The sequence below is a fragment of the Lissotriton vulgaris genome, chromosome 5, assembly GCF_964263255.1.
Source record: "Lissotriton vulgaris chromosome 5, aLisVul1.2, whole genome shotgun sequence".
Taxonomy (NCBI): Eukaryota; Metazoa; Chordata; class Amphibia; order Caudata; family Salamandridae; genus Lissotriton; species Lissotriton vulgaris.
The window spans coordinates 1,896,961,767-1,897,250,124 of NC_141693.1; the positions used below are offsets into that span (position 1 = coordinate 1,896,961,767).

At 45.3% G+C, this 288,358-nt stretch overlaps 1 protein-coding gene across 1 annotated transcript; it reads left to right on the top strand.

Moving 5' to 3' along the window:
* The first annotated feature begins 3,509 nt into the window (after positions 1-3,509).
* On the top strand, positions 3,510-238,960 carry LOC147717653 (E3 ubiquitin-protein ligase TRIM39-like). Its single transcript, XM_086924439.1, has 8 exons — positions 3,510-3,969; positions 23,845-23,940; positions 47,170-47,400; positions 88,989-89,011; positions 101,526-101,635; positions 187,435-187,461; positions 192,367-192,939; positions 238,171-238,960. The coding sequence occupies exons 1-7, from the start codon at positions 3,556-3,558 to the stop codon at positions 192,909-192,911; spliced, it is 1,446 nt and encodes a 481-aa protein (XP_086780565.1). The 5' UTR covers positions 3,510-3,555; the 3' UTR covers positions 192,912-192,939; positions 238,171-238,960.
* The last annotated feature ends 49,398 nt before the right edge of the window (positions 238,961-288,358 follow it).

The following is a 288,358-nucleotide window of genomic DNA, read 5'->3' on the forward strand; positions in this document are numbered from 1 at the left end:
TTCCGCGATCATGCTGCCCTGAGGCAGGTGATTAACATATCGCTTTCCATTGCAATTGTGCCTAAAGCCTGGAAACAAGAGAAGGTGCTACCTTTACTTAAAAAACCTCTGTTGGACCCAGCCAAGGCTTAAAACTATTGTCTCATATCCTTACTCCTCTGGGAAGCCAAGATTATGGAGGCGCATGCCAACTCACTCCTCTCAGACTTCCTGACTAAGAACAACAAGCTGGACCCCTCTCTGAATGGTATTCGACCTGGCCACAGCACAAAGTCTGCCCTCTTGGCTGTGACAGAACAACTCTGGTCTGCTTTAGACGCTAAGCAAACGTCGGCGCTGATCCTCCTGGATCTCAGTGCTGCGTTTGACACAGTGTCCCATGCCATCCTGTTACAACGCCTGGAGGAGGTGGGGATTGTCAGCATGGCCCTGAAGGGGCTCTCATAATTTCTCAGTGAGAGGTCATTCGTGGTCACTGTTCCCCCTTTTGCCTCAGGCACGCACCCCATCAAACAAGGTGTTCCACAGGGTTCCTCCCTCAGTCCCCTATTATTCAATCTCTATGTCCAACCGCTGGCCGCGGTGGCTAGAAATAGAGGACTGACCATGGTCTCCTACGCCGACGACACTCAGCTGGTGGTGGCACTCTCAAGCAACACCGGGATGGACGCCCTGAAATTTCGGAGCGACCTGGCGGTGGTCGCTGAGTGGATGACCGCTAACTGCCTCCAGCTGAATACCAGTAAATCTGAGGTGTTGTTGGTGGAGAAGGACCATGATCTGTGGAGCCAACTCTAGTGGCCAGAAAGCATACGTAGCGCCCCCCCCTCCCAAGCAGGCCGTCATAAATTTGGGGGTATGGTTGGACTCATCCCTCAGCTACCAAGTCCAATCCAAAAAGGTAGCAGGAACTTGGTTGAGGCTTCTACGGGGGCTCAGACCCCTATTGGTTTTTTTTTACCCACCTACGCGCCAGACCATCATTCAGGCATGTATAATATCCAGACTGGATTATGCCTGCTCTTTGTATTTAGGGGCAAATAAGGCCGAGATTGTGCAGCTCCAATGAGCCCTGAACGCAGCAGCCAGATCTCTGATTGGCCAGCGGAAGTCCTGCCTTGTGTCTGCCACCATCCACTGGCTACAGTGGCTGACGGTGGCTAGGAGAATTGAATTTAAGGCCCTCTACGTCACTTTTAAAGCCCTAGAACGTAACACCCCCAGTATCCTGGCCAACTTAGTTACTCCCTACGCCCCCCACATGTCAGCTCCACTCCGTAGGCCAGCACCTAGTGAGGGTTCCAAGGTTTCGGAGAGTGCGGGCAGGAGGCCGTTCTTTCCACAGCAGGGCAGCCCACCTTTGGAATTCGCTGCCCAGCCACATTAGGAGCCACACTAACTACTTGGCTTTCAGGAAGGCTATTAAAACATACCTGTTTCCCACCGTGTAGCCTGTCTCTCCCCTCGTGTTAGCTGTTCTGCTGTCAGCACCGGGACGCCCCTTTGCTGAGGCAGCTTTTGCGCTTTATAAATTGCTGAAACTTTCATACAATTTTGGAACCCCTTTCTTTCTAATAAATATTTCTGTCAATATTTCGGATTTTTCCTTCTAAGTTGGAACTACAATAAGAGAGCCACTTCCTTTGTCGTCTTAAATATCTGTATTGGCATTTGAAAAAAGTGCAGAGGGTACATCATTTTAGACATGTTCTGAAACCTTACAGCAAGAGAAACAAAAACAAAAACAAAAAAAGTGGGAAACACAAATACATACAGTGCCATTTCCAGCGTATAAGCAGCACCTAACATGTTATTGCTTCACTTTATCCCCTCAGCTTATGTAACATTCATTCTTAACTATGCCTTCTTGGCAACAAAACATTTTTGGTTAAACTTCCCCTCACCCCTCACCCGTACCGGTACCACCACCCTCCATGTCTGTGTGTGTACATTTCTCTTTCCAAACCTCCTCTGTGTGCCCTCTCTTGCTTCGTAATCATGTATCATCCTGCCCCTTGGGATGGTCACCCTACCATCCGCAAGGCAGCTCGGTTTCTGAGTCTGCTCTGCCTGCATGTCTCTCAGCATTGCTCTTCAAACCCATAAATCTCCTTCCACTTTTTTTGTCACGTCTGATCCTCTGTAATTGGACTGCGTCTGCCGTTGCCCATTTATACACGTCCTTCACCCATAGCGAGTGTGGTTCAACCAAGACATGGCCACATGTGGCTTTCCTAGTACCAGCCCCAAGAGCACACATTTCCTACTGAGGTTCTTGTTTTTAGGCCGGGGAAGTAACCCCAGACAGCCCATGCAGATCTCTTGGGGTACCACCCACCCTGTAGCCTCCTGTAACGTAGCCAGGACATCAGTCCAGTAAGGGCGTATGTTCAAACATGACCAGGACATATGTATGAAATCCAAGTCTGACTCACTGCACCGGAACCGTGCCCGAGCGGTTTGGATAAATCAGATTTAATGTTCTGGGAGTGAGGTAGGTTTGGTGGACAAAACTGTATTGTATCAGTTTAAAAGGAGCGTTCGATTCACTTGTTTCACCCCCTCATGAATGTTGATCCAATCCTTAGATGTTAGGGGCTCGTCCCCTATTGTAGACCACAGTGCATGTACAGGGAGTGTCTGGATCATCTTATCCTCCTGGATTGCCCGGTACAAATGCGATATAAATCTTTGTCCCTGGGCCACATATTGCAGCCCTTACAACGCATTTGCAATGGGGGGTTCTTCGGGGAATGAGGGCCACATCTCCCTGGTCACCTGGGCTATCTTCCTATATTGCAGAAACTGTCCAATGCCGCAGAGCAGAGAGGAGACCCCATGCCAACCATGGCACTTTCAGCCAGTCCTGATTTTATGGCTGCCTGTAGTTTGCATTCTGGGACTTGTAGTTTTGCTTTTACCATTCAATCCCAGGGTACAGTCCAGTAAAAAGCCAAGACTGTAAAAAGGTGTCACGCATGACATGGTGTCCCTGATCAGACCTGGTGCAGGCCTCATGACGGTGGCGCTCACAGCAAACATTGAGACACTCCCGGCGCACAGGCAGACGCTCCTTGATCTGCAGCACCTGCTCCCTCCACATGACTCCTCAGTCTTCTGTTAAATTATTGTTTTTTCTAGTACCAAGATGCCCTCTTGGGTGAACATTACGTGTTATAACAGTTGTCCATTCCCTTTCACTCACAGCACAGACCTCGACACTCCAAGTGCGTGAACCTCCAATACAGGTTCAAGGACATCTGCAGACCGACACCTCGAGTGCAGATTCGTTCATTCCCAGCTCAGATGCAGACCTCCCCTGCTCTGCAGCAAACAGTGTCCGGTGAGAGACCGACACCAGCTCTGCTGCACTCGATCTCAGCTCATCCACTGACACTCCCCTCTGAGCTGCAGACAAATATGTACGGGCAGCTGTTTACATTTGTGTAGAAGCTAGTGAGGTGGGAGGCGTCTGCGGAAGGAGAGACAGACACGCCCACTTCACAAACTGGGAGAAACGAAACTTAACTTCACCTCTTCCTCTCCGGCAAGAACATGGCTGCAGCGGCTCCTGTCCAGAGCTTGAAGGAGGAGGCCACGTGCTCCATCTGTCTGGAATTATTCACGGACCCCGTGGTTGCGAAGTGTGGACACACCTTCTGTCTGTCCTGTATCACTCGGTGCTGGCAGGGGCTGCAGACAGACTTCCCCTGTCCTCAGTGCAGAGAAATCTCTCAAAACAAATCCCTCCGGCCCAACAGGCACCTGGCGAACGTGGTGGAAATCCTTAAACAGCTTCAGGTACCGAGTGCGACCCCCCAGGAGGCGAATCTGTGCCGAGAACACGAAGAGAAACTGAAACTGTTCTGTGAAGACGACCAAGAGCCCATCTGTATGGTCTGCAGCATGTCACGTGACCATAAGACTCACAAGATGCTCCCCATTCGAGAGGCTGCCCAGGAGCACAAGGTATGTGTGCTGCTATAGAGGTGGGGAATAGGGTGACCAACTGACAATGGTGCAAATTCAGGACGGTGATTGTAAAAATTCAGGACAAAACTTAGCAACAAAAGGTCAGTTTTACAGACACATCAGCGCCATTGTGAGATTGAAAGCGTCCCACATGGGATGTTGCTTAAATGGGACCAGCAGTGCTGGACTAGAGTGCAGTCCTCCGAGTGGCCAGCTTTATGTGTCAGATCGCTTCAGGTATTCCATGCCTGTGGAGCTGGTGATGACTTGCATAGGGGCCGGTCCAGTACTGAGTGATGGATAAGACCCATAGTGGACAGGTCTTGTGTCAGGGTAAGAGCTTGAAGGAGGAAAAAGGAGTCATTAACCAGCCTGCGTGAGCTATATGTGGCTGCACACCGCTACTAGGCGGACCACTTTCGTTTTTTCTTTGTTTAGGTCCAGACCTTCCTGTTTCAAGTATGCTGCTAATTTATTTAGTGCTCTTTGTAATCCTATTGGCGTTTTACTCAGCAGTACTATATCATCTGCGTATTGCAGGCAAGGAATTCGATGATTAGACAATGATGGAGGGTGAACTTCATCCGACTCCAGCACGGTTGAGAGGTCGGAGAGGAAAAGATTAAAAAGAGTGGGAGCTAAAACACAGCATTGTTTTAGGCCTTGGTGCGTTGGTATACTCCTTGTTGTATAGGCCCAATTTCACTCTTGCCCAGGTATTTTGATATAGAACTTTTATTGCCTTTAAAAGATTGGTCAGCACACCCCAGGTCTTTAGTTTTCCCCATAATCGCTCTCTGTTAACACGGTCGAATGCCAATTTGATGTCGACAAAGCAGGCATACAGCCGTGTTCCCTTTGCTACCGCTCTGTCCATTAATAATGAAAGGCAGGTCAAGTTGGTAATTGCTCCCATTTTCCGCCTGAAGCCTGTTTGGGACCGGGGGATTCTGTTTGTTTCTTCAATCCAATCTTGCAGGTTTAAAAGAATGCAAGAGGCATAGAGCTTTGCCTCCACATCTATTAAAGATATAAGCCTGTAGTTTGTTGGTTTGCGGTGGTCACCATGTTTAAATATTGGATGAATGACATTACCCTTCCAGGATGCTGGGACCTGGTCTTCTTTATAAATATGTTTGAAAAGTGGCGTTAGTGTTTCTGCCCAGAAGGCCGGGTCATGTTTGAAGATGGCGTTTGGCAGCCCATTCGGGCTAGCTGCCCCTTCTGCCTTTAGTCTTGATATTATTTTACACACTTCCCTTCTGTTGGTTAATTCCGGAAATAAGAACGCTTCTTTTAAAACCTCCTCCGTCTCTAAGCCTTTGATATCTATGTTTTTTATTCCGATTGATTCGTCCTCATTTGTATTTATTGCCCTTAAATCATTTGTGAGGCCTGCAGCTGATGTGCAATAAAGGGTTTGTACGTGCAGGGACCAAGAATCAGCTCCCACTCCTGCTTCCTGGTGAAGTTTTGATCCTTTATTTAGATCATTTATAATGCCCCAAAAGTCCTGACTGTTAGGGTGTTTTCCTGCACTTAGGAGTTTATACCACAACATTTCCTTGTAGGAGGACTTTGCAACACTCAGTGACTTTCTGTAAGAGCTTCTGGCTTCAATCAGGTTTCCCTTGTTTGTCTGTAACCCCAGTTTTTTTTGGCGGGCTAGTGCTCGGACCTCTTTAGCTACCCTTCTTTTTTTGTTCTTAATTCCATATTAAACCTAGGCTCCTTCTTGGAGATACACTTGCTCTGTTTCCCTGATGTTACTTGAAACTTGTGAAGCAAGTCCGAAATCAATTGCTCCCAATTTCTTACGAGGTCTTCATCTTTTTGGGACCCCAGGTCGAATATTCGAGCTTTTGCGGCGGACTGAATTTTTTCCAACCCTTCTCCTCGCCATTTTACTTTCTTTAAGTTGAAGTTTGAAGCATGGTGTAAAAGACTGGGCATAATCGGAGCCAGGGTGGGCATGGTGTTCAAACTAGTTCTTTGGGGGAAATGATCACTTTCTGGCTGTTGAGTGATTTTAAATACCTCAATATCTGGGATTAGCTCATCACTTACTATGGTGTAATCAATTGTGAAGTTGACCCTTCCACTCAGGTATGTAATTCCTGCCGGCCTGTCCCCCCTTGTGTTTCCGTTCAAAATCGTCAGACCTAGTTCTTTTAAGTTGGTTGCTACCTTGGACCGCCACTGGATGATGGCACGTTTCCTTTTTCCCTCTTTTTGCCAATTAGATCGCAGTTGAAATCCCCTGAGATGAACATTAGACATCCTGAGTATGTTCTTTGCATCAATTTTGTCAGTGAAGTTAAACTTGCATGTTTTTCTTGATGTAACTTCCTGTCTGGGTGGATATAAACATTGATAATTAAGATTTGCCACTGTTCGGGCCCAACTGTCAGGGTTTCAGAGATTTTAATCACTTGTACCCAATTAAATCCCACGTCCAGTACTTCCGCTTCCCAGTTGTATTTTTGGGCTATGTAGGTTGATCAACCCCCCGCGGGTGCCCGAAGTTTGAGAGTCTTTCTGCCAAGATATGGTGGTCCTTAAATCCTGATATTACTGTGGGTAATAGTTTCCATGACTCCTGAATCAAGATTACATCTTGTTGATAGAAGAAGGCTTGTGTGTCATGGTCCAGCTCCATTTCTTGGAAGCCATGTACGTTCCATGAACAAAGTGAGAGGCTTGTTGGTTTGTTAACACTCTGCATGTCCTTCCTTCTGCAGGATGTCGTAGAAGATTTTTGCTCCGGGTTAGGTAGCCTTATTGCCCAGGACCGTAGGGACCCAAGACCTATCCATTCTTTCCCGGTTACGCTGACTAGTTATTTGCTCATTTTCTTTTGGGTATGCTCCATCCCTTATACTTGATGCAACAGGTGAGGTGGCACGTGCGCCTAGTAGACAGGAAAAGGGACATCCTCTTTTCCGTTCCCCTTTGTTTCGTTGCAAGGGCTGTTTTGTAAGGGATAGGGGTATCTTGGGCGTATGTGTCGGACAATTGATATACCCCATGTTTCATAGTGGGGTTTTGTCGAAAATATCTTATCTGCAATGGCCTTTGAGGCCCATGTTGTGACGGTGTCTTCGGTGTCTGTATTATGACGATTTTTTTGAAATTCAACAGCCAGAAGGTCCTGTGTTGTTATCTCTCTTAGTGCTGGTGTTGCATGAAACAATTTTAACAGGTTGCCTCGATTTGAGGATATCCTGTGGCCCCTTTGCTGGATATTCTGGGATAAATGTTAATTTGTGATGTGGTGATTCAGGGTGGTAAGGGGGTTCTTTAGACAGTTGTGAAAAGCCTGCTTTAGTCGATAGAGGCTTGATGGATTCATTAAAATTGGTTCTTTTGGAGCAGGCTTCCGGTTCCTGGTCCATTTTCACCAACTTCGTTGAATTTATATTACTTTGATTTTGCTCCGATTTTATACTGCTCATTTGAAAAGGGTATAGGTTCCTTTTGAAATAGCGCGCAGCTACGCTCATTTTCCAAAACTGTAACACACATGCGGGATTGTACAATATTCGATTTTGGTTCTGATAATTCTCCTTGTTTTCCGTTTAAGGTTGTTCCCAATTTTACAGATGTATTCTGCATGCTGGTAATTATTGGGCCGTGGTTGATATCCGTTTTAGGCAAACTTTGTGTACCGGAGTTTTCTCCCAAAGGTCGTTTTGGCTTTGTTTGCTCAGGACCTCAATTATCAGTAATATTGGTAGGGTCAATAATTCCTTGCCGCGGTTTATGATCTTTCGTTAAAGCTGATCTTGTTTCTCTTTGATGACTATGGGCTGTGGTCGATGAGAAACTTGTAGTACAGGATTTTTTTGAGGGTATTGTTATGACTTCCTGTCTTAGTTCTCCATCCCTCAAGGGGGTTTGAGTGCCCAGCTTGTCTGGCGTGTGAATTATTCCCTCCTTTCAACCTTGCGGCGTAGTCAGCAATAACGCATCGGTTTCCCGCGGGGTATTTGTTTTAAAAATCGGGAAGAAGTTGCCTAGATCTGGGTTTTGTTGCTGTTTATACTTTAATCTGGCTTTCCTGGCCTTTTTCTTTTGTCTCTTGGTTGTTTTTTCCACCCTGATGGATTTTCTAGAGTGCTGTGTTGCTTCCAGGTCTAATACCGACCTTTCTTGCCCCGCTTCCCCTAAGTTGTATTCTGTATCCGGTTGCGGGTTGTTGCTTATGAGCTCGTTTCTGCTCGTCGTGTTGTCTGAAGGTGACTTTTCCAAATTTAGATCAGATTCTTTTTCCACCGGATAGCGGGGATGTTCTACCTCCCCTAGGATGTCCGTCAGAATAGTTGGCAAACTCGCTAACTTTTCGATTATAATTCCACATCCACAGTTACACTGTTGTTTGTTGAAGCAGGTCTAGGCATCTAATTTCCCTTGATTTATTACTAGTGACAAAATTGAGTCCAATTTTGTGTTTATGCCCGCAATGTGGCCCGCCACTAAAGTAATAAGGTCTTTCTGCACCTCCATTTTGTTCGATTGGAAGTTCAGGACCTTTATGGCTTCTAGAGAGCTTAATAAGGTCCTAGTCCCATGATGTAGATGGTTGATCTCCTTGTGTCTTGCTTAAATCTTTAAGATCTGAGCTCATCGTGCTGCCTGATGAAATAGTTATTGGTGCAGTTTGATTTGGATGTCTGTAGTTTATTGGCATGATGTTGCTATCATTTATTGTGAGGTTTTGTTGGTGTCTTTTTTCCACTGGGCAGCGTGGGGTAGACATAGCCAAGCCAGGGCTTAGGTGTTGATATTTGGGACTAGGTTCAGTTCGTAGGGCTCTGCCTTGAGTATCTAAGTACATGGAAATTCTCTCCGTTAGTTCCTCCAATTCGGAGTCATTTGATAAAAACAGTGGTTTTAGCCATGGGTCCCCATCACGAGGGGATGTAGAGGATGAATTGCTGTGACTTGCTGATCCCTCCTTGGTACTTATTGAGTTTTAAGAGCCATTCAACCAGTTCGGTGGGTATTACGCTGTTGTTCGTATTCCGGCAGATATCCTTTACAAGGGCATCATCCGCGATATCCTTTGAGATTTCTGTGTAGTCTTTTGCCCCTAGATAGGGGTTCGGATGATGCACTTGGGCGGTGACGACCAATGATTTTCCCTGGGGTAGAGGGCCCCTGGGCTGCGGAGAGGGATTTGACCCTTGTTGATCATAGGTCCTGTTCGGCAGGCTTTTAGCCGGTGTGGAGGGTACGTTAATTGGGGAAATGGGGTTTGGCAAACTGCTAGCCACGGCTGTTGGTGCGTAAATCGCAGCGATTGGATCCTTTAAATAAAACAATTTTAAGAGCCCCGATTTTCGTGTGGAATTCAATGTGGTTTCAGGAGTTGGTGCTGAAACCAGCCTCTCCCTTGGACTCAATAGGACCCCTATCTGTTTGTCTTCCGCATTTAGCTTCCTTGATTTTTTTTTGGGGGGGCTTTTTGCTTTCCGCCGGTTGTCGCATTTTCCCAGATCTCATTTCCCCAGCACGAGCTGGGAATACGCTCCTGTCACCTCCTTATGCTCTTCCTTGTGGCTCTTTATCCCCTCCTTACCCCCCTTTGTTCCTTGATGGAGGGGTGCTAGGGTCTTGGCGTGGTCCAATACAGACCAACACAGGAGTGTATGGAGGACGAACAGCGGTTTTTATGAGTTTTATGAGCCAGCAGGTGGTAAAGCCGGATCCCTCTTCCTCCCGCAGATAGTCTTCGTCCTTACGCCTGGCTCTTCAATTCGATTTTTCTAGCTGACTGTCTGCCTATCTTGCTAGCCTGCTGGGCTATGGGCTCCTATCCACTATTCGTCGCCCTTATCGCCCTTGTCCCCCTCGTGGCGCAAGGGTAGTGTCCACCTGCTGTCTTGACTGTTGCTTTGCTTCCCACTCTAAGCCCCACTAAGTCCTGGGGGGTACAGGAGGGGGCTACTATAGTCTGTCAGCAGTGCTAGCTGTGCTAGCAATCCGGGGTGAATACTGGTAAGTACAGGTACAGGTAAGAACAGGTGAGGCGGGACCTTTGAGGGACCTTTGCGCAGGGCTGCGCTCTCACCTCGCTCCTTTCGTTGCCTCCCGCCTCCCGCCTGCTGCTTGCCGCGGCTCTCGGCTCTCCTCTCTCCTCCGCGGGGATCGCCGCTGAATGCTGAGAGCCGATTGCCTGGGTCCCTGGGTCCCTGGGTGCCACTGAGGCTGTGAGCTCCTGCCGCCGCTGCTCCTCCCCCCTGCTCTGGAGGGGGGGGGTCGGGGCTCCGGGCGCTTGTTTTAGAGCCCGGTTCTGGTTCAGGTTAGAAAGGGTTAAGGCACGGCTCGGGCTCGGGCTCGGCGGTGGTGCTGCTCGGAGGTGCTGCTCGGTGGTGCAGCTCGGGCGTCGCCGGATTCACTCGGGTTCCTCCGAGCTTCTCAGGCGGCTTTCTTCCGCGGGTTCACCCGCAGCTCTTTTTCGTGGCTTTTTTGCAGCTCTCACTTTCAATGCTGCACAGCCGCTCCTTCTCTGCTCTAGCGCTCACTGGCTCTCTGGCGCCACAGGAAACGGAAACACAAATCTCAGTCAGAATCTGTGCCGAGCAGTAGACCATTGGGATTGCTATATTTCTCAAGGCCCGGGTAAGTCTGGGTAGAAATGCAGCATATTCTGTCAGTCTATGCTCATGATAAAACAGACTTGAACAAATCTTATTCTTGTCTAAGGGCGATCTGCTCAAAGCCACATTTCCCCCCACAGCAACAGGCATGAAAGTGCAAATCCTGCAGGAAGAAGCATCCATTGCTTACTTTACACATTGCCTCTAAGTTAAGCCTGACTGCTCTGTGTCATAGCTACAGAGGGGTTGATTAAGCACAGATTTACTTAGTGACTTTAGGGGTTCACTCTTACAAGGATTGTGATTATTATTTAAAGTGGGTTCTCACCCCCTTAAACTGATATTCTTACACGTGACGTGCCTGGTTCTTTATGTTTGACTTGTCACTTCTTTACGGAGCTACTCACGTCCCTTATTTATGCTCTCACGTCTTCAGCATTGGTGCTCATTGTTCCCTGAGGGGTTTGCCCTACATTACAGCCTAATCTTTGCAAAAAAAAGTTTCCAGACTTTGTGAGAATCACCTTGTGTATGTTTGTCAGTCACACATCTACTACAAGAGCTGTAGTTGCTGTGAGTGGAAGATGTCTGCATTTATTTATCAGAAGATTCATTATGCACCTTACAAAGTTTAACTAGGTCCTTAGTTTACATGCTAATTGTAGGATATGCACGATTACAATATGCTATTTCTGTTAATTCAAAGTGTGTCCCAAAGATATAGGCTTCATGTATGATGTTTGGGATATGAGCTGTCATACCAACAAATGTTTCCCATTTCAATGGGTTGCACAGCTAATATCCATTTTTATGCCTGGATGATAAAATGGCATTGACCCACCAAAGCTTTACATGAGTCAGATTATTCCAAAATAAATTTCTGCAATCTGTTTATTATCCACATTCTCTTTCAAATACAAAGCTATTGATGAAAGCATTTTCCGCTATGGCTCGATGTGCCACTTCATGTAGTGCAGAAACATATTAAGAAAATGTATAAAGAATTAAAAACAGGTAAATAATGTTTAATCCATACAAAGAATAATAAGATGTTAGACCTGTCAGCCTTTGGCGTGGTCTTCCCCCAACATTTTGCCTTAACTTCGCTATGCTGAATTTATTTTTGTTGTCCTTGTGACTCTGTGCACTATGCCACTGCTAACCAGTGCTAAATTGCTTGTTCTCAGTCTTATAAACATAGTAAAATTGGCTTACACAAAATTGACACATTACAATTATTTATAAGTCCCTTCATTTGCCCAGGACCTGTAAATAAATGCCACCAATATGCCTGCAGCACTTATTCTGCCACCCACTTAAGTGGCACTTAAAAATATGTCTGAGGCCTGCCATTCCAGCCTGTGTGCAGTTGTAAACTGCAAATTTGACTTGGCAAAATAGACCTTTTTCCGAGCCTAAGCCTTTCATTATAACACATATAAGTCACTTCTAAGGTTGGCCCTAAACAGCCCATAGGGCAGGGCACAGAATATAATAAATGTTGGATAAGTACTTTTAAGTTTTATATGCCCTCATAGTGAAAAACTCACAAATGCGTTTTTCACTACTGCAAGACATCTCCCATAAAATAACCTTGGGTTACCTTATTACATTTAATAAGTGATAACTTTTGATTGGAAGCAGGTAGGAATGCCATATTTACACTCAAATGGATTGCAATTTAAACTCTTTTTAATGGTAAAGTTGGATTTTAAGTCATATTTATATAAAGGACACTTTTAGAAAGTTGCCATTGTTTCCCTAACCTTTTGGTTCCTACAGTCTGTGTTGGGCCATAGGTGTGTTTGGCAGTTAGCCTTTGTGTATTTCTCCCAAACAGTGTAACACAGTGGGGCTACATGTTGGCAGGAAAGGCAATTCTGCCAGAATGAGAGGGGCTGAGCCGTTCCCTGCCCAACTTACATTTCAAAGGCTCTGCCGCAGCACACTCACATATAACTTGCCACGAGCTTTTGTCACCCAAGACATTTTGAGGAAGGAAGGAAATTGCAGAACCATTTGTGGAGGGAAGCCTATAAGTTTCTCCCACTTCAACGCTGTCACCAGGTGTACATATATTGGACCCTCAGACCAACTTTTCAATATCCTTGTGGGCACTACAGAAGAACGACTTCTAGGCTGCCAGAGGACTTCCCTGCTGCTTGAGGACAGTCCGTTGAATTCAAAAGGCTGGTAGCTAACTCTGCATACCATTACCTATTTGGCAATAGGTAATGGTATGCAGAGTTAGCTAGCAGCCTTTTTAATTTGGCAATAGGTAATGGTATGCAGAGTTAGCTACCAGCCTTTTTAATTCAACGGATTACACCTAATAATCCAGAATAAAGTTGTGCGAAAGGTGGGCCTGTTGATTTTAATCACTGCTTGTCACGAAAGGAGTGAACTCGTATTGCTCCATTGCACTTTATACACTTTTTGCTTTTGTTTTGGACACTTTTTAGTTTTGAACAAAATGACCACCTATGATGTGAAAAGGGGCCAAACCTGGTGAGTACCTGCCAGTTGCCCCGAGGGTGGTGCGCCCGTGAGGGGTCATTTTGTTCTCCACACATTTTTTCACATTGGTTGTATGTGTTTTTTGATGTACTGTGCAAATGATTGATTCAGACATCTGTTTGCGCTCTGTTTGACTGTCTTTTTGAAGCTCACAAGGAATTTCCCTAGTTTTTATGTTAAGAAATTTGGACGAGATGCAGTAATACACCCAAAGAATAAACTACTAAGCCTGGTGGTGTAGCAGTAGAAATTGACAGTTAGCCTCTCTGCTACTGAAATACGAATACCGACGTGTAACGTCTGAAGGGACATGTTTTTTTTATATTGATGGTTTATGATTGGAGGGCAGCCCTGGTTCTCTGTTTCCCTCTTGGCTCCTTTTTGAAATAGACAACTCTCTGTCGGCTAAACCTGATCCTGTACCCAGCCTGCACTCCATCACAGTAGGCTTGAACATTTGACTTTGCCCCAGTCTAGGGTGACCAGATAAACTCAGCTTATGCTTTGTGGTTCTAAGTGCTACTTTTGCCAAATCTTCAAGACTCTATATCTCCAGTTCCAACGATTGGATATTAGTAATCTTGCTGACAAATAATTTATCAAATCATAATCTGGTTTTCTAACTCTGTTTTTTGATTTTTCTTGTGTTGTGTGTTAATGTTATTACTGATTGTGTGCTACATAAATACTTTACATTTAGAGATTAATTTAGTGGCTTTACTGGTTCGCCCATACAAGGATTGCCATGCATGCTTAAGAAGGGCTAACAACCCCCCTTAACGAATAACCAATTTTCTTATTGAAGAATACTATATCTGTATGGGGAAACAATCTGTGTGTTGTTTGACCAGTGTGCTCACAGGCATATTTCCATTATAACCCCGATTTATTTACAAAGTTTTATATCTTCATCCTTCATACTGCTTCACAAATCATGTGCATGCTGCTAGGGTGACTCCCTTCAAATACTTCAAATATTAGCAAATGAGATGCTGAATCTGTTTCAGCTATTCAACATGTTACTGCAGGTATGACTACCCATTTTCTTAATGTGATAGTGCTAAACTGTGCAAGTGCACCAGTTTCTCTTTATAGACAATTTTACCTGTCAAAATGGTGGTGCAGAGAACTGAAGCCAGGATCAGTAAAAGGTTGCAGTCGGAGGCTACTGGGCCTCTGGGCAAGGAACACGCAGTGGGATACACCTGTGGCTCTCTAAGGATTTTGGGACTGCGGGAGTTGAAGTAAGGTCTGGCTTATATGTGCTGCAGCCGGAGGTTGTGGGTGAGGAAAATGCTGTTGCCACTCTTTGTGTGGACTCCCATTAACCTTGGTTCGATTAGTTCCGGTCACGGGCACTAGACCCAACCACACAAGTGGTGCAGTATATTTATCAGTACAAGTAGGGCAATGCTGGACTTTAGGAATTTTGTGGATAACTGTGGTTCCAGATGTTTACATTACAGAACTGTAAGAAAATTTGTAATTTTAGTTAAAGTGTGTGGTTTACAGGTTATTGTTGGTAAGAAAGCCTTGTGGAATTCATGCAGGGAACACCACTCTGGAATCCTCTCGTTGCCAACTTGTTAAAAATGTCTCTGGTTGATAGGTTTCCATGAGTGGCCGCTGAGCACAGCCCCAAACCCGCAGCTACCCCTATTGCTGATCTCTCCACGAAGCACTTCAGAGTCTTTTGTGTCCAGGTCGCTTGACCCAATCACACAAGTGAGGTACCATTTTTATCTGGAGCTTTGGAGGAATGCTGTGTTGTAGGAATCTGTGGCTCACCACAGATTCCAGAAGTTTTCCTCATAGAAATGTGTGGAATATGTGTGTTTTTTTGTCAAAGTTTAAGGGTTGCAGGGCATTGTGGGTTAGAAAATGGTGCAGGATGCATGAGCAGCACACCACCATGGACTGCCCCGGATGTCTAGTTTTCTGAACTGTCTGAGCCTGGTAGGTTTTTCCAGGTGGCAGCCTGCCAGAGCCCAAAAATTTCTGCTGTTTACCATTGCAAGTGGGACAATATTGGGAGTTAGCAACACTCTTCCGTCCCATATGTATAAAAAAATTCCCAAAAGAATCAAATGTCCTCTTGATTGCCAATGGGATGGCATGCTGTAGACAGCAAGGTAGGAGAAGGACTGGGTTTTTAAGGGTGAGGGTGGGAATTAAATTTAGGATGGGCAAGACTCACCCCATTATTTTATTATAAATATATATTCCTGAAGCAAATGGCAAGACTCATTTTTAGGGCTCGCGAAGCGATAGCCCTTTTTTTCAATTGCGATGTGCAGGCCCGTCTACACGTGGAGGGTGACCGTACCGGAACGACCCTAGCCGCCATGCTTCACAAGCCACCTGCGTCCACTTACGTGGTGGAACTGTTACATGACACCCTGAGTCTCCAGTCTATCCCATCCGGGCTCCTGGACTCGATAAACTCCTTCTACACCAAACTTTATTCTACTACTTCTGTTGACAGCGAGAGCGAGCTGCTTGAATATCTGGACACTGTTAAGTTATTGTGGCTGGATTGTGCTCATCAGGCACATCTGGATGCCCCGTTTATGGTGGAAGAGATAGTGCAAGTCATCCAAAGTCTTCCACGCCACAAAGTGCATGCCTTGATGGCCTGACCACTGCATTTTATAAAGAATGCATCACCATCCGTGCATCACATATGCTCGTTATGTTTGAAGAATCTTTTGACCGTGTCTCCTAGCCACCTTTTTTCGCAGAGACAATCATTATTACGCTGTTCAAGCTGGATAAAGCTGCATCCCACTACGATTCATGTAGGACACTATCTATGATCAACGTAGACAACAAGATCTTTGAGAAGCTCCTGACGTGCGGCCTCCTCCCCCTCATACCCACGCTTGTAAGGCATGACCAATTCGGGTTTATTCCTGGCCACTCCACATCCCATAATCTCAGCACCTTATTAGCGGTTCTACACCATCTCCATCCCCAGGTTTCAGCGGCTGCTGACCTTCTCAATGCCACAAAGGTGTTTGACTCGCTGTAGTGCCCTTACCTTTTCCCTCTTCTTACACATTTCTGGCTCTTTTCTCGTTTTCTTCAGCAAATACAATTGCTGTATACCTTCCCTACTGCCGAGTAACCTCTGAACGGCATGTTATCTGACCCTTTCCTGGTTACCTATTGTAAACACCAGGTTTGTCCACTGTCGCCCATCCGTAGCAATGAAGCCCATGGCGGCGCGTCTCCATGTTCATCGTGGCCTTGGCTTCCCCACCAGGGGACTAATAGTCTCAAAGTATGCCAATGATTTCACCCTTTATATCTGTGGACCCCAAGAGAAACTTGTGGCAGTTACCCGTGAGGTCATAAGATTTGGAGATTTCTCCGGCATTCAGGTAAATTGGTTTAAAATCCATCCAATTTGCCCTCATTGATGGCACCCAGCCGTTCACCACGCAATACTCTGCTTATGTTCTCGGTCGGCACTGACATAGTAGCAGAGAAAGCACGGTTTGCCAGAGGAATGCTTGAGATCTCCAGTTGGATGACGCAGAATTGCCTCCAGCTGAATCCTGGCAAGACTGAGATGTTGCTAATGGACAAAGCCACAGCGAGCTGGTCGGATGACTGGTGGCCTGCCCAATTGGGAGTAGCCCCTGTTCCTACCCAATGTGTCAAAAACTTAGCGCTAAAACTAGACCAGTCTTTATCTATGAAAGACCACATTGCCGCGACGACCAGCTCATGCTACTACAGCCTGCGTCTGCTGCGCAAAATCCTCCCCTTAATGCCGACCTCCCAGGCTGGTCCAGGCTATGGTCATCAGCTGCCTGGACTATGGCAACGACTTGTTGGCAGGGGTAGGAGAGACCTGCTGAGCAAACTGCAGGTGATTCAAAATACTGCAGATAGGATGGTATTGAATTGCCCAGTGGGTACCGCATCGGCGCCTTTATTGCGCGAACTCCACTGGCTATCAGTGAGAAAAAGATCATTCTTTAAGATCTGTTGCCTCACTTACTCAGCACTAAAGGGAAACGGTCGCAAATACCTCCAAAACAGACTTACTAAACACGTACCTAACAGAAACCTTAGGTCTGGGGTGCGGGTTCTCCTACAAGTACCGAGTATAAGGCTGTGTTACTCTGGAGGAAAATCTTTCTCGTACCTAGCGCCAAGGTACTGGAATGAGCTACCAGATCCTCTTCGCAAAATTGATATCTACAGCACATTCAGGAAACAGCTGAAAGCCTTCCTATTCTAATCTCACTTGTCTCCCCCTTCAGTCTCAGGAATATTGCTAGCCAAGCGCCGAGATGCCCCCGGGTGAGTCGAGCGCTATACAAGAATAATTAACATAATTAACATTAACAATACCCGCTGCAGTGGGCATCTGAACCAGTGCGATATTTGGGCTTTTGGCTCAGTCGAGATCCAGATGAACTCCGGAAAGCAAACTTTGGCTGTACTGTCACCTGGTTGGAGGACAGAGTGCGGATTTGTTCTCGGTTGCCACTGCTGGGTCAGAATGTGATAGCAAAAATGATCTTTCTACTTAAGTTTCTCTATCTGTTCCTTAATGTTCCAATTCCCCTTGCTGACACATTTCTGCGATATCTCAGAGCGCTGTTATGGGCTTGCAAACAACCACATATCTACCAGGAACCCCTTACCTGTCCACTTGGCAACCCAGACAAGCCACTTTACACATTCTGTGCTCGGGTGTAGTAGCTACACTACTGGTTATATCCGACACCTTTCTAGCCTCACAAAGCCATCAAAACTGACCCCCCATTGCCATGGCCCCTTTCCACTGCTCTGTACAAGCCTCTGGCAGAGATCAACACTGTGGAATGTATGTGCTGGACTTGGGATAGACTGTGATCTTGCATATGACTCTCTTGCCTATATGTTCCCTCTAAGCCCTTTGATGGAACCTCCAGTTACCACCACTGCAGGATGTGAGTACCAGGGCGCGCACTCGTTGATACAGCCTTATCACTTTTTCAGACCTTTACCCGGTGGAAATTTTTATACCAATATTTGAGAGCTCAGAATCTACTCCCCCGACCCCGTTGGACACACTTTGCTATTATAAAATCTGTGGGACTTGCCGTGCCCTGCATGAAACATACCCAACTTCCCCCTGCCCCACTTGAAGCTCTGGAACACATGCTCATTACTCCATCACCAAACAAACACAAACTGTGTCTACACCATTATGCAAAACTCTTCGACTAACTATCACAACCTCGAATGCACACTGACATTGGGCCCCCTATTACAGAAATCCAGTACTTCTGCTGAGCACAGATGGAAGCACTCTCACCCAACTACAGACTGAGATTGATACACTTCAAGTTTCTCCATCGCTTGTATCGTACCCCTTCACAGCTCTCTTGAATGGGGTTAGTTGCAGACCAGCGCTGCCTTAGGTGTTCTTCTTCACAAGCCTCCTTTATACACCTAGCCTGGCATTGACCCAAGGTTGTGGACTTCTGAAAGGAAGTCTTCTCCATCATTTTTGCTGTCACTGGTTATCTTCCCCCCCTTTTGCCTGCTGGTGGGTTTACTGGGCTACGTTAAAGACACTCCATCATGTGCATGCCGGCTCACCACCTATGGTCTTTCTTCTGGCTAAACGGAGAGTGGCCATTAACTGTGATCAGTGACACCGCCCATAGTCAAAGTTTGGTTACAGGATGCCGCATACTGCCAAGAGCAGCTTTCCCACTTCTGGAAACTGATGCCCTTACACTTCCGTCCCATAGATGTATGGTAACCGTTCTTGACTTGCATGTGCCAGAGATCTTCCATCCCATCTTTGTCTAATGAAACACACTCCGAGATGGGCCCGTTATGTCCCCCCACTTACTGAAAGAATGATAGTGCAACTGGTGTCTCCTAACACCTCATGCTTGCCAAGCCAGCAACTAGTTCTCCACCGTATTTTGTATTATGTCGTTATATTGGTTGTTACTCTGCCATTTGCCCTGTTTGGGGTGTTGGGGACATTATGCAGAACCTGATGTAACCTACTGTACTAGGAAATATCGTGCTGTCCTTCCATTCCCCCACCCTTTGTTTCCCCCTCCTCTCGATTTTCCTCCCCCTACCCATTTTCCTCTGTCTTTGTTTACCTGTTTCGGATATTTTACTGTTCAACTTTGACTTAATTGGCAATAAAACAGTGTGTATATGTGTGTGTGAATTTTGTTACTGTTTTTATATGATACTGTATTTATATGATTTTATATATATATATATATATATATATATATATATATATAATCATATAAAAACAGTAACAAAATTCCTGTTGTTTAGTGGGCTTTTAGCCCTCCCTGGGAGGGGGGGGGGGGGTAGATTAGGAGTAAGTATCCCATACACCTCCCTGGGGGGAAAAAAGACTGTTGCCCTATTTACTTGGGGCGCGGGGATGGTCCTGTCCATATAAATTCATAAAATAAACATTCCCTGGCGTCTAATGGCTTTTATGCCCAGGGCGGGGCAGATCAATAGTAATTACCCTGATCTGCCCCATGGGGGAGCACAAAGACTGTTACCTCATTTATTTGAGGTGGGGGCATGACCAAGGGTAGTCCCCCCCCCCATATTTAAAAAAACATTTCCCTGGCGTCTAGTGGGCTTAATTCCCTGGGGGGGTCAGATTGGGGGTAATTAACCCCATATGCACCCCAAGGTGGGGAAGCAAGACTTTCTCTATTTACTTGGGATGGGGGCATGGCCATGCCTATGTTGGCCAACCCTCAACCCTGTATCTATACAGTTAAAGAAATACCTGGTGTCTAGTGGGCTTTCTGCCGCCCAGGAGGGTGTGGGGGGGGGTGTAGTTTATTTGTGGTTTTGTAACGCGCCGGAATCACACCCGAAAGTGTATCTCCGCGCAGTGCTGTCTGAGAGTGCAGGAGAGGGAGGCTCTAGTACTGAAACAGAGCGGTCTTAAGACTCTTCCTGAAGATTGAGTGGCTGGTACACTGCCTAAGGGAGAAAGGAAGGCTGTTCCATAGACGTGGACCCATAACAGAAAGGGCACGTCCGCCCTGTCTGGTCTTGCTGAATCGGGGAATCTGTAGTAACAACTGGTTACTAGAACGCAGGTTGCGTGAGGGGCAATGATGGACAAATTTTTCAGCTAGATAGGACGGCCCTAGATTATGCAGACTTTTGTGCACCACACAGCAGGTCTTAAATTCCACCCGTTTCCGGATGGGCAGCCAGTGGAGCAGTTTAAGAAGGGGCCGGGATGGAGTTCTGGGGGGGGCATTTGTCACCAGGCGTGCTGCGGTGTTCTGTACCACTTGGAGCTTGTTTAGTACGCCTTCATTGGCCGCTAGGAGAAGACCGTTACAGTAGTCCAGGCGACTCAACACGAGGGCCTGAACCAAGGTCTTCCTTGAGCTGTCGGGGAGGAGAGGAAACACCTTCCGAAGGAGGCTGATGACATGGAAGCAAGACCCCACCGTGACATTGACGTGGTGTGCAAGAGTGAGGTCATGGTCAAGGCGGACCCCCAGATTTTTCACCACCTGTTTAGGGGAGGGGGCCTCTCCCAAACTAGTAGGCCACCTGTCAGGGGTCCACAAGATTTTAGCTTCCCCGAACAACATGACTTCTGACTTTCCCACATTACATTGGAGAAAGTTGTTGGCCATCCAACTGGCGACCGCCGTCATGCCACTCGAAAAGGCCTGCCTTACCTCAGCGGTAAAGGTCTTAAAGGTAAACAACAACTGAGTGTCGTCTGCGTATGAAATGGGTACAAACCCGTACGACCTCATAATATTAGCTAAAGAGGCAACATAAACATTAAATAGCGTAGGGCTAAGACAGGAGCCTTGCGGGACTCCTCTAGTGATTTTAGAAGGATTGGAACTGAAGGTGCCCATGTTCACCTGCTGGGTACGTTTTGTAAGGAAGCTAGTGAACCACGCCAGGGCTGATTTTTCTAGGCCGATCTCCTCTAGTGTTCTTAGAAGAATGGCGTGTGATATGGTGTCGAATGCTGCGGACAAGTCCAACAGCACCAACACCACAGACAGACCCCTGTCCAAGGACATACGTATAGTATCCGTGACCGAGAGGAGAGCAGTCTCAGTACTATACTTTGGCCTGAACCCAGATTGGGAATGGTCCAGGCAACCTGTCCGCTCAATAAAACTGGAGAGGTGATAGTTGACATGTTTCTCCATCAGTTTGCCGACAAACGGCAAGAGGGAGATGGGCCTCAAATTGGACATGTCAGACCAAGGAACAGAGGTATTTTTCCTTATAGGCTTGACCAGGGCATTTTTCCACTCCAGAGGAACTAAGCCATCAGATAACGAGCGGTTGATCAGGGTCTGAATAGTGGGACTAAGAACGTTCCCTATGAGATGCATCACTCGGGCAGGAACGAGGTCTGCCGGGCAACCTGATTTAATGGTGCCAATCAGTGAATTGACATCATCCAAACTGATCTCAGGGATACAGGACAGTTTAGTAGGGACAGAATCAACAGTCTCGAGCTGAGGGCATGGAGAGGGATCACTAGTATCGACCAAATTGATAGATAGAGCAATTGCCTCCAACTGCCTCCAAGGTGGGCTGTAAGGCTGAAATATAAACATTGCCAACCAGGAGCACAAGCCCTTGCTCAAGGAGCTGCTCCCCCCTATTCCTTGAGGCTAGTGGGCGGATGCTTTCTTGTGGATCACTCTCATGTGGCGATTCCCAAGCAGGGATCCCTGGGCAGAGGTACCTTTGGAAAGAGGAGGTTCTACCCTTTCCAATGATGCCTCCCTCATGGGAATCGGTGCTTGTTTGGCTGAGATATAGCACTGATTCAGTGAAAGTAAAACAAGCCTATCAGCTTGTTTTAATTTCACTTTTACTGCAATGACCTCAGTGTGCCCTGCGCGTCAATCGTCATTTAAGTAAAAAAAAAAAAGAAAAAAAATACAGGCTGCCCGGGAAGCACTTTCCTAGCAACCTGAGGAAAAAAATAACCAAAGGGGCCTTTATAACCCTCCCCAGTGTTGGCCAGTGGCTGACACCCTCAATGGGGTGGGAGTGGGGCCGTTGGCCATGACGGTCGCACCTAGGAGGTTAAGAAACAGAGAGTAGAAAGAGTATGGAGTTCGTATTGCCAGGCTCCCAGGTTTGTATTTATTTGTATAATCTGCTCAAACTTGTATATATGAAAAATAAATGCAAAAGCTTTTATTGTTGATGTGAGTGCTCTAAGGAAGTGCAGACAGCAGTGAGCTCAGCTTGCATTAATGACAGTGTTTTCAGTATAAGAACCTTTGCATATGCTTGAAAAATGTAACAATAAACTACATACAAGGCTCCCACATTTCTCCCTGATTATATGCAAATGCATTCGGAAGCATGAAAGCAACACTGGTGATTACTTTCAAAATAAAATGGACACAAAAATTTGCAACTTAGAAACAAAAATTGTTGCACATCTTTAAATATTTCTCGTAACAATTTTTTTAGTTAAGTGTATTTGCAGCTAATATATGTTTTAATTTTATGAAAGTGACCGAAGTGCACCTGCTGTCCTTGCATTAGTTCAGATTTACTACTTTCAGGAATTCACAAGAGTTTACAGATGTAGGCCTGAACACTACTCCTAGGAACTTTTTTGATTTCCATGTATATTTATTTGCTAATGCGAAAATCTGCTGAGCAGTTGCAAATTCACTATGCCTTCACCCGCTATTTCCCACTATGAAAGAAGTGTACTTCTGCCTTTGTCAGGATTACATATGCAACCTTCTCCCATATGGGAAAAGATCGTAGGGGAGTTAGTGAATACCCATAGACGTGCGTTTGTGATGTGCGTAGACTCGCAGGACATTCCCCTACCACTTCTCTCCTATTTCCAGACGCTGTGTGACCCTGATTACGAGTTACATGGTACTGCCTGGGGTGTACATCTGCACTCCTAAAAACAATCTTGTTCACCAGTTATGAGTTTATCTAAATAGAATGAGGAATAACTGTGCAGGCCCAGTTATACTGCATGGCATTTTCTTCTCTGTGGCGAGTATCTCACATTTACCACCTGTTTTAACAGGTGCCAGATGTGGGCGGGGGCGGGGCTGATTTGGAGCAAGTGGTAGGGGGGAGAAGGAAGGGCCACTTGGAGAGGCCAGGGTAGACTATCGTCAATCAGGGGGGTGGGGGAGGGGGAGGGGGTATTTCATGCTCCCCTTGTGCCATGGCTGAGAGTTGGATGGCAGCCGGAAAACGAGTCCAGGCTGCATTGTGGTGGGGTTTCTAAACCCCTTTTACTGGACAGATTTTTCGGTTGCTAAAATGGGGTCCTTTGATCCTTGAGCAGGAAAATACGAATGCAGAAACAGCCCCCTCATGTTTGAGCGGAACAGAATTCCATTTGGGAATTGCCATCAACTCCTAATCAATGCCTATGTAGATTTTCAGAATGGTGGCAAATTCAAAACCTTGCTAAAGTCCAAACCCTCATATAATATGAGCCCTAACATAATCAGAGACGCAATTATCAGAGCTTTTAAATAATCAGACTAGTGCCATAATTTCTCACATCTCAGCATTAAGCCGAAAAGGGCAAGCTTTTCTTTTTTTCTTTTTACTTTTTACAGTATTGGAAGCGTCTCGTCCTTTAAACAAGTAGATATTTTATAAAATTCCACACCCCTGTGTAAGGGTCTCAACCTCTTGAAGGATAGTTGCACAATGTCTGATTTTTAAAATATTGACTTTCTTCTTTTAGGAGAAGTTTCAGGACTATCTAGTCTGTTTGAAGAAAAAGCTTCAGGATATTCTTGAACTGCATCGCACAGAAGAGATGAAAGTGACAGAACTGGAGGTAAGAACAGCAATTCATATAGCAGCATCTGGGAGTGAGGACTCCAAACATTAGCTATCACTTTATCCGTTTTAAGTGCGACCATAGCGTTCATCTCGGGTGTTGGTCATACCTGTGTTGAGGGCATCCTGACTCTGCTTTGCAACTATTACCTGCATCTTCCTTAAACATAAAGTCACTCTAAGGACCCAGGGGTTTGCCAGAGTTATTGTTTGGATGTGTGCAAAGAGGATTAACTCCCAAGGCCTTTTGTAGCTGTATCCCTGATCTATGTATAGCTACCTGCTATGTTTCAGAAGTGCATGACCTTCTCTTCAGAGGCTTATTTTTCGAAACCTGACTTTTTTCCCCCCACCAACCTTATTGGTTTTGTAATAGTACATGTGGTATCATATAACATTTTTCTCATCATATAATCATTGGTTACATACATTCCCTTTCTCATAACTAGAAGTATTTCCATGAAAATGTGTCACTTCTACATGCATTGGTTATACCAAACGTCATTCAAGTGTGCCATTTCATGTATTCGTTATATGTGAACTCACGCACATTTCCCCATACCCCCTTTACTTAATGCTCTGTTGTTTGCTGTACACTAGATGTAGGTAAATGTGATTGCAAGTTTAATGGTTTTCCAATGGGTCAGCTAAGGTCTGTGTCCTCATTTTGAGTAATTTCTTCAAATGGTCTGGCTACCGTTTCTTGGAAAAATACTTAAAATTTTGTTGCAATGCTTCTTCGACATCGTCTAACTGCAGTGTTAACTAAAAGTACCGACCTGGTGTTCGTAGTCTGCATCATTGCCTTAGGTTATTGGTGCATCTAGAGACTTAAATTATTCCAGTAGGAAGTCCCATTCCGTTGATATTGGCGTCTTATGCAATCACCTGTACTCCTGTAGTGTAGTTCCTATATTCCCAATAGGCTCTGCGCATTGGAATAATATATCCTGTAGCTTAGACATAGGACTGAGTCTACTAGGTCTCTACCGGCTATATTCGACTTAATTGTGAGTGCCAGCTAGCGCAGAGGTCACTAGAAACTTTCTGGAATAAACAAGAAGGGATTAGTTTCTGACAACCGCATAAAACATGACAACTTTGTTTCCCAAGAATAAGAAATCAAATCTGTAGAGTCGCAGAAACAATAGATAACTATTTCACTCAGTCAATCGTGCATGCTTAGTTTCACCAGAGGTGCAAGAGAAATAGAGAGACGGGCGTTTTTAATAAAAAGGTATTTATTGAACAGTCTTCTTTCTCAAGCATTGAAAATGAACTGCTACAATAGTAAAGCTTACTATGAAGTACAATGCATATAATAGGAACAGTATTATAGACTAGTACTGTAAAAGCATGATATGGTTTCTAAGCCATTAAGTGCATAACATTTATAAAATACATACAGTGATAAAAGGATGACTAACATACTCAACTGGTGCTTCTAGAATACGCCTACCCCGGTGTACCTAACCTAAGTCTGGTAAGAGGGAGGGAGTATAAGAGGAGGAGTTTAAGTCTAGGAGTTCTGTGCCAGGAATCTGATTCCAATAATTCTCTAAGAGGTCTAATCAGCTCCGTACCTTTGTTCTAGAATGAAGGAGGTCTTGTATCTCGTTCTCGTAACTCGATTTCCCAGATACCCGCAAGGGTAGCCTGGAAACACTGGAGCTGTATTTCTCGGCAGGAGAAATGACAGAGTCTCGCAGTGCGTCTGCTGGAGGGTCGGCTTCCTTCGGCACTTGCTGCTGCAGGGCGTCGGGCAAGTAGATAGTCGATCTGCTCCAAACCACCGTGTGTTTGTTTAGACAAATCAAGGCATATTTATACTTTGAAGGTGCCGAGTTTGACGCATGTTTGGGCTTAATAACGTCACTCAAAGGCTCATTTCTTGGAAAACGCCGGGAGTTCTAGGAGAACTTAATATTCAAGCAGGGGGAAGTCCCGGGCTGCTGAAGGCGAGTTTTTCCAAGAAAACGTTGTTAATTCTTGGAGCTTAGTGGAAGTATCCATGCCGTATTTGGGCTATATGCTTTAGGCCAAATATGGTAATGATTTCTATGCCTATATAAGGGAATGATAAAGTATACCTATATAAGGGCATGAATCAGGAAATTTATACTAGGGTCCGAGATTAATTTACAACACCCACTCCACGGATATTAAGTTCAATAAAGCTAATCTAGCAACCACCCCAATACAAAGAATGCATTTGAACTGGGTAAGCAGAAAAAATATTTTTAGCATTTCTACAGTACACAATATACTTAAGGGAAACATTTCTAAGCATACAGTCTTTTTTAGTCTAATTTATGCAATTTGAAAAGAGTCATGAGATTACATTTATAAAAACGTCTCTTAACCCCTTAGCTGCGGCGGCTATTCCGCCGCAGTGCTAAGGGGGAGGGGGGGCCGTGCGGTCGTGACGGAACCGCTCCATCACTAGCCTCGGGTGGGCTGTGCTTGTGACGGAACGGTTCCGTCACGGACCCGCCCGCCTAATAGAACCTTCAGCGCAGGCGTGGAATTCGCACCGCGCAGGCGCGGCGAGCAGGCCGTGACGGAACCGTTCAGTCCGCAGCACAGCCCACCCGAGACTACACAGAAGAAAAAGTCGAGATCATTTCATAACATAACATGTCATAGCAATCTTTCTATTAATAGGGATGAGGCCTGAATAGTTATTTTAGTCAGTCTTCAAAAAATGACTTGTTCTCTAGGAATAGTTCTACTTTAAGCAGATTAGTCTGTGCCAAAAGTTCAATGTTTTGGAAAGAGAGAAAAACTACAACTTTGTTGTGAAAATAGAGTTACAAATATTAGAAGTCATTGTTTTGAAAAAATGAAGGCCGAATTTCAGAGTTCAGAGAACACTGTGTGCATGACTCAAAAGTTATTCTCGGTGTCAGGAGAAAACATCAAGTCGTCTAGGCTGGCAAAGAAATCGTCTACCACCACAGTAGGTGAAAGTGGAACCACTTGATCCAGCAGATCAAATGTGCATAGAAGAGAATCATTGCCGTCTGCGCTTGTTGCGGCGTTAGCAATGGTCATATCATATGGTACCTGTGTGCCTGGTGTTACTCATACCTCACCCTCAGTTAGACTTACTGGTGAGATATCAATGAATGCCGTCATCAGGATCTGTAGCTGTTGGGGGCAACACAATGCATGAGCAGTTACAGGACCTGTAACGGCTCATGACGCCCACGGGCAAACGTATGCGCTTTATAAATTTCAATAATAAATAAATAATAAATAGCAAGGCATCGACATCCGATGGCAGGACTGATGGAAGTGTCAGACAAATGTCTAACACGCATTCCTCTCCGCAAAGCAGGCATCGTAGAACAGGTAAGATGCAATTTTGGCAGATTGGTCTGAACGATAGAAGCCATGTCGTATTCAGATCTCTTAAACGAGCCAAGCCGAGAATCTGTGTTATCCTCTCACGATACCTCTAGGCACAGACTGTCTGTTCCATGAGGTTCTGGGTATCACCGGTTACTGGACTTGCCATATCGGAGCAGAAGAAATAAAAATAGTATTCCTGCTACGAGTCTCGAGATGAGAGGCAGGCCGCCGAACACAGAGTGTACGAAATTTGGAAAAATGCAGAGGACTGCTTCAAAGAGTGCTAACAGTCCCGAAAAAATCGTCTTAAATACATGTGCGATGCCACTGGTATCAGACATGTTTAAGATTTGACTTAACATTTCTGATAAATGTACAGGGCAGTTTGTTGATAATAATGCATGTATCTCTGCAGATGTCCTTGCAACTTGCAGATCATACGTTTCTTTTGATGTCAGTGGCACAGATTTTTGCAAAAGAATAGACTTTAGTCTGCTTAAAGTATCAATTCGTATAGAAGAGATATTCAATGAAGGCCATATTGTCGTCTGACTGTCTGACTTGCGAGTTGGATACAATACTTGCATACAACAAGTGACCATGGACTACGACACTAACCAGATAAACTTTTCCTGGCACCATTCCACAGCAGCTGTGATTATTTAACATAACGTAACTGCCAATGGATAGCTGCCTGAAAACAGGTTCTATCAGTGTGGAGGGAGTACCGTGCAGGTGACATGAAAGGTTATTCGCAGAACCATCGCAGTCTCCGTGTAAATTAATACCCTGGCACAGAAGTATACCACTTAGTGAATATTTACAATTTTTCCCACTAAGGAATACTTCTTTCCCCTTATTCCAACAACTGTGTGTATATGGTAAAGTCCATGTTGACTTAATGTATTCTTTACCCAACCTTTCATACAGGCCTTCTGGTATATGCTGTAGACAATACTGAAACTGAAAAACCGTCACTGGAATCATGATGGCGCCATGAATTATCCATTCTATTACAGGTTTCTCAGAAACTGTCAATGGTAATCTTTCCAGTTTTTCAATGCTCAGAACTGTATAGTCTGCTCCTCTTTGTGCCAAAGAGATTTGTTTATCTGTAAGGTTAAACCCAGTAAACGATGACGTTGTGTTGATAAGCCTCCATGGCATGTAGCCTGAACGCAGATTTTGCAATGTCCAGCCTAGCTGTATTATAGAACGTAATTGAGATTGGCCATGTTGTAACATTAGCAAGTCTTGTTCCATTATGTCAATTGCAGAGGATACAATGCTGTCCAATGAATATATTCTGGAGGACAGAGTAGTTAACCCATTGTCCACTACAGAGAGAGCTTTCTCCAAGTTAATACGATCAATTTCTCGTATTATTTCTGAAGTTTCTAATTGTGTTTTTTTCCAAGCCTCGTTGTACGCAGCATATATACCGGTGTATATGAAACGTTTTTGCCGTGGTGTTTGAGGTCCCAATAAGAAATCTCGCAAATCATTGCTTTCTTTAAGTAAAGTCAAGTGTTGTTTAATTTCTGGAAGTGTAGAAGTTTTCAGCCATTCAAGCATAGTTTCCCTACACTATATGCTGTTACTATCCCTGGATGTTGTCTCTGGGAGTATCTTGGATCTGGCCTGTTAAGAATTAAACCCTGTGTTTTGTTTAGGAATCTATCTTGACAGTTATTGGTGTCTGTGGGCCAGTTTAACCATTTTTTTCCAATTAGGACTAGTTCTGTTCAATTTGAAAACATATTGTACGTCTATCTCCCCTTCTGTAGTTTTGTTATTTTCAGGTATGGGCTTTTGTATAGACGGTTTATTTAAATCTTTTATTTTTGCTATGCCAAGACAAGAGGTTTATTGCACAGTGTCATTTAAAAACATTATTTGTTTAGGTATAATGCAGGCTCTGAATAAAGCTTCCGGATCTTGCACCTGCCATTCTTTTGTGCCCCAGACAGTTTTTGTCTCGATGTTGTCTTTCCAGAAGTCGTAACCAAAAGGGGACAACTTAACATAAAAGTTTGCAGAATAAATTTGTTTGGTATTGGTCAACATTATTTTCAATCCTGTCTTATTTACATTTTTTAAATAAAACGTTTCTGGATCTGTAACATTAAACCCTGAGAAGTAAGGAAACATTTCATAAAATGTTTTAGAGCTGCCTTTTTGTGGTGTTGGACAATGTTCCCTTTGATTATACATAAAAACATTTCTCGGGCTTGCAGATTTGTGCAAATAGTGATGACCAAAATGGTTAAAACAATACATTTGTTCATAGTCTGACGACCCTTCTAGATAGTCATGTTCAGTATATTTGGCAATCATTTCTAAATCTGACATCATAGTATTAATTGTCTCAAAGTCCCAATCATCAGAGAATGTGCTGGGTGTTACAAAGTCATTCACAGAAACCTTGAACTGATGTGGAATCCTCAGCATCTCTACCGGGCCATAGATATCCTAATCCGTTCTATCCCATACTATACCTCCTGGTATAGGGATGGCTGTGATGTTTACTGATGACAGTTCTCTTTTTTCAACATGTGGTGATTTGTGCGGTTTTAGGACCAAGTTGATTTTCTGACTTGCTGTGTCCATTGTACTGTATTTTCCATCTATCATTTGCCCCAGGCTTAAAACCAATATTATTTAAACAATTGGAGCCTCACCTACATGTGTACACATCCATATGCAAAACCATGCGGAATGGGGACCCCTTCTTATTAGTGTCCCCAGGGATTTGTTAATAACATATATCCTATGGTTGGGATGTGTGTAGGTACTAAAATCACACAGGACCACAATTACCTCTTCCACCAGAAAAGTGTGAAAGATAGAGAGAGTACCTCACGGTAGCACCACCCGAGGGGGTTCCCGGTTAGTAATTGCCGGTATACCCACTTCTCATCATTGGCCACTCTCTCTATGTGAAAAGACAAAAGTGCACTAAATGAAGATAATAGTGCAGACGTGAGAATAGTGATGTGAAAAACATAGATAGTGACAAACGTTACACCACTAACACACTGTATAGTGTATCGAAAACCGATATAAAGACCCCTAACCAAACACACAAATAATATGTAAAAGTGTGGTAGGGTTGTGCTTGCTTTACCGTTTTATTCTGATGCAGCAGAACCCTACTTCTTAAAAATGGTAAACGTGTACCATAACACTCTTTATACTCAAGCCGACATGTTTCATCGCTGAGATTTTAGCGATTTCATCAGGGCAATGAGGGGTAGGAAATTCACAGTCTTTTCATGTAGTTGTGGACCTGTGTGGAAGATAAAAAGAAAGGCGCAGGCAAAAACGCCGTTCAAACCCCTGCAGCTGGGGTATCACTGAAGCAGCTTAAAATTGGCACACAATTTGAGGTGAGTTTACCTTGAGGGTGCTACGTTAGCGCATACCAGCACCACTCATAGGGGCACCGTGTTAAGCATACACGTGTACCTGCATATGGCCGGTGAAAATCACAGCCACCTGTACATGTGGGGAGACAGAGAGCGAACAAATTCAAATTAGTGTCTCCATACATATGGCTTACTGTTGAGATATCACCCGTATCAACTTTAACCATTAGAATCTCAATCAACAAGCCCCTGTGGTCCGCTGCCCGTTCCCAGTGTGTCGGCGCAAAGCATACACCCACGAGCGAGCCAGGTAAAGTGTAAAGAGCAGCCCATGCTTAACACTCTCTCTATTCTATTAAGCAACTTTTGCGTAAACTTCAAAGTAAAGTTTCGATCGTGCACCACATTACATACGAGTGGCGGGTTCTATCTCATCACTACATTGTTGTCACCATTCAAAATTATAACGAGAGCCCCCCACGGTCAACCACCCATCCTCCTTACTGTCGCCGAGTCCCTCCGGCGCTTCCGACGATCCACGCATTGAATCACTGCCAGGATGCGGAAGTAGCCGGAGGGGACGCGACTCCGCCCACCACGTGAACGTGAGGCGCGGCCATCTTAGAATGGGTTCAGAACAGACCTGAACCTAAGCAAAGTCGGCAGTTTTCAGGCGATAAAGAGAAGCCGTCTGACTCTCACCCTTTGCTTATTAGCTAGAATTGGAATATGATTGGATGTTTCTGCTCCGTCAATGACATCCCCCTTTCTAGTGTTTTAAACCTTAGACTGTCGGCAAGAAAAGGTAAAAATAAACATGTCTACAGGTGTATAAGTGTGGTTTAGTTCTGGAATCGATAAGTGCTTGGCAATTCAGCTCATTAATGACCAAATGTTCCCTAGACGCCAGATTTCTACCATGAGTTCCCCAGTAGTGGTGTTGGAACTGTCCCTAATATTTAGAGAGAGGTATGCCTAGTCAGAATACATATATGAGGGGGGTGCCTAGTCAGAATACATATATGAGGGGGGTGCTGGCTCCCTCTTGTACTACTGTGTTGGTTACAGGCCAGGGGGTGATGGAACGTAAGCAAAAACAGAGGCTATTAACGCCTGCTGATCCTATTCCATTCGATATTTTCATTTAGTCCCTCCTGGTCAGCCTTCTCCAGAAAAATCCATTTCGCTTCTTTCCTGGCTAGAATGTTTTCCAGGTTGTGGCTCTCACCCACAACCTTCTCCAACACAGTCCACCTCAAGTTTTTGGGGTCATGTCCAGTGGCATTAAAATGTTGTACCAAGCGGGTTGTCAACTTCTGTGCTCTTATGGTGCTGAGATGCTCCTGTATTCTTATCTTTACCTTGCGAGTGGTAAGGCCGATATAGTAACGGCCACAACTGCACATGAGTCTGTAAATAACATGTGTCGTGTTGCAGTTACTAAACCTGTTAAGAAACCAGGTTTTACCCCCCCGCAAAGTAACACTCTTTGCAGCTGTGGTGAACCCACACACTGAGCAGCTACCGCATGGATAGTGTCCAGAAGGAACAGTGCTAGTTTTTGCCATGGTAGAGTTGCGGGTGTGTACCAGTTTGTCTCGCAGGTTAGAGGCTCTTTTAAATGCAAAGCGTGGAATTGGCATTTTATGGTCCTTGGTATCAAGTAGCGACCAATGTTTCTTTATTATCTGCCTTATTTTGGTTGAGAGGGGGTCAAAAGTGGTGACAACAGGGAGGCACGATTGCTTCTCTTTGGTGTTGCGCTCCAATAAAGCATCACGTGGGGTGTTGAGGGCCCTCTTCTGTGCATGTTTGATCACTCTGGTTGGATATTCCCGTTGTTTTAATTTGGTGACTAACTCAGAGGATTGTTCCACAAAGGTGTCTGTGGATGAACAATTCCGCCTGTACCTGAGAAACTGGCCCACCGGGAGATTATCCCGGAGGGCCCTAGGATGGAAAGAGTGGTAATGAAGGAGGGAATTCCTATCCGTGGTCTTATGGTGCACACTTGTCACCAATTGAGAATCGGACACTGTGATGTCCACATCAAGATACACCACCGAGCTGTTACTGATGGTCCATGTGAAACGGAGACTATCATCCACCTGGTTCAACCACTGTAGGAACGTCTTGAGCCGGTCCTCTGTACCCGTCCAGATACAGAGGACGTCGTCAATATATCGTCTCCACAGAGAGATATTTTCTCTATATGGATTGGAGTCGTGGAGGACCACATTCTTCTCAACCTGGCCCACATAAATGCAGGCCAGGCTGGGAGCAAATGTGGCCCCCATCGATGTACCGGAGGTCTGTAGATATAGTTGTCCCTGGTACTCAAAGAAATTTTTGGTGAGCGCCACTTCAACACACTGCATGACGAATGTTTGTGGTGTGTCATAAAACCACTCCATCGACCCCAGGGCCCGCGCTGCTGCCACCAGCGTGGCATCCTGGGGGATGCTGGTATACAGTGACTCGATGTCAATTGTGACCAAAAGTTGGTTAGCAGGGTCAAAAGATGTTTCTCTCAAGATGTTCAGAATGTCCGTGGTGTCTTGTACATATGACTCCTGGGTCACCACCGCTTCCCTGAGAAAGAAGTCGGCGAACTGGGACAAGGGTTCTAGGATGGACTGGATCCCAGAAACAATAGGGCGCCCTTAAACCAATATTAGCCAGAGCAGTAGGAAAAATGCACCTAAACCAATCCAAAATTCAGTCCATGGTGAAACCAGATGTATTTTTTCAAGTTCATAAAAAAGTTCTGTCGTTTTTTTCTTTGAGAGATTTCTTTGTTGTTGTATCTTCAGGTTCACTTGGATCCTCAGAAAAGTTATCAAAGTTGATGAAATATCCAGATGCAGTTCTGTCCATTGTATGAATGGCATCGGGGTTTGTTGAAATTGCTGGAACTGATTTATTCTTTGTCATGTTAGTGTATTCAGGTGCTACATCATTGTACACTGGTGTTTCTGGTCGAACAGATATTTGGGTCTCAAGAGGCACGAGTTCCATTGCTTTGTTGCATAGTCCTTCTTTTCTTACTGCAGGTTTTTCAAAGGTGATAAGTCTTTCAGTTTGAAACTCTTGGATTGTAGCAAGATATGGCTGTCTGCTACATCTTGGGAGTCCCTTTGGCCTACTATTTATTATTGGCCACATGTTGGGATTTTACCAGGTCAATGGACACGACTCTGTTCTCCTTTTTACCAGCAAGGGGCGGTAGTACTACTGATCTTGTTCCTTGGATTGCTAAGACAGGTACTGCTTTTCTGTAAGAAGGCCCAAATTCCTTCTTCACCGCTGTCTTTTCCCTGACTAGATCCCCAATCTTTGGAATCCAGATAGGTCTTGCTGAGACAGGTGGTTTATCTTCAGTGGCTGTTGGCTTTTGTGTCTTCTTGTTTCATTTAAGTCCTGTAAGATAGCCAAGCGATCTTTGACATCAAAGGGTTTCTGTTTTACCACTGTAGTCTGGCAATCGAGATCCTCGATTATCATTCTAGTACCAAATAGTAGCTCATAAGAGTGATTCCCCCCAGAGAATTTCTTGTCGGATTGTTAAGACTACGTTGGACACTTATTAGACGTTTGACCCACCCATCACCCGAACCTAATACCTTTGCTGTTATGGATTGCTTTATGTCAGTTTTTTCTTTCCACTACCGCATTACCCTCAGGATGGAAGGGACTAGAATACTGCAATGCAATGCCCAAACTAACCATGGCCTCTTTGTAAGCTCGAGAGCTAAACGCAGGACCCTGATCAGAATGTAGCGTGCCTATTGCGTATGTGCCGATAAAGACTCGCAAATCCTTTATAACAGTTCTGGCGCCAGCCGAGTGCTCGGGCCATAACCAAATAAATCTTGTCCTAGTAGTTGTGGGACCGCATTTGTCTGTAGGGACGCCTGCGGGTAGGTAGCCTAATGCTGTCTAACAGAGGTGTCTGTATCTGGCTGGTTACTCTGTAGTCATGTGTCTGGGGTGGTTCATTACTGAGATCTCTATTGCAGTCTGGGCAATTAATTGCGAAATTGTATACATCAACTCCCAGTCTCGGCCCCCAGTACATTTTTTCTAACTCTATTAAAGATTTCAAGACCCCTTGATGTCTCAGACCCTCTCCCATGTGTGCTTCTTGAATCAAGAAAACTCTCCGCTTCCTGTTTGGAATTACTCGTTCCCCCACTCCAGAGATTCGAGCAAAAGGAACGGAGTTTGCATCAATTATGTATGTATTTCCGAGTGGATAGTTTAGAGGTAACACTGCTTGATTGCCATCCATTGAGGCTTTTACTGCTACTAGCGTTTCACCATCTATCGATCTTTTTGAGCGTTTAATTGTAGCTACGGAAGCCGCTTGCACAGCTGACTTCGCGGCTTCATCAGCCAATGAATTCCCTGCAACGTGAACGCCATCACGCTGATGACAGTGTATGTATCACGTGAGTCTTTTGTAGTTCTTTTTGTAAAAGAACTAACTACTTGTTCCTATCTAATGTCATTTTATATTTTCTGCGCACAATGTTATTCATCAGTGCTGCACTGTGTGAGTTTTGCACTGCAAATGTTTTGCAACAAGAGTTTAAGTGTCTGTAATCCAATACTAGACAATATGAATTGTCTGGTTTGGATACAGGAAATAAGGGATTGTTCATAGATGAGGTGCATGTTTCAATCACCCCTTGGTATTCAAGTTGATTTAAAATCTCCTTGACCTGTTTTTTAGCTTCTTGCTTAACTGGGTACTGCCTTTGTGGAGTGGGCTGGTTTTTTAACTGGATTTTATGGTGAGGAGAATCCTCATCACATCTTGCGTGATTTTTATATAATGCTGGAGCTTGGGCTACTGCCCATTTTCTGGCATATGTATATTTTTTATGAATTGGAATGTGATTAGAGAAGGCTGGTATAATTATCTCTTCGCCATGTGGGCACTCCCTGACAAATTCAGGTGGCCAGTCTTGTTCAGCTAGACGAATGCCATAGCCCTTAGAGAGTTTCTCCCAAAAGAGTGCTCTTATTTTTCTAGTTATGTCCCCCTCTATCCGGAGTGTTACTTCATATAACGTATGGGGTATACTAACCCTGCTGTCTGCAGTTTCAACCTGAATGCATTCATTCAAGTCCACTGTCTCCAGATGATCCTTCAGGATCTTGCAAACTATGGTTACTTCTGCTGCGCTGTCTAGCATTGTCTGAACCCACTCCCCGTTCTTGAGTTGTGTCCTCAAGATCCTCGGCATGTCTGACTTTTATGCTTGCTACCTTCTTTTTGGAAAACTGAGCTTTTTTACTTTGGTGAACGGGTTCCTTGTCTTTGGACTTGACGCGTTCTTCCTTGTGTTCTGACCGTCCTCTTCTTTCCGATTTCTGCGAGGAAGTCTGAAAAGATCTAGAGGGGTGTGTATCATTATCTTGATATCTATCAGGTTTTTTCAAATTATCCCTATTCCTAAGATTATATCTCTTTTCAGAGGGCTCCCTTCGGGGAGACTTGTCTCTCTGTTGGGGAGATCTTCCTCTTGGTTGAGAATATTTTTCTCTAGGAAGAGTTTGTTTATTACTCTCCCACTTCTTTTTTGGAGTAGTGAGATTATTCTTAATAAATGTTTTTTCAGGATTTTCAGTTAGTTGGGGCTTTAAAGGTTTCCCACCCAAACTATCTCTACCTAATTCTTCATATGATTTTTCAATAATTCTAGCAAGTTCATACGGTTGGCCTGCTACATCTGTTTCTTTTAACTTCTGGTGGATTGCCACAGATGATGCTTCACCTCTAATGTTAGCTAATTATATAGCTGAGACCTGTTTGAAATCTTTCAGTAATTTCATACCTAGATTTAAGGCTGGTTCTGGGCCATATTCATTCTGAATTTGTCTCAGAATGTCTGGTATTACCGCCATGGACGGTACACCATGTGTTTTTGTGTAGATTGAAGCAAAGACTGTACCCCAAGCGTCACAGTCCTCCACATGCGGTGCAATCCCCACTGGTAAACAGTCAGAATTCTGTGTTTTTCATGAGGTGTACTATCGGGGAATACTGCCTCTATTTGAGTAATTTTTTGTGCTAGCCAAAACAGAATTTGTTCCCTTTTGGCAGGTAACTTGCCAATGACTGACTGTATAGTCTGTGGTGTAATTTTGTTTGTGTTCCCCGGGTACGGGGTGTGTTGCAGAATTTTTATCGCTGGTTGGACTGTTAAAGTCCTCATGACAAATTGAACCAATTGTCTATGTATTTTTATTAATTGTTTTAGCTGAGCTAAAAGTTCTCTATCTGACATTTCTTCAATGTCAGGATGTGGTGTATAGCTGGCTTGAACCGGCCATGTAGCTCCTGGTCTACCTAGTGGACCGAGCCTGGTAATGTGATTTTGATGTTTTAGGGCGCCATTAAACCAGAGCTGATGCTCTTGGTAAGTTAGTGGAATTTCAACGTCCTCGAAAGCAACGTATTCCGCTGGAGGTTCCTCTACTTTGTAGTAGTGGAACTCCCGTGTTACTGGATTTGCTTGTGGAAAAGTAATCCATGAATAGAATACCTTTTTGATTTAGTCCCCCGCTCCATGCTATGGAAAGTCTTAAGCGAGATGGGTATGCCAGCTGAGATTTTATCCCTGGTCATGTGATTACACGAGGCTAATCATGCAAAGATCCAGTGGGGTAGGCATGGCCATGTATCTGAGGAGTTCTCAGTGGAAAGAGGGGTACGCCAAGGCTGTGCCATGGCTCCAACACTTTTTTCCCTATATATTAATGGTGTTGTGGAGCGCATGTTGTCTGCGTCTGTCGTTTTGGATGGTTTGAAAACACCAATACTTCTTTTTGCAGACGACACGCTGATATTATCTAAAACCCCTAGTGGCCTCCAGCGTGCCCTGAACATTTTTGAGGACTTTTGCAGGGATCGTGGGCTTGAAGTAAATGTGGCAAAAACAAAGCTCATGACTTTTAATCCTCACCCCAGCTTCAGAGGGAACTTTTTCTTGGATGGCCAAAAGGTGGAAATAGTATCAGACTTCGTCTATCTGGGAGTTCATATAGACAAGGGTGTTAAGTGGAAGAAACATACGGAATTGGCGGCCCTCAAATTCTGCCAAAACACAGGTGTCATAAGTGCTGAGCATAAAAAATCATTGACTAGACCAATCAAGCCAGCACTTCAGGTATATGCGGCCAAAGCAGTTAGCTCTGCGCTATACAGCGCTGAGCTTTGGGGCTATGGCAACCTGGTACCACTAACACTCACAGAAAACAAATTCCTCCGAAGCCTCACTGCCCTACCTAAAAGCACACCAACGAAGCCGCTGCGTTGCGAGTTGGGTAGGAAAGCCATATTTGATATGGCTAGATTGCGACCCATTCTATACTGGCGTCGCATCTGGGTCACTCCTGAACTCGCACATTACGCAAGGGGCTTCCTGGATGTAATCAACCGGGATAATTTCCACAAGATAGGTTGGTTAGGGGATTTGCGTAGATCTTTGGGGACTTTGGGTATGAACGAGCTTTGGGAGAAACCAGAGGAGGTGCAGTTCCCGGCCAAGGAAGTTATAAAAACAAAGTACTGGGAAACAGTAAACCATAGGAACTGGAATGATGCTGATGCTTCTACTTTGGAGGGCCAGTATCTCGAAGTGAAATCTTGCCCTTCCCTCGAGTCCTACTGGGACATTATAACTAAGCCCCAGGAAAGGAAGTTATACTTTCAGCTCAGGGTAGGGTCTATTCCTATTAGATCGCTAACTGGAAGATGGGCCGAAGGTAACTCTTATATCTGTCCATCTTGTAAAGTCTGCACAGAGACCATTGCCCATCTACTGTTTGTATGTGCGGCCTACTGTCTACCCCGACGTGTCTCTTTGAGGGCCATGTGTAAACAGCTTGGTACAAGGGACAGTGTTGTGGCCCTCAGAATAATATGTACTAATTCTTCCTCCACCATTTCTGTGGCTGTTGCGAAATATCTAGGCTGGGTATGGGCAATTAGAAGAACTTTCCTGGCACAACAATAGGATGTTTAGAGAAATGCATTCCTTTTTCTGCCCCTCCAATTAGCTATTGAGAATCTGCCTATACATTGGTGTTGTATCTGTATGAATTTTGTTGTTTCATAGTGAATTTTAATGGAAGTCTTGAAGCTTTATTTTTTAACATTTCTGTGATTGTAAAAAGGTTTTTAACATTATTGCTATGAACGTATGGTTTTATATGTGTTCTGCTTTTATGAGTCTTTTGTACCTCGAATAAAGCATACTTGACTGACTGACTGAGAATACCTCTGTCTGCCGATATTCATGTGCCTCTATCACAAATATAACTTTACCACCTCTCGATGATACCTCATTTTCTATAAGTTTTATAGTGATGGTTTTCCTTATATTTGCCAGGATGAATATAGCATCCTGGAGAGCTGTGTCATCTAAGACTGCTTGAGCTGCTATTCTAGCTCTCTCCCTTTCGTCGTCACTCTCCGCCATTTTTATTTACTAAAAGTTCTGCAGAACAATTTGCAATGAAACAAAGATTAGGTGCACAATATTTTGGAACACTGTATCCTTCAACGTTGACTAAACCAAAAACTAATACATAGGATTCTCGCCCTACTAAGTTTTGGCGGATATTATGCCCTTTCAGCCACTCCAGACGTCTATTGGAGTTTTTACGGGAAAGAGGGATCTGTGTGAAAAGCATGACTGAGTTACTCTAGTATTTAGCGTTAAATTATCGCCTTACCAAACGTTGGGCGCCATGTAGTGTAGTTCCTATATTCCCAATAGGCTCTGCGCATTGGAATGATATATCCTGTAGCTTAGACGTAGGACTGAGGTCTACTAGGTCTCTACCGGCTATATTAGACTTAATTGTGAGTGCCAGCTAGCTCAGAGGTCACTAGAAACTTTCTCGAATAAACAAGAAGGGATTAGTTTCTGACCACCGCATAAAACATGACAACTTTGTTTCCCAAGAATAAGAAATCAAATCTCTAGAGAATCGGAAACAATAGATAATTATTTCACTCGGTCAATCGTGCATGCTTAGTTTCACCAGAGGTGCAAGAGAAATAGAGAGACGGGCGTTTTCAATAAAAAGGTATTTATTGAACAGTCTTCTTTCTCAAGCATTGAAAATGAACTGCTACAATAGTAAAGCTTACTATGAAGTACAATGCATATAATACGAACAGTATTATAAAGTAGTACTGTAAAAGCATGATATGGTTTCTAAGCCATTAAGTGCATAAAATGTATAAAATACATAAAATACATACAGTGATAAAAGGATGATTAAAATACTCAACTGGTGTTTCTAGAATACGCCTACCCCGGTGTATCTAACCTAAGTCTGGGAAGAGGGAGGGAGTATAAGAGGAGGAGTTTAAGTCTAGGAGTTCTGTGCCAGGAATCTGATTCCAATAATTCTCTAAGAGGTCTAATCAGCTCTGTACCTTTGTTCTAGAATGAAGGATGTCTTGTATATCGTTCTCGGGACTCGATTTTCCAGATACCCGCAAGGGTAGCCTGGAAACACTGGAGCTGTATTTCTCGGCAGGAGAAATGACAGAGTCTCGCAGTGCGTCTGCTGGAGGGTCGGCTTCCTTCGGCACTTGCTGCTGCAGGGCGTCGGGCAAGTAGATAGTCGATCTGCTCCAAACCACCGTGTGTTTGTTTAGGCAAATCAAGGCATATTTATACTTTGAAGGTGCCGAGTTTGACGCATGTTTGGACTTAATAACGTCACTCAAAGGCTCATTTCTTGGAAAACGCCGGGAGTTCTAGGAGAACTTAATATTCAAGCAGGGGGAAGTCCCGGGCTGCTGAAGGCGGGTTTTTCCAAGAAAACGTTGTTAATTCTTGGAGCTTAGTGGAAGTATCTATGCCGTATTTGGGCTATATGGTTTAGGTCAAATATGGTAATGATTTCTATGCCTATGTAAGGGAATGATAAAGAATACTATATAAGGGCATGAATCGGGAAATTTATGCTAGGGTCCGAGATTCATTTACAACACTCCCCTCATTTTCTGGAACCTGACATAATAGAGCAGCAAGCATCATGGCTCAATACTGGTACCATGAGGTCCATTGACTGCTCCATTCTTACATAATTTTTAAACACTAAGGTGTGTGTCCACACTCGTTCTCCAGATGATACAAATAGAGTCAGATAGTTATGTCTGTAAATAGTTTCTCCTTTGCAAATATACAAATGGGTTTTGAGAAATGATTTATTATTCACTACTTGTTTGTAGGTTTATATCTGATGCCTAAATATTTTTCATGGTGAAGGGCAAGAGACACTTGAAACATACTGAAGTTATCTTTAAATACAAAATCCAATTTTTGAATCTATGTTAGTTTCAAGATTTACATTTTATTTCTAAACTCCTACATTTAAAGGAAGATTCTTCGGAAAACAAGGACCCAGCAACGAACAAGAATGATCGGAGTATTATTGCTATAAAAGCACCACCAAACTAATAACAAGATTAACAGAAAATTAAAGTGCTTAGTACTACTTTGTGTAGAGGGTGATACTGCACAGGATAGCCCCTTGTATTACACTCCATATGTTGACTGCAAACAGTGTTTGGCCCTGTTTCACAAGCCAACTAGAAACAACTCATTGATCTGTATATTTCATTGATCTGAATCTGGTTATTACTGGATATTAGAACATTGGAATGTGGAGCACTCCATTGAATACAATGGAGTGCTTCATGCTTCTAGGGGCCGGAAAAAGGCCCACAGAGCAACATTCCAATGTTTTCACAAAGGCCTGGCTCCGAGAAGCCTTTGTTTATTTGTTAGAACATTCTGCCCTCTAGTGGCAGAATATTCAAATAGCCTTTTAGCCCTTTGTAGCTGGGCTATACCGGCTATTAAAGTCCACCTCCTTTGTTAAAGGCCTTCGCCTTCAGCTCGGACCTTTAACACTGGAGCGGGCCTTTAATAGCCGAAATAGCCCGCTACAGTGGGCTGTAAGGCTATATTAAAATATTATTGTTGCTAAAGTCTAATAGGTTCAGGGTACTCCGCTGAGACATGACTTCTGAGGGCCTCCATCATTGCTAGATTCACTTCTTGTCCATTCTCAGAGGTAGTATTGCTGCAGAGCTGTGTAAGTAGTGTTTATCCTGAAAACCCCTAATGTCTTACTCCTTCAGTCGACTGAGGGCCTTCAGTATCTGTTCTTGAGTACCTCCTCTGTGTGTTTTCAAGGCACATCTGTACACCCAGTAGGTTCAGAGGCAGACTTCTCCATGAGTTTTTTCATTGTTGATGCTCTTAATATCTAAACTTGAAGAACCCCAAGGAGTAGCCTTGTCTTGGTTTCGCGTGATCTCCCTTCAGCCTGATCTCCCTTCCTTTTTAAAAAAAAACATTTTTATTGTTCTTTTACATTAATCTGTTGATCTCCCTTCCTGATCCCCTCCCTGTATCTGCTCTAGCCTCCCAACACAGAAAACCAGCAGCTTCTTACCAAGCTGTCAATGACATTGTTCATATGAAGAACTGGTCTGATGTTGTTCTGTTGTCCACAGTGGTGTAGTCCAAGCACAATCTGATCTCTTTGTTTTTCTTGCCATCAAATTGCTGAAGCACAGTGACTCACAAGACTCTGAAATGCTCTCTGCTGCCTTCACACCGTCTAGATAAGCTTGTACGTCTGAGGCATAACACATTTACCTCTTTAGGTCGAGCTGGAGTTAGCATCCGAAGGATGTGTCCAGTCTCGACAACTTTAGCCGCCCGTCTCATGGGAATCAGGGACAAGAGGGTGTTATGAGCTTTTCGGCCGGATTTGGGTGCGCGAACGCGCACGTTCCGTCCCGCGCCGTGCACTTCCCTCCCATTTCTTGAAGTTGGCACACATGCGCGCGCATATACACACACAGACAGACAGACACTCGCTCGCTCACACACACACACACGAGCACCCATGCGCGCACCCATACATACAGAGAACCTACCCCCGCATACACACACTGCATACACACACGCTCCCCCCCTTACCTCACCAGAGACACACACACGAGCGCACATACACACACGCACGCATACAGAGACACCCCCACCATCGCACACATACACACACGCGCGCACACACATACACACATGCGCCTCCCCCCGCTCCCGAATACAGTCCCACTTACCGCCAATCCGGTGTTCTGTAGCCTCCGCGGGGCTCTCCCTCGGGCATGGGAGCCCCGCGTCACCACTGCTACTCGGGCCAGGAACTCCGTGGGCGCTGATTCGCGCACAAGACGGAAGTCCCGCCCCCACGCTAAGTTTCGTTTTCATGAGTGCGCGCGCACATCTTGTTGTGTGTTCCCGTGCGTCACTGCTTCTTTTGGTATGAAGAAGACTGGCTCGCGCACCGAGACTGCAGCCAGCCAGCCCTGAGCCGCAGATTAGTCCGTCATCAGAGAGGAGGGTGCAGCCAGCCAGCACTGAGCCGCAGATGAGTCCGTCATCAGAGAGGAGGGCTGGGTGATGCTGGGTTTTTTTTTTCTTTCAAAAAGCTTGCCTCTGACCTGCTGGTGGGCGCACGTGATGCTGGCCACAAGTGGGTGGAGGGCAGCTCTATTTCAGCCTTCCGAGAGTTAACAAAGTCATTAGTATGTGGATGGCGCAGGGGGTGTGTGCCAAGGAAAGGTTGGTGCACTCTCCTCATGGGCTCTGCCTAATCAGAGCCGCTTTCATTTGCACCCTCCTGGCGCCCCCCAGCAGATGGGGCTCGGTGCAGCTGCTGGCTCGTTTGGTTTTAGGATACGGCTGCTGCGTCGGGGCTGGTTGCGTTGGAAACCGGCGCGTGCCTATTCAGGTCCACAGCTTCAGCAGCCGCTTTGGTACATTCCTCGCCACTTGATATGGTAATCCACCGCTGTGAAGGCTGCATTCCTTCTCCCTGCTTGTGGCTGCCGAGCCGCCGCTGTTCACTAGTTACTGCTTGCCTCGTCTGCGTCATCAGAGCAGGAGGAGAGACGCAGATAGGAGGTGTTTGGGCAGCCTGGGAGGAAAGTGCGTGTCTGTTGCACACGTCTGTGGTTGAAGCACATATACTGCCTTTGAATTACAATTTGATCAGCATCTCAAAGTGACTAAATTATATTTCAGATATTCTTTGCCAAAGTTCTATTTTTTAGGGCTGATAAAAAGAACAATAGTTTGGAACCTAAAGCTTTCGTGTAACACACCAGTGCAAGCTGGGAGTGCAGGCGTTGAGCACTACAATTAAAAAAACACGGTGTAATACTTCGGGTAACAAAGGTTCCTGAAAGGCAAGCCGTGGAGCAGGCCGCCCAAGCTCCCAGATCCACGCGTGAATAGCTCACCCCCTCTGGAATTCTTTGCATTCAACATACATACATGCGAACAGACCCTGCTCTGGCGACAGGCTGCCAATTGTGTAAGCCAAGAATGCTAACATTTTAGCTGTCACCCGCCTAAAATGACCTCTGCTTCACTACATGTCACTGGGGAAAATACATTCTCCTCATTGTTTTCCAAAATCTACAACTTTCCAGTTTTAAAATGTTGAAATGTATGATTCAAGTATCTACAGTCCATTTTTACCAATTATAAAACCAGGACTATAAGTCCCAGAATGCTGAGAAAAACTTAACTGGATGTCTGGGAGGCTTGAGAGCTCTCAGTGATTGATGTCTTGATGATGTACACCATGTTGTAGTTCTATATTAGGGGGCTGTTTTGAGGTTGTGGCTTAAAGTCTGCAATAAACCATGGCCTGTTTAGGGTTAAAGTAGCTTCACCCAAAGACTTTTCTACCCAGGGCTCTTTGTGTGCAGATCTTCATTATGTAATGGGCCTTTATCAGTGTCTACTACTGATGCAAATATAAACTACAATTCCCAGAAAGCACAGATTTGCAAAATGCTAGCCTGGGACTCTAAATCGGGTATTCATATGAAATTTGAGTCATCTGGTCACCTTAGCTTACAATTGTTCTTAAGTCTGGATAGAGTTTTAGACCGCATGATCCGGGTTTTATTTATTTTTTAAATTACTGTTGGTATGTGATTCCACGTCGTCAGGGATATATCATGGGGACAGGTTTGGACTTCAACTTGCTGATGCATTCTGGGAGTTACAGTCTCAGTTCACTTTAACTGAATTCGTTGCAGTAAAATATTTGATTGCACTTGGCTATAACATAAAGTCGACGACTACCAAACATTATGCCTTAATAATGTTTGGTAATGGATTTACACGATACAAATTGGGAGCACGTTGTTCCATGTAAGTGAACCAGGCGTTGTTTTACTCTTTGCATTCTGGTACTTGTACAGTGCCTGCACTAACACTGCAGTAGTACAGGTACCAACCCCCTCCCTTCCCCCACCACCCCATCTGAAATATGTCACTTTAATGCACTTTAATGCACTGCTTTCTAACAGGAATTTCAAACCTACAACTACCAGAACGCAAAAACTGACTACTAGAACGCAAAAACGGAACAGGCTTAAATAAGCAACACATAGATGCCATAGGACAACCGAAGTACTATGCATGAAGATAGTGAACAGTAAAATGCAAATACAATGCATACCTACGACGTCATGGTGCTTTGGTTTCGTACCCCCCCCCCCATCCGGTGCATTACATACATTCTAATGTAACATCGTCAAACTATTTATAGATAAAAGTTCATCAAACATCTGGGCCTATTAGCTACAGTGTAAGTAGCGTCCTTTATTTGAACCCACCTACCTTAAAAAAAACAAGCATTTGCAATGCAATAGGTTTCGCATTTACACGAGTGCAAGCTATTGGCATTGTAAATTACAATGCCTTTTATTTATGTTTTAAAAACGATAACAAAAATAAAAGGCATTGTCATTTACAATGCCAATAGCTCAAACTCTCGTAAATGGGAGACCTATTGCATTGCAAATGCTTGTTTTCTTTAGGAGAAGGCCCCCTCAGTGCTTTTCTCAAATTAAATGTGGCCATCTGTAAGGTCCTGACTTGCCCACAATCATGATCACTGTTATTGGTGAACTTCAGCGGCCCCATCCCTAAAATACTTGTAGTAGCCCGCCCTGGCATTGAGAAAGCTAGAGAGACAGAGACCTACAAGTTGTAGGCATGCAAACTTTGTCTTCCAGTAGTGCAACAGGCAGTGACAAGCAGCTATGTAAGATGCTCCAACTCCACTTTGACTTTCACTTATATTGGAAAGCATCAGTGAGGGACAAGGGGAGAGTAGACGTGGCACTGCCTGGGTTGCTCCTCACAAGGGCAAGACTGAAGATGGTGCATGGGAAGGAGTGGGATGTAAGCTTGAAAGAGGAAATGAAGCTCCGCCTGGCAAAGAGTTAAGCCTCAGTATGGAAACTGAAGGAATTCTTGCAAGCTGATCCTGGGTGTTCTCTCTCTCTCTCTCTCTCTCTCACACACACTCTGGAAGGCTGTGAGTACTTGGGGGGGGGGGGGGGGGGAATATATAAAAATTCGTCTGCAGCCATATTTATTTTTCATGCAAGTGTTTATTTTGTATTTTAAAGGCTGTGCAAAGAGCAGTGAACTGAAGCTTCAAGTATGCTGATTATAACGAAATGTCCTACAGCCAGAAAAGATTAATTTTCCAATATTTCTACTCTTGAAGAATGAACCAGAATTGCCTATATTTTAGTATGTAGGAGAAAGAGGTTGAGTAAATAGGAAAGCTTTCAAGAATTCCTTCATCCTCGTTATTGTACTCAAAACCACTATCTAGCTCCTCCAGTTTCAAATCGTAGGATTGTCATTTACACAGACCTTTCCTTCACTATGTGCAGTCACAAAACTATTCTCTCCTTTCCCATTAACAGACAGCTATGATTGCTTGTGACCAACAGTCTCTCTTCCATTGCACTTTTAGGCCTCCCCAAAAACGCATCCATATACTGCCCATGATGCACATTTCTCTTTCGAGATGTCTGCTGACTCCAGACCTGGGCCTTCCCCCTTCCACTGGCTTCTTGTGGAGCAGAGACTTCAGCTTGGGGCTTAATGTATGTCCTACAGCAATGATGCAGCATCTCTCAACTTGAAGAACCTCTTCACCAAGTTATACTGCACCTTAAAATGAATCTCTGATCTCCATTGTGACAGTGAAGTTCATGATAAATGGTCAGTGCTGTGACAGAATTACAGTTTGCCCACACACATTTCTACCAAAGCTTGAAAGACAGTCATTCAATTCACTTCTTTTCTTACACAATAAAACCCCACCGCTCTTCCACCAAAGCATTAAATAGTAGTGTAGGAAAGGACCATGCGAAGGAACGAACAACGTGCTCTGCCTTCTGATCTACTACTGTAAATCATTTTCTGTGGTGTGACATACATGACTGCCCTAAGTCACATGTTGAGCGATAAGAAAACCTGTGTCATATAGGATCTGGATCATAGTCGATTGATAAATTCATCACTTGTTTCTGAGGTTGCGGCATTGTGAATATGTGATTAATTTTTATGTTGCAGGCCAAGTTCAAGAGCCAGAGAGCGAGAATCACTAATGAGTTTGCAAAGCTGCAGACATTTTTGAAAAAAGAGAAATCTTGTCACCTTAGAAGCCTGGAGGATGAAAAGAAGAAGAGTTTGCAGAAAATCAAGGAGACAGTGACCAATTTGGAAGAACAGCAATCTGTTCTCAAGAGCTTGATCGCAGAGATCGAATCAAAGTGTCAGCAGCAGGATGTGGAGTTACTGAAGGTAAGAAAAGGCTATGAATCTAGAGAACGAGATTATCAGCATACCTTTTTATTAATTTGATTTTTTAAGGACTTCTAGAGCGCTCTGATGCCAATTGGCATCTTGGCGCTAGTCTCCCCAAAACCTTAACAGTGCATTGGCGGTTAATTGATTTCCTATGGGGCCTGGCCTATGTTAAAAAGCCAGGTTTTCAACTCCTTTCTGAATCTCAAAAGGGTGGGCTGAGACCTTTTATGCGCCAGGATGCCCGTGGGGTTGCAGTGCGCTCTATAAATGTGGAATACATACATACATACCTAAGATGGTCAGGTAACTCATTACACCATTTAGACGCGGAGTAGGATCATTTCCCTACCCCCACACACCACCCCCCTCCCCTCAAGTATTCTTTCCCTATTCTCGGGACTTGCAGTTTGTTAGCTGTGCTTGACCATAGAATTCTTTTAGGTTGGTACCATTTGAAAGAATCGTGGAGAAAACTTGGACGATTTTGATGTAGTCCCTTATGAATCCAGCATAAAGACTTGAATTGAACTTGTGCCCTGACAGGGAGCCAATGGAGTTCTCTAATGGATTTTGAAACTGAATAGAATTTGGGGAGGTTTAGTAAAACTCTGGCGGCTGTATTTTGGAGAGTATGTAGTTGTTTCAAGACTCTAGATTCGGCTCTCACCAGGAAGCATTACAATAATCAATCTTTGAGATGAACAGTGCCAAGATCACTGTTTTCCTGAGAACGAGAGGGAGATATGGCAAGATTCGTTTGTTTAGAATCCTTTGCATTAATAAACAAGAGGATGCTACCTGATTGTAGAGGTAGTTAAAAGTCAGTTCGTTGTCGAACTCCGCACCTAGATTTCTTGCTTTTTGCACTCTAGGTGGCCGAGATCCCAGGTTTTGCAGCCACCAAAAATTGTTCCATAAGGCATTGCTGTTACCAAACTGCAGTACCTCAGTTTTTTAGAGTTGAGTTTAAAAAACATTCTGGGCTAGCCATTTAGCTATGTCTGTGATGCTTGCACTGAACTGAGATGCTACCTTGTTTGGGTCTGCAGAAACTGACACTAATTTTTGGGTGTCATCCGCATATGTGTATAATGAGAACTCACATGAACTTATCAAATAGAGAATTCTATGGCCAAGCACAGCTAACAAACTGCAAGTCCTGAGAATAGGGAAAGAAAACTTGAGGGGAGGGGGGTGGTGTGCAGGGACCGATCATTTAATGATCCCCTTCTCTCTAAAATCACCCTCTCACTGAGAATCCAAGGAACATAGTTCAACAGAAGCCCGCCCATGGTCCAAACTTTCCGCTGAGGCATGGTCAACACAACTTATAAACTCTAAACCTAATTTTGAGGCAGATATCTCCTCTGCAGCTAAGACATTTGACTGTTGGTTGGTATCCAAACTGGATAAAGTCATTCTGAAAAAAACACAAATCTAGGATGAGAGAAAATACCTCCCCATGGTACTCACCTCAGCTTAGATTGCTTAAATAAAAGTGCAAACAACTAGAGAGAAGCAGGAGGAAGGATTTTAGTGAAAGCGCTAAAAACTCTTACAGAGAAGCTATAAAGCAGAAATCAAAAGAGCACAGTCATTTTATTATGAGGACAAAATTAAGGCAGCATCAAACTCACCCAAAGAAATCTTCCGAATTATTAAATCTCTTGTGGAGCCCACTTCACATGATACTTCCAGAAACTCATCTAAGGGACAGAGTAATGAACTGGTGAGTTACTGTCAGGAAAAAATACAAGCCATTTATAAGACTCTTCCTGTATTCCCACTACCAAGTGATCTAGATATCACTTTGACGGAAGTAGTTGGGCCACAGGAGCAATGGGCAGTGGTAGCAGCCACCCCTACCTTGGAGAAATTTCCCCTCTTGGACATGGAGACTCTTGCTAAAAAAAAATGTGTCAAAATAAAATCTGGATCTCCCCTAGACCCCGCCCCTCCGCACATCTTATCCAAGGGCAGAGATTTGATTCTACTTGTCATCCAGGAGGTGCTTAATAAGTCCATTACCAACGGACTCTTGCCACCGGTATGGAAGCATGCTATGATTAAAGCATTACTGAAAAAGCCCAGCCTGGACCCTGAAGTACTGAGCAACTACTGGCCCATATCCCTCCTACCTTAGTAAGATCTTAGAAAAATATATAAACTCTACCCTATCAGCCTTCCTAGAAACCCATGAGCTACTTCATCAATCCCAGACGGGTTTCCGCCCACAACACGGCCCGGAATCTGCTCTGACGGTGGTGGTTGAGGAAGCTAGGAGGATAGTGGATCAGGGAGGAGTGGTGGCCATCATCCTCCGAGACCTCAGCGCGGCCTTCAATATGGTCAACTTCAATGTTCTCATTGAACGGCTAAGGAGAGCCGGGGTAGCAGGAAATGCTATTTCCTGGATCCAATCATTTCTTAGTGGCAGAACTTTTCAGGTCTTTGTGGGGGAATCCACTTCCAGCCCTCTTCCTTTGAACTATGGTGTGCCTCAGGGATCCTACCTGAATCAAATGTTATTTAATGTATATATGAGGCCACTGGTTGAGGTCATCCAGCTGTATGGGATCAAAGTGGCCACCTACGTCGATGACACCCAGCTGGTGATATCTCTAAATCATCCGCGGACTGACCCTGCAGTCCTGGAGCTCTGCCTGGGAAAATTCGCCACCTGGATGCTACACTCCTGTCCTAAACTGAACAGAGAAAAAACCGAAATCATGTATGTGGGCAACACTGCCAAGCTAACCACCACACTGTCCTGGCCTTTGTGCTTGCCCCCTCCCAGTTCCGAAGTCCAAAATCAAGAGCCTCGGTGTGTGGCTGGATGACTCTTGAACTCGACCGTTGCAAACAAAACAGGTGATGGACCGAATGTGGATCAATGTCACACATTCAACCCAGTCAAAAGATCTGGGCCCAAATCCATCGTTTTTTTGCACTCCACACCACCCTGGGTTAGACAATGGCGATATGCAAATCAGCTCTGACCCTGTGCCCCATGGGAACAGTCCAGTCCGAACTACAAAAGCCATGTCCTTCCCAGAACGGAATCAAGCATCCGAGGACCGGACCGGTTTCGAGGTAACACCTCTCATCAGCCCGGCTAGCTTGACTCCAGTGGTGTGGAGTGCCTGGGACCCACGTCTGAGCATCCCCAGCACACTTATGGTGGCAATTGCAAACAAAACAGGTGATGGACCGAATGTGGATCAATGTCACACATTCAACCCAGTCAAAAGATCTGGGCTATCACCTGTTTTGCCGGGCTGATGAGAGATGATGGGGCTGAATCTTGTAACCACAGATTGGCTAGTCTTTTCAGTATCAGTGGTGCTGAGAACGCATAAGCCTTCTTAGATGTTCTGAGACTCCTAGGAGGAGGATTCTGTGCTGTGACCTGCTCTTAACCCTGCCTATGAGGGTTGTACCAGGAGATGGGTCCCTAGAAAGTAGAGAATTATATCTTGACCTGCTTTTCCATAATTTTAGCCATAATGGGAAGCACAGATACTGGCCTGCTATTAGACCAATTAAACGGGTCCAAATTGAGTTTTTTCAGGAAGGGCATCACCGAAGCATGTTTCCATGGCTGAGCGATGTATTCCTCCTGTACAGCAACAAATTGAATCCTCTCTTCAGGAGGTGCTAACTCTCCATGCACCCTGCCAGACTTTCCTGCTTCTGAATGCGTGTGCCGTCAGGCAGTTTGGAGGTTTACACTTTTGAGCAGGTTTAGTGTGAAGAGGTAAGTGCAGGCAGCGGATCATGACACTTAGCAACTTTATCACAATGACAAACAAAATATTGCCGGCACGGTCTGGAATTAATCGACTTAATTATAACAAACCCTACACTATCTTTGTCTGTCTTTGTCAAGTGTCAGTGGGCATATCAGTGTGTATTACTGTATGTGTGGGTTTTTGCATATAAGTACAATTATGGTTGCCAGTTTGCTTAGTTTAGAATGACTTTGTGTTTACAGTTCTACGCTTGTTTTAAAAAAAAAAAACGATTTTAAGCATTTTATGCAATGTCTGTACGGTCTTGTTTGGGGCTGCAACTCCCTGTACCGGACTGGTGAGGGCAGGCTCTGCTGTGTTGTATAAACCTGTTCAACCAGGGCTGCAACTGCATGCATTGACCTAGTCATGATCTGTGCCTTGTTCGACCTGCTAGCCCGGCCGGGGTAAACACTATCCTGGGATCCAATGTAGCTGTGCAAGATAGGTTAACACCCCTGCTATACTGCGAAGGCTGCTGCACTGCAGAGTGAAGCCTAGTAGCCACATGTACAGGGATGCGAGCCTTGAAAAAAAGAATCCCACTCCAATTAATAAAAATAGAGTACAATTTACTAAGTAAAATGACTCCAAAACAATTTCAATGCAATATGTAGAACCAGAATTATGAACTTTAATGGTTTTTGAGAAAAATATTGCCTACAAGATCAAAGCACGAACTGTGGGTATCTGGTCGTGGTAGACCTGTGCAAAGTCAAAAGTTAAGGCCAACCGCGATGGACCGCGGTTCGCCTACACTAGGTGGAATGGGCCAGGTTTCTGCTTACCTTTAGACTTAAAATGAATTAAGAAGAAACGTTAAAATCCAGCAGGGCAAGGTAGCTGGGGGTGTCCAAAGAGTAGGATTCGTCATCGGGGAGCCCTGGTCGAAGTTGTGGCAAAGATTTCTACTTTCGGACTTTGTTACTTTTTTGGAAGTCAAAAATCTCTGACAGGACACAGCTGCAGGCTGTAGCTGATAAGGGCAGCACAAGGACACTGAGGGGTCCCACTGAACAGGATTTGCTGCTGCAGAGAAGAACGGAGCAAGAGCTACAGTGGAGTCGGGCGGATTGGCATGCAGGTCGGTCCTGGTCTTCTGTCTGTTCTCAAGCCACTTTTTGGTGAAAATGTTTTTAAGTCCCAACCTTTATGGCTAGTCTGTAGCAGCTTCTTCACCACCACCACCAAGGGTCCAGAACTGGAGAGGCATCACTTGGAGGGGGTTAGAACTAACTCCAGCAGAAGACAGGTGCAGGTTTCAAGGTCTCAGAAGCTTGTTATGTTCCTGTAGCTCACACAGAAGGCCAGCCGACTAGCACTTGGAGTAACTCTGGCAGACTAGGATTCAAGCAAAAAGGTAGGCTTTTCTGGGTACAAGGCAGGCCTAGTGGTGTGGCTCACTGGTTAGAGGCGGCAGACCCGTAAGCAGAGGACGGCCCGGGACCAGGGTTCGATTCCCGACGCGGCAGGGTCGTGGACCAGGGTCAGCGGGCTCGATAATTCTCGCCTCGGTGCATACTCCAGTCAGGGACCACACTCGGCAACTCTGGGCATTAGCTTGCCTCATCTTCACAACGGCCGCCCCAGACCGCCGGGGATGCTTGGTCGCACCTTAGAGATACCCATTAGGGACCATCTCTCAGGGTGAGCCAGGACGGGTTCCCCAGCGGTCGAAGCGCGGAGATATTCCTCCGGGAGTCGATTCTAGCGCTATATAAACCCACAATTAAATTAAATTAAAGTAGCAGGGCAGTCCAGAGGGAGGGTCAAAGACAGTCCTTGAACAGCAGGGCAGTTCTCTGAGGCACAAGGCAGGCCTCAAGCAGCAGGGCAGTCCTCTGGGGGTCCAAGACAGTCCTTCTGATGTCCTCCGCAGGTCCAGGAATGTACTGATGAGTTGGTTCAAGAGTCCCAAGTATTAATAACTGGTGCCAGCCTTTGAAGTGGGGGAATCTTCTAGATTACCCCCACATCTGGTTATAGTTAGATGTTTTTGTGTGCATGCTGTAGGAAAGCGTCTTTGAGGTTTCAAGTGGGGCAGAGAACAACTAAGCCCCCAACCATTCTGCTCACACCTAAGCTCTGTTGTCTAACTGTCTGGGGGGATTACACAAAGCCTAGCAGCAGCACCATGTAACTCAGGACACTGGCAGCAAGCACCAAATGGTTAGGATAAAAAAATGCCAACTTTCTAAAAGTATACTACATCAGGCACATCACTCGTGCACCCACTGTCGCACTGCGGTGTGGGAAATCTTCCCTCACAATGAGTCAATTACTCCTGCATTATCCTTTTTATACACTGTGTTCATTTAATTAAGCTGTGCCATATTTCTTGCTTCTTCCAAGCTTATGTAATCACTACGGAGACAGTAAGATTTTCCTTCATTCTTTATTCAACTTTTTCTTATGTCTCCTGCATACCAATCCAGGTTTTTTACAGTGACATGTAAAGGTCAATCTTACATCAAAGTAGGTTCTTTAACTTATACCAAATGCATTTCGAGCCTGAAAGGCTCTTCGTCAGGGGTCTCTGTAACAGATAAAAAAGACAGCTAAGCTGACTCCTTGTGACCTATTCCTCCTATGACAGTGCTTCAGCTGTGAAAACATATGCCAAAACTCATAGGTGGAATAGGTCACGAGGCTTGAGCTAATTGCCAATGTATTGAGATTGGTTGGGAGTATGTGGGTGGGCTCAGTTTAAACAACGGACTGATCTTTTGCCAGACTAGTGAACATCTTAATGGAAAATGGAGCAAAAAGAACAAGGAGGTTAAGCTGACCGTTGCGGCTTTTTATGGTAACTGGGGAGTTTAGACTGGAGGGGACAGGGGGAGGTGGATGTCAAGTGTTTCAAGGGTGAGTTCGGTTTATTCTATGGTGGAATTGGGAGAATCAATAGGTGACTTCACATGAATTATTTTGCATTAGTTCGAGCAGCATGTTATGTAACAGTTGTATTGTAGAGGGAGAGGGTTAGTTTGGGTTTCATTTTGAATACATGGTTTTTCTAGAGTAAGGTGGGTGGGAATCACGGGTTGATATGGGTGTCATATTACTGTCTTTTTATTTTTAATTTTAATTTTACCGTTATTGAGCAGTCAGCTTAGCTGTCTTTTCTATCTGTTACCAACTTTTCATCAACTTTGCCAATGAGATGTGAGGAGAGCCCTTGTTAAGGAGGAAAGTTGGGACTTCTGATTCCAGTGTCTGAAAATATTTGTTCGGAACAGGAAACAGCGTTGCGGTAAGGCCATCATTTTATAGAGTGCTGCTCTTCCCAATAATGTGATTGGCAAAGTCTTCCAATGTTTAACGTCCACTTGTAAGTGACGCAGTAAGGGGGCCACATTTTGATCAAAAACCGCTACTGGGTCAGCGGTGGCATAGATCCCTAAATATCGTAAGCCATCTGTGACCACTCTAGCCTTGCAAACTCTGGGCGGAACAAAACCCTCTCATATATATATGTATATGTATATATATGGCAAACAATTTCCTTCGCAAGAAATCAGAGGCCAGAGGCAGGTTCAGGGAAACAGCTCGCTTTATTCATCCAATGTCAGTGGCGGCGGATGCATTTCGGCGGGTTAGCCTTTGTCAGCCCCTCACAACTGCAAATGTCTTTCACTTCTAGTCCCCGCCTGCTGTCCAATAAGTGCTTGCAACCAAGACTCCTCTTTCTGTTGCTGTAGGCACACCTGTGCCGGTTCCCACTGAGTTCTAGGAACTGCACTGCCCAGAATGCACTGTAGCGGCAAAAACTGGGTTGATGGTATGGGGGAGGAGTGTCAGAACCATCAATTCGTGCAAGCTGCCGGCGGGTAGTGAAAGGAACCATCCATCCGAATGAAGTCCACGGATGTTCCCCTTTGCCCCCTCGCACTGCTACAACCGATTGCCTCAGGTAGGTGAATGGGAAGGGAATGCCAAATGCGAGGCAACTCGTCCTGTCGAGATGAACTATCTCCGTCTTCCCACGTCCGCCTGAGGGTCCTGGTGGCCTTCCGCTATATCGATAACTCGATCATGTAGATGCTGCAAGCAGCAGGGTTGCCTGAATTAGCTTGGGCTCTTGGAGTAGCAGGGCCAACTGTACTGCATCTTCCGGCAGACGCAGAATATATGGCAAACAATTTCCTTCACAAGAAATCAGAGGCCAGAGACAAGTTCAGGGAAACAGCTCGCTTTATTCATCCAATGTCAGTGGCGGTGGATATATATGTATGTATATATATATATATATATATATATATATATATATATATATATATATATATATATATATATATATATATATATATATTTCCCAGGCGCTGCCTCCTGGATCTAAAAACAGCACAGTTGTTGAGAAAAGCGGTGTTTATTCAGCAAAATGTCAAGACCCAACGTGTTTCGGGGACAACCCCTTGATCACGAGAATATATATACATATATTTAGGACCTATTATACATAGGAAATCCGCAACATTCTATTTGGAATAACTTTGGCGCCGATTGATGAATCTTCGCGAAATTTTCCAAACTTTTGGCCAGCTCCGGTCTGCTCCTATCCAGAAAGTTTCACGATGATTCATCAAGCGGGGGCCGAGAAAAAAGGGGGGTCCCAAAAAGCGTTTTCCACATGCAATTTCCCATAGGACCTTTAGCCGCAGCTACAGCCTGAACTGCTGAACGGAATTACACCAAATTTGGCAAAGAGATAGTCCTTGGTTCAGACTTGTGCCTTTTGCTCATTTGGTGCAAATCCGTTCAGTAGTTCCTTAGAAAATGACAGTTAAAGTAATTTATATATCTATGGGTGCGGTGGATCCGCGTACATATCCGCGTACCCTAAGCGCAGCCTGCGCGCACCCTGCCGTGCACGAGCTGTATTTTAATTGTCTGTCAACAGTCAAAACCAGGAAGTATTGGCAGCTATCTTGTGCCTCGGTAGAACTGAGGCACAAGAAACCCAAAACAAACGCCGCAAAACGTGGAAAGGGGGCAGGGTAGACACCCCCTAGGCCTGCTCAGGGCCCCAATTTTTTTTTTAAATCGCGAGCTGCGCGTAGGAAACGCGGCCTCCTGTGGTAAATATGGTAATTTGCCCACGGGGGCCAAAGCCCAGGGGCATTATGAAAAAAATAGTGTGGGGGGGTCCCAATCCCCCACACTGCCCCGTGGACCGGCACCCCCGGGGCTCTTACTTAATATATGCGGGGGCTTACAGGGTCCCCCCGCAGCCCCGGGGACAGCCACCCCCCCGGGGCTTGTTTCAAATGGGTGGGGGGCCTCTTAGGCTCCCCCAGCCCTGGGGACCGCCACCCCCTGGGGCTTAAAAGTATTAACTGGGGGGCTCTGAGGCTCCCCAGCCGTGGGGACCGCCATCCCCAGGGCTCTAATTTAATATATGCGGGGGGCTCACAGGCCCCCCCCCGCAGCCCCGGGGACCGCCACCCCTGGGGCTTCTTACAAATGTGGGAGGGGAGCCGCGTGGCCACCTTCCTGGAGCCTTGTACAGGCCCTGGGGACCGCCATTTCCCAGGGCCGGCTCCTGCAGTGTCCCGGGGTGCCCACGCCCGGGTCACTGCTGTTTGCAATGGCAGGGTGGGAGCCTCGCGGCTCCCACCCTGCCATTGCAAACTGCTTTGCTTCATTGAAGCAAGAGCAGAGAAACCTGCTCTCGCTTCAATGAAGCAAAGAAGATTGCTTTTCCATATGGGGAGCAGCATGTTAGCTGCTCCCCATATGAAAAAGCAATGCCGGCTCCCGCAGGAGGTGGGGAGCTGGCAGGACCGTGGGGGGATTAAGGACCCCCCCACGGTCCCCAACGGTGAGGGCCAGCCCTGGGGATGGGGTCCCCGGTGCAACCAGTGGCCCGGGAGGGGGGCCACGCAGCCCCCTCCCCATTAACAAAAAATAAATATATATATATATTTTTTTTAAAGGCCGGGACCCCATCCCCGAGGCCTTGAAGTGGCCTCCCTTGCAGCCACCCTCCATAAAAAAAAATTATTTGGCCATGCCCCGAAGGATGGGGTCCCCAGGGCCCGGTATTGGCTATGGGAAGGGGCTGCGTCGTAAAAAAGTTGAAAAAAATTATATTTGGGGGTCAGTCCCTGGGGGATGGGGTCCCCAGGGCCCAAAAAAGTAATTTTCTTTTTTTTTTTTAAAAGACGCGATCGTCCCTAGGCCCCGCCCCCTCAGAAACACACTCTGCAAACGCGCCCTGTGGCGCGTTTTAAATTGGGGAATTAATTCCCCTTCAATACTAGGAGTCCCTGGGGGCCAACTAGCCCACCAGGTACCTCCAGTAAGCGCAACAGAGCTGCGTTGCAGAGAGGTGCTCCAGGCCACGCCCCTTTTTACACCTCTCTGCAACGCAGCCTTATGGCGCTTACTGGAGGTACCTGGTGGGCTAGTTGGACCCCAGGGACACCCAGGATTCAAAGGGACTTTTATTCCCCAACTTAAAACGCGCCATGGGGCGCGTTGCACAGTGGTGAAGGGAGGGGGCGGGGCCTGAGTTCACATGTGTGCAAACACGCCCTCTGGCGCGGTTTAAGTTGGGGAATTAATTCCTTGTCAATACTGAGGGTCCCTGGGGGCCAACTAGCCCACCAGGTACCTCTAGTAAGCGCCACGGAGCTGTGTTGCAGAGTGTTGTAAAAAGGGGTGTGGCCTCTCTACACCTCATTGCAACGCAGCTCTGTGGCAGGTACCTAATAGGCTAGTATGACCCTAGGGACCCTTAGGATTGAAGGGGACTTAATCTCTCAACTTAGAACGGTGACAGGACACTGTAAACATTTAGGTTTCTCTGATACCGGGGCCGGCAACGGACAGCAGATGGCGCTAGTGTGAGTGATTCCTCTCTCAGCCTCCACGCCACTTACAACACGACTCTGACTTGAGTGGATCGTCTCTCACGTTCACTCTGCGTTTTCTGTGCATTATCACGGCTTTCTGCACTTCGGAACGGATGAGTGGGTGCGAGCTGTTGATAGTGCTGAATTGCGACCCCCGCTAACATCCGCACATGCTTGGTGTGGGCACAGAAGCGCTGGTGCACGCACCCGGACTAATCTTGTTTGGCGCGTATGGGTCCGCACTGGCGTGTCTACAACTGCCGCACACCTAGGCTGTCCTGGGGTGCCGAACGCCAATAACGCTGTCAACTCTGTCCAAAACGGCGCCGTCCGCGGTGGGAGACTACCACCGGTAAAGCAAGAGAGCGTGAGGGGTGGTTTTTCATCTGTCAAACGGAGCAGCAAAATGACTACACGTGGGCAGAAAATGCTTAAAGGCAAAGAGAACCTGTGCCATCGATAGCCAGACATTTCCCTGCTGTTAAACCCCCCCCATTCTTATCCCTGTTCCTGACTGTATTTCTGCCTCAAGTGAGCCAAGTAGTCTGTCTGACGGGGCTTCTGCCTTAGCCTCAGATGCTGTGCAACTATTGCAACCATCGCAACAGTCTGCTCAAATAACTATAGATGAAACCAGTATAGAGCTGGTAGCAAACAAGGAAACAACGCCACTAGTCTCAAACTATGGTGATCAGACCATTATATTTAGCAATGCTGCCCCAAATTAAGGCGCTTTATCTGTCACTGCCGATGCACCAACTGTAACTGACTCTGGAGCCGCAAAAGGCACCATTAGCAAAGGTAAAAGTGGCACGGAAGATGGAGATAATCCTGAGATCACGAATCAGAGCTCTTTCGACCCTCAAACCCCAGACCTAGGAACCGAGAACTTCTTTTCTGTTTCAGATGGTTCTATGTCAGGGTCGGACGGCGAGGCAATAAGCTCACTCGAAAGCAGTAAGTCTGAAGGGGACCAAAACGACTCAACAATGAGTACAGTAAAAAGGAAAAAAGCTTGAAGCAGGAAGCGCAGTCAGCCGAAATGGGACCATCCAGATTTACAAGGGACACTGTCCTCCGGCACAACCAACCTCCAGCAAGGGGCACGTTCGCAGTTGGACTTCACAAGTACAAACAAACTGTCCATACTCTCAATTTTGGAGTCCATCAAACAGTTTCGAGAGGAGGCTAAAACAGAGAGTCTAGCCGCAAGAGGAGCTTCTAAAAAACTCCAGGGCGGCATCCGAAAATTAAATAAAATATGCACAGATATTGGAGATAGGGTTGCCATGGTAGAAGGTAGAACAGAGATGTTGGAGACTGAAGTGGCACAAGTAAAAGAGAAATCTGCAACCCATGAGGCTTGCCTTACTGACATGATGATTAAGCTAGAGGAACAAGAAAATCGAATGCGAAGGAACAACCTCAGACTTCTAGGAATACCGGAGGGGGCCGAAGGGACAGATCCCAGAGCATTTATAGTGAAACTTCTCCAGGCTGCCTTCCCCTCGCAGTCCAGTTGGAATTGGGATCATGAAATCCAAAGGGCTCATCCGTTCCCTTTTAATCTGAGATCACGACGAGACGGTAATAACTCTAGCAATGACAAGCCAAGAGCTTTCCCAGTTTTTTGGGGGAATTTTCTGTTCAGACAGTTGGTATATGATCAGGCTAGGCCTAATTCTCCTAAAGAAGTAGACGGGATAAAGTTTTTCTCCAAACCGGACTTTGGGCATGCAACGGTTGAGCGGATGTGGCGGCTCCGCCAACTGATAACACCACTACAACAGTTGGGGGCTCAAGTATACTTGATGAACCCGGCGAGACTGAAAATAATTTTTGAAGGATCAACCCGAGTATTCTTGTCTGAGATTAAAGCTGGAGAATATTTGAAAAAACTATCCAGAAGGAAGAAAACTTGAAAAGCAGATCTCTGGACTTTGTCTGAGATTGAATAATACATAACCTTACAAAATTCAAATTCGGGACTATAGTTATAGTACGATTAGTATTTTTTGGCTTCACTTTCTTTTTTTTTTTCTTCTTCTCTCTGTTTTGCTCACTTTTTTGCTCTAGTCCCTTGTGTGGATAACATTTTTCTATCTTATGTTCTTAATTGGATCTTTAGGGCCGCTCAGGCCAGCTCACTAATTGGCGAGGCTACAACTGGGGTGGAGGCTGGGACCTCACATGTGCTCACCATCACTCAGGTTTATCCTGACTGTCTATTTGTTTTGGGGGGGGGGGGTGGGGTGGTCTGACTGGGTCCTGAGTTAACACAGGTCTAAAAGGCAACAGGCTGAGCTTGATTGTAATTAAACTTCTATTATTTTTTGTATTGTAGCTCAGGGGAATCTTATGAGCGAGTTCTTGGGTGGCAGGGGGCTGGGGAACATGACTGGGGGGGAGGGAGACTAGGGAGAGGATTGGTCGGAGGGTGTGTGGGGGGGTGGAGTTGTATGGCGGATATGGATCAATACCAGAATTAAATAATAGGTTCGCTAAATAAACTTAAGATTGTTTCTCTAAACATCTGTGGCCTGAACGATCCATCTAAGAGACAAAGAACTGCACAGACATTACGGTTAATGGGGGCAGACATAATATGTCTCCGAGAGACGCACATTAAAGGGGCCCAGAGACCCTTGCTGAATTCTCTCTGGTTTAAAGTTATTGGGGCAATGTCACAAGGAGCAAAGGTGAAGGGTGTCGGGATTTTGGCTCGGAAAACCTTACCGTTAGTTGTTAATCAAGTTAAAGTTGATGCATTAGGGAGATGGTTATTGCGAGGTGCACCTTATTTTCTAAATCTGTTTTTACAATCTGTTCTGTTTATGCCAGTAACCTGGATGATCCAGGGGTTATGTATCAGGTAAACGAAGAGCTTGCCCATTGGCCGCTTCCGTTAATTTTGTGTGGCGACCTAAATCTAAATCTGCCTAGCACATGGGATACAACAGGAGTATGGGCTTATCAGGGTCGGAAACCAAAAGTGTTTCGAGCACTGCTCGATTTAGTTAGTACTCATGGTTTAAAAGATGTCTAGGCCTATTCGAAACCGGACCAGCTCGGTTTTACTTTTTTCTTTGCTCCCCCTTTGTCATTTGCCAGACTAGATTATTTCTTTGTATCCCCTGCCTAAATTCATGACTGCTTTATTGATATTGCCCCCCGACTCCTGTCTGACCATGATCCCCTCATTTTAACTTTGGACGGGTGGGGGAGCCAGGAATCAATCTCGCACTGGACTTTTGAAAAAGCACTACTATATAATAACAACTATCGAGAACATATGGTTAGATGGCTACAAGTTTCTGAACATAAATAATGGGTCGGCTTCCACCATGGTTGTCTGGGATACTCTTAAGGCAGGCATAAGGGGTGAGACACTCCGATTTTCTATCAGGAAGAATAAAGAAGAGAAGGTGCAAATCAGTCTGACACAGGGGCGGATGATGGAAGTGGAGAAAAAACTAATACGTGCAACCCAGGCCGGATTAGGAATTGATGAGGCACAATTGGTGGTTACGGTGGCCAAATCAGAGATGGGCGTTGTGCCGACAGAGAAAATAGCTTCGAAATGGGCAGCCTCTAAAGAAAGATTCTATGAGCTGGGAGAGCGCATTGGTCATCAACTTGCCATCGCAACTAGACAGCAGATAACTGCCAACGCTATTAACACAATAAATATAGATAACGTAGGAATTTCATATCCTTGAAAAATAGAGGAAGCTTTTAGGAAATATTATGAGGAACTTTACTCGGAAAATATCGAAGGGACAAATTCTGATGTGCAGATTAGAGTAAGGGAATATTTAGCTAGCATCCCTATTTATAAACTTAACCAGAGTCAAAGTGAGGCAATAGAAATTTCCCCGACGTGCGACGTGGAGCGAGATTATAACTGCACTTACCTGCCTTCCGGATGGTAAAGCTGCCGGGACTGATAACATACCCATAGAATTTTATAAGGTTTTCTCATTGCAAATTAAAGAAATATTTACCGAGGTGGTGAGATCCATTTTTGGAGGAGCTAAACCCCCAGAGTCCTGGTCATCTGCCAAAATAGTCATTTTTCCCAAAAAGGATAAATCACCGCTGGAAATGTCATCGTATCGTCCTATAACTTTAATTAACACTGACTCAAAAATGTTCTCCAAAATTATTGCTACCAGACTTTCTATCAACATTGAATCCATAGTTTCTAATTGGCAACATGGTTTTATACCCAAAAAAGGGACCACTGAGGATATCTGCCGCTCGATTACTTTATTTGATGCCGCAGAGGTGTCAGGAGACCCGATCTCGCTGATTCTCTTAGACACAAAAAAAGGCGTTTGATCGGGTCTTCTGGCAATTTTTATGGGCTGTTATGCGGCAGATCGGCTTCGGCCCGAAAATACTTCAGGCAATTCAGGCACTTTACCAAGACCCCACTGCTAAAATCCTCATCAGTGGCCAACGGACAGAGCAGATTGAGATCACAAGAGGGACGAGGCAGGGGTGTCCTTGCTCCCCCCTGTTATTCGCTCTGTATATCGACCCTCTGATAAAAAGAATTGAGCTAAACCCTTCCATCTTGCCAGTCAGTAGGTTTGGTATGGATACAAAAATCATGGCCTATGCTGACGATTTGGCCATAATTACCCCTGAGCCTGAGACTGCTATTAGGGCCTCGGGATTAGAAGCATAGGAATTTGGATTCATCTCTGGCTATGCCCTGAACAAATCAAAAACGCAGATAGTTGTAAATCGGAAGATAAGCTAGGCAGATAATAGGATAGTCGAAAAGGCGAAATATCTAGGAGTCAATATAGTCTCTGACCTGGACACCTTAGTCTCAGAAACTGTGACCCCTCTTGCCACTTAAATGGAGAAGTCACTTCGGAAAATTGATAATTTGCATCTAACCATAGTAGGAAGATGCAATGTTTTAAAGATGACGTATATTCCTAAGTTTGTTTTTTTTTCCGGACAATACCGCTTATTTTTAATAGTCATTCATTAGCCACGTTTGAGCAAATCTTTTCTCGGTTTGTATGGGCATATACACAGCCAAGGAGAGCGTTTAATCTCCTCTCCCTTCCCAGGGAGAGGGGAGGTTGGGCTCTCCCTAACCTAAAATTATATTATTGGGCTGTGGCATTACAACACTCCTGTGAACTGCTACACGAAGATCGTACCTTATGCCCTTCAGGATTGCCCTCTCCATATCTCTTGCTTTTGGGAGAGAAGGTAAAAGGCTGACTCTGGCATCAACCCAAACTTGGCTACTTTAAGCAAGTTCAATTTAAGACTATGCTTAGTGCCTATCCGGTTTTTAATAATGCCCATAAGGTGTTTGGAATATCTAAATTGAACTATTATACTCCCATCAGATGTCATGATATTTGCAGCTGATATTCCATAATACATACATACGACAATGGTACACAACAGGAATCAGCAAATTAGGGGCTTATTTAGTTCTGGGACGCGTTTTTCTTTCCTGGCAGCATTTCGAACATTATTACAAGGGAGAACTCCTTCACCTGTGCATCGCACGCGCCGCGAGTAAAACGGCAGCCTGCATCTCGCCAACGCCGTGAGGGGAACGGCAATTGGAGTCCACGAGGAGGGACCGGACTACCAATCCCAGCAGCCTCTGCCCAGGCGACTGCCAATAGCATCATCAGGCGGCGCCAGGGCTGTACTTAGCCTCACCTGGTGCCCCGCAGCGCGGGACACGCATTTCCTTCCTGGCAGCATTTCGGACATTATTACAAGGGAGAACTCCTTCACCTGTGCATCGCACGCGCCGCGAGTAAAACGGCAGCCTGCATCTCGCCAACGCCGTGAGGGGAACGGCAATTGGAGTCCACGAGGAGGGACCGGTCTACCAATCCCAGCAGCCTCTGCCCAGGCGACTGCCAATAGCATCATCAGGCGGCGCCAGGGCTGTACTTAGCCTCACCTGGTGCCCCGAAGCGTGGGACGCGCGCGGGCGACACCGGGCTAAGCCCGGGCAAAGGGAGGGCCGTCTGTGGCTGCCCGAGGCCAAAGGAGGCCGGGCTGGGCCACCCCCACTGAGCCTCACTTAGGAACTAAACAGCCTTTTGTTAGGATCTTACACTTATATTGTAATATTTACAGCACTGTTTCATCTAGTTAAAGTGCGTTTCGATATTTGTTACTTGTGTTACAGGCTTATCGAGCACCAAATAATTACCAACTTGCTATTGTTCCTCGATATTGTGCGATTTTTTTCCTTGCAAGCAGATCCTTGTCACTTTCGCCTTAATTAGGCTATAACAGACTGCTGTCCTGAGCGAGATTGAGAGATTCATTTTGGGGTAGTGCAAGCATATCTGTATTGTTTAATGGCAACTCGCTCTGGAAGGGGCAGGGGAGTGGTGGTGGGGGGTACTGTAAGTGGGAAACTGGATCAATTTATAGCTAGGGCTGCCTCAGTACTCGAACGAGAAATCGCTCTTTCAGAGCGTCGACTTTCTGTCGAACCTATGTATAACAGGCGCTCCTCATTAGGCTCCCTAATGCTAGTTCCCTCGCCAAAACAGATAGAGGGGTGCATTGCTAGAAACCGATTAACGGAAATAGAGGGTAATCTAGGAAATGTGGTTGGCCCAGAACTCATTCCCCCGGCACATTAAGTCCATCCACGAGTGTGGATATATCAAACACTGCCACCTCATGTTCTTCAAAAAAGGCAAATGGGAAAGACAACGCAAATAGTGCCAAAAGGAAATGGGGAGGGGCGACTCAGAAGGGAAGATGCCCGAAGATATCGAAAATTTCAAAGGGAACCACACATTGTTATCAATGAAGTAGTGACCATTGAACCTATCACACAACCACCAATGGTACTACCTTCTATTCCCCACTTAACGCCCCCTAATAATCCGGTGTTAGGCCCAACTATTCCCCTGCCACAGTTAACTGAAGATTTCACAAACCAGATGGGTCAACTAGTAAAGTCGTTAATCTTACCACTACTAGAGAGAATAAGGCTAATTGGAGAAAGGCTAGATAGGTTCGAACAATCGACTCTCGAAAACTTTGAGGCCCTTAAATCACAGTCAGAGCGGAACTTGGGAGATAATATATCCTTAGTAAATACTAAGAAGGCGCCGATAACAATAACTTCCACATTGGCTTTGCCAGTGTTAGATAGTCCCGTCCCTGTGGCCCAAACTGATAACAACCAGCCGACTAGCACCATAGTAAATGGGATGGTTGATTCGGGTGGTAATAAAAGTAGGCCGGGGAAAGCGACCTAAACAAGCCCCAAAAATGTAGAAAAGCCACGCAGGAAATCCTCCTCGATCGAAAGGGAGTCCACTAATGAGGCGTACGTAAAATCTTCCCTAAACTGTGTTCATTTTCCCCCCGGATTCTTCTCCCTACGCTGTGGTGCTTACCGGGATCCCAGAGTTAAAAGACGGCAAAACAGAGTTACCAAGAGTTAAAGAACAAAGTAACTTTCTGGTTAAGCAAGAATAGACCCCTCCCAGGCCACATTAACGGAGAAGTTTTGTTTGTAAGAAGAGCAAATTGGGTGGGGCCTAGACCTAAGGACATACCTGGGGACTCCATCATCGTTAACTTCAGGGACAAACGAGTAGTTGGTTTCATCACTGAGCAATACTTCCAAAGGGATCAGAGAGGCATCAATGCCCATGATCTGAGCTACTTCTACCGTCCGTCCCACATAGTACAGCCATCCTATAATCTCCTGGGAATGCAAATTGAGGGGGAGTTGGAAGGGCATAGAAGCAATTTTTCTGTCCCCACCTTTAATCATTTTGCAGACCTATACGGGATGGAGGGAGTAGACTGACCTAAAATCCAGGAAACGGGACAAACAGAGAATGTTTACTTTACAGGAGTGGACAAGAATATGAATAAGGGAAAAAGTTACATAAAGCAATTGTGTCCACCTGGTCGTAACTTGAAATGTAAGCTGTCTAAAGAGGGTATGGAAGAAGGAATAGATCTAATTACAAGGACCACTGGAGAACAACTCAATTAAAACATAAAGCAAAGTACCCTCTTTGGTGGACAAATTCTCTGTTGCATCATCGGACCTGAGTTGACTTCAATTGACCTTAGCAATGTGCTGATAACACCCGACAGGGCTGAGCTCAGCTTACTTTTCTGGAACGTTGCAGGCCTGAAATCCAAAATGAACAACAAATTGTGGTTACATTTTATTACCAAATTTAATATTTTGTGCTTCCAGGAGACCTGGGTGACCACCCCAATCCATATTGAGGGTTTTAAAAGTTTTCATTCTATGGCCCTGCCTTCAAGCTCTGGAAGAGCAAAGGGCGGATTGGTTATTTTTGTCTCTAACATTATTAAATTACTAAAAACTGACATCGTTAAATTAACATCTAACTACCAAATTATTATTTTAAATATAAACAGAACTGATCCCATCGCCCTTGTTAATTTTTATAATAATCTCAGCCAGGGTGAGATCATAAGTGTACTAACTGAGATCAACAACAGCCTGGTAGAGCTAAAAAGAAAAATAAGGGAGGACCTAACAATAATATGGGGTGGGGACTTTAACCAACACATATGTGGACATAGCTCTGATGGTTTATGTGGCCTAGAGGATGAAAATTACAACTCACTTACTCATTTCCCTCATACTCCGACTGGAAATTCCCTAAATGAGATAATGTTCGATCATGAAATGGGCCTAACAAATGAACTCGTACACCCTTCAATTCCCCTAACGAACACCTATGTCGGGAGAGGATCCTTTAGTATTATTGATTATATATTAGTAACTACGGCTTCCTCGTCCCGATTATCTGAATTTTTAACGCACGATTTCGCATTAAGCGATCACTATCCTAATAGCGTTATTCTATCTCTTCCATCAATCGTAGATACAGGGAATTCAGGGCTCGACAAATCCGAAAAATGGTACTAGTCCTGCAGGTCTAGTACCATGGAAAATCCCCTCGACCTGACTGCAACCCACTTGACCTCCGTCTCTGAAAACGGAGCAAAAGTGACAAGATAACAAGATTTAAAGGCATCTTTATTGCTCATTCCCTTTAGGAGCAATAAAAGTGCCTTTAAATCATGTTATCTTGTCACTTTTGCTCTGTTTTCAAAGACAGAGGACAAAAGTTAGTTTGACTTCCTACTCGCCAGAAAGGGCGAGTAGGACCTAAAAATAGCTCGTCCTGATCCATTCTCCCTCGCAAATGCGAGCGGGCGAGTGGATTTGTCGAGCCCTGGAATTCATTGGATTTCCTGGCCCAGGTAAATTTGTCTTTAGGCAGACTAAATGGCTACACACTTAAATAGGGAAAAATAGATCCGCTACAAATTAAAACTAAGATAGTGTTGAATTCTCTTGGAGCCATAGAAAAATGCCTAGATGCCACCAGTGACCACCAGGTGGTCCTGGAAAATTTCCAACTAATTACCCAATCGGCAAAAGAAGCCCTTACGGCCAACATAAGATCGAAGACCGAAAAAACGAACGGGTGGTTTAATACACGGTGCACAAAAGCCCATTCTAAATTAAAACTGGCTCTCCAATGGCCGGGAAGAGTTAAGAATGAGATTTCAAACCTCAGAAGAGAATATAATAGTGTACTTAAACAAAGGAAAAAGGAACTTAAAGAAGAGCTGTGGGAAGAGCTCCGTAAAAGTTGTGCCACAAAGGATAATGTTACCTTTTGGGCTATAGTTAGGTCACCCTTTTTAGCGGACAATAATAGCAACCCCAAAGTGGATGTAGCTATTGATGAAAAATCATGGATAAATCATTTTGCTCCGATCTTTGATCTACATCAGAATGAAGAGATCTCTCTAATAGCTGAGAAGGGAGGTAGTGTCATTAGTGTTAATTCCACCCCTTTCCCAATACAGCTTGATATCACCCTAGAGGAAGTGGAGTCAGTGCTATTAGCAAGCAAGGGCAGCAAGGCACCAGGGCCAGACGGAGTCCCCGTAGACTTATACAAATACAATCTGGAACTCTGGGCCCCTATTTTCACCCGTGTACTGGAAGCTTCCTGTATGGTCGGTTTGCTAAACACCTGGTCCGCTAGTATTTTAGTTCCAATCTTTAAAAAGGGCGACCGGCAATCCCCCAAATGTTACCGCCCAATATCATTGTTGGATTCGCTAGGCAAGGTGGTGGGCCGTATTATCTTAAACCGACTCTAATTATGGGCAGAAAGAATTCGGTCCTATCAGACCTTCAATTTGGTTTCAACGAGGGCTTAGGAACCACCGAACAAGTTTTAAACCTAACACTTTTAACGGGGAAGTACGTATCTGCAAAGGGTAGGGTCCCTGTATCTAGCATACGTTGACTTATCAGCAGCGTTAGCCATAGTAAGCTCTGGGTGGTTATGCAGACAATGGGGATAGAACCAGCCATAGTGAATTCCATACGTGAACTCTACTCTGGGGCAACTGCCCGAGTTAGGTATGGTATGGGTGGGCAACTGACTGCGTTGTTCGAAGTGCGGCGAGGAGTACGGCAGGCATGTGTCCTGGCGCCCTTTCTTTTTACCCTCTATACCAATGGCCTTGAGCAAGCCATGGTGAAAGGGTGCCAGGACCTACCACAAAAAGAAACGCCCTAGTCCTTCTCTGCTTTACGCGGACGACGCGGTCATTTTAGCTTGTACCCCTTGGAACTCCAGTGCGCCCTAGTTAGATACCACACTTTCATGGCTAACTTGGGTCTAACAATTAATATAAACCAAACGTTTGTTATGACTCTAGGCAGTACCCCACAGAGGTCTAAAGATATATTTCTAGACAGTATCAAGCTCGAATCCGCAAATACTTATCCATATTTGGGTATTGTTATTGATAACATGCAGTCGTGGAAACAGGCTATTGAAACAAGGAAGCTGCTGTTTACTAGGACAACAGCGTACCTAACTAGCTTTTCACGTAGACTTGGAAAGCGGCCCCCTACTGAGCTAATATACATCTACAGGACAAAATGTATTGCTACTGCAATGCATGGGGCCGGGATATGGGGCTACGTGAAGGTGTACCCAATACAAAAAGTGGAAAATTCCTTTCTTAGATATCTCCTTGCTCTACCTCAGGGCTCTGCAACCTATTCTTCCCACATGGAGTTAGGGCTCCCATTTTTGACAGATTTGATAGCAATCCAGCCCCTCTTGTTGTGGCACCGCATATGGACATCCACAAAAACATATTTTACTCAAAATCTTATTTTGGACTGCCTCTCGCTTGAAAAAGCCCACAGGATAGGATGGATTGCTTACGTGAGAAACTTTCTGTATGATATAGGATTGGCAGACAATTTGTATAAGCCCTTAGAGATTGCAGGAGTGTCTAGGAAATCTTTTAAACAAACCTGCCTGACTCACCTAGAACAGCTGCGTTTAAGTAATGAGGTGACAAAAAAGAGTGCACAACACTCGATAATGGTCCAAACAACATTAATCATCCAGCTTTACTTGACTTTTTATTTTACTCCTTACGAAAGTTTACTTTTAATTAGGTTTAGGTTGAATATTTCTCACCATCTTGTCACCCTTCCCCGAATAAATGACTGGTCTAGAACTTTACCCCCATGCCCTTGCGATGAATCATCTATCCAAACAACTATACATGTTGTTTTGTACATTTTATATGGCCCAAAGGAAACGATGGTTAATTCCTATATTAAAGCTAATGAACCTACGTAGATGCCGACCAGAATTTCTCCGATTGCAATTTTTAGAGGAAGAGGTTACATCGAACCAGATAGTTAGATTTCTGAAATCAATATTGAGATGTAGGACCAGCCTAGTGACCAGCATGATTTCGACATGAATTAGAAAGTGTTAAATGGATTCTGTATTTGTATTTTCTTAAATCTGATAATTAATTTTTTAATTGCGAAGAGATGGATACTTATCTAAATGTAATGCATTTTTATGTATACTGAATCTGCTCTTCCTTTTTTAAACTAACTCTTTTATTGTATAATTAATTGTTCTATTTTATATGTACTTTTATGGTTCTTCTACACTATGAAAACCGAATAAAGTATTTTTGAATTTGAATAGTTCTCTTGTATATTCATTCATTTCAAGAGTTACAAACCTGCTGTAAATGAGGTAATCAGATTTTTCAATATCAGGCCATTGCGAGTTATTTAATGCATAAAACTGGGGAGTCTGATGGTTTTACAGCAGTTGGATTAATTAATAAATTAATAAACCCTAACTTGCCAAGGATAGGAAGTATTTACTCCATCTTGAATTAACAGCGGCCAGACGATCTGAATAAAAGTGACGCTAAATGGCAGCTTAAGCTGAATGTTCCACCAAATGCTTTCTGCTCTGCCTTAGGTCAAGCACAAATAAATCTCTTATCCTCCAAATTGCAAGCACAATTTTATAAGATCGCTTTTTTTCTGTATATACCACCCTGCAGAGCTGCTAAATGGACGTCTGGTCCTGGGGCAAACTGCCTGCGCTGTACAGCATACAACGCGGATGCAGTACACATGTTTGCCACCTGCCCCAATCTTCAACCACTATTACAAGAGGTTAAAAAATTCCTTGGTAAGATTTTATCTTCAAATATTCAACTTACACCTTGTACTATCTTGTAAGGGCTATATGATCGTATGGACCCAAAGGCTGGAGGTGCATTAATTTTCGTAGCAATGGCTATTTTCCGGATATGCATAGCTTCTTTTTTTTTTTTTTTTTTTGGTCCTCATTTTCCACCATGGTTCCATATGCAAAGGTCTAAAGGCCTTCTCGCTGTCTCAGTATTTAACGGGCAAGGGATATACTATGTTCCCACTCCGTCACCCTTCAGCAATAAAAAAAGGCATATTTCAAGACCTGCATAGCGAAACCAAAAAAATATGGACAGTGCTGCCATCATACTTGGGATGTCAACCCTAGTATGGACAAAAACAGGGGCAATTGACCACAGCAGCTTAATCATTGGACCAGGGGGGGGGGGGGGAGGTCAGTTAATTCCAATTAAGCAAATGCCAAAAAGCTCTCTTATTTTTGTTCCTAGTCCCCTCGCCAGGTCAAGCTTTGATACTTGTAGGACCGAAGCTCGCCAGTCCAAGAGTGTAGGTGGATGGTGGTCCTTCCACTTTTTACAGATCTCCCTTCTAGCCAATAAGATGGAGTAAAAAAGAAGGTTCTTTGCCGGGCTCCGAGCTCCATCAGTTACCCCAAAAATTGCAAGGGGGAGATCAATCAAAATTTGAAGACCCAAAGATGATGTTAGATGTTAGAGTACCAGAAGGCTGATATACCAGGGCATTCAAAAACTTGTGGGCATCAGAGGCCGCTATCAAGCCACATCTGGTGCACGCCACCGTGGATCCCTGAACAAATTTTGCTAATCTCTGTGGTGAATAGTATGCACTATGAAGTGTGTAGAGGTGGTTCTTGCGCAACCATGCAGGCTTTACAATATCCCACAAGACCTTGAATGATGCAGACCAATCAGGGCTCGGCCGCTCCCGGGATTATCTGGGATGGCTTTAAAGCCTTTCTATGAGGCCTCATTACTAACAAGATGTCATACCAGAGGAAACCATATAGGAAAGAGGTAGCTTCTATAGAGGCTGAGATGTTGGAGACCCAGGATGAGATTGACCGAGCCTCACACGGGATTTCTACACAAGCTCTCTGTAATAAGTTATTATCTTTAAAAGGTCAGCTGGGGTCGGTTTTAAATCAACGACTGCTTGAGAAATGGGAGGCTAGTAAAATAGCCCATTTCCAATTTGGTGAAGGAGCAGGGAAACTCTTGGCCTGGAAAGTTAAAACCGACCAGGTCCGTAATAACATCGAGTCTATATCGTATAACAATGTATCCTATTCATTAGATGGCGACATTAGAAACGTTTTTAAAGAATTCTTTCAATCCATCTATTAAGAAGATAACATTTTGGACCAGGCACATATTGACAGCTAGTTGACAGCAGTGTCTCTCCCTTCCTTATCCTCGGGGCAACGGGCCACGCTAGACAGCATCATTACAGAAGAGGAAGTTAGGGCCGCTATCCTTAACAGTAAACAAGGGAAGGCAGCTGGTCCAGACGGCCTCCCAGCCGAGATTTATAGGGCCCTGGAACAAGCAATTGTACCTTTTCTAACTTTGCTATTTAACCAAATCTTGCAGGATGGGATATCTCCGCCGGTTTCCTGGGATAGTGCTTCGATTACTTTCATTTTAAAACCAGGGAAGTCCGCTGTGTCCTGTGGGTCATACAGACCTATTTCCATCTTGAACGTGGATTATAAGATCTTTGCCACGGTTCTGGCAAAGAGGTTGAGCATAGTAGCACCTGACATTTTACATCGCGACCAGAAGGTATTTGTGAAAGGCCGTCAACTATATGAATTGACCTATGACTTGTTAGGGGCCATTGATATGGCAACAACTGATTCCCTCCCTTTGGCAGTCTTGCTGCTCAACGCAACCAAGGCCTTCGACAGGGTGAATTGGGCATACCTGTCGGGGGTCTTGATTAAGTTTATTATTGGGGACAGCTTTCGTCGAGCAGTCAGACTTTTATATTCGAATCCATCAGCTAGGGTATTAGTGAATGGTGAGCTATCTGACCCCTTTTCCATTACAAGGGGAACGCGTCAGGGTTGCCCCCTTTCCCCTCTATTATTCGATCTTTACATAGAACCCTTTGCCCAAATTTTGAGGGAAGAGGAATCTATTAAGTCTTTTGTATATAAAGGTTGGGAGAGAAAAGTGGCGCTGTACGCCGACGATATTTTGATACTTTCCTCAGAAATACGTACTGTCTTTCCAGCAGCTATTAAGTTGGCTTTAGAGTTCGGGAAAGTATCTGGATATGAGGTCAATGCCTCAAAAACCGAGGTAATGGATCGGAATGACACAGATTGTGGCACTGAGTTTCAGTTTTCTTCAAATTTGCGCTACCTGGGATTGAATATTGTTAATGACAGCAACAAAATCGCCACAACTAATTTCGCTGCTGTCGCGAAGGAATGCCGGAAACTAATGCAATCTTTTTTTTTTTAAACTTGTTTTTATTGTTGCATCAATAAGCATATGTAAAGAGTGAAACATCTGCTGGCGTAGCGTCAACATTCAGCCACTGTCAGCCGTTTGCGCAACTTTTGTTTCTAAAACTCTAATTTTTGCATTTTGTGTTCATAACTTTAACAATACAGGCATGGTAAAATGCAGCATACCCCCCTCTACACCCCCCCTCCCACCACAAAGCACAAACATTACATCCCCCTATTCTTGGTCTCGTTTACCCCGCCTTTTCCCTGTAGTGTGCCTATTCGAAGCTCTCACAGTCGGCAATATTACATGTGGTATTTCCGTAATGGTCTCAGCCCCCCTCCCCGGACTCCCCCTCCTTACTGCCCACCCTCCAATCCATGGTATTGCCTCCATTTTGCCCACACTCTTCAGAACTTTTTGGGATAGCCTCTTGCGTTATAAGTCACTCTTTCTGCCGCCATATATAAGTCCAAGCCCCTCCTCCACTCCTCTATGTCAGGTGTTTCCGTTGCCCCCCAGTACTTTGCAATGTCCCTTTTTGCTACCACCAATGCGAGCACCAGGAAGATAAGCAGTGGACGTGGCAGGTCCACCTCGTTTGTCATGCCTAATAGTGCCAATTTTGGTTCTTGCTACAAAGCCATCCCTAGGACCTCCCCTAGCTCCGTGAATATGTGCGTCCAATATGTTTGTATTCTGTCGCATGCCCAGATAGTGTGAAAGAAGTCCCCTTGCTGTTGACCGCATCTAAGGCAGGTCGGATCATCTATTTTCCCCATTTTAAGGAGCCGTACCCTATCAAAATAGGTTCTGTGGAGCACATTCAGCTGGATGAGGCGTAGTCTCGATTTGATCGCCACCTCCCGGGGGTGCATTAGGACTATCTCCCAATCCAGATCTTCCATACCTCCCACTTCCGCTTCCCACTCGCTCCTCAGCCGTGCCAAGTCCCCTAGCATGTTATTGGTCAAAGTTTTATATGTGAGGGATACCGCCTGACCCATGATCTGTTCCTGAAGAAGCCTACCCTCCAATGGAGCATATTCCGGTATCTCCGTGAGCGTGATATTTTGGGCCCTCCAAGCATGTCTCAACTGCGTGTATTTGAAGAGTTGTGTGTGGTGCAACCCAAATTCAGTCTTAAGTGTCTGGAAGGACTTCAGTTCCCCCTTAGCAAACACATCCCCGATATTCGATATGCCTATGTCATCCCACCTTCGAAAGCCGCGCAGCTTACTGAGTTCTTTTAACCATTGACAGTGCCATAACGGCGTCTGCCGGGTAGGTCTCTTTTCCCAACCCATTCGCCTTGTGGCCTTGGTCCAGGCGTTCAGTGTGATTACCGTTGCCGGTAGAAGTGGTACCCTCACCACACCTCCGTAGAGATAGTACAATAGATTTTTGGTGGACATTTTGAACCTTTCCAACGCATGGGGCGTGCATCCAATCATTTATCGGTGTTAAGTGTTCTGCCCAGTAGTAGGTCTCTAGATTGGGGAGCGAAATCCCCCCACTATATTGGTGGCATTGGAGCGTCGACAGGGCTACCCGCGGTTGCTTCCCCAGCCATAGAAAAGTACGAAGGTCCGCGTGAATTTTGGGTAGTGTCGTAGCCGGGAGCGGGTAATATTCGTTTTGGAGCGTGGGGAGGACAATCATTTTGTACATTGCAGCCCGCCCCAATAGGGTGAGCGGCAATTGCCTCCACCTGGTCATGTCTGCCACCGCGTTACCCATTATCCGTTCTATATTCTTACTGAATGAAAGTTTCCCATCTAGGGTAATGTAAATACCCAGGTATCGAAATCTCTCTGAGGTGTTGACCAGTTGTTCCGGTAAGTTCCCCCCTCGTTCCATTCCCTGTGGATCATAGAGGACCGACTTGTGCCAGTTTATGGTATGACCTGCCCTTGCGCCATAACCCTCTAACTCCCTAAACAGTTCCGGGACCGTAGTTTCAGGTTTAGTAATGAACAGTAACACATCGTCAGCATAGAGTGATATTTTTTCTTGCGCGGTAGCTGAGATTTCCTGTGAGAAGCCACAAATCTCTGGATTCTGTTGTATCTTCGCTGCCAGGATTTCGATGGTCAGTGTGAATAGAAGGGGGACAAAGGGCAGCCCTGGCGCGTACCCCTTTCGATACGGAATTCGCGGGATAACCTCCCATTCACCCGAACCCGCGCTCTCGGTGCCGTGTAAAGAAGCTGGACCCACCACTGGAATTTCGGGCCGAGGCCAAACCTCCGCATCGCCGCCATCAGAAATGGCCAATGTACCGCGTCGAATGCCTTCTCCGCGTCGAGGGAAAGAAACCAGTGAGGCTCCCTCCTTCCCTTGACTTCTTGCAACCAATTGTGCGTGCGTCGGAGGTTTAACTTGGTTGCCCTATCTGGCAGAAACCCCGACTGGTCCATGTGTATGAGGTCTGGAATAACCGATCTCAAGCGGTTTGCTAGAATAGTCGCTATAATCTTCACCTCCATATTAAGGAGGGAGATGGGACGGTAGGAGGCACATTTGTCTTTCGGCTTGCCCTCCTTATAGATCGGAACGATGGTAGCCAGGGCGAGGTCTGGTGGTAAGCTCCCCACCTGATATGTTTCCGTGAAGAGGGCCTTAAGGTGTCGTGTCAAGAGATCAGTCGTTCGCTTAAAGAACTCCGCCGGAAATCCATTCGGCCCCGGTGTCTTACCCGGTTTCAGTTTGGCTATGGCTTCAGTTATATCATCTAGCGTTACATCCGCTTCCAGTGCTGTGCACGCTTCGGAGGACAGTGTGGGTACTTCCGTGTGTCCTATGCATTGCAGCGCCTCCTCACTAGTCCCCAGGTCTTTAGCCGCATAGAAGTGCTCATAGTGCGACGCAAACACGTCTGCTATCGCCTCATCAGTGCGGACCTGACTTCCATCCACCGACTTGAGCTGTTCTACCCACCTTGCCGCCTGTTCCGTTCTGCTAAGCCAAGCCAGGAGCTTGCCGGACTTATCCCCAACGTCATATAGACGGTGAAGGGTTGCCAGGGATTGGGTCCGTGCCTCGTTTGAAACCACCTCCCTGTACCTCCTCTGGGTATCTAGCAGTTGTCGGAGAGTCCCTGAGTCTTTTCGTGTTTGATACTCCTTCTCTATTGTCAAGATTGTTGTTTCCAGGCCCGCAACCTCGGCTTGTCTTGTTCGTCGATCCTCCCCCAACCTACTCTGTACTCTATCCCGTAAGACCGGTTTCATCGCCTCCCAGAAGGTGGAAACTAATGCAATCTTGGTCACATCTTCCTTTGTCTTTGGTAGGGCGAATTAATTTAGTTAAGATGACAATCTTACCTAAAGTTTCTTTTTTTATTCAGTACTATCCCTCTCTTTTTTGATCCGCTATTAATATCTAAGTTACAAGGAGATATAACGTCTTTTATTTGGGATAAACATGTCCCAAGGATTGCATGGAAGAAGCTCAGACGTCGCAGGGAGAAGGGAGGCCTAGCAGCTCCTGATTTTCAAATCTATGGGTGGGCGTTCCAATTATCTCCTGCTCGAATGTTGTTAAAAATGCCCACAGATTATGGGGTTGGAAGTATGTTCTCAGCCTTGCTCAAAGGTGAGGGATTAGCTCAGTCGGGTTTTTTGTTTAAATTCGGAGATCTGAAGTTCTTTAAAAAAAATTAAACTAAAGGTATTACAGGGGATGGCAAGAGTGTGGGCTAAGGTGAGGACCTCAATAAAGCTTGGTTACTTTTCTAATAGGGCCCCACTGTGGGGATCACCTGGGAATCCGGAGTGGCTGGAAGATAGTCTAGCCTCCTGTTTGAGGGAAGCAGGGCTGGAAATATGGGGTGATATATTTGTGGAAGGATGTCTGATGCCATGGGAAACCTTAAAAGGGAAGATAGGATCAAACCTTTCCAAATTTAAGTATATTCAGATTGCTAGCTGGGCACACTCCTTTACCTCACAAGCTCCATCTCGACACTCAGCTCCACTCAGGGGTGGTAATCAGCTTGAGACTCTCCTTTTGGATAAACCACCTGGCAAAAAGGAGATATCGTTATGGTACAACCTGATACAAGAGGAGTCTGATGGGGAATTTCAACTACCTGAGTTGTTGTGGGGCCCTTCCCTCGCTTGTTGTAATTTACAAGACCGTTGGTTTGCATCATGCATAGCTTCTTATTGGAAAGATTCGAATCCCCCATCTTTTGGTCAATGGCAAGCGAGGCTACTCGCTACATTCAGGTTGGAATGGGCTATCTACGCCAAAGGCCGAGGGTAAAGCAAAGGGGCTTGGTAGTCTGGGGCCCTATGGCTAATTGGCTTGAGGCTATGAACATCTAAGCCCCCGGCTCCCTTTCTCTCACTTTTTCTTCTTTCCTCTTTTTCTTTCCCCAGTGAACTATTCTGCATTTCTGCTGTTTAGCACCGCTTTTAATTTATTAGATATGACTCGCTCTTAGGCTTCCTTTCTTCTGATTTAATATTAGTTGACGAGCTAGTATACGATATCTGAATATGTATCTTGAAAAAATAATTGGTGTACAGCCTGTAACCACATATAAATATTAGTTTTTTTCTTTGTTCTTGTAATCACGGACCCAGGGGGTGGGGAGGGAGGGTCTGGCCAGGAAGTAATACATTTTGACCTTGTAAACTGTCGAATAAAAAAAGAAAGAAATAAATAAAAAAAATAAAAAAAGAACGGTGACAGGGCGCATTTACACAGTGGTGAAGGGAGGGGAGAGGCCTGACGTGATGTGTGCAATTTGGGGGGAAAAGTTCCACTTCAAACCTGAGGGACCTTGGGTGCCAAGTAGCCCACCAGGAGCTTCCAGGAAGCGCCACTGCGCTGCGTTTCAGAGAGGTGGTGCAGGCCGTGCCCCTTTTTACATCCTTCTGCTACGCAGCTCTGTGGCGCTTACTGGATGTACTACGAATTCCGATTTACTCACCTGTTATCCGGAGAGAGCCCAGTGCTGCATCTTTTAGTCTAGAACTGACCCTGAAAAGTAATTCTAACCATACTTACCAGTAACTTGTATTTCCTTCCATAGGAATCCATTGTCTGGTTTTCACCAGAAAAGTTTCTAAGCGTCTATTTTCACAAACTACAAATATTCCTCAAAAATTGACTGTATGACTTTAACGCATTCTTTCAACTGTTTACAGGAGATGCACCAGTGCTGGATCCAGGATCCACCACTGAGTAAGAAAAAGTAACGATAACACTACTTACCTGCTAAGTGAATTTCCTTCTATAGGGTAACATTGACTGGTTTCACTTGGCAATTCTTCTAAGTGTGGAGTTTTGGAACTTTAAAATATTCACCTAAAATCAGCCGAACAACGAATTCCGATTTACTCACCTGTTATCAGGAGAGACCTCAGTGCTGCATCTTTGAGCCCAGTACTGATCCTGAAAAGTAATTATAACCATACTTACAAGTAACTTGTATTTCCTTCCATAGGAATCCTTTGTCTGGTTTTCATCAGAAAAGTTTCTAAGAGTCTATTTTCACAAACAACAAATATTCCTTAAAAATCGCCTGTATGACTTAAACGCATTCTTTCAACAGTTTATAGGAGATGCACCAGTGCTGGATCCAGCATTCACCACTGAGTAAGAAAAAGTAACGATAACACTACTTACTTGCTAAGTGAATTTCCTCCCATAGGATAACATTGGTGATTCTATGTGAAAATGTTTTTAAGTGTCAACTTTTAAAATTCAATAATATTCCTTAAAAATCACTACTGTAACCAAAACACTTTTACTCAACTGTTTACAGGAGATGTCCCAGGACTGAATCTAGGATCCAGTCCTGTGGTTAGAAAAGTAATCCATAAAGTAACTAATTGCATTTAACTAGAAATTCCCATTCAGCTCAATGTTGCATTGAGTTTGAAATTGTTTTGCCCATTGCAACAACTGTAACTACTGTACTTAAAACTCTATTGCCTATTTGCAAAGTATTTAAACTGAAGTAATTCATTCTGAGAAAGTATATTTTGTAATGTAATGTATAATGTAATTATAGTGTAATTTAAAAAAAAATATCTAAAAATAAATAGTTTTAAAAATGTAGTAAATCCGTATCAAAAATAAATATAAGAATTAATACATTTAAAAATTGTCATTTACAAAACCTTTGAAGATTCTTGGGCAGTCCCATGGCAGGTGTTTAAAATCAGCTTCATCTGTACCACAATGCTTGCAACAGTGAGAGTCTCTTAAGCCATACTTACAGCTGGACAGGGGTATAGTACATTTGGTGCAGGAACTTATAATGAATACGTTTAAAGTTGCCATTAACTGCAAAGCTCCCAGTCATTCGGCAGCTTTCCTCCCATTCCTCATCCGTCAGTGGCTGCGGTAGGCACTCAACCCATTTGGCCCTGGAGTTATACTGTGCAGCACCCTCATCTATTTGCGAGGCATAGTAAAGACGTGAGACCTGTTTTGTTTTAGTGGTTGCTGTGTATAATAATTGCAGCGCTCCCAACGTAGCCGGTTCTTCCGGAAAGCTTGGATACAAACTGCGCAATGCTGCCTGAAGCCTAGCATATATAAACGTGGGCAAAGCCTCATTTACTCCAGCTTGTAGAAAGGTGGGCAACGAGAGGAACGACCCCCCTGCAAACACGTCCACCATAACATGCACCCCTGTGGCGTGCATGACCTTAAGTGCCCCAGCTTCACCCATCACTGAAAGGTCTGCGTGGTGCAACAAGGGCATCGCAGGAGCATATAAGTGCATCGCATGAGCATATAAGAGAGTATTGCGCTCGCCTCCCAAGTTCAACCCAAGCCTTGGCCATACATTGCACTGTGTCAATCTCGCCCCGCTCGTACACCGTATGTGGATTTACTATCGTTGCCTTCAAGGGGATGGGGTGCACCGCGCCCGCTTCAACAGCTACATGTGACGTAAATGGCGGTGCGTTCTGCCAGTAATATGCAAATTGTGCCTGCACACATAGATAATTTAAATGCATATCTGGCACCGAAAAACCACCCAGCGCATAGGGTTTTGTCAATGCTTCCCACCCAACGTGAGATTTCTTGCCCCCCCCCCCAAGCGAGGGTAATCAGAATTGAGCGCAGTGTCGCAAAAAAGTGCTGCGTCAAAAAAATAGGAACATTAACAAATAAATATAAAAATTTGGGCAACACCACCATTTTAATTAAGGCAACCCTGTCTGCAAACGTCAGTGGCAGCCGCACCCACCGAGCCACTTTGTCCTCGAGCTGAGACACCGCTACACCATAGTTGGCCCTAATAACTTCTTGCGGGTCCTGATGTACCCAGATACCGAGGTACCGCCCAGGGTCAGAGGCCCATCCTAGGGGATAATTCAACGTGAATGGCACTGTACATCGGGTGAGAGGTAGGATTATAGATTTACCCCAATTGATGGCCAAGCCCGAAAAGCATTCGAAACAAATGTATTCCCGGATGACTTGTTCAAGATACTGCGCCGGTTCTCTAATATATAGGACCATGCTGTCCACATACAAGGAAACTGCCACCGGCCTCTGATAGAATCGCAATGCTGATCCAGCATGCCTCTGTGTTAACACACATGCAAGAGGCTATAGTACGAGCGCGAATATCAAGAGTGAAAGCGGACACACCTGTCGAGTGCCCCATTGAATTGGAAACCCCTCCGAAACATAGCCATTTCCCAGCACTCGAGCCACCGGAGCTGTATAGAGCAACCTTATCAAGCTGGTAAAAAAATAAGGTACTCCCATACGGTGCATTACAGCAAACATATAAGGCCATGCAATCGAATCAAATGCCTTTGCGGCGTCTAGCAAGACTGCCACCGCTGGCAGTTCCGGCTTCAGAAGATGCAATACCGCAAACAGCGCCCTCAAATTATGTGCCGTAGATCTTGTGGGAATAAATCCCGACTGATCCAGGAGTACCATAACATTAAGTAAAAGGTGCAGTCGCGTTGCAAGGACCTTAGCGAGTATTTTTACATCAGTATTCATTAGCGATAGTGGCCTATACGACTCATTTGTCAGGTGACTTGCCCGGTTTCAGTAAGGCAACAAGCAACGGCTCTCTGAGCGTATCAGGCAACCGTTGCTGTTCAAACGCCTCTGTGTACATGGTCGCTAGATGAGGCAGTAACAAATCAGCGTATTCTTTATAGAACTCAGATGGTAGGCCATCTGTGCCTGCCGCTTTTCCATTTGGCAACGCTGCGATTACATCCTTAATCTCTGCAGCTGTTATGTGGTGTATCAAAAAATCTTGTTGTCCTTTAGACAACCACACTAGGGCGACGTCATCCAGGTATTGCGCGATTTCCTCTTCATTAGCTGTTTTCTTGCTCCCATACATTGCCTTATAATATTGAACAAAGCGCTCTAGGATATCAGCGGTATCTGTTATGGACCCGTCACCGTCCGTAAGAGCCTGTACCCCGCAATATCTAGCCCAAGGTTCTATAATTCTCTTAGTTAACGCGCACCCAGGTCTACCACCTTCTCCGTAGTACCTAGCTTTGCATCAACGCGATAAGTGGCGCACTTCCTGCTGAGCCAAATCATTATACTCGGTCATTTGCGAGCGCATTGCAGCCAAGGTCGCTGCAGCAGGGGCTTCCTCATACGGTCGCTGTAGTCACGCCAATTCACGCTCCAGCCGTACCAAAGAATCCGGCAACGACTGAAGTACCCCTGCCTGTAGGCCTATGAAAGTGCCCCTAATGGTCACCATAAACGCCTCCCAGACGACACCTACACTCTGCACAGACCCTGCATTTTCATCAAAATAATGTTCTATAGCCTCCCTTACACCTTCCTTAAATACCGGGTCCAACAATGCCGAGAGTTGTAGCCTCCATCTGAATGGAGCCAGAGCATAGGTAGGGAGGAGCATGTCAAGCAGGGCTGGAGCATGGCCCGATAGGGTGCGGGGCAAATGCGAGACTCCCGATACCCATGCAGCGACATCACAAGTCGCCAACCAATAATCCAAATGAGACCAAATGTTCCCTCTCTTACCCCAGGGTGTTTCAGCCGCCACACATCAACAAGACCCAAGTCACACATACCATCACGCACAGCCTGTGCAGCTTTTTTGACATGAGCACTAGCTTGCGATTGTCTATCCAGAGCTTGTTCCAACACAACATTAAAATCCCCCCCACAGAAAATTGCAGAGACCGGCAGATTATATACTCTGTTCCATAGCATTTTGTAAAATTCTGGATCGTCTACATTGGGGCTTTATACATTAACCATGGTAATCAGTGAACCACATAGTCTCCCCTGTACGATAACATACCTGCCGTCTTTATCAAACTCCTCACGAGTATTCATAAACGGGACATCTTTCTTAATCAGCACCATGACCCCCCGTGCATACGAGGAATAGGAAGATGCAATCCGTACCCCAGACCATTTTTTGGCCACACACTCCGCAGTGCAGTCAGTTAGATGTGTTTCCTGCAGTAAAGCTATCTTGACATTATTACGGTCTAGATAGGCCAGCACCTGTCTCGTCTTTTTTGGATTGTTCAGCCCTCGGACGTTCCATGTGATGCAAGTAATTTTACCTGCCTTATCCATTATTAATCAAAGGGAAGCAACTGGTAATATAACAGATCAATGATCCCACCAACAGATATATAAGATGAAATATCATCAGCGCACCTCACACAACTGCACGTACAAAACCGCATCAAACCAAGCCAACTCAATCCCCCAAATATAGTATCGCTTCAAACAAAAAACTCAACCACTCCATCACCCCCTCCCTCCAGACAGCCAATCCCCCCTCACCCACCCAATCATCCCAAACCCCCCTCCCACTTCAGCTCCGCCAACGTGCCAAAGCTCCCCCCAACTCCCCAGCACACCCCACCCTCCCACCCTGCCCATCAAACCAAAGTCTGGGTACACCCATATGCGGGGGCGCAGAGACAGAACACTCCCACAGAGCAGGAGCCGACCGAGCACGTATAAAGGTATAATGCATCATACTTCCCATAGCTAGCAATCCCAAGACTTCCACCCCAACACCATCATATCCAACCAAACATTTTGCACTGACAAAAGGCGCCAAATACCATTGCAAATAAATCACCAACCAGAACAAGAGCATAAGGGAGCCCAGATGCCCCAGACACATCAAAGTAGATGGTATAAGCTGAGCTGAGGGAACGGATCCCCACACAGAGAACAGGCATCCCAGACCCCCGAAAAGGCAGAATGAAAACGCCAGTCCTGACACAGACATAGTCTAGAGTATACCAGGAGTCTCATGGACAGGAGGGACCTCACGTTATCCCGTCACAGGTCCGTCAGCATTCAGTGTCACCCAGCCCCTCCTCATCAGGCGCTACAGCGGAGTCCCGCTTCCTGCGTTTTAACTTTTTGGCGTAGTCCATAGCAGCCTTCGGGGTAGAGAAGATCGTATTATCGGTCGCAGTACCTATTCGAAGTCGCGCCGGTATACCATGGCGTATGGAACCCCCTCATTCCCCAGAAACTGCTTCACTATATGCCGAACTCCCTCCGTGCCGCCTGAACAGCCACTGTGAAGTCAGGGAAAAACGCTAGCGTATTTCCCTGATGCTCGATGGTACCCTTCTCCCTTGCCAAGCGTAGGATCGTATCTCGGTCCCTGTAGTTCAGAACCCTAGCTATTATTGGGCGGGGTGGAGCTCCAGGGACAGGCGGTGCAGCCAGAGAGCGATGGGCACGTTCCACAATAAACATATTAGACAGGTGCTCCCTGCCAAATATATCAATTATGAGGCGCTCCATTTAAGACTCCATTCTACCCACATTTGTGGATTCCGGCAGCCCCATGACGTGGATGTTGTTGCGCCGGGACCGCGCCTCCAAATCCTCATTCTTTGCCTGGATGAGGGATAGAACCTCTTCCATGTTCAATGTCTTATCCGTAACTGCGGTCAGGCCATCCTCCGCGGCCGAGACCCTCTGCTCCACCTCTCCCTTGCGTGTGCTCTGTTTTTCAAGTTGTGAGGACATATGATCCAACCTATTATTGACAGCAGGCATCGACCCTTCAATGGACTGTAGGGTTTGTTGCATGGCCATCAAAGTAGTCTCTTATGTGGTGGGCCCCTCCAATGCAGTGTCCGCCTCCGAACCCGAGGCAGCCTTCTGAGGGGTCTTAGGCGCCCTCCGGGCCTCAAAGGCAAGCTTAGTCTGATGTTTGTCTGTTCTCCCCATTGTCGTATGACAGACAAGCAGCGCTTAAGCAGGAGATGGAAAGAGCCCCCACGCGTAGTTCAGCGAATGTCATGCAGTACTCCTGCTTACCCCCCACATGCAGTTAGAGTAGCCCACCAGCCAAATGTCCCCCCAGTGAGCCCACCAACGATACAACCAGGCACCACAAACGTGAATTGGAATAAAGATGATGGAAAACCACAACTGCCTAGGTTACAGGCAAACACGATATATGAAGGGTGGCAGAAACAGCAGCAGCTCCCAGTTACAGCGAACCAATATCCTATCGGGCCCCACCAGGCAGCTCACTGCAGAGTAATAAAGGGATCCTCAGTCCCAGCTTCCAGCAGCTCTGAATGAACAAGGTTCACCACTGCATGCACCGCAGTGCAGCGCTACATCCCTCTCGCAACCAGGCCCAGGATCCCCGGAGGCAGTGGGGCCCAACAATGATCGACCGTCCCTGCAGGCCTATATTCTGTACAATTGTTGCATCCGTCGCTACAAAGTCTGCGTGCACTGAGGCTTACACCAGGTCGAAAATGTCACAGGCAGCCGGCTGCTCCCTTGCCCCAGCGCCAGGCCCCGCACCAGAAATAGCGAGCCGGGCGCAGCCCCAGGCCCAATCCCACCTCCGCATTCCGAGCCTCGAGCAGAGCTGGCCCACTCACCGCACCCAGTGCCGACGGCCACCGCCACCAGAGCCAAGGGGCCCACACCTCTCCACCGCAGGTCCGGAGCCTCAGTCGCAGTCCTCGCCGGCAGTACCGCTCACACAACACGCCACCACACCGGGGGCCGTTTGTTGCGACAGACAGGCTCCAATCGCACCACTCCTACGCCAGCCGTCTCCGAAGGGCACTCACCGCAGCTGCCACTGCCACAGACCGGGGAGGGCCCACTCGAGAGTCTCGAGGCCCAGCTGCCGCAAATCTTCAGCCACGGTCCCCGATCCCGCCGCAAGGCCGCCCGTGAGTCCCACCACTGCACCAGGGTATTGCTCCGCAAGTCAGACGGGCACCGATGTCACCGCTCCTGGGCCAGCTACCGCCTCGACACTCCTTAGGCCAAGGCCTAGACCGCACCTCCGTCCAGCTGCCTAACATTACCCAGCAGCCGCCATCTTCAGTCTGGACAGCCTGGCGTGGAACAAATGTCGATTTCGCAAGCACAGGTAGGGATTCAAAAGTCGCGAGGCACACCAATAGTTGCAGCAGCATATGTTAGATCCCCACAGTACTTTTGGCAGCGTTGATGAAAGATGATGCAGCAGATTATGGACGGATAATTACTCTGTCAAGCAGAACCTCACAGCAGTGCGGCCATCTTGCTGTGCGCCCTCTAGCGCCCCCCCTAAAATGAAGAGTTCACTTAACCATTAAGTTAACTTTTCATTTTAATTTTCTCACATTTAAAAGCATTCAAAAACATCATCTTATTCTCATGCTCCAATACAGAGCTGCCAAGGACTTTTATTTAAGATTCAAATACCTTAATGCTTCACTTCTTCACTTCTGTGCCCTGAGCTATAAATCGGACTCCTGTACTGCTCATTGTCAGGCCCTGTTATATGTAAATGTAGTACACTTGTAAAGCGCACAGCTGCCCAAGCAACGGGGCGTCCCTGCGCTGTATAACGCTGTGGAACCCTTCCTGGCTCTCCCTGTGAGATGCCCGTCCTGGGCACCCCCAAGGTGTAGCCAGGCATCCCAGTGTTGTTGGGGCCGTTGTGGAGATTAAGCAAGCTATTGCCCATAGTTGCAGCTTGGGACCCATGATTAGAGTAGGCGCTGAGGCGAGAATTATCGAGTCCGCGGACCTTGAGCCCAAGACCCTGCCACGTCGGGAATCGAACCCTGGTCCCGGGCCTGATCTCTGCTTCAGAGTCTGCCGCTTCTAACCAGTGAGCCACACTTCTCCTCTTCTATCTGCAGCCTGAAGATAATAATGTAAAATAAACACAGTCTTCCCTAAACTTTAAAAGGAAAATGTGACCCTGTGCTAAATTAAAAATGAACTAGGCTGTTAGCTGCTCTAAAGGTGTCTGTGAGCTACTGGTGGCTCACAATCAACTCGTTGGAGACACCGGCTCTAACATTTCACTCCAGTGCTCATGAAAAAAGTCAATTTATTCTTTCTGAGTACTTGACTATATAAACGCTTCAGATCTTTAGTGGAAGTTTTATTAGACCCTAGCCTATGCTATCTACTTACCTCCCTCAGATGGGATTCCATGGTCTGACAAGTGGCGTTGAACCACCCTTCAACTCTATCTTGGCCTTTCTCCTACACCACATGATTATTACGATTCACACGTATACAGCACATTTTCTAAAACCATATTCTACCAGACAATTATGTGTTTAATTCTCCCAGCTATTACATCGATGCAGTCTGAAACTTGGTACGTTGCCAAAGCTCTAAGAATTGTGGATCTCAACGTGTTGTTAGTCTCCGTGGTAAGCTTACACATAACATGGCAGAGATTGCTCAATGGTTCTCTCTGTGAAAGTCCATTACTTTAAACTCCACATTGAATCCAAACTGCCAGGCAGGAACAAACATATAGTCAGCAGTGCAACCATGGAAGCCAAGGTGGAAAGTTTGGGCTGCCGGGTTATCCTTCTCAAAACAACCATTCAGACATAGAAGCCTATTATTTACCAACCAATGATGTAACACCCTTACCTAGTTCTTAATTGCACTCTCAGGAAAGGAAGCAGCAGGTACATTATAATACTCAAAACCCTCCTGCGGCACTTCATCCAATTAACTTGGGTACAAGTATGCATTTATTTATTTATTTATTTTTGAAGCTTGTAAAGCGCACGGCTACCCCCAAAGGGGGTGTCCCGGCGCTATAGACTGCAGACTAGGAGAGGAAGGCAATTTAAGAGATGAAGAACAACCAGGTTTTCAATCTACTACGAAAGAGGGGTTCAGAGGGAATAAACCTAAGATCTAGTGGAAGGCTGTTCCAGAGTTTAGCAGTCATTACAGTGAATGCCCTACCGCCCCTTCTGGAGCGGCGGAAGCGAGGAACTGTAAGGAGACGTAGGTTGTTGGACCGCAAGGATCTGACCGATTGGGAGAGTACAAGTCTCTTTCTCAAGTATCCCGGGCCCGACCCATTAAGGGCCCGAAAAGCAAGAGTCAGCATCTTAAACTGGATGCGACGGGAGATGGGAAGCCAGTGTAACATCTTACGGTAAGATGCAGCCGACTGACGGTAGGGGATATTGCCTATCAGTCTCGCCGCCGCATTTTGAACGATCTGTAGACGTTCAATTTGGTACAAAGGGACACCGGCATAGAGACTGTTGGCATAATCCAAATGTGACGTGATCAGGGCGTGAATGACAGTTCTACGGGCATCCAGAGGAAGATATGGAAAGATCTTTCTAATCATACGCAGTTTCCCGAAACAGGCTGCCGTAACCTTATTAATTTGGGCTTTACAAGAAAGAAAGTTATCGAATTGAAAGCCCAGATTACGAGCTGTTTGGACAGGATTGGGCGGAGGATTGAGCACGGTCGGCCACCATAAGATAGCAGGTATGGTAGTTTTCTGATTAAAAAATAAGACCTCCGTCTCATCAGTGTTGAGCCTGAGATGATTAGAGGTCATCCAGGAACATATGTTCCTCGGCAAAGCCAGCTCTCAAGTCCCTCCACTGGCTACCTGTCAGAGAAAGGGTCGCCTTTAAGGCTCTCTGTCTGGCCCACAAAACCCTCAACAACAACGGCCCTCCCCTCCTCAAGGAATTCATCATCCCCTACAAAGCGGAAAGGGCCCTCCGGTCCAGCGGGGAAAACCTTATCACAGTCCCCAGAGTTAAAAAAGCCAGGGCCGGCGGCCGCCGTTTCTCGGTCCACACGGCTAAACACTGGAACAACCTCCCCCGGAGACTGAGAACAGAACCTAATCTCCTCCAGTTCAGGAAATCACTAAAGACCCTCCTCTTTCCTCACCCATAATTCCCTTCATGGCTTAACCCCCCCTCGAAATTCAGGTCTAGCGCTGGGATGCTTTAGGGTTACTACGCGCTCTATAAAACCTTAAAATAAATAAATAAATAAATATGTTGCCAAGACAATGTCAAAAACTGGCGAAGCTGGAGTCAGAGTGATCTCTAAAAGAAAACACAAGCTGAGTATCATCAGCATAAGAGATCACTCTGACCCCCCAGGACTTCACCACCTTAGCCAATGGGGCAAGATACACGTTAAAAAACAGGGGGCTCAACGCAGAGCCCTGAGGCACGCCACAAAGAAGGGGTTTAAGAAGAACCCTCTGCGTTCGTCCTTTGAGAAAGGAGCTAATCCAAGACAGAGCGGTGCCACCCAATGCATAAAAGTCCTTAACCAAAATTTGCATTGCCTTTTAAGAATTTTACCAAAACTTTACGAAAGGAAAGGTCAAGCTCATTAACACATTTGTTCATTCTGTGCTGCTCCTCTTTAGTATGGTTTTGAGTCCCATGAGATTGAATGCATTTATAGGCTAATAAAGTAAATCTGTGCTTGAGCCTTCATCTGCAGAGGTCAGTGATAAAATGTGCGTATTCATTAATAATATATTCATTTGTATATAGTTATTTGTAAATACTGATTACCATTTTTAAAATATTTTTACTGCCAATGTAAACACAATTGATCCATATTAATATGTTTGTGTTTCTCTCTCCAGGATGTGAAGAGCATATTAAACAGGTATGATTATCTTCTTTTACAGAGTGCCATATATAAATGTAATGGACAGCCATTACATTTATTTTATCACATTTTTGTGCTTTTTGCCCTTTGGGTGAGCCAATTTTGATAGCTCAACATCTTCTAATTAGATACTAACAGCGTGGCTTTTGCAACCCTTGTACCGTCTGGTTTTGGCCTAGCTATTTAGAAATGTGTAAAGGTGAGAGACCATTAATCCTTGGGAACTTACTACTCAACGGGTAGAAGTAGTATCATATTTTTCTTACTATTGTGTTCCAATATAATCTTTCTTTTTTAGTTTGCCATATGTCTTTTTTTAATCACATCATTTGTATTGGATTTTATACCTTATTTACATCTTTCTTTCTCCTGCTTTCTGTAATTTTTTATCTTTGATTTGATTCTTGTTTTTTGTACAATTTCCTGCACTAGTTTCCATTTTGTTTTAGAGTCTCCTTTACGTTTCGTTTTATTAGCTTGGTTTTGTTTTTCTGTTGCTTTCTTATTTGACATTTTTACCTTATTTCCGTTTTTTCTCCAAATTTAAAAAAAAGTTTATTAATAAATTAATTGCGTACCAACCCATATATTTTTGAGTGAATCAGACAGTGGTAATAATCACAATTTAGCTAAGCTAGGCATCTTGGAAACACCCCAAAGCACAAGAGAAAGATTTTATAGTTGAATGAAAATCAGTTTTTCACCACTCCAGAAACATAGAACACATGAGTACCACTATACTTTGGGCTAATTTGGGGAAGGATCTGAAACGTAGAAGATTTAAAAAGTTTAAAAGAATTAATTGACTTAATCAGCCAATGATGGAGCGAGGATATCTACAGCTCAATCTTTAAGTCTTATTGTCAAATAATATACCATACAAGTTGTATGACTATAGGCCACTATATCATTATAATAGAACATACAGGTTAATTAAGTTAAACACATTACATATAGGGGTCACATATAAATGTTGTATATGAGCCAGAGCCTACAATTATGCTGCTCCACTATAATCCGTAACAGAGGAACCTCAGAAATAACCATTGCTGGTAGGAGACAACCCCAAATGCAAATATAAAATAGACTGATGCACACAAGAGACAATGAAAAAAAAATACAATCTCAAATGCACACTTAAACATTCAGTATGGCGCAAAACAAGCCCAACTGCATGTAAGAACAGACCACGACATGGAAAGCAGCAAAGGCCTAAAACAAAATAAATATAAAAGCAAAAGCAATATCACACGAATACATAATAAATGGTGAAATAGCATTAACACTGAGTCTGAGTCAGATGAGCAAAGGATAATAGGATCTACAGACATGGCAAAATAGAGAGAAAAATATAGCAAGTACAATACTTTGGCGCACACTGGTAACAAGCATTTACAATGCAACGGTCTCGCCTTTGCAAAAGTTAGAGCTATTGGCATTGTAAATGACAAAATTGTTATTTATGCGTTGGTTTTGAAAACAGATAAATAAATGGCATTGTCATTTACAATGCCAATAGCTTAATCTTTCGCAAATGTGAGACCTATTGCATTTGCACCCCCACACCGAGCCACACACACACAGCCACACACACACACAGAGCCACACACACACAGAGCCACACACACACAGAGCCACACACAGAGCCACACACACACACACAGAGCCACACACAGAGCCACAAACACACACACAGAGCCACACACAGAGCCACACACACAAACAACGCCACACACACACAGCACCGGGTGTGAGAGTGAGGGTGTGAGGGTGATTTAGGGTGAGTGTGGGTGTGTGAGGGTGAGGCTTTGTGAGGGTGAGGCTTTGTGAGGGGGTGTGAGGGTTTGTGAGAGTGAGGGTGAGGGTGGGTGAGGGGGTGTGAGTGTGTGAGGGGGTGTAAGGGTGAGGGTGTATGGGGAGGGGTGATGGTGTGTGAGGGTGAGTGGGTGAGGGTGTGTGAGGGTGAGGGTGTGAGGTGGTATGAGGATACGGGGGTGTGAGGGTGAGTGGGGGTGTGAGGGTTGGGGTTGTGTGAGGGTGAGGGGGTCCTTGAAGATGCAAAAGCCACAACAGGGATAAGAGGGAGCGTCCCCTGCCCCCTCCCCGTGCCGGGCTCAGCCAGTAGAAGGGCAGGGACGGCGCAGGCAGAGCCGAAACTTTCTCCACAGTCCGCCCCAACGCAGGCCTGGGCTGCCAACTGCGGCTACGACGACTTTCTAGTAGCCACAATTACGGTGGATAGAAGAGTTGCTAAAGTATAGCTGCAACATCGAACGTGTCACATGCGAAGGGATTCTTATTTTGTCACCTTCGCAGAGTGGACGAACCATCTACATTAAGATATTACGTTTTGCCGAACTCCATGATGGCGCTAGCAGAGACGCAATTATAAGGTGTTCTGCGCATCCCATGACGTGACGCTCATGGATGCCTGTTTCCGACCCAGGGCGAAAAACATGCATGGTCTCCTTCCTCCCCTGCCCGCCATCTTGTGCCGGCCGCCCCCCACCCCCCTTCTCTCTGTGTCTCACCTGTGTGTGTGTGAGGGGAGCGCGAGCGCCGCTCATTGTCTTGTAGACGCGCTGCGGCCTACAGAATGTGCCGCCTCCGCAGCTTCACCTCAATGCCGCTGTGGCCAAACTCAAGGCCTGTGGGAGTTTCAGGTACAGGTTAACGACTCCTCACCTCACGCCCGGGCAGTTCCCCTCAGCCACCCCGCCATGATGGACGACGAGCTGCCCAAGACCCTGTAAGTATCCTCTGCCACCCCTACCTCTGATATCCTTCGGGATCTTATACGCACTATATAAAACTTTATAAATAAAATAGAAAAAAAAAAAAATAAATATCATTGCATAATATATGTACGCCACATGATCTGGCTGCATAACTTTCCCGTTCATTGCCATATAATAGTAGGGGCCCGCCCTACCCAAACGCATTGGACAGGTCTTGGTAAAATGAAACCATAGTTGCAGCCCTGCCAAGTATCACGCTTCAGACGTGACGCTAACGCATTTCAGTGTGGTGGTCCGCATCACCACACTGAAATGCATTGTCATGCATTATGGCGCCTCTCAGCTGTGAATCCGGAGCACTTATAATCCACCAATACCGAAATCTGCAGTGGTAGCACGATGTGCGCTTCTCTGGCAGGTTTGGGGGCTGGTGCGTCTGCTCAGTCCTGTGGTATCGCGAGGCATGACGTCAGGAGAAGAGTCACTGTCAGTCCCTGCTATTGTGAGCCTCAATTTAATAGGGCGGGGCGGCCGGCGCGAGAGGGCAGCATTTCGAAAGTACTTGTACATAGCTGCCAAGGTTTCAGATTGTTATGTGTGACGTGTTCATAATTTCGGTGTAATTATGAGTGACATTTCAACGACTATGAGGGACACTATCTCCGTCACCCCTGACCAGAGTCACCCGACCTTCACCGGCGCGGCTCAAACATAGCTGCCAAGTTTTCAGTATGCACGAGTAACATTTCTAGGTTTTCAAGTCACATACGAGTAATATTCACATCTCATTAGTGACAGCTTCAGGGGCACTTGATAAGGAGCAGTGTATTAAGAAAATGTATGGTACAAAACAAAAATCTAATTTTAGTAAATGCAGTGCAGTACCTGGATTAAATACATAACTCACACCTGACCAGGTGGTACTATTGATTTTTGAAGTTGGCCTGTGCCCTTTCCTACCGTACTATACCTTCCTGTAATATTTTTTTGTAGTATTAAAAAAATGCAGCTGGTAATCTATAACAAATTACAGCTGTTTTATCTCAGTGTCGGCCTGCATATACCCTTTGATTCGCACGTTAGAAATTAATTTTGTTGTGAAGAAATGTTACACTAGTTTGTTATTTTAGTGTTGCAATTGATACGAATTACCCAAATTAATCACTACACTTTTCCGTAATCTCTGAAGTACTTACTTAGCTGTCACCAGCCATTGCCGTTTACATTTATCACCACTCCCTACCAAAGTGTTGCTGGTGTCTGGCCGCAATGACTTGAGTGGTCTGCCGACCGAAAAAGGGCCGGGATCATAACAATGGACAAACACTGTGCCCTCGTTCCCAAACCCACGGTAATTGGGGGCAGTCACTGCAAAGGTGACGTTTTTGACAATCTTTGGCCAGCATGGTGTGGAGGCTTAGGAGGGCATTGGCCCAGCAGGATGCAAACCAACACCCTGCACCATGACCGTCCCCACACTAATGTAAGGGCTTGGACAGCACATTAACCACCACGTCTGCTGATGGCGAGCGCTGCAAAGATAAACAAAGCTGCCGCCTGCCATTCTGTGTATCTGGGGCAAGCTGCGAAGTGCGTGACGTTGCTGGCCATCAAAGCAACATCACACGTCGCAGGAAAATTGCAGGAAAGGCGTCGCCCGATGGACCCATGCCCAGAGTAGACTCTGACGGAGATAGGCCGGGCGGGGAACAGCTGATCTGTAAAACTAACTCTGGCCTCGCCGTGTATATTTCAATTGTTTAAACACTCAGTTTCAGCTCCTACATTAATTTAGTTATCTAAAAAATGTAATAATTGTACTTACTCAGCATCACAGTTTTATCACAGGTGAGCAGCAGGCTCACAACGGCGAATGAATCATCCGCCACCAGCGCCCGGCGTCAGGTGACCTCAGAGGGTGCTTGTAGGTCGCCCAGTGTATCTGTTATGCCGTCGCAACGTGGTGCAAGCATTTAGCAGCATGCTCAGCTGCTGCACTTCCAAAATTGCACGGACACAGCTGCTGAGCAGCCCAGCTGTTTAAATGTTTATCATTACACCAACCTGGCAGCACTTTACTTATGCGGCAGTGACTGAGAGGTATGTGCTTATGAATAATGTTCACGAAAACGCTGCCTTTAAGTACACGGGATATGTTGAAATGTTAGGCACGTGGAGGACAGACATTCGAGCGCAATGTTTGAAACATTTCTTGAATCAGTCTGAACATGAAAAACACGTGCTGGCCTCTAACTGGAAACCCAGACCCGGCGGGTTAAGAGTTAAAGCTCCGCTCCCAGTGAGAGGGGCGCTTCCTGCCTGAAAGTCAAGCATGACACAGCGATCACGGCCCGGGCCCTCCCCCGGGCGCTCGGCTCAGTGACAAAGCTGCAGCCTGGAAGTCCTCCGGGGAAGTTCAAGGCTACGCCTGCTCACCAGTGTTCAGGACAGGAGCACTCACCCATAATCAACGCCCAGCAGGTCTTCCGGCGAGGACCAATCAAATGCAAATGAACGCGCAAAAGCTGTCATTGGGAAGCGCGTTCCCATTCTAGAATCGGCTCGTGGAAGCGCGTCCACAGAGCCGATTCTGCTTGTGCACTTGTCTGTCTCCTCCGCCCTTCACGCTGGTCCTACTTTTCTTTCACACCTGGGTTGTGTTGAGTTTAGATAAATTAATATTAACATCTACAGATAAGGGGAACTTATAATGTTATTGTGAGGTTTAGAGAATTACATTTTTATTAAATAATAGCTGGCATCCATATTTACAAAAATAATGACGGGGAGAGCGCCGGAAGCTGAGGATCTTATCACGCGAGAACTGTTGGCAATCCGCTTCTGCGCAGGACGGCAAAGGTTGGACAGAAGTTTGGCGCCACCATCTCCCTGGCACTGCAGTGCGTGAGGGTCGGGAGTAAATCTGTGTCCATGCTGCGTGCTATCAGTGCACAACCAGAGGTGAGCAAAGCGCCGGGTCCAGCGTTTCAAGTTATGTTGGCCTAAACTTCGTCCAATTAATGGAGGCCTCTTTTGACCGGCTTTTTTTTCAGTTTGTGACCCATCCCCCAAACTCCACTTGGCGCCCTTTCTGTCTCCCACCCCTTTTACACTTTTTTGGGCCCTGCCACCCCCCCCTCCTCACACCCAGCCAAAACCCAGTCCTAGGCCTAGTTCTACAATATCTCTTAGTAATTCTTTCCCCTTTGCATAGACCCCACCACCTTTTGTCCCCTCCCGAGACCTCCCTCCGAAACAGAGCCCCCAACCCTCGCACGCCCCCCGGCAGACCGATGCGCACCTCTCCTGCAAACCTGCTCCCCTCCGTGTCCAGCATGCCCAACTTAACTTCACCACCTGGCTCGCGTCCCGCCCACCCCCTGTTGTCAGCCGTCCTTTGCTTCTTAGTTAATGGTGTGGCAGCATGGAGTGAAAGGGAGACCGCCAAGAAAAAAAGAAAAAGGGGGGCAATGGGGTGATAATACCATTCTTGCAGCCCTGGGGCCATGCTTCTTACGCTTCTCTAGCAGTAAACCGAGCTCCACCGCGACCACCCCTGAACTTCCCCCACTACCCCCCGCCCCGCCTCAGTTGGACGAAGCGTCAGTCGCACGACTAGGAGCCAGCACCCTGCCCAATCCTCGCCTCCAACATGCTGCACAACGACAGCCCACTTGCATCCAGCATCTTACACCTAGGTGTCATGTTGTAAATAGGTTAGGTAGGCCAAGTAAGAATATACAACATGTCACAAGCCTCCCCACCCCGACCTACATGGTTCCTATTTCATCAGGACCAAACATGATATGCATATGGCTTGGCTTGTCTCTGGAGTGGTGCAGGTGTGTGTATATGCCTGAGTGTGTGTGTGTGCGTGCGTGTGTGTGTGCTTCCGTGAGTGTGTGCTTCCGTGAGTGTGGCTGTGTGCGCGCGTGAATGGGAGAGGCTGACGCTGTGAATGTGCAACAAGAGGTGCTGAGGTAAGGGGGAGGAGTGGTGTGTGTGTGTGTGTGTGTGTGCCAGCGTGTGTGTGTGTGTGTGTGTGCGCGTGTGTGTGTGTGTGCGCTTCCGTGAGTGTGGCAGTGTGCGCGCGTGGTTGTGAGAGACTGCCGCTGTGGGGGGCTGGGCATGCGCATCCACGATGTCCAATCGGCGCTCGTGCCCAGTTCTATCTCCCTTGAGGCCCAACTCCACAGCAATAGGTCTCGAGCGAGACCTAAAAAATGGATGAGCAGGATTGAGTACTTAAGTTGGAATAATAAAATGTCTTAAACAACTATTTCACCCACAAAGGCACATTGACTATAAAAGATATACATTCAGCATGGCATGTCAAAGAGAAGATGAGATGATGGACGATGTTGTAACACGCTTATGTAAATTAGTAATTTATTGCTATGTTGCATTAGTTCAACAATGATAAGGCAGTAGAGGGCTGCTATTTCACTAATTTTAGAGCTGAGCTAATAAAGGAACCATTGAGCTTAACAGAAATATTACAGCTATTGCGGACAGAAGTTGGAGCAGAGCCACATGCGCTGGGCACAGAAGCTGGAAAACAAAATTGCTGAATATAATTAAAAAAAACACAAACAATGCAAATCCCCTGGCAAGACAATAGATCTAAAAATAAAATGTGTTACAAATGTGGGTTAGCAGGTTTGAATCAAGGACTGTGCCCAGCCCAATGTCAAAAATGCTACAAATGTGGAAAATACAATAGCTGTGCATTGTTTTCAAGACTGAAAAACACAAAAACAACGATAACATGCTCTATGAAAAATATATTAAATAAACCAAACATGACCTCAGACACATGGAGGACATTGAAGTTAACTGAAGTGAAGACAAATCACCTAAAAGAAAATAGGTAACACATTTTTATAAAATAAACTAGCAGCCCGTCCCGACGTTGTTCGGGAGCAAAAGGCTGCTTCTGGGCCCCCGCCCGCCCTGACATTAAGGCTGCTTCAGGTTCCCCGCCCGCCCCGACGTTAAAGGTGCTTCAGGGCCCCTGCCCGCCCCGACGTTGTCATTGTGTCTCCCGTTGCGCACCCGCGGGTGCTCGCTCCCTCTTGGTGCTCTGTCGGCAGCTTAGACATGGCTCCTGAGCTGCTTTGGCAACAGAAAGTGTAGCGTATCCTCAGGATGTGGGTGGAAGTCAGGCCACTGAATTGCATCACTCGGTAGCCGGATGTACCCAACATAGCATGCAAGGCTTTCACTGCTGCGGTACCCGCATGAGAGGCATGAGCAGTGGGAGTCTTTCTTACCTGCTCCTGAGTTCACCAAAAGGCTGCTTCTGGGCCCCCGCCCACCCTGACGTTAAGGCTGATTTAGTGCCCCCGCCCCGACGTTAAGGCTGCTTCAGGTCCCCCGCCCGCCCCAACGTTAAGGGTGCTTCAGGGCCCCTGCCCGCCCCGACGTTGTCATTGTGTCTTCCGTTGCGCATCCGCGGGTGCTCGCTTCCTCCTGGTGCTCTGTCAGCAGCTTAGACATGGCTCCTGAGCTGCTTTGGCAACAGAAAGTGTAGCGTATCCTCAGGATGTGGGTGGAAGTCAGGCGACTGAATTGCATCACTCGGTAGCCGGATGTAACCAACATAGCATGCAAGGCTTTCACTGCTGCGGTACCTGCAAAGAGGCATGAGCAGTGGGAGTCTTTCTTACCTGCTCCTGAGTTCACCGCTCTTCCGCTCCTCGCCGGTTGTCACCGCTCCTCCCCGCTTGTCCGCCACTCCTCACCGCTCCTCCCCGCCACTTCTCCCCGCACTCACGTCCCCCGCTCTCCCTCTTGCTCCTGTACGCCGCTCCTCCCCGCGCTCCTGATGTCAGCACGCACGTCGCGGCCGGCGCTTCTTCCAAGGGACTACTTTTTTATTCTATTAAATTTTTTAAATAACGTATATTTGTTTTTTTAATATAGCCTATGTCCATCTGCTTGCCCTGACGTTTTCAAAGATGTATTGGGTGTTTGGATTGGTGGTGTAATTTTCGAGTTTACCTGGCTCAAAGGACACACTTCTCTCTTTATAATAGTAGTATAGAAGACATAAAACATGCCGAAATTAACTTTCTGGATTGACACAAGTAAAAAAAGGGCATTTTTTCAGCTTCTGTAAAATTAAAAAAAGGACAGCATTTAGGAATATTTGTATTAGACAGCGGGGCATGCTGCAATATAATGTGTGTAACTGAATATGATAAGATGAAAAACAAACTACCCCTCAAGCCTTCAAATGTTAGTATATTCCAGTGGAGGGCATTTAATCCCATGGAAAATCTAGTAACATTTTAAGAGAAATGTGACTTTTGTTGCGGAATATGCCCTCAAAGTTAAAACTCCTGCAACTTGTCTACTTAGCAGCATTACAGTACAATTAGTAGGCCTTGTTACCATAGAAAATCACAGATGTTCAGCAAATAATGCAACAATGTATTCAAAGGCCTGCAAGAATGTAAAGGTGTGCAGGTAACTCTTGCACAAAATTGTAGAAGAGTACCAGTATATTTCCAGCAGAAAGTTGAAGAGCTTTAAAGCTTGCTAGAATAAGACATTATAGAACCAATATTGAGACCAACTGCATGGGTGTCCCAAATTGCAACAGGGTCCAAAAAAGAAACCGACAAGATTTGCATCTGTGACAACATTTATATGTGAAATTCTGCTATATATATATAGAGAGAGAGAGACATTTTGGGTGCCTCTTAACAAATATATAAAGCTGTCGAAATGGTGTTGTTTTCTTAAAGTTGGAATTATATAAAGGGCATCACCAACTTGAACAGTCACAATATTTTACAGTCTTCTCAACTCACCGATGGTTATTTTAGTATAAAAGGCTCAATTGTGAAATATCCTCATTAGCTTAACGATTTAAGGACATTATCAGAAAATGCATAAGGCCTGTAAGAAACCGCTTAAATTATAGTGATGACATATTAGTATGTGGAAGAGCATGCTAAAGGACTAGCGGAGGTGGATTTGACCAGATCCTACTAAAATTAAGACCATTAACAAAAAAAGGATGACACGAGGTGTCAAATGTGCATTCCTTTTGGAAATGGCAGGTTATAATGCGCAGTACATACTCCAATTTGCACTAGATTACGGCAGCTAACTTGAAAGATACCCAGCTTCTAGTAGACAGACAAATGTGACAATTCATTGAAGAAAATGAATGAAAAAGTGTATTCTGCTGGAAATGTGTCCTATTTTGATCCAAAATTGTGCTGAGAGTTGACTGTGAGGGTTTGCCCTGTTGTTCCTGGGACAACATATGTAAAACATACAATTGTAAAGCTTATGCCTGGACAAATAGCAAGATACTCAAAGTCTGACAGATGTAGAAAAAGCATGTTCAGAGGAGGAAATTAATTTTTTTTTAGTTGTGTGGGCTTTTGAGCAACATCATTTGTTCACTTATGGAAGACCTTTTACAATTGTAACGGACTAACAAGTACATCTTGCACTTTATGGTAATACAAAAAAAAGATGCCACCAAAGATCGAGAAATGGGGCATGAAGCGCATTGATTACAACTTTAAAATAGTACATAGACGAGATAAAGAACATATTCCGACTGACTACATTTCTAATTATCTACTGCCCACTGCTATCCAAAGTGAATTGTTGGCAGTGGACTAGATCAAGTTCATTGTCAGAGAGTCTGTGCCTGAGAGATTAACAATAAAACAAATTGAGGAAAAAATGGAGAAATTGCAGCATTGCGAAAATAGCAGCCAATAAGTGGAAGCCTATAAATTAAGTATCAAAATAAGTTAAAGTGGTAGTGTATGTTGACATTTTAAAGGTTAAGGAGGTACAAGCAGAACTAACAGTTTCTGAAAATGGGTTATTATTCAGTTGAAACAAATCTTTGATGTCACAGGTCAACAAAAAAAGTTTGAGAAAATTATTTTGTGGGTTGAACAGATCATAAGTTCATTTCATGTGTGCCAGATTATTCTGTATGAGAAACAACTAGAAAAATTGATGATGTCAGAACTTCCATACAATGTGCGGTCAACTGTGGCTGTTTTATGGTCCCTTAGAGTCCAGCCATTACTTGTATGTGATATTAGATTAATATTAATATTTCAGTTTTCCCATAGTTAGACTTGTTACTTCTGCAACAGCAATACTTCCAGTACTGGATGAAATACCTACAGAATGAGAAATATCAACAGTACTCAAATCGGGCAATGAGCCACCTTTTAAAGGTAGTGAATGTCTTCACTTTATACATAATCTAGGGAGAGACCAGGAAACAATCACCCAGATATGTTCTCAGGCAAATGATATTGCAAAAAGATTCATGTTCCCAATTAAAAGGGTACTGAAAAGCAAAGTTGTTACAGATATGACTACATCAACCAATCTGCCAAGTGTTGAGGACTGCCGGGTTATCTCCACAGTCTACTACAGAAAGTTCACCGTCTGAGCTATCATTTTGGAGAATAATTAACACTAGTTTGCCTCAACATATGGTAGATACATCTAAAAATAAAAGTATCTGTAAACAAGACAGAAAACAAAAGATGAACAAGTAAATTTACCTGAATCATCATCATACACTTTGATATTTGGCAGAAACATTGGGTACTGGTGAAACAGCCACAGTTGGGTACAATAGTGGTTCTGTTCAGAAATAGCCCTTTGAAGATTACTCAATTTAAAGGCATTATGGTACTCTATTTAAATGCATTATGGTGATGTTGTTTAAACCATCAGGGTCTGTAACAAATAGTGTATCCCATTTAAGCGTTTGAAAGGAATGAAAGATCATCAAGAATGTGATGAAGATGAAGGATGCGTAAATAAACCTAATCAATCTGAGGAGGTTACAGGTGACATTATTGATGTCAGGAATGGTGAGAAGTCTTTTTCTTTAACGCTTTCTGCATATTTTTCTTTTTTCTCCATTTATATTCATTTCTTGGTATCGGTTTTCATTGTAGTTTGCAAATTGTATTGCAATAAGTTGAGTTGAATTGTAATAAGTTGTATTTTTATTTCATTGGAACAGTATGGCTCAATGAGTTGAAGCATGCGGTGTTCAGAAGGGTGGAAATCTGAATCCCGACGAGGCAGATTCAGGCTTTCATCCTTCTGACATTGGTATATTGAGTATCATTAATGTGGGTTATAGTGCTAATTTTTTACAGAATTTAGAAACGGTTGGAGTGTGATATAATGCACTATTTAAAAACAAGTTGTTATTATCAGTCACTTATCTAAAATTGACTTTTAATTAATGTTTTCACATTAAAGACTGGTGTATTATTGCCTTGTATGACAGTAAATAATCCTGTTTAAACCATTAACATATTCTGTAGTATGCAGTACAACTAACAGTTGGTTTCTCCTCACTGCATATGTTCCTTCGACCGTTCTAATCTTTAAGCCTCTTTTCATTTATTCATTCCACAGTCCAGATTCCCAGCTTTATACTTTCCTTTGGGAAGTCTCTCCAGTGATGTATCCGACTCGGTGCATCTTTGTCCGGTACTTTACACTCTGAGGTCTTATATTCCTTTCCATAACTGTGGGAAGTCTGATTCATAATCTATCTAATGGTAACAGGCTCCCGTTCAAAACTCACTGTTCCATTCCTCATTTTTCCCATGGTGAATGCTGTCTGCACACTTCCTACCAATTTACTATGTTTAACGACCTCTCATCAGATACAGTACAGGATTACTCGAGTAGCATTACTTCTTACTTTTAAACAGATGAGCATTTAATAGTATCCACACTTCTCTCTTTTCAAGGAATGACAATGCGAACGCTCAGCATGAGACTCTCTGTACCATTAAGAAGACAGAAGAGGAGTCAGACAAGGCAAAGGAAGTGAATCTGCAGAAAATATTTGAATCACTGGGTGAGGAATCAGAGACTCTAAAGGATGTCCCGTGTGCAGTAAATGTCTTAATTTATGAGATCACCAATGTATTCAGTCGGCAGATGTGTTGTTTCTAAGACACGTAAATACCAACATATGAAAGAGCTTCAGTGGATCAAAGCTGATGATAAAATTAATGCAGTAATAAAATACAGCTCTGTAAGAAATGGGGTTATTATCTGAGAGGGGTAGAAGGTTAGATTGGTAGATTGACATAAAGCAGTCGGGCTTAACTTGGAGGCAATGTGTAATGTAGTTATTCAGCACTCAAACAGTAAATAAAAAGTGGAAACACAACTCAAGAAAATTGCAAACCAATTTAGACAAGTAGAGTAAATATTAATAAATAAAATGATACTAAAACAACAAGAATCCAATCAGTAGAGCCAGAGGTATGAGTTTTTTAAGTTTAAGGTGCAATTGGCGGCAAAAAGCACAAAACGCAAACTGCAGTGATCTGGTCGCGCTGAACTGGGACAAAGTCACAAGTTCAGGCTGACCGCGATGGAGCAAGGGCCGGGTACAGGACCCAGTTCGACCTGCTAAGAGTTGTATCTTTTTGTCCATGGTGCGCCTCTGCGAAGTCCTGTGTCATTCTCTACTGCGCTGCATCTGTCCTATTGAGGCTGCTGATCCAGGGCTGCATAGGGCTGCAATGCGAGGTCCTGCAATGTGGAGTCCTGCGTTGTTCTCCTGTGTCAGTTCAAGTGAAGCTGCCGACCAGGTGCTTTGATATGAGGTCCTATGACGTTCTACGCCGCGCTGCGGCGATCTGGTGAGGCCTTTTGTCATGTAGAGATGAGTAAACTCTAACTCTAGTCAAAGGTCCTGAACCTTAAGGACAGCACTTTGAGGAGTCAGGGCTCACTCCCACAGAGTTTCGCGGAAGGGACCAGGTCCCGTCCAGTTGCGTTTGGTCAGATGGAAAGCACGGCAGTCCTCTGGAAGCTTGTTGTGTCCCTATAGCTCAAACAGGTGGCCAGCCAACTGACTCTTTGAGTCACTTCTGGCGAGTCAGGGTTTTAGGGAAGAAATTCCTATCTTTTTTTTCAGACAGCAGGGCAGTCAGTCCGTATTCTGAATCTCATACAGGTCAAGGTGTGTTTTGATGCAAAGTTCTGAAGGTGCCACTTTTATCCATGGTGCCAGCCATTGTGTGGAAGAATTCCATGTCTTACCCCCAAGCTGGTTCTGGACAGTTCTCCTTCCCCCTGTCCTGGATTCACACCCTGTAGGGGGATCAAGGCCAGGGCAGGCCTGGTGTCATATTTGTTATGTGTCCTTCAGGCAGGTTCCTTTGACGTGTTATAAAGGCAAGGTATAGCCCTGCAGCAGCCAACCTATCAGGAAGACCCACTCCCCTCACACATAGGCCTCTTTTGTCTCAATGTATGGAAGCAATACACAACCTGAGAGCCATTGACCTACCTTTGACCCAGGAAACTGCCAGAAAGGGACAGTTGGTTTAGGCAACTTTCTAAAAGTGGCATTTAAAAAATGTTACTTAATACCCGACCTTGCCTTTAAAGAGGATTTAAAATTACAATTTATTAGAGGGAACATCATTTTTTTGTCTGTTCTCAAACTGAAGCTAATACTTCTTAAGTGTATTATGGCAACCTGATGTTAGTCTATGAGAGAGACAGTCTTACAGTGCTGAAAAACTCCTCTAGGAGTTTTTAACCGCCAGGAAATGTAGAACTTAACCTCATATGTCCTACTTTTTAAATACCATGCACCCTGCCCTAGGGGTGGTTAGCCTAACTTAGGGATGATTTAGAAGTATTAAAAGGGAAGGTTTGGGCCTGGGATAAGGGCTATTTATTGGAATTTAAAACTGCACCACAGGCTGCAGTGGCAAGCCTGAGCCAAGTTTTACAGTGCTACAATGGGTGGCACAATGCGTGTAGCAGCCCATTAGTAGCATTTAATTTGAGGGCACTGGATCATGCAGCACCATATACTAGGGACTTTTAAGTAAATTAAATATACCACTGGGGTGTAGGACAAGGATGATACCAGTGGTTAGCAGGGAATAAGTGCACAGTCATAAAAGCCAACAAAAAGTTCAACAAAGGATGGTAAAGGAATGCAAAAATCTGGGGTAACCCTGAAAAATGCTTATACATGTGTTCAACCAGTGTTAGGGTACGCAGATTGTCCACCTCATAAGGCTAAGTGTCAGAGTGGATGTAAAGTCAGGAAACTGGTATTTGAAGTAAAATAGGATTTATTGCAAGAACACAGGAGCAAGGTAGGACACAGCCTACACAGGTCTTCTTCCACAGCAACTGTCCTCAAGCCACCAGCATAGAATGTTCAGACATAGCTGAGATACAGAAGCTTGAAGGAAAACAATTCCAAAGAATAACAAAACATAATATCAAACACAACACATCTTCCTCTTTTAGAAAAACAAGGAAATACAGAAAAGTTACAAGGATAAAATAAAAGATAAAAAAAATCAACAAACAAAATCATCTAACCATTTTGGTTTAGAAGCAACACGCTTCTTAAGTTCAGGACACAATTCTGGAGTCATAGAATCAACCACAGAATTGCTTGAATTGTTAACAACCACAGTTCTAGTCATATTATCAGAGGAAACATTATCAGGCAAATTAAGAGAAGCATCAGAAGAATTTCCAGAAGAAACTTCAGGGATATTATCAGAGGAATTTCCAGGAGAAACTCCAAGGGAATTAGCAGACAAATCAGAAGAATGAGACAAAGAAATCTCATCACCTTGTCCCTCCTCCATAAAATCATCCAAAGCACTAAAATTTTTCCCCCCAGAAGAAACAGGAACATCATTCTTTCGCCTATAAATATCAATTCTTCTAATGTTCCAAACCTTTCCATCACTTAAAAGAACTGCATTTCGTAAAACCTTCTTGATCTTAAGTGGTTGAAAAAATTGAGACTCTCCCTTACGAACCTTCCAAGGTATTTTAACCTTAACCCACATTCCAACTTTGACATCAGCCACACCACCACCAAACTTGTTATCAAAAGTACGTTTATACTGTAAATGTTTCTCAAGAACACTATTCCTGACTGAATCCATATTAATATCATGACACACGTTCTTATGCAACCAATCAGGATTACACTTGGTTCTAGCTGTACGTCCTCTCATAATGTCAAAAGGAGACATTTTCAAAGCCTCATGAACATTAGTCCTATAAGTCCAAACCGCTTTAAACACTTGAAGCTCCCAATTGCCTCTATTAATCCCAGAAATTTGGATTGCACCCTTAAGGACTTTGTTAAACCTTTCACACATGCCATTGCCACTAGGGTGGTACAAGGAAGTAGTCCTATGTTTAACACCAACTCTTTCGAAATAGGATTTCGTTAATTTGGAAACAAATTGCACTCCATTATCACTGATAACTTGAACAGGAAGACCTTCCTCCATAAAAACACGATCTAAAAATTGCAAAACCGCAGCTGAATCAACTTTGTCAACAATAGTAATACACAGCCATCAAGAGAAAACATCAATAACTGATATGATATACTTTGAATTTTGACCTATGGGACCCATGATATCAATAGCAACAGTGTACCAAGGCCCATCAGGAACAATAGGTTCACACATATCAGGTCTTAACCCCTTCGCTGCGGATGACAAAGCCAGCTCGTCATGGGCGTTACCTGCGCTGCGCGGATGACGAGCTGGCTTTGTCACGAACCGCGCGATTTTCAAAAGTCAGCGCACAGCGGGAAAACCCGTAGCGCGCATGCGGTTAATGTTACAAGAGCCTTGTCTGAGTTTGCACAAATGACACAATCCCTAACAACCCTTTCAGCATTAACATCCATGCCAGGCCACCAATACCATTTTTTAACATTCTGTTTAGTCTTAACTATACCGCAATGATTATCGTGGCACAATTCTAAAATGGATGCTCTCAAGGAAGAGGGAGGAATAGCCTTATCACCTCTAAAAACAGTGTCATCCACCACAGACAGTTCACTTTTGACTTCCCAAAAAGGTTTGAGATCCTGAATTACTTTAGATTTATCCGGCCAACCATCTTGAATAAACGAAATAAGTAAAACCAAAGTCTTCTCTTTATGGTATTCTTCAATCCATTTCCCCTTTTCAATACAAAATTGGTTATCATCATGAACTAGAGCTACTTGTAAAGAATCCCATTCATTACTTTCACAATCCTGCAATTCCGAAGGCATGCGAGATAAAAAATCTGCCAAAACATTGTTCTTACCTGGAACATATTCAATCTTGTAAATATATTCCTGTAAACGCATAGACATCCTCGCAATCCTAGCAGATGCCTTAAATAAACCTTCCGTAGTCAAAAGCTTAACCAAGGGTTTATGGTCCGACCTGACAGTACACTCCTTACTCCATACAAAACTTCTGAAATGCTGCAAAACCCAAACCACAGCCAAAGTTTCTTTCTCTATAACAGAAAATTTACATTCTGGAGGAGTAAGGGCCCTAGAAGCATAAGCAATCACGCATTCTTTACCATACTCAGCAATCTGAGACAGAACGCCTCCTAAACCCTTATTACTGGCATCAACTGTAATAATAGATTTCTTGTCCAAATCAAAAGGTGATAGCACAGGAGCATTGATGATGGCTTCTTTAATAGGGTTAAACTTGTTTTCACACACCTCAGACCAAAAAAATCTGACATTTGACTTAAGAAGTTGTCTAATATTAAACACCTTACTCGAGAAACCTTGGATAAATTTAGAATAAAATTCCACCATACCAAGGAAAGATCTTACTTCATCTTTGTTAGATGGAGGAGGGGCATTCTTGATAGCCTCAACTAATTTAGGTTTAGTAGCAACACCACCTGCACATAAAACATGTCTCAGATAAGTAACCGACTTGACTGCAAACTTACACTTGGAATGTTCTACAGTTAAACCCTTTTCCTCTAAAATGTTCAGCACCTCATTTAAAACAGAATCATGCTCCGCTTGATCTTTACCAAAAATCAAGATATCATCTTGGAATAATCTGATTTTAGGATGCTTGCCAAAAAGTTGATGCATGATTCGCTGAAAAATGGCGGCAGCAGATGCCAAGCCAAAAGGTATCCTTTTAAACTGAAAACACCCCATAGGTGTAATAAAGGCAGTTAGATGTTTGCTCTCATCCTCCAAAGAAATCTGATGATAAGCCGATGACAAATCAATTGTAGAAAAACATTTGGCATCTTTAACTAAGGACAACATTTCAGTAATCTTCGGTAAAGGAAACTTATCAACCACGATATTCTCATTTAGATGGCGAAGATCTATGCATAAACGAATTTTACCATTAGCACGTCTTGCCACAACTACTGGTGAAATCCATTCGGAAGATTCAATTGGTTCAATTATGTCTTGTTTAACAAGTTTATCCAATTCATTTTCCACCTCTTTGCGTAAAATAATGGGAATGTTTCTAATCTTATGAACTTTAGGATTGGCTTTTTCCTTTATCACTATACGATGAGCAAAACCCTTGAAATTACCAATTTGTCCACTAAACACTTTGCTAAATTTGGAAAGCATAGCGTCCCCAATACCACTACCATCTTCGATAACCATAACAGGATCAGGGCTATTGGGATTCAAGATAATGTCAAGATGAGCTTGGTCTTTCCATCCAAGGACAGAAGGTCCTTTTTTAGCGACATACACTTTACCTAAACATTCTCTTCCTTTAAATCTGAAGTTTAAAAGTCTAAAACCAATCAAATCAATTTTTCCTCCCAGATAACTCACGGGAGAAATATCAGGAGCATAAAGGGTATTCCCTAAAAATTTTGAAAATTTAGATTTCCACACCTCTTTGTTAATGATGGTATATGGAGAACCTGAATCGCAATATATATCAATAGATACACCACCAAATGACATGTTACAAATAGGTTTCTTAATCAAACACTGCTAGTAGGGTCAGAAATGTTGAATAAAAATTGTTTCTCCTCCTGAAAATGTTCTTTCTCTTCAATAGAACAATGTAAAAAAATTTTAACAATGAATTCATCTTCACTAGAGCTGGAATCACAAACAATTTTAACTTTCTTTTTCTTCTTCCTAGTGCAAACTTTAGTGAAATGTCCTATAAGACCACAATTTGAACATTTTTCTTTTATCGCAGGTCACAATTTACTGTTAGCTAAGTGAGATTCACTACCACGTCTGAAACATTTTAAAACCAAATCTTTTTTAAAGAAATTCGAGTTATTCTTAAACTGTGTTTTAAATTTTTGTTTGTGCTTTTCTTGGATTTTAGATACAACTTGTTCTACAACCTCTTTACCCTCATTTTTAATGGCTTAAGCACTGCGACCTGAAAGTTCAGCTTTTCTAACTATGGAAAGAATATCCTTTAAGTCAGCATCACCATTAATCCATAGTTTGTCTTGGATAGCTGGATCACTAGCATGCATAACTACTTGGTCTCTAATCAATTGTTCTTGAAGATAGTCGAATTTACAATCCTCGGCAATCTTTTTTAATTCAGCCACATAAACATCGATAGTCTCTCCAGGTTGTTGTTTCCTATGGAAAAACTTATATCTTGTGATGCCTATACATACCTTGGGAGAAAAGTGATTATCAAAATCCTTTAAAATATCAGAAAAGACATTAGAATCTCCACCACGAGGGGTCTTAACCATATCATTATAGACTTTCAAACCACAAGCTCCTAAAGAATGTAGAAACAATTTTTTCTTCCTTTCTGCTTTCATCTTATTCTCTTCATCAATAGTATCAATGAAATTTTAAAAATAAGCTTTCCACTGTAACCATTTCATAGTAGGTTCTAAACCAGAAGGCCAAAAAGCATCAGGAAACTGGATAGTAAAATTTTGTGTAGCCATAATGGAAAAGAAAGAAAAAAAAATTGACACTTCTGTATAAACTAGAAATCCAAGAAATAACAGTAAAAATGTACAAGTGTGGAAATAACTGATGAATAAAAGCTTGAAATGAAGATAATGCCAAGTGTGCGCATCACAAACGAAAGAATAATGTTAAAAGTGTGTGTATCACTGAAGAGACACGCAAAAATGTTTTCAAGGTAAGAATGTAAAAGTGAGCGTATCAGAGGTAAATCGTCATAAAGTATTTAATAATCAGAAATAGTGTGCGTATCACTGAAGTGAAACGCTTCCTCAAAGTCGCCAATAGTGTGCGTATCACTGAAGTGAAACGCCAGGTATTATATCCAAAAGTCGGCAATAGTGTGCGTATCACTGAAGTGAAACGCAAAGTTATCCTTTTCCAAAATGGCCGCTCCGTAAACGTGATGACGAAGTTCCGCTTTGGATTCTGGGAGAAGCGTCATACGTCACACATCAGAGATGAAGTAGAACGGAGAATGGAGTCCGTGAATGCAGCCTGACACGAGGAGAATTCAAAAGATGCAGTGACGGGTTGCGCGAGCAGGCAAGAAGGTTTCGTTGGTTAAGAGTACCTTTCTTTAAAAGTTATGTAAACTTAAATAATGGAAATAAAGTACTTTCTTCAATGTCAATCGAGGAGATCCATGAGCATGAAATCACTACATAGATTGCCTTAAATTTAAAAAAAAATTCGCAAACCTTACTTAGAATTGATGTATCTCTAGATATGAATATAAGAGAATACAATTAATAATTTGATAAAGTAAGCGAACGAAGGCAAAACAGTGAAAACAAAAGAGCCTTAAATAGAAGATGGCTCCAAATCGATTGAGGTTTCTTAAATTTCAAAATTAATAGTTAGTCTATTAAAATCGTTCAAATAATAGAGTACTCACATGAAAGTGAATTCCATTTAAGTTCATTTAGAAGAAAATTGTAGAGGATGTTAAAAATCCAAGAATATCAGTTGAAGCAGGTATTCACAATGTTACTTAAAAAATGAAAAATTGTGAATAAAAATGTGTTCAGTGGTTTCCTAGTGTTCATATCAGAGTCCTCGTCGCCAATTGTAAAGTCAGGAAACTGGTATTTGAAGTAAAATAGGATTTATTGCAAGAACACAGGAGCAAGGTAGGACACAGCCTACACGGGTCTTCTTCCACAGCAACTGTCCTCAAGCCACCAGCATAGAATGTTCAGACATAGCTGAGATACAGAAGCTTGAAGGAAAACAATTCCAAAGAATAACAAAACATAATATCAAACACAACAGTGGATCTGTTGCTTGACCAGTGACATGTTGAAATCTATTTAGTTGACATGAATCTGTTAAACGTTCAGGTTAGTCATAGTAGAGACCTAGAGTTCTGTCATTAGCAAGTTGTGCACAACTTTAGTTTTAATAAATAATAAGAATATTGGAATGCATCTCTCAGATATTTTTATGGCCCGATTTAGAGGAGGCCAGCATTGAGATATTTGTGGTAAATTGACTTATATCCCATCCCCTCTCCTCACATTTCCCCGCCTCATTTAAAGTTCTGGGGAACATGTTTTTATTCTGATGGTAAGGAACACCTTTGGACAGGACCAACACCATCCTATTTTAGGGGCTCCCCCTCGACAACATTCCTGCCATTGTTTTCCTGTCCAAGGCTACCAAATCAACCACAGCTATCCACTCAAACTGGGAAAACACTGCCAGTGTGTGGTGGACATTTTTCACTTTTTATTCTGTAAGGCCTTTTTGGGGGTTAGTAGCCAAAAACTCTAAATCCGTCCCATCAATCCTTACATTGTGCACTTAGTGTCTGATGTATTAAAAGGCTTTTGCTCTTGCAGAGTTTATGCTACACTTTAAAGTTCAAGCTTCCCACACTAGCTCTAAAGTTTTGCTGAAAATCTTCAGCAGTGATGATGGCACCTTGTGTGGCACCAGCGTAGGACCTGCATTCAGTTCTCTGGGTGTCTGGTATTCAGCCAGCCAGAGCCGACAAGAGCGTTTGGGCTGCTCCTGGGCAGACGTCTAGCATCTCAACCAGAGTCCCAAGCACTGAACTTCCATTGTGTCATTGAGGATGTTGTGTAAGGTGGTTAATTATGTTAAGGAAGTGTTTTTCAGTTCCTCTTCCCTGGAGTCCTAGGGGGGGTTTCTATCATGCCGTAGATACTTCAATTTCCTCTTTTAGCGAGGCTATGTGTAGAGCTGTGGAGAGTTTGGATTGTCCAGTACCTATGATGGAGTTTAAAACTAATTTCTAAAGACTCCAGTCTGGTACTCCCTCTCACAGTCCTTGCCACCCTTTAAAACCTTTATGTAACCCTCTTTCTGGACCACAATATGCAACCTGGGGGCAGAAAGACTGTTGGGCCTTCATGGTTTGCATACAGAACAGCCCAATGACAGGCAAAAAAACTCAAATTGCCCTCACCAGTAGGGGCAGAAAGATTCCTCCATTTTCAACAAAACTTCCCCAGTGTGATAGGTGCCAGTTAGCGGGGAAATACCTCAAAGCATCAATCATATTGAGAGCACCCGGTGCCTAAGGGCTCCAACTCCCTTCATGCTATGTCTGTGTGACCGCTCTTTCAGCTGGGAATTTCCTGTGTTAGGAAGACCAGATGTTCACATCCTCCATACTGGTTAGATGGTGCAGATGACGTGAATGCTTCATCTGCACTGTAAGGGTTAATGAGGTGCTGATGAAATACATTAATATTGTTTGGAATACAGCGGTTTCTTTACTGCTGTTAAATGGTCAAGTTGTTCGCCCTTATCGCCTGGCTCCTAATTACCCTACTATTTTGTGATGTGACCTTGGGTTTTACATCAATAGTAAATAGGGATACCTTTACTCATCACTTTAAAAGTGACATGTACCATGCCCCGGAAATCACGTAGGTGATCACGTGTCTCCAGGGGTGGAATCAAGTATGGAAGGGTTGTTTTGGAAATCCCAGTGAAACAGAACCCTAAGACACCCTGTGAGCATGATGTGATGTAGAGGTACGCCTCTTTTGGGGGTTGCCTAGAATACATATAAGCCTTTCTTAAGCGTCATGTACAGCAACTAGGAGCCTGAGTACAGAAAGATGAACTTATCAATATAAAGTGATACAGCCCACTCATCAAAAGGACCCCGTTGGCTGGTGGACAGTCTACTATCAATGGATATTATCGTAGCATAACACTTATGGTCTTGGGCAAGAATGCTCAACAGGAAACTCCTAAAGATATGGGCTGCGACGTTACTGGTGTTCACAATGACTTGTGCCGTCCTGATTACCTCGGAGGCGGTCGCTCCTCACGCTGCTCCCTGCCCTGCGAGACTAAGTGGTATCGTAGCGCCCACAGCCAGACTACAGCCTGCATTGTTTAGTTATTGAATACCCTCGTTGTGCTAGATCGCCACATTACGCTATAATTACTGGATCAATTGTGCTGCGCTGCCTTGCCTATTTCACGAGCGCTAATTTGCATATTATCGTGGCGCTAGTCTGCCAAAGCGCGCTGCAACGCTCTGCTGAATTGTGCTACCTGTATTTTGGTTTCTGTGCCTGATTGTGCCTTGTGCCGGTTCCACTGCCTTTCACATCGCGTTTTTATCCTCATAGTGTGCCCCAACCCGGTTTCGCTTTTGGGCTGACTGCCATTTTGTGTTTTGTTGTTGTTAGTGCCTCCCTGCCCGGCTGTCCGCCCCGCTCCCGCCTCCCAGCTGCTCCTCCCTCCCACTGTTAGTCAGGCTCCACTCTCCCGCTGAATCGCTGTGACCGTCCTGATTACCTCGGAGGCGGTCGCTCCTCACGCTGCTCCCTGCCCTGCGAGACTAAGTGGTATCGTAGCGCCCACAGCCAGACTACAGCCTGCATTGTTTCGTTATTGAATACCCTCGTTGTTGTGGTAAATATTTTACCGTATACGAGTTTGCCATATAATTTCAGACAGGTTACAGAAAAATAGCTCAATCAAATGAGAGGCAGAGTCCGTGGCATCAGAGTCATACGGGCTTTAATCATAAATGACTAAATGACTCGAGTCAATGGAGATCTATTCCATCAATACAAGGGTTCGGGTATGCAATGATGGCAGGAAAGATGTCAACGATTTATTAACAGTACATGACATATATAGTAAAATGACACAATGATAATGGATACAGTAGGCGTGACAAGTGAAATGTATATGATAAGAACACATGTGCGTAACAGACAGGCGTGAACATGGGTGTGCACAGAGGCGTGAACTAGAAACGTCACAGAAAAGTGTCAGAAGTGGGTGGATGCTCAGAGAATTCTTGCAGAGTCAGCTGAAACTTGTGGCCTGGATGCGCGCGCAGCTAATATGACGTGTGAGTGACGTGCATCTAGAGAAAGCTAAGGGTCTGACATTTAGCACTAGTAGAGGAGACAGAAGTCTGGCATGTCAGATCGACCTGTTCCTATAACTTATCTGATATCTTGTGTTTGGGGATGTTTAATCTAAAGTAAAAGGTCTTTCGGGCAGAGGCTATTCTATACTGAATGTATGCGTGTCTAGGTGCAAATGCGCGGAGCCAGGGGCCTACTATGTTAACTGGAGCAATGAATTTCATGGAAGGAGACAGGAAGGCTTGGCCCTTTGCTCTGCAGCCGAGGGTATATTTACTTATTTCACTAGACAGGAATATGTTTTCGAGGAGCTGAGCTGGCTACGCTGATAACTTGAAGGCAAAATACTGTTTTGGCAGGCAGGCCAGGCCGAGCCAGGCACCGCTTGCTTGGCAGGAAGTAAGGCAGAGGTCAGGGATGCATCTTCATGCGGCAGCTTTTCAGAGGCAGGGACAGAAGTGGCTTGAGCAGAAATCAGGGCCTAGCTCGGCAGAGCCAGGAAAAAAAAACGTGAAAGTGCACCATGTAAAGACGGTGGCATGGCATACTTAGGAACTGAATTATCGATCCATTCATGGTGGATCTGATAGAGGACATGTTGACGTTGGACGCAAATGTATTTGCGTCATCAGATTCGGTTGCGGAGGGAAGTTACATGCACTTTAAACTCGTACATGGAGTCGATGGGGTACACGTTAGGGGACACACTTGACCATAAAAATCTCAATTACCTCATTCCCTCCTTGTCCCCTACGGACCCATTAGGATATATCAATTTTCATGAGACCATCTATTTGTTCATATAACATCATTTGTTCTTCTTTCTTGAGTCGGGAGTGGGAACGTGGACTTGAATGGGGAACACATGCTGTGGCGCACAAGCCGCAAATCGCTGGCCCACATTGTAAACATAAACAACAACTGAATACTATGGCCAATATAATTCCTAGGAATGACAGTAGCTTCCATCCCCAGGCTGTTATTACATTCCAGAACCAACCGGTTAACAAGACAATTAACAAGACGTAGCGCACTGCGGGGCTTTGGCTCACCTTACTGTCTGTGTATTGATTGCTGTGGGCTTTACCTCGCTTCCTGCCGTTTTTAATTCCCTCGCTTTGGGCTCTGTGTTTTATCTGCTTGCACAATCCATAGCGCCCCCATCGTTACCTTAGCGCTTTGTACCACTAGAAACTTGTGCATTATTTGTCCCCTGAACGCTCCATCTTGGCCAATTTCGACGTGCCCCTCGCAGCATTTGTTGTTATTGTTGCTGCCATTTTGTCTGCTGTGACGTCCCACACCACCTCCCACACCTTGATCCCGCCCCCCAGCTGACCCTCCCACGCTCCGCCCCTCCACCATCCATTTATGGCCAATGCCCCCACGCGCAGCGTCCACGCGCTACGGCCGCGCCGAAGGTGCGCCAAAGGTAAGCCCGTCTACGCCCGTCCCGCCTGGACCGCGCCCAGCGCCAGACCCCCTGGTCCTCGTAAGGCCCACCCTTCCCGCATTACTTACGATGCCACCACCCTCCTAGCCCTTAACCCTGGCCGCTCCCCCATCTGCGTCCAAGCCGCTCCTGGACACACCCATGGACCCTTTTCCTGCTACTCCTGCAAGTTCGACGGCACCAAGAACAACTCCTCATCCACGAACACACAACAGATATCCGATCCCAACCACCTACAATGCATCTTGCTCAATACCCGCTCGGTCCACAGACACGCCATTGACCTCTGGAATCTACTCGACACCATCTCTCCGGACGTCGCCTTCCTAACAGAAACATGGATGAATGCCTCTTCAGCCCCAGACATCACCATTGCCATCCCTGAAGGCTATAAGATCATTCGCAAGGACCGTACCGGCCACACAGGAGGAGGCATCGCTATCGTCCATAAGAAATCCATCCGCATCTCAACCAGCTCAGACGTCAATCTCGCCAATTCTGAACACCTTCACTTCCAGATCCACATCGACCCCAAGACCACACTCAGAGGCACCCTCCTTTACAGGCCACCAGGACCCCGCGCACAATTTAGTGAAGACATCACGGACTTCATCACTCCACACGCGCTCCCCTCCAAGGACTACATCCTTTTGGGAGACCTCAACTTTCACCTTGAAAAGAACAACGACCACAACTCCACCACCCTTATGGACAACCTCGCAAACCTCGGACTTAAACAACTTGTCACTACCCCCACCCACATCGCAGGTCACACACTCGACCCTATCTTCACCTCCAGCAAGCATGTTTCCTTCAGCCACACCACAGCTCTCCTTTGGACTGACCACAGCTGCGTTCACTTCACCTACAACAAGCCCACATCCAACAACCACCCCCAACCCACTCTGCAAAGAAACTGGAACAAAATCACCATCAACCAGATCTCCTCATCGCTTCTTCAAAAGCCCCCCGCCCACTCCTCAAACCCAGACCAAGCAGCCACCAACCTCACCCAATGGTTATCCAACAGCGCCGACATCCTAGCACCACTGAAAAAACGACAAATCAAACTAGGCAGCAAGAAGGCCTCCTGGTTCAACGATGACCTTAAGAAATCCAAGAAACTCTGTCGCTCCCTCGAGAAGGCCTGGAAAAAAGACCCAAACACCAGCACCAGGGACGCCTTCAAAAACGCCACCCGCATACACCACCAACTAATCCGGTCTGCCAAGAAAGCCGCATTCAAAGACCGACTAGATAACAACGCCCACAACAGCAAGGAATTATTCAACATCGTCAAGGAATTTACCAACCCCTCAGCCAACTCCAACGACATCACCCCCTCTCAAGCCCTCTGCGACTCCCTAGCCTCATTCTTCCACAACAAAATTGCAGACATCCACAACAGCTTCGACAACCAACCCGGAGACCAACCCACCCAGGCCCCTGCAGGACCCCCACACCCCCTGAACATCCTCAATGACTGGAAGCCAATCTCCACCGAGGACACCATCCGTCTGATGAACTCTATCCACTCAGGATCCCCCACAGACCCTTGCCCTCACCACATCTTTAACAAAGCAGACTCCATTATTGCACCGCACCTCCGAGACGTCATCAACTGCTCCCTCAACTCCGCAACCTTCCCGGAAAGCTGGAAACATGCCGAACTCAGCGCCCTCCTGAAGAAACCCACAGCTGACCCCACCGAACTCAAAAACTATCGCCCTATCTCACTCCTTCCATTCCCGGCCAAAGTCATCGAGAAAGCTGTCAACAACCAGCTCGCCGCATTCCTCGAAACCAACAAATCACTCGACTCCTCACAGTCCGGCTTCCGAGCCAAGCACAGCACCGAAACCGCACTCATCGCAGCAACAGACGACATTCGAACTCTACTGGACAATGGAGACACTGTCGCCCTCATCCTCCTCGACCTCTCCGCAGCCTTCGACACGGTCTGCCATAGCACCCTTCTACAGCGCCTCAAAAACATCGGAATCCAAGGAAAAGCACTGGAATGGATCACCTCGTTCCTCTCCGGAAGAACCCAGAGAGTCCGCCTTCCACCATTCAAGTCAGAGGCTACTGAAGTCATCTGCGGCGTACCTCAAGGGTCCTCACTCAGTCCCACCCTCTTCAACGTTTACATGAGCCCCCTCGCGACCATCGCACGCCAACATAACCTCAACATCATCTCCTACGCCGACGACACTCAACTGATCCTATCACTCACCAGAGACCCTAACACGGCTAAAACCAACCTACACGAAGGAATGAAAGAAGTAGCCGAATGGATGAAGCACAGCCGTCTGAAACTGAACTCAGACAAAACAGAAGTCCTCATCTTAGGTACCTCCCCCTCCGCCTGGGACGACTCTTGGTGGCCAGAGGCCCTTGGAAAAGCACCCATCCCGACGGACCACGCACGGAACCTGGGCGTCATCCTGGATTCCTCACTCTCGATGAACAGACAAGTCAACGCCGTTTCTTCATGTTGCTTAAACATTCTTCGCATGCTCAAAGAAACATTTCGCTGGATCCCTACCGAAACTAGAAAAACAGTCACCCACGCTCTGGTCACGAGCCGACTGGACTACGGAAACACCCTCTACGCCGGCATCACCGCAAAACTCCAGAAAAAACTACAACGCATCCAGAACGCCTCAGCCAGGCTCATATTAGACATTCCGCGTAAAGAACACATCTCTGATCACCTGAAAAACCTACACTGGCTCCCCGTCAATAAGAGGATCACTTTCCGGCTCCTAACCCACGCACACAAAGCACTCTACGAAATCGGACCCGAATGCCTCAATACACGACTATCCTTCTACACCCCCTCCCGCCAGCTACGATCCTCCAACCAAGCCCTTGCCACTGTACCTCGCATCAACAAAACCACCATGGGAGGTAGATCCTTCTCCTACCTAGCAGCTAAAACTTGGAACTCACTTCCCACTCACCTTCGCCTTACTCAGAACCACCTAGCATTCAGAAAACAACTCAAAACGTGGATATTCGACAAGTAACTCCCCACCCTTCTTCAAGCGCCTTGAGACCCTCTGGGTATGTAGCGCGCTATACAAATCTTTTGACTTGACTTGACTTGACTTGACCAAGTCCAGGAGCCTGGGTTCTGATGTATCAGATGAACAATCTCGTGAAGTCTGGTAATGGCTTTATAGACTGATGGCGCGTTATTTGGAATAAACACGCAACAACTGGATCCGATGACTCTACAAGCCCCGCCCCTATCGGCCAGGATGACGTCAAGGACAAGGCGGTTCTGAAGAACAACAAGTCTCATAGCAGACTGCTCCTCTGTTAAGTTGCCCAAAGCAGAAGTAGTCTCATTCACTACCGCTTCGAGTATTCTTGTTAATTTATTTATTTATTTATTTACGAATTTTGTAAAGCGCGCGGCTACCCCCAATGGGGGTGTCCCGGCGCTAGATCTGTCAGCAGGAGAGGAAAGAGCAATCTAGATAGATGAGAATAACCAGGTTTTCAGGCGACTGCGAAACAGAGCTTCGGATGGGGCAAATCTGAGATCGATCGGTAGGCAGTTCCAATGTTTGGCAGCAAGAACAGCAAAGGCTCGACCACCAGTTCTTGTGCGCCGGAATCTTGGCACCTGCATGAGACGAAGGTTGTTAGAGCGGAGGTCTCTGATTGAGTGGGACAATCTCAATCTCTTTTTTAAATAATCTGGGCCAGTTCCGTTCAGAGCTCGAAAAGCAAGAGTGAGCGTTTTGAATTTAATGCGGTTGGCTATGGGAAGCCAATGGAGTTCTTTGCGAAACGCTGATATGGGGTGTCTGTATGGAATATTGCCAATCAGTCTTGCAGCAGCATTTTGAACTACTTGTAAGCGTTCAATTTGATATAGAGGGGCCCAGCATATAAGCTGTTGGCATAATCCAGATGGGAGGTGATTAATGCCTGAGTTACTGTTCTGCGTGCCTCCTTAGGCAAAAATGGAAAGATCTTTCTCATCATTTTTAGTTTACCATAGCAGGCCGCAGTAACCTTATTAATTTGAGGGCCACAGGAGAGTGTATCATCAAATATAAACCCCAGATTGCGGGCAGAGTGAACCGGGGTAGGGGGGGGATTGAGTACCGTAGGCCACCATAATGAAGGTGGAATGATCATTTTTTGATTAAAGAACAAGACCTCTGTCTTGTCTGTGTTAAGTCGCAGGTGGTTCGAGGACATCCAAGAGCAGATTTCGCCAAGACAGTGGCGGAAACTAGAAAGGCTGGAGTCAGAGTGGTCTCTAAAAGAAAATATCAGCTGGGTATCATCAGCATAAGAGACCACTCTGACTCCGCATGCCTCCACCACCTTCGCCAGCGGGGCTAGGTAGACATTAAAAAACAGAGGACTCAACGCTGAGCCTTGTGGTACTCCACGTACAAGAGGTTTGCATCCTGATTTAAACGGTCTGAGCAGAACCCTCTGAAATCGTCCTTGGAGAAAGGACCTAATCCACGCCAGGGCGGTGCCGCCCAATCCTATATGCTCCAGTCGGTCTAGAAGAATTTTGTGGGACACTGTATCGAAAGCGGCGGATAGGTCGAGGAGGACCAACATGGCCTCCTCGCCCTTATCCACACACTCTCGCACAGTCTCCGATACCTCTAGCAAGGCGGTCTCCGTACTGAATCCAGCACGGAAACCGGACTGGGAGTCATGAAGAAGAGAGTTAGTCTCTAGGTATTCTGCCAGTTGTAATTGGACGGCCTTCTCCAAAACCTTCGCGGGTTTCGGAAGGAGGGAAATGGGCCGATAATTACTGAATTGTGTAGGGTCAGCATCAGATTTCTTTAGGATAGGCACCAGCAGTGCTTCCTTCCAGGCAGAGGGGAATTGGCCTCGTTGTAAAGAGGCGTTCCAAATGGAAGTGAGTGGCTCCAACAGTAAGGTCGAGAGTTCGCTCATGATTTTAGAGGGAGCCGGGTCCAAAGGGGAACCCGATTTGCACTGTAAAAGTAATTTAAGTGCCAAGTTAGGAGTGAGATCCTTGAAAGCTAATAGTGAGGGAGCAGAGTCATAGTTGTTAGAAACCGGGGGAAGGTGAAAGTCAGGTGCTCCATCTGAAGGGAAGGAGGATGCAATTTTTTCAATTTTTTCTTCAAAGAAATCCGATAGTCCATTGCAAAGAGACTGGTTGGCTGGATTGGTGGATGTCATAGCTGGGGGTTTTACAAAATCTTTAACGATTTTAAACGGCATCTTAGCAGAATTGTCTGCATCTTTAATTTGTGAGGCAAAAAACTCTTTAATGGCCAGTTTTTTTAGTTTAATGAATTTCTTAAGGGCTGTTTTATAGATAGTTTTTGCCTCAGTATCATAAGTTCGTCTCCAGCTACGTTCTAATTGTTTGCAGTGACTTTTTTCTTTACGTAGCGTGGCTGAAAACCAGGGAGCAGAGGGGCGGGATCTTGCCGATGACACAGGTAGAAGCGGGGCAATTTCATCGATTGCAGCCGATAAGGTCATATTAAACTTGGTGACACAGTCATCAACATTTTCCAGTTCGGACTCTAAAGGGCAGCTAAATATCGATTCTAGAGCAGTACAGGTGATCTTGTGCCATTTTCTTCTGAGGTCTGATCCCGGTGCTACCGAGGTAGCTGCCTGAGGAAGTGAAATATCAACCGCAAGCAGGTAGTGATCGGACCAAGTGAGGGGAAGGGGAGGGTGGATGATGTTCCCTGGCAGGTTCGAGAACATAAGGTCCAATGTGTGGCCCGCCACGTGCGTAGGACCATGGATTAGTTGTGTCAGGCTCAGGCTCTGAAGAGAGTCGAGGAAGCGAATGGCTTGGGTGCAGGTGGGATCATCCACATGAAGGTTAAAATCTCCTAATACCATAAAGTGTGGGTGCTTGAGAGACAAATCAGTGATGATGTGCACCAATTGTGATAAGGAGGTAGGAGATGCTTTAGGGGGATTATAGACTAAGATACCTGTTAGAAAGACTGCCGCTGAGTCAGCGATAGAAAAATACATAGCTTCGATCAGACCAATGTTAGTAATTTTTTTAATAGTAATATTTAGATGGGATTTAAACAGAATGGCCAATCCACCTCCTGTTTTACCCTCACGGTTCACACCCAGGAATCGATAGTCCGGGGGGGTGGCTATATGGATGTCCGGGTTAGAGGTGTCTTTAGTCCAAGATTCGGTAAGGAATAAGATGTCCCAACTATAAGTGGTCAGGATCGACCAAATCTCGTTGGCATGACGGGGGAGGGATCTACAATTGAGCAGTGCTAATTTTAGGCAGCGGCCGGGCGGGGCAGGAGGAAGAGGTAGGGTGCGTTCGCACCACGGAGGGAGCAGCAGGTTGCATAGAGGACAGTTGAAAGAGTGGCCATCTAAGCTGTTAGGGGGGCAGCGAACAGATGTAGAACAGGAGCCCGTTCCTAACTGTAACAGCTGTTCTCTGGTCCAGCTTATGCGGGTGTCAGTGGAGGCCTGAGCAGGGGGACTGGCCCTAGGCCCGTGCCAGGCGCGGACGGGCGCAGACGGGCTTGCCTTAGGCGCGCCTTCGGCGCGCCCGCTGCGCCCGCCCGCTGCGCGGACGTGATGATAGGTTGTATTTATACATGACAGGAGGGTGGGAGTGGTCCCGAAGCTGGACCGCTACCCTGCCTGCCTTCCCAATATGGCGGCCGCAATTCCGCGTCTACCGGCGTCAGCGCGTTAATTCGGCTGCGCCGGTAGAATCAGGCTTCCGTTACAACCCCAGGAGGTGAAGTGAATCTCTCCTTCTGGGTAGCGTAATGCCAGGAATAATAATAAAATAGCGCCACTTAAAATATATACAGCTAATTAAAACAGATCCTGACAGTTTGTAAATACACGCAAAAGTTAATGAATAGCTCAATGATATAGAAGAGAAGAACGCCCCCGGCTTCCGCCTCAGGGGAAAGTTACCAACAGTATTACAGGAGGCCGGGCTGCCGATCCTTAAGTAAGGCGGGAGGGCGGGAGTGGTCCCGAAGCTGGACCGCTACCCTGCCTGCCTTCCCAATATGGCGGCCGCAATTCCGCGTCTACCGGCGTCAGCGCGTTAATTCGGCTGCGCCGGTAGAATCAGGCTTCCGTTACAACCCCAGGAGGTGAAGTGAATCTCTCCTTCTGGGTAGCGTAATGCCAGGAATAATAATAAAATAGCGCCACTTAAAATATATACAGCTAATTAAAACAGATCCTGACAGTTTGTAAATACACGCAAAAGTTAATGAATAGCTCAATGATATAGAAGAGAAGAACGCCCCCGGCTTCCGCCTCAGGGGAAAGTTACCAACAGTATTACAGGAGGCCGGGCTGCCGATCCTTAAGTAAGGCGGGAGGGCGGGAGTGGTCCCGAAGCTGGACCGCTACCCTGCCTGCCTTCCCAATATGGCGGCCGCAATTCCGCGTCTACCGGCGTCAGCGTGTTAATTCGGCTGCGCCGGTAGAATCAGGCTTCCGTTACAACCCCAGGAGGTGAAGTGAATCTCTCCTTCTGGGTAGCGTAATGCCAGGAATAATAATAAAATAGCGCCACTTAAAATATATACAGCTAATTAAAACAGATCCTGACAGTTTGTAAATACACGCAAAAGTTAATGAATAGCTCAATGATATAGAAGAGAAGAACGCCCCCGGCTTCCGCCTCAGGGGAAAGTTACCAACAGTATTAGAGGAGGCCGGGCTGCCGATCCTTAAGTAAGGCGGGAGGGCGGGAGTGGTCCAGAAGCTGGACCGCTACCCTGCCTGCCTTCCCAATATGGCGGCCGCAATTCCGCGTCTACCGGCGTCAGCGCGTTAATTCGGCTGCGCCGGTAGAATCAGGCTTCCGTTACAACCCCAGGAGGTGAAGTGAATCTCTCCTTCTGGGTAGCGTAATGCCAGGAATAATAATAAAATAGCGCCACTTAAAATATATACAGCTAATTAAAACAGATCCTGACAGTTTGTAAATACACGCAAAAGTTAATGAATAGCTCAATGATATAGAAGAGAAGAACGCCCCCGGCTTCCGCCTCAGGGGAAAGTTACCAACAGTATTCCCTCAGGGGAAAGTTACCAACAGTAATTTGCGTATCAGTTTACTATTGGAGACAGTGCCTAGATAAGGAAAGAATCCTTTATTGAAATCTGTATATTGTTCCCATGCGGTTTCAGTCTGATCAACTATTGGGAGATCTCTCTTGTGTCTAACAATATTAAGGCGGGAATTCCTGTGATAGTCAGATGGGGCTAGAAATACTGGTGGCAGTAGGAATGCAATAAAACAGGTACCATCCCAGTCTAGAGGTAAACGTACATAAGCTGTCTGACCACATATAAAATAGGAATGTCGGGAAGCTTTGAATGTAGACTTGCCTTTATCACTGAATTCGACCACAGTAGTACAGTCACTGTGACCTAGATGTACTGAACCATTCTTTCTGACACACAATACTCCCTTTGCTGGCAAAACTGATATAGATGGCAAGTCTGGACTTGTTTCTGACTGAACATTTAGAATCATGAGGTTAAGTGTAAAATTGCCTAATCCATACACTTCATTTTCTAGATCTGTCCCTGTCATTTGTGGTAGACCCTCCTCGTTTGGGAAACATGCTTTGTTCATGACTGTGTTCAGATTTCCCCATATCCAATTGCCTTGGGAAACCCTAGAGTCGGTGTCTATAGAAGATATTAAACTAAACCATGCACCACAGGAACCATTATGTGTAAACGGGTAAGGAAAGAGGGGCAGAGCTCCCTTGTAGTTCTGATAGGGAGGGAGTCGGCCACATATCCAACAATTAGTAGCATTGTTGATCTGGTGAGAATGATGTAACATACGAATGAATGTATTGTTGCGCAGCGCAAGTCGATAAGACAATTCGTGTGGAGGTAGAGCACTAAACGTGTGCTCTGCAGTGGCATTAGAAAAAGAATGTGCAAGAGGAAAATACATGTATAGCATCCAACTCAAAACAATAACCGTAAGACTCAGAAAAAACATAATAAGTAATGTGCAGACGCATCTGCTACGGAGATTTTTACAATATCTCTGTTTCTTAGTCTCCTGTCTATCTCTCTCTCTATTTGGGTCTAACTTGTACATTGTCAGAAACTGCCTAACTGCTTCACCCAGGAGGGGACTTAAACAATTAAACTGTCTGACTTACTAGACCTCAATTTCTGGCGGTACTCCTCTTGGGGAGTTTTCTCTAGAAGGGGGAGTTTGGTATCTGTCTCTGGAATGTTAGAGTCCTGGGAATCAGGTTTTGGCGGAAGTCCATGGAATCTTTTAACGTGACTGGAGTGCACCCAGCCCTTCCTCCCCTCCAGTTTAACAGCAGTCCTGGTTGTTAACAAGACGATCTTCGGCTCCTTCCAGCGGGGCTCCAAAGGGCTTGACCGGTCAAAATTCCGAACAACCACAATATCTCCCGGAACCAGTTCATGTGGCTTCACCTCGGTGTTGTCTGGGAAGGCTGCCGCAACCTGTGAACGACATGATTGTAGTGCAGACATCAAGGAAGCAAGGTAATCTGTCAGCATATTACTGTCAACATCAGTGATTTTACGCGGCAGAGGCGTCCCCCACATATTAGGAGGTCTACCGAAGACCACCTCATACGGGGATAGCCCTGTCCTAGAATGGGCTACCATTCGCATATAAAAAAGGGCAACTGGCAAAGCTATTATCCAATCTACTCCTTTCTCTTTACACACTTTAGCAAGGCGAGTTTTCAGAGTCTGATTATGTCGCTCCACGAGACCTGCTGCCTCGGGATGTCGGACACAGTGAAACTTCCACTGGTACCCCAATAGAAGAGAGACCTGCTTCATAAGCTCAGATGAGAATGGCTGACCGTTATCTGAATATACGACACGGGGCAAACCGTATCGAGGGAAAAACTCATGAACCAACTGTCTGGCAGTGGTCGGGGCAGTGTAATCTGGGACGGGATATGCTTCTGTCCATCGGGATAGGGCACATACGACTACGAGGACATACTTGAATCCTCGGCATCTGTCCATCTGAATATAATCCATCTGGAGGACTTCAAAAGGATAGTCGGGAGGATGAAATCCACCTTGCTCTACGGGAATCCCTTTTCCTGGATTGAACTGACAACAGATCATGCAGGTACGCACTCTGTTTTGCTGCTGCTCGTAAATGTTTGTTGAACCAAAGATTTTGTACACTGTCTAACATGGCTTTTTCTCCTAAGTGTGCGGGACTATGTGCTGTGTTAATGATAACCTGAACCATAGAGTCGGGGAGAAACCATGTGGCCTTTCCCTTCGTCATCCATCCCTGGTCTGTCTGGACCCCTCCTTGTTCAGTCCATTTCTTTATTTCATCTGGAGTAGCATGTGTCTGTATGTCGATGACATCTTGTGTGGGGTCCCTGACTGTCATACAATGTGTCAGTGAGGTTACGTCAGTCTTTGTCATGTCCGTCGTTTGAGTATGAGTCAGTGCTGTATGTTTAGCTATGCGATCTGCAAAGTCGTTACCCTGAGAAATCTTGTCTGTGACTTTTGTATGTGCCTTGCACTTCATGATGGCTATTGCTATAGGCAAATGTATCGCTTCTAACAGGGCTTGAATGAGGGGGCCATGCTGAATCTTGGCTCCGTGAGAGGTCAAGAAACCTCTTTCTTGCCAGAGGACACCGAAGTCATGTACGACTCCAAATGCATAACGGGAATCTGTGTATATGTTTACTTTAAGGTTCTTGGCACGTATACAGGCTTGGGTCAGAGCAATGAGCTCTGCTGCTTGGGCTGACAGGGTGTCAATGCGGTGTGTTTCTATGACTTCAGTTTCAGTGGTTACTGCATATGCGGCCACTAACTCTCCTGTACTTGTTCTTAAACATGAACCATCCACATAAAGTGTCAGGTCTGGATCCGCTAATGCGACATCTGTCAAGTCTTGTCTGGGTTTCGTAATTGTGTCAACTATATCTACGCAGTCATGTGGAGTAGGATCTGTTGTGCTCGATGGTAAAAGTGTTGCAGGATTCAGTGTATTGCAACGTCTGATTTCTATGTGTGGTTGGAATAACGTCAATTCATAACCTGTCAGTCGTGCTATAGTCAAGTGTTGAGTCTGTGTTCTGTTTAGGAGAACCTCTACAGAATGTGGAACCTGTACTGTTAATTGATGTCATAATACAATAGAATCACTTTGTCTGATTGCTAGAGCTGTAGCTGCAACTGACTTTAAGCATGCAGGCAAGGCCTGGGCTACTGGATCCAAAGTACTCGAAAAATAAGCACACGGTCTGTGTTTGTCTGCTTGTAGCTGAGTGAGAACCGACAACGCTGTGCCATCGCGTTCTGTGACAAAAAGTGTAAAAGGTTTGCTGTAACATGGTGTTGCTAATACGGGTGCTTGACATAAGGCTTTCTTTAATTCGTCAAAAGCTTGTGTATGTTCCTGTGTCCATGGGAGAACAGTCGAAGACGCTGCCTCCTGTGTTGTCAACTGTATGAGTGGTTTAGCTAGAAATGCATATTGTGGAATCCATTGTCTGCAATAAGAAGTGAGTCCAATAAAGGCACGTACTTCTTTCTGTGCCTTGGGTTGCGGAAGATGTGCAATTAACTGAATACGTTCAGGTGTCAACTGCCTACCCCACTTGGTCAGCAAGTGCCCAAGGTACACCACTTGCTGGGCACAGAATTGTAGCTTCGAAGGAGACACCTTGTGTCCCTTGTCCGCCAAGAAATGCAAGACTGTCAGTGATGCTTGTTCACATTCTGGTTCACTACGGGCGGTGATCAATAGATCATCGACGTATTGAAGTAGGGCAGTGTTGGCAGGCATGTGAATACTGTCAAGTTGTCGCTTTAATGCTTGGCTATAGATGCTGGGGCTTTCTGTGAATCCTTGAGGTGCGCGTGCAAATTTGAAGCTTCGGCCATTTAAACAGAATCCGAAAAGGTATTGGCTTTCCGGATCAATAGGGACACTAAAGAAGGCGTTCTTGAGATCGATTACAGTAAAGAACGTCGCTTCGGAATCAATAGCTGTCAATAGTGACGAAATGTCTGGGACCACTGGATACTGTGGTACAATGCATTTATTTAATTCTCGCAAATCGATCACTAATCGATAGACTGGAGGTGCATTCGGATCAGTGCGTTTAAGAATTGGAATGGTAGGAGAATTACAAACATTGGAGTCGGTTTCTACAACCACTCCTTGGGCAATCAGCTCGTCAATGATTTTCAGTAAAGCCACTACAGCATCAGGTGGTAACTTGTATTGTCGGATTCGTGGTAATATAACTCCTGGCTTGAGTGTGACACGATATGGAGTAATGTGCATGCAACCTACATCAGTGGGGCCTTTTGCCCATAAATGTGCAGGAACATTCTGTAACCTGGGGTCAAAATCTCTCAATACATAATGTCCCTTAAAATCACGAAGGAACAACCTTACTCCTTCTGGAGAACAACAAATTACAGCTCCTAGAGCTTTCAGAGTCTTAATACCAAGCAAGTTTTCTGGACATGATTTCGTGAGCAATAAATCTGTAGTACGGGACAACGGACCAACTGCTAGAGGAACGGGTTTCGATACTTCATTTACAATAGGCTTTCCTGAAAATCCAAGGGAAACATTCTGTGAGCCTGAGAGGGGTGCCCCTGGAACCTCATCATGACTGATGGTAGTTCTGCTTGCCCCTGTGTCAATCAAAAACTTTCTATCCTTACCTAATACCTGACTATGTACATAAGGACCTTCTTGATCTACCGGAACCTCAATAAGAGGCAAGCCAACCTCCCTCTCTAGGCTGTTTCATGTATACTGTTGATAATCGGGGTAGTCAGATTGTGCATACTGGTACATCTGCTGTGTGACATGTTGTGTTGCGGCAATGGGCTGTGGCTGTGGTACCGCTACAGTCTGTTGCGGATTCTGCATAGGCTGTGTATTCTGTGGAACGTGTTGTTGGACCTGGTCCTGTCTAGGAGGACGCGGTCTTTCTTTGGTTTTACCCGTAGCTATGTTGTGTTTCAAAACTGCACAATCGTTCACATAGTGACCTGGCTGTTTACAATAGTTGCATGTCCCTTTAACAGGTGCTGCTGAATTATTGGACTGTGTTGTACCCCTTTTATGGCCATCAGCTGGAACTGACCGAGCAACTAGCACTTTCATTTTCGTGTCTTTCATACGTCTCTGTTCGTGATAATGTTCCTCCCTGATCCTGTTCTGGTGGTACTGTAACATTTGTAACATTTGTGAAGGCGTATTTGCTTGCCATGTGCTCTCGACTTTCAATACACGGTTCTTAACCTGAGGCGAGGAATTCTCGACTAGTTTGGATACAAAAAGGTGTGGGTAAGACTCGCTACTTGTTTTCAAGCCACTATTAATAATGAAACATTTCTCGAATCTGGAATAAAAGTCACTAGTATCTTCGTCTGGTTTCTGTTTGCAGGCTGAGATTGCGTCCCAGTCCTCCTTTTTAGTTGCTAACAATCTTGGCAAAACCTGTACTAATAATCCTGGTAATGCTTTAGTTTTCTCCCCAAGACCTAATCCTGGGGTTCGACCAGTTTCTTCGGTTTCTAATTCAGCCCAATTAATCTTTTTATCTCCCACCTCCCATTCTTTTTCCTTGAGTTTCTCGTAAATACCGGCCGGCAATAATACTTTCAAAATTTTCATAATGTCGGGATAGGTATAATCTCCCATGAGTAACATGTCTTTTATTTCACGGTGAAAACCTGCAGGGTCTTTATCATGACTTGGCACTATTTTCTTCATTTCCAATAATTCCATCTTAGTTATGGGCGTGTATACAAACACTCGTTCAAGGGTATCATCGGATTTCCGGATTGGATGTACTTCTCGTAGAGGATTCTGTTTGTCTAGGTGGTAGGGTTGCCTGACTGGGGGTGGAACGGAAACAAGATGTGGAGTCAAGAAAGTTCTATATTTATGACGCTGTTCTAAAATCATTTCAATTAGATCGGTACCTAGACCTCTCCATCTTCTCAGGAGTAAGTCTTGCAATAGATTATATAACGAACCTGGATCGGAAGCTTGGTTTTCATACTGTATAATGAGATGTTGTGTCATGTATATACCAGCCAATCGCTGTTCTTCTGGGGAAAGACTTAAAAACGTTTGCACTACTGAATCGTCTTTATATATGCTGTCATCCCCGGCCCACTGTACTGCGGACCGGGCTAGTTCCTGATCACGTAGGGTATTGAGTTCGTGATAACCTACCCTTTCTTTCAGTACTTTATCAGTAATTTGAAATATATGTTCAAGGGAACATCGCTCTGGTATTGGACAAAGGTAACGTTTCTTGTTTTCTAAACGAATGGGTCTGTCGAAGGGCCTATCAAGAGGATACGGTCTAGGGAGTTTCTCTCTACCTACATAAGCTATAATTTCTCTACTCACTAGTTGCGAGGTTTCTGCTGGATTCTCTGGTTGTTCTTCCTCATCTGAGGTTACTTTATCGTCTGACTCAGATTGCATTTCAGGCTCTCGACGGGCATGTATTGCTATTATTTCTTTACGGATCTTTCTAATCATAGCATGTATACATTTATCTCTATCATGTTTACATTCTGCAATATTCTGACTCTATTTTGACAATTTCTCCATCTCTTCTTGCGGAAAACTGGACTGGTCTTGTTCCCTTATCAAACAATTAATCAAGAATCGCAAAAGTAATGTTTTCGTCTCAACTTTCTGATGTGCCATGGCTTCACTAATACACTCCGGTCTTTCTCCTGTTCTGATAAAATGATATATATTGTCTAGATGATCTGGCATTTCTGGTAATAACATCAAATAATTCGTAACACGTCTTAAACGTAGGGAGGCTAACATCATGGGTCCTGTTTTTCCAGGGACTGTATCATATCTGCAATCTGTAAGTTGTTCTTTAAGTTTTTCGGCTGGGGCTGCTTTGGGTGTTCGCTGCATTGCTAATTCTCTCATTGTTGTTCGTTGTAAATGTGGCGGAGTGCGGTAACCTCCTGCAGCACCTCCTGAGGCGGAGGCTTGAGCATAACCTGGCTGTAGTATCGGTATTTGTAACTGGGTTGGACCCTGAGTAGCAGCGGGCCCAAAGGGATTAAGCGGATGAATACCAGGGTGAATAGGTACGGGAACCTGATGGCGTGGAGGGGTCCGCTGTTGCGGACCTGGGGGCAGATTATCGTGGGGCAGGTTATTATCAGCGGGTGGTACGGGTACATGGGCAGGTACATTGGTATATGCGGGAGCTACGTCGTCTAAATAGGAAGAAAGGAAAATGTCTGCTGCGGTCTTATGACGCACTTTAGTCGGAACCAATGGAGGGGTTTCCTTCGGTATTTCCGGGGTCGCCTTGGGCAGGCCCTCGGCCAGGACTGGATACAGTCCCGTAATAATTGCATTACTCTGTCTGTCATGTTGTTCCATTCTGACTCGCTGTCCTTCATCTAGTAGTTCTTTTTCTTTAGCTTTTTCGGAATCTTCTCTACTTTTCTCTGCTTTTCTGAATGCTTTCTCTGTCCGTCTATGTGATTCTTTACGCCATAATTCTATTGCGTCTTTCTGTGACTGCCTGGCTTTCTTTTTCCATAACGCTTCCTCTACTCTCATGATGCACTCGGCATCCCATGTCCCTGTAACGGGCCATCTCTGATTCTCTCCTAAATCTTTCGTGTAATCCACCCACAAGTCTAGATATAATATGGCATCTAAGCCGTGCTTGTGGTACATAAAATGTCCAGGAGTGTCCCTGGGTGGGATGGGGACTGCTTCTTCAAGTATCCCTTTCCTAGTTCCTATCTGTCGTAATTTCGAGAATAAAGGCATTGCTACTTCGATCTAGACACTATACACAATAAACACAGTAAGAAAAAATGCAACCAATCACTCATACCACGACATTAAAACACATTGAAACATTTCGAACGAAATACTGACTCAACAGATAATTAAATACTAGATGCACTGCTAAACAGTACAGATACACTGCTAAAACAGTGCAGACCGGATCTGTGTACCCAAACCCGTCTTGACCGGACACAAATTAATGCACCCGTCTTGATGCGTCCCCAGCAACGGTACTCACCGGGAAGCACGGAACGGAAGGCCTCGGAAACTCGACTGGACTGGACTGACGTCACTGCTTCTGCCGCGCACTACGCATGCGCCTCGACACTACAGGTGGGCCTCTCGATACCTCGGACACTGCTCTCTCGGCTGGGCTCTGGTCGGGATCCTCCGCACTCCTCACCGCCTCGTCTGGATGTCGACCGCAGTCTCCGTCACCTCCGTAGGCCTGAGGGAGATACAGGAAATCCTGCAGATGCGCATGGGGTCCGTCGCGGCCATCGTGGGGTGGGGGAGGGGTCCCTGTTCGGGCGCCAAATTATGTGGTAAATATTTTACCGTATACGAGTTTGCCATATAATTTCAGACAGGTTACAGAAAAATAGCTCAATCAAATGAGAGGCAGAGTCCGTGGCATCAGAGTCATACGGGCTTTAATCATAAATGACTAAATGACTCGAGTCAATGGAGATCTATTCCATCAATACAAGGGTTCGGGTATGCAATGATGGCAGGAAAGATGTCAACGATTTATTAACAGTACATGACATATATAGTAAAATGACACAATGATAATGGATACAGTAGGCGTGACAAGTGAAATGTATATGATAAGAACACATGTGCGTAACAGAAAGGCGTGAACATGGGTGTGCACAGAGGCGTGAACTAGAAACGTCACAGAAAAGTGTCAGAAGTGGGTGGATGCTCAGAGAATTCTTGCAGAGTCAGCTGAAACTTGTGGCCTGGATGCGCGCGCAGCTAATATGACGTGTGATTGACGTGCATCTAGAGAAAGCTAAGGGTCTGACATTTAGCACTAGTAGAGGAGACAGAAGTCTGGCATGTCAGATCGACCTGTTCCTATAACTTATCTGATATCTTGTGTTTGGGGATGTTTAATCTAAAGTAAAAGGTCTTTCGGGCAGAGGCTATTCTATACTGAATGTATGCGTGTCTAGGTGCAAATGCGCGGAGCCAGGGGCCTACTATGTTAACTGAAGCAATGAATTTCATGGAAGGAGACAGGAAGGCTTGGCCCTTTGCTCTGCAGCCGAGGGTATATTTACTTATTTCACTAGACAGGAATGTGTTTTCGAGGAGCTGAGCTGGCTACGCTGATAACTTGAAGGCAAAATACTGTTTTGGCAGGCAGGCCAGGCCGAGCCAGGCACCGCTCGCTTGGCAGGAAGTAAGGCAGAGGTCAGGGATGCATCTTCATGCGGCAGCTTTTCAGAGGCAGGGACAGAAGTGGCTTGAGCAGAAATCAGGGCCTAGCTCGGCAGAGCCAGGAAAAAAAAACGTGAAAGTGCACCATGTAAAGACGGGGCATGGCATACTTAGGAACTGAATTATCGATCCATTCATGGTGGATCTGATAGAGGACATGTTGACGTTGGACGCAAATGTATTTGCGTCATCAGATTCGGTTGCGGAGGGAAGTTACATGCACTTTAAACTCGTACATGGAGTCGATGGGGTACACGTTAGGGGACACACTTGACCATAAAAATCTCAATTACCTCATTGTGCTAGATCGCCACATTACGCTATAATTATCTTTCTTCTTTTTGATCCGTAGAGAGCATTCCCAAAAAGAACCGGACCAGAAGGGCAGCCTTCGAAAGTTAACAATGTAAATGTTTACTGTCTGTGGTGTTTGAAACAGACTGAGGGTTCCACATGCCAAAACAATGATGCTCACAGGAAATGTGGCTGTGCCTCTAAGAGGGGTGCATGTGAAAAGGAAACACCAGGCGTACCCCACCAAGCCATATTGGCTGTTAAGGTTGTTCAGTAGCTGTTGTGCTAGCCTGTGTCAAACGTGACTATTACAGACTTTATTGCGGACATCAAATTAAGGATCCTCCGCCGGCTGCGCACGTGTTTTTGGGTGAATCATACAGAGCAAGAACAATCCGGTCTATTTGTAGTTTTTAGACCCGTACCAGGTGTATGAGCTGTTAAGGGTGGTCTATGGGCTATCCGCTGAAAAGAAATGTGTCCACCCCAACATGCTTAAGATCTTGTCATCGACATTCAATAAGATCCGCTACGCCAGCGAACCAAGCTCAAAACTACGTTGTATGCCTGGGTTGTGTACTTGCTTTGATAGAAAGATGATAGCATGACTTGCAGAAAGGCGTATGTGTAATATGTATTTGACAAATAGAAGAATATTTTCTTTAGCCCCTGAAGGTTGTTTTAAAATAAACAAGGTATTATTTAATGTCACATACAAGTTCCTATTTAGAAGAAAACAATAGAATGCCACTGCATAGGGTAGCAGGCGCTAGGGTGTATTGGTAGCTATGGCAGATCCCTTTAAAGCCAATAAGACACGTACTATGAAAATGTGAAGTATGTACTGTGCATGTTCCTGTACTATTCTTTATTTTTAATAAAATGTCCTTACACAAAACAGGCATCTTTCAGTTCAGTTCAAAATGCTTTTATTCGGTTTGTCAAAACATAACCATACAAGAAGAACATACAACATACATCCATAAAAACATTAATGTAAGTTAAAAAGCATCATATTTACCAATTCTCAATTACAACTCATGATAAAAGCAACACTGGGTACCAAAAAATAAATATCATGAATATGCTATACATCCCTCCTAGAAACTATACATATGTACAATACCATACCCCTTATGTGCAAATTTTGCAATAAATTAGTAATTAGAAAAATGCAACAGTATAAACAATACTTAATTCTCCAATAATTATATATATATGTACAGACATGATGGAATAAATCTCAGCTTATAACTTTATGTAAATACCCAAACGGTTACATCAAAGAATGATAGATTTTCTTGCGGCTATGCATTTCATTATGTACGTTGCAATGAAGAAGCAAATGTCTGGACTTTCAAGGGACAACATTAATTTCATTGCTGATTTTGTGGAACGAACATTACATTTTAAGAAAATAGATTTTAGGTAAAATGTCCTTAAAAAAAGGTAAAATTTGCAAAACAATAAAAAGTGGCAGCAGCTTTGTCTTGAGGTATGATCGCAAGGGCATGCAGAGTTTGTACTAACTTTTATGTGCCGAAATGCCACCAAGTGATGCACAATTCCTAGCCTGAGACGAGTTAAAACAAACCGATGGGAATTACGTGTGACTATAGATAGGTAAGCCTGGTAGCCTTTGTTTAAATTTTGTCCCAGATAAAAAACAACAGTGGGTAGCTTCCTAGACTCCCTTTCTCTAGCCCCCTTCCTATATGATAACAACCTTTCTTTTAAATCCTTCTTTGTAATTGAGGCTGCAAACTCTGGTGCAGAAAGGATATTACAGTCAAATAGGAGGTTGTACCAGAAATAAATATATTTAAGGCATAGGATATGGGAAAAATGATCGAGCCTCAAACAATCTCTGATAATTTTTTGTGTAAATAGCGTTTCAGTTTTTGACCAGATAGATCCGCCAGAGTGTCAAAGGGTGTAATGCAGCTAAGTCTGAAAGGTAATTTAGACCTACTTCCTCATGCACAAGTTCAATTGATGCTGAGGGAGGGACGCACAACAATTTCTTAAGAAACTTATTTTCATTATGTTGTAACGATTTCCCACTATGATGGCCCCATATTCCTGCCCCATATAATGCAGATGACACACATCTAGCGTTATGAATGGTTATCATGTCTTTAATTCTTCTGGCCCCCAGTTTTCTAGAAAAACTGAATATGCTGTAAGTATTCCTGCTCATTTTCAAGGCTTATATTATCATGCTCGTGTATCCACTTCCCATCACCGGCAAATATTATCCCAAGGTAACAAAACGTTTTGACTGATTGCATTTTATCCTTTTCTATAAAAAAAAAGGACTAGCCAATTTGGCTTTTTTCACGCATGCCATGACAACGGTCTTAGTTTTATTAACTTTAAGTTTCCTGCTCTTTATGAACATTGTAAAGTTGTCTATAAGACGCTGTAGTCCAATTTGGGTGTGCGATATTAAAACAGCGTTGTCCGCATATAATAAGATTGGGACTGCTTCCCCATCTATAAGCGGGGCATCTGCTGGTATCTGACCTAGGGTTGAGTCAAGACACAACCCTGGCGTATGCCTCTTGTATCTTAAAAAACGGGGTACACTCACCAGCTGAGCCATAACGTACTTTACAAGATAGCCTCTCGTTGAGCCTCGCTAAAAAATGTACTATTTCCTTGGGAGCACCCTGATCAAGTAGGATTTGCCTTAATATGGCATGATCCACGAGATCAAAGGCGCTACTCAAATCCGCGAAGCAGAGGAACACATATCCTTCCTTGGCAACAGTGTATTTATTGATCAAAAGGTTGAGGTTAACACACTGTTCTAAGGTTCCTAAACCTTTTCTAAAACCATATTGTGCTTTAGATAAAATATAATTTTCTTCTGCCCAGGTTTCCAACCTCTTTAACATAATTCTACTCATTATTTTGATAGAGGCATCTAACAGAGAAATAGGGCGATAGTTACACACCTCAGATTTAGACACTTTCTTAAAGAGGGGAATAATTAGTGATTGTCCCCATGATATTGGTAATTGACCCTCCGCTTAAAAAACCTTGCTAAAATAGGGGTTCAGAGGTCCATTTCTGTTTTGTATAGATCCACAGGGACCCCGTCCGGGCCCAATGCTTTGCCTCCCTTACTGTTTGTTAGGCCCTCATATACCTCGTCTAAACTTATTGATAGTGGTAAAGCGTGCCAAATGGAAGCATTACAAATATTTAAATCTAAATTAGATCTATCTGGGTTAAAAATCTTCGTAAAATGTTCAATCCATGCGTTACATTCTACATAAGAAGTTATTTCAGGCACGTTATCATTCTTTAGGAAAGGACTATTTATAGTCTCCCAATAAAGTTTACTATTATTTGTGTCTGCCGCTAGATTAAGGTTAAACCAGGCCTCATCTTGGAAAACTCTTTTCCTGTTAAAAATAGCTATTTTATAATCAGTTCGTAACATCTTAATAGTTACATTATTACAGGTTTGGTACTCAATGCTTGTTTTAATTCTTGTAAAGCCCGGGTACAATTTTTGTCAAACCAACCTGAGGTCGCTGCCCTTTTCCCACTGGTTCTTTTAGTGAAAAGGCTTTCTATGGTTTCATTTATCTTTACAAAGCTATCAAACAGGATGGTAGAATTGACTTTGTCCCTAAGGCAATTTTCTATCTCTATGCAACATTTTTTCACCACCTCCATATGCTTTTTTTGAGGGTCAATGCCGGCCCATTTGATCCTCATTCCATTTGGTCTGGTAGCTACCACATTAGTAATACAATTACTGTCAGTAGCTTGTTTATTTCCCCAGCACAATAATGATATGGATGTACTATTATGGTCGCCTAAGGGCTGTTCCATAACCCAAAGGTTGGAGTATTCAGTGCCACTAGAGAGCAAAATATGATCGATATTAGTATTTGCATTCCTGCCTGTAAAGGTAGGGCAATTAATATTGGCCTGTTCTTAGTGCAGCTCAACATATCCAGGTTGAATTTAGCCAATAATTTATTTAAAGCCATACCATATTTGCAGTGTGGAAAATGTAAGTCATCACCGACCTCCCCATTGCCAATCTCCTTCCTATGGCCACATGAATTAATCCTGGCCAGTGGGCAGGGTTTGATGTTAAAGTCACCTGCCCAGAGGATAATGGCCTGTTTTCGAGACACTGGCAGAGCCTTATATCTCTAATGGGTAAAGAATTTTCTCTCTGACATCGAAAATATTATTGTAATAATTAATCAATATTAAATCTTTACCCTTGCTAAATTTTAATTGTAATACCTGGCTATTTGTATCTACTGCGGAATAGCTTCTTTTTTTACAGGCAACTAGTTTGTTAGATATTAACCACCTTTTGCTCTGCCTGCTGCAGAATAAACCGCATTCAGCCAATGTGAGGTATAACCCTCTATAAAAATGGGTTCCTTACACCATTTATTTATTTATTACATTTGTATAGCGCACTATCACCGATTGGTCTCTAAGCGCTTGTACTTGAAAAACTGATCGTTACAGAAAACAGACAACCGAATTATATCAAACCCCACGCTTCTCGAAAAAGCACCGTTTGTAACATACGCCTAAAAGGCAGTAGATTTGGTTCCTTCCGTAGGCCTAGTGGTAACTTATTCCAGGCTGCCGGCAGGCTAGTTGAGAAAGCACATCCACCAAGGGTGGTCATACGGTAGCTCGGGCTAACCAGAAGAGTGTCCTCAGACGAGCGCAGGGTCCTTCTGGGGATATACTGCACCAGTCTGGCTTTAATGTAGCTAAGAGCATTACCATAGACCGCCTTATGTGCGATGAACAGACCTTTGAATAAAATCCTCTGCCTAATGGGGAGCCAATGTAATTGGCATAGAAGAGGAGAGGCATGCTTGCCTCTAGATTTTCCAAAGATCAGTCTGGCTGCATCATTCATCACTATTTGCAGTCTGGAAAGTTGTTGCTGGGGGAGCCCAACATAGAGGGCGTTCCCATAGTCCAAACGCCCTAAAATCTTTAAGGACGCCACCGTCCTTAAAGTAGAAAAAGACAGCATTGGAGAGATTTTCCGGAGTTGCCTTAGGAGTCCAACGCATGTGCCTACCACCGACGACACTTGGTTTTTCATAGATAGGTTACCATCAATATAGATGCCCAAGCTTTTCACCACCCTCGCTGGTGTCGGGGTCCTGCCCAACTCCTGAGGCCAGAGGTGATCGTTCCAGGGGTTGCCCGAGATGGTAATGGGCAACACTTCGGTCTTCTCTGGGTTGATCTTCAAGGAGTTGGCGGACATCCAATTACTCGTGAACTTTAAGATGTTATGTAACCTGGCTTGGGCTCCAGGTGAATCCTCAATTTGTATGATAATCTGTGTGTCGTCGGCATAGTTGTAAATCTGACACTCCATCTGATTTAGAGAAGAGATCAGTGGCTGTAAGTATATATTGAAAAGGAGCGGTGAAAGGGCAGATCCGTGCGGTACTACACAGGTTATAGCCGCTGATGTAGAGACCAAATCTGACAGCTGGACCCTCTGCGATCTTCCCTGCAGGAATGAAGTTAACCAGCCCAGGGCGGTTCCCCCGATGCCCAGATCTCTCATGCGTTTCAACAGTAGGTTGTGACTCACCGTGTCAAACGTGGCTGAGAGATCTAAGAGCACCAGGGCCCCGGGGATCTTTTTGTCAGCTCTACATCTTAGTTCATTCAGGATGGATACCATCACCAGCTCCGTACTATGATGTTTTCGAAAGCCGGCCTGATTTCGCTCTAACAGAGCGTTGATCTCCAGATGTTTTGAAAGGTGTGTCAGGACATGCTGCTCAATCATTTTGGCTAAGAAAGGTAATTGAGAGATGGGCCTATAGTTTATTCGATTTTTAACGTCGGCCCCCGGTTTCTTAAGAAGCCGGATCAACCTAGCCTCTTTAAAAGAAGTTGGGACCTGTCTCATCTCTAAGGATCTATTGAAGAGGGTAAGTACATCCTCTTCCAATCCTGACATCGCGAGCTTAAAAACACTAGGTGGGCAAGGGTCTTCCTGAGAGCCAGAATTTACTCTCTCTGCCAGACTGGCCAACATCTCCTTAGTAATCAAGGGTAATGTGTTTATGAAATGGTGTACCTCGGATGAAGCCGGCATGATATGTAATGGACAATCAAAAGTTGGCGTCCGGGATATTTCACCCTGGAGGTCTTCAATTTTTCTTGTAAAGAAATCCTGGAAGTTCTGACAGTCTTCCTGGGAAAATGATGTCATAACCTGCAGTAATAAAGTCCCTCCAGAATGGTGTATCCAACTTTCTTTTGAGGCCTGCTATATTTCAGCTAACTATGCTGTAACCCGGTTCTGGGCCTAAATTAGCAATAACTGAATCTCCTTGGGGTAGGACAGGTTTGCCCACCAAAGGGGATGTAGGCACTTCTAAGTTTGTTTGTGTTAAGGCAGTTACAGCCTAATTCATGAAGCCTAAATCGGCTCGCAAAGGGCCAGATTCTCAGAATCTGGCCCTTTGCGAGTGCGATTTTTGCATTTGGGATTCAACATCCCAAATGCAAAAATCGCTATTTGCTAATTCGCATATTTGCGAGGAATTACATTTAAGGAATCTCTATTTGAGATTCCTTAAATGTAATTCATCATCCATTTTCCAATTGCGAAATCGCAATTTCGGCCCGCAATTTACCGCGAGGTCAAACCTCGTGGTAAATTGCGAAAACTCAGAAAAATGCATTTAAATGCATTTTTCTGAGTTGCATGTTACACACACACATGTCCTTTGGACATGTGTGTGTGCAACACCAGTGTTAATTTCCATTGCAGGGGTGCTACAGGGTGTCCTTTGGACACCCCTGGCACCCTTGTACTCGCAATCTCATTTGCGATTAGCTAATTGCTAATCGCAAATGAGGAATGACTCCCCATGCATTCCTATGGGCCTTTTGGCCCATAGGAATGCATGGGGAGTTATTCCTTATTTGCGATTAGCAATTAGATAATCGCAAATAAGGAATCAGTGGGAATCGCAATTAATATTGCGATTCCTACATGAATACCGTTTTGCGAGTCTCAAATAGCGATTCCTTATGATTCGCTATTTGAGCCTCGCAAAACGGTACTTTGATGAATCAGGCTGTTAGTGCCTTCTTTGGTTTTATGTAAAACTCGTCAAAATTCTTAATATGGTCAGTGGACCTATACAGTTCAGATACTGCTGTGTCTAGCTCTAGGTTGTTTACCAATGGCTTATTGCCTAATTCATCTAAGTCTTTCTGTTGTGACCATGTGGGAGATTTTGCTTGTATTATGCCCTTGAACGGTATGAGTCAATCGTTATCCTCTAAAGAATGAAATGGCTGGAATCTATTAAATGTTGGAATTGTGTAGCAGGAACGAGGCATGGATAGTGCTGTTGATCTACTGGCACTAGAATTATTACTGGTATGGTGTTTGGGGTCCAGTAAATGTCTATAGAAGTATCCCAAAGGGAGGAGAGTCATGTTAAACTCCCAGGCTGATGGAGATGGGGCATTGGCAAGAGTGCTCTTTGCCTAGTGGGGGGATCGGAAATTTATAATTATACAATCCCCCTCAAACTTTTTCCTGAGGGGGCTCACCCAACCCACCCTTTGGGTTCATATGATCTGATTGGCTCCCACCTCTGGGAAACTACAGTTTTTAGATAGCCAATAGAGAGTTTTGTTTTTAAGTATATCATGAGTTTCCTTTTGGCCCTTCCTTAATTTAGGGACATTTACAAGTACCGTAACATAAGCACCACATCCTGGCGGAAGATTGATAAAAGCTGGAATTTGTCTATCAGTTTCTTTAGTTAGATCTTTGCTATCTCTGCTGATTTGTTCTACAGGTAATGGTTTTTCTATACCTTGGGTACCCTGATCAACAGTTTGGGCGTTATTCTTTCGCTAGTCTCCTGCTTTCTGGTTATTCTCTGGGGCTTTACTTATGTTTGGCACCATAGTAGGGCTAGTGTTGGGTGCCACTATAGCTCCATTAATTTTATTATTTTTTCCTTTGTTTCCCTTATTCACCTCGGTAATTGGACCTACTTCTTGATGAGGTCTCATGTTTACTTTCTCCATTTTATTACTTAATTTGTGAACCTCCCTAGCCAAATTGTCCACCTTCTCGTGTAAGGGCCTAATCAGTTCGATCATTTTATCGAAGATTGCGTCCAAACTATAATTACCAAGTGGTGTCTCTGGATTTAACTTAGCCCTTGTACGTGTGGTAACCATGTTCCCCGCTACATTAATTCTTTTATCCTTTTTCCCCTTTGAATTACCCTGTCCCGATGTTTTCTTGTACCTACACTTCTGTTTGACCTGGGGGGAGGGGGAGGGGGAGGGACAAGTACTAATATCAGTAGTAGCAGACAGTCTGGGTGAATTGGAAATGCAGGAATTATTGGTGCCATTGTTTTGCGTATCCTCTAGCATTACCATGTCTGCATCAGCTTCACTAGTAGGGATGGATATTCTACTTGTGTTGACCTGGTCAGCTATCAGGATGCTTGATGCCATAGAAAGTCGCCTTTCGGTGCGATCAATTTCTTCATTAAGAGCAGTTACGGCCTTTACTAGATATGTATCGATGGTGTTGTGTGCATTTTCAAGTTGTGGTTTAGCGCGACGCCTTGCCATTGCCATGTGTATGTCTAACAAAATTCATCCTCGAAAATGCTCTGTATCGCAAAGCAGCTATACTAACATTGGCATTGTTAACACAGAATTAAATCAATGTAACATAAAATATAAAGTTAATATATATCGGCGGGATTTAGTCATCGATGTCGATACCAATGTTCCTGACCTTGTTAGAGGGGGGGCCCAGCCCAGCCTCCTCCGGCCTCTTACGGCCTTAGACGGTCCCGCCCTTGTCCTGTGCTTCTCCCGGCGCCGCCCGCGCGCGTCCCGCGACACGGAAGCTTAGCCTGCCTTTCAAGCGCCTCCGGGCGTGTAAGTGGGTGTGTGCGCCTGCGTGAGAGCGCAGGGGTCCTGGTCCCTGTAGTCCCCCCTCTCAGCGGCCGCGCAGATGTCAGGAGCGGCGGCGGCGCGGAGACCAACAGGTGATGCTGCTGTGTTACAGGAAGAGACTGTGGCAGAGTTCAATACCCCGACGGTCTAGCCTTTGGTCCGGTAGGCCTTCTTACGTGCAACAAATGCCCCCTCAAAACTCGGTGTTGCTTTCATTTCATGGACTGTACCGGATGATAACATGTCGGGAGTCCGGTTAAGAAAACATTATTACGATACAAAGGGGGTTGGGAGCTTTGGAAGTGCCGAACTCTGTAAAGAAGGGCTGTAGTTGAAAATGAACCTGAAAACAGATCAAGGGTGAATACCTGGTTATCAGGGGAGGAACCGTATTCAACACACAAGCCCGACAGAAGGCGTTTTAAGAGGCTACCTACAATTGTTAATGCGCAAATAGATTATCAATGGCAGGCGGACATAATCAGCCTTCAAGATTTAGCAAAACTTAACAACGGAGCTCTTTATAGATTAACCATCATAGACATGTTGACCAAGTATGCTTTTGCAGAACCTCTATGCGATAAAAGTGGTGCTTGTGTCACAGCTGCTTTTAAGCCATCTTCGAGTAGGGGGGAATCCCTCGAAAACTACAACAGACGCAGGGAAAAAATTCTTAAACAAGGCGTTTCAGAAATTATTAAAGCAGCATGAGAAGTAAAAGCAGCAGTTGTAGAATGGTTTAACAGAACTTTAAAGTCTAATATGTGGAGATATTTTACGGCCTAAAACACCTACAGATATGTTGGTGCTCTACAGACTTTAAATAGATTTTTGTAATGCCAGTTATCACTGAACCATCAAAACAGCACCCATAGAGGTAACACCTGGTAATTCGTTAAGGGTCTGGAGAACGGTGTACGGATGTCATTTCACTACAAGGGCGAAGATACCTCTTTTTAAAAAAAGGTGATTATGTAAGGATTTCAAAGTTGAAAGGGATCTTTTCGAAGATGTACCAACAGACCTTTAGCAAAGACATCTCTATAGTGGAAAGTGTGGAGCTTAAAGAGGGGTTGTATATTTACAGGTTAAAGGACTACAATGGGGAAGCAGTGCCTGGAGTCTTTTACAAGGAAGAGACACAAATGGTACCCGCCGATCCACACAGGGTGAATAGGGTTGAAAAGGTTCTGTAAAGGAAAAGTAGCAAAGCTGACAGCCAGGCATATGTCAAATGGCGGGGCTGGCCGGGGAAGTTTAACAGTTGGGTGTTGACCAGCTCCCTGAAGGGTGTGTGAGTTTTTGGCCTGCCTAAAGCTGTTGATAAGCTGAAGACATCTTCCTTTTTGTATCTCCCTGCCATCCAGAGCCTCCAAGGATATGTTCCCCGACAACCAGATTTATAATTACACAGTGAAATTGGCGAAAGCTGTGGACCTCAATGGGGATTGGGAGGTAGTCCTAACAGAAATCCAATACCCGAGAACCTGGAATACCTTTGCACCAATTGAAGCCAAATTTAACATAAAGCGTGAACATAACCTGTTGAGCATAGACACAGGCTTTTCATACGGCTACAACGCAACCGTTACAAGTGTCGCTGGCGACATCAACAAATCCATTTCCAACATTAAAACATATACGAATATTCACCTGATGCTAGATACCGTCGAAGGAAGGACTTTCTTAAAGCCCCAAATCGTAATGCCGTGTTTAACTGCTCTGGTAAATTAAGGAGGGTTTTAGGCACTGTGCAACATACAAGAAGTCTGGTCGAACCGGATCACATGTGCCTTGATATTAATGGGGGGTTCGACACGCTCTATGTGTATAGCAATATTGTAGAGGCACAGAGGATCGGCGATAGTTATCCACCACTGTTAAGATGGGTCCATGTGCAGGGTGAAAATAACATGATGGTCAATATACAATTTAACAAGGCTGACTACGTAGTAGTTTCTAAAAACCATTTTGACGCTATTTCAATGATGATCTTTGACGATCAGTCTGAGCTGGTGGCCTTTAAATATGGGAAAGTTATTGTTAAGCTTCATTTAAGACCGAGACGCGACAGGGACTATTAAGAAGACATCCTGATGGTCGTGAAAACATGTCTATTTATAGGCACTATTACAGAAATGAGGCCGGATATGAAGGCCCACTGTACTTTCAAGGGTGCCTCATAATGTACTGGGCCAGCCTGGGTGGTTTCTCCTGTAGTCGATTTAGAAGAGCTATGCCATTCTTGAGAAGAGGTTATGAACTTGCAAAGAACCATCTTAACGCCGCGCCTATGAACATAGCCCATGATGTAATTGGGTCTGTTACGTCAGCTGTTGCAGAGCACATGAACAAGCAGTTGCAAGAAGGTGCAGGGCTAAAATACAGACCGCGCACAAGTGTTAAAAGGAAGCAACACTCTTTGAGACGTAGGGGGGGTACCGGTTCCCTATGAAAAAAGTTCTTCAAAAGGCATTCACAAAAAAAGAACCCTAAGATGCAAGGGAGCTTCCAAGAAGAAGAGAAATGCCTCTAAAGTAAATATTTTTGAAAAGCATCGCAGACTAGAGCCTGGCCTACGTACATTGTGATTCGGGCGCATACATCAAATCAGAATTAAACTTGTTTACTCTAAAACCCACGCAGACCAGCATCAAAAACAGCTTTTTCATGGAGGTATTACCTTCAGCAGCTTTGACGCCGCTGGCTCCTATTGAGTTTTTGTGTCGGGGTCCACGGATATGTATTTGGATCTCGACAACACTATGCTGCATCTTATATGTAAAATCATAAATGCGGATGGTTCCAGCATAGCAGCAGACGCTAAAGTGGCGACGATCACTTGCCCCCTAGCAACCATGTTTGATCAAGTGGAAATTACCCTGGGCGATCGGCCCTTCACACAGAGCGATAACATGTACACCTACAGAGCCTACCTGGAGAATATTCTAAATTACAGCAGCAACGCCCTTGACACGCACCTTTCAGCGGGGCACTTCTACAAGGATACGTACGCACAGTTTGAAGACAAGGTGCTGGATTGTGAGAATCAAGGACATGTTGAGTAAGTTTGACCTTTTGGAGTGCATACATTCAGACCTCTTCTTCCAAGATAAACTGCTAGTCAATGGTATTAATCTTAAGATCAAGCTTATCAGCAAAAGGACTCATTCTGTCTCATCAACAGAGATGCGGAACAGTATAAACTCGACTAACTGTCCGTGAGCCTGTTTGTATACAGTGAAAGTGTCCCCTTGTGGAAATTGCAGAAATTACCGTTAGCATAAGCTGAAGCCATTTTGTTTGTGGCATCCATTTTAGTTACAATGCTGTATGTGTTTAGGGGATTCCTGAACACTGAAGTCTTGCGCACAAATTCAAAATGAAACTGTATAGTTACTTCACTTTCTTGAAATACTTGAACAACTCGATACGAATTTTCATTTGTTAATTCATCAATGAATCTTTATTTGAATGTTCATAATGTCTCTTCAATCCGTTATTTAATTCATAACATGATGAAACGGCACTATAATCCGTTTGTTTATCACACCCAATGCATTTCGGGGCATTAAGACGACCCTTCTTCAGGGGTCTATAGAGGAAAAATACAGGGGACCACATCAGTCATAATCTGTATAAATTCATAAGTGTAAGCATATATAATCAAAAATAACATCCTGACATAACACTATATTTAGAAATGATGATGATGAGCAACTGATCATAAATTATTCAATTGTTTGTAATTATATTTAACAAAATAGTGACATAAACACTGACGAGTTCTGGAGTGTGTTAAAACCTGAAGGTGAATCTGAGCGTTATGAACAAAAACGGAAAGAATATTTACTAGTGAAGAACCCCAGTGCAGTATCATGTGGAAATCGGTCGCAAATGGTAACTTAACATGGATCGTAATGCGCATTTAGAAATTAAGTGCAAAACTATTAGAAAGGTACAACCTCGAAGAGAGAATATAAACTTACGATCATCAGTGACGGCGAAGCTTCTAAACAAATAATCGCTTCCGGGTAATGTCAGAAAGAATGTGTTGAAATAATTAATCACCAATGAACGTTGTTTTTACTGCAAGCGTATATCATGTGATGGGGTTTAATGTGCATTAATTGCAATGATTCGTTGCGGCGACTCGAATCATGTGACTAGAGTGTGTCGGCTTCAACGCCTGATCGCATGTGTATGAACGGTCAATCGTAAACAATAGAAATAGACGAAAGCAGATTCTATCACATATAACCTTCTAATTATCTTGCTATAGTGATGAGACACTGTAAATAATTATTTGTATTTTCTTATATTTTATTTCTCATGTTAATTTCTCATGGTTTTCAGTTGTGTAATCATGCATTGAACATGTATCTGCTGTTTCAACCACAACACGACGAGTCTTCTTTTCGGGTTGCACATAGCTTCTGCTTTCATCTATTTCTATTGTTCTAAAATTCAATAATATTTAGCAATGTAGAAAATTGCCCTGTGCAAAGTATGTATTCAGAATTCAATGTGCACATTAAGATTTCTATCTCCAACTGGTTAAAATATGTTGTGCACTAAATTAAAAAGGGTCAATATTAGTTTCTCTAACAACGCCGAAATTACTGTCTTTTATTGACAAACTTAAAGTGTAGTATGTTCTAATGGCTGCAGTGTCAAATTCAAAGGCTATTAAAAGTCATGCAAAGCGTAGCTGTACAGACATGTGAATTACATTGTGCGCCTTAATGCACGATCGTTCTTTTTTTTAAAAAAATATTTTTTTATTGCTGCATGATGTCATAATTGCATATATTAAAATTCATCATTCAATATCAGTTTGGTACTTACATTGGAGAAAAGTAAAAGCAAAAGAGAAGTATATTGCAAATAAAGATCATCATGCATAATTTTGTTGATTAATCCCCACCCATTACCCCCTCCCCTCCCATGCACCCAGCAGAAGTTGTACACCGTCCCTTATCCTTGGTTTAAAGATAGATTACATAAAGAAAAAAAAAAGAAAGAAGAATTGTGGAGTCTTCCCACTATCTGAATCCTATCTTTCAAGCCATTTAGTCATTGGTTCCCAAATCTTTAGACCTTTTGACCGGACCCTTATTCCTCCTTTTTCATCCTTTTTCATAAATAGCTTTCTCAAAATTATAGTTAGCCGTCAAATGAGACAGCCATTGGTGAAAACCTGGGAGAGTTGGATCTAGACAGGCAGAAGCCAGGCATAGTCGCAGTATAACATCATATTGACAACTTTCTGCCCCCAACCACTTGCACAGCCAATTGCATTTGCAAAGTTTTTTTCACCATTTTCTTGTTTTCAGACTTTTACATGTCATTTTTCACTCCATTAATGATGCACACTTTTGCTTGCGATAATTCATATCACAGTGGTTAGGGGCAGAAAGTTGTCCCAATATGTTGTTGTTTAGTGTTACACATGCTGTTTGGACTGGGCACGACTACATTTAGCACGCACCGTGAAAATTTGAAGTGAAAACATTTTGGGGGGATGAACTTATTGTGAGTAAATAGAAAGGTGTGCAACCCGTACAAACATGATGTTTATAGGTATATCTATACTGCGACTATAAACACCAATTTTTCTCCTGGCTTCCCTTGGAGATCCGGATCTACCCCATGTCCAATCAAAGATGGAGAGAGAAAAAGATCAGTACCAAGCACTTCCTTAAAAAAAATTGAAATCTCTTGTTTTAAATTCTTTAGAGCATTACAGGTAGCGAACATATGGTTTAAACCCGCCATATATAATGAACATCTGGGGCATAGAGTCCCTCTCCTTGTCCCCCATTTTGCAATCTTCTTTGGGGTATAATAAAGTGAAAAGCAAGATTTATAATACTAGTATACCAGCGCAACAACTAGTACTAGTATAATACTAGTATACCAGCGCAACGACTTGCTGCACCCGCTTCGCGGGTGCCGCTTCGCATCGTACCCAGTGGGAGCACTGTTTTTCCTGTGCTGGAGGCGCCGCGTGCAGTGAGGGGTCTGCAAGAACTGTGACAGGGCTGAAAGCAACGCTGCAGGGACTCAATCTCCCAGGAGTCCCTGCGTGATCACCAACACCTGGTCCTGCGTTCCCTGTCAGCCCCGCCCACGGGGCCTCGCACACTCTATATAGTCAGTTTAGGCTACGGCTGCGCGGGAGCGCATGGGAGCGTCCCGGGAGAAGCCCGGGACAAGGGCGGGGCCGTTTGTGGCCGGGTGAGGCTGGGCTGGGCCACCCCTCTTGGTTCATTGGTTTCTTGCCGTAGCACTTTTTCACGTTGTCCTAAGATCTTGTAAATTGAAACTTTTGTATAACCTTGAGTTGGTTTTAATTTAGTACTGCCGACACGTAGAAATACTTGTTAGAGGAGTCCCATTTCTCTAGGGCATCATATTGTGCTGCACTTAGTGTGGTTTTTGTAAGCATTAGCAGCGTAATCAGTATCTGATTTTGTGTTATCAATCTTTTATTAAGAGTGTTTAAGAATGGTAAGGCGTAACCCCCCTGAGATCTGCCCCTGTAGCCAAGCAAAATGCAGCCGCAAATCTCCAGCTTCCAAGCATTACAGCGATAGATCGTATGCTGCAAAAAAACATCGGGGTGGTGGCAGACGCCATAGAAAGTACAGAACGCCGCCTCTCGCTTCCTGCGGGTTCTCTCCCCCCTTTGCCCTCCTCTAACATATCGATGTTCACCACCAACTCCCAAGATTCAATTTTGGAACCTTTCTTTGTTTCTCTTCCAGGAGCTTGCCATGTTTCATCAACCCATGTTGTAGCCCCTGAGAAGAGCAATGTATCCCCTGAGATCTTACCTCCATCCCTTCTTGATAGGCTATCCCAGACCCCGACTACTCCTTTATCCCAGGTAGATGTTCCCAAAGATAATGAGAATTGTGAAAGGCCACTAAGCTAGACTTCGATCTCTGAGACAGATCAAAGTACAAGTAGTGGCAGTCTGCGTGTGACTACCAGAGGGCAGTAGGCTAGGCGTGGGTCGGAACTCGCTATCAGAGAAGTCCTTGCTGCCTAAAAGACCAAGGGGAATGTAGGTGGCAACAGGAAAAAGAAAATGGCTGCTAGACATAAAGTATCACAAGAGAGGAATGATAGCAGCTATGTATTTGATGTTGCAACTACCCTAGCTGAAAGCAGAGGTCCATTAACTTGTGAAAGCTTCTGGCAAAGAATGGAGGCTCTGCTGGAGAAACCCTCTGCTCCAGCAAACTGTGGATCTACTAACATTAACATCGTCCTGCTACCTAGATGTTCCTGGGCCAACGAGTGGAAATAATTCCCCAGTATTAGCTCCTAAAAAGGGTAGTAAATCAAGTAAACATCCAGCGACCATAGGGGATATGGGACATGGTACTAGTGCACCTACACAGATCCAGCTAGATAAAAATGTCCCTAGTAATTCAGCAGTTGAAGGAGACAAGGGAATTAGTGCTAGTGTACCCATGCAGACCCAGAAAGACAAAACTATTTCCAGTAATGCAGCAAAACAGAGCAAAGATTTGGTCCAAAAATCTGATGCTATTGATAGCGCATGTATTAGCTCTCCCCACATTGACTTGCCTCCTGCAAGTATGCCCTATGTAGTTGTCTTAATGGGAGTTCCCCGGCTACAGCCGGGTAAAATAGAATCATATACTGAACTCAAAAACAAAACTACATTCTGGCTAAATAATAACAGGCCTTTGCCGAGGCTATTTGATGGAAAGGTTTTGTTTGCTAGAAGAGTTGGCTGGGTAGGCAGTAGGGCAAAGGATACCCCAGGCGATGGTATCCTAGTTAATTTTCAGGATGCGCGCGCCGTAAGGTCTATCTGCAACCATCAAAATGAGTATGGTAATAGTGGAATAAGAACATTTAGCTTGGGGCATTTATATCCACAGCAAGCACCCCAGACCCAATGGCAGAACTATGGAAATTAACCCTGGGGAGGGCTCCCTGACGATTATTGCATCTATCCCATCCCAAACTTTGGCAGCAGGCCAGAATGTTATGGTCTTGACTTAGGGTACTGACATAGCGATCTTTTTCCCTCCAACTTATCATACAGTCCCACAGGTGATTGCCTGACCATAGCAGTGCAACTAATTGACCAGAGAGATACCCCGGCTTTGTGTGAACCTTCTTCGCTGCCTCAGACTACTGAGCCGGCTAGAGCAGAGTCGAACCCACCCAGTGCACAACTGGAATCCCTACAGAATCAAGTATTGGGCGATACCGAACTAATTAAGATTATCAGTTGGAATATAGCAGGTATTTATAGGAAACTAGGCTTACCAGATTGGAACACCTTGGTGGAGGCGTATACGATCTGTATTTTCCAGGAGACTTGGAGCCTGGAACCCATTCATAGAGTTGGTTACACTACCTATTTTTTACCTGCAGTACTCCCAATTACTGGGAGAGGTCGCCCTTCAGGAGGGCTTCTTATTTGAGTAAGCATTTACCTGGGCTGTTATATCACGCAAAAGCAATGCAACTCGCCAGATGTCCATAGAATCTCACTGAGAGGTCCTAACCGGGGGAGAACCCTTGAGTTATTATTTTTTTTTTTAAAACCTTTATTGCAGCAGTCATAAGGTACAAGTACGGGCCTACAACCACAGGGGCCGGCCGCTAAACAGAAGTGAAACCTGATTTATCAAAATTTAACACAGCTTCTCAGCCGACAACCCTGAGGTACGGCAGCGATTCAGAATGGATCTTGTACTAGAACGTATTAATAAATTACAGGAGATGATAAAGGTTTTCATTTTATATTATTTAAATGAGCGGATCAGGTGCCATACAATATGAACAATAGGACACGGGGGACAGGCCAAGAAATCAGGATATGCAGGTAAAAGAGCCATTCATGGGACTCCGGCGTTAAGACTTACGATTCAGAGGACACAACAATGCAATATATATTTCCGTAGACGCCAGTACTCGGGGCCAGCCCACCCAAGGTTCGACTGAAAGTAAAGCAAGGGCACTAAATACCAGATCTCGATGAGTCAAAATAAAACACAAACCATACTGATCCAAAGGAATAAAGGGAAGGGAGAAAAGAAAGGCCATAGAAAATAAGAAAGGCAAAATAAAATAAAAAACCTCCAACCCCCCACCCTGCACCCCTGCCGATGGCTATAGCCTAACCCCACTAGCAGCGTGCCTGTCCCCCACTAACCTAAACCCTAAAAGAAGGAAAAAGAAGAAGAAGAATGGAGGAGGGCATAATCATACGCTGTTTCCGACCCCTTCGTCCCCCTGCCCAACACAGATCCCCCCCTGTCGCAAAGGACGGATGTAGAGCTACTCCTACAAAGGACCACAGGGGGTACCGTGATACACCGCCCAGCCTCTTTAATCAAACAGTTGCAATTCAGGCGCCAATAACAGTAGGTCCAAATCATCCCGATGCAATGGACTTAACCCTGACCCTTCCGAACCAGCACATGGACCCTCCCCAGCGAGACCCATGGGCACACATACAAGTCATAAATGAGAAGGAAGCCATCGAAAGTCAAGCCATTACCACTTGTAGCTGATAACTTTACTAAAAGTTCAAGCACTGAAAGTGTCTTTCCCCGCGCTGGGCCGTCTCGATGTTTCTCGCCCCGTGATCGTAGAATCTCCAAAGGAGGAAGAGACCATCACACGATGAGGGGAGAGTCTATGGCACAGGTCTCCGGGGGGGGGGGGGTAACGCCACACAATACTTCCAAAGTCAATGATGATGTAAGGTACAGTGACACACTCACGGCCTCGGGGACGCAGTCTTCCAGAGCGCCATCCGTGGGTTCTGATATTCGCTTCTCTACTCGTTCCATCACGGGGTCCTCACACAAAGGCAAAATGGCCGCTGCTTGAACGGCCATAGATCGCTGATTCAACCGTAGGGCAGGGTCCGGGACCTCGAGCAGAATCCCAGTTAGGCATGCATCCATTTTAGTCAAGGACACATCCATTTGCGAGTGAAACGCCCAAAGTTCCGACAGTATTGATCTTAACGTTAGCCCCGATGTCGTTTGATCCATATATCAAGTTCGGCACCAGTCTCGATCAGCTCCCCGGGTGAAACTGGCATTTTCAGGAGGGGCAAACAGGATCACGAGAGGGCAGGCGTAACCGGTGACCCGCCGTTATCCACAGCCGCGGTAACCTGGCGGAACACCGCGGGCCGGGGTCCCGACCCGCCGAGACCCGGCAGGAATCTATGCCGGGTCTGCGGGACGGGGAACCTCACCTTCAGTCAGCAAGCAGGTCACCTCTCTCTCGATGCTGGGATAGGAAAACACTCGCCACCAAATTCGGGCATAGATGAAGTTTCCACTGCGATCGACCGGACCCTGCCAAGGTCCCCAGCCGATGTTGTTGCACTGGAGCCGGCCTTGCGGATACTCGAGGCCCCGGCTTCACCGTCGGAACAGGCCACGATCTTCAACACGGTGTAAGTTTGTTAAATCAGCAGATAAAAACGTCGGGATTTCGCCATCGGAGTGAGGAACACTTCATACAAGCAGAGGCTGGGCGTAAGGTCAGGATACTGTACAGGATCTTGCGGCGGAATATGGAGATCGGCGGAGCCGGGAACCTAAGCAGCCATCTTGTTTGCCATCGTAGCTCCTCCCCCCCCTTGAGTTATTTAATATATACGCTAGGGGCACTAAAAACGGCTCTTTATCCCCAACAGTAGCCATTCTAGAAAGCGAGCTCAGAGATTGTAATGATGGTATGCAAGTCCTGGTCGCAGGGGATTTTAATTGTACATACAAGCCCCTTGCGACAGAGTAGATTTTGGATCTAGGTGAGGAAGACGTAAGGAGGGGCATACCCATGTTGACGATCCAACCAATAAAAAGATGGTCATAAAGGGCGATACAGCTGAATGCATTGACTATAGAGTTTGGGCTAAGAGCAGCCAATGGTAGAACTACCTCGGACCCCATGGGTGCTGATACATACAATAGGGTGAACCATATCTCAAGGATTGATTATACCCTCCTTGATTTTAGGCTCTGGAAGTTCGTCCTAGATATGGTTCTTTTATCCACTGTAGATAGTGACCACAATTTGCTTTCCTTAACCCTTAAACACTTGTGGCACAGAAAAGATGATGTAGCAACACTAAGTAAATTGGAGCCTGTCCCTAAAGTTATTCCATCTAACTGTGGGTGACGCCTTACATGGTGCAAAGTCTCTTTAGATGAAGCAAAGGTAGAGGCTATAAACATAGCACTAATAGCTTCACAAAGGGAGCTGGATACAATTCTCCTATCTTGCCCTGACCCTGGTAGGGCAACGTTTGTATTCCAGGATACCACTATGCTGGTATGGAAACTATTCCTGAAGCAAGCACGTGGGGGGAAGGTGTCTGGGTCCCAGAAGCCCAAGGGCATGCAGGATTGGTTCACTAGATGTAGGCATAAGAAGTCAGCCTTGATTAAGGCTGATAAAGGGAAGTTGCAACCTCTGATACAGTGCGCAAGAAAAGAGTATAAGCTGGCAATAACAAATGCAAAAAAGGAGTGGGAGGACCTGTTTTGGCAAACATTAAAAGAGGCCACTTCTAGTAGGGATACTAGACGCTTTTGGGATACTATAAGAGCTAGAAATAGACCAGATAGCGACCTCATTACATGTAATATCACCGCCCAGGCACGGTTCGACCACTTCTCAAAATTGTACACCTGCCAGCAAGGGTCTAGTGCCTTAGTTCCCTCTAATTTCCATCTACCTCTTGGTGAATATAATGAGTTCCCTTTTACAATTAAGGAAGTTGAGAATGCGATTAGTCGCATCGTGCTTCAAAAGGCAGCTGGCCTGGATGGCATCCCTGGGGATTTGCTTCGCTCTGATCAGGAGAAACGGGGAAGGCTCATCCACTCTTTGCTTATTGCTATTGATAGAGGTGCTGCCAACCCCGAATCGTGGAAAGGGGCCGAGGTTGTGCCTATCTTTAAAAAGGGGCTCAGGGACAACCTTTCCAACTATCGGCCTATAAGCTTGCTAGACTCGACCCAGAAGGTTGTTGGCAAAGTGCTGCTTGAGAGAATCTTATAATGGGCTAATGAAAATGAGATTCTCTCTGACTATCAAGCGGGGTTTAGAGCTGGTACGGGAACTATAGAGCCGGCTTTTAGGCTAATGTTAATTTACTGGAAGGTGGTTGTTATAGGCAAAGGAAGTCTTTACCTTGCGTTCATCGATCTAAAGACTGCCTTTGACCTTGTGCCTAGGGAGAGCCTCTGGGGAGTGTTGTCTGATATGGGGTTTCCTCGCAACATTTTGTCCATATTAGTGAGGCTCCATGAAGGGAACTTTGCACAAGTAAGATGGAGCACAGAGGGTCAGAAATCCAACAGAATCCCAGTGGATAGAGGGGTCCGCCAGGGATGTGTTCTTGCTCCCACCCTCTTTTTACTGTATGTGAATGGTGTGGTTGAGCATCTGTTAAAAGACCCTTCAGACGCACCATCCCTGGCGGGCGAGCAAATTCCTACCCTCTTATTTGCGGAAGATACGCTCTTAATATCTAAGACCCCAATGGGCCTCCAAAACCTTCTAGATAACTTCCAGATTGTCTGCTTACAGCAACAACGGAGAAACAGCGGCCCTCATCCTCCTAGACCTCTCCGCGGCTTTCGACACGGTCTGCCACCGCACCCTAGTGCAACGCCTCAGCAACGTCGGAATCCAGGAAAAGGCACTGGAATGGATCGTCTCCTTCCTCGACGGAAGAACACAAAGAGTCCGCCTACCACCGTACAAGTCAGAGGCCACCGAAGTCATCTGCGGCGTCCCTCAAGGATCCTCGCTGAGCCCTACTCTCTTCAACGTCTACATGAGCCCCCTCGCGACCATCGCACGCCAACACAACCTCAACATAATCTCCTACGCCGACGACACCCAGCTGATCCTCTCCCTGACCAACGACCCCGCCGCCGCCAGAGCCAACCTGCACGAAGGGATGAAGGAGGCAGCCGAGTGGATGACGACGAGCCGCCTGAAACTGAACTCAGATAAGACGGAGGTCCTCATCCTGGGCTCCTCCCCCTCCGCCTGGGACGACACCTGGTGGCCCCCCGCCCTGGGCACCGCACCCAAACCGACGGACCACGCACGCAACCTGGGTTTCATCCTGGACTCCTCCCTCTCCATGACCAGGCAAGTCAACGCCGTCTCCTCGTCGTGCTTCAACATCCTGCGCATGCTTCGGAAGATCTTCTGGTGGATCCCCACAGAGACCAGGAAGACCGTCACCCAGGCCCTCGTCACCAGCCGACTGGACTACGGCAACGCACTCTACGCCGGAACCACCGCCAAGATCCAGAAGAGACTCCAGCGCATCCAGAACGCCTCAGCCAGACTCATCCTCGACATCCCACGACACAGCCACATCTCCGGACACCTAAGAGACCTGCACTGGCTCCCGGTCAACAAGAGAATCACCTTCCGCCTCCTTACCCACGCACACAAAGCTCTCCACGATCAAGGCCCGAGCTACCTCAACAACCGCGTCAACTTCTACGCTCCCAAACACCACCTCCGATCTTCCAGCCACGCCCTCGCCGCCGTCCCACGCATCCGCAGAGTCACTACAGGAGGAAGGTCCTTCTCCTACCTGGCCGCCAAGACCTGGAACTCCCTCCCGGCCGACCTGCGCCTGACCCAAGACCACCTCTCCTTCAGGAAGAAGCTCAAGACCTGGCTGTTCGAGCAGTAGCGGCACCCCCCCCCCCCCCCCCCCAAGCGCCTTGAGACCCTACGGGTAGGTAGTGCGCTCTATAAATGTCTTTGATTGATTGATTGATTGATTGATTGATTGATTGGTAATAAATACTGATAAAACAAAGTATTTGGTGATGAACCCCCCGAAAAAACTTGGGCGCCCCCCAGCATTGAATCAAGTCCTTTTGGAAAGGGTCACTGTGTTCGATTATTTACGTATATCGGATACCATGCAGTGGACCCCGCATCTTTGCAAAATGGTGTTAACTCATAAGAGGGTTGCTGGGGCGTTGGTTAAGGAACAGCGCTCCTCTTCGATAAGGCCGATTGCCCCTGTCATTGACATTTATAAAGCGAAGGGAGTTAGCTCCGCTCTGTATGGGGCAGAGCTATGGGGCACCGCGAACATAGATCACCTGACTAGGTTCGAAAACAAGTTCTATAGGGACTTTGTGTCACTCCCACAGAGCACCCTAATGATACCCTTATTGTTTGATTTAGGCTGTCGTTCTATTAATGACCTGGCAAAACTCCGGCCGTTGCTCTTATGGGCCCGACTGTGGCGAGTGCCTGAACTGGCCAATTATGCTAAAGGGTTATCAGAAGTAATGTCATTGCCAGGATGGCATAAAGTAAAGTGATTGAAAGATGTAAAAGCTTTACTTGGTGATTTGGGCCTCAGTGAAGCATGGGCTAGTAGGTCCTCTCCCCCCAAGGCAACTCTAAAGACCCTTTACTGGAATTGGGCTGCGTCCAGAATGAGTACTGATCATACTCTGGGTAGACTCACGGATGAGTTCTTAAAGTTTAAGGACTCTCCGTTGCGAGAACTTTATCTCGATATTGTCTGGAAGTCAGATGATAGGGCTCTTTATTTTAGATTTAGGGTCAGGGCTCTTCCAGTGCGCGCCCTAACTGCTCGATGGAAACCCCCGGCCCAAACAACAGCATTTTGCCCTATCTGTCAAACTAGAATAGAAACTGTGGCGCATCTTCCGTTTGTATGCCCGGCGTATGCGCAGCCAAGGAAAAGGTGGCTCAAACCGTTATGTCGGTTGCAGGGCACTAGGTGTCACAATGAGGCACTGCGCATTTTAACGGTAGACCCGCGGCAATCGTATGCTTATGGCCTCTCTAAATTTTTATCATGGGCATGGTCCGATAGAAGTAAAGGCTTTAGCAAAATGTTTAATCTGGATTTTTATAAATTCCTTAAATATTGTTTTCAAACTTTTAGTATTGGATGTAAAAATTTGGTGTAAATAGATTAATACTTGTTTTTAACTCCAAATGTCTTTTATAAAATATGTGATGCTTTTATGATATGTTTTTATCGAAATAAAGCCTTTGACTGTTGTTCATTTATTTTTTAGTTTTATAGAGCGTGAACTTGACCCTTTAGGGTATCAGAGCGCTTTACAGGAATCAGCAGCAGTATACAAACCCTTGGCGAGGGGGGCTGGGAACAGAGGGAAAGAAAAGAGGGACAAAGTAACAGTTACATTTACACTTTGCAGGGAAAACAAGGGTTCAAAGTCAGTGGTAGGAAGCCCAGAGAAGCCGGGAGGATAGTGCCTGTGCACTCCCGGGGATGCAAAGCAAGGAGATGGGGCAGATCTCATCTCTGGGTGAGATAACAGGCAGAGTTTAGGTGAGGAATTTGCCCATTGGGAAGGTTTTGGCATCTTTTTTTGAAGCAAACCAGTGACTGGATTCTTCTGATGGCGGGCGGATGTTGAGTTCCATAATCTTGGTGCGGCTCCAGAGAAGGCCCCGGTTGTATGTTTTCTTTTTCTTAAAACATGCAGGTTGGAGCAGGAGGCTCTGGAAGACCATGAGTTTCTGGTCCCTCTGGATGGCACGAGTTTCCGTGTGTATAATGCCTTCTGCGTGATACATACCATTTTGAGTTCTATTTTGACCTGTAGGGCAAGCCAGTTCAGCACTTTCAAATGTGGTGAGATATGATCGAACTTCCTTGAGCCTGTTAGAAGCCTGGCGGCTGCGTTGAGGCAGACTTTCAAAGGTGCCAGCGAGATCTTGGGTAAACCCGAGAGGGTAGAGCAGCCATATTCTAGTCTTGAGATGACTAATGCCTGAACAGCCATTTTCAAATCTTGAGTGTCAAGGAAGGGTTTCGGTTTCCTTAGATAGCTCAGGTGGAATCTGACTGATTTAGCCATCGAGTTGATGTGGTCCTGCATGTTCAAGTTGCTGTCCAGGGTTATTCCGAGGGATTTGGCTGAGTCAACAATGGTTGGAAGGCAGTTTAAGGCTGTGATGGCCTTAAAAGGAAACCTCTCTTCTTATTCGAGAGTCAGTGTCACTTTTTACAGCTGCGTATACGATAGCTAGATCCTAACACCTGTAATCCTCCACAATGCCAGGTCAACAGCTAAAACCAGAAGGTACAACCTCATACTCGATAATTTACCCTCCCACTATCTCTAAAAATGCCTCCAAAACCTTCAAACACAACCTTCTCAGATCTAACCCTGAAACACTGATACTTGACCCTTCCTTTAACCAACAAAAAGGCACGTTTATAAACGACCTTATATTCTTTTCTACAAAAACAGCCAGATGGAGGGACGCAATAAATAACCTACTGAAAATTCAAGAAACAAAAAACATTCCCTATGGAACGAAGTTGGTCATTACCCAGTCTATGAAATGTAGGGCTACTCTAAATATTACGTGTTATAAAAATGGCACGTTTCTCATCCAAGCTGCCAATAAAGATCTGGAACGCTTTGACGAAATGTTCCTAACACTAAAAAACTACGTCCTCAGCAGCACCACTCTAAAAAGAATCCAGCCTAACACCAAGCCCCAAGCTAGCACTGTGCCACCTGTGAACATACCGACTATGGCTACAGTTGAAATCGACAGAGAGATGGAATCTAATCACCCAATCCAAACTACAGCGACAGTCTGCTACAATTCTAGTGATGAAACTCAAACTCCTCTTCAGGAAAACAGTAACTCACAGGTGAATACCAATGGTAGCGCCATTGCGCTTGTCAGCAGAAACACCAATATGGATGAAAATCAAATGTTACTGCAGGCAATCAGGAATTCACAGTCTAATGCTAATGGTAACGCCCTTACATCGATCAGCAGTAACACCAATACCGAACCGCAATTAGTTAGTCAGGATGACAACTTCTTGAACGTTAAGGAGTCTGAAGCTGACATGGCGATAGAATCACAACAGACTGATCTCGCTCTGACGCTTAAAATCTTCCCACCCAATGTAGTACATCGTCTCTGTCTTGATGCCAATCGAGAAGTAGACAGGGACAATAACTCTCAACTAGAAACAATGCCCCGACTCTTGAATTGAGCTCCCAGCCTATCTCGAACACTGATACCGACCCACCAGTGGGAACAATCAACATGATTGAAACCTCTCAGGTGGAACAAGTTCAAGCCAGCGAGAATGGAGCACTGGGGAACCTCAAAGGGAAGCGAGGAACCATCCCTATACTTAATAGAATACGGGGATAACCAAAGTAAAACTCCCTAAAGAGACACTCTGCCCTCAACCAACTAGCACCCCTGATAGTTTAGATTTGGTTAGGATGAGAATCCATCAATCCAATAATGATCTTCTAAACTGCAACGCGCAATCTTGTAAAACTTACAAAGCCATGCTCGCAGCCATTAAGGATATGAAAAATCTGCTGTGCTTATCTGAAAAATGGCTGGAAAAATTGAGGTTTTTCAATCTTCCCCCCCTGAAATGCATGTTAAACATAGCTCCACCCCATTGGCATTATCGAATAGAATTGACCGTCCTCGCACGCAACTCAACTATCTGTCTGATAGTGAGTTATTATCTATTGTGTCCACATATGAACCATGGCCTATCACTCAAACTCAGCTAGGAGACAACTTCAATATTCAAACTATGGTTATGAAAGCCTGTAGAAACTCTCAGGCTAATACCAGAGGGATCAACACCAACAATCTTAGGAAAGTGGCATTAACGCCCGAAGAATCTCTGCCACCCTTGAGCATGGAACAGAAGCATTTTAGCTGTGCTCTACTCAACTGTTGATCGGCAAATAAACATGCAGCAGACATAGCCGACCTCATTCTTAACCATAACATTGACTTAATCATTTTAACGGAAACATGGCTTTCTGACTCGTCGACGCCCTGCCTCGACCTACTTGTCCCCCCGAACTACCAAATACTGAGACAGGACAGAATTATCAGAAAGGGTGGTGGCATTGCTTGTACACATAAATCTGACATTTTAATCACAAAAATACAGGCGGAGCCTTTAGAATCTGGTGAATATCTAGGCATGTCCTTTATAGCAGCAAATAACCAGAACTGTAAACTCCATGCATTATATCACCCCCCCGGGTACTAATACCAAATTCATAGACCAACTGATAGAAATCCTAACTACTAACTTTAATCTGCAGACGAGCGATATATTCTTAGGAGACTTCAATATGCATTGGGAAGATGACGATGACAATCAAATCACCCAGATAAAATCCTTCCTGGATAGCCAATCCTTAGTCCAAGGATGTCATCTCCCCACCCACAATAAAGGATCTATACTTGATTGAATCTTAGCTAAAGACAAATCTATTGAGAACATTGTAATCACACCTTGCGACTGGTGAGATCACCACATAATTACCTTCGAAATTCCATTCAGAAAATCTAAATCATCCACACAAGCCATCAAACACAAAAAGTGGACAAGGGACACTAGAGGAATTAGTATGGAAATCTTAGCGGCTCGCTGCAATATTGATCTGCAGCCACCCATGAGCATGGTTGACATCAACGACCTCACGATACATTACAACAAAAAAATGCCCAGCATCATAGATGACCTAGCCCCTCTACAACTGAAAAGGTTCTCAGTCAAAGACAAAAATCCATGGTTCAATGGTGCCCTAAATGAAGAAAGACGGTCACTGAGATTAGCGGAACGTAAATGGGATCAACACCCCTCCTCTCCACATCTAACCTTACTGAGACAATCCAGGAAAGCGTATAATAAAAGCATTATTAAATCAAAATAATAATTCTTCAGGAAAGAACTGGATAACGCAGTAAATAGACCAAGGAAACTCTTCGATCTACTTAAAGATCAATCAAACAAGGTGGCTCAAATGGCTCTAGTCCTTTCCAAAACTAACTTAAACAGCGAAGACTTCTCGATCTTCTTTACAAACAAAGCAAACTCTTTGGAGAGGGAACTAAAAAAGGCTGCGGATGACATGGAAATGGAGAAGGGCCAGGGAGATAAGGTGCTGGATGATCTAGAATCAGCTAAACTCAAAATCAATGCCAAATGGTCAGATTTTACACAGGTTAGGGAATTAGACATTTCAAAGATCATGGCGACCTCGAAACCTAACAATCATTACAACGATCCCCTACCGGCGAAATGCTGGTCCTCCATAAATCACCTGCTAATCCCGGCTTGGGCTAAGATCATTAATGCCTCGTTGTCACAAGGTCAAATACCGGCCTGCTTAAAAACAGGACAAGTCATCCCGCTACTAAAAAAAACGTCTGAGAACCCCTTAGAACAATTTTAGACCGGTAACCAATATTCCCATGTTGGCCAAAATTATGGAAAAATGTGTCCAACAACAATTGAGCCCACACATCTCTGACTTCAAGCTTCTAAACGATTGCCAATCCGGTTTCCGTCTAAACCACAGTACAGAAACTGCGATTCTGCACATAATAGATGACGCTTTACTGGCTCTTGATCAAAATGAAACCTGCCTACTAAGCTTACTGGACTTGTCATCAGCTTTCGACACGGTGAACCATGCCTATATACTAGATCGACTGAAAAACAGGATGGTTGGAATTCTTCTCAAGTCGGGATAGTGCTATCCTGGTTCAGCTCCTTTCTGGAGAATAGATCACAAAAATTCACTGTCAACCAGACCCTATAAAGCGCAACCAACAATACTATAGGAGTTCTACAAGGTTCAACACTATCTCCATCACTCTTTAATCTATACGTAGAACCTCTTACGGAAATACTTTGAAAAGCTAACCTTGCTTTCCATATGTATGCTGATGACACTCAGCTATACATTAAGATTGCCTCAACTCATGATATAAAGACAATAAACCTAGCTCTAACAAGAACACTTCAATGGCTAACCAAGAACCACCTAAAACTAAATGCTCAAAAAACTGAATTCCTTCTGATTACCCCTAAAAAAAGCAAAACATCGATGGCTGGATGGTCCAATCTCGTCACTGCTCTAAAGTGCACTCCGAAGATTGTGGAGTCAAATAAATCTCTGGTTATCTTTCTGGACAAAAACCTTAATATGTCTGCACATATCAACACAATGGCAAAAAACGTCAGATTCCACTTGAGTCACTTACGAAAACTAAAACTTTTTTAAATAAAGCAGACCTCAAGACAGCAGTTCAATCATTGGTCATCTCATGGATTGAATATGGTTGCACAACCTTAGCTGGACTCCCTAAGATCTCAACAGCCCCGTTGACAGCATGTCTTAATGCAGCCACAAGACTCATAACGGCATCCAAAAAAGTCGACCATATCTCCCCCCACTTGAAAGCTCTCAACTTGCTTCCTTTCGAAGCACGAATTCAGTTCAAACTGGCATGCATCACCCACAAAGCAATGCACAACAATACTCCAGTCTACCTCGCCCAGAAACTTATGCTGTCGGGAGGGTCACATTCCTCCAGGAGCAAAGCTGATCTACTACTGAAACCTGCGCGCTTCCATAAGAAAAGAACGTATGACCGAGCATTCTCGGGGGCCGCACCGACAATTTGGAACGCCCTCCCCACCGACTTGAGAAGAATTCCAACCATCACAAAATTTAAAACAGAAGCAAAATCGTTCTATATGAGGAAATTTCTCCCTTAATTCCTTAAAACTGTTCTTTATTTATTTCATCCTGCCTGGCGGGCACAATTTTCATACTGCCAGCTTCACTGTACCATGTTGGTCTTTTATACCCGTTTTTATCTCATTGTTTTAAAAAAAAATGTCTAAGACTTTATGGTAATCTATCAGTGAACTTTTTAGCCCTTTGGAATTGCAAATACTGCAACACCTAAGTCTAGTAATATGTAAAGTTAGGATTGTTGTTTAAATGCTATTGTAAAGCGCTCTGACACCCTTTGCTGGGCCATGTTTGCGCTATTGAAAACAATAAAAATAAAATTAAAATAAATAAATAAAAATAAGCTCAGGGTTGGTTTTGGGTGGGGATATATCCGAAGAAATTCAGTCATCTTTGCGCTGAGTTTGAGTTGGTTGGACGAGAGCCATTGGACCGTCAGTTTCAAGGCTTCATTCATGGAGAGAATCTCCTCGATAGAGGAGATCTTGATGTAAATCTGGGTGTTGTCTGTGTACATGTGGTACGAGATGTTTGCGGAGTGTAGTACTTTGGCAAGTGGTTCTAGGTAAAGTTTGATGAGGGTGGGGGACAGGGTTGAACCTTGGGGGACTCCAACAGTGACTGGGGAAGGGGCATACAAATTGCCATTAATCAGGAATCTCTGCGATCGGTTGTGTAGGAAGGACTTAAACCATTCCAGGACAGAGCCACCAATTCTCATCCTGAATCTGAGGCCTTCGAGAAGTTTCTCATGGCAGACCGTGTCGAAGGCTGAGGACCGATCTAAGAAGATTAGGAGACCGGTTTTGTCTTGGTCCAGGGTTAGGAGGGTGTCATCCACAATGTGGAGAATGGTGGTTTCCGTGCTGTGTCCGGGCCTGAATCCGGATCTAGAAGGTGGAAGTTGGTGATGTGTTGGCTCAACAGCTGTTGCACACACTTCTCTAGAACTTTAGCTAAGAGTGGGATGCTGGAGATGGGTCTAAAGTTGTCAGGGGATGCAGGATCCAGCAACGTTTTTTTTAGGATGGGGAGGTCTTGGCCGGCTTTCAACGAGTCGGGTACGGATCTCTGTAGAAGGAAGGCATATATTATTGCAGTACAGCTAGGAATGATAGACTGGGAGGCGGCAGCTAGGCAATTAGCCGGGATTGGGTCATTGAAGTGGTTATTCGGGTTTAAGGTGGAAAGGATTTCTGAGACGGCGTGTTCGTTATAGCTTTTGAAGTCAGTCCATTGTGCTTGGTTCTTGGGAGAAGCCTGTGGAGGCAACGCAGAGGGGAAGGCAGATCTGGAGGGGGTTGAGAGTGAATGGCGGATCTGAGTTTGATTCCTAAGGCTGTGATTTTGTTAGAGAAAAAGGAGGAGAGCTCCTCAGAGGATATTAGTGATTTGAGAGTTTCTTTCGATGTTTTGGCCAGCTTGTTGGATTGCTGTTTGACCAGTTCAAATAGCTTGCAGGGTCTGTTCTTGGCGGTCCCCAGTTCAGATCTGAACATTTTTTTTTTTTAATTGAGGATGTTTTGTTGTAGGTATTTCTGGCCTGGCGGAGAAGTTTTAGATGTTCGGCGGAGGGGTGCTGTCTCCAGATTCTTTCTGACTGCCAAAGTGATCTACTCTCACTGTTAAGGGACCCATTGAACCAGGGGTTTCTGTATTAGCGGAGCAAGGTCATCAAGAATGTTAGTTATAGTTACCGAGTAATGATCTTTAATATCACAGACCGATGTGATGTGAGGGGGCGGGGGGGGCAGGTCAGACTTGCAACAAGCTATCAGTTTGCAGGGATCCAAGTTCTTGGTGTCTCTAACCCAGTGTTTGGGAATCACCTGTTGCGGTGCTCTGGTCGTCTGGGTGTCGGGTAGTTTGAAGTTGATAGCATGGTAGTATGAAGTTGATAGAGTGGTGGTCAAACCAGGCACAAGGGTCTATATCGATAAGTTTTGACTATTGGTTCCTTAGCAATGATCCAGTCCAATGTGGCGCCCTTTGAGTGTGTGGGGAGTGAGCAGACTTGGGTTAGGGCCTGTGTGGCTGGGAAAACTTTGATAGCATTGACATGTGGATCCTTGGGGTAGTTCCAGTGCAGGTTGAAGTCGCCAAGGAAGATGTCATTGGAGTTGGTGGAGACTTTGGCTGTGATGAGTTCCATTAGGTGGTCAGTAAAGGCATCCTTAGTGCCTGGGGGGTGGTAAAGGAGGTGCAGATAGAACAGTTGAGCGGAGTTGTTGTGTACAGAGAGTGCTGGGTATTCACAGGAATCTGTGGACAGTCAGGAGTTCAGTGACATGGAGGTTAGAACGATAAATGCAGGCAATGCCGGATTGCCTATCCAATCTTGTAATTTTGTAATTGGGAGGGACTAGGAGGTCCATGCATGGAGCTGAAGATTTGTTGAGCCACGATTCGGTCAGGATTGCTAAGTCCAGGGTTTGGCTCAGTATGAGATCTGCAATATCGGCAGCATGTTTCACTGCAGAGTGGCAATTAATTAGGAGGCCAGATAATGGGGTTGCAGGGAGAGCGCTGTGCGATGGGGCTGGACAGGGGTACAGGTGCGAGGTTGCTATCAATCACACTTCTGTTGTGGTGAGTAGCTGACCTGGTTGGGTTGATTACAACTGTGCATATGGCCTGTTCGACCTCCTCGACTGGTGGGTTAGGAACTACTGGGGCAAGGTTATATGAGGGAATTCCCTCAACAGTAAGGTCTGGCAGACTCAAGGTGGCAAGGGTAGAGTTGTAGGAAAGGAGGAGGGCTAGAGTATCCTCCTCGGAAATGTGGCATGGTTGCTTGCGAGGGCGAAGGTGTCTTGAAGACAGCACTAGGGGATGAGTAGTGGGCTCTGTGGTAGGGAGGGGGCGGGGTTCCACATGGGCTTGAGCTTGGAGAAGGCAAGTTTAGTGAGGTGAAGGAGGTTCATTAGAATTAGAATAGAGTTATGAATGATCTGCGTTACTTTGGCTGCTCGGAGGTGAAGGGCTTCAATATCCAGATATATGTAGGAGGTGCTTGAGGGTCGGTAGCAGCGGTTTGGTAGCGGTTTTATTGACCAGCTTTGGGGCAGGGTAGAGGGCTGGGTGGACATGTGCCATAGGCCAATCACGGAGTTTTAGTCTCAGTGACAGGTGGAGGAGCTAGTGGGGAGGAGACCAATGGTCTGGGGACGAGTCTGTTGCTAGGCTTCAGACTCAGTGTCGGAGGGAAGAGCTAGCGGGCAAGAAACCAAGGGACTGGGAGTGATACTGTTGGTCGGTCTAGGTAGACTTGTGTCGTGGGCCAAAGGAAGAGTTTCAGACTCCAGGCCGGAGGGAGGGGCTGTTGAGGGGTAGGCTAAAGGTCTGGGAGCGGTTCTAGTTGTGGGCCTAGATGGGATGATAAAAGGGTTAAGTTGACTCGAGTTGCCATAGGACAGAGGGTGGGTATCAGACGCAAAAGCTGGGGGAGGAGCTGGCAGGGGGGAGACCGAGGTTCTGGGAACAGTACTAGTTATGAGCCCAGGTGAGGCTGTAGAAGGGTTAGGTTGAGCTGAGTTGAGGTAGGCATAAGTGTTTAGTAAGTGTTGCGCTAATTCTGTTGAGTGGAAAAATAAGTCTTCAGAGATTCCTATTTCTTCTTTCCACTTTATCACTTGTGCTTCTATATCATCTGGCATTAGTGAATTAAATGAGTTATGGATACCTCTGATAAGTAATTACTTATTCTTCCCCAGATTGTCTATAATATGGTTATTACCAAAGCCAATCAGACCTCCACATGTTTTACCCTCAGAAATCACATATTTGGAGGTATTGATTAAAATCCCTCCTATCTAGGTCATACTTTTCCCTAAGATTTTCAAAAGATACTATATCCGTTAGCGAGTAGAAATCCCCCAGTTTGGATAGGCCTTTTTCCTGCCACTTTTTAACTATAGAGTCTTTAAAAATTTCCGGCACATTAGGATTATTACAGATTGGTGTGTAGCAATTTAATCAACCTAATCCCAGCATTTTACGAACCAGTTTCATAACTTCATATCCACCAGCCAGTGTCTTAAAACATAAATTCTTATAGTGGCAATCGTTCAAGAATCTCCAAGCCCATCCCCATGCATCTTCGCCCATTATAAATTCAATAGGTGTTGGTATGTCCTCTAAAGATCTTTCTTTTGTTTTTTCCGTGATAAGAGTTAGGTTACTTAAAAGGGTAATTGCCCAATAACAAAATCTTACATTCAACAAAGCCAGCCCACCCCTTTCTTTTGGCAAAGTTAAATATTTATAAGCCCTTCTGGGTTTTTCGAATGCCCAAATAAAACGTGAAAATAAGTCCTCAATTGTCTTCAGACAATTGGTAGTAAATTCTAATGGGATTGCTCTTAAAAAATATAAAAATTAAGGAAAGAAAGGCATTTTAATTATATTGCATCTGCCTATAATTGAGAAATGTAAATTATGCAGCCTGACTAGCTCAGTTTTAGTTTTAGCTATCAATTGGTCGATATTGCCATCCACAATATTTTCTATATTGGTCATAATATCAACTCCGAGATAAGTGACCTTATCAACCTGTCTAGTATCATTGCCCATGGTCATATTCTTGCAAATAATTTGTGTCTTGGTGCTATTAAGAGAATATCCTGAAAGTCGCTCATATCTAGCCGCCTCTGCCTTGACCTCAATGCACGATAGTTCTGAGCGCATTATGGCGTTCTGGAAACTGAAATAGTTTGAGCCAATTTTTTAGGTGCTAGAAAAGCACAGTGCATAAGGATACAAAAAATAATATAAAGAATAACAGTTGAATCCTACCTTTAACAAAATCAGCACGCAGGCACGGAGCTGGGATGCCCTTCAGTCATGCTTCTCTAGAGTTACTTTGAATTGTAAAGGCCACATGGGAATAGCCTTGCTCAGACTGGGGACAACAGGTTTAAGGGTCGGAGGCCAAGTTCTGTATTTAGAACTGACCACCGCTACTGAAAGAAAAATGTCCACGCAGGGAGTTTTAGGCATTTGTTTTATCTGAGGTTAGCCACTGTGACTTTGAAGTCATCACAGCGTTTCTTAATGTGTATATGTACATATATGATTGTGTAAATGCAAGTGGTACATTTAGTATATAACCCTTGTAGTAATAATACAAATAAATAAATAAACAGGGCTGTATTTGATTGAACAGGGAACCTATTTGTTGTAGTCTTACTCTACTGGTTGCACTCCCTCTATGGTGTCTCTCTGCTTTGCTGCTCAGCGTGTGATGAGGTCATGCGGAATGTTGGAGTGTGTTTGTATGTGGTGAGAGTCAGTTGGTCTGGATGGGCTGAGCAGCCAGGAGGCTGCTCCTGGTGGGGCTATGATTAAGGCAATTACTGAGGCATAACTGGGACAACTACTAAGGCAACTTAAGGACTTACCATCTTCTTGTACTTGTGAATAAATATACTTAATGAACTACAAGACCCTGACTACACATCATCTTTGATTACAATACTGGCGACGAGGATGGGATAAAAAGGACTATGTGTGGCTGAAGGCTGAAGGATTACCCTGCTACTATGGGCTTGTACATATGGAACTAAAGAAGCACAAGAAAAAAGAAGCTGAAACCCCTGAAACTGAAGAAACGTTAGAAAAAGAAGTAGCGCTTAAAAAAGAAAACTGGCTGTCCACATGCCCCACCAGTGACCAAAGATCGGTCGGCCCCAACGTGGATGTGCCAGTGCTTGTTGTACTTGGGTGAGTGCTAAATGTATCTGACTTTACTTATTGATTTTGCTGGACTGGGCTTACTGTTTCCCAATGTCATCAGACCTCAACCTGCTAACTTTAACGTGAGGAAAGCTGAAGCAGACAAGGAAAGCACAACATCGTTTTTTGGGAAATATTTATACTGCTGCATTTGTTTACCGCTTTGGAAATTTTTACCGCTTTTACACCCAGCTCATGTTTTGGGAATTACTCGCAGCAGTTTAAAAGCGGCGTTTGTGGAGTACATTTCCAAGTGACTAATGCGGGCTAATTTCAAGTTAAGTGTTTGGCTCTGCGCTTGCAGCGCGTCCTGGCAGTAAAAAGAAACGTTACTTTCTTAAAATCGATTGCCGGTGGACAGACTGGAGTTTGCGCTCTCAGCGTGTTTTGACTGTAGAAGAAACTTAACATTTTAAAATTGAGCCTGCGCTTCATTTAATGTCTGCCAACTCACCGTTTGTCAAACTGGTGACGGTTGGTCTCTGGAGCTCCTTCCAGTTCGCCTGCATGTTTGGTCTGATGACGTCTCTGGAATCCTCCGTGGTATTGGTGGAAGTCTCCTTTGACCTTTGTGTCAGCGTCAGGTCCAACGTCCTTATGAGGTCTATTTTCCTTAGAAAGCGACGCCGAACGACGCTGTGGCGGCCATTTTGGGACATTGGGATGAATCCCTTTGTTATCCTGAGTTTCACGTCGTTTCACCTCCAAGTTCGACTAGCAGATACATCGCAGGGGAGTGATATTTACTTTTGCCAACATCTTTTTACGTGAAGGCTAACTTTATTATAGTTGTGGCAAACCTGGTTTTACATGCGCAAATCTGGATTTACATGCGCAAATGAGGATTTCATGGTGACTCTACGTTCAACCACTCCTGTTGATGGTGCTGTTTGTGGCGCAATTCTCTACTTACGCTGGATTTAACCTGTTACATTTGGATTTTGGATGAATGAATATTTGAATTAGACTTCCATGGATTTGACCTCCTGTTTTGCTGACTGGACTTTCGGGTGAGGTATCGCTCATCTTCATTGGACTGGACTTTCGGGTGAGGTATCGCTCATCTTAGACTACGGTGACCACGTTTATTGTTTTAGTTTGTTATGTTCTTTTTACTTGTGATTTTAACATCTGGATGGGGTCATGTTACAGTTGTATGTTTGTTGTGACGTTGGCAGAAGTGTTGTGTTTTCGTGGAAGACGTCGCGAATCTTCCCGTATTCACAACATTCCTTGTTTTAGACAGCTCACTGGAGCATGTGACATTCTTGTTTTGCTGGTCATTTATAGTTTGTCTTTTGTTTTCTGGAGTTGTGGATGATAAGTGTGTGTGCTGTTTCTTTTGACTCTGGTGGAGTGTGCCCATCCAGTTGTACGTGTGTGTCATGGGTTTTAAGGTTTTCCTTATTTTAGCTTGTCGTGGGTCTTTAGTATCCACATTTTGTTTTCCTTGGGTTCAGTTTCCATCCTTTTCAGCAGATTTGCTTCTATTTTGGTCTACAGCAAATAACACGTTAAGCAAACGCACACTTCAGTGCCACTTGTTCTACATAGGGAAAACATAGATATAATACCTGCTTGTAATGTTGAAGGGTAGTTTAAAAAATTAATTCCTTTGTATTAAGTAAATTTCCTGATTCTAACAGGTAATGTAAACTTTGCTCTAATGATGTCTGAGGCTATAATGTACCTAGGACAATCGAGTGACAAAGTCCTATGTTAACCAGCAGGAGGGGACCAGTTCCAGATCCCTGAACTTGGTGGCCGGAGACATTTTCCTGTGGGCTCAGGGTTGGGTTCTGGGGCTGTCTGCTCTATACATTTGGGGTGGTTGAGATTATTTGTGCCGATCTGTTGAGCATTGACATTCCCTTGTCAAAGGATTTCTCACTGCTTCCCAGTTTGTACAGCAAGTTGGTGGTTCGATGGGGCCTCCTGGTGGTAGACCCGTTTGCCGTCCCGGGAAATGCCAAGGAGGGGCGGTTTTGCTCTCTGAGTCAGTGTCCCCTAGCGCGGGGAGTCAACGACTTGACCTGTTCTTGGCCTCAGGGCCTACTCTAGGCTTTCCATAAGTTTCAACTCATTTGTGCTTTTCTGGTTTGGGTCCGTAGGGAATGGGCGAAGGTGGTGTTGATTGTGCCCATGCAAATTGATTTCCTCTCCTGGGCTTGTTGAATTGCGACCTGGAGTGGGTCCTTCCTATGGTTCCGTCGCCATTGATTTTTCCGGGCACCTTAAGGAAGTTGCACTTGACAGCATGGCGGTTGAGCGCGGAGCTTAGCCGGTTTGGGGGTCCCTGAACAGTTGGCTGTGAAGTTGCAGACTTCTCGTAGGTCCTCTACGCTTCTCTCTTATGCCAGGCATTGGAGTGCTTTTTCCGCCTGGTATACTCATAAGGAGGTTGATTCTACTGAAACTGACCTCTTTTTAGTTATGCAGTTCATGCAGCATGGGGCTCAGTTGGGTTCGTTAGTGGCTTTGCTGCGGGTGCAGTGGGCGGCCATTTAGGCATTTAGAGGTTCCTGGAGCAATTTGCAGGATGAGGTGCCTGATGCCTCGATTTTTTTTTTAGGGTCTTTTGACCAGAAGGGGGACGCTTTGAGAAGTTTTCTCCAGCTAAGAAAGGTGAGAAGCTGTCCACGGCTACTTTGAGTCATTGGATTCGGTCTGAGGTCCTTTTGGCTTTTGAGGTGAAAGGGGGTGGATCTTCCAGGGGGTATGCTGGGGCACTCTATGTGCAGTATGGCGGCTACTGTGGCTAAATTGCACGGTACCTCAGTGGTGAAAATCTGTAGGGCGGTGACTTGGTCCTTCCTTTCCACTTTTGTTCGTCACTATCGCATTGCTGGTCTGAAACGTTTGGATAATGTCCTGGGCCACAGGGTCTTGTCCTCTCTGAGGGAATAGAGGGTCTGTATTGTGATTTGGGCACATTATTAAAATGGTGCTCTTATTCACTCAGTTGCCTGTCTCTGTTTTTGCTTGCTATTTCCTCATGTGTTAAGAAGGAAGGCGAGGGAGGGATGGGAGGTAATGCGTTCCAGACTCCAGCTTGTTTACGTACAGGAGGTGGTTGGGGCGGGGTGTGTTTTATATGCTGAGGTTGAGTCGGTGGGCAGAGGACCTCACGTGTTAAGAGGAAAGGTGAGGAAGTAGGACTAGGAGTAATGCCATTATAAGTAGGTAATGGATGCGTTCCTGTTTTTTTTTCGTCTCTTTCCGCTATTTCCCTCAGAGATGGAGTCGGAGTTCAACTACCTTACTGCTTTTGTTGTCCTATATTTCTCTCTATGAATATTTGACTGCACATTTCTCCATTTGTACTTCTTTAAACGTATTCATAAAAATATGTATAGCGCTCTGATACCCCTGGGTCTATCTAATACTGTATAAAACTCAAAAATAAAATAAATAAATCTATGCTTTGCTGTTTAGGCTTCAGGCATGGTGTCCTTATGTTCATTTTCCCCTCCTGTTCAGTCACTGTAACAACCTTTCTGGTGCCTACTGTTCCTACCTGCTGAATTCTTACTGACCCACACTCTGCCTCCTCTGATGATTGGATACAATGCTGGCTTCATAGTAACAGATTTAGTATTGTGCACTGCATTTGTTTTAGCTTGTCAGGCCTGTCACTGCGTCTGTGTTATTCCTTTTAGCTAGTCAAGCCTATCTCCACCTCTAAGGGATTTCTTTTATCTCTTCAGGCCTATCTCCGCCTCTAAGGGCCAGATGTAGGTGTCCATTTACCGACCGGTAACGGCCGAAATCGGTATTCTTACCCATTCGGTAAATTGGACATGTAGGTGGGACTCTTCTGAGTCCCACAGGCCTTACCGATCCGGTATTTTCCACCCAATCCAATTGGGTGGTAAAATACCGAATCCAGGTGTGCATGCACATGTGTGCATGCACACCAGTGCCATGTGACACTTAGGGCATGTCTGTGTGCCACATGGCACACATGCCTGAATTCGGGGTGCTAGAGGGTGTCAAAGTGACACCCCCTGCACCATTGCAAAAAACGGTATTTACCGAATCGGTAAATACCGATTCGGTAATGACCACTGATTCCTATGGGCTTCAATTTCTTTTAGCGTGTCAGCCCTATCTGCGCCACTAAGGGCTTCTTTTAGGTCATGAAACATATCTGCACCTTTAAGGGTTTCTTTTCGCTCACCAGGCCTATCTGCACCCTAAGGGATTTCTTTTAGCTAGTTAGACCTATCGCTGCCTCTAGGAGCCTGGGAAAAAAGGCTGAGAACTAATGTGAGAGAGCATAGTAGGTTCATAATATCAGGTCCGGGTGCGAGGTATATAGCGAGGAGGAGCCAGAGCTGGTTTGGATCCATCACACCACTGGTCAGTGCGGGACAGCTGTGGCAAATTTCCTGAATTTGGTCTGGCGCCTGGGGGGGATTCATGGGGTCAGGAAATGTTCAGGTAGATAGAGCATTTCATAAAAATATCATTGTTGAACGTAAGTAGCATTTTCCTTACGCTCTGAGGAAGTTTAGGGAGATTTCCTTGCCCTCCAGTGCAGCACCAACAAGGATGACTGAAAGGCAGCTAGTGTCTAGTTTTCGTTGGCATCTTTTGACACTGGGATGCATTGTTAGACCTAATGTGTGGCTGGACTAGGACCGTGTAATGCAGTAATGTGTAACTGCTTACCGTGACTCAGTAGGTAAAGAACATTTGTGGCCAACCTAGACACTAACAGCGATATTATTTTTCATATACTTGGGAGTTTATGTACCAAAGGATATCTAACAAACATATAACTAGCATCCTTTCCAGGATACATAACTTAAAAAGAAACCTTGGTTCATGTTTGTTTATTCATATAGTGAACACGTCTAGGTGCTCCTGAGAGAAGATATATGGTTAAATTGTTTGTAATGTGGTATACAATGTTCTCAGTCCCACGACCAATGCCCACTTGGGCAAAGGTCCAGAGTACCTTCAGGAATTGCCGTACACTCCACCCCAGCTCAAACCTCTGCTAATCATCAGCCGACCTTATCCGTCAACAGTCATTCAAGAGGATGCAGCATGGGGTGGAAGGTCATCCCCCATTATTTATAGTTCAGGAAGCTCTTAAAAAGAGAACTATCCAGACTTGTTTACTAACAGAACTCTGTATAACAATAAAGGGTAAGGCTCACAACCAGTAAGGCTGAGCACTTTAAACCAGACAACCAAGAAAAATGCCAATACTGCTCAAAACTTTAAATCATTTGAAAACCAGGTACAAGAACCATAAATCAATACAACCTTAAGCTCATTAGTAACTTTTATTTAACTAGCACAAATTTGTTTGCAATTAAATCTCAAAAGGAACACTCTTATAAATGTGATGGATCTAAATAAATTGTGAATACAAACAATTCTGCAAAGAAATAAGAAGACAAAATGGGGGGGGGGTCACTTCCGCTTACATTCAAACACTTCCATTCACTCTCCGCAAACACCATACATACTACTCATCCCTGGGGCAAGGTGTGGAACACTTAAAAACCTCAATTGCACCCCAGCTGCCAAACAATGCTATAGTTTATTTTGGTTTTTAAAGCTTGTAATTGAAGAATCAAACAGTACACTGCCTCATGCCTACAACCCGGAGGCCGGCGGCTATCGAGCGAGGATCATGTTTACACAGCTGGTTTTGCCAACAACCTCAGGGGCAGGCAGCGCATCACTCTCCGCCAGATCATGTCAAATAGTGTCAATGTACTTTATCGAAGTGTCATTATGAATTTCAATAAGAACAAAGAACAACCCCCCCCCCCCCAATACCACCCCCCTTGTCGTTCCAGAGTCCGAACATGATGTTCGCCAGTTTGCAGACGTAGACCCAAGGAAATGTGCAGGCCCAATCCCAAACAGGACAGTTTTACCACGACGCTGCAGTCCAATTACACTCACACGGAAGCACAAGGTCCCTCCTGCATCCCTAACTCTAGCTGGTCTTTACAATATGTGATTGCCTTGATCCAGTCGGCTACTGCAGGTGGTCTCTGCTTCCTCCAGTGTATCGCCACCTGTCTCTTAGACATCAGCAGCTGCATCGCAGTAAGCCTGCGGTGCAACACTGGAACATCTCGCACATATCCCAGCAAAGCCAGCATGATCGACCTATCCAAGGTGTCTCCTGTTATGTGTCCAATAGGTTTAAATATGTCCAACCAGTATCATGCCACCAGGGGACAGGACCAGGCCATGTGTGTGAATGTAGCATCTTGCGCACTGCACCGCCAACATCTGGTATCTGCCTGAACTCCCATGCGGTGCATTTGCGAAGGAGTGCGATATAGGAGGTGTAAGTAATTAAAATGTATAAGCCTCAGTCGGTAGTTGGGCGACAGATATTCTAGCTGGGTGCAGCAGTGTCAGCCATTGCTCCTCTCCCCATGCCTCCCGCGATCTGGTACCAGTGAGTGGGTTCTCCTTTTGTGTTATGCTATAGATGCGTGTTATAAGCTTTTGGGGCGATGGGTTAGCCAGCACGATTTCCAGCGCGGGCAACATAGAGGGTTCGCTTGGGAAGTCCTTATAGGTGGCTCTGCAAGCCGCTCGCAGCTGGTAGTAAAGTAGCGTATCAGAGGCCGTAGGGGCCTGTGAGTCACACATTTCCTGTAGCGTTAAGAATTCTCCGGCCGGATACAGATCGCTTCCCTTGTGTAGGTCGTGTGCATGCGTCCTTCGCGCTATGGCCCCGTCTAAAAGAGGTTTGAGCAGTGGGTTTCCATTCAAAGGCATGGAAGGAGCATAGAGCACCTTTAGGTGCGCCCTCTTCGCGATCTTTCCCCAGGCCCATCGTACACTTTCAACAGTATCAATGTCTTGTCTTGGGCGCTTGTACGGCTGGAAAACAGCTGCATTTAGGGAAAGCGGTGCAACCCTATCTATTTCTATCGCCACGTGAGGCTGAAACGGAGTAGGGTGTTGCCAATAATGTAAAAACTGAGCTTGTGCGCTGTATGCATAGAGTTCAAAATCTGGGGCCCCCTGCGAAAAGGGCAAAGTCAGTATCTGCCACGAAACTCGGGGCTGTTTGCCAGCCCATACCATGTCTAACACGTTGTTATGTAAACGTTTGAAAAAATGCGAATTTAGCGGCATGGGTATGTTCACAAATAAATACAGTAATTTAGGGAGGAGTATCATCTTTGTAATGGCTATGCGCCCTGTCAAGGACAAGGGGAGACACCTCCACCTTGCTATCTTACCCTCTATCCATTCCATGACCCTGCCATAGTTTGTCGTCCACAGCTCTTGCAACGTTCTGCTTATGTGGATGCCTAGATAGCGCACTGCAGTTTCCGCCATTCGATCGGAAACTCCGACACAAAAGGAGTGGTCTAGTCAGTCAGTGGCATCATTGTCGACTTAGCACAGTTTATCTGAACTACAGTGAGTCCTCCATACCTTATGAATTCCCTCATTAATGTATCGAAATTTTCACGGGGATTAGTCAAATAAATAGTGATGTCGTCCGCATACAGTGAGACAAGGATTCCCCGCGTGGTGAATCCTATACTCTTGCTCGCATGTTGTTGCTGGAGCTTCGCCGCTAGAGGCCCCGTGGCAATAGCAAACAGTAAGGAAGATAATGGGCATCCCTGCCTAGTGCCTGTGGTGATGGGAAAAGGCTTGAAAGTCTGGCCATTTACCCGAACTCTGACCGTTGGCCCAGTGTAGAGGACATAAATGTGTTTAATAAATAGTGGGCTGAGGCCTAGGCGAGAGAGTAGTGTAAATAGGAAGTTCCACTCTAAGGAGTCGAACGCCTTTGTGGCATCTAGTAGGACCGCCAAGGCTTGTACATGCGGTGCCAGATAGTGGAGTACTCCAAAGATGGTACGTAGATTATGGGCCGTGGATCGACCCGGTATGAAACCCGACTGGTCTGACAGCGCGATTTGCGATAGCATAGGCTGTAGCCTGTCCGCAATCAATTTGGCATAGATCTTCGCATCTAGATTGATGAGGGAAAGAGGACGGTACAAGTCTGTCTTGGTAGGGTCCTTGTCCGGCTTCAAGATTGTAATAATTGTTGCCTCTCGCAGTGTGGGCGGCAGTGTCCCAGTCTCCATGGCCTCCTGGTACATCTGTGGCAACCGGGGCGCCAATATGTCAATATATTCCTTATAGAAGGCTGCTGTCAGACCATCCGAACCTGGGGCTTTATCTCCCGGCATGGCACTAATTACTCGTCTTGCATCTTCCACTGTGATGGGCAGCTCCATGTATTGCCGAGCTCCATCATTAAACCATGCCAGGCATATCTCATCTAAATAATCGATTAAATCCGTCTGCGACGGAGCCACCCTGTAGGTATACAGCTCTGAATAATATTGAGCAAATTCCTCCAATATATCAGGAGGTGTATGAAGTACTGTTCCCTACGCTGTGTGGAGTTCAGGTGTGTAGGCGGCTCCCCTAGGCGTTCTTAGCAGGCTCGCCAGTGTCTTGCCAGGCCGATTGCTTTCCCCATAGCGCCTCGCTTGTGCATATTTATGCAGATATGCTGTCTCTCTCTCAGCCTCATTCTGAAGCTCAGTGAGTTTAGTCCATATACTAGCAGCAGTGTTGTGTGAAGGCCTGCTCATCTGCTGCCTCTCAAGCTCCCCAATATCTCTAGTCTCTGTAACGTATTTCGGATATCGCGTAGTACTCCAGTTTTCAAGGCGATACAGTCTCCCCTCGTTACAGCCTTGAAGGCTGTAATGCCCCAGCACCCCAGGAGAGTCTACCGAGCCCTCGTTATTCGTAAAATAGTCCTCGATCCAAACTTTAAGGTCTTCCCGGAAGACCTGATCTCGCAAGGTTCCCGTCGGGAACCGCCATGTGAAAGGTTGAGTGTATGCCGGGGGGAGGCCAATACTTATCTGCGCTGGTGCATGATCCGACAGTGTACGGGAGAGGTGCGTAGCGTCCTCCAGCCAAGCATGAAGATCTCCAGTTAGCAACCAATAATCGAGTCGCGACCAGGCATTTCTGTGATGTGTAATACATGTCCCTTCCTTACTCGTTGGGTGCGTGGCCCTCCACGAGTCTATCAGATGGGGATCCGCCATGATCTCACGGAGGAGATCCGCAGCCTTCGGATGGTGCGCACGAGAAGCCCTTTGTCTATCAAGTTCGGTAGAGAGGGTTAAATTGAAGTCTCAGCTCCACATTATTGCGATGTGTCCCTGCTTTTTAAGCTCGTGCCATATGTGTTGAAAAAATTCCGGGCTGTCAGTGTTAGGGCCATACGTATTTACCAGGGCTACAGTCGTGTTGCAAAGTGCTCCCACCAATATTATGTATCTGCTTTCCCTATCTGTAATCGTGTTGTGTGCGCGCCAGTGGAGACCCTTTCTCAGCAATATTGCCACCCTCCTGGAGTAGCCAGTAGCGACTACCACCTCCCACCGTATATTCCTCAGTGTGGTCGCTGCCGAGCCAAATAGGTGCGTTTCCTGCAAGAAACAGATATCCACCCCATGCCTCGTTAAATATGAATGTATAAGTCTGGTCTTCCTGCAATCGTTAAGACCCTGCACATTCCATGTAAGACATTTCAGTGTGGTTACAGTAGTTGAATTAGTAATCGCAGCCATTAATATAACAATTGCAAGTCAAGTTCTGTTGGGACGGTGTTTCACTCCCAGACATTTCAACGTCCATTAATATGCATCTACGCGGTGTCGCGATTAGTCAGCGAAACCATATCTCATATTCACCATGCACAATGTCTAATCGCAACTTTCGATATGGTAAATCTCTTCTGAACGACAATACCTGCAACCAGAACAGTCCCCCTTCCCTCCCCCCCGACACCAACCCCCCAATCAGGTTGTGCATCCCAGCCACCCCCCTCCCCTACTTGCCCCCAAATCAAAATAGAAAACCAAACATAGGGAATCATCATAGTGGGTACAATGGGTTATCGGCATCTACCTCTGCGCTTTTGGCAGGGTGGCCAAGCTGCAACTGGCACATTGGTGCTCACTCCCCTTGCCCACAGTCATCAACAACAAGTAATCTCACTCGGCAGTCTCTGGCTACATTGTATATCAAGTCTCTCATCAATCCAGGGTGATCATCTTATCTTGACCTTACCAGCTTCCGCTCTCCATCTAACTCAGCCGGCCACCAGCTCCACAACTGTCACAAACAATGGCAATCAAATCTAGTCATTATCACTGAGTCTGTCCTGCATTTCGCCATCAGCCTGTGACTTTTGTAATTTGTGATCCTTGGCCAACTGTTTCGCAAATTTAAATGCGGCCTTCGCGTTGGTGAAGAAGGTGGGTTTCCCAGGGTCTTGCACTCTCAACTTGGCCGGATAGATCAGAGCGTATTTCGTTCCGATTTGTTGGAAAATCTTTTTGGCGGGAATAAACTCTCTCCTCGCCGCCTGGACCTGCACTGTAAAATCAGGGTACAACGCAATCTCATTCCCTTTGTATTGAATAGCTCCTTTCTTGCGAGCAAGGCGAAGTATCGTGTCGCAGTCTCTATAGTTTAATACTCTCGCCAGGATCGGCCTCGCAGGAGCACCCGGCTTAGGCCTCGGGCCCAGTGTTCTGCGCTCGTTCACTTAGAAACAATGGTGAGAGTCCAGGGCCGAATAGGTCCTTCATCATACCTTCCACAAAAAGCTCCATGTTGGAGATGTCTGAAGATTCCGCCACACCTGTAATGTGTATGTTATTTCTGTGCGAACGCGCTTCCAAATCCTCATTCTTTTGATGTATGAGCTCCAGTACCTTATCTATGCCCCTGAGCTTCTCCATCACTCTTGTCTCAAGGACACTCACCCGGTCCTCTTGTTCATCTATTCTCTGGGTGATTTTATCCATCCTGTCAGCCAATGCGTCGCTTTTGGAGTCTATCCCTTTCAACCCGGCTTTCAGCTCTTGGAACATTGTCTTAACATCGTCTGCAGGCAATTTTCTTGCTGCGTGCCCCTCAGCTTGCTGGCGATCTCCCTCTTCAGCCTCTGTGGACTTGGCCCCCGTTTTCTTTTTATGCGGGGTTGGCGCGTGTCTGGCTTCCCCATGGCGCCTATGATCCATGAGTCGCAATGTCAACTTGTCTGGTCAGGCAGGTCTCCCGTCTCCCCCGACAGGGATCGCAGCAAATGACACCCTTGATGAATGTAGGGGTAGAAGGCAGTGATGGCCAACCGTGCGTGCCCCTATGCCACTCTGCTACTCTTGCTTCCTACATATGATGTAGTGCCATGAGGGGAGCAGCCAGAGTGCTTCCCTGCCACCCAAATGCGCTATTCCCATCAGGAATTGTGTCAACCGCCACCCAGGTCACACTCATCCAACCGACGCACAAACAAGTGGAATCTGCCTGTCCCACGGGCCCAAAGTCGTGGTTTCTGTGCAGTCGCCGCCTCCTATATCTGCGCAATATACCCCTCTTCAGCCGATCCACAAGCTTAGTTGTCCATAGGCTCTCTGCATGGGCAGCTTCGCTGCCTTAGCAGCTCCCCTGCTGCGTCCTACAGGATCTCAGTGTATGCAGACTATGCCTCGGGTCTCCGTGATCAGGCCTCAGTCCCCTATAAATTGGCGGCGCAGCCGGGCCTCCGTTCTGATCTATGAGGAATCTTAAATGCTGACACCCCCGGCCCCAGTGCGCCTTTTCCAGCTGTCGGGTCTCCAACCTACCTCAAGGCTATGTTTCCAATCTTCCTCCGCCGCCGCAACATCAGCGAGCAGGCCCGTCCAGGGTAGCCGCGTCACTCCGCCTCCGCGGCGGTTCAGGGCCAACAGCGGCGATTTTGTCTCTCCGGGGGGCGCGCAGTATGTCTCCGCTGCACCCGCAATGTCTAGGTAGAAGCAGCAGTGTCCAGTCGCCTCTCCCCAGTGTTGTGCGCAGCCGCAGTCCGTCAATTGGGCCCCTCCGTCAGATCTCGCGTCACACGAGGCCCCGGCTTCAGTGCTACCGCCGGGCCTCAGTTCCGGGCACAGGGCCAGTTGCCGGTTTAGTAATTTCGCGGCCGGGGGGACCACCAAACCGCACGACCAGGAGCCAGAGGACGCCCGCAGTCAGGTCCCGGGTTGGGGAGGAGCACAGCGGTCAAATGATCGGATATAGTTCGGATTTATGGCCTTTGGCCGGCGGAGCTGCTTCAGCAGACGGCCATTCCGCTGCTCGGCTAAGCCACGCCCCCCAAACAACACTATAGTTTACCTCCAAATTTATATATGCACCCTGTATAATAATCACAACAATTTACATTGAATACAATATTTCCTTTATTGGGCACAAAACAACTAAATTTAATACATCGAACAGATGTTTGGCAACACCAAAACGTGGTCTACGCGTTTCAAACCCCCTTATTCCGGGGGTTCTCATCAGGGCCAAACACCACCATTTTAAACATGCCAAAAAGGTCGACTAACCAAGAAGCTGGGCTGTAGGAAGTGATTTTGATGAATTATAGATCAAGCGGTTCTTTGAATGAATTCACCGAATGACGACAATTTGTTTAAAATGGTGGTGTTTGGTCCTGATGAGAACCCCAGGAATAAGGGGGTTTGAGACGCGTAGATCACGTTTTAGTGTGTAGTATGTATGGTGTTTGCAGAGAATGAATGGTTGGGTGGAAGTGTTGAATGTAAGCGGTAGTAACCCCCCCCCCCCCCCCCTCACCCCCTTTTGTCTTTTTTTTTCTTTGCAGAATTTTTTGTATTCACAATTTATTTAGATCCATCACATTTATAAGAATGTTCCATTTGAGATTTAATTGCAAACAAATTTGTGCTATTTAAAGAAAAGCTACTAATGAGCTTAAGGTTGTATTGATTTATGGTTCTTGCACCCGGTTTTCAAAGGATTTAAAGTTTTGAGCAGTATTTGCATTTTTCTTGGTTGTCTACTAACAGAACTCATCACAGACCAGGAGTTGCAACATCAGACACAAAATCCACCCTTCCAATTGGACTTCAGTCTTCCTTGTCACTTTAATTATTTGTACACTATCACCTGTGAAGTATTGGTAAAGTAACAAACAGTACTATACAATACTCACAATAAATGAAGACATTCCTTTCCTGGGCATGGCAGTTTTGGATACATTGTCGTCCTTTATGTAAGAGGCGTGCTTTCCAAGGACTAATGTCATAGATGTCACTTGTTCTGATTGTTTGGCTACATATCGTTAACATTTCAGAAGGAAATCACCTATGCGGGGATGTATTTTTAACAAATGGAACAGATTAATGTATAAACAAAATAGTTTGTATAATAATACAAAACTGTACTGTATGTGATTTTTGAATGGATTGTGGAGGGTTAGGTCAAAGGTTCATTCTGGGGAATTATATGGGGTTAGGGAAGGGTTATGCTTAATAGTTAGGGTTAGGACCAACGTAAGGTTAAGAGTTAGGTGATAAGGGTAAAGGTTAGGATAAAATGTTGGGCTGGGTTAATGGTTATGTGGTAAGGAATCAGGGTACAGTTATGGTAAGGAATGGATTTAGGGTGAGGTATAGAACGGAGTCAGGCAAGGTTATACACGCGCACTCCTGAGGCGGAAGCCGGGAGCTTTTAAAACTGCTAATTTGAAATTGTCACTTTGTATAATTCTTCTTCTTTTTAAACTCACCGTGCGCTAGCAAAGCGCCAGGGCACTCACTCTCACGAAGAGCACAGCGAGTAGCGGAGCAAGCGCTGACTCGTAGCCCACGAATTCCCTGACAAAACGCCACCTCGGCGAGGACTGAGGCCACGCCCCTTAAGGCCACGCCCCCCTGTCGCAGTACTTAAGCGCTGACTACAAGCACCAAAGTCAGATACACGCGCACTCCTGAGGCGGAAGCCGGGAGCTTTTAAAAGCTAATTTGAATTTGTCACTTTGTATAATTCTTCTTCTTTTTAAACTCACCGTGCGCTAGCAAAGCGCCATGGCACTCACTCTCACGAAGAGCACAGCGAGTAGCGGAGCAAGCGCTGACTCGTAGCCCACGAAATCCCTGACAAAACGCCACCTCGGCGAGGACTGAGGCCACCATCCCTTAAGGCCACTCCCCCCTGTCGCAGTACTTAAGCGCTGATTACAAGCGCCAAAGTCAGATACACGCGCACTCCTGAGGCGGAAGCCGGGAGCTTTTAAAACTGCTAATTTGAAATTGTCGCTTTGTATAATTCTTCTTCTTCTTTTTAAACTCACCGTGCGCTAGCAAAGCGCCAGGGCACTCACTCTCACGAAGAGCACAGCGAGTAGCGGAGCAAGCGCTGACTCGTAGCCCACGAATTCCCTGACAAAACGCCACCTCGGCGAGGACTGAGGCCACGCCCCTTAAGGCCACGCCCCCCTGTCGCAGTACTTAAGCGCTGACTACAAGCGCCAAAGTCAGATACACGCGCACTCCTGAGGCGGAAGCCGGGAGCTTTTAAAACTGCTAATTTGAAATTGTCACTTTGTATAATTCTTCTTCTTTTTAAACTCACCGTGCGCTAGCAAAGCGCCAGGGCACTCACTCTCACGAAGAGCACAGCGAGTAGCAGAGCAAGCGCTGACTCGTAGCCCACGAATTCCCTGACAAAACGCCACCTCGGCGAGGACTGAGGCCACGCCCCTTAAGGCCACGCCCCCCTGTCGCAGTACTTAAGCGCTGACTACATGCGCCAAAGTCAGATACACGCGCACTCCTGAGGCGGAAGCCGGGAGCTTTTAAAACTGCTAATTTGAAATTGTCACTTTGTATATTTCTTCTTCTTTTTAAACTCACCGTCGCTAGCAAAGCGCCAGGGCACTCACTCTCGCGAAGAGCACAGCGAGTAGCGGAGCAAGCGCTGACTCGTAGCCCACGAATTCCCTGACAAAACGCCACCTCGGCGAGGACTGAGGCCACGCCCCTTAAGGCCACGCCCCCTGTCGCAGTACTTAAGCGCTGACTACAAGCGCCAAAGTCAGATACACGCGCACTCCTGAGGCGGAAGCCGGGAGCTTTTAAAACTGCTAATTTGAAATTGTCACTTTGTATAATTCTTCTTCTTTTTAAGCTCACCGTGCGCTAGCAAAGCGCCAGGGCACTCACTCTCACGAAGAGCACAGCGAGTAGCGGAGCAAGCGCTGACTCGTAGCCCACGAATTCCCTGACAAAACGCCACCTCTGCGAGGACTGAGGCCACGCCCCTTAAGGCCACGCCCCCCTGTCGCAGTACTTAAGCGCTGACTACAAGCGCCAAAGTTAGATACACGCGCACTCCTGAGGCGGAAGCCGGGAGCTTTTAAAACTGCTAATTTGAAATTGTCACTTTGTATAATTCTTCTTCTTTTTAAACTCACCGTGCGCTAGCAAAGCGCCAGGGCACTCACTCTCACGAAGAGCACAGCGAGTAGCGGAGCAAGCGCTGACTCGTAGCCCACGAATTCCATGACAAAACGCCACCTCGGCGAGGACTGAGGCCACGCCCCTTAAGGCCACGCCCCCTGTCGCAGTACTTAAGCGCTGACTACAAGCGCCAAAGTCAGATGCACGCGCACTCCTGAGGCGGAAGCCGGGAGCTTTTAAAACTGCTAATTTGAAATTGTCACTTTGTATAATTCTTCTTCTTTTTAAGCTCACCGTGCGCTAGCAAAGCGCCAGGGCACTCACTCTCACGAAGAGCACAGCGAGTAGCGGAGCAAGCGCTGACTCGTAGCCCACGAATTCCCTGACAAAACGCCACCTCTGCGAGGACTGAGGCCACGCCCCTTAAGGCCACGCCCCCCTGTCGCAGTACTTAAGCGCTGACTACAAGCGCCAAAGTCAGATAAACGCGCACTCCTGAGGCGGAAGCCGGGAGCTTTTAAAACTGCTAATTTGAAATTGTCACTTTGTATAATTCTTCTTCTTTTTAAACTCACCGTGCGCTAGCAAAGCGCCAGGGCACTCACTCTCACGAAGAGCACAGCGAGTAGCGGAGCAAGCGCTGACTCGTAGCCTACGAATTCCCTGACAAAACGCCACCTCGGCGAGGACTGAGGCCACGCCCCTTAAGACCACGCCCCCCTGTCGCAGTACTTAAGCGCTGACTACAAGCGCCAAAGTCAGATACACGCGCACTCCTGAGGCGGAAGCCGGGAGCTTTTAAAACTGCTAATTTGAAATTGTCACTTTGTATAATTCTTCTTCTTTTTAAACTCACCGTGCGCTAGCAAAGCGCCAGGGCACTCACTCTCACGAAGAGCACAGCGAGTAGCGGAGCAAGCGCTGACTCGTAGCCCACGAATTCCCTGACAAAACGCCACCTCGGCGAGGACTGAGGCCACGCCCCCTTAAGGCCACGCCCCAGCATCCACCTATATCATGTGTTGCCACCGGAAGCGCAGCGGGAGCGCAGCGGGAGCGCCTAAGGCAAGCCCGTCTGCGCCCGTCCGCGCTCGGTCGGGCTCAGGGCCAGAAACCATGCCGGAACCAGCTCCCACTAGGGTAAGATACTCGCGTCGAGACCTCCTTTGTCTCAGACCCACCAACGACAGCACTTGCAAATATGTTCATGACCTAGACGGACTATTTACTAGCTGTACACTCTGCCACCCAGTCCAGCTACAACTATCCATTCCACCCGTCTCACACCCGGGCCTTAAACTTGCCTCACTGAACTGCAGGTCACTCCCTATGCATGTTCTGCTCATTAACCATCTAATAGAAGACCACGAGCTGGACATTCTGTTCCTTACGGAAACGTGGCTCACCGACCACTCGGACTCGGACGTGGTCTTAGCCCTTCCCCCGGCCTTCAATATCCAGTCCCAACTGCGTCCTTCTGGCAGAGGAGGCGGACTGGCCATCCTCTACCTGGATCACTTTTCCTGTAGAACCAACGATGCCCACATCTTGGACTCTGAAAGCCTTCATTTTACCATCCAGCTAGCGTCGACTAGTACGCTGTCAGGCCTCCTAGTCTATCGCCCCCTGGCCATTCTGGCCCGTTTGCTAGCGCTCTCCTAGAATCCATAGCATCCCTGGCCCATTCCACCTCCAATTTCTCTATACTAGGAGACCTCAACATCCACTTCCACGACCCCCTAGACACAGGGGCAGCCGATTTGATCTCAGACCTGGCGGCCTATGGCCTCCAACTTACCAACTCTGGAGCCACGCACATTAAGGGTCATCTACTAGACCCGGTGTTTACCAATATCCACACCCTACAAGCCAAAGAGTACCTCCCCCTCCCGTGGACGGACCATTTTTTGGTCCCTTTCCGCTTACCAGGGGCATTCAGGAAACCCCACAAGCCCGCCACCTATACCAGGGACAGAGCATGGCACAGACTCTCTGCTGAGGACTGGGCCAAAGCCCTGTACTCTACAACCCCTAGTCCTCCGGATGACCCTGTCACCGCGGACAGAAGGTTCAGGGAGTGGATCTCCACCTCCCTCGATCCTATCCTCCCCATAAAAACCCGTGAGGATAAAAACGGGAAAATAGGATCAGCCCCATGGTACAGCCCGGAACTCAGAACTCTCCGCAAAGAGTGCAAAAAAGTGGAGCGACTATGGAGAAAGGACTGGCTTCATGCCAGCAAGGACGCCTACCGTAGGTCGGTGAGAACCTATAAATCCACCCTGAAGCTCACTAAAGCCGCCTACTACGACACCAGAATAAACAATTCCACCAACTCGGCGAGAGAATCCTACCTCATTGCCAAAGAACTTCTGAAAATACCGGCGCCCCCCTCTTCCAACATATCGCCTCCAGACAGAAGTGATGAACTGGCAACCTACTTTGACTCCAAAATCGCCCGTATCCTAATCTCCCTCCTCTCAGTCTGCCTAACCACATGGACTATGACACAAATACCAACCAGTGAAGTAGTGTGGCTCGCTGGTTAGAGGCGGCAGACCCGAGAGCAGAGGACGGCCCGGGACCAGGGTTCGATTCCCGGCGCGGCAGGTTTCTGGACCAGGGTCAGCGGACTCGATAATTCTCTCGCCTCGGTGCCCACTCTGATCAGCGATCACACTCGGTAACTCTGGGCATTAGCTTGCCTCATCTTCACTAACGGCCCCACCAGACCGCCGGGGATGCCTGGTCTCACCCTGGAGATACCCAATAAGGGACCATCTCTCAGGGAAGCCAGGAAGGGTTTCGCAGCGGTCGAAGCGCCTTGGGACCCTACGGGTAAGTAGTGCGCTATATAAATGCCTATACATTTACATTTACAACCAGACAGGAAACATCCTGCACCCACAATTGACCGCCTTTAGGGCAGTATCATTAGACGAAGTAGGAACAACCCTGGCCAAGATGAAAAGCGGCTCTCCCCTTGACCCAGCACCCATCAGATTCCTGAAAGCAGTTGCCCCTACCATCTTGCCCACCATCACGGAACTGATTAACATCTCGCTATCCCAAGGCTCTGTCCCTCCGAGTTGGAAGAGTGCTGTAGTCAAGGCTCTTCTTAAGAAGCCCCAACTGGATCCCTCCGACCTGGCCAATTATCGGCCAATCTCGCTTCTCCCTAGCACCAGCAAAATAGCCGAGAAACTGGTCAATGCCCAACTGTCCCAGTTTCTTGAATCAAACAACCTTCTGCGTCGGTCCCAAACTGGGTTCCGCCGGGGTCACAACACAGACACCGCCCTCCTCGCTGTCATCGAGGAGGCAAGGTGCATTCTGGATTCAGGAGGGTCAGTGGCAGTGATCCTCCTGGACCTCAGTGCAGCCTTTGACACAGTGAACCACCGTGTCCTACTCCACCGGCTGGCCGTGGCGGGACTCGCGGGCACCGCGCTCGCTTGGATAGAATCCTTCCTATCAGGTCGCTCTTTCCAGGTATGGGACGGCAATTCCCGCTCAGCCCCTCTCACCCTCACTAGCGGAGTTCCCCAGGGGTCGTCACTGAGCCCCACTTTGTTTAACGCTTACATGGCCCCTCTCGAGGATGTCGTCACCCCATTCGGAATCAAGATAGTGAGCTACGCAGACGACACGCAACTGGTCGTCTCACTCTCTCATCTTGACAACCACCCAGACAATCTGTTGAACTGCCTCCAGGAAATCCACCACTGGATGTGCGAGTCATCACTGAAGCTCAACGGATCGGAAACCGAAGTCATGCTCATGGGCAAGAAATAGACCACCATCCCCCCATTGGTCTGGCCAGACGTTTTCGGTGAGGTGCCCACCCGAAACAAGAAATCAAGACCTTGGGAGTCTGGCTTGAACCGGAGCTGTCTATGAAGACCCAGGGAGCCAAAACAGCAGGCACCTGCTTCGGACTCATGCGTTCCATCCGCAAGATCCTCCCACTACTCCCGCCCATATCAAGGAAACTCTTGATTCAAGGTTTGATCCTTGCCCGGCTAGACTATAGCAACGCTGTCTATCTTGGAGCCCCTGAATCTACCCTGGCAAAACTCCAGCGAACTCAAAACGCGGCTGCCCGGCTCCTTATGGGCCTCCCCTCCAGAGCCTCTGCCAGACCAGCGCTCAAGGCCCTACACTGGCTTCCAGTGCGTCAGAGGGTAGAATTCAAGGCGTTGTGTACCGCCCACAAACTCCTCAATGGTCTTAGCCCTTCTATCCTGAGAGACATGGTCACCCCTTACAAGGCCCCTAGACTTCTGCGCTCGGATAACGAATGTTTGGCCAATGTCCCGAGATTCAGGAAGGCACGCACCGGCGGTAGACGCTTCGCAGTAAAAGCGTCCTCAGGATGGAACTCACTCCCCCGCTGCCTGCGGCTGGAACCCTGCCACCTTCTCTTCCGTAAAAAATTGAAAACTCTGCTTTTCCCCAAATAAGCTCCCCTTCCCCCCTGGTCTCCACAAGTATCTTAGCGCGAGGATGCCTCCGGGTCACCAGGCGCTCTATAAATCGCTAAATAAATAATAATAAATAAATAAATTATGTTTATGGATCTCGAATGGGATTAGGATTTGACTAAGGGGATGCTGAACAGTTAGCATTGGGGGGTGGAGTATGGGTTAGGGATAAGAAAAATTGACTTTTTCCAGTAAATTCAATTTCAAATATTTCCAATAAAAATATGACTTTTAATTTTAGACCCCGATTGTAGATTTGTATTTGTGTATTTTCTGCTTGTTTATATATACTTTATTCCTTCTTGTGTTTCTCTTCTAGATTGGAGATGGGCTCGCAGTTTTGCAGGTAACTAAAGACTGTCCTTTATGATTCCTCACTTCTCTTTCATTTTTTTCTTGTTATACATGTATTTGCAATGAACTGCACCTAAGTGTCTGTGCTCACATTCTTTTGTATCATTCATATATTTACAATGTGCAGCATGTTGGAGAGACTCTGCTGTTAGACCAGGAGTCTTCAACCTCTTCTGTGATGAGAGCGTTCAATGAAAATCCTCCTGAGTTACAAGCATTAGATATGTAATAGTTACCACATCAGGCAAGATCACATTAGTGGCCGCCTTATGCAAAGATTACCAGCAGTGATCACTTCAGTGCATCAGGCATAGCTGCTCCCAGTAATGAAAGAATATTTTACCAATGTGGAGTGCCTGTACGTGGGTAATACCCAACATCCATAGCTGCAATTCCCCGGGCACCAAGTAAATTATATTAGTAATAAGTCTCCCAACACTGATTGTTTTTTTATCACTCAAATATCAGCTTTAAATATATTTTAGAATGCAGCCATATTCTCCAGAGATCAGCTAATGAGTTCTGAAAATACACACATTTTCGTCTCAATTGCATGCTTGTCAATTTTGGCATACATTTGTTAATTAGATGCTCTGATTTAGTTGGCTGGGCTGCACCCAGGAGAGCTACTTATCGGTCGCTGGAGAGCTAGAAGTAGCTCACAAACTATTCGTTGGAGAAGCCTGTGTTGGACAGAGGGGCTCTTTCTGCATGTTCTGGGGGTGTTCCTGCTTTGGCAGTACAGCATATTAGAACGTAGAGGAGTTCTTCAGAAGGGAACAGATAAAAATCACTGCTGCTGGGTTCTGCAGCACTACTGTGGCCTGTGCCACTGCTGAGATCCGCACCTTTGTTGGGAACAGCAGCACTGCTGGGAAATGCTAGGACTGCTGAGAAAGAGAAGTTGTGTTGTACTGCGGTTGTTGTATTGCGTTCTGCTTTGGCTGTTGCATTGGGTTCTACCCTGTTTTATTATCATGTTTTTGTTATGCTGCTTTGTGTGTGCTGATGCATTATTTTCAGTTGTTTACTTTTCATATGTCAAAAAATGCTGCTACACTTTCAGTCGAAAGCGAAACCAGCTTTTACATTCCTGTGATGGAGAACCACTCACAACTATCTATGGTGGTAAAATAGCACAGATCCATCTTTTCAGCTATTTAAGACATCAGCCTCCCTAAAACTGTAGCAGAAACTGTTGTAGATGAGCACTTGGAGGGATCACTTTTTGGGATACTTAAATAACCATCCTTCTCTCTGCACAACCATTCACTCAGTATCTGCACATCCATTCACTGACCAGCACAACTCTTCACCCCAGTACAGCACTTCATTCCCTGTATAGCCAGTCCCTGAACAGCACTGCCCAATCCAGGCCAGGCCTTCTATCTGAACGCTGCATCTCAGGAACAGTCTCCACTCTGCACAGCCTTGCACACACTACCCACCTATTCCCGTACAGGCAGCCCTGAACTCTCAGATCACCTTTCTGCTCAGCCCCCGTCTCCGTGGACTATCCTCCACTCTCTGCACAGCCCTCTGCCTGCACAGTTCTCCACACAGGTCCCACTATGCACATTTCTCCTCTACAGAGCTCACCGCCCTCAGAACAGCTCTCTTTCCTCACTCGCAGCACACGATTTACACACAAACATCTATTCTAAACAGTCCTTCACACATATCCCTTTTCATGCAAGAATTCCGAGAGCTGACTTGCCCCAAATACCTCAGCGTCCTACGACTGCCAGAATTGGCCTCCACCACCGGCAGTGATACTGCCTCATGAACACATAGATGACACCTGCTCCATCACACTGTTCCGGAAGCACTTTGAGTGTTTTGGGGGGTGGGAGGAGGGATTGGTGGATGTTCTGTTTTATTGTTTGCTACTTCGGCTGCACTTGCCGGGTTTACCACCCTCCTCTACTGCCGTGCTTCCTTTAACCTCTTTGGGCGCTGCCTTTGTAGGCTTTGCTACTTTGTGCTGGGTTACTTGGGGTTTTTGCTGGGGAGTAACAGTCTTTCCTCATCCAAAGGACAGGCAGCCCGCTGGGGGTGTCTGTTGCTCTCTTACTTTGAACAGTATCTGCACTACACGCCAACATAGACACCAAGAAGAGAACCCCCACCTCCTGCACTGCCCGTGAGGGGCCTGCGCCCAAGCACCCGCAGAGGTCGGACACTCGCCGGGCTCATCGAAGTATGCAGAGAGCCATACAATGAGTATGATTCTTCCAATCAGGCACCCGGAAGCTGCCCGCTACCTGATATTGTGCCATTGAAAAGTGACCAGTCTGCAAAGAAACCGCCAGCATGCTTCTACATGTAAGGCTGTTGTGGCTCACAGTCAAAGTGAAGTGAGAGCCAGATCAATGCCCTGCTATGAAACACACACACAGGAGCACTGCAAGGCGCTGGCCATTATTAAGATGGGAGCGAGAGACCTGCTGTGTGCCTGCCCCTCTCCCCCAGTGGCAATAGGCCAGTGTAGCAAGAAAGATAAACCGATCTTCCTGAAAGTAGTACAGATACTGTTCAAAGTAAGAGAGAAACAGACACTCCCAGCGGGCTGCCTGTCCTTTGGACGAGGAAAGACTGTTACACCCGACCAAGAACCCCAAGTAACCCAGCACAACGTAGCAAAGCCTACAAAGGCAGCGCCCAAAAAGGATAAAGGAAGCACATCAGTAGAGGAGGGTGGTAAACCCTGCAAGTGCAGCCAGAGATTGTTTCCCCCAGAGAGAGGACAGAGAACACACATGGACAGACCCTAGTGGTGAACGGCCACCACCGCAAGCCAGGAGAATGGACACGCTAAGCTCCTGGAAAGGGCACCCATCAAAAAGAACCAAGAGAGCGAAGTCAGAGTTGCACCGAAGCCTGCAATCAGAAGACCAACAGCACGGGCAAAAAACCGGGAGAGAGAGAGCTCTCCGGAAGGAAGAAGCAATGCTGAACAGAAGAGGTCGTACCAGCCAACCACCCCAGCACAGAATGGCCTCCGTTGACCAGGCATTGAGCGTGGTCACATGGAGTAATCAACCCTGCCAGCATTCCTGAACGAGGCAGGAGCAAACGCCGCATGGGTGCAGGCTTGAGGTGCAGGCACTACACCCTCGAGCAAAGAAGATGGAAGAAAGGTGACCTTCCATCCAGAGCATGGAGCACTAAGATCCCTGGGGAAGGGTTAGTGCCTGTGAGAGGTCCATGAGAAGGAGAAGCATGTCCTACCAAGAGGACAAGACCAAAATCCTACAGACAAGACACGACCAGGAACATCCATGTGAAGTGCACGTCACATTGAGAGGTCTGGTCGAAAGGGAGAAGAGTGACCTCACGCCTCCCCTCCTTGCCCCCTTTCCCCCCAAACCGCTCTCGCCTGCTGCCCAAAATGGTCCAGTACACCAGAGGGTTACCGGATGGCTGTTTACTGTGACATTCATCATTAAGGCGGCTTGCTCATTTTGTATTGGTATTTCTAATGAGGTAGTGTGACTTCAAGGGCATCTGTCTTCCATGGCGATTTATATTCACTCGTGCTATGTGCAGGGTAGCTGACTAGGATTCATAGCTTTGAGCTGGAAGTTATTATTATTATTATTATTATTACATTTCTTATATAGCGCCAGAATCGACCCCCAAAGGGGTATCTCCGCGCTTGCCTTGGGAACCCGTCCTGGTTTTTCCCTGTGAGATAGCCCCTACAGGGCATCCCCAAGGTGAAAGCCAGGCATCCCGCCGCGGGGGGGCCGTTGTGGAGATTAAGCAAGCTTAATGCCCAGAGTTGCAGAGTGTGAACCATGATTAAGTCAGGCACCGAAGCGAGAATTATCGAGTCCGTGGACATTTGAGCTCAACACCCTGCCGCGTCGGGAATCGAACCCTGGTCCCGGGTCTGACCTCTGCTTCAGGGTCTGCCTGCTCTAACCAGTGAGCCACACTTCTCCACAAGAAGGTTGTACACATCTGTTCTGGGGACAAAATACCCATCTGGACTACTCTCCTGGATTTAACATTTTTTTATGTCCATTACAAAAATGCATATGCAGTACACATAAAAGCACTTTTCTATTTGTGCAAGAAGCGCCGTATCGTCGTGATCCATCTTACAAACCACCTGCTTTATTTTGGCTGCGTATCTTGAACTCTACCTGCCCCAGAGCCTGGTGCTCCTGTTTAGGGAGTTCCTGGCGCACACAGCGCGCGGCAGCCCCCACCCTCCCCTATGAGCCGTCCCCTCCCCACCCCCAGCCCATGGAAGTCACAGCTGGAGCTTGTGCGCACTCTGTGGGAGTTTACATGGCTTTCCCCCTCTGCATAGCCGGGCTGAAATAAAAACTGAACGTGGATTCAGCCTAAAACTGGAGCGGAGCCCAGACCCAAGGCAGGGCCTCGCAAACTAAGGAAAGTCTTGTCTCTCAGCCCTGAGCTAATGTTTCTGTTCTCTTCAGACATCCTGTGCCCCTTGCGAAGGCACCTGCAAACAGACACTGCTGCCTCCAGAAACCTTTCACACCAGAATTTTAGCTCTTAGACTTCTTTTGGACTTCTCTTTTTCATCATTCTATCTTTATTGTGCCCTGTTTCCATTTTGCCCTATATCTTCTTTTCACCCTGTCACTTTATTATAACTTTTCAACATGCTGTAAAGGAACTGCCGGACTGGTCTACAACATAGCTTAAACCCATTGGCAAAGCCAATAGGTCTGGCAAAACACTTATAAGGTCCCAAAGGCGAGACCTATTGGCTATGCTAATGCTTGTTGTAGAAATGTTAATGGCTATAAGGCTGATAAGATTTTGTGCCACTGTGAGTACCTAGTTGCTGCTGCCATGTGCTTGAGTGAGTCACTGCTTTCATTGAATGGTTGATGATTTCTGCTTCTCTCTCTTGCAGCTGCGGTGACCCTGGATCCAGACACTGCTCATCGGGAGCTCATCCTGTCCGAGGACGGAAGGAGCGTGAGGCTGGGAGATAGAGCACAGGATCTGCCCGACACGCCCCAGAGATTCACTGTACACCTTTTTGTCCTGGGCAGAGAGAGGCTGAGCTCCGGGAGGCATTACTGGGAGGTGGAGGTGGGGGACAAGACGGGCTGGAGCCTGGGGGTGTGTGACGAGGCTGTGAACAGGAAGGGGCCGATCACAGCATCGCCTGAGGATGGATTCTGGACAGTGTGGTTCATAGATGGTGAATATGAAGCTCTCACTGACCCCTCCACCCTCCTGACCCCCCGTGCGCCCCCCAGGGTTGTGGGTCTCTTCCTGGACTATGAGGCGGGCAGGCTCTCGGTGTACAATGTGGATGACCGGTCTCTGCTCTTCACCTTCTCTGGGGCCTCCTTCCCCCGCACCCTGCGGCCCCTCTTCAATCCACATCGCAGTGATGGAGAGATGAATGCGGGGGCGCTGCGGATCCTGCCGGTGACAGGAGGAGAGTGAGCGCGGAGGAGACTGTTGGCTCCACCAGGTGAGAGCGCTGGGTACAAGTCAATCACTGTCACCATGTAAAGGACCAGTAATGGTCTGTACTGTCATCGGGTAAAGAAGCTGTGTGTAATGTGAGTTCCTGTCACTAGCGTCAGGTAAGGAAACTGATCAGCAGCAATAACACCTGTGTGCAGGCACAGGACTGACGGCTGCCTCCCCTCAGAACACATGAGGTAGGACAGCAGCCCCCAGGATACAGTGTACGAGAACTGTAAGCAGCAGATGAGGGTGAAAAACAAAACACACTCCTGCTTTCAGAGCGCAGAGACTGTTCCGGTACCCAAGGGTCACCTTCCCTCCCAGACAGTAAGGAAAGGATGGAGTCAGTCTTGAAATCTGCCTCCTCTGCCCGGTGAGAAAAATAATTTGGCTCTGACTTAATTTTGCAATAAAATGTTTTTAAAGGAGGGCGTGAAAATGGAGAACAGATGGGAAAGTGCAGGACTCTGAAACCTAGTGTGATATGTGACTTTTTCGCCTTTTTGTATTTTTTGAAACATAATAGCAAGCAACATTCCAGGAAATGTAGTTTTGTTTTATGTAGTGTTGGTGTTCACCAATGACACGCTGACTGCCGATTGTGCTTGATAAGGTATTTATTAATAGTTACACATGGTTGTTTGAGGAGCGCCGGCCGGCGCTGCCGTCTCTCACAGTGCTCGGCGCGCAATCCCAACCTGCGCGCGCATCGCCGCCAACATGGCCACCGCACGTCACGTCTACGTGACGTGCATCAACTAGTGCGCACACTACATATCTCCCCCTTTTGCCAAACTTTATTGAGTCACTTACAGTTCAGTGTCCAATTCGAAGTCTCGAAATCTGGAGGGCCTTACCACCTGCCTTCCACTCCTTGTAACCCTGACGGGGTTCTCCGGAGTCCCTTGGCTCTGCATCTCGGTGCCTTCCGCTCCTTCACTCATAGCCCCACCTTCATTCATGCTTCTCTCCAGCCTGTCCATCTCGGTTCCTTGACTTCCGCTCGCTTCTTCACCTTCTCGTACCGTCCCGGCGCTTACTCCACCTTGCTGTTCACTTGCACCCTGTCTCCTCTCCATATTTGATTCGTCCATGTCTTCCCATTCCGTTCCAGGTTGCTCCCAGATCAAGACCTGGTTGCACCTGGCCATGCGGTCCTGGGAGCACACATTTCCATCACTCAGCAGGGCCGCTCGATCATACACCTCCTTAACTTGCATGGGTTTGCTATATTTACTGTCTCCTTTCTTCTGCAGAGTGGCTAGTTTTACTCTTACCCACTCCCCTTTCTCCAGACCTGTTCCTTTCACATTCCTTCGTTTGTTGTAATGGTTGGTGTAGATGGTTTGTGCCCTTTCTAAGTTGGCCCGTACCACTGCGGGGGACCACTCCCTGGTGATAACCTTCTCCTTCCAAATCCTGTTATGTGTGAAGGGTTCTCGCCCTCTCAATATCTGGAACGGGCTGTACCCCGTGCCAGTGGGGGGTAATTCTGTAAGCCCACAGCATATTCTCTGGTGCTTTCTCCCAGTCTTTGTTACAAGTGATTGCGGCTTGTATGGCTCCCATCACCACCCTATTAAACCGTTCCACTAAGCCATTTCCGGCTGGATGGTAGATCGCCGTGTGTTTGATGGTGATGCCATTCCTTTGCATAAATTTGCTCCACTTCTCCGACGTGAACTGGGGTCCGTTATCGTTCAGAATGGACTTGGGGATTCCTTCCCTTGTGAAGGTCTCTGACAGGAACTTTAAGATGTTCTCTGTGTCCATAGTCTCGTCCACCCTTAGCTCCGGCCACTTGGAGTATCGATCCATTAGAACACACACATACTTTTTTGTGCCCTGGTCATCTAAGACAGGTCCCAAAATGTCTATAGATAGCTCTTCCCACGGGTTCGAGGGGGGGTCGAACTTCCCTAACGCTGGTCGCAGGGGTTTTAGGGTCTTGTCCGCTCCTTGGCACTGTGGACACTCTGACATGCCTTTCTGCCCTTATGTCCATGCCTGGCCACCAGTAGTTTTGTTTGGCTCTTGCCTTCAGTTTTCCTATGTCTAAGTTGCCCTCATGTAGCAGGTCCAACAGCTTGGAGATGAGGTTTCTTGGGGGAATCACTTTGTCTCCTCTGTAAGTGAACACCCCTTTGTCTCCTAGCGACAGTTCTTCTCTTACTTCGTAGTATGGCTTCATACTCGCACTCACATGTCTTTTGTCTGGCCAGCCTTGTACGATGTGCATCTTCACTTCCTTCATCTTTGTGTCCTCCTCGTATGCCTCTGCCCATTCCTGATGGCTGATTAGTTTCTCCTGGTCTTCTACGAGAGCTACCAATTCCCCTTTGCCTGCAGGGTCCTCCTCCCCTGGCTCCATGGCGGCTGCTCTACTCAGGTAGTCGGCCACTCGGTTCCTGTTCCCTGGGATGTACTCCACATCATACCTGAACTCGAGTAATTTCAGGGTCATTTTGGATATCCTGGGAGTGGCACTGGCATATCCGCTTGATGTTAGCACTTTCACCAGCGGCTTGTCATCTGTCTTGAGTAGGAATCGGGTGCCCCATAGGAATTGCCGGAATCTCGTCATGGCCCATACCACCGCCAGCATCTCCTTTTCAATCACGCTGTACTTGCTCTCGGTATCCGTCAGTGCCCTGGATGCGAAGCTGATCGTCTCCATTTCTCCTCTTCCTCGATCCTGCATGAGTACAGCACCCAGGCCCTTGTCACTGGCGTCGGTAGTGAGCACTGTGGTGCCCTGTGGGTCATATCCTTTAAGCGGCACGGCTCCCGTGACGTCCTTCTTGATTGTTTCAAACTCGGATTGAGTTTCCGGTGTCCACTGGAACGCTGTGCTCTCCCTGGTCAGCAGTCTCATGTGATGGGTCTTTGAAGCAAAGTGTACCACAAACTTGCTGTAGTACTCCGCCATCCCCAAGAACGACCTGACCTCTTCCTTGATCTTGGGGGGCGGCGCTTCTGCGATTGCTTTGACGTTTTCTGTCTTTGGTGTGATGCCCCGCACTCCTATTTCATGGCCCAAATACGTCCCGATTCCAGGCCCAATCGGCGCTTTGTCCACTCTGCCGTGAGGCCTTTACTCTCCAATGTCTGTAGTACTCGTCCGAGCTTCTGATCGTGGTCCAGTCTGTCATGTCCCATCACCAGAATGTCGTCCTGGAAATATTGGACGCCTTTTATGTCTCTGAACAGCTGGTGCATCATTTTCTGAAATACTGCGGCCGCCGAGGCCAGCCCGAACGGCATGCGGCAGAACTGGTAGCACCCGAACGGGGTGATGAAGGATGTGAGGCTCTTGCTGTCCGGGTGAAGTGCTATTTGGTGGTAGGCTGAGGTCAAGTCGATTGTGGAGTACCACCTGATCCTGGTCCTTGCCAACATCTCCTCAATCCTTGGAAGGGGAAATTTCTCTACGACAATGTTCTTGTTCAGTTCTCTCAAGTCCACACAAAGCCTGACCTTCCCATTGGGCTTCATGATCACCACCAAGGGCGCCAGCCATTCGGCGCAGGTGATCGGTTCAATTATACCTCTCCTCTCCAACTCTTGGAGTTCCGTCTGGACTGCCTCTCTTACCGCTATGGGCACATTTCTCGCCTTGTGGGCTACAGCGATGGCTCCTTCCTTGAGCACGATCTTGTGTTGGAATTTCTCCATCCTACCTACTGTGCCTCCAAACACCTTTGGGTAGTTCTCCTTCCATTTGTTCAAGTCGGGCCACACCTCCGGTTCTGTGAGTAATATTCCCTCCTGGGTCCAATTTGATTCCTAGATCGCCCTGGTCTAGCCACCCCAAGACGGAAGGTCCCCTCTCTGCTATGTACAGCTTGCAACATGCTGACCGGCCCCTGAATTCGAACATCAAGCGTCGGAATCCCGCCATTGGGATGCGATCGCCATTGTACGTGACCGGTCGAATGTCTAGTTTCTCCAATTCTGGACCCAACTTTGGTCTGAACTTTTCATCCCACACGGCCCGCTGAACTATGGTGTAGGGAGAGCCTGTGTCTGCCACAACGCTGATGGTAATTCCACCCATTGACATTTCCAGTACGGGTTTGGTTGACCTTTTCCCTTCCACGCACAATACCTGGTCGTATATGCATAGAACGGTGAACACGTCCTCCTCTGCGGCTTCCTCCTGATCTTCTTCGCCTTGGTCGACGCATTTCACTACGCCCTTGGATAGCTTCTTCCGGCACACTTTCTCATAGTGGCCTATGATACCACAGTGCAGGCACTTGGCCCGGAACGCCGGACACCTTCTGTTGCGTGCTTCGTGGGACCAACTTCCACACCTATAGCACGTTTTCTTACTGTCATTGTTTGCCTGCTTCCCTTGTGGACCTGAATTCCCTTGCCATCTGTTGGTTCCTCTGGGTACAGGATTCTTGCCTCTCTGGTCTTTGCGGTGTTCCTCCTCCTGTATCCTGTTCACCATGGTTGGGGTTGCTATGTCTTTCTTGGTCGCGTCGGCGCACCTCCGTGCAAGTTCTGCTCTCTTGACGATGACCATGACATCTTTGAGTGTGGTGTCGCCACTTGCCCATAACTTGTCCTGTACGTTCGTGCTAGTAGTGTGAATCACTATCTGGTCCTTGATAAACTCGTCTTCCCAAAGTGCGTACCTGCACGTGGCCGCCAGCTTCCTCAAGGCCGCTACGTATTCTTCTATGGACTCTCCCGCTCGTTGTTTCCTCTGCTGGAAATTGAATCTGTCGACCGACACACAGATTGTGGGTCGATAACGTTCATCCAGGTCTTCAACTGCGTGGACATACACGTCATCATCAGTACTTTCCCTCTGCTTGGGCACCAGGCTCTTATAAATCCTGAGTCCCTCCGGTCCCAAGTTCAATAACAGAATGCGTTTTTTCCTTTGTGGAGTGGGTTTTTCCTCATTCTCGTCCTCCAGGACCCCTATGAAGTTATCTATATATTCTTTCCAGTCCTCCCACTTCATCAGTGGATCCCCAGGTTTCGGTAGAAATTGCACTGGTGCAATTGCATAACCTGCTGGTGTACTCATTTTCACCTCCCTGGTCGCTGTTGCTTTGATGTCTTTGCTAGTGGGACTCCCTGGGGTGCTGTCCTTCACTTCCGTGTTGGTGTCCTCCTGGGGACTTTCAGTGCTAGTCCCCACCTCCTCCTCTTTGGTAGCCAGCGCTGTTCCTCCCTGACGCGGTGTCGCGGGAAATTTACGCGCTAGGCCTATCTGCTGTGGGGCTTCTGTGCTGCCTCTCTGACCTCTATGCCGCCTCTGTGGGTGTGTGTGGCTCTGCCACGCTCCTCAAACTCGTCGTACCTTTGGTGTGTCCTGCCGTGCCCCCATGAGCCGTCGGGTAAGCTGGCCTGTACGGGGCAGCTCTGTGCCCAGATCTGGGTGGGCTGGAGGGCTGCCTTCACTGTTGCTGCCCACGTGGAGGGTCCGGTTTTTTTTTTCCGTGTAGACTGGCTGGTACCTCCCGACGTCGTCGCCACTGTAGTGTTGGTGTTCACCAATGACACGCTCACTGCTGATTGTGCTTGATAAGGTATTTATTAATAGTTACACATGGTTGTTTGAGGAGCGCCGGCCGGCGCTGCCGTCTCTCACAGTGCTCGGCGCGCAATCCCAACCTGCGCGCGCATCGCCGCCAACATGGCCGCCGCACGTCACTTCTACGTGACGTGCATCAACTAGTGCGCACACTACATTTTAAAGGCTGAAAGACAAGAGCTTGCACATTTATAATAACGTAAATTCAGAACTGGCTGAGGATGTCACAAACGGCAGCTGCAGAAAAATATATTTTCTAAAGAGAAAGCAGAGTGGCTGAGGGGCAGAGGTGAAAGATGGTACATGTATTTTGGAAAGAGGTGGCCAGAGATATGTTTTAAAAAGGGGGAGGGGGGGCTGCAGAACAGCGGCTGAGGGATGGCACAAGAGGCAGATACTTCGAGAAAGGGCTGGTTTTATTTACAGTGCGTTTCCAGTTTGAGTGTGAAGCATTCGGTCATATTTCAGGGTGAACATTCAGCAATGTCAGGTGTCTCTTTCAGGCTCCATCAGTCGTTTCCGGTTCACCAATGAGAGGAGTAGTAGGGTATACTCAGTTCTTTACATTGAGGGAGGGAGGGAGGGTCTCTGCTGTCTCTCCACGGTGGAAGAAGGTCTCCAGGAATCATGTGGAGATAGGTAGGATCCTGTCACCACAGTGTGTCCAGCCTGGGATCTGTCTCCTGATTGGCAGGCTGACAGGAATGATCTAGGGAGTGATAAAGAATGCCCACCTCTAAAGGGATCGTCTTTGGGCTGGCCTTTGAGACACCGTGTCTGTTCAACCAGACTATCGTATTTCAGAAAAATCCAAATGTAGTATATATACATAGGCTTTATTCAGCAGGCTTCATCCATTGGTATCTTAAACGATCATTCATAGTCTGACCCGCCCACCACAGTATACAGCGAGGGGCAGTGGTTCACCCAACGGACTCATCGGTTTTCTTCACTTTGAGTGACTGCAGATATCCAATGCACATTGTTCACATCCACCTAAAAATAGTTCCTTTCTCTTCAGTGATAAATCCAGTTCATAGTGTCTTCTATGTTGTGTTTTATATTAGGTTTACTAGCTATTTATTATGACTATACTTTAGGTGCCCAAAATGGTGATTTATTTTCTCTCTTCTTTTTAAAGATGCTGTTATAAAGTGTTTAAGTGTGATTGTAACATTGTAGCTGTCTACAACCTCAGTGCCTGGATAGGTGGTGATTTATTCTGGTCTCCTTTGTGAATAATAATACTGCTAATTGAAAAACATCACTAGTAAATAGAGTGTAGTGCGTCTTTTTTTAAATGTACATTTGTTTGATTCCAGCACATCGTGTCCACGTTTGTGACATATGCTTGTAATGTGTAAATATGCATTTTTCAATTAACCTTCATACCAGCTAGCCAAAGCCAGACCTATTGGCTCTGCCAATGCTTGTCCTGGTACTGGTGGGATATGGGTATGCTTCCACCCCATGACTGCATTTTCTAGGGAGGTTGAACCCAATAACCGCACCCATTTTTGGTAATAGGTGTGAGTGCATAGATGATGAACATGGTGGCACACTCTGCTTTCCACCACCAGGCAATAGGCATGCCATACCCTTAGGAGAGATCCACTATCACTCTCACCCAAATAAGAGGCAGGCTGTTCCATAAGCCATTGGCTTTTCCACCCAGCATATCTACTGGATTCGGCATGGATGGGGATGCTTCAGATAACTCTAAGCACCACCCCCCTTCACTCCTGTGTGGCTCTGCTCATGCCTTTTCAATGATTTGATTTGCTGGTGAGACATGCCCTCTGTATGTAGCATGTTCTATCTTGAGACCGCGTGACTCGGCTGATAATGAGTCCCTCTAGTCGGTGACGCCGATGAAGTTGAAGAGGCACATTAGTAAATTGTAGAAGGCAAAGAGGTAAGAGAGAGCATCCACATTCTCTAGGAGGGAGTAAAGAGAAAGGTAAATTAAACCATACTGGAAAGTAGGAGGCTGTATATTATAAGGAATATAGAACCCCTAAAAATCTATTATTAAATAGTTATATATCACTGTGGAGTTCTGTGATTATATAATACCATTCACTCAGGCTTTGCTCTTGTACCTCCATACTGTCTGGAATTCCTGTGGGATTTGAAATATCCATATACCAAACTATTGAGGACACTTTGTCCTATATATAATGGCTCTTTCACCAAGCAAATGATCTGTGAATAATGCCACTCAGTGTCACCAAGTAAAGGAATTGTGTGTAACATAATGTTCAAGGCATGCTGTGCATATTCCTGCCATCTACTGTTGGATCCCATTGTCTGCAAGTTATTTTTCTTCGAAGAACTCTTCTTTTTGCTTGCAATGCACATGGTCCATTGTTAGATTGTTTTCTTTCCGCCGTCGGGTTTGGATGTGTGCCTCCATACTCTGGATCGATGCTATTGCAGTGATTTTTTTCAGTCCTCTCATATCCTCTTTCTGTCAGTATTGTCTTTCATTGTGTCTCCTCTTTCTCTTCTACTGGATTGACGCTTCCTATTACCGTATGGGGCAGTTTCGGCTGTCGACTCCTGTCGGGCTTCGCTTGTCGGGCCTCTCTTTGTTTACATTTGGTCTGCTCTTATGCCTAACCCGTGATGGAACAGACACCATTTCAATACTGCCCTCAGTGTTGTGTGAAGTACCCCAAGGCCTCTCCTAAGCACAGCGAAGACTCTTGTGAAGCGTGGCGCCTTATTGGCCAAAGAAGACCCTTCGAGACCACTGGTCCCGTTGACTCGTGCTGTTGTGCGGGAACAGTTAGCATACTCCATAGCTCTACAGTACACAGAACCTCGAGGGGAAACATCATTTGGAGCTGTTGGCCACTGACAAGGAGACTTTCTCATCCAAAGACAATTCTGGCTCTGACTTAGAGATCGAAGACCTTCCACTGGCTCAACAGGTCATAAGTACAGCTCTCCCTTCCCCTCGACAGCACTCTGAGTTTCTACCCCACAAGGGGCATTCATCCACTCTGGACCCACAGATGCAGGCTTCTGGGCTGCCACTGCAGTTGGGCCTTGTTTGGCACCAACCATCCGCTTTAGACGGATGTATGATGTTACAATGCATACATTTACATTGCGGTACATTACATTGCGGTTTTTACAACGCAAGTCGTTACACCGACTTGCGTTGGAGGGCGCTGGACTTAAGAGTAGTATAATTTACTATTCCAACTCCAGTCTACATACAGTAGGGAAGGTGTTGGATAGTAAATTATACTATTCCTTGTCCTAGAGCGCCATCCAGCGGAAGTCGTTGTAACAACTAGCGTTGTGAAAACCGCGATGTAATAGCATTGCGATGTAATCCCCGCGTTGTAAACGATATTTCCCGCTTTAGACACCATGCAAATTCTGAAGCCGACATCCTCGGCACCACCTGCTCCCAGCTCGGCTCGCATCAGACTCTCAAATCTGATACCATCTGCCTCAAAACCCAGGTCGGTGCCGAAACATTTGGCTCTGACCGGAAGACCAGCCTATGAACCAGTTGAACAGGTCCTCCAGAAGCTGCTGAAACAGCTCGACGCCCACCATAAACAACTTGTCAACCTCCCCCAGACACGTTGGATATTAACACAACGTCTGATGCCAGGTACTCGGCTTCCTAAGAGGCAGTTAAGTTTTGAAGTAGCTCTGGAACCCTCTCTTTACCACAATTTGCAGATGCATAGAGAGCCCAGTGGAGAGGATGTCCTCTCTGAGACTTGTTCCTTGGCTCATCGCTCCATGCAGTATCTGCCCATGGTGAAGGGGATACTCAAGCCCTATCCTGACATCTTCCAGGAACTGGTTATGGCCCAGATTATTACCCTCTGGGTTGACAAAAAGTTCAAGGCTTCCCCTTCAGACCCCATCTAAGTTAGGGGCCACGTCCCACCAGAGTCCCTGGTGGTTCATACTGCACGTAATTAAGCGAATGCTCAGGGCACCGGTGATGTTCCTCCAGTAGAAAAAAAGAGTAAAAGGATAGACGCAGCTGGTAAACATGGCACGGCCCAGTCTGCCAACCACTGGTGCATGGCCAGTTCTATTGGTTTGCTCTCTAGATATGACCGGGCCCACTGGGACGAAATGGAGGAACTCCTCTAGCACCTCTGAGAGGAGCACTGTAAAATGGGACATGAGTTGGTCATAGAAGGTAAACTGATTTCCAACACGACCATCAGGGGTGCCCTGGATGCTGCTGACACAGTTGCTTGGGGGATTAATTCTAGTGTTCTCCTCCACAGACATGGCTGGCTCCGTGTCTCTGTCTCCAAGCCGGATGTTCAACAGCATCTCCTTAACCTGCCCTTTGATTGGGAACATCTATTTGAGCCTCAGATGGATGAGATGCTGGAGAAAGTTAAGACCGATACGGAGACGGCGAAAGCTAAAGGCACCTTGCAGACGCCTTCCCTACGCGGTACTTCTGAGTAAAGTGGAGGCTCCAGACCCACCTCCCCCAAAGCCTCCACATCCTTCCTATGCATCCAGCTTCCACTAGGGGCTTCCTCATGGGTTCCTATTGTGGAAATAGTGGCAAAGGTAGCTCACCCTAGGGAACCATCCCAGCCAAACAGTGACTTGCCATTCCTTCCCCCCGATCACACAAAACTTGACAGTAGGCAGCTTCAGATGTTATTCCCCACCTAGCAATATGTCGCTTAAGACCAGTGGGTGTTAGACATCATTCACTGCATTTACTGTCTGGAGCTCATCTCCACACCACCCAACACACCACCTCTCAGACATGTCCTCTCCCCAGAACAGCAATACCTTTTTCTGGAAGAGGTCCAAGCACTCCTTCTCAAAGGAGCCATAGAGCCTGATTCACAACACCTACAGGGCTCAGAGGTGCATCCCCTCTACTTCCTCATTCGCAAAAAGTCCCTCATGCCCATCTGTCCCTCAGACCCCCGAAAGAGGACATTCTGTCAGAACACTGCCGCATGGCCACTCTTCGAGATGTCATACCTCTGCTACAGCAAGGCGATGTCATGGCTGCACTCGACCTCAAGGATGCCTTCTTCCACATCCTGATGCATCCGGCCCATCGTTGCTACCTCCGGTTTGTGGAATGCAGTCAGCATTGCCAGTTGAAAGTGCTGCTTTTGGGTGTCACCACTGCACCCTGAGTTGTTACCAAATGCCTTGCAGTAGTAGCCACACACCTGCAAAGAGAGAGCATCCATGTATTCCCATATTGCACAGCGATTGGCTGATAAAGTGCGCAGCAAAACAGCAGTGCTGTGCTCATGCCCATGCCACAATAGACCTCCTGCACAAACTGTGCTTTACCTTCATGCAGGAAAGTCCCATCGCCAGCGCTTTCAAATTTAACCTTATCTGTAAGTCATCCTCCATGTAGAGGTCCACAAAGCCTATCTTAGTCTGGCAAGAGTCCAAGCTCTTCCAAGCTACAACAGCGGAGGGAGAACTTCCAGTGTTTACTGTAGGCGGTTAACCTCCTGATCACACGGCCATTGCTTCACCCTCTTGCGTTTGTAGAGTCATTACAAATCCTTAGATAAAATCAGTGAACGGTCAAATACTTTTTGTGTTAAATTGAAATCATTGTTGTTAAATTTTTCACAGTAGATGAATTCCATATTGTGGAATTGTAAATTGCTGTTTCCGCCCAATGTGCTCCTGTTTACACCGTTGCGAGGGTCATGGTTGCCATCTTGCCTCAGCGGGCGCGTCTCGCTCAGTGTCCGGTTCTGTGCCTCACTGGCCGCCGCAATGGTACAAACTCTGCTCCGCTGCATTCCCGGTGCCGCAGGCTCTTCAGATTGCTGAACACCTTATTGGTTAGCCCCCGAATCTCGGTGGCACGGCACTGTGGCTGCAGAGCCGATGCGGATCACGACTGCACGGCCATTTTGCCTGGCCACCCCCCCCCCAGCTTCTCCTTATATAGTAGAATAATTCAGTTCAGCAAATACAGTGGTGGCATCCTTGTTACCTTTTGAATGCGTGAAAACAGCACCCAAACCAGATGCACTGGCATCCATTATTACGATGGGGTTGTTTCAGGAAAATGAGACAGAGTAGCGGTGTTAGTTATGACACTCTTCATATTTTGAAATGCAATGTCATGTTCCTGTTCTCATATAAATGCAACTCCTTTTTGTTATAAAAGTCTTAAAGGAGCCGCTACTGCTGAAAAATTATTTACAAAGTGAGAATAAAACACGCACAGACCTAGGAATAGCCTAGGTATATCTTTGTCCGAAGGTGTTGATGCTTCTCTATTGAACTTCAACCAATCAACTTTAGGTGATATGCCATCTTGTTAAATTGTGTGCTTCAAATACTCTACTTTGTGAGACAAAAACGTATAGTTTCCAAGTTGTGCAGTCATTCCCCTTCTCTTGAGAATGCCTAAAAGTGTCTAAAAATCGATTATGTTTTGTAATAGAATCAGGTGACACCAGAATATCATCCTGAAAGGCCACCACCTCAATGCCCCCAAATAAGATGTGTATCAATTTCTGGAACACCAAGGTGGCAGAAGCTAAACCAAATGGCATCCTGTAGGCTCCTTCAGGCAAAATGAAGGTAGTGATATTACAGGAATTTTCAGAAAGTTCTATCTGGTGATATGCCAGATTCAAATCTAATGTAGAGAGCAACTTAGATCCATGAATTTTAGAGAGTAAGTCTTGTATGCGTGGTAATGGATGACAGTCAACTACAATTTGCTTGTTTACAGACCACAATCTGAAACCATTGTTCTCATATTACATTCTTAAACCATTCATCCCTGCGAGAGGATTGTAAATTTTTGGTTTAAAACAAAACTACATAAGGGGCACCGTTCTAATGAAATTACTACCATTGTATCAAGTATCAAAATTATTTCTTTAATAGCGCTATGCATTAAAATAATGCCCTTTGAGAACTGTGTGCTATATAGAAGTGTTCTTCAGAGTATTAGTCTAATTATTAAAACTATTCCCTTCATAACTTCTGTAGAGGTAATGTTTCCTAATAGTACTGTGCACTAACATAATGCCCCTAAACAACTGTGTGCCATGTAGTAGTGTTCCTCAAAACATTACTCTCAGACTGTATCCACAGATTATTCAGCCACAGCAAAATGCCTCTAATTATTGCCAACTATTGAGGTGGATTACAGTCCTCATCACATACATTTTGGAGTTTTGTGAGATTATCCATCAATCATCTCCACATTCCTTATTTTTAACTAATCATTTAAAGAATTCAAAATATTTTAATATCCTGGGATGTATGTTAGAGTGTGTGTGTGTGTGTGTGTGTGTGTGTGTGTGTGTGTGTGTGTGTGTGTGTGTGTGTGTGTGTGTGTGTGTGTGCGCATGTGCATGTACGCATTTGTGTGTATGTTAAGATTCAGCCATTCATTTGGCCATTGTTTCTAAATATGAGTTGATGAAATATTGAGCCTTTGCAAGATTGTGCACGCTGGACATGTGCTATACTTTCATTCTTTTTTCATATAATGCTCTACAATTTATTTTGTGTTGATAATACATAGGCTATCTCACATGATCATCAATAAGAATTAGCTAAGAGCACCAGCTGCAATCCCACACTAGCCATTTGGTACTTCTCACGCTGGCTTGGTACCACTAGCCTCATGAGCCAGGAGAATAGGGGCAGGAGGAGAAAGTACCAGGGCTCAATGGGTTATCTTTGCATTCTGTAGTTTCTACTCCCTTTCCTTGCCATGCCAAGTGAAGAGCAAATAAGAGGTTGTTGAGGGGTTAGGAATTGAACAATGGGGGGAGCCTTTTGATGCCATTAGTCGTCTAATGATAAACAATCTAATTTCTGCTACTCTGACCATTTTGGTGAAAATGCCCACTTGCAGTCTACTGGAGTATAATCTCAGGAGACAAAAAGAATTTGGACAGTGCTTTTTTTTAAAGCTTGTGATCTTAAATTTACAGGTAGAAAATTACAATCCGAATTCAGTTCCAGAACCTCGGTTTTATTCTGATTAATTTTATATCCACCAATCAGTTCAAACCGACTAAATTCACCTAATGCTTGATGAAGATTTAATCTATCCGGAAGTAGATATAAAATAATATCTTCCGCGAATAATTTGGCTTGATTTCAAGATTGTCACGTATCCTTGTCGCTAGTGGTTCTGAGGAAAAGGAAATTTTACATGACCAATGTGTCCCCTGCGTGTACCCCAACGTTTAGTGTATGTGCATGTCACCCATGCATTTTCCCTCTGTGGCCTGAATAATGAGGCCTCTGCATTTACGTCCCACATTAGAATGTCAGTCATCAAGTCTTCCATAAAAGAAACGTTAATTCTGCACTGAGGCCCATGTGGCCCATGTGTTTGCATTGTGCACTTTTAAAATCGAGAAGAACCCATTTTGTGGCTCAGCCTGAGCCAGTCTCCGAATTAGGGTTTCAGGCCTCCAGACACTCTGAGAGCTGCAGCTACGTATCCCTGACCTCGCATACTTTTGGCTCAGCCGAGAGAGGCCCAGCACGGGGTGCCAAGACAGTATTTTGCACAACAGTTATCTGCTTGCTCTACAGAATCACATTCCTGCCTGGTGAAGAAGGTAAACAGGACCTGTCTGCAGAGATAGGGCCTAGCCTTTCTGTCTCCGTTTAAGTGATTTGCAGAGCTCGCATCCATAGAAAGCTCAAGGCCCCCACGCAATGAACGAAGAAATAGATGCCCACACTGGCTCTTGGTGATGAGCGAACTTTGCTTCAGATAATACATCCCCAGACTTAAGATATCAGATAATACCAGACGTACTGGTCGCCCTGACACTGAAGGCCTCCCTACCAGACCGAAAGTCAGCTTCCCCCAGTTACACGTCAATTACACGTCATGATCAAGTTGCGCACACAAGTAGGGCAAAGTTCCAGCTGGCCATGCAACCCCCCTCCATGTATCCACCCACCTATGACTCCTCAAGTAAACGCCCACATGTACGCCCTCATGCACGCCTACATGCTCTTATCTCTCTTTCTCTTGCTCTGCCTGGAGTGCTCCTCCCTATCTGCGAAATTAAATGTATAAATATTGTACTCTGTGAATAAAGTTTAGAAGACCCTTCCTGAACCTTAGTGGTGATGGAACCGATTCTCCCCTAACTCGAGTTATTGAAATAAAGCCCTTTTGAATCGGACACCACGGACTCTGCCTCTCACTTTATGCATGACCTTTTGTTTATTTATAGAAATTATGACATGGTAATGCTTTATTTACCACAAAAATCTGGCGCCTGAATAGGGACAAATCCCCTTCCCCACGCGCCGGAGATGTAGGTCCAGCCCTTGCCCCCTACTACAGCCGTGACGGACTTCAAAGTGTACACGCCAGCGGGACTTCCCGCTTACTCCCTCAGGCCCACGGAGGAGGACGGACTGCGACCAGGCATCCATACGAGGCGGTGAGGATCGCGGATCATCCCAACCAGAGCCCAACCTGTGAGAGAGCAAGGTCTGAGGTTTCCGAAGGTCCACCTGTTCCGCGCATGCGCAGTATCAAGTTTCCGAGGCCTTCAAGTTCTGCTTCCCGGTGAGTACCACTATGGGGAATGCATAAAGTTAAAGACGGGTTCATTTATATGAACACGGTAAAGACGTGTCTGTTCACACGAACACGGTAAAGACGGGTTCACGGTAAACGTGAACACGGTAAAGACGTGTCTCATTTATGAGACCGGTATGGCTGTGCTGTATTCCAGTGCATAAAGTTAACTGTTTTCAAGTACATGTTTAACTCCATGTATCAGTTTAGACTGTATCTGTTTTAGTGTTTAAGGGCCCGATGTAGGTGGCAAATTCCGGTCGGAAACGGCCGAAATCGGCTGTTTCCGACCGGTATTTGGCACTTTGAGATGTAGGGGGCCAGTATTTACCTATTCGGTATATTTACCGAATCGGTAAATTTACAGAATCTGTAAAATACTGAATCGGTATTTTTACTGATTCGTTATCTTCCAGATGTAGGTAGGACTCTTCTGAGTCCCACAGGCCTTTCAGATTCGGTATTTTAACACCCAATACAATTGGGTGTTAAAATACCGAATCCAGGTGTGCATGCACATGTGTGCATGCACACCTATGCCATGTGACAGACAGACATGCCCTTAGGGCATGTCTGTGTGCCACATGGCACACAAGCCAGTATTGGGGGTGCTAGAGGGTGTCAAAGTGACACCCCCAGCACCCTTGCTGGAATCGGTATTTACCGATTCGGTAAATACCGAATCGGTAATGCCCATTGATTCCTATGGGCTAACAAGGCCCATAGGAATCAATGGGGGATACCGAATCGGTATTTACAGAATCGGTAAATACCGAATCTTACAGATTCGGTATTTACCGAATCTGAAATATCTACATCTCCCCCCCTCTAATTTACCACTTCATAAATACCGAATCGGTATGATTCGGTATTTATGAAGTGGTAAATATAGATTTACCTACATCGGGCCCTAAGTGTTTTAGTGTTAATGATTAATTCAGTCAGACTATTTTGGTGTGTATTGTGTTTTCAGTTGGTTCAGTTGTGTTTTAAGTTGGTTCCAACATGCCACTGTTTTCGAAATTACGTCAGATAGGGACCAGAAAAGGTATACTAGAAGAGCCAGTTAACATCCCGCCTAGAGACACACCTGGTCATTATATGTATAATAAGCACGGGCTAGATGCCATATTGTTTTTAGACCTATGGGTAGATTACACAAAGGATTTAGAGGAGAAGTACAGATGGCCTGCCTCAGGAACATGGGATTCTGAATGCATTATGAGAGTAGAGGAAGCGCTATGGAAAAAGAAATCAAGACCCTCTCAGAAAGATGCCATTGAGTTATGGCGCAAAGAGTCACATAGGAGAACAGAGAAAGAATTCCACCAAGGAGAGAGAAGTAGACAAGCAGCGGAAAAAGCCAAAGAAAAAGAACTGCGGGAGGAGGGGGAACGGGTTAAATCAGAACAGGCTGATAGAGAAAGAAATGCCGTTGTTTCTGGTATTTATCCCGTCCTCTCAGAAGAACTAGCTAGAGTGACCCCCTCAGAAGCACCCCGTAGGTTGCGAACGCCACCACCTGTACCCTATAGAGTACGTAGACTAAAGCCGACAGCATCCGAGGCGTTTATTTCCTCCTATCTAGAAGAGTCCCCACCGGACTACGCAAACGCAGATTTCCCTCCGCCCCCATCAGCGGATCAGCTCCAGCAGCTCGTGAAAGACGACCATGTGCCAGGGGCCGTAGGGGGAGGGGAGCCTACTATAGATATAGCAATCCAGCACTGTATATACGATCCAGAACCAGTAAAGGGCTCAATGCTCGTGATTTCACTAAGACTAAGACAGGCCGTCGCATATTTGGACAAACTACCAGATATGAAAGATCACCTAGATAAAATGTACCGTTTCATTAGGACGGGGGAGGGACCCGAGTGTATAGCACAGGCCATGCAAAGCAGAAAGGTGGGGGTTAAGAACCACATCCTCCGTTTTGTTATTAACTGCCTGATCAGGGAAAAAGACGAAGGAGACGGGGATGTAAAGCCTGGTCTGATAGAATGGAGTGACAACATAGATGCCGGTCGGCATGATAAACAGGGACAGACAGATACCATGATGAAGAAAATACGAAAGGAAATATTAGCAACACACAAAGTAGAGTCTGATGAAGGGTGAGTCATCAACGGAAGAGGTAGACGAGGCAAAGGACAGGATAAATTATGTAGGCAATGCACGACGGTTTGACAGGCCCAAGTGCCTCGACTACCGTAAACAGGGGCCGGCTATAAAAGAAAGATATTCCCTTGAAAATCTATTCCAAGCTACTGAAAAAGCACTGAACCGACGGATAAAGAGCGAGCAATCTCACACCCCACACGAAATGGAGTTGGCCCGGTCAGCCACCCAGTGGGTGTCCAATTCCAATATATATAGCAATGATATAGTGGCTCAAACGTTCTTGAGCCTCCCGCCGAACGAACAGCGTTTGGCCGGTATTTACATGGTCCAACATTTATTAACGTTGTATGAGAATCAATATTCCGATCCAGGTCAATTGTATAAATTACTGGACGACATAATTCTAGACAGATGGACAGGCCTGGGTACTGAATTAATTAATGTCATCCTGGATCAACGACATAAGTACTTAAATTCTCTGACCACATGCATGCTTCCCGCCCCACACCACGACAGAAAGCACCTATATGTAGACAGACAGAACCCCCTATGAGAGGTACATCCCGTCAAAAATGCAAACAATGTGCTTCAACGGGTGTATGTTTACAACCCCTTGACGAAATTGGAAATACTGGAAATGAAAAAGATGTTGCCCTCCCATGATAAAGATCCGGGGGTTTCACCGAGAATTAAAAGACATTCTCCGCATCGGAGATTATACGTACGCTGACATTCTGAAACTATTGAAAGTACTGTTGCCTGCAGGTATTTATGAAAAGCTTAAGGAAAAAGACTGGGAGGTGGGCGAGAAAAAGTTAAGCTGGGAAGCATTGGAAACAGAGGATAAAGGCAGAGCCCCAGGGGTTGGTCTTGGTGACAAAGCTAAAGAACTACCTGAACTCCTAATACAGGTTTTGCCGAGACTATTGACTACTAAAAAGGAAGACTGGGATGCTATTTCAGCCTGTAAACAAAAACAAGAAGAGGACACAAGTGATTTCTATTCTAGATTCGAGAAATGTTTTACTATTAATAGTGGCCTTAAGCCCGGTAGCGAATCATATCCCCATATTTTCGTGAGCAAATTAGTAGAGAATTCCCTACCCCAGATCAAGAATAGAGTACTGAAGGTTGATAGTACTTGGCAAGCAAACAGCCCTTCACAAATGTTGCAAATGCTACAATATCACCAGAACAGGATTAGAGAAGAGCAGGATCAGGAAAAGAGACGCATGAAAGAGACAAAAATGAAGGTGCTGGTTGCCCAAACGGTACCGGCAAACACGAACAAAAATGGCACGACACCTGTTAAGGGGAACTGTAATTATTGCAAACAACCAGGTCACTATGTAAAGGAATGTGCTGTCCTGAAACACAATATAGCTACAGGCAAAACAAAAGAACGATCACACACTCCTAGGCAAAATAGCACCCAACAGAGCACACAACAGACAATAGCAACTTTTCCACCCCCACCACCGCCTGTTCATGCCACACCACAAATGTATCAGAACACGCAGCCAGACTATCCAGAATACCAATCATTCTCATGAAACAGCCTTGCGAGGGAAGTTGGCTTGCCCCTTATTCAGGTTCCTGTAGATCAAGAGGGTCCGTATGTACATAGTCGTGTACTGGGACAGGACAGAAGGTTTTTGATTGACACAGGGGCAAGCAGAACTACCATCAGCCATGACGAGGTTCCAGGGGCACCACTCTCGGGCTCACAGAATATTTCCCTGGGATTTTCAGGAAAGCCTATTGTTAATGAAGTATCGAAACCAGTCTCCCTCGGGGTTGGTCCACTGTCACGTACCACAGACTTGCTACTTACTAAATCATGTCCAGAGAACTTACTTGGTATAAAGACATTAAAAGAACTAGGAGCAGTCATCTGTTGTTCTCCAGAGGTAGTGCGATTGTTCTTACGTGATTTTAAGGGTCATTATGTGTTGACAGATTTTGACCACAGACTCCAGAATGTACCACAGCACCTATGGGCACAAGGTCCGACTGACGTAGGTTACATGAACATAACACCACACCATGTCACTCTCAAAGCAGGAGTAGTACTACCACGTATACGACAATACAAGTTACCACCTGAGGCCGAAGTGGCCTTATTAAAAATTATTGATGAACTCATTGCACAAGGGGTGGTGGTGGAGACTGACTCAAATGTATGTAACTCACCTGTCCTTCCTATCCTTAAACAATCAGACCCTAATGCACCACCAGTTTACAGACTAGTTGTTGACCTTTGAGGATTGAATAAATGCGTGGTCCCACAATACCCAGTGGTCCCAGACATTTCTTCATTGCTGACTGCTATTGATTCTGAAGCAACGTTCTTTACAGTCATTGACTTGAAGAATGCCTTTTTCAGCGTTCCAATTAATCCAGCCAGCCAATATCTTTTCGGATTCAGTTTAAAAGGACGCAGTTTTAAATTCACGAGAGCACCACAGGGCTTCACAGAGAGTCCTAGCTTTTACAGTCAAGTGTTAAAAAGACAGCTGGATAGTATTAATATGCCTACCAACACAGCACTGATACAGTACGTAGATGACATCCTAATTACAGCACGATCAGAAACAGACTGCGAAGATACATCACTGACGGTTTTACACTTTCTGGCAGACAAGGGACAAAAAGTGTCCCCTTCAAAGTTACAATTCTGTGCACAGCAAGTGGTGTACCTTGGACACTTGCTGTCCAAGAGGGGTAGACAGCTGACACAAGAACGTATTCAGTTAATTTCTAACCTTTCACAGCCCAAGACACAAAAGGAAGTGCGGGCCTTCATTGGCCTCACTTCATACTGCAGGCAGTGGATTCCCCAGTATGCCTATCTAGCCAAACCACTCATACAGTTGACAACACAGGAGGCAGCGTCTTCGACTGTCCTCCCTTGGACACAAGAACACACCTTGGCATTTGACGAATTAAAAAGAGCCTTATGTCAAGCGCCAGTTTTAGCGACTCCTAGTTACAGCAAACCCTTTATGCTTTTCGTAACTGAACGAGATGGAACAGCATTATCTGTCCTCACACAAGATCAAGCAGGAAAACACAAGCCTTGTGCTTATTTTTCTAATACACTGGACCCAGTAGCCCAGGCTCTGCCTGCGTGCCTGAAATCAGTTGCTGCAACAGCCCTAGCCATAAGACAAAGTGACTCGATAGTGCTGGGACACCCCCTGACAGTACAGGTACCGCATGCAGTGGAAGTTCTCTTGAACAGGACACAGACACAACACCTGACCGTAGCGAGACTGACAGGATATGAACTGACGTTATTTCAACCACACATAGAGATCAGACGATGTAATATACTTAATCCTGCCACACTTTTGCCCTCAAGTACAGTAGACACCGCACCACATGACTGTGTGGAAATAATGAATATAGTGACGAAACCAAGACAAGACCTGACAGATGTTGCACTCCCAGACCCTGACCTAACACTCTATGTAGATGGAACATGCATGAGAACGAGTGTGGGAGAATTAGTGGCAGCATATGCAGTGACCACTGCTACTGAAGTCATAGAGACACAAAGAATAGACATACTGTCAGCACAAGAAGCAGAGCTCATCGCTCTGACACAAGCCTGCATAAGAGCTAAGCACTTGAAAGTGAACATTTATACAGATTCACAATATGCTTTTGGCGTAGTTCATGATTTTGGAGTATTATGGAGGGAGAGAGGTTTCTTGACCTCTCATGGGGCCAAAATTCAGCATGGCCCGCTTATTCAGGCCCTGTTGGAAGCAATACATTTACCTGCAGCCATAGCTATCCTGAAATGCAAAGCACACACCAAAGCTACAGACACCATTTCCCAGGGTAATGACCTGGCAGACCGAACTGCTAAACTTACAACCCAGACGCCAACAGACACGACAAGGACAGAGGTACCATTACTGACAAAATGTATGACAGTCAGGGATCCTTCTCAAGATACAGACACATGCCACTTCAGATGAAATAAAGAAATGGACTGAACAAGGAGGGGTCCAGACTGACCAAGGTTGGATGACTAAGGGCAAAGCAACATGGTTTCTTCCAGATTCCATGGTACAAGTGATCATAAACACAGCACATAGTCCAGCACACTTAGGAGAGAAGGCAATGATAGACAGCTTACAGAATATCTGGTTTAACAAGCACCTGCGTGCAGCAGCGAAACAGAAAGTAAGAACATGTATGATCTGTTGTCAGTTCAATACAGGTAAAGGCATCCCGGTGGAACAAGGCGGATTTCATCCTCCTGACCACCCTTTTGAGGTCCTCCAGATGGATTATATCCAAATGGACAGATGTAGAGGTTACAAGTATGTCCTGGTAGTTGTGTGTGCACTAACTAGATGGACAGAAGCGTATCCAGTCCCAGATTATACTGCTGTGACAACCGCCAGGCAAATGGTGCGCGAATTCTTTCCTAGTTACGGATTGCCCCGTGTCGTTTACTCAGACAATGGTCAGCCTTTTTCTTCTGAATTAATGAAACAAGTGTCTCTTCTGTTAGGATATAACTGGAAGTTCCATTGTGTGCGACACCCTGAAGCAGCAGGCCTTGTAGAAAGAGATAATCAGACAATAAAGACGAAACTAGCAAAGATCTGTGCAGAAAAAGGCGTGGATTGGATGGTAGCCTTGCCGGTTGCCCTCTTTTACATGCGTATGGTAGCCCATTCCAGAACAGGCCTATCACCATATGAAGTGGTTTTCGGTAGACCACCGAACATGTGGGGTACGCCTATGCCTAAGAAAATAACCGATGTTGACAGTAACATGCTTACAGATTACCTGGCTTCCTTGGTGTCTGTACTACTCTCTTGTCGTTCACAGGTTGCCGCCGCCTTCCCTGACAACACCCAGGTCAAGGAGCACGCCATAGTCCCAGGCGATTACGTCCTCGTCCGGAACTTTGATCGATCAAGCCCCCTTGAGCCGCGTTGGAAGGCGCCGAAGATAGTGTTACTAACAACGAGGACAGCCATCAAAGTCGAAGGAAGAAAAGGATGGCTCCATGCCCATCACTGCAAAAAGTACTTTGGAGACTCTGGAACTTTGGTAAAGAATAATGACACTACAGACTTTGAGCCCCCTTTGCTAGAAAAGACTCCACAGCAAGAGTACAGGTCCAAATTATGATCTAGAAAGCCAGACAACGTTTAATTGTTTAAGTCCACTAGGCGGTGAATCGGTTAAACAAGATTTCTGACATGTATAGGATCGCGGACCATAATAGTAAAAAGAGCAAAATGAAAGAGATATACTGCACGATATTACGTTGTAGATGTATAGTAACTCTGATTTTTCTGTCTCTTCTGTGCATCACTATAATCTGTGTCAGCTTAATACTACATGTTTTCTTTCCTCTTATTGCCTCACATATACACTCTTCCATTAATGACACCGTAGAGCATACATTTAGTGATCTGCCACCCCATGAACTGTCATATCGACTGGCCCTGCGCAACAATACTTTTATTCGGATGTTGCACCGTTCTCATCAGACCAGCAATGCGACAGATTGCTGGGTATGTGGCCGACTCCCACCTTATCAAAAGATGAAGGGAGTTCTGCCCCTCGTCCCTTTTCTGTTCTCCCACAATGGTTCATGCGAAGCATGGTTTGCCTTAATGTCATCAATCGACAGAAAGTCCACAGTTTACCAGGGTGACTGGATATGGGGAAACTTGAATAAAGTAATGAATGAGGTATGTTTTCCAGACGAAGACGGACTCCCCCAAAAGAAGGGGACCGATCTAGAAAATGAAGAGTACGAGCAAGAGAATGCTTCCCTCAACTTTATAATGCTGAATGTTCAGCCCATGCAAAATGCAGGTCCACCGTCTATTTCAGTCCTACCAGTAGAAGGTGATTTGTGCGTTAGAAAGAAAGGATCAGTACATATGGGACACAGCGAGTGTAATGCTGTAGTAGAGTTTAATGATCAAGGAAAGTCTTCTTTCAAAGCATCTCGCCATACCTATTTCATTTGCGGTCAGACAGCCTATGTACAGCTGCCCTTAGACTGGGGTGGGACATGCTATATAGCGTTCCTGCTGCCACCCGTCTTTCTGGCCCCATCCCATTATCATCGAGATTCACGACTAGAGCATGTTACACACAGGAGAGAGACCGAGGCCTCAGAGATTGATCAGACTGAGACAGCCTGGGAGCAATATACAGATTTCAATAAAGGATTCTTTTTCTTCATAGGTCCCGTCCAAAACAGTAAACTCATACGCAGGTTAACAAAAACTCTGGAAGCAGTTGTGAATGAGACTGCATCTGCCCTGGCGAACTTGACCCAGGAGCAGTCTGCCATGCGACTTGTTGTTCTTCAGAACCGCCTTGTTCTTGACGTCATCCTGGCAGATAGGGGCGGGGCTTGTAGAGTGATCGGCTCCAGTTGCTGCGTTTTCATTCCAAATAACGCGCCATCAGTGTACGCAGCAATAACAAGGCTCCACAAGATTGCTCACGAGATACATCAAGACCCAGGCACATGGACTTGGTCCAGTTGGCTCTGGGGTGTAATATCGGCGTGGGAATGGAAAGTGTTGTCGTTCCTAGGAATGATACTGCTTATGATATCCGGCTGCTGTCTCTGTCTGCAGTGTGGCCCGGCCATTTGCGGCCTGTGTGCGACTGCCTGTGTCCTATACCACGTATACAAAGGATCAAAGATGAACAAATGATGCTGTATGATCAGATATACGGTCTCATGAATATAGATGTGTCCTGAAGGGTAAAGTAGGGGACAAGGAGGGAATGAGGAAAAGGAAATTTTACATGACCAATGTGTCCCCTGCGTGTACCCCAACGTTTAGTGTATGTGCATGTCACCCATGCATTTTCCCTCTGTGGCCTGAATAATGAGGCCTCTGCATTTACGTCCCACATTAGAATGTCAGTCACCAAGTCTTCCATAAAAGAAACGTTAATTCTGCACTGAGGCCCATGTGGCCCATGTGTTTGCATTGTGCACTTTTAAAATCGAGAAGAACCCATTTTGTGGCTCAGCTTGAGCCAGTCTCCGAATTAGGGTTTCAGGCCTCCAGACACTCTGAGAGCTGCAGCTACGTATCCCTGACCTCGCATACTTTTGGCTCAGCCGAGAGAGGCCCAGCACGGGGTGCCAAGACAGTATTTTGCACAACAGTTATCTGCTTGCTCTACAGAATCACATTCCTGCCTGGTGAAGAAGGTAAACAGGACCCGTCTGCAGAGATAGGGCCTAGCCTTTCTGTCTCCGTTTAAGTGATTTGCAGAGCTCGCATCCATAGAAAGCTCAAGGCCCCCACGCAATGAATGAAGAAATAGATGCCCACACTGGCTCTTGGTGATGAGCGACCTTTGCTTCAGATAATACATCCCCGGACTTAAGATATCAGATAATACCAGACATACTGGTCGCCCTGACACTGAAGGCCTCCCTACCAGACCGAAAGTCAGCTCCCCCCAGTTACACGTCAATTACACGTCATGATCAAGTTGCGCACACAAGTAGGGCAAAGTTCCAGCTGGCCATGCAACCCCCCCTCCATGTATCCACCCACCTATGACTCCTCAAGTAAACGCCCACATGTACGCCCTCATGCACGCTTACATGCTCTTATCTCTCTTTCTCTTGCTCTGCCTGGAGCGCTCCTCCCTATCTGCGAAATTAAATGTATAAATATTGTACTCTGTGAATAAAGTTTAGAAGACCCTTCCTGAACCTTAGTGGTGATGGAACCGATTCTCCCCTAACTCGAGTTATTGAAATAAAGCCCTTTTGAATCGGACACCACGGACTCTGCCTCTCACTTTATGCATGACCTTTTGTTTATTTATAGAAATTATGACAGGGTAATACTTTATTTACTACAGCTCGATGATAAAAGTAAACAGGATGGGGGACATCGGGCAGCCTTGCCCAGTACCTCGATTGATATTAACTGTCCCTATCAAGTTGGCATTAACTACCACCCTTGCTTGCGCATCCTGGTAAATATTTTTCAACATATTATCTTATCCGGAAAACCAAACTTTTGCATACCAATAAATAGAGCATCCCAATTCACCAGGTCGAAAGCCTTTTCGGTGTCGCCCATTTAAATTAAAGTTGGAATTTTATTATTGGAAACAAAGTCTAAAGCCTGTATTAAAAACCCGGTGTTTGAGGCCATAGATCTCCCCGGGACAAAGCCAGACTGATCAGACTGAATTAATGCCTGGGCGAACGGGGAAAACGCTGGCCCATATTTTTATTAGGATTTTAAAATCAGTGTTGAGAAGGCTGATCGGCCTATATGAATTGACGTCTTTCATTTTTCCCCTTCTTAACAAAACTGACTATAATGGACTTCTTAAAGCTCGACGGAACAGATCCTCCCAATCTAACAGCATTAAATAGTTTAACCAAGAAGGGAGTCAATTCTTTGGCCAGGGTTTTATAAAATTAGATTGGGAGCCCATCAGCCCCACACAATTTTGCCCCGGCAATTAATTTCACTGTATCCAAAATGTCTAAATCTAAAATTTCACTCTCCAGTTTATCCGATAATAGGGCAGGTAAAACAGGGAGATGAACTTCATCAAAATATCTATGAATAAGGTCTGCCCCTACCTCATATGTTATGGAGCATAGCTGAGAATAGTGGTCCAAGAACACTCTGGCTATATTGTACTTGTCTCTAACAATATTTTGCGTTTTTGGATCGATGATCTCCATTATTATAGCTTTCTCCTGTTTAGTTTTTGTTTGCCCTGCTAACATTTTACCCACGATTTGGCTCTCCTCATATACTTTTTGCTGATAAGTTTTTGAGCTATTGATTTCCTCTATTACAAAAAATTATTTTAAGGCTGCCTTAGCCCTTTCCAGTTGCAAAGCAGCATCTACCTTCCCCTGAGGTATAGTGTCTCTATCAATTAAAGCATTAGACACGTCGAGCTGAAGTTTATTGATCTGATCACGCCTCTCTTGTCTGTGCTGCAGAGCGTGCTATCATCCGGCCTCTGATGGCTGCCTTAAACCCTCCCCAAACTGAAAAGATTTCTGCGGTACCTTCATTTAGGTTAAAAAAGTCTAGTATCCATTCTTTAGTTCGAACCACCCAGTTGATATCTTGGAGGAGTAGCCGATCCATTTGCCACCTAGATTGAGCCTTCCTTCCCCCTTCGATCCCGAACTCAACTGAATGATCTGAGAAGGGATTGATCCCTAAGGTGATATCTAAAACCTTCAAGGATCGCGAACTGATGAAAAAGTCAATCCGCGAGGCCGTGTGGAATTGGTTGGAATAAAAAGTAAATTCAGCCGCAGAGAGGTTACAGTTGCGCCATTGATCTACCAATAAATGCTCCTGTTTTAGGGCTTCCAAGACTTTTTTTGTTTGGGATTTCAACTCTTTTTTTATTTTTATTTGAAGTATTTTTTTAAATCTTGAATGAACTTGAAATCCCCACCTAAAACTATTTCTCCTGCGGTCCCTCTGAGTAGTTCAGTGATCCTGAGCAATGGGGTAGTGTCATCTACTATTGGGCCGTAGTAGTTTATAAAATTTAGAATCGTCCCATTCAATTTGGCCTCCACCCAGATCCATCACCCAAGCGGGTCTCTCCTAATTTGCCCAAATTCCCAAGGAAGATTGCGACTAAAATATATAGCAACCCCTCTTTTAGCTAGCCCGTCAGAGGCAAAAAACACATGAGAGAAATACCTGGGAAGATATAATTTAGGAAAATTTGTTTTCAGATGGGTTTCCTGAAAAAATAATACCTGTGGCGAGCAGGATACTAGCCACCTTATTAATGCTCCAAACCTGGATTTATTTAAAATCCCATTGACATTGATAGAACCAATCAGATACCTGGGTATTTATGTTTGCAATCAGTTCGATGAATTATTTAGCTTGAATTATCTAACTACGCAAAATAAAATTAAAATCTTGCTGGAGAGATGGACTCTTTTACCTTTGACTCTGATTGGTTGGGTAGCGCTTGTTAAAATGTTGATTCTCCCTTTATTGATTTTTCTTTTTTTAAATGTACCCTTAAGGATTAATTCTTATTATTTTAGAGAGATTGAGTCCATGATCAGGGGTTTTGTTTGGAATAAGAAGGTATAATAACAAGAGGAGCTTAGAGGGAAAATAACGGGTACTATTAGGGAAAGCCCTCCACTCACTGAAATGCAATCCAAAAATTCCCTGTACCCAGAATCTGAGTTAGCGATTGTCTTATGGGCATGAGAATAGGTTCCACTGGAATTTTTAATTATAAAATTCCGGATATACCTCTTCGTAATTCTCTAAGTAGGTATTTTATTATCTCTAATGCCCTGCTATCCCAAGCAACATATTACTTGTAAATACTAAAGAAAAAGGAGGGAGGTTCACTATGTATTCAACTCGGCGCGACCAATGTAGTCAGCCCTAGATAGGACTATACTAACATCCACACTCACACAATTCGTACCAGAAAAAAGTTGTGGCGGAGAGGAAGGCACCTCACGGGCGAACACCCTCGGGGAAAATTGGTCAGATGTTTACCAAATATTGTGCCCCTTTCTCATCATAGGTGGCCATTCCTATTTCCAGAAAATGTGAATCAAGTGAAAAAAGAAAAGATAAAGAAAAAGTGCAGAGAAAGGAGCTTTAGAGCCTAGCCCCTGACAGAGTGATAGTAAAATCAACAGTCAGACCTATTGGACAACTTTATTACTGACTGAGATCTGGGCTGCTGAGTTAAAAAGGCTGGTAGCTTATTGCCGCATACCACTACCTGCAACCGACATGTTTCACTGGCCGTAGGAATTTTTGGCAGATTCTTCAGGGTTAACACTCTGTTGCTGCACCCACATCAAACATCTTTAAAACTGGAAGCTGCCGAGTTGAAAAAGCACACATAAAATAATTTTAGGACCCATTCTGAACCTTGGCATTGTTAATGTTTGGATATTTAAATCCAAAACAAATATCCTCCACCAGTTTTTTATAGTGATTAGAATAGAATGGAACTTTACCCTGGATCAGCTATGCTCAATCGTACCAGCTGAAGAGGCAGATCTCCGCCTTACTGTTGGTTGTTGTATCAACCTAAAAATCATTTAAGGACAATCGGTGAAAAACTAGCATGCCCCTAGCAACACATTATATTTTAGTACTGTACTGTTCTCACTTAACAGGACATAATGTATTCAAACAGGATATGTGTTGTTCCAGTCAGATCTAGTTGTATGTAAAGAAAAATTGTGAAATGTATCTCATTGTACCCCTTTAAAGCGTTTACTATGGCTACTTGGTTCAATCCCTGGCTGAAAACATATCATATAGGCTTTTTAAACTTTTTCAGATTGTGCTGCATTTAGATAGGGTTTCCCAATTATAAACGTCTAGTATAAATGGCTTTTTATATCAGTATCGCGTTTCAAAATCATTCTTTACTTACTGAACCCAGATATATTTAAACAACCATGGGAGACGCCGCCGTGCCGCTAAACTAAGTAACACCACCCGCGGACCCCCTCCTTACCATACAGGTCATGAAATCGCGCCGTAAATCATCCCAGGAACAACTTCGGGATTGAATGCCGGCAATTTAAACACTCCATGTAGAAGCCTGCGAGCACGCAACGCCCAATCACGTGATCGTGAACACCTCGTCACGTGCAAAGGTACAGCGTGTAATCAGTCCAAATAAACGGCAATAGACAGCCAATACGGGGGCCATTTTAACGTGGAGGAATATTCAACATAGCCTCGTACATTTCGTTCTCTAACCATTGCAACTCATTGTATTTGGTTTATAGCACAAAATGTTATATGTGATTAAAGAACGATCGCATTCATCACTGATAAACTCTTAATTAAAATCCATCAGCGATTAACCAGTTAGTATGTTATTCGAAACTTCCACTATTTTGTGTCACTATAATGGGGAAAGGGGGGGGGGGGGGAAGAGGAGGGGAGGGGAAATTTGCCAGCCTCTGCCACTCTCCAGTATTAATTCTAGATGGAATACATTAAGTGTTTGATGATACAATGCAAAGTCGGTACTGAAGATGGAACTTAACCAACTAATGCGGGGGCCATCTTACAATGGCAAAACGATTGACAGACCGCGTACATTATACCCTAATCATGACAACTAAGGCTATTATATTTATCAAAGAGCAAGTCAGATCGTATAAATCACCCCTTATGTTGATTGCAAAGGATAAGAGGGGGAAAGAAAATAATTATCCCCACTTGTACCAGCATGCGGAGTTCAATTTTAGTGGAATGCACTTAATGTTTACTGTGCTTTCACAGAAGGTCCAGAGAGGGGATTACATCAAAAGGAATATGAAACCTACCCCTTACTGATGGGGTATACACAATGGTTGATTGTCTCACCCAGTCCCAGTGTCTAGTTGTTGATGTTCTAACAATTAATGTACTGTTAACAAAGGAGGGGTGGTATGCTCTCAATTGGGTTCAGATGTTCCTCATACTAAGGCTATATGGTGGAACACAACATGGTTGTTTATGTATGTCACTTGATTTGGATTTAAATATCCAAACATTAACAATGCCAAGGTTCAGAATGGGTCCTAAAATTATTTTATGTGTGCTTTTTCAACTCGGCAGCTTCCATTTTTAAAGATGTTTGATGTGGGTGCAGCAACAGAGTGTTAACCCTGAAGAATCTGCCAAAAATTCCTACGGGCAGTGAAACATGTCGGTTGCAGGTAGTGGTATGCGGCAATAAGCTACCAGCCTTTTTAACTCAGCAGCCCAGATCTCAGTCAGTAATAAAGTTGTCCAATAGGTCTGACTGTTGATTTTACTATCACTCTGTCAGGGGCTAGGCTCTAAAGCTCCTTTCTCTGCACTTTTTCTTTATCTTTTCTTTTTTCACTTGATTCACATTTTCTGGAAATAGGAATGGCCACCTATGATGAGAAAGGGGCACAATATTTGGTAAACATCTGACCAATTTGCCCCGAGGGTGTTCGCCCGTGAGGTGCCTTCCTCTCCGCCACAACTTTTTTCTGGTACGAATTGTGTGAGTGTGGATGTTAGTATAGTCCTATCTAGGGCTGACTACATTGGTCGCGCCGAGTTGAATACATAGTGAACCTCCCTCCTTTTTCTTTAGTATTTACAAGTAATATGTTGCTTGGGATAGCAGGGCATTAGAGATAATAAAATACCTACTTAGAGAATTACAAAGAGGTATATCCGGAATTTTATAATTAAAAATTCCAGTGGAACCTATTCTCATGCCCATAAGACAATCGCTAACTCAGATTCTGGGTACAGGGAATTTTTGGAATAAGAAGGTTTCAAGGGGGAAATTGAGTACACTTCAGCTGGGAACTACACGAGGGGGCCTAGCTTTACCAAATATACGTACGTATTATATGGCAGCGATAATGGACCTCACAGCACGTTTATTGAAGCCCAATGGACTGTTTGATATGTTTTTTAATGAAAAAATGGTTCATGAGGGAAGTCCACGAGTTCCGATTTTTTTTAAAAGAGCGAAACTACCAAAAAAGACCTGGCACAACACTATTCGAGATTTTGCTTATAGATTTTGCTCTCATTCCGGAAAAAGCTGAAGACATTACTATTCGCCAAAGCCTCCGAGCTCTAAACCCGGTGCTCCGTCTCGTCTCTCCGTCTCATCTCAGCGCTTGGACGCCCTCGGGCAGCAACCGCGCTCAATAAATTTATTTCAATTCAATTCAATTCCAATTCTTTTTTAAGCAGGAAGGGGTGGTGGTTTGTATTACTTGAAATTAGAGGAGTACAGAATCTTGGGGCTTCAAATTCATTTGAATAAGCTCCAAAAGTGGAGAGACTTAGGTTTTGGTGATCTAGCTTCTTTTTTTATATCGCGGAAACTTATTACTTGGCAAGAGGTCCTGGTTAAGTCTGACAATAAATTAAAAACGGGATTTCTTGAATTTCTGCAGATTACAAACTTTATAAATAAATATAATTTATTGGCAGGCGTAACGCTTTTGGTTACAGCTCTGTATAAAATAAAATTAACTGGAGTAGGGAACTGGTACAAGTCTCTGAGAAAGGGTGAAGAATCTCCTTTAGTTGATGAAATCCTGGTTAAAATATCCCAGGAAACCAACTGCTCCTTCTCAGGAATGGGAACGGATCACCCAATTAGGAGGCAAGGCTCTCATAGCGGCCAATTTTAAGAGGATGTAACTTTTATCTCGCTGGTTGGCCTATCTAACCCCCAAAGCTTTGAATAAACGTTTTTCGGGAGTAGAAAATAAATGTTTTAGATGTCAGCTTCAAGAGGGGGGAGATTGGCTTCATATTTTTTACAAATGTTCGAAATTGGAGAATTTCTGGCGAAAACTTTTCCTCAATAAGTCAGGCTATTAACAAGGTAATTGAACCTGAAGCCGAGATCGCTCTCTTTGGCATTTCAATGAAGAGAACTGATTTGCTTAGTGCAGAAGAAACTTATATTGCAATCTGCACGTTGGTTGCCCGTTCTCTAATCCTTCAAAAAGGTCTGAGTAGGCACCATCCTATTTTAAATGGGTGAACAAAATGAGACGGACAAAACATTTTGAAGAGGCTCATGCCAAAAGAGTTGGTTCAACGCAAAAATTTACCAAAAATTGGAAATACTTTTTTAGTAGTAAGTCTACTACCACCACATAGCACTTTAATAAGCAAGTGATAGCTTATTAAAATATAAGTACCGGTTAGGTAGGGCAACACTCGTTAAAACATTTTTCTTTATAGTACTGTGGCACATAGCACTTCGACACTTTATCACTTTAGCATAAGACACTTTATGAATATTAATAGTCTAGGCTAGACATGTGTACACTTCTCTTGTGTAGGGATCTCGTACAAGTAGCTATGGCCAGACTATAATAGTTTAAATTATTTGCACTTTGATTATTGTAACTGTGAAATTGTGATTGGAAATAGATTGCACTTGGCACTTTCAGGCTATATATCTTTTTGCTCTGTACAAAAATTGTATATTGATGATTATTGCTGAATAAGATGAATTATGATGATTTACTGGATTTTACTTGATTTTGCTCAATGTCTACAAATACCCCCTGGAGCAGTATTGTTCTCTATATAAATGTTTTTACTACCTTCTGCTTTGCTCAATAAAAAAATATTGAAAGTAAAAAAAAAGAAAAAAAAGAATTCGGACAGTGCTGACACCAATACACACGTGAAGGTTTTCTTTTGTTAATGTGCAAAGGCTTGTCAACCTACTGATTACAGGTCTTCTGTAAATTAAAAATACTCCCCACTTTGAAATGACTTGGTCTCATTCGCGTCGCTGTGTTATGTACCAGGCATGATACCTGTGAATACCACAGTGAGTCTGTTGATCAATGGCAGGTCACCCACCTTAGGGAGAACAGTTGAGTGTTACCTGTCCGATACCTGCCAAGGGAAGCCTCCAAACCCTTCTAGCCTCTGCTATCTATTATTTAACATTAGATACTGTTTGTGTTCCTGAGCTTCTGCTCAGAGACCTGCTTTTAATAGGAGCATTTTTAATTTACCTGTAAGGTGCTCACTCACGGTGTATGTATGGGGCACCCCTTCAAAGTATGTGTGTGCCGCCCCCTCCAGGGTGCAAGCTCATTTCATTTGTTTGGTGCATATTTGTGAAAAGACTTGCCCACGCCCAAACCTGCAACTTCCTCCAGTTTGCAGACTCTGACTGTTGCATGCATATAACTAGGTTCGAGGAAATACACTGGATGCTTATCAGTGGCAGCTGACTTGTTTGAAAGTCATGGGATGTAACATGTTTACTGAATTACAACAGATTTGATGCCCAAACATTTGTTTGTCATTTCCATCAAATACTCACAAGTAGATGGGCAGACTCTAGCTGCGTGTCTGTGTATCCCCATCGCATGCCACAGATGCCTCCAAAATGACAAATATTCCCACCAGTATGCGCATGTCAGTGTTTTGTCTAAGTAAAACAATACTTTTCTGCGGAGTTCCCCAAAATGTCAAGAATAATCACCAATCTGTAACAGTCAGAGTTTTACACATTGTAGTGTCTTGTGAGTTAGCAATGATGGGAGACTTTTGGTTCTGGATGGACTCCGTAGAACTATGATGTGTTTGGGTGTGATGTTTAAAACTTTGAATTTGCACTTACATGCACAAGAATAAAGATGTGTAATATTAAGCTTTGTGTGTGGTGTATTCATTTACGAGTACCCAGGCTGGGCCCGACGCTGCAACTGGTGCCGAGATAGGGGATACATAACCTGAAGATTGACAGTGCTATCCCAAAGAGTTTGCCATGGTCCAGCAAACTGCTTGTGCATGCAGCATGTGCCTCAATCAAAGTGAAGATCAACATTTGGCGCGTGTGGAGTCAAAGCGCCACTCCAGCCGCTGTAAAGCATTTGATGATAATCAAGCCTCACTAAGAAGCTTCCTCTTCCTTTGCCAGAAATCTGCTAGTAAGGCCATGAAAGAGGTACTGGGCCACTATGCAACGTTGAGCCATAAATTGTATTGAACGATAAAGGTGGAAACAACCAGATACAGAAAGTGCTAACAGCAGAAATAGCCACATACAGCAAAGCCCTAAAGGCAGGGAAAACCAGATACCATGCAGAAGGGTGAAGAACAGATAAAAGAAACAAGACCAGTATTTACCGTACAGGAGGAAGCAGGTGCAATGCGTTCAATGACTAGGTCAGGCAACACCCAGTTTGTTTGTCACCCTGACATTCAAAGATCATGTCAACCAAGTTGCCGGTACATGTTTTAGGGCTATTGGACTATTGAGAAGGGTGTTCCCATACCTTCCTGACACACATAGGAAGACCCTAGTCCAGGCATTAGTCATCAGCAGATTGGACTACTGCAATGGCCTTCTCTTATCAACTAACGAAGGCCAACTTAACAAACTGCAAGTAGTCCAAAACACGGCGGCAAGGCTAGTCCTTAACGCTCCATCCAAGACCCCCTCCCGTCCTCTACTGGCTGAACTACACTGGCTACCAGTGCGACAACGCACAAAGTTTTAAATTCTGTGCACCATCCACAAATGCCTGACAGGCACAGGGCCTAAATACCTAACAAAAGCCTTCCAACCTTATGTCCCAAGGCGCTCATTACAATCAAGCAACCTCCAGCTATTACAGGTACCCAGAATTAAAAAATCTAGGCAGGGAGGCCGTGCTCTTGCACACACTGGACCTGCTCTCTGGAACTCTCTCCCTCAGACATTAAAACTTATCACCAATCATCTATCCTTCCGGAAAACCCTCAAAACTTTTCTTTTCACTTGTAGCTAAACACTCATCATTCACTCAGCTATTCCTGAACAGGCACATGCCATGCTCCTCTACAGGCAAAAGCGCGGAGATACCCCTTCGGGGGTCTATTCAGGCGCTATACAAGCATATAAATAAATAAAACCCAGAGCCTAGACTTTTGTCAGGTATGGCGTCAAATGCACATCAAGCGCTATCTGAAAAGGAAATAATTTCCACAACAGTAGCAAGCAGTAAGGTACACAGCGGTTGCCTTTCTGAAACCACAACCTCATTCAACACTGCTAGAAAGCACAACATTGGTGGCAGATGGACTGCCTAGATTGAAACTGCCCTATAAGAGGCTTATAACATTTTAGTGGCAATGATGTCTTCTGGTTAAAACAAAGCGCATTTGATAATTTTATTGATGCACTGGACGAAACAAACAGCAAAAAGATAGTCAAATACCTCAAAAGTCTTGCTGGTGAAGGAGTAAAAGAGAAACTAAAGAAATTGCCATGAACTGACAAAGTGACATACTGTGAAATCAAAGAAGTGTTAAATCTCAAGTTAAATCTATTGCTGAATGTCGATTATGAAATATATATGTTCAGTCAGGAATGACCGAGAGCTGGTGAAACAAGGAATTTGTTCAGCGACTTGATACACTCATCAAACGCTGTAAGTTCAATTAATTCAATGACGAAGAAGCTATACGCCTCTGAGTTATTAAATGATGTCTGTCAGATTCATTCAGACGACAAATGCTGAGACAAACTCCTAGTCCGGAGAGAGAGTTCTCATTTTTGCCAGAGCTGAGGAACGTGCTGATCGACAAGCTGCTGACCTGGAGGCCGGAGGTGCCCAGAATGAGTCAGTCCTCTGAAAATGTGCTTTAGATGTGGATTTTCATTTCCATACAAAGGTAAATGTCCCACCATTGAACAAGTATACAAAGGCTGTGGAAAGGAGAACCATTTTGTAATGGTTTTCAAGGAAAAGCTAAGTGGGTCACGAAGCGAAAACAAAATTGGCACCCGAGTTCTGAGAAGCGACGTTCTACACACGCCCACCAGGCGAGGTGGCAACATCTTCTGAGGCAAATTGACACTAAACAAAGTTGATTGTCATGTAAAATTTCGTCCAAGAGTTCTTCAGTTACATTGTCAAGCAACAGTGATGTTGATGTTTTCCTCAGAAAAACATGCCCATTTTGGACGGCCCCCATGCAGTGAAAGCTATGAGTAAAAAAAAGTTGACAAATAAAATCCCAAAAGTCATTCAAACATTGCCTGAAAATTGCACTAAAGATATATGGTAGCTTCATACCTTTTATTATTGACAGTAGTGTGTCAATAAATATTATGCATGAGGAGAAATACAATGAATTGTCTCCGTTGCCCCGTCTCACACTGTCAAAGACTAAAGTGTATACCTGGGCTGAATCAACACCATTAAAGAGTCAAGGTTCATTTGTAGTAACCATGAAACACAAAAGTACAAGCACCCATTCATGATACTGCATCAAGTGCCTGTTTACTGTTTTAATGCTGCTGCGATATGGGACTGATATCTGAAAACGACCACATGCGCATGACGAAATAGTAAGTCAGTTCCCGACGTTGTTTCGTGGATTGGGAAAACGTAAGACTATGAAAATGCAACTGCATATCAATGAGGACATTCGTTTTGTTGCTCAAAGACAGACGAATTGCATTTCATTTACAAGAAGCTGTTGAGAAAGAGCTTGAGACATTACAAAAGCATGAAATCATTGAGCAATATATTGGTCCAACTCCGTGGGTTCGCTCATAATAGTAGTGCCCAAAAAGGACAGTGAAGGAGCAGTACACATCTGTGTTGATATGCATTACAGCCAACAAGGCCATTGCAAGAGAACAACATCCCGCACATTGCGGACATAGGACATTTGAATGGCGCTTAAGTCTTCTCACACCTTACAAGATGTCATTCAACATATCATGCAACCTGTCATGAATAGTTTCAATTACAGTAATGACACATTAGTTTTTGGAGCTACACTAAAGGAACATGATAAAGCTCTTACACATGTGTGTCGTTTACATGATGATGCAGGTTTAACTTTGAATGCTGACAAAGTTCCACAAAACTCAAATCCTTTGGCCATATCTTTGTGATTGGGTATGACGCCGGCTCCAGCTAAAGTACAAGCTTTGTCAACCACCAATTACCAACAAGATGTTACCATGTTACGTTTATTCCTTGGCAATGGCAGTTACTTTTCCCAATAAATATCTGACTTTGCCACAGTAAGTGCTCCCTTAAGAGACTTAACTAAATGAAATGCTTCATTTTACTGGTCACACGAATGTGAACAAAGTCTTGAGAAAATCATGCATGCAATTTGGAATGCCACTGAAATGGCCTATTTTGATCAGAAACTTCATACAGAGGTTGATGTTGACGCCAGCCCGGTCGGGTTGGGCGCAATCCTTGCCCAACACAGTGGACACCAAAATGCTTGAAGGCATGTTGTGGCATATGCAAGCAGATGTTTGACACAAACTGAAATAAAAAAGAAAGCTTAGCAGTGGTGTGAGCTTGCGAGCATTTCCATGTATTTCTATATGGAAAACCTTTCACTTTTGTAACGGATCATCAAGTATTGCTTACCATCTTTTGCAACTAATAAGCCAAGCAGCCTCCTGGAATTGACTGTTGGGTTTGGACTACAGTAATATGACTACATTATCGTGCACTGACCAGGGAAAGATCAAAACATCGCTGACTACTTTTCGCAAGTGCCAGTACAGTGCCCTGGTAACCCTTCCAAAGTGGCTGAAGCCTACATCAACTTCATCGTAAAATTCAATACGCCTGCCACTATTTCATTAGAACAAATCATTACTGAAACGAGCAAAGATAATGACATGTTGATGCTAAAAGACATTATTGCACCTCATTCTTGGAAACAGCACATTTAACCTCTCACACATGACGGGGAATATCAAAAGTAAAAAATGTGAAAGATGAACTATTTGTTACTCACGAAGTGGCCCATGAAGGATATTGTGGAATTGTTGCCACAAAATGACCTCTCTAAGATCGAGTTTGGATTTCTTATCTCGACTAGAGGGTTGAACAAGATTTGAAGGCCTGTCCTATGTGCAATTGCTTATCTCCCAAAATCACTCAACATGCCTTGAATATGTCTGATTTGCCAAAACATGTATGGGAGAGGTTCGCTATTGATTTCTTTGGTCCTCTTAACAATGAGCATCACCTGATGAATACTCCCATTTTCCATTGGGAGAAGATCTCACATTGACCACTCAAGAAAGAGTCATCAAGAGGTTAGATGGCACCTTTGCAACATGGGGTGCTCCTTCAATTCTAAAGTCTGATAATGGCCCACTCTACAACAGTTGAGAATTTGAAGACATTCTTAATCCTCTCAATGTGAAACATCAGATAAGCATACCTCTTTGGCCAGAAGCAAATGGCATTGTCAAACACTTTATGAGCACACTTAAAAAGACCATCCAGCATGCCACAGTGTAGAAGCTTGATCTGAAGTCTGTTCTCCATGCTGCTCTTTGAGCTTATTGGTTGACTCCTTATTCAACGACAGGTTAAACTCCTGCCACTTGATGTTTGGGAGAGCCATGATGACAAAGTTACCACAATGGACCAACAGAAGATCTACAAGCGATGGTGAACTTCGTCAAGCAGACTTGTGCTATAAGCAAAGGATGAAAGTATATGCCGACAAACGTCAATGTGCCAAAAACATTACTTTCAATAAAGGTGATCGAGTATTGGTGCAAAGACAGACAAAAATCAAATCTGATGCTCCCTTTCATGCTGAACTTTTCAAAGTAGTAGAGGACACATGGTGACTGCTCACCCTCCTGGAAAGTCCATTATGCAAGATTCTACGCACTTCAGGCATCTGCCTCATAATTCACCATTACCTGATGACAGAGATGAGACTGGTTTGATTGAGACTGTAGAGAGCCCTGTGACTGTATCTGTCCTTACATCACTAGTGCGCATCATGGATACTTCTCTCTCTCTCTTACCTGCCTCAGAGGACATGATCTGGGCTTTTGGTAGGAGCTCCATGACAACTCATTGAGGAGTTGTAATGTATCTGTATATATGTCTGTAAAGAAATTGTATTTTTTTATTGAACTAGGGGAGAGATGCAGTGTCTTTTTAGTTTACGGATAGGACCCTTGTGGTTCCCGATGGGTTCAGTAGAACTATGATATAAGTTTACAGGTGTTTAGAGTTCATGTTGAGTTTGCAGTTACACCCACAGGAATAAAGATGTGTGATACTAAGCTCTGTGTGTGGCGTATTCATTTACGAGTACGCAGGCTGTGGTGGGCGCTACACACACATCATAGGCATCATTCTGCCATGAGTCATCCTAACTTTCTAGAAATTGCAACCCAAATGCTGAGGCCCGGCACCAGAACACATACCCCTACATTGGCACACTCATAGGCACTCTCACCCACAGTTGTACATGCCCTCACCAACACACATCATTTAAAAGATACTTTGTGTTCATTTCCCTTCTACTGGAGCCTGCATGGAACAAATGCCTTCATCCGTCTCTCTCCCCCAGCCTGACATGCTCCATTAACCATTCGGCTTGATGCAACTCCATGTTATTTGCTCCCTCCACTTGAAAGTTCTGTTGTGATACATACAGTTTGTTTGACACCTTAGTGAGTGACTAGGTCCTGTGCTGTTAGTCACACTGTAAAACTGATGATGTGTCTTGCCAGTGATGAACAGTGCTGATTGAAATGGCTATATTAGAGAACTGTGAGGGCAATTGATGGCTAAGCCTGAACCAGAGCATTGCTTTCCAGTATTCTAAATATGCCAAGAGTGTCTCACCAACCAAGCTGATGTGCACAGTTCGCATTGTTTTCTTCTGTGAGAGTTTGTCACAGTTCAGTATCACATTCTCAGAGTAAAAGGGAAACAAGCATTGGCATTTGATATCCCATATGCAAATGCTATTGGCTTTGTCAATATCTTTTAGCCATGTTGTACACCAGCATGCTATTCAGCATGGCAATAGGTTAGTGGTGTGGAGTACAGTGTCATAAAGTGGAGTGGAGTACAGTGGCATAGAGTAGTGTAGAGTGGAGTGTCATGAAGTGGTGTGTCTTTGAGTGGTGTAGAGTGTTGTCGAGTGTCTTGGAGGCAGTAGAGTGTCATAGAATAGTGTTTTAAATTCGAGTGGCATAGAGAGTCATAGATTGGAGTGGCATAGAAGAGACGAGTGGAGTAGCGTGTCATAGGATAGAGTGGAGTAAAGTGGCATGTAGTGGCAGAGACTGAGTTACGTAGAGCATCATAGAGTGGAGTAGTGTTGTAGAGTGGCATAGCGTAGTGTGGCATGTGGTGGAGTAGAGTGTCATAAACTGGAGTAGAATTTAATGAAGTAGAGTGCCAGAGTGCAGTATCGTAAAGTCTAGAATGGAGTACAGTGGCATAGAGTGAAGTTGCACAAAATACAGTGTAGATTTAGATGGGCATAAGATTCATTGGCCTTGAGTCAAGTAGTGTAGAGAGCATTGGCGTAGAATGCAGTAACATAGGTGTAGTTTGCAGTAGCGTAGAGTGGTGTAGAGTAGAGTGAAGTGGCATAGAATGGAGTGGTTCTGGGTAGAGTGGAGTGGTCTAGAGTTGTGTGGAATGCAGATATTTTAATTCAAGATTACTTACTTGAGTGAATTGTATGAATACAAATATGATTATATGGAAATATAAATGATCTATGGTACTGCAGTGCCAACCTAAGTTCATCTATGTTGCAGGGAGTGTCTTTTATTAAGCTATTTGAAGCATTTATTTTTCAATACTATATTCTGTATTGATTAAAGATGAAGTATTCTATTTTGTATATATGTTATCGCAACATATTTTCTCTTAATTGTTGCATGGTTGAAATGGACATCTCCTCTACTTATTGCCATGTGACAATTTAGTAAAATTTGACAAAGACCACAGATGTCAATGAAATGTTGGCAGAGTGGGTTTGACCCACTATTTTTGCATTTTAGCTTAGAACATTTTTACTTTGAAAAATGGAAAACCAATAAAACGGAATTTTGTACCTTCAACATTTCTGCATTTTGTGTTTATTACCTAGTGTCCTCTGAGTTTTTTTCTGTTGTCTTATTTGATCCTGCTGTAGTTGTGTGGTGATTTTTGCCGTTCATAAAGAACACTGCTACTTTTTTTAAATGGCTGAATTTGTTGAGTATGAGAAATTAGTACAGTTTATTTCCACCCTTTCTTCTACAAAGATTCTACATTACTCCTTTCAGGACACTCCAAAAGCCAAGTATCTGCATGTAACAAACACGACAGAGACAGCAAATGTGAGCTTCATAAATGACAACTTCTGGGCCATCAAAAGTTGAATGGATTCAAATTGACTTGAGTTTGAGGAGGGAACAGAGCTTGTGATCAATAAAAGGCTGATTCGTTATATCAGGTGGGGTGTTGTCTGCCAGCGTATTCCAAGAGGCTGCAGGTGGGAGCCAATTCAGAGTGTGAATCCAACCGCCACTGCATGGTGCTGGGTGGTAGATTGGATAGTGGAGGTGATGGAGGGGAAATGCCAGAATAAAGGAACCAAAACTTGAGGAAAGTGGGATATAGGGCAGAAACACAGACGTTATGGCTGTGGTTCCCAAACTGTGCGCCGCGGCGCCCTGGTGCGCCGTTATCAGTAGCCAGGGGCGCCGCCGCACTATTTGGGAAAGATAACATCTGGCCTCGTTAGGCCCCCCCCTGTGCAGCGATGTCAGAAGTCCAGAGTGCCAGATCATGCGTGATTAAAAGAAACACTTAGAAAGTGATCAAAGCCGCTGGGAACATGAAAGCCCTTACTCACACAGCCTTCAGAATCTGCGTCGATAATAGGCCATTATCGGCGCACATTCTGCAGGCTCCCCTCCTCAGCAGCAGTGAGCCGACCCCAGACATGGTTTACAGATGGACTAGCGCTAGATGGCGCTGTGTGTCAGGCAGGAGATAAACAGAGCAAGCGCCGTCAAGCAGGCACCGCCAGAGTTTCACTCTCCAAACTCTCCAAAAAATTCCAAACAGAGCTGGACTGGTCACAGGTGGAACACGGTTTTTCAATCTTTTCCAGAATATTTCTGTTGCATCAAGCAAATAACTACAAGTGTTACTAGAGTAACATACATATGAGCACCTATTTGTTAAAGTGAATGCCTAATCCAGTCAAGTAGTGTCATATTTTAAGAATAAACTTTAGTATTCATGCATGAAGATGGAACAGGAATTCTTTTTAGGTCATCTTGTCCTCTATTTGTAGTCATAAATATACTAGATGAAAAGCTTTTTGTCTATTAATGAATCTGACATCACCTTTTCTTTTTATGTAGCGCGAACATTACCCGAAGGTGTCAGAGCGCTTTACATAAGAACTAGTTGCGATACATAAGGACTTAGGATTACATGCGTTACACAAAAGATACATGCAGAAATAAATTGCAAATGTACAAGTAATAAAGTCACAGAGGGAAGAGACAAATAGAAAAAATTGCAAATGTATAGGTTGTAAAGTCACTCAAGGAAGGGATACAAATGGATAAATTCTAAGAGTCATATAGGCATGGTAGAGAGTACAAAGGTCTACTGCGGTGGTTCCCAAAGTGTGCGCCGCGGCACTCCGGTGCGCCGGTAAGAAAATGGTGGGGAGCCACGGCCAACTTCCAATTAGGTCAAGGGAGCCACGGGTCAAAAAAGTTTGGGAACCACTGCGTTATGGGATGTAAGCGTGTACCTTCACCCTGGCACCTGGAAACAGTAGACCGTTGGTATTAATTAATAAGAGGAGTACAATCAGACCATTAATCTTATGTATAAATATCATGTAATTATTAAGGTAATGTCAGCAAAGGTGTAGAATAGATTAGAGTGGCGTGAAGTGATGCAGGGTGTAGTGGTGTAGTCTGGTGTAGAGTTGAGTGGTGCAGAGTAGAGTGCAGTGGCATAGAGTGCATTGGTGTAGAATAGAGTGGCGCAGAGAGCAGTGTCAGAGTGTAACAGTGCAGAGTAGAGAGCAGTGTCATAGATTGTAGTGGTAGGGAGAGGCATAGCATTCAGTTGTGTGGAGTGCTGTGGTGCAGAGTAGAGCGGCATTGAGTTCAATGGTAGAGAGTGGAGTCTTGCAATGCAGTGTCGTAAAGTGCAATTGCTCAGAGCGCAGTGGTGCAGAGAGCAGAAGACCAGATTGGCGTAGAGTTTAGTGACATAGAGCACAATGATGTAGAGCAGCAGTGCGTGCAGTGGCATAAAGTGGTGCAGAGTAAAGTTTAGTGGTGTAAAGTGCAGTGGTGCAGAGTAGTTAGCATAGATGTAGTGGCATTGAATGAATTGATTTTGAGTAAGATGATGTTGAGTGCATTAGCATTGAGTGCACTGGTTTAGAGTAGAGAGGTGTAGAGCACAGTGACGTAGAGAGGTGAAGAGCAGAGTTGCATAGAGTGGTGCAGCTTAGAGAGCAGTGGCATTGAGTGGGGTAGAGTGGAGTAGAATAGATTATTTCAGAGTACAGTAAAGTGGAGTAGAGTGGAGCAGGGTAGAGTGGTGCAGAGAGAAGTGCAGTGGCATTGAGTAGCGGTGTAGAGTGCTATAGTGCAGAGTGGGGTGGTGCAAAGTGGAGTAGAGTGCAGTGGTGTAGAGTTTATTAGTGGAGTGGTGCATGGTCGAGTGCATTAGTGTTGAGTGCAGTGTCAAACTACAGTGGTTCACAGTAGAGTACAGTGGCGTAGAGTAAAGTGGCGGAAAGGGCAGTATTGTAGAGTGCAGTTGTGTAGAGTGGCGTAGAGTGAAGTGCGCAGAGTGGAGTATAGTGGAATACAGTGCAGTGGTGCAGAGTAGATTGTGATAGAGTGCAGTGGCATAGAGTGTATAGGTTTTGAGTAAACTGGTGTTGAGTGCAGTGGCTTAGAGTACAGTAATGTAGAATAGAGTCGAAAAGAATGGATTAGAGTACAGTGGTGTAGAGTAGATTAGAGTGGTGTAGAGTGGATTTGCATACAGTGGAGCAATGCAGATTGTAGTGGCCTACAGTGCATTGGTGTAGAGTGGCATAGAGTAGTGAGGTGTGGAGTGCAGTGTTGTAGAGTAGAGTGGTGCAGAGTAGAGTGTAGTGGTGCATAGTAGAGTGTAGTGCCTTGGGTAGAGTGCAGTGGTGTAGAGTTCATTGACCTTGAGTGGTGCAGAGTACAGTGCATTGGCTTAGAGTATAGTGGCGTTGTGGCTTGGAGTGGCGTAGTGTGGAGTGGTGCAGAGTACAGTGCAGTGGCATAGAGTAGAGTGGTGTGGCTTGGAGTGGCGTAGTGCGGAGTGGTGCTGAGTAGATTGGAGTGAGGTAATGTGGAGTATGCATGGTGTGGTAAGGCATTAACATTGCAGGCAACACATCTTCTATTAAAATGATCATTACATTTTTACTGCCATGCAATTTTACTGATAAAATTATACAGCGCACAAACGATAATGTGTCGAAATGTCACAGTTCAGAATTAGCAAAAATATACTTTATTTGTACTTTTCTAATTCCGATATATTCTTAAATATATCCATAGTTCATTTACAGACATTTAAATTATGTTGTGTACTAGAAAACAAATAACATCATACAGCCTTCATCAAGCACACGCCCAGTAGTCATTATGATTGTCACGTAAATCCTCTCACTTTGAAGTCAGAGAAAGACATCAAGCTCCCTGAAAGACAGAGCCTGGCTTTGACCCTGTCTTTGAATGCAAAGCAAATGTGGCAAGATAAGGCCAAGATTTAAAGGCCTACTTACAGAAATCCAGTATTGGTGGAAGAATACAGTAAATAGTGTTTGGGCAACGGAAGAAACAAACTCAATCTGGGCAGCCAAAAACAAATGGAGCTAGCAAATAGAAAGCAAGAAGATGTGAGTTACAATTACAAAGGCAATTATAAGCAATGGGCGGAATGCATTCCGAGGGAAGCTTTTTGAATGTCCCCAAGATGTGATTAGCGTTTGACCTAAAAAGGAGGGGAAGGTTAAATATCCAAAAACGCAGGCTTCCACTGATAAAAAAAAATTATGCTAAAGATTGTAGTACATGGGGTGGACTGCTATACAAACCCCCCAAATATATTAAAGGGAGAAGCAAATTCTACAGATTAATGTTGGTTCCAATAAAATATTATACCTGTTCATGTCATAGTATAATATAAGATACTTGATAAAGAAATCTGGAATTTCCAAGATTAAACATTAAAAATGACCATCTAAGGGTGTAACATGTATGATTTTGGCTTACAATACAATGTAGATGCGGGGACCGGGAGCTAATTGGAAAAGGGAGGTCCAGTACAGATGGATTTTGGCTTCTCTTAATTTATGACTGAAAAGACTAATGATAAAACTGTTTTATTTGAATGATTTGAATTGTTGATCAACATATGTGATATAGTTCTCCTATACCGCTGTAAACTTCCAAACATTGAAAGTACTACTCGATAACTGAGAAGAAGGGGTATTAAACGTATTAGATACATTAGAAGGGATTATAAAAAAAAATTACCCAGTTGCTGCAGATTAAAAAAAAAATTCAGAACATTGATTATAATACTCTTCAATTTGCAGGATTCTGCACCCAAAATCGTCATCTACATGGTGGGAATCAAGAACTACGTTTTGATCATGTTATCTACTCTGAAACCACTGACACTTAATACAGATGAAGGACTGGGTTATTTTTTACAAGAAGATTGCAGAGTGATATTGTCCTTGAATCTCTTGATTAAAGGTGCTTATTGTTGCATTGTTTCTTTAATTGTTGGCTATGAATTTGTGTCTCTATTTCATTGAGGATTTAATTTTCTTTCAATTGGAATCTGCCCTTGCTATGAATTTGAAATGGATGTTTGTGGTATTATTGAGAACTGGAGCGTATATGAGATCAATTTGAATAAAACAGATACTGCACAGTATTGATATCTCGGCCCCTTGGTCAATTTGAATAGATGTGGTACTTTAATTCAAGATTACTTAGTTGAGTGACTTGTATCAAAACAAATGTGATTATATGGGAATATAATCTTTGTTACTGCACTGCCAAGTTGATTTCATGTATGTTGCAGGGCAACGCTATTTGAAGCATTTATTTTTCAATAATATATTCTGTATTGATTAAAGATGAAGTATTATATTTTGTACATTATATTGCAATATATGTGCTCTTAATTGTTGCATTGTTGAAATGGACTACTCCTCTACATTATTTTCTATGTGACAATTGAGTTAAATTTGACAAAGCCCACAGATGAGGATGAATTGTTGGCAGTGTGGGTTTACACCCACTATTTTGACACTTTACCTTAGCACTTTTCACTTTGAATTATGAAAAAAACAATAAAACTAAATGTTGAACCTTCACATTTCTGCATTTTGTGGTCATTGGGACAACATTGCTGCTACTATTTTTTTTTTTTAATGGATGAATTTGTTGAGAATGAAAAATGAGTACAGTTTATTTCTACCCTTTCTTCTTCATAGATTCTACATTACTCGGGCACTCCAAGTATAAGCATGTAACAAACACAACAGAGACAACAAGTATGAGCTTCACAAATGACCACTTCTGGGCCATCAAGAGTTGAATGGATTCAAATTAACTTCAGTTTGATGAAGGAAAAGAGCTTCTGCTCATCCGAAATAAAGGCCAATATGGGCCAAATGGGCGATATGGGGTGGTATTGTGTGCCTGTGTAATCCAGGAGGCTGCAGGTGGGAGCCAATTCAGAGTTTGATTACAACCACCACTGGATGAGACTTTGTGGTAGATTGGATGGGGAAGGATGAAGGGAGGGAAATCCAGAATTAAGGGTTCAAGGATGGTGGGATATACGGCAGAAGTTATGGGATGTATGCGTGAACCTTCACCCTGGCCCCTGGAAAGACTAGTCACACACCAAAGTTGGTATTAATTAATAAGAGCTGTACGATCATCCCATATATCTAACAAATCAAAATCAAGTAATTATTATGGTAATGCAAGCAGTCAATATATAAAACAAAATAAACATGAGAAAAACCAAAAGCATTTTACGTCACACTTCGCTACTTCCACTAATAGACGGATCAATTATCCATACCGGACACTACACGTATGTATACACAGGCCGGGTGCCCTTACAGTTTCAATTTCAATCACCATATTTAGCTCACCTGAGAGCAGAAAGGAAGGTTCTTCTTTGCTGTGTTTTATTTATGTTTTTTAGGCCGCTGGTAAAGTTATACAGACGTCTCATACACTCTGTTAACTGGCATCACTATTCAGAACTCACATTCTCTGAGCCCTAGCCTTCTGCATGCACACTCCCAAGAAATGGTGTCCCTCATATGGGAGACAATTAGCCTAATCATAGAGCTCAAATCTTATTTCCCTCCACTCCAGAATTTGTGGACTATATAGAATTATAGGTGGGTAGCTTAAAGCAAAATGCATTTATTCACATCGAGATAGCAAAGTTCAGTGATAAAACATAGTTTCTGCGGATGGGACTTAAACAACCAATCACGAAAGTGAGCCCTAGAGCCCTCCATTTTACAACACAGAGAAAATAAACATTAGTCTTCTGTTGCACTGTTGCTTTAGGTTAAAGCCATCTGAGTGCTCTTTGATAAAAACTTTAGTAGCCAGAAATTGCAGTATGCGTTAGCAGGAGTAAACAGGTTTGGAGTACGGCGGTTGCAGTTGGGTAGACCCCTTGGGTTAGAGATGCCTGATGGGTGTTTTTACAAGAATTTATATATACCATCCACTCCAGCTTCTGTTAATGGAACATAGATAAAAATCAACATAAAATATAAACATTACAAACTGAGGGAGTACTGAGAAGTAAGTCATCTCAGGGTCCCTCTGAAACCTAAGTGTTTAGATGTAGGTAAAGTGAAGGCTACTTGTATTTAGTAACTGTACATTCTTAGCTTCAGTTCTGACCTTCCACTGTGCACACACGCAGTAATGTTTAGATGATGATTGTGGTGACCGGCTGTAGCCCTTGATGTGATCCTATCATGGGATTCTCTGTGGGTAGTATGTTTAGTGTGATATATTCAGTGAGGAACAGGATGGCAGGCCTGTAGATACGCTGTTCTTGCTGTGCCCCGTACATTTCTCTAAGAAGTACTGATGTTTTTCATAGTCAGAGGGGTGTGTTTTTTTTGCATATTTATATAGCGCGAACTCGACCCGAAGGTATTGGAGCGCTTTACATGAGCACCGTATTTACATTACACTTTTAGGCATGGGAAGATGTGGACTCAAACCCTGGTTTCCAGCACCAAAGTCGGCAGTGTAGCCGATGGACGGGGAGGGGGAGGGTTGGGGGTTATTTATGTCAATCGCAGCCATGTCCATCCTCATCAGTCCATACACGCTGAGATAAGTACCTATCCTCAGACAGGCCCCTCAGCTGTCCCTAAAAGAACTCTTCCCTTTTGTCCCGCAGTCCACCCCCTCGTCTTCACAGCTCAGGAGGTGCTGTCCTCTATTTCAAGGCGTATTCCTGGTCATGTAGGAAACAGCAACAAACCTTTGTTAATGTTTCATCGGCGACTCTCAGCTGATGCTGCAGAGATCCTACTCAAGGTCCACAATGCAAAACAAAGCAATGGAATCAGAGGGTCGCAGCAGGGCTTATGCAAAAAAAGGTAAGCTCCAGGGCCCTCCTCAGAAGGCCCACAGGTCGTACCACCACCAGCACTGCCAATGACAGTCCCATCACAACTAATCACCGTCTCACTTCTTCAGTGTGACAACGCTGACTACTCTAGACACCCAGAGCCATGGAAATGACACTGGTGGCAGATAATATTCATTTTTAATGTGTGTTGAATTATTAAATACCGATTATCTGCTCTTCTGAAAATTTGATCAACAGCGCCACCATGTGGTAAACTGTCATTAGAGCCGGGGTCAATAATAAAGTGCCGGTGCCGAGCACCAGATACCACTGGCTCAAAATAAGTACTGGACAGCAGTTATCTGACACTGGGGGAACGGGTAAGGGCTGCTTCAACGATGAAAGATAGCATTCCGGCCTTCATCTTTCTGTAGAGAAATACCATCTCGTGCTTGAGGCACCAGTCTCTTGCAGACAACCTCATACACACAGTACATGGGTTCACTCATACCATACACTGCACACAATTTGGTGGATGACATAGTAATGTAGAACAAACTATTCCCAGGACATGGCCAGTAGATCCCTCTCCTATGAAAACAGGTGAAAGGGCCTTGCAACCTCCATATTATGTACTCGTTTGAACCCTCATCCTCCCCATAGCCCAGTGACACGTATGTGGATATCCAGCTAATGCTGGAGGACTGAAAGTCAACAATGATGAAATAACCTGAGAGTTTCGCAAGCTTTCCCTGGTTGAAATATGTGGAATTTTCAATCTGAAACACAGAAAACACATTGCTGGCCATTCAAGATGAGTGCACCCAGAACCCAGGAATCTAAACCTGGGCCACTGCTGATATATATATATATCACTAATGGAGATGATGTGGTTGACTGAATTAAGCCTTGAAATGTCAACCGCGTTCGTTGGTTAGTAGAGTCTGATTTCTGTCTTGCTGCAGTCGAGCACCGCGTTCATCAGCTTGTCCATCCCATTGGAGCTACAAAATCCCAGGTGTCGCTTCTGGAACCTGCGTAGCTTAATAACGCAAAATTAGATCAATTGGTTTGCATGGCAGAGGTTAGGCCAAAGAAGATCCTCGGGCATGGACCCTAAATAAAGATTACTAACAGGCCATTGGTATAGGACAGGTGTGGGGCGCTAGAGTAATCCAGGAGGCTGCAGGTGGGAGCCATTTCAGAGTGTGATTGCAACTACCACTGGGTGGTAGATTAGATGAGGAAGGAGATGGAATAGGAGCAGAATGGCAGAAATATGTCAGATGAAGGAACCGAAGAGTGAGGACGTTAGAATACAAGGCAGAGAGAGACACCAGCATGAACCCTCACCCTGGCCCCTGGAGACAGTAGACACACACAACAGTTGGTATTAATTAATAAGAGGTGCACAATCAGCCCATAAAATCTTATGAAGCAAAATGATGGTAATTATTATGGTAACGCAGCAGTCAATATACAAGACAAATTAAACATTAGCATTTGGCTTCACCCCCACTTATTTATTTATGAATTATAATGCGCATGGCTGCTACAGCAACGAGGCGTCCCAGCGCAACCAGAAACTCAAGAGAAAAGGCGAGAGAGCCCAGCCTAGCAACTAACATTTGAGAATGGGAATAGTCAGGTTTTTATAGTTTTGCGAAACGCTAAAAGATTGGCATAGCTCTAACACGCACTGGGAGCAAGTTCCAGAGCTTTGCCGCTAAATAGCAGAAGGAACGACCCCCTGCCCTTGCTCTCTGGACACGAGGAGCACGGACAAGTGCAAGGTCGGCAGAACTCAATGCTCGCCCGGGCACATAGGGTGTCAAAAAGCAGGAAAGCCCGCCCGGGGCTTGATGCGTCAGAATCTTATGTGAGATACACAGCACCTTAAACTGAATGTGTTTCTCAATGGGCAGCCAGTGAAGCTTAGGGAGCACAAGCACTACCGAGCAGGATCTAGGTAGGGCCATCAAAAGGCGTCCCGCCGCGTTCTGGACCCGCTGCAAGCGTTGAATATTGGCCTTATTAGCGCCCAAATACAGAGAGTTGCCGTAGTAAAGCCTGGAGAGTATGGACGCCTGAACAATGGTTTGACGAACTCTAGGTGGAAAAAAGCCAAGCAGGGGTCTCAGCCCTTGCAAGAGCCACTAATAGATTGATCTTATATCCCTACCTAAGACACAGAGACTGGACGCCCTTGCATGTTGAATCACTATACATAATTCAACGGAGAGAAGAATGAAAGGTTTCTTGTTGCTGTATTTCTGTTATTTTATGTTAGCTCCAGTAATGAAACCCCGCTGCTGAATCTCACACAGTCTGTTAGCTAGCATCGCCATTCAGAGTAGTAAGTCCCTGAGCCCTAGCCTTCTGCATACACACTGCCAAGAACAGGTGTCCCTCATATTGGTGACAATTAGGTATTGTTTATATGCAACAGGTATGTATTACACACAACAGTGATATCGCTGAGACTTACCTCGTAGACAAAGTTACAGCTTATATGGATATGGAATGTGATATCTCCAGCTATCAAAGAGCGAAATCCTCATTTGACGTTAGTAATGCCGACATCCATTATGGAACATCTCATCTACTGTTGTATGAAGATCATGTTTTGGGAGAGATATCTTTTGCTTCCACAAAAGCACAGGGCCCTTGTACACAGAGCACAATGTACCATATTTGGAATAAAATAGATGGTCTATGAATACAGTGAGACATTGGGTAAAGTAGCGGCCTGCTCAGGTTAGAAAAAACAATCCAGACCAAATTAGTTCCATACGGTATATCATAATACTGCAGGCCTTTTATGCGCTTTACCTGTTTAAACAAGAATATTGCATAACTGAAAGCATTAATTAGAAAATTAAGAATGTTTTTGAGCTTCACATATCTTTGGCTTAAACTCTTAAATATAGTATTCAATTAGAGGAAGTTAAGATTGTTATTACTATTCTTTAAAACGGTAAAACAACAGTGGAAGATGGATTACCTTGAGCGCCATATAAGGCTGTTATTAGTGAAGTGGCTTCTGAGTGAGCCTGTTCCGGAATCCTGGAATAAATTCAACATTGTGGCAACTCCAAAGAAAAGAAAATGTGCAGTAGAGTGTGAATTGCACCACCTGATCTTCTTCTTCAGTGCAGATGTCAAACAGTTTGCACCAATAGTACATAGTTTGCTTTCCTCCTATCAACATGTCTTCATCTGCAGACCGTAGCAACAAGGTCATCACTATGTTTGATGTCACCGTGGCATTGGTGTTACCCAATGTAATCGTCCTGGATACTGAAAAGGCATTGGACAGGGTGTTCTGGCAATATCTCTACAAATGACCACTCCAGGCTGGGGTTGGAAAGAAATGTCATCACTGTGATTAAGGCTATGCATAATGACCTTGTGGTCCAGACAGATATTATGGGCAATGCTCACGGACATTTTGATATGTAGGGGCAATAGCCAGTAGAATCCTTAATACACAATTTGTTCCTGTGTAGAATCTCACCTCGCAACCCAGGAACCTCATCTCATGTCTCCCTCCTGCTGTTCAAGTGTAGTATTGATATTGCAATGTAGCATGGTTTCGGTGATATATAGGCCTTAACATCGGCATACATCTACTCTATAGGACTGTCCTGTTCACACATTAAAACACTAAAATCAGGGGCGTGGCTAGCGGCCGAGCATGGCGGCAGTGTGAAGTGGGAGCTCCTCACGGCATAACGGCCTTTTGTAAAATCCGGTAACTTAATCCGTCACAACGCCTGCCCGAAGCGGCGGTACCTGCTCAGGAACCGAATCTGCACTTCCTGATCCAACCCCGGTAAAACACTAAAATCAATAATAAAAAGTAATTGTAGGCAGATATTATCAACAACAGATGACATTAAGAATTCCCAACATTGTTACCTCATTATACAGACTGTATCCATGTGTGTAGTAACATTCTTGAATACGCTGTTATAGTTGGATGCTAAATCAAAATATTTCATGCAAGTTTAGATGATAATATTGAAAGGGGGATACCCCAAAATAAAAGAAGGAAGCATGTAATCAGTGTTTAAAAGGCCCTAGTTTTCATTAATGCAAACAACCAGTAAAATAGGTTAAACAGATCAATTTAATGTAGGAGAGCAATACTGTAAGATGTATTACAATTTAAAGAATCTACATATTGTTCCTATATGTTTCTAAATCATTGTGGACGCAGCTCAAACTAGTGCAGATGAACACGTTTATTTAGTCTATTTTAGTGATGTCCAACCATGTAAGAAATTGCTTTTTAAGAGGCATAGAAATCAAATTCTTCATGCCTTATGCATCTAGAGTTTTGACTCCAATTCTAGTGGCATCAAAGGGGTGGGTCTACTGTGTCTTTGTTGGAGGACCCATTATGCTCTCTGGAATCGTGTGAGTTCTTAAGAATTCGAGGCCTGTAATGGCAGCAAATTATTTTCCGTCCACACCTTTGATCCTTGCTGAGGCAAAATATGGCTTTTCTACTAAAAGACACTGTTAGACCTAGGAAATCCTAGACTACATAGGGTAGCCTGGCACAGTATGAGACAGCTAAACTCTAAGGCGTTGGTTAAGTGCTTACAGGACCCACTCACAGTAACTCAATGATTGACCACTAAAAATAAAAGACGCTACACCAGTTTTAGAAAAATACCAGTACCTTTTATAAAAATAATGTTTGTTCTGTTTCTTATGCAAAATCTGATTTCATTTAGCTCAGCATAAATTCACATATGTTACACAGACTTCAATACATGTCTCACTCTAGCAAAGCTGAATCATAGGTACATTTCACTTGAGATAACTTATTATCCGTTCCACAGTATGCTTCTTCAATTAATTATTACAGAAAGGAAAATTCACATTACAGGTTCAATGCGCCACTTGGCATGTACATTACCCCTCTCCTCTCAGACTCCAGAGCAGCTCAACAGGCTTCAACCCCCAGCAGCGTTCTTCACAGAATATGCCACTAGCTAGTTGGCTAGAAGAAGACAAGGTAAATTAATAAGGCTCCCCTTGATCAATTCTCTGGCTACACCTTACTTGTGGGAGATCTGCCACCCCAATGAATAACTGACTGGAAGGGTTTTTAAAAGTGAGCCCTGTCCGCTTCTGACACCCTAGGGCTCAACCTGCAGCACTCCTATGTTAGGCACACGTACTTAATGCTTAGTTTTTCCCTTCACACCGCTTTCCCCCCCTTATCTAGTTTGAGAGATAGCAATTCAAACGGTCTGGGCGGATCAATAGCCCAATTCCTCGTGTTCTTGTTACTGGCGGCTCCTCAGTTAATCACCTAGTTCTTTAACACTGCCGCTTTTGGTGTTCTTTGTTAACCGGCGCTGCCGTCTCCCGCTTCCCTCGCTTTACCCTGCTTACTTCAGTTACGGAGAGTCACCCGGCTGGAGTTGTTCGGTCTTTTACCAGCCTTCGGGGCCGTGGGTGAGAGCTCGGTAGGCGGGGACGGAAGAGCGTGGGGCCGCTCGGTTCGCCGCGATCTCACCGGCGAGTCTGATGGTGCTCTCGTTGCTCCGCTGGTGAGGCTAACGGCGCTCTTGCTGCTCCGCTGACAAGGCTGATGTCGCTCTCACTCTCGGGCTCCGCCTCTTCCGACCGGCTGGGTGGCCTTCAGGCGCGCCTCCTGTGACGCCGCTGGCTTCCCCACGGCTACGGACTCTGCCTCTCCTCCAGCGCCGCCTTCTTCCGTCGACACACGGAACAGCTGGGCTCTTCCCTCGCGCCTGGGACAGGCTTGGTGTTGGCGCCTCAAACAGGTAGAAATCCCTGCTGATTTCACCGCCTGTTACCACAGTGAGCGAGGCGGTCACGAAGGTTAAGACAGGGACGGTCCTTACTCCTCAGGCAATCAGCAGAGCCCTGATCTGCCCACAGCCTTCAGGGCAGTTGCGCAGGTCGCTCACAGGGGTCGCTTGGTTGCAGTTAATGAGGGTCTTCTCACAACACGACCCGGTTCACAATCTGGTCATAAAGTCTCTGGTCACGCTTTATGGATGACGTGACAGTGGGGTTTGGTCAGATTGAAAGGGAGCACTTCCCAATAACGCGACCGCCGGCCCACAGGTCGATCTGGTCACCTCTGGTGCGCAATCCTCCTCCACAAGTCGCCTCTCTCCTCACTGGTCACTCCTGAGACTGCACAAAATGGCTGCTGGTCACTGGCCTTTTATAGAGTGGCCTGAGACCTCTGGAAGCCACTAGATGTTTCTGGAACCTTCCTCATATTAGCCTATGGGCCTGTTCTCCAGGAGTGTCCGTTATGGCAGTTGGTGGACACCATTTTAGGTGCATGGATGTCCCTAGATTTTCCAGGGGCTAAACTAGGCCTCACAGAATATGAGGGGAAAATGGCGTCATAGTCAAGGAACACCTAGCCCCCCTGACAGCACTGAAAAATCCTGGTGGATATATAAAAATAAAAATAGAAACTCTGGGAGGCTAAGGGGGACAAAAATAAATAATGTTGGTAAGAGTATCCCCAGATGCAGACAGGTCTAACAGACACATTAAACCCAGATGTGCCTTGTTAAAAGGAAGGCTGACTCTGCTTTCTGGAAGGCAGTTCTCTCTGTCTGTAAGAACTTATGTCCGGGTGTCAGCTGTGATGAAAAGTTCATCTAGTCCCTCCGCTGGCTTGTTCATCCACCCCGTAGTGTTCTGCGACTGAGCTGAGTAACATTGCGGATCCGCTCTTGCAGGAAATTATGACAAAATCTTCCATTGAGCTGAGTAATTCTGCCCCTCTTCCCTTTCCTAGAGTTCTCCGACTGACCTGAGTGGGGAACGGTAACCTCCTTGTTGAGTAGGTATCCAGCCCACTGGATACCTACTCATAGGGCTGACAGAACTAATGTATTTGAATGAAGGGATGGGGACAGTAGTGTAAGGAAGACTCTTCCCCTGGAAACTTCAGTTGATTCACCAAGCGGGTGAGATATTACTGCCGGCTGCCCTCAACAAGCAGAAACTGTCTACAGAGAACTCACACTTCAATATAGTTATATAAGCCCCTGTGACTTACGCTGCACTATTTATATATGGCTATGTGTGATGCTGACTGTAGCTCCTCTGAGGTAGACATCAACAAGACCTAAAAGGCATCCATGGACTTATGTTGGTTCCTGTGACTTATGCTGCAGATGTGTTTAATGCAACACACGATATGTTGCCTACAAAAGCCTCAGAGGCATTTATGGAGATGCATCCTGAGGGAAATTAATCCGCATTAACCTTGGAAATTCTATGTCAGGACCGGAGGCTTCAGATTATGCTATATCTTCCTTCGCTTTATTAACATACAAACTCCACAGCAGCTTAGGAAAATATGTAAACAGTGAACAGAAAATGCTTTAAGTCCCAAAGCATTTGAAGGAACGTTTTAACAGTCCAAAACCACAACTCCCAAGAGTCTCTTGTGTATTGCTAGTCCATAGTCCTTCCATTATGTCCATCACAGCTAGAAAGCCGGCCCTCTCTTCCTCTTCCTTCTCTTTCTTCGCTGCTCCCGCAGCCAGATAAGTGCTTTTCATGTTTCCTTTATGCGATATTAACTGGTTGTATTATATATACGGTTATTGGGGGCTCGTTACATGGTTTGTTTTCCATTGCAGAGTCCCCGGTCGCGGGAGCGTTCTATCCGTTCCTACTCGACTTTTTCTTTTCCAATTTGTGTGCGGTGACTGATAAAGCCGCCAGGGGGCGCCCACGCGTCTCGCCGGCTCTTCGGCGCGTCTCCTCAGTTACGGGGGCCGCGCTGAGGAGTCAGCCTGCGCCGGAGCCTGCCCTCGCTTACCCCTCTGACACCTGGTTTCCCGGGTCTGTAACCCTTGTTTCTGACGCCCCGCTGGGGTCTGTATTGCGGCGTAGACCGCGTGAAACGCCTTCGGGCGCCTTTTGTGCACCTCATTATTGTGTGTGGCTTAGCGCGCCTGAGGGGTAGCAAGACTCGGTCCCGGTGAGGAGAGTCCGCGCGCTGGGGGGTCGGTGCAGCCCTACCTGCCACGCCTGTTGGCCCACAAGGTGATTGCAGTCAGTTTGTCTGCCCACACTCGAGTGTCCTCTCGATTAACGCCCTCCTGGGTGCCTGTACGGTTGCTGTGAATTCATCATGGAGGGGGAATATGAAGAGGAGCCCTATCCATACCTACAGGACGATGAGTTCTACCAAGCGGTGGATAGCTCCATTTACCGCTGCGTGACAGAGGTGGTGGGGCCCATGGAAGACCGCCTCTCCACACGCATTGTGGAGGAATGCGCGAAGTTAGCGTCCGCGCATTTGGGGGCAGCTGCGGACCCCCCGGTGACGTCGAGCGGGTTGCCACCCGCCCCGAAGAAGCCCTGCAGAGAAGGCCCGTCCTCAGAGGCACAGGGGGTGGACAGGGGCGCCTTTGAGCGTCTCCGTGACGCCTTTTTAGCGAAGGCAACGGCTGCGCCCCCTGCTCCCCTATCGAACCCTGATGCTACGGGGGACGTGTCAACGGCCCCCGCTTCCCCAGTGTACGACTCACCGGACAGTGATGACGACGGGGAGTCGGTACGCTCTTGGCGCCCATCGACCTCGGCCAAGGAGATGCCGCGGGATGAATCGGGAATGTTGGACCCGGACGAGATCGTTCACCCACGTTCCGCAGCTTGGACGCCGGGTGAGACGGTGGCGAAGTTCGTGGCTGGTCGGCTGCGCAAGCCGTTGGAGAAGGAGGCCAGAGGTTGTTTGCGAGGGGAGTGTCCTCGACCGACTTTAGAAGGGAAGGTGGCTATGACCCCCGAGTTGGATGCAAAGATGGCCACCTTCTTGGCGAAATTTATGAAGGATCCCCGGAAAGGTATTGATCGGTCCTGGCGATCCTGTCAGGATAAATTGCTGGATGCCGTTGGGCCTGCCACGAAGATCCTCGACATGGCGGAGGAGGCGAAGGCGAATGGCACAGTCATTTCCCCGGAGGTGCTTTCAAATTGGGCACAACGGGTTATCGTGTTCCTGGGCAATGCCAATTGCGCCCTGTCCACCGAGCGCAGGCGCTCCTTGTTGATTAAATTGGACCCTAAACTGGGGGATCTGGCCTCGTCGGAGGCGGGCGCGGTGGCTCAGGGAGGCCTCTTCGGCGAGCCCTTCATCAGAGAGCTGGGCAAGTTCGTGTCCACTTTTACATCGCTGGACAAGGCGCAGTCCAGCATCAAACGCGTTTTTCATCAGCGTTTCTCTGGAGGGGCCGGTCGCGGTAGGGGCCGCGCGACCGGCCGTGGCCAACAAGCCAATAATAAAGGACAGGGCTCCGGCAGAGGCCAGTACCAGACCTCTGCAAATTTTAATAACTTCTACCCCACCAGAGGGCAACGCTTCGGCGGCAGAGGATTCAGGAAGAATTCCGGACAAGGAAATACCTCCGGTGAGTGTACTTTGTTTAGATCAAGTTCCGATAGGAGGGAGGTTGGCAACCTTTTACGGGGAGTGGGAGTTGCTCACTGCCGACGCTTGGGTCTTGCAGACCATACGTGGGTTCCACATCGAGTTCTACGACCAACCCACTCAGGCAGTGTCCCCACGTCCGATGGTGTTTTCAGAGTCTGACGCGCGTTCGATAGACGGAGAGGTCTCGGAACTGCTTTGCAAAGGGGCCATCCGTCTATCAACGCGCCACCCCAACGGTTTTCTCAGCAATGTCTTCCTAGTAGACAAGACGGATGGGGGCAAGAGGCCTGTGATCAATCTCAAGGAGTTCAACGGGTGGTTGATCTATCGACACTTCAAGATGGAGGGTATCCACCTCCTTCGAGATGTACTCCTCCCTCGGGATTGGATGGTGAGGCTGGATCTCAAGGACGCCTATTTGGTCGTTCCTATCCATCCGCCGCATCGTCGTTTCCTTCAGTTTTTGTGGGGCGGCAGGGTGTTCGATTTCACCGCACTGCCGTTCGGCCTTTCATCGGCCCCCTGGTGCTTCACAAAGGTGCTCCATCCGGTGGTGGAGTTCCTCAGGGGTCAAGGGGTGCGGATGTTGGTATACTTGGACGACATCCTCCTTATGGGGCAGTGTCCAGTGGTCTTGGCTGGGCAGCTGCAACAAGCCGTGCAGCTTCTTCAGAGGCTGGGGTTCGTTATCAACGGCTCAAAATCGGTTTTGACTCCCACTCAGAAAATTACCTTCCTGGGTTTCGTGGTAGATTCGGTGGAGGCGGTTCTAAGCCTTCCGGCCCGGAAGATCGCGAAGATCCGGCACCTGCTTCGGCAGACGATCGCCAAGGATCGCACGTCTTTGCGGCATGTCGCCAAGGTGGTAGGACTTCTGTCGTCCTCCATCCAAGCGATCTTTCCGGGGCCCCTGCATTACAGGGCGCTTCAACGCCTCAAGGCTCAGCACCTCCGGAGAGGAATGAGCTACGATCAGTGGGTTACTCTCACGGAGGAGGTGAAAGAGGAAATGTCTTGGTAGCTATCTCACATGGAGGCGTGGAATGGTCGGGCGATCTTCGGGTCAGCCCCAGATCTAGTCATAGAGTCCGATGCCAGCAGGTCGGGCTGGGGCGCTCGGTGCGGGGATTTCTCCACCGGCGGCGCCTGGTCTTCAGACGAACAACGGTTACATATCAACTGTTTGGAGCTCCTGGCGGGCTCCTTTGCAGTCCGCTGTTGGACCAAGGATTCGGTCAGGGCCTGTGTTCTACTGAGAATGGACAATGTTTCAGCGGTTCGTTATGTGAACCATCTAGGGGGTCCTCGTTCCCGCGCTTTGGCGGATTTGGCGAAGGACTTCTGGGACTACTGCCTGTCGCGCCACATTGCCGTGACGGCGGAGTACCTGCCGGGTCAGGCCAATCAAGTAGCCGATTGGTACTCCAGGTACCTCAGGTATGCCAGTCAGTGGAAACTGGATCCGGAGGTCTTCCGGTGGTTACAAGACCTTTGGGGTCCCTTCTCGGTGGACCTGTTTGCGTCCCGTCTGGACCACCAACTGCCGCGTTTTTTCAGTTGGAGGCCGGACCCTCTAGCGGAGGCCACGGACGCCTTCCTACAGGACTGGAGTCGGGAAAGACCGTTTGCGTTCCCCCCGTTCTCCATGGTTGTGCGGACGGCGGCCCAAGTTCGCCGCCAAGGAGCGGAGCTGGTGTTGGTTACGCCGCTCTGGAGGTCTCAAGTATGGTTTCCGGTTCTTCTGGAACTTTCTTGGGATTTTCCAATCCTACTCCCCCTGTTTCCTCTGCTCCTGAGGAATCCGGATCAGGAACCGCATCCTCTCATCACGCGGGGCTCGCTCCGCCTCATGGCGTGGAGGCTCTCAGGAGACGCTGGACGCTCCCGGGCCTTTCGGGGTCGGCTGAGCACCTGCTCTCCAAAGCATGGGCCGATAGTACGACGAAGCGCTATAGATCCGCTTGGCTTAAGTGGATGCGTTGGTGTCTACGAAGGGATTTGGATCCCTTGGTCGCGGGCCTCGTTCCCGTGCTGAATTTCCTGGCTGCCCTAGCCGACAAGAGCCTTGCCTACAGAACAATTAATGCGATTCGGTCAGCGATTTCGGCAGGCCATGACAACATTGATGGCTCTCCGGTGGGTGAACACCCTTTTGTTTGTCGGCTTCTGCGGGCTATTCGACTCGCATTGCCTCCGGAGCCCAGGTATTCCGTCCTTTGGGACGTCAATTTGGTCCTGAATTTGTTCCTTTCATGGCCGGCCAACTCCTATCTGTCTCTTAAGGAGCTTTCGGCAAAGTTGGCCATGCTGTTGTGTCTGGTTTCTTGTAGACGTGTGTCTGACGTGCGTGCTCTGGATATATCGGCACGCATCTTCTCCCCGGATGGGGTTACTTTTACCGTGGGTCGACGCACTAAAACGTCGTCGCGATCCATTTCCTATCCAGCTTTTCTAGACACTCCCAAGTTGTGTGTTGTGCAATGCCTTAAAGCATATGAGGATTTAACTTTGGAATTGCGCCCCCCGGGCGAGCGTCAATTGTTAATTGCCTTGCGAAAGCCACACAAAGCTGTCTCCTCCCCCACTATTGCTAGGTGGGTGCGTTGGGTCATGCAAGAAGCAGTCATCAATACAAATCTTTTTGGAGCACACTCTGCCAGAGGGGCCATGGCCTCTAAGGCGTTCTCTGTGGGTGCTCGCTTAGAGGATCTAATGCGAGCTGCGGATTGGTCCTCGGATTCCACCTTTAAGAGGTTTTATTTTAAGCCCGTGGTGGATTTGGCCCAGTTGGTGGTAAGTAAGCTTTGAACTAGCATAATCTGAAGCCTCCGGTCCTGACATAGAATCGAAATTTGCCTAGCTTATGTAACGGTAAGTTTCAATTCTATTAAGGACACGGAGGCGAGGATTATCCCACCCAGGTTACACAGTGGTTTCTCTACCCACCCGTATGGCAGTAAGTAAAGCGTTTCCTTTACGCGGTTGTTCTGTACTGTGCTAGTCGTTGAGTACTCCTTTGCCTTGTTATTGCATTCCTATGCCACCTCGCTTACGCTGTCCCCTTTTTTCGACAGGCAACGAGGGTGCTAAGCAGGATCAATGAGGCGAATGCGTGATCTGCGCGAAGAAAGAGGAGGAAGAGGAAGAGAGGGCCGGCTTTCTAGCTGTGATGGACATAATGGAAGGACTATGGACTAGCAATACACGAGAGACTCTTGGGAGTTGTGGTTTTGGACTGTTAAAACGTTCCTTCAAATGCTTTGGGACTTAAAGTATTTTCTGTTCACTGTTTACATATTTTCCTAAGCTGCTGTGGAGTTTGTATGTTAATAAAGCGAAGGAAGATATAGCATAATCCTCGCCTCCGTGTCCTTAATAGAATTGAAACTTACCGTTACATAAGCTAGGCAAATTTCGATTCTTCAGATGAAGTCAATGGCCTCATTTATGGTGATTTAGCGTAGGGCAGCGTGGCAAGTCACCTTGCTGCGCTGCCCCGCGCCAAAGTGAAAGGGCCAATACAGTGCATTCCTGTCCTTTCCCCCTGCGCTGATGCCATTTCTGCAACATAGCACCAAAGCAGGCACCCTTTCCCCAGGGCACTTTCCTGCACAAATACAATCCTGAGAGGCATTTTCCTCTTTATATGTGTGCTGTAGAATCCGGTACACATGGAAAGAGGAAGAAACGAGGAAATCATTATTTCTCCTCATTACACCTCACCTCACCTCACGTAAGGTTTTGGTGCATCCCCAGGTATAAATGGTTTTGTCAAATCCATGAATGTTACATGGGATCACCCTCCACAATGCTCATGGAACGCCTCCTGTGCGCATAGCTTTGCGCTGTCTTACATTAGTTGCGTGGTCTCATAGATACGATTTTGTAGTTCGCGCCACCAGAGCGTCACAGTGCAAGGGGCTCGTCAATATATTCACCGGGGTTGCTTCTCCTTGTATCGTGGGGCAGCGGTCTATCTTTCTCATTTAAACACAGCGCTTCACCCCTGCCACTGCTCTTCACCACCCTCATCATTGCAGCTGGTGGAATCTTTACAGTGCACCCCTGACTGCTCATGGTAGCGGAGAAGGCAAGGACCCAGCTCTCAGGGTGTATTGCGAAAGAGAGGGTCCCCACTTGGCCATAAGTCAGGGTTGATATGTGCAGATTGCACACTGGGATGTACTTGTAGCATCAGTACTACTTTTCAACATTTTTTTCATGTAGTAATAACTTCCTTTGAACATTTTTATCGAGTAACCCAATCATAACTGGAATATGGCATTGCAAATATATCGACAAATTTAACAACATTGGGAAGCAATGTTGCAATCATTTGAAAAAATCAGAATTTTTAACCATATGGCTCGATTCCAGGAGAATCCTTGTGTTATGTAGTTCGGCAAAGCTTGTTTGTTTTCAACATCTTTTAAATGTTTTGCCCTCCACAAACTATTACAGAGATTAGTGGTCTTCTTAGGGACATCTATGATTTATTTACTGACGAACACCACATGTTCATGTTTGGCAATGATAAACACTGGCGGGAGCATCTACAAGGTCTTGCAATAGAGGTTCTGTATCATTTCACCACTTGTAATTGTTCATAGTTAAATTTGATGCCCAACCATAGTTCTAACCATTTTCTGTAGATGAACATCACCACTCCTGATTTGTCCTGCAATACAAAAGACTGTATCTACTTACTCTGCACTCATCATCTTGCAGTTAGTTTCCTATTTTTAGAATAGAACTTGGGTTTCATACACAACCCAAATTGAGTTCCACGTATGGGGATTGGAGAAAAATTCTCGCAGGACAAGATATCTCCACTGTTATCGCTGTTAGGACCTCTTAAACATCATTTTTTACTTGAAAAAGACATTACTGAATCCTCAACAATTTTGGAAAATAATCTCACACTTTGCTCCTCTCCATTCATACAGGCCTCCCTCTTTACCACAAATTTTAGACTTAAAGAAAATCCCTGGTTTACGACTGATCTAGCGACCCTCAAATTAGGCTTTCGTCAAGCTGAAAAACAGGGCTTCTCACATCAGACACTAAAACGCATATTGAATCCACGCAATCCTTCTGTAACATTTTGGCCAACTTTTTCTTACAAAAAGTAGAACCAGTGTATAAAAAAGTTGGCCATCGCAATATCCCCCCCTCCTGCTGATCCATCCTCTCCGTTATCATTACCACAGCAGGACACTTTCAGCAGGTTTGCCCCACTGCAGATGTAGGAAGATTTCAAAATCCTTTGTTCCTCCACCTCCGGGTCCCCTCTGGACCCATGCCCTCCAAGAGTGACCAAGGCCTCTTCAAATATTGCCTCAATGCCTACTTCGTGGAAAAAAGCCACAATACCTCCACTTCTAAACAGAGCTACGCTAGACCCGGAAGACCCAAACAATTATCGCCCTATCTCGCGTCATGCTCTCCCAGCCAAAGTTGAGGAAAAGATAATGTTAATAAAACTTATTGAGCACACGTATACCCGGGGGTGTCTTGGCGCTATTGACTCCCGCAATTCCTCCTAGTTACTCAGGTCTGGAAAAGCCACGTTTTTAGCTTTTTTTCAAAAGGCTGGTAGTGTGTTGCACAGCTTTGCAGTACCATAAGCAAGACTCCTACCGCCCCAAGTCGTGGTGCTTATTCTGGGAACTATCATCAGTCTTGTGCCTGAGTACCGTAACTCTCTGGCCGGATGGTACCAGGCAAATAGCCTTTTAAGTGACAGCAGTCCTGTGTTATCCAAAGCCTTGAATGCTAAACAGAGGGGTTTAAACTCGATTTGTTTGGCCACTGGAACCCAGTGGAGTTGTTGAATTTCCTTGGAGATGGAGCCATATTTACAGATGTTACCCAGCATTCAAGCGGCTGTATTTTGAACAGACTTGAGTTTTTTAAGAAAATGCTTGCGCATGCCCAGGTAGTGGCTATTACAGTAGTACAATTTGGCTTGAACCAGTACTGTAATTACCAACTTTCTCAAGTCGGTGGGCATATAAGGCAGGATTTTCTTACGCTTTTTTTGCATAAAATGGGAGGCGGTGACAGTAGCATTAGTCTGATGGGATAGTGCTAGCTTATTGTCGATCCACACGCCTAGATTTTTTGCCTTCAGCACAGGTTTAGGTGCTTCGCCCAGCTCAGCCAGCCACCAAAGATTGTGCCATCTGGGTTTTAACTCACCGAAAATAATAATCTCAGTCTTTTCAGAGTTAAGCTTCAGGCAGTGCAGTCCCATCCATCTATCAACTTATCTCATACAGTTCTGGAACTGAGAAAAAGGGCGTTTTTTAAAATATATGCTGCCATGACTATCTAGGTGTTGTCCACGTAGGATGTCAAATTGAACCCAAACTTCCGAATTAGTGGGGCGAGTTCTGCAACATATATATTAAAAAGAGTTGGACTTGAGGAAGACCCCTGGGGGACTCCACAGGGCAGAACATAAGGTTTCAATTGGAAACTGTCCATGGCGATTGTTAAACTCCTTTCTTTCAGGAAGGAGGCCAGTGAGGTCTGGGCCATTTCCCGGACCCCCGTCGCTTCCAGCTGTTGTTGCAGCAAATTGTGATCCACGGCTGATAGATCGAGGAGGATCAGAGCTGCTGACCCTCCTCCAACCATCACCGTTCTGATTTCCTCAGTGGTATTAATCAATGCAGTTTCAGTAATGTGTTCCGAGTAATGAACTCCTAGCTCGTGGAGTACATCCAACAAAATAATTTTCTTGATCCCGCACAATTTGGCTTTTGTCACAGCACAGAGTCAGCACTGATCAAGGCCACCGAAGAGATCAGAATGGCAGTTGACCAGGGAAAAGGGGCAGCACTTATCCTGCTTGCTCTCTCGGCAGCCTCTGATACCGAGAACCACGCATTACTGTTGAACATAAAGATTTCAGGCCAGACCTGGAAACTTTTGAGATCCTTCCTTCAGGGCCATGAGCAGTCGGTCAACTTGGGTGAATCCTACTGACACTGCTTCTCGCTGTTGTGCAGAGTTCTGCAGTGCTCCTCGCTAAGCCCAACTCTTTTTAATATTTATTTCACTCCTCTGGATAATCTCATAAGAAACTTTGGTTTCTCTTTAACCTCCTACACGAACAACACTCAGATTGTCGTATCCTTAGCCAACGTGACAGCGGTATTGGCTCCAGATTTAATGGCTGCATGTTGGCTATCAAAACCTGGATGGCTAGTAATCACCTGAAACTCAATTCTGCAAAGACTGAGGTCTTAATATTCAGAGCTTATACTTCCTTCTTCACCCCTTCCTGTTGGTCGTAGGAACTGGGCCTCTTTACTGTCTCCAGTAAATAAGACTCAGAACCTGGGAGTTCTGATGGCGGGCAGACTCTCATATTCAGACCATATGAAGGCGGTGACCTCCTCTGCCTTTTTCACCTTGAAGACCATCAAAAAGATGATACCCTTCATTCCAACACACCTACAAAAACCCATGTTATCTCTATGGTCATGGCAATTAGACTATTGTAATGTTCTATTTCGCAAAGCACACTAATATGTTTTGAACAAAATACTAACCTCACCGAATGCAGTAGCTAGACTCCTCTTTAAAATTCCCAAAAACCACTCAGCTACAAATGCCATAAGAAAATTGCACTGGATTCCCATAAATGAGTGAATTACATTCAAAGCCCTTTGCATGGCCTACAAAGTTTTGCATGGCTTAGGTACACTCGTTTTTCAATAAAGTTTTACATTGCACACTCTAAGTAGGATCCTAGACTCCGCTGAGGTCAAACTTGAAGTGCTTCCCAGTTTAAGGTGGCCAACCTGGGAGGCAAAAGCATGGTACTGTGAGCCACTAAAGCCTAAAACTCTAGTCCGCCCATATGAAGGAGGCCTCTAACCTAATAGTCTTCAGGAAATCTCTAAAAACCTATTTATTCATAACACTATAGCTATAGGTCAATTATTGCATGATTAGTCCTTTAAGCTAAGTGCCAAGACGCCTCCGGGTATTTGAGCTCTGGAAAAAAACATTCTAATGTAACAGCATTGCTTCTCGAAATGAAGCGTTGCAGCTCAAGCACTATATTCATAAGCATTATCGGACTATAAATTCAAAACTCAGGAAGCTAAATGTGCTTCTTATTGTCCTAGTTTTTTTTTAATGTCCCCAATCTCACAAAGGGCTAGTTTGAAGTTATAAACAATTTGGCTATGCCCCTCTTCCTCCTCAATCAGTTACCAACCCACAAACCCTGTGCATTACATTTGGTAAATATTTCACAGATGAAATTATCACCCACCGATCTGACATTGAAGTTCACAAAGATGTTGATCCGCCCTTGAAGTGTACTGATGATCAAAAAAAGTAACACTTCCCCCAGCTACGTTTTATTTGAAACCTGTTACAGCTGCAGAAGTGTTGACTTTGATTCAAACTAGCAAAGCTTCTGGTTTCATTGCCAACATTTGTCCAGCCTGCGTTCTGAAATCCGTGTCTTTATCTAATGCCTGATCAAGTCTGTTTGTTGGTTCAATTTTTCCTATTCCCAATTCAAAGTCCTTAATGCTTGGACATCTGCCACTGGAAGACCTCTGCTAAAAACCTTCCTAAGCAAATGATGACATCTTGAAGTATCGACCAAGGTCTCTTGTCCTGTGTTTGGGTAAGATCAGGGGAAATTGGATTTTGGACAACTGCAAGCGTTCATCGAATCCTCCAAAGCTCTAAATGCATTTCAGAAAGGTTTTATGCCTCCTGGAGCGCAGAGCTGATGGTCACATCAGCAGTGGTTGGTATCTGGCAGATGTTCAACAGTGGAGATGTCTTTGCATTGATCCTGCTGGACCTCTCTGAAGCTATCAACACTTTTGTATCACCACCTTCTTTTAACTAGAGTTTGCAGTCTGGGACTTGGTAATAAGGCAATCAAATGGATTCGGTATTTCTGCTCAGATTGTCAACAAAATATATGGTAAGACTTTCATTGCTTACCTGCAACTCCAGCTAAAACAGTTGTGTCTCAAGGTTCTATCCAGTCCCCTCTATTGCTCACTTCTGAAATGGTCCCCCTTACTCATTCACTTTAAAGGCTAGACACACTGTTTTATATTTATGCGAGAAGACACCCAACTTCTTTATAAACTGAAATACAATTGGCAGGATTTTTATATACTCCTTCTGGCCTACAATTCTTACTCAACTTTGTCTGTTCTTGGATGGCCTGACATTTTCTAAAGCCATCAAAAACTAATCTGCTGGTTACGACCAGGAATTTAAGTCACTGAAATCAAAAGATTTTACCCACATCACTGGGGCCCACTCAGCTTCTGGAAGACCCAGTGAAAAAATAAGAGTGTAATCATTAATGTAAACCTTTCCTTGGAATCTCCTGTGGCCAAGGTATTAAGCTATTGCTTTTGGCACCTTAACCTTGTCTAGCTTCTGAAGAAACTAAATTGGATTGTGATATACTCTACAACAAAGTGATCCTAATCATATTCAATTTGCATGGCTCTCCGTGATAATAGGGGTGTTTTATGCCTTTAAGCTTGGCTTGATCTTCCAAGCTAAATAATTTTGTATTTCAGTGTTCTGTTGGTAGGGTACATTGCACATGAGATTTCTATCAACAGTCAGTTGTCCACAATAAAGGTATTTTTTCCTTCTGCTGAGTCTCCATTCATCGTTTCTCTACAGAAAGGTAAGCTGAGGTTTTTTGTATGTGTATTGCATCTGAAAGTGCTCCTTATCATCCCCTCACTGAATGTCTTCGACTTCAGGGTTGTCTTACCAGTGGATGTATGACGTTACAACGCATGCTTTTACCACACATGCCGTTACAACGCAGTTTTTACAACGCATAGCATTACAACACATAGCGCTTTGGGGTGCTGGATAGTGAATAGTTTAATTTACTATTCCAACTCCAGTCCCCGTGGATAGTAGGGAAGGTGTTGGATAGTAATTTAAATCTATTCCCTATCCTAGAGCGCCTCCCAGCGCAATGCGTTGTAATGGTTTGCATTGTAATCGTTGCGTCGTAATGGTAGTGCGTTGTAAAAGTTTTGTTGTAAAGGCTGTTCACCCTTACCAGTTATCATGACCATGGATGGGTCAAGTCAATGGGCGTTACTGCAGCTTTCAGTTAGTTGTAGGGGGTTCGTTGGTGCTTTAGCCAGGAGTGTAGTATCCTAGTCTTCCTCTTCCTCTCTAAGACACTCACCGGGTCGAGGTACTGACCAGGGTTTCTGTTGTCCATGGAAATGTTTGTCTGTGCAGTTCAGTGGAACTACAAAAATAATCCTTTGTTTCTCATTTGCTTGATTCTTTTCTTTGCTTAAAATTGTATTCTGATCTCAGGACGGTATAAAGCTCATGGTGGTTATGTGACTCGAGGACATGCTTTTGGTTTGGTTTACACCCAAACAGGTTTGTCTCAAGACTCTAATTGTGTTTTAGCCCAGACTTCGAACCGAGGACAGGCTTCAGTTCTGGGCTGGTTCGTGAGTCGATTGTTTGAATTTTGTGTATAAATTGTGGACTTAATAGCATGATGCGATTGGGAGCCTTGAGGCAAATAGCATTGGTTGGCATACAGTTTTCTGCAGTTAAGTAAGAGAAATGCAGCTCAGCATCAAGTGAAGTTCCTCAATCTGGCAGTATATACCTCACCCGTACAATTCATTGAAAGTACAAAAACAAACAGACCAGGGGCCCTATTATGTATAGGGCACACTTTCCCAGTTTGTACTCTGGCGCACCTTAAAACAGGTGTGCTGGGCGCAATCAAGGATAGTACACCCTATTACATGGAAAGCACTGCCCCCAGGGCAGCCGCAAACTCATGCTGCCCTGGGGGCAGAGCATTCAAGCTAAATATTGAGCGGTTTTGAAGCATCCACTCCATGTTTCACTGTGCAGGCATCAGCCCGTCTGCACCCACCTGCAAGGAGATCTCTAATCCTCTTTAAAAGTGCAGTGAGTGACTGCACCCACATGCAAGGGGATGTCTGGGGGGGTCCATAGGACCACCTTTCCCCTTCAGAGGGCTGCTATCAGGTGGCGCACTGACAGTGCACCTCCTGAGCGCTTCTTTGCTTCTGCACCTGCGTCTATAATAAGGTGCGGGCGCAGAGGCATAGGGATTCCCTCATTTGCGTGGGTCAATTGAGGAAACACCCTCTTGAGAAAGCACTGGCACTGTATGTGCGCCAGCGTTTTCAGTATTACAGAAGGGGCCGCACAAGCATCTAAGGCCCCTTATGCAATACCAACCTTCCCTGGGGTGCAATAAAGCGAACACCCGTTGTGCAGCTGGGGCACTTTGCATAATACAGTCCCTGAATACTGCTCGACTGTCATAATATCCCAGCATTTTGAAGAGTCTTGTCTGGTAAGTTCTTCAAGTGTGAAAAAGAATTGTCTACAGGTTCTAGGTAGCCCCCTGCCGCTTGTTGCTCCTCATTGGTTCTTCCCGATACCCTAAAGAGATTTTGGCAAGTTTTATCATTTTCTTTAGCTATGAAATTGACAAGCCAGTGAAAATGATCCAATGCACCTGTACTTCTCTAGAAAACCTTTACTTAGCTTGGAGAACAAGTATAAGAAATCCAACCAAGTTCCAAGTAAAGCTTTTTAATCTTGCTATGTACACTCCAGTCAATTCTTACATGTAAAAAATGAACAGTCCTGGGCACCTTGTAATTTACTGATTATTTCATGTAATTTCTACTCCAAAAATAAGCTTCTGTTAAGAATTGATGCTTGGCTGGGTCTCAATTAGCCCAGAATAACCCTCACTCCCCTTTACCGATACCAGCAGCAACACTAGGGGGGATCTAGCCATAGATGGTTATAAGTGGGACAATGAGAGTCCCCTCACAAATGTGTCATTACTGGGAGTCAAGAACACGGCACCTGATTCAACTGGTATTTACCCATTCCTCCCAGGATTTTCACATGGACTTTTCGGTTGCCTAAGTCAACGTGCTGAGGTCAAATGCACAGAATCTGCAGAGGTTTTTTTAAATTAATGTTTATTGTTTTTTCATAACAAAGAAAAATATAACCGTATACAGCATGTTTACCTTTTAACCTCCATACAATATATCATGTATGTTGCAGCATCCTCTGTTAACAGCGGTAGAGCCAGTAATCAGAATTATATCAATTACGCCTTGGAAAGTAATCTCAGGCAGCCTGTGAGAACAGATCATGGAAGTGCTCCAGCCATTTACCTCATACCCTTTTGTGTTTCCCCAAGTAATCTCGGGATTTATATACTGTGGCATCCGCCAGGGTGCAGATATCCATGCCCGGAAGCCATTCTGCAATTGTGGGCAGCTCAGCTATGCCCCAGTGCCTGGCTATACCCTTGTGGCCACCAAAAATCCAATGTTGAACAGCAATTTGTCTCCATTTGACCCATCCTTGGGGTATACCAGGAACCAAAAGGGACAGATGTGGGAGCACTCCCATGCTGTGCAGTAAGGTTCTAGTCCCTCACCCACACCGGATACAGTCTGCTGTTGCAGATGTCCTCATGCTTCTCAGGGGTATAATTTATTTTGGTGGAAATATTGAAATTGCAACAGCCATAGCCTGGAAGAGATTGCCAGTGTGCTTGCTGGCATCTTAGCTTCAAGCCAGTCATCATCCTCTAATGTAGCAAGGTCTGTTCTCCATCGTTCCTTCAGTCACCGAAGTGGGCCTAGAGAATTGATAACTAAGGTTTCTTGAAATTCCCTTGTCTTTTATCACCTTAAGGGTCAAATTAGCCTCACGGGGTCTATGAGCCAGGATGGGGCTGAGGGGGTCCGGATATATCTCTAGTGCATAACATACCTGAAGATAGGGGAAAAATCATCTTTTATAAAAGTCGTATTCCATTCCCAGTTGAGCAAACAATTTAATATTGGAGGCAGTCTATACATCCCCTAAAGTTGAGCTGCCAGTCCTGTTCCAGGGCTTAAATCTGTGGAGCCCTGAAATGGAGGGCATCCACTCACATACCCACCCACAGGTGGGGATGACAGAGTCCACTTTTTCTTCCGCTACGTTATCTTTAGGGACGAGTCAACAGTCAAGAGCTATCTTAGTGACTGGTAAAAGACATGAACGGGTCTCTTGGTACAATAAAGTGACATCTGCAAACCATTTTCCTCCAGCTTCCTCCGTTCAAGACAGATAGTCATGATAGATCGTGGATGTTCTCTGGCATCTATCTTTACCAATTCCTACCTGGAAAAATCCTTTACGACACTTTTCACTAGATGACATACTAACCTATTTGTCGAAAACATGAGATCACATACTGCATCGTAAAAGCATGCAAGGTTTATGAAAATGATGAAATGAAAATGTAAACAAAGAGAAAATTAGAATTTCATGTAGATGTATTTACATGTTGTGAAGAAAATTAAAAAAAATATAGAGAAGTTTTGTGAATAATAATCAAATGCACATTAAAAGGAATGCAAAATATACATAGTTGTAGTAAAGAAATTGTAGGAAATGTCTCTGCTAAGGAAACAGACATAGAATGATTATGAGCCTTTTGAAACAATATGAAAATGATACATGCACTGAAAGGTGTCTTGTTAAAATTATGCTTGCATGATAAGGTGCCAAATCTGGACGTGTAAATTCATGAAAATAGTCAATTGAATTATTGAAGAATATTTAATAATATTGGAAATGTATGATTTTTAATGAATATTAACACAACAGTGATTCAGCTATTTTTCATGTAGGCCTCTGAAACCCCTTTTTCCTCTACGCTAATGTAAAATCATGTGATGCAGTCACCTAAGCCCTGTGAGAACTTTCTCCAAAGTTTCACTTCTGTTCTGGTTAACAATTAATTTACTTCTCACTAGAAGCATATTCGATAGAACTGTAGCTAATAATGTTATAAACTTAGGGAAAGGCGCCTGGGAACGAACTGACTATGGACAAATAGAAGTACCTCCTACTTCTGTGGAAGTGACGAAATGCTAACTCAATGGAGTATATGAATATTAATAAGATTTACAAACAAGCATTTACAATGCAATGGTTTCGCCTTTGGAAAAGTTAGAGCTATTGGCATTGTAAATGACAAATTTTGTATTTATGTGTTGGTTTTGAAAACAGATAAATAAATGGCATTGTCATTTACATTGCCATTAGCTTAATCTCTCGCAAATGTGAGACCTGTTGTACCCTACGGACGAGCTCAGCAGACAGCAATTACTACCACACACACACACCCAGAACCACACACACACACCCACCCAGAGCCAGCCACACACACCCAGAGCCACACACACACACACACACACACCCACACCCACACCCACACCCAGAGCCACACACACACACACACCCAGAGCCACACACACACCCAGAGCCACACACACACACAAACACTCAGAGCCACACACACACACCCAGAGCCACACACACACACACACCCAGAGCCACACACACACACAAAGCCACACACACACACCCAAAGCCATAGACACACCCAGACAGCACCATACATACATCTTAAAAGTACACAATCCGTTGTGTGTCGGGGCCGATGCCCGCACACCGCCCTACTCTACACACGCTAACATGTGCTGCATCAATGCCCACAGAAGAGTGCCACAGCCCAGCCACCGCCCTGCATCTCTGGCGCTGCACTGATAAACAACTGTTGATATATGTGATACCAATGCAGCAAACCCGGCTGCCGTATCATTAGAGACAGGCACGCATCCTTTTATCGTCGTCCTGCTACTATAATGCTTCCTATAAATGACTTTGATGTGCCAATGCCGTTCCCACGTTTCACTTCTCTACCAGGACAGGTCCCACCAACATGGTCTATACCACAAAAGCTTTACTGTCATCTTTATGATATTGACAAAATGGCCGCCAAACAGAAGGTGGGTGGCATTAATCTATGTAAGCATTTGGAGACAAGTCAGCCTGCACTAGGAGTCATTGTGCGCTCCAGCAGCTTATTAATTCCTGTTTCAAGTCCTCTCTCAACCACGAGGGCCCTAATGCTCATAACACCAAGACACTACAGTGCTCACATTTGGGCTCAATTGGTGGTAAAAGCTCCAAGTGTCACAATCTTGGCCCAGTAACTCCTGTCTGCCATGGCCTTCCTGAATTAAAAAGCCCCCACATACACCCTCACTTTATTGAATTCAAGTGCATGTCATCAGAGCTTTCAGGTAAACCACTGCCAAGAGAAAGATTTAAACGAGAAACATGGGCACACGTTTACATCTCCAAGCATTCTGGGATTTGCAGTCTTTTTCTTCCTGTGCGCGAACTGTTTAAGCAATCCATAATTTTTTGACAATGCTAAACTAGAAACTAGGTCGCTCGAGCATTAGGTAGGCCATCAGCGCCCTGTCAGCAGGTGGGATGCGGCGCGAGGAAGGAGATGAATGGGCAAGAAGGCGCAACATGCAGAGGGACACTTAGCTGGACTGGGAGATTAGTCCAAATACACCCACAGGCAACACACCTTCAAAGGATCGCAACATCAGCACTTTTCTAAAGCGGCAGCTGCAGAGGAAACTTTGCAAAGGCGCACACTCATTACCAGGGCCCTCGGACGCAGCCCAGAAATAATCAGCAGGTTCCTCTTTGGAAGAAAACACTTCTACTTACAAAAAAAAACCACCTGCAACCCCCCCCCCCCCCCCTCCCCCCCCCAGCCCACTTTGCTGAGGACTGGCAACCGGCTCCTTAGTGCGAGGCGAAACAGGGCCGGGCTCCTGCAGACTTGATGTCCACTAACATGGGCTCGGGCAAACCAGGGATGGGGCTCTCTCTGCCCGGACACACACAGCAACATGCTCGCATTCAACAGCACAGGCAAGCACACAGGTTCACAGTGACTATTTGGCACGCATAAACCAGGGACGGGGTCTCTCTCCCCGGACACACACAGCAACATGCTCGCACACCAGCACATACAAGCACACAGAGGCACAATGTACTCTTCAACACACATAAACCGGAGACTAGGCTCTCTCTGCTCTGGACACAAGCAACAACATTCCCGCATACAACGGCACATGCAAGCACACAGGGGCACAGTGCACTATTCGGCACGCATAAACCAGGGACTTAACAGGCTCTCTCTGTATCGGACATACACAGCAACATGAGTCGAACGGACAGCGGGAGGGGGGGCGGGAACGGGTACACGGACAGCGGGAGGGGGGCGGGTTAACGGGCACACGGACAGCGGGAGGAGGGAGGGGGGGCAAGGGAAAGTAATAAAGACAAACAGAAAGCAATACATTGAAGAAAGGCGAGAGAAGAAAACAAATGAAAAGAAAACACCATGGACGGGGGCGCCGGAGGGGGGAGCGGAACACGGGAGGTGTTGGAGGACACAGAGGCTCATTGCGTTCGGGCACAGAGGGGGGAGACCACACCTCCGGCATCATGGAGACATCCTCGGGGGCTGCCGAAGCCAAACAAGAGAAAAGGGTCCGAGCTGCGGAGCTTCCCAAGTAAGCTACTGCCCGGCCTATTGCAGTGCAAATGCTTGTTTAAAGTGGTTTTAATCCCACATAATCATAAAGCCGACGATTTAACACCCCTTCAGCCCCCTTCCTTGTCCTCCCATCACCCTTGACCCCTGCTGGCACACATCAACAAACCACCTTCAGCCGGAGGCAGCTTAGCTATCGGTGATGTAGGTGAGCGGTGAGCTGTGGGAGGTCGTGATGCTTGTGTTCAGAGCCAAGTCCAGGGGCTCAGCCAGATGCAGCTCAGTGAACTCAAAAGGCACTACCCCTGTCCCCCTTAATTGACTACCATCAGCCAGGGCGCCGATTTCCCTCCTCCTACGCCCGGGGCTTAACATGAAGTGATAACGCCCCTTTGGAAACCAAGTAAGGAGCAGTTCTCCCAAGCATAAAACCCGAGCCCCTGGTGTGCAGAAAGCATGAGGTGAAACAGCCCGAGCAAGCTGTAGGAGAATGTAAATGGAATTGGTTGCACGCGGAGGATGACCACGTGTCCCACGGAGAAGGTCTTTTAAAAGCCATTAGCGCTCCCGTCCTCCACGTTTGGCCCTGTGAGCTATTACCTGTTCCCGGACCTGTTTGTGAATGTACTGCGCTCATTTCCTTGGCCATGCAAATACATTTTTTGCTCTTTGATTGAATTAACACACAATGACCGAGAACATCCTTTTTTGCGGTTTTATATTGCGCGAAGGGGGGGGGGGGAGGGGCGGGAACGGGCACACGGAGAGCGGGAGGGGGGTGGGGTCGGGAACATAATAAAAACTAAATTATTAAATAAAAAATGCTGCTTACCTGATCAGCGGCCTCAGTGCACAGCCCACCCCTGCAAAAGACACGGTGAAAATGAGGAAAACATGGCGAGACGAAAAAAAAACATTGCACACGCCCACCGCCTCAATGACAACATCGTAGAGGCGGAGAGGGAAAAAATCTCGGGAACGCCCACGAATCTGGTCCGGCCATGAGGGACAGATCTCTGTTCCAATGGCTAGCCTCCATTTATGGAACTAGGCCAATGGAACAGAGGGCGTAATCCCAAGCCCACTCTGTTCTAACATAAGATTTCGCCTGCGCCGAAAAGCTGCGCAGAGCGCAGCCTTCGGCCAGGCGAAACCTAAAAAGGATTACTTAACTCATCCAGAATTTTATGATTTACTGATCACCCTCAACAGCCCACCATGAGCGACCAATGAAACCCCATGGACTGATGGAACCGATACGCTAAGGGGTGTAAACCTGGAACATTTGGAGTATAATTGCCCCATGAAGGAGGAGACGGGGGCTCGCTGGCATTTGTTTATCTTCCTGCCCGGCATGCTGTCAGTTTGACTCTCGTTTGCCTATCATTTATATACTGAATATATACATGTCCGTTTCTCTTTACTTTTTAGGAGACACTCTGATGAACTGGGCTTTTAAATTCAATCTGCGACTTCTAATCCTGTGCTCTGCCAGCTGGCAAGGGAATGCAGGAAATAACCTTTTGGCGTGAGGGTTTATCTGACTCTTACCGTGGCATGCGGATCTAAAGTTTGAACTTAGACGGAGTTATCGGAGGACAGACCTGAAGCAAACTGCCTTGCTTGGTTTGTATGATTAATAAACTTAATCTGTGTCCTTCTCATGCTCTTTGTAAGCTGTGCCAAACGTGTGGTTATTTGCATTAACAAATCTATCATTAAATCCAATCTCAAATGTGTTTCTTATCAGTCTATATAATCTGAGGCTATAGATAAATGTTCCTCCTGAATTATCTTTATTGATTCGGTCTCATTCTTTTAGTCATATTTGTTATCCCAAGGAATCTATATGAGTGGCTAATAAAAGTTTTAAATATTGAATTGTGAAGGTTATGATCAGGTCAGCAATTATCTACTCCAAGTCCTCATAGGATAATTGCCTGCAACTTCCGAGTATTTCAGTCCCGGTCAGCTCAACAAAAAGATCCATCGAAGACCTAAACTGCATGATAAGAGAAAATTGTAGTGAGCTTTCAGCTGCAATAGTTGTGTCATCCCGATCCCCAAAGAGTCAGTCATTCTGCAGCCTATTAGTATTATTGAATATTCAGTACACCTTAACCCCCGTCCCACGGCATCTGGACACATTTGGCTAACGCAACTCGTGGAGGTCACCCATATAGGACGTGAAAATAAATCGCAGTTTACTAACGGCGGAAAGCATAGGAAATAGAACATTTTCCAAGGTATAATGTAGCTGTGAAAGAGATCATTTTATAGAGGGATACTCTACCCATAGCCAAAAGGTTTGTTGCTTTAATTTACGTAGTCATGGCTCAATGTTGAGTCCCCAATGGTCATCTGGTCATACTGAGATACCTAAAAGGGCCCGGGAATATCTCCTTGACACCAAAGAAGTACCAGAAACAATGTTTGCTAGTTCACCCTTAATACTGAAGCGTCTCCAAATACGGTAATGATCTAAAAAATTCAAGGAACGATAATTGTGGGCAATCTAAATAAAGTAGGAGGTCATTTGCGTATAGAAAGACTTAGTCTTAGACACATAAATGACCCTGCACCCGAGAACAACAATTACTTTTACGTATAGCTGTCCTAGTACATCATATTATAACAATAGCACAAGATATTAATAAATAGCTTCCCAGATGAACATAACAGATGGTCACAATACTGTATTATAGTCAAAAAAATCCTTTTATTGAAAAGTACTTCATTCTTTTAAAAGCACCACACAATTGCTTGCCAAGGCGTTTCATCCCTCATGGGACTTCTTCAGGGCTTTATCATGGTCTGTATCCGTCGATGGTATTAACGAGAGTTCATGTCAATTTTAAAAGCAACGATGACTGTACCATATATTAATAATAGCAAGATTCACGTTGTCGGCGTTTTTCAATATGCGGCGATAAACGTCAGAGTAAATTGATGTGTGTCGGTAATCTGAAGTACAACTATGTCTGGAATAAGCAGACTATGCTCCATGAGAGGGAGAGACACAAGATGAGCAAAGCTAGCCATTGAATAAGAAGCAAGAAAATCAGTGCTAATATTGCCAACCAATGGTAAGTTATGGGCAGGCCTTTAGCCCACTATAAGCTCTGGTAACTTGACAATAGGTCTTTTGCAACCCGATAGCTACGCTGATAGCATTGATCTATAAAGAGGTTCAAGCAACCACTTCTCTCCTGACAACCCAGATTCTAAACACAGCTAAGAAGGAGATAACCTATTTTCAAAATAATCACTAAAAATTACCCTAGGTCTAAAAGCCTTCAGTAAAATAGCAGGATGTGCAATATAGCTATATGTTCAAATAGTCAATGCATACAAGTCTCTGTTTACTACTAGACACAGTGATCGCCTTATTTCCCAATAGTACATACTTTTATAAGCTGTAGCTGCCGTTCTGGAAGGGTGTGATAGCCTAAACACTTTATCTTTTCTAATCTGTGGAATAAATCTGGGAAAACGATGGCTCGATTTGCACCATCACATGACTCAGGGACAGTGGATCAAAAAGTACATTTCCACTGCATTCAATGTATTTAGTGAACAAATATCTATCCAAGTGGAACACTTGTAAATGATGGTTAACCGAGGAAACATGCCAAGATGATTTTATTGTGTTAAGAATGTATTTTATTGTGATATTAATTCATTTATTAAAACAAGAAAAAAGAAAAACGTACAAAAGCTGATATTTGATGCCAAATAATGTATCTTGCCACAAAAAAAGCTGGTATTTCAGGGCACAATTATCTTTTCAGAAAATGCAAAAATATATTGAGAAAAAAAATGAAAAGCTGGTCTTGAAGAACAAGAATATTTTCAGAAAACGGCAGGCTGGTTTTTAATACACAATTGGTGCATTGGTGAAAACTGACAAGATGGTCTTTGGGGGCAAAATATGTGCATTTTTCAAAATATACTAACGTTGATAGTTGTGGGATAGCTCATGTAGAATTTGGGACACATATTGTAAACATAGGCCCTAATTAAGAGCCGCACTGTACTGTCTGTATTAAATTTACCTCTACCACGTGATCCACCTGCCACAGAGATATGCAATTATAACTTCAACCCAATGGAATCGTGGATTACAAATTTCGTGGGGTTCAACACTTACATTTTCCACCTACTCTGAGCAGATGGTAAATTATGTGGGGGCTTCTGGGTGGGGTGTACGGAGTGTATATTCACCACCCTTTAAAAAGTGTGAGACCTGGCTGCCAAAGCCTCGAGCGATTTTACAGTGCAACCTTACCACATGATACAACCAGGGCTAATGTTCATATACCTGGTAAATTCAAGTCAGGAACACTTATCACACTGCATCATGCAGCCAAAAATACATATGGATAAACAGGGCCACACTTATATCATTTCATTGGTTGCAGAGGGCCCTTGCCTGTGACTTTGGAAATTATTTCCCGTTTCCTCGTCAATATTAAGGGTGGGCGTAGTTCGCGTAGTAGCGCTACGCGAAGCTACGCGAAATGCACTTCGCACTACGCAAACTTCACGTAGCACTACGCGAGCTGCGTAGTAGCATGTTCGCACTGTGCAAGATGTGTTTTCAATGATTGCACAGTGCGGACAAGCATCCAGCACTGTGCAATCATTGAAAACGGCATCTTGCACAGTGCGAGCTGTAGTTTTCTGCTGCTCAAGTAGATTATTACTCGAGCTGCAGATTTCTCAACGCGAACTGGTAGTTACTCATTGAGAGCGGTCGCGAGCATGCGCAACCACTCACAATGAGAAACCTTACCTCCCCGCGTTGAGAATCTCGCCGGGATGTAATTTTGCTTGCTCGCGGTCATGACGTTCAGGACCGCGAACAAGCAAAAAATGAGCACTGCACTACGCTACGCTGCACTACGCGTGTTCGCACTGTGCTACGTGCAGCTCGCGTAGTGCGAAGTTGCGCAAACTTCGCAAACTCCGCGAGCGTAGCGTAGTGCTTCGCCTAGGGTTAGTCAATATCTATGGACGATTATGACTTTGCGGTCTTCCTGCTGTCAGAGGACTGAGCCTTCCATGTCAATGGAACCTAAAGCATATGGTGCTATCTGAGCCTGAATGATAACTCGGCATTATAAGGCAATACATATACATGTGATAATCTGAGCAACAGATTAATTGCCCAAGTTGATAGGGCTGTGCCATTTCAAATTCTCCATTGCCACAGGACTGAGAATATATTTTGAAAAACCAGAATGTGAAAATGAAAGGATATGCACGTTAGAGGTGAAGGTGTAAGCCTTGTGAGAAAAGGCAGAATGCCAGGTCAAACAGTTTTTTAAGTGCCTGTAGACACCAGCTTAAATACCCCCATGGAGTAAGAGCTGAACCTGGCAGACGAGGAGTCCAGAACAGTTTAGAAGCAGTCCTTCATAACGGCTTGGGATATCCATGGCTTTTTGGCAATGTCTGAAAAGTAAATAATGGGTAATCGGATTCCTCAAAACCTGTAGTAGAACTACCAGTGGAAGCGTAGGTTACGTTTCCACTTTTATTTATTCTGGTGGACGGGGTGAGGGCACCGCAGAAGGTTCTCTGGGTCACATCTAAAGGTTCCTTCGCCAGGCGCTGAACTGCGTCTGTTCTTTTCACGGGCCTCTTCAAAAAAATGTTTTTATTCTTTTTCTTGCGAATAGGATGTAGAAATTCATCATATTTCAATTCGGAAGCCATCTTTGCTCTTTCCACTGGACTCTGGGAGATGTCAACATTACTCTCTGGAGATACTTTGATGACCGAGCCTTCTAGGTTCTGGTCTGTGTCTGCGAAACTCAAACTAGTAAAATAGGGGGGCAAAGAATCTTCATCTGCAAACAGTTCGATTGGTGAGGTAATCGATTCAGAGAACATGCTAAAATCCAGGCATATTGTCGCTGTGTCTTTTGCAGGTTTCTGAGATCCACTCTTAGGAAGAGCAGCTGTGTCTGGATCCCGAGTCAACGCCTCTGTAGAGAGAGGAGAAAAAGAACAGAAAATGAATACGGCCACATAAACAAGAGACCACCAAGAGCTGTAGTACGTAAGTGTTAAAATAAGTGCTAACCCTCGCGCCAAAAAAGCCAGACTCGGTGGCAGGTCCTTCTCTGCTAACACGGCAATACTTTGGAATACCCTGCCGGTCGCCATCCAAGCTGCCACGACTGAATCCTGTTTCAAGAAGCTAATAAAGACCTGGCTATTTGGCCAGAAAAAATAAGCACTCTCCCCCCTTTTTTGTTTTTCCTGCCTAACAAGAGTTGCCTACTTAGCGCCGGGACACCTCCTTGTGAGGTAGCTGATCGCGCTTTAGAAATGTCAATATTATTATTATTATTATTATTATTAACCTAGCTCTCAGACTGTGCCTGCACTGACCAGCATGCTATTGACAAAACAGCTTTAAAAGCCTTCATTATCCTTAGAACCATGCTAAACATATAGCATAAAACTGTTTTTGACTGAACTGCAAGCCGCTTCCGGAACTAAGAACATAAACATTCTGTATCCTTTCACAGATTCATAGAACATTCAAAGTTGTTTTAACTGTTAAAACATATGAACTGTTTTAAAAATGATGAATGTTTTCATCCCTCTGGAGACTTAGCAGAGGTTTTGTGGTAACACTAGCTCAAGACACAAGCCTTAACTTTTGCATATTCCGAGTTTCGCCTTCATTTGATTTCACCGTTGTCTTTCTTCATGACATATTATTTGTTGTATGAATGTTTTAGGCTGCGTGATGTGCACCGATGGAGCTGTCCTGAGCTGGTGACGTCAGCCGTGTGACGCAGAGGGAGCCTCTAATCTCACATCAGAATGTTCAGCGAGAGAGGCCAGTTGTGACCAAGAGAAACCAGAGGGCTCTTCAGTTCTATAAGAGTTCAGGAATAGGACCTACATATCAGCAAATATCTCGCACACTGTGTATTTAAAGTCCTACCCACTGCGCCCACCGTGCTCTTTATGGAGAGGGCGCAGGCTGCCATTTTGATGGTCCGTAGTGGTGGGACCACCTCATCTTTTGAGCAGTGCTGATTGAGAAGTTACTGTTACAAGAAGGAGGCAGTATACTGCAAGATTGGTAGGTAGACAGAGGACAGTTTGAGTGCGCAGCAGGAGTAAAAAAATCAAAGTATGTGTGAGCAAAGGGTTAATGGGTACTTGACTTGTTTACTATCTTTGTTGAGGCTCACTATGAGCGCCCAGGTATCAGACCTAGTAATCCATACCACCCCCCAGGAGTTACCAATCCCAGGGCAATCACTAACTTGGGGGGTAGGGGGTGTGTAAGATTTACCAGTTTTACATAAATTAATACATTAACAATGAAATGTGTCATTCCATGCCTAATGCCCCTGGTAATCCTTCAATCTCCCCTTTTAGCTCATTGGTCAATCGGAAAGACAATGGATCTAGGGAATCGACACAGATCTTGAAATCCTGATGGGGTTGCTCCCATTTGAACGAAAGGACCACTCGACATGAGGACCCAAGTGTCTAAAGAAAGAGGTTCCCTGGGCACACGTCTCTAATTACAAAGATTTTTGGGGGGTATTCATGTTTGCCCCAGATTCAGCTGTGTGCTTCGGTCCCACGAGTAAAGAAATGTTCAAAATTTGAGAATTCAGATTGACAAGAGAATATGGATCATATTCTGATTATACGGTATGCAGCTACAGAAGAATACGCTTTTTACTACAGACCAGTCTCTGATTATGCTCACTTTGAATTTGAAGAAATTATAGCTCTAAAATGCTGAAACTAAGCCGAAGCTCTGTCCAGCAGAGATTTCTTTATGAGGAGAGGTGAGGACAGGTGAGCGTCTTGCACAGCTAGGTGGAGACCAATCACAGGCCTCTAGGGCCTGAAGAAGCGTGAGATCAACCCCCTTCATCCAATCCTGGCGCTGCTCTCATGTAGCATGAGAGCAGCCTTTGGATTGGTTAGGGGGTTCTTTCCAGTTGTACTTTTGCCACACATTAAAGGCATTTCCTGCACAGTTGTGTAATAGAAGGAGGTGGACTTAGCTTGTGATAGTTAAGATGATACTGTCTTGTACTTTGATCTACATTGTTGATATGTGTACGGGTACCTACATGTGAGCAATGAAATATCTAGCATCTTCTTGCTTAAAAGTTGTCTTTGGTTCGTTAATCATACACATTCATCTTTCACACAGCATCCAAAATTGTAGTTGGTTGAACATTGTGGCATAATATTGAATACAGAAGAAATCAGAAAAAGGAAGGCATGCGGACGCCTACAAGCGGCACCCCATCATTGAGTGGGAAGGCTGATCAGGCTACCAATAGTCCTCTTCTTGTGCAGGAATTGGCCAAGAAATCGTGAGACTCACCACTCCAAAAGAGATCCTTATGTTTCTACTGAAAAAAGGAGACTCCTTTTATGATAGAGAAAGGGTGTCATTCGAAGTAAAGCAGACCTTCTGACATTGTCAAAGGGGCTGAACACCAAAATATAATACAAAGTGGGGCGTTTAGCTTTATCAAGGGGTCAGGACATGAACATATATTAAGCAGACATATTGGCTTGGTCAAAGAATTACAAATAAGTGCAATCAACTGAATATGTTATATATTCACACACTGCAAAGTTTAATAATCGTTGTCAAAAATTTTCAATAAAGCATTTGATTTTTTTTATTGTTTCGGAGTATTTAAAAAAAAACATTTTTGAGACCACAAACCATTTCTATACAACCAACTACAAGCTGTCCCTGCACTCCAGCTGAAAAGCATATTACCCCAGTTGGAGTGCTTAACCCTTTCGCTGCTAGGCCTACCCCCTCCACTTGTTCTAAGCCTTTTTTGGCTATTTAACGCTTAGGCCAATGTAACTTTTTATCCACATAAGGCCTCCACCCCAAATTTGCCTTCTTTTCTTTCAACATGATAGGGATTTTAAAGGTACCCAGGGCTCGTGGGTTTCCCTGGAGGAGACTCAGAAATTAGCCAAAATACAGCTAAATGTTGTTTGTATGGAGGCAAATATGGGTGAAAAGTGCTGGAGAAAGCGTCTGCTTTTTCCCTGCAAATGGTATCAAAGGGCTTGTGGTGCTGAAATCACCATCTTCCCAGCTTTCAGGGACAGACAGACTTTTGTCAGAAAACCAATAATTTTCTAAACAGTTTTGGCATTTTACTGGGACATAGCCTATTTTTGCAAATTTTTAGGTTGAGCCTACAGCGCTTGCACTGTCAGGCAATTTGTTGGATGTATTTGTGGGTTCCGACTCCTCCCACGGTTTTGGATAGGCTATTGTGTTTGTCCTTCAGAGCCTGCAAAAGGCTAATTGTGGGTTTATGTCCCACCTCTTTTCAAAAGTTAACTCCCCTGGAGTATTGCCACTCTAGCGAGCAGCGGTGCGTACAGAGGCAGCTGCTGCTACTGTGGGAGACACGCTTTGCTCCGATAGCTCTTCAATCAATGGTTAAGTATTGGGCGGGAATTATCTTTTTAAGCTGCCAAATACGACTTTCTTTCCAGTTTTGCCAGCATGCTTTTGATTTGATTCCTGTACTTTGTAGCTCCTTTAATATAGAGAAAAAGACAGGCACCTATTTGCATATATATGTGAATGTTTTTCACTCCAGATTAGCGCTTACTATGGACTTCTGACAGCAGCCCGCATTTACCGAGTGAATGTTTCTTCTTTACACGGCGGGGATGACTGACATCCGAAGTTGTACTTCGTCTGCCTGCTCATCTATTTGAAAGCCCAGATGAAATCAGGTTTACCATTCAGTTGGTGCTTCACCCTCTAAAAGCATAGCATGTATAATTTAAACAACACTTTGGTATAGGTCTCATAGTCTTATTGATAACAACACAGCAGAGTCAACAATGGACTAAGGGGACATATGGCAGGTGGGTCCCATAAATTGGTGAGGAGTTGATGGTCCCTGTTGGAATGTACATGCTGATTGCATGTCAAGATTAGTGTCTGATATGAGCTGTCCTGAAGTAGTCATTGAGGATGAGTGTGAGGTTGCTTTTACTTTACGCGATGTTAATGTGGTTTGTGGTGAAAGATCATCTTTGCAAGAGGATGTCTGGTTAAAGGAAATGAGAAATGATTTGGAATTGTGCAATGTCAGGGATTATCTCACACATGGTTGGCCGCAACAGAGGAAATTGTCTGGTAACATGATGGGTTTTTTCAAGGTTCAGGAGGAACTTGCTGTGGAGAATGATTTAATTCTTAGAGGAGACAAAATTGTTCCGCCCTTTTCTATCAGGAATAGTCTTCTTCAGATTGCTCATGAGGGGCATCTGGGGATATCCTTTACCAGAAGACGACTAAAAGAGTCTTTTTGGTGGCCAGGGATTGATGCTTGTGTGGATCATTTTGTGCGTTCATGTGTTCATTGTTCTAACAGTGATAAAACAGCTGTTGCCTTGCGTCCGGAACCCCATCCAATTGATTTACCTTCTGGCCCTTGGCGTAAACTTGGGTTAGATATCATTGGTCCGTTTAGTTGTTTACCCAAACAGGAAGCTTTTGGTATTGTCCTCATTGACTATTATTCTAAATGGCCGGAGGTCAAGATGGTTAAGGATGTTACTTCTCACCAAGTTATAGAGTTTTTGGACGAGATCTTTTGTAGAGAGGGAATTCCTCAGGAAATCGTGACTGACAATGGTCCACAGTTTGTTAGCAAGGAAATGGAACAATTTATGGATAAGTGTGGTATTGTTCATAGAAGAATTGCTGTTTTCCATCATGAGGCCAATGGCCAGGTTGAACGCTTCAACCGTGTGATCAAAGAAGCCATTCCACTTTCGATCAAAGGTAATTTGAATTGGAGAAATGCGTTACAATCTATGTTGTTGGCTTACAGGACTTCACCCAACTCTGTAACTTTGGTTACGCCTTTTGAGCTTTTAAGAGGGTGTAAACCTAGTATTAAGTTAGTACCCTGGTGGTTAAAAAAGAACTTATGTGGTTCTGACAATTTTTTGAAAGTGGATTTTGAGGCTGTTCAACGCAGGGTTGAGTCATATAAGAATAAGATGAAGCATGATATGGTTAAGAGAATTGGTTCTACGTCTAGTCGTTCTGTAAAAGTTGGTGATTTTGTCCGTATCAAAAAGAAAGAAGGTGTCTCTAAAGGTTTTCCTGTGTGGTCTAGTACTAAGAAAGTAATTGAAGTTTTTAGGAATGCTGTCAGGGTTGATGGTGGCTCAGTTTGGAATTTGAGTAGAATTGCTGTGTTTACTGGGGTTAGTCAGTTGGAGAATGACTACGACAGCAATGTTTTTTTGGATGTTGAGGGACAGAGTGATGAAGGGCGTTGTTTACGTGCTGAATGTAATCCTGGTAACTCCAGGGTTGTGCGTTCTCACCGTATGCCGATAAGGTTTAATGACTTTGTGATGAACTAAATTCTATTTTTTTTTTGTTCTGTTTTCATTTTAAGGGGGGAAGGTGTGTTGGGTTCGTGTTTGTGTATTACGTGAGCTGTCACGAGCGTTTCTGTTATTTAATAGCTCGTGACAAGCTTGTGCTCTGGGGAATGTGTTTGTGTTTAAATACCTGGAATGTGGGAAGTAAAGCTGTTGGGGAAGTTGTATTATTCTTTAACTGGACTCCATGACGAGAGGACACCAATAAAGCTGGTCTTCTTAATAACACGTTTCCTGCGTGTTTTCTCTCTTCCATTACTTCCCTACAGTCCCGGGTGCTGTAGACCAACAAACTCTGTCCGGCATCACAATTAAATTAATTGGGAGGAGGGGCTACTCTAACTCAGGTTGGGAGCATCAGGGAGTGCTGCATCCCATTCCTGCAACCAGGTTTTGAAAGGTTCCCATATATATCTCAGGCGAGACGCTGTCGGTATCAGATCCCAGAAGGTTGCCAGCTGCTCCTGACAATAAGCGACATCCCGCACCCACGTGGCCACACAGGGAACCCGAGGGGTGCCCCAGCATATGGCCAGTCTGCATTTAGCGAGCAGAAGCATCATTTCCACCAAATGGCATTTCTCAGGTGGGATCTCCTCCACATGACCCAGCAGGCCCACCAGCGGGGTAACGTTCAGCAACACTCCAGTGACATCTTGTATGGTGTCTTATACCCCTTTCCTAAATTCAGCAATAAGAGGGCAACTCCACGCAACATGCAAGAAGGCAGCCGCCTCATGTCTGCACTTCCAGCAGCGGGAATCAGGGCGCAGCCCTAGTTTATATAACTGCAGGGGGGTGCGATACATCCTATTTAAAGTGAATTAGTCTAAATTTGTAATTCGGGGATAAATATCTCAGCTACAAGCAGCAGAATGTCCATTGGTCATCTGAGGGCAATCCCTCCAGGCCTTCACTGTGCTAGTGCCCTAAAGGGATCCCAAGGGGTGGTAAAACGATATTCAGTTATATAAGGATATCTGCGGATAACTCTCGCATTAAGTGCGGCAAACGAGGGGCAGTTGGCACGCTGAGATAAAATATGCTTTAAGCCTACATCTTATTCAAAGGAAAGAAGAGGCTCCAAAAAGAAATGGCAAAAAAACAGTCAGACGTGCATAATAGCAGCTGCTGGAGGTCTGGGATAACGCAAGACATGGTAATTATATTCCTTACCGGTAGCGAAGAAAAGTCAAATGGAGGCCGCTACTGAAGAGATCCCTGCAGCACCAATAAAATGCTCAGGAAAACGTCATATTGTAACAGAATCAGCGCAGCAGCTTCTCACTACCTTCCACCACCTCTCCAGTTGAAATCCTCCATGAAAGAAGCAGACAGAGCAGAAAATAAATCACAACAGGTCCGAAGTGTGGTGGAGCTTTCCCTCTAGGCAGCCATCTTAGGTGGCACCAAAGCCATGCCCCTCCTTGCCAAAATTCTATTTTGGAAGACAAACTGTCTCTCCACGTGCAACAGAATGGAAAAAACGCTTGATACAAATCAACCACTGTGAGACATTCAGCATCACAAGGTATCTGAAATAGAATCACAGCAGGAGTCGGTTCCATAGGAAATCATGGAACAGCATTGTTATTAATATTTCTGAGATCCTGCACTATGCAGTATTTCCCATAGGACCCCTGCAACCACAAATTGAGTTGCATGCATGGGCTTCACATTATTTCCTTCAATATTCCTTGCTGTACCAATGACTTAATCACTGGGGCAATTCCAGCCACTGTCTTAGGTGTAAGATTATATTGTTGCGTCCATGGGTTTTCAGCATTAGGTTTGACAGGTTCTACACCTTTGATAAGTCCAATGTTTTTCCCTGAGAAGGTCCACACTTCTGGCGTCACTGTGTCTTTCAAGTTGGGAGGCAAGTCATCTACCGTCATTAGGGGTAGCAGTCCAACTGCGGTCCTTTCTCTGGCCATTTTAATTTCAACATCATCATGAGTTTGAATCTCAACACTGTCTGGTGTGTAGTAAATAGTGCAATCTACCTTGCACAAAGGTTCGTGCCCTAGTAGGTTAACAGGACTAGAATAACATACAAAAAATTGATGGTCTCCCTCAAATTAAACTATTTTAACTACCACTTTCTTTGAGGCAGGGTTAGTTGGGCTTGGTATGCATTGAATCTAAGGTTGCCCGTGATTTAAGGTAGCATTGGAGATTGTGGGACTTGCGTCATCGGGGCTTGAAGCATATTAGGAATTTGCATTCCCGCACCAAAAAACTTTGCATTTGGCTGGGATTAACATTTTGCATTTGACAATCATTAACTAACCTGTTTGGGTCCTGACTGTATTCTTGCTGCCAATTGTTCAACTTATTGTAATAGTGACATGGGTAAACGGCCTTGAACTGGGAAAGCTTCTGCTGGGCCTTAGTTTTCTTCCTTTTCCCAGAGTGCTGTGTTGACGGAGCCTGACCAACGAGGACCCTACACTCTCCGGGCATTTACCGCTGTACCGGGGCCGGGACTGCGAGACCCAGGGTGCACAGCGCTCCATCACCAGAGCGCACCTGGTGTCTCTTCCCGCCCCCAACTCCCTCTCTTATAACCACTCCTACCCCCGAGGACGTGGGACGCGCGCGGGACTCAGCCCGGGGCTAAGCCCGGGCAAAGGGCGGGCCGTTTGAGGCGGTTCGAGAACGGTCGAGACCGGGACCGGGCCACCCCCCCTGGTCTCCCTTCCTTTCACAGACCCTTCTCTTGTGATTACAAAAAACAACTGTGCCCGACGATGTCCACGAGAGAAACAAGGAGCTAAAGCATGCTGGCAGCAACGGGAGCTGCCAAAGGTACTTTGGACAATTATTTTGTAAAAGCGGGGTCATTATTGATTGATGAAATCACGATATTAGAGAGGCAAATTTCTCAAGAAATAGATTGGGTGAGGAGATCCTCCATGGGCCCCTTGGCTCAGGCCAAGACCCCAGATAATAGACATGAGCGCATCGAGCATACTGAGTCTAATAATGGGGTAACTAGTGCCAGAGAGATTTCTCTGAATCCAGATTTGACCAACTCCACCTCTCACATTAGTGCAAAGGACCTTAGTGACCTTGTCGACCTGAGTTTGTTAAATCTGCCACCGGCCCAACCCCACCCTATCCCAACCCCCCCCCCTCCCCCCCCTCCTGAATGCGCTCCCGATGTTGATAACACCATTGGTAGAGATAGTAACACGCTGCAGGGGGCAAGGGAAGGAGCTATCCCTAAAAGGAAAAAAGGTGCTTAAAAACAAAGGGGGAAGGAAGGCAAAAACTCAGAAGCTCAATCCTACTCCAGAGGTTGATAGCCCCGGATTGAGCATAACGGGTATTTTGCCTATTGATAGAGTCGAGGCTACACGCATTGAGATCCCATTTGTAGAGACAGCAGAACACATTAACACGAACCCCTTTGAGACCTCAGGTGAAGATATCACTCTTGCTGATATAGGAACTCTTTTGAGGTCCTTATTAAGTACCCTAGAAGCTCGCCTAATCAAGATGGAAGCCAGGCTAGTGACCATAGAGGAATCTACGGTGCAACTAGCCGATAGCTTAAAAGTAGATAGCAAAGTAGACAGCAAGGGCGATAGAGGGGGGGCAGAGACAAAGAATAAGAGGGGTGTCCCAGCTATCACCAAGTCGAACAATAGTGCAGCACCCCTGGTCCGACAGGCCAAACCAACCCCCTCCAAAAATACCACCACGCAGTCCAAGGTTAACGCTGCTATCCCCAATCGGCCCCCAGCCCGACCTCCACATACATCCCCTTCACAAACTAAGTCTAAGCAGCCTAAGGATAACACTTCTGCCCCCAACCAGCCTCAGAAAGTAGTAGTACCAACAGATGAGGCATTAGGCAAAGCTAACAAGGCAAGGGTAGTGAACTTGCCGCCGGAGGCGAGTCCGTATACAGTAATCTTAGCGGGGGTCCCGGAGTTAAAAAACACTTTTAAAGAATCTACCGCCTCTCTAAAGAACAAGGTGGTAAGTTGGTTATCTGTGTACAGACCTCTCAAGGTATAACAAGCGAGGTCCTCATGGTAAGAAGGGTTCCATGGGTGGGTAGTACAAGAAAATCCATCAACGGAGACTGTGTCCTGATTAGTTTTAGAGATCCCAGGACCATCTCCCAGATTTGTGGATGGTTCCGCGATGACCAGGAGAGTAATATTCAGACCCTACCCCTTTCTTTCATCTACCCCCCGCTGACACACGCATGGGAGGAAGAGAGATGGGGCGGCCCCCCGGAGAGGGCGGGTGGGTGGGATGCAAGAGTGAGAGGAGACTTCCACTACCCTACAAATCAACATCAAGCAATCAAAAAAAAAAAAAAAAAAAACATCAAGCATATTTTACATCAAATACCGAGGAGGAGGGTTGGGAAATTTGTCACGGGATGGGAGGTGACTGGAGAGGTAGAGAGAGAGGAGATCACCACCGCCCTAGAGTCCACCACCCCATATATTTCCCGACATCAAATAGGTACTGCCACTTAGACATGGTGGATTGACAGTTCATGCGTGATGGTAGTAAGCAGTACTGTTATCCAAGGGAGGGTAAGGAAGCAGACATCACACCACCTAGATCTACTACTGTTCCGATGGTAGAGACTGGGCAGCCTGAAGTTCCACCGCATAGTTTGGAGGATAACCAGATCAATGCCGACCTGCCTCTCCCTATTACCAGGGAACTAGGGGAAGCACTAGGAGACTTGGACAAAAAAACAAGGTCCCAGGGTAGTGAAAATGACAACGCTCCCTCCCTTGCCCCAGCTTCTAACCCAAGGCCACCACCTCTGAAAATAATATCATGGAATGTGGCTGGCCTGGGTAACAAGCTGGAACAACAGGAATGGATTGCTTTTATTAACTCCAAAGATATATGCCTGTTCCAAGAAACCTGGGCAAGGGACGAGTACTCTTCCCAAGGCTTTGCGGCATTCTCCATTCCTGCGAAATGGGGGGGGCAGGGGCCGCCCTTCTGGAGGCCTCTCAACCTGGGTGGCTACCCACCTGGGATGCCAGGCTGCACGCCTCCCCTTGGTGTCTGAGGACATATTAGCGGTGTTGCTGGAATGGCCAAACTCCCGTAGACTAGCCGTAATAAATGTATACTCTAGGCCGGTAAACATATCACGGGAATCACCCACTATTGAGGAATTGTCAAACTTCCTCAGTGAAATTCCTAAGGGGATCACATTTGTGGTGGGTGGGGACCTAAACTCACACTTTGAGCCCCTTGCAGGCCTCTTGGATAGGTCCTCCTTGGAAGAGGACGCAAGGTGGTTAGTACCCCCTATGGTGGCTCCTCCGCCCAGAGCTTGGACCCCCCTTGCCCTACAGATTACCGCTCTAACACTCAAACGCGGTGTCAGAGAGTGTAATGGGCGCACTAAATCCGATATTCCCAGCAAACATACTTTTAATAGAGTAGGCAGGGAGTCAAGACTGGATTATGTTCTAGTACAACTGTCTTCGTGGTCTCATATCATCGACTTTAGGGTGATAGATAGAGTTGACAGCGACCACAACGCCCTTGAATTGGACTACGCCTCCCCTGGCCAGGAGGGTAGGGACCAAGTCACGAGGGTGACAAATACAGGGCTTCTCCTTGAAAACAACAGAAGGAGAATAAGGTGGGAAAAATTAGTCTCCGGTAGAGAGAACCTCCCCAGGCTTTATACTAGACTCATTCCGATATTGGAAAAAGTGGGTATTTTAAGTGAAGAACCCAGCACCCTGGAAACTCATAAACTATTGTGCCTGGCACATGAGGAACTCATTAGGACCTTGGCGACAGATCACTTTTCTAAGGGGCACAGCAGAGGTGGTGGGTCTCGCCGCAATACATGGTATAATGCCACATGCCGCAAGGCGAAGGGGGATCTCTTGACTTGCATTAAGGAGGGTAAAGGAAGACAGGAGATACAGACCAAAAGAAGGGAATATAAGAAACTGGTCAACCAGGCCAAGATTGAATGGGACCAAGACAAATGGGAGGATCTCTCAAATTCCCTAGCTATCAGGGACTACCGTACGTTCTGGCGAATTGTCAATACAGGATCCGACCATCTAGCATCGGCAATAGAACCGAACATTGCGCCCAGGGTATGGCAAGAGCACTTTCAGTCCCTCTATACAGAGGAAACTGGAGCTATATGCTATTCACCCCAAACATATCTACCCATCCTGAGGGGGAGCCCTTTACAGAAGAGGAGGTACGAGTTGCTATTGCAGGCCTGTCGTCAGGCAAGGCTCCTGGGTTGGATGGCCTCCCAGGCGACCTTTTTAAACAAGAGCCTGACGTATGGGCCCCCTATCTATTGACAATATTTAATGCCGTCTTAAAAGGCATGGAGGTGCCAAATACTTGGCTGGGCGCAGAGGTTGTTCCTATATTCAAGAAGGGTTCGCCTCTGCTCCCAGCCAATTACAGGCACATCAGCCTAATAGATATCCCCCAGAAGCTCTTTGGTAGGCTTATCCTGGATCGTCGCCAGAATTGGCTCGAGGAAACTGCCACTCTGAGCCCTTATCAGGCGGGATTTAGGAGAGGGGTGTCCACAACTGATCAGATATTCCGCCTTAACCTTATTTATTGGAGGACCGCACTAATCGAGGGGGGCAGCTTGTACACGGTCTTCGTGGACTTGCGCGCCGCCTTCGATTTGGTGCCAAGATCTAAGCTATGGAGTGTGCTCGCCGACCTAGGCGTTCCGCTAGACATTCTTTACTTTCTGATGAAATTGCACCAGAATAACTATGCGCAGGTCAGGTGTGGCAGAAATGGCAATTTAACGGAAAGATTCCCCATTGACAGAGGGGTGAGACAGGGCTGTGTGCTTGCACCGACCCTGTTCTGCCTCTCTGTGAACGGGGTAATCACCCACCTGACCAGGATTGATGACATTGACGCCCCCAAATTGAACGGCAGCAGGGTACCCACAATCATGTTTGCGGATGATACCCTGCTGTTGTCGAAATCCCCCATGGGAATACAACGTGTACTGGATGGGTTTCTGAAATTTTGTACGGAGAGGGGTCTTGAGATCAATGCTTCCAAAACAAAATATATGATCCAAAACCCTACCCCTTCAGCACGTCCTAATCCCTTGCTAGGTGCAGCGCGGTTAGAGAGGGTATCTACATTTGAGTACCTGGGAGTAACCCTTAACAAGAACATGACATGGGGGACACAACAGACTAGGGCAAATATGAAACTGGTGCAGATAGCGGGTGGTATTTCCAGGATGGTGAATAAATCAACATATCGTCCACTTGGCCCTGTCATCCAAATTTATAAATCTCAGGCACTGGGGCAGTTACATATGGGGGCGAATTGTGGGGTCACACTTCTGCCAAAAACCTGCCAATCCCGGAAAACAAATTCATCAGGCAGCTGGTAGCCCTCCCACCAAGTACTCCGCTACTCCCCCTGAGATTAGATTTGGGAATTAGGCCAATCGCAGAAGAACTGGGACTTAAACCACTAACTTTCTTGCGACGTTTATGGAGCAGCCAAGAACTTACAAACTACAGGACTGAGCTCCAGGAGTTTTTGGCCTTACCAAAAGCCACCAACATCCCATGGCTTAGTTACATAAAAAGTTCATGCGAGAGCCTGGACCTACCAGACCTTTGGACTGATCCGGCAAACGCAAGTACTAGGATTCCACGCAAAGTATTGTCGAAAGTTTACTACGATCGAAAGCTGGCTACTATCATGGACACCACACGTGAGGGATCCCTAACGAACTTATTCATTCAAAGTAAAGACTTCTACTTCCTGGAATGTGTTCTGGATGGTATGACCCCTGTGCTAACCAGAAAGTTATTTCTGCAATGGAGATATGGCACACTTCCTCTTAGTAATTAGTAATGGGAGAGGCACTCCTATCAATATAAACAATAAACACTTTTTTTTGTGAATAATAAACATCAGTGAATTACGCGTGCTGAGAAGGGAGACACACTGTCCAATGTGTGTCGGTATATTGACATGAAAAAATGATCAAGCGGAAACCGCTTGCCCTTTACGCACTGTTGCGATTGCAACCTGACTAGGTTGGAATTTTTCAACACATTAGTTTGCTTGTAAAAAATTCATAAATCATTTTATTTGTGAGTATCAAATTTTACTGGCATTTCAAATGAAAAAGAACATGAGATTCACTTAAATATCAGTGAATATCGCAATTCATAAGTTTCTAAAGACTTTTATACACAAATCGATTTTCTTAATGCATCATGAACAATCAAAGATTTCTTGCCCAAACATATAGCCCTGCCCAATGCATTTCGGGCCTGTTAGGCCCTTCTTCAGGGGCGATACCTGCAATCAAAAGAATACAAAAAACTGGGTCACTTAAATGACATCTGGGTCTCCAGATACAAAGTACTTAGAATGTCACTGTTTTAGTAATAAAGCATGAATTTGTTCAATATCACTTTGTCCTAAGCGATTGTAATATAATCACAAAAGTAAACACATCAACTTAAGATTACGCACTCACTTGTATTCATGAAAAGGCGTGTATGAAGAAAGATATGATTTCGTAAAAACGCTGAAAAGTGAAGAGTGTGGTCCGTTGTACCTAAAAAACAAGCGCTCTCGTTAGAGAGTTGTGGAAACCAAAATAGGAAATAACAAACACGCAAGGCCTGAGATAGCACTTACTGCTGAAAACACAGCGTGGTACAATTATAAAGACTGGCGAGGTCTACAAGGTTCGTGCATACCCATGTGCTCGTTCGCGTCTCAGGAAAATAACTGTATGAAGCCTGAAAAGAACGTGACAATAAACACTCCGTCAAGAATAGTATCTACACCCAATGACACTGCGAAATAACCGACATATGTGTCTCACTGTTTCACTTACGTTAAAGCGTTTATGTTCCAATTACGCGGCTTGCGTTTCATTCCTCTAGCATGCTGCGGACCTAGGCACAACTCTCTCTGACTCAACCTGCATATCGCTAAAAAACAAAAGCGAGAACGGCGGGAATCAGTTCCACAGCGTTCTGATATTCAAGCTCCCTCTAACTGCTCCCTATGCTGTGCTCGTACCTGATAATAATCTGGAAGGCTTCTAAGCACGAAAGTCTCTCCTCTTTTCGACCGGTCACTGGATCGGATGATAATCCGGAAACGAGTTCGAATCTCACGGCGACGGCCCGTGTTTATGACGCGTCTGGGTGTAAGCATGGAAAACGGACTATTAAGAACCCGAGAGAATCTGAAAAGGGCAACTAATAGACGCCATGTTGTAGTGTTGTTTGTGGTGATGAGTGAAACACTAGTGAGATGCGTCAAATACAAATACAAAAAAATGGTAAAAAATACCATACAGTATAGAAACATGGTGTAATTATAAAAACAATCATGCAAACTGATGATGTTGTGACAAACTACTCCCTTGTACATTGAAGGACCTGACATCATGTATCAGGGAATAAATTTCTGTCGCTTGTTCATTGGTATAAGCCAATATATTGGCACGGTTATCCGTGAGACTAGTTATGGCATCAAAGGACATCATGAGAAATGGGTGCTCACTCCCTGTGGACTGGGTAACAAAACAATAATTAGTAATGGGAGAGGCACTCCTATCAATATAAACAATAAACACTTTTTTTTGTGAATAATAAACATCAGTGAATTACGCGTGCTGAGAAGGGAGACACACTGTCCAATGTGTGTCGGTATATTGACATGAAAAAATGATCAAGCGGAAACCGC

Coding starts and splice junctions, on each gene's coding strand:
- LOC147717653 (XM_086924439.1), top strand. CDS start 3,556: ATGGCTGCAGCGGCTCCTGTCCAGAGCTTGAAGGAGGAGGCCACGTGC. Junction 3,970..23,844: donor AGGCTGCCCAGGAGCACAAG/GTATGTGTGCTG, acceptor TTCTTCTTTTAG/GAGAAGTTTCAGGACTATCT. Junction 187,462..192,366: donor ATGGGCTCGCAGTTTTGCAG/GTAACTAAAGAC, acceptor TCTCTCTTGCAG/CTGCGGTGACCCTGGATCCA.